The 273,103-nt window shown below is 46.2% G+C and overlaps 34 protein-coding genes, 3 long non-coding RNA genes, 6 other non-coding genes and 1 pseudogene across 57 annotated transcripts; 23 read left to right on the forward strand and 21 right to left on the reverse strand.

The window, feature by feature from the left end:
- Positions 1–15,416: 15,416 nt before the first annotated feature.
- Positions 15,417–16,085, reverse strand: LOC112269746. The gene is made up of 2 exons (XR_002961688.1): positions 15,904–16,085; positions 15,417–15,821 (listed from the first exon to the last, which is right to left on the reverse strand). It is a non-coding gene; the product is annotated as an uncharacterized LOC112269746 (long non-coding RNA).
- A 3,237-nt stretch (positions 16,086–19,322) lies between these two features.
- LOC100839070 (expansin-A7) lies at positions 19,323–22,750 on the forward strand. Its single transcript, XM_003563524.4, has 3 exons — positions 19,323–19,617; positions 19,725–20,049; positions 21,814–22,750. The coding sequence occupies exons 1-3, from the start codon at positions 19,452–19,454 to the stop codon at positions 22,121–22,123; spliced, it is 801 nt and encodes a 266-aa protein (XP_003563572.1). The 5' UTR covers positions 19,323–19,451; the 3' UTR covers positions 22,124–22,750.
- A 585-nt stretch (positions 22,751–23,335) lies between these two features.
- On the reverse strand, positions 23,336–28,205 carry LOC100836500 (receptor-like cytoplasmic kinase 176). The gene is made up of 6 exons (XM_010229286.3): positions 27,839–28,205; positions 25,688–26,013; positions 25,367–25,502; positions 25,108–25,250; positions 24,896–25,019; positions 23,336–24,211 (listed from the first exon to the last, which is right to left on the reverse strand). The coding sequence occupies exons 1-6, from the start codon at positions 27,894–27,896 to the stop codon at positions 23,562–23,564; spliced, it is 1,437 nt and encodes a 478-aa protein (XP_010227588.1). The 5' UTR covers positions 27,897–28,205; the 3' UTR covers positions 23,336–23,561.
- A 1,452-nt stretch (positions 28,206–29,657) lies between these two features.
- LOC100842934 (dolichyl-phosphate beta-glucosyltransferase) lies at positions 29,658–33,108 on the forward strand. The gene is made up of 11 exons (XM_003563536.4): positions 29,658–29,842; positions 29,941–30,011; positions 30,117–30,174; positions 30,252–30,358; positions 30,478–30,523; positions 31,603–31,737; positions 31,827–31,916; positions 32,008–32,136; positions 32,226–32,309; positions 32,414–32,478; positions 32,620–33,108. The coding sequence occupies exons 1-11, from the start codon at positions 29,759–29,761 to the stop codon at positions 32,804–32,806; spliced, it is 1,056 nt and encodes a 351-aa protein (XP_003563584.1). The 5' UTR covers positions 29,658–29,758; the 3' UTR covers positions 32,807–33,108.
- A 24-nt stretch (positions 33,109–33,132) lies between these two features.
- Positions 33,133–33,237, forward strand: LOC112270356. Its single transcript, XR_002962747.1, has one exon. It is a non-coding gene; the product is annotated as a U6 spliceosomal RNA (small nuclear RNA).
- A 39-nt stretch (positions 33,238–33,276) lies between these two features.
- LOC100836810 (pentatricopeptide repeat-containing protein At4g21065) lies at positions 33,277–42,665 on the forward strand. Of its 3 annotated transcripts, XM_014898538.2 has the most exons (4): positions 33,277–35,373; positions 35,955–36,067; positions 41,201–41,614; positions 41,701–42,665. In XM_014898538.2, exon 1 carries the CDS (start codon positions 33,351–33,353, stop codon positions 35,184–35,186), a length of 1,836 nt encoding a protein of 611 aa, XP_014754024.1. In that variant the 5' UTR covers positions 33,277–33,350; the 3' UTR covers positions 35,187–35,373; positions 35,955–36,067; positions 41,201–41,614; positions 41,701–42,665. The 3 variants fall into 3 exon arrangements, with proteins under 3 accessions (XP_014754024.1, XP_010227599.1, XP_003559233.1); XM_010229297.3 differs by having other exon boundaries at positions 41,201–42,665; XM_003559185.4 differs by lacking the exons at positions 41,201–41,614; positions 41,701–42,665 and having other exon boundaries at positions 35,955–36,296.
- Positions 42,666–54,573: 11,908 nt separating this feature from the next.
- On the forward strand, positions 54,574–58,235 carry LOC100822721 (protein phosphatase 2C 35). Its single transcript, XM_003563555.3, has 4 exons — positions 54,574–56,144; positions 56,226–56,339; positions 57,403–57,667; positions 57,801–58,235. The coding sequence occupies exons 1-4, from the start codon at positions 54,651–54,653 to the stop codon at positions 57,914–57,916; spliced, it is 1,989 nt and encodes a 662-aa protein (XP_003563603.1). The 5' UTR covers positions 54,574–54,650; the 3' UTR covers positions 57,917–58,235.
- Positions 58,236–59,689: 1,454 nt separating this feature from the next.
- On the forward strand, positions 59,690–62,492 carry LOC100835084 (60S ribosomal protein L36-3). Its single transcript, XM_003563597.4, has 4 exons — positions 59,690–59,803; positions 59,889–60,000; positions 60,804–61,003; positions 62,195–62,492. Exons 2-4 carry the CDS (start codon positions 59,899–59,901, stop codon positions 62,223–62,225), a joined length of 333 nt encoding a protein of 110 aa, XP_003563645.1. The 5' UTR covers positions 59,690–59,803; positions 59,889–59,898; the 3' UTR covers positions 62,226–62,492.
- Positions 62,493–72,106: 9,614 nt separating this feature from the next.
- LOC100837426 (dof zinc finger protein DOF5.4) lies at positions 72,107–75,122 on the reverse strand. Of its 2 annotated transcripts, none has more exons than XM_003559187.4 (2): positions 74,365–75,122; positions 72,107–73,998 (listed from the first exon to the last, which is right to left on the reverse strand). In XM_003559187.4, the coding sequence occupies exons 1-2, from the start codon at positions 74,437–74,439 to the stop codon at positions 72,688–72,690; spliced, it is 1,386 nt and encodes a 461-aa protein (XP_003559235.2). In that variant the 5' UTR covers positions 74,440–75,122; the 3' UTR covers positions 72,107–72,687. The 2 variants fall into 2 exon arrangements, with proteins under 2 accessions (XP_003559235.2, XP_024312545.1); XM_024456777.1 differs by lacking the exon at positions 74,365–75,122 and adding an exon at positions 74,132–74,338.
- A 3,509-nt stretch (positions 75,123–78,631) lies between these two features.
- LOC100825082 (heat shock cognate 70 kDa protein 2) lies at positions 78,632–82,645 on the reverse strand. The gene is made up of 2 exons (XM_003563563.4): positions 82,316–82,645; positions 78,632–80,580 (listed from the first exon to the last, which is right to left on the reverse strand). The coding sequence occupies exons 1-2, from the start codon at positions 82,530–82,532 to the stop codon at positions 78,851–78,853; spliced, it is 1,947 nt and encodes a 648-aa protein (XP_003563611.1). The 5' UTR covers positions 82,533–82,645; the 3' UTR covers positions 78,632–78,850.
- Positions 82,646–85,241: 2,596 nt separating this feature from the next.
- On the forward strand, positions 85,242–90,493 carry LOC100832313 (protein real-time). Its single transcript, XM_003563588.4, has 7 exons — positions 85,242–85,449; positions 86,083–86,417; positions 87,384–87,526; positions 87,777–87,878; positions 88,665–88,921; positions 89,233–89,453; positions 89,782–90,493. Exons 2-7 carry the CDS (start codon positions 86,085–86,087, stop codon positions 90,136–90,138), a joined length of 1,413 nt encoding a protein of 470 aa, XP_003563636.1. The 5' UTR covers positions 85,242–85,449; positions 86,083–86,084; the 3' UTR covers positions 90,139–90,493.
- A 702-nt stretch (positions 90,494–91,195) lies between these two features.
- Positions 91,196–95,310, forward strand: LOC100837727 (zinc finger protein GIS2). Of its 3 annotated transcripts, none has more exons than XM_010229339.3 (4): positions 91,196–91,640; positions 92,255–92,505; positions 94,316–94,405; positions 94,529–95,310. In XM_010229339.3, the coding sequence occupies exons 2-4, from the start codon at positions 92,264–92,266 to the stop codon at positions 95,034–95,036; spliced, it is 840 nt and encodes a 279-aa protein (XP_010227641.1). In that variant the 5' UTR covers positions 91,196–91,640; positions 92,255–92,263; the 3' UTR covers positions 95,037–95,310. The 3 variants fall into 3 exon arrangements, with proteins under 3 accessions (XP_010227641.1, XP_010227645.1, XP_010227634.1); XM_010229343.3 differs by having other exon boundaries at positions 91,197–91,515; XM_010229332.3 differs by lacking the exon at positions 91,196–91,640 and adding an exon at positions 91,648–92,175.
- Positions 95,311–96,060: 750 nt separating this feature from the next.
- On the reverse strand, positions 96,061–98,225 carry LOC100839676 (actin-depolymerizing factor 4). Its single transcript, XM_010229354.1, has 3 exons — positions 98,015–98,225; positions 96,543–96,805; positions 96,061–96,458 (listed from the first exon to the last, which is right to left on the reverse strand). The coding sequence occupies exons 1-3, from the start codon at positions 98,015–98,017 to the stop codon at positions 96,308–96,310; spliced, it is 417 nt and encodes a 138-aa protein (XP_010227656.1). The 5' UTR covers positions 98,018–98,225; the 3' UTR covers positions 96,061–96,307.
- Positions 98,226–98,978: 753 nt separating this feature from the next.
- On the reverse strand, positions 98,979–100,064 carry LOC100838034 (actin-depolymerizing factor 3). The gene is made up of 3 exons (XM_010229346.3): positions 99,905–100,064; positions 99,493–99,800; positions 98,979–99,399 (listed from the first exon to the last, which is right to left on the reverse strand). Exons 1-3 carry the CDS (start codon positions 99,905–99,907, stop codon positions 99,249–99,251), a joined length of 462 nt encoding a protein of 153 aa, XP_010227648.1. The 5' UTR covers positions 99,908–100,064; the 3' UTR covers positions 98,979–99,248.
- Positions 100,065–102,417: 2,353 nt separating this feature from the next.
- LOC104581552 (zinc finger protein ZAT12) lies at positions 102,418–103,188 on the reverse strand. Its single transcript, XM_010229357.3, has one exon. The coding sequence runs from the start codon at positions 103,183–103,185 to the stop codon at positions 102,598–102,600; it is 588 nt and encodes a 195-aa protein (XP_010227659.2). The 5' UTR covers positions 103,186–103,188; the 3' UTR covers positions 102,418–102,597.
- A 1,609-nt stretch (positions 103,189–104,797) lies between these two features.
- On the reverse strand, positions 104,798–105,613 carry LOC100837855 (zinc finger protein ZAT8). The gene has a single exon (XM_003563606.4). The coding sequence runs from the start codon at positions 105,438–105,440 to the stop codon at positions 104,994–104,996; it is 447 nt and encodes a 148-aa protein (XP_003563654.1). The 5' UTR covers positions 105,441–105,613; the 3' UTR covers positions 104,798–104,993.
- A 4,050-nt stretch (positions 105,614–109,663) lies between these two features.
- On the forward strand, positions 109,664–110,647 carry LOC100838335 (zinc finger protein ZAT9). The gene has a single exon (XM_003559190.4). It carries the CDS (start codon positions 109,824–109,826, stop codon positions 110,361–110,363), a length of 540 nt encoding a protein of 179 aa, XP_003559238.1. The 5' UTR covers positions 109,664–109,823; the 3' UTR covers positions 110,364–110,647.
- A 3,421-nt stretch (positions 110,648–114,068) lies between these two features.
- On the reverse strand, positions 114,069–121,380 carry LOC100827652 (NEDD8-activating enzyme E1 regulatory subunit AXR1). Of its 6 annotated transcripts, none has more exons than XM_003563574.4 (14): positions 121,228–121,380; positions 119,955–120,127; positions 119,690–119,853; positions 118,968–119,078; positions 118,710–118,789; positions 118,450–118,600; positions 118,266–118,359; positions 117,242–117,330; positions 116,569–116,642; positions 116,284–116,446; positions 115,729–115,814; positions 114,932–115,015; positions 114,648–114,804; positions 114,069–114,542 (listed from the first exon to the last, which is right to left on the reverse strand). In XM_003563574.4, exons 1-14 carry the CDS (start codon positions 121,284–121,286, stop codon positions 114,459–114,461), a joined length of 1,569 nt encoding a protein of 522 aa, XP_003563622.1. In that variant the 5' UTR covers positions 121,287–121,380; the 3' UTR covers positions 114,069–114,458. The 6 variants fall into 6 exon arrangements, with proteins under 6 accessions (XP_003563622.1, XP_003563621.1, XP_010227671.1 ...); XM_003563573.4 differs by having other exon boundaries at positions 114,648–114,828; XM_010229369.3 differs by having other exon boundaries at positions 114,648–114,843.
- A 1,723-nt stretch (positions 121,381–123,103) lies between these two features.
- Positions 123,104–124,243, forward strand: LOC112269747 (zinc finger protein ZAT12-like). The gene has a single exon (XM_024456778.1). The coding sequence runs from the start codon at positions 123,439–123,441 to the stop codon at positions 123,931–123,933; it is 495 nt and encodes a 164-aa protein (XP_024312546.1). The 5' UTR covers positions 123,104–123,438; the 3' UTR covers positions 123,934–124,243.
- Positions 124,244–124,801: 558 nt separating this feature from the next.
- Positions 124,802–127,443, reverse strand: LOC100845773 (ras-related protein RABE1c). Its single transcript, XM_003563632.4, has 9 exons — positions 127,259–127,443; positions 127,058–127,150; positions 126,335–126,407; positions 126,126–126,226; positions 125,970–126,035; positions 125,800–125,897; positions 125,436–125,498; positions 125,196–125,288; positions 124,802–125,113 (listed from the first exon to the last, which is right to left on the reverse strand). Exons 2-9 carry the CDS (start codon positions 127,128–127,130, stop codon positions 125,036–125,038), a joined length of 645 nt encoding a protein of 214 aa, XP_003563680.1. The 5' UTR covers positions 127,131–127,150; positions 127,259–127,443; the 3' UTR covers positions 124,802–125,035.
- A 2,188-nt stretch (positions 127,444–129,631) lies between these two features.
- Positions 129,632–133,399, forward strand: LOC100838943. Its single transcript, XM_003559192.4, has 5 exons — positions 129,632–130,068; positions 130,801–130,886; positions 130,976–131,707; positions 132,014–132,164; positions 132,238–133,399. The coding sequence occupies exons 1-5, from the start codon at positions 129,924–129,926 to the stop codon at positions 132,900–132,902; spliced, it is 1,779 nt and encodes a 592-aa protein (XP_003559240.1). The 5' UTR covers positions 129,632–129,923; the 3' UTR covers positions 132,903–133,399.
- Positions 133,400–134,307: 908 nt separating this feature from the next.
- On the forward strand, positions 134,308–135,669 carry LOC100839250 (chalcone--flavonone isomerase). The gene is made up of 3 exons (XM_003559193.4): positions 134,308–134,813; positions 134,945–135,168; positions 135,288–135,669. The coding sequence occupies exons 1-3, from the start codon at positions 134,558–134,560 to the stop codon at positions 135,474–135,476; spliced, it is 669 nt and encodes a 222-aa protein (XP_003559241.1). The 5' UTR covers positions 134,308–134,557; the 3' UTR covers positions 135,477–135,669.
- Positions 135,670–139,546: 3,877 nt separating this feature from the next.
- LOC100825274 (protein SODIUM POTASSIUM ROOT DEFECTIVE 3) lies at positions 139,547–141,366 on the forward strand. The gene is made up of 3 exons (XM_003563648.4): positions 139,547–140,163; positions 140,628–140,703; positions 140,825–141,366. The coding sequence occupies exons 1-3, from the start codon at positions 139,750–139,752 to the stop codon at positions 140,965–140,967; spliced, it is 633 nt and encodes a 210-aa protein (XP_003563696.1). The 5' UTR covers positions 139,547–139,749; the 3' UTR covers positions 140,968–141,366.
- Positions 141,367–152,080: 10,714 nt separating this feature from the next.
- LOC104581566 (glycine-rich protein A3) lies at positions 152,081–153,178 on the reverse strand. The gene is made up of 3 exons (XM_010229393.2): positions 153,031–153,178; positions 152,602–152,929; positions 152,081–152,344 (listed from the first exon to the last, which is right to left on the reverse strand). Exons 2-3 carry the CDS (start codon positions 152,918–152,920, stop codon positions 152,127–152,129), a joined length of 537 nt encoding a protein of 178 aa, XP_010227695.1. The 5' UTR covers positions 152,921–152,929; positions 153,031–153,178; the 3' UTR covers positions 152,081–152,126.
- A 293-nt stretch (positions 153,179–153,471) lies between these two features.
- On the forward strand, positions 153,472–153,544 carry TRNAE-CUC. The gene has a single exon. It is a non-coding gene; the product is annotated as a tRNA-Glu (tRNA).
- A 44-nt stretch (positions 153,545–153,588) lies between these two features.
- On the forward strand, positions 153,589–155,363 carry LOC104581569. Its single transcript, XM_010229400.3, has 3 exons — positions 153,589–153,984; positions 154,409–154,497; positions 154,880–155,363. Exons 1-3 carry the CDS (start codon positions 153,892–153,894, stop codon positions 155,031–155,033), a joined length of 336 nt encoding a protein of 111 aa, XP_010227702.1. The 5' UTR covers positions 153,589–153,891; the 3' UTR covers positions 155,034–155,363.
- Positions 155,364–155,587: 224 nt separating this feature from the next.
- Positions 155,588–159,280, reverse strand: LOC100828470 (leukotriene A-4 hydrolase homolog). The gene is made up of 4 exons (XM_003563657.4): positions 158,297–159,280; positions 157,789–158,022; positions 157,350–157,676; positions 155,588–156,108 (listed from the first exon to the last, which is right to left on the reverse strand). The coding sequence occupies exons 1-4, from the start codon at positions 159,278–159,280 to the stop codon at positions 155,818–155,820; spliced, it is 1,836 nt and encodes a 611-aa protein (XP_003563705.1). The 3' UTR covers positions 155,588–155,817.
- Positions 159,281–160,391: 1,111 nt separating this feature from the next.
- Positions 160,392–160,464, forward strand: TRNAE-CUC. Its single transcript has one exon. It is a non-coding gene; the product is annotated as a tRNA-Glu (tRNA).
- Positions 160,465–161,143: 679 nt separating this feature from the next.
- Positions 161,144–163,635, reverse strand: LOC100839556. The gene is made up of 2 exons (XM_024456779.1): positions 163,501–163,635; positions 161,144–162,733 (listed from the first exon to the last, which is right to left on the reverse strand). The coding sequence occupies exon 2, from the start codon at positions 162,721–162,723 to the stop codon at positions 161,743–161,745; it is 981 nt and encodes a 326-aa protein (XP_024312547.1). The 5' UTR covers positions 162,724–162,733; positions 163,501–163,635; the 3' UTR covers positions 161,144–161,742.
- Positions 163,636–168,613: 4,978 nt separating this feature from the next.
- On the reverse strand, positions 168,614–172,335 carry LOC100839861 (floral homeotic protein APETALA 2). Its single transcript, XM_003559195.4, has 10 exons — positions 171,615–172,335; positions 171,450–171,475; positions 171,326–171,356; positions 171,154–171,241; positions 170,885–171,030; positions 170,385–170,429; positions 170,186–170,289; positions 169,969–170,108; positions 169,713–169,823; positions 168,614–169,084 (listed from the first exon to the last, which is right to left on the reverse strand). The coding sequence occupies exons 1-10, from the start codon at positions 172,019–172,021 to the stop codon at positions 168,872–168,874; spliced, it is 1,311 nt and encodes a 436-aa protein (XP_003559243.1). The 5' UTR covers positions 172,022–172,335; the 3' UTR covers positions 168,614–168,871.
- Positions 172,336–176,991: 4,656 nt separating this feature from the next.
- On the forward strand, positions 176,992–179,808 carry LOC100837359 (probable protein BRICK1). 2 transcript variants are annotated; one of them, XM_003563687.3, is made up of 3 exons: positions 176,992–177,239; positions 177,534–177,728; positions 179,417–179,808. In XM_003563687.3, exons 2-3 carry the CDS (start codon positions 177,593–177,595, stop codon positions 179,536–179,538), a joined length of 258 nt encoding a protein of 85 aa, XP_003563735.1. In that variant the 5' UTR covers positions 176,992–177,239; positions 177,534–177,592; the 3' UTR covers positions 179,539–179,808. The 2 variants fall into 2 exon arrangements, with proteins under 2 accessions (XP_003563735.1, XP_010227729.1); XM_010229427.3 differs by having other exon boundaries at positions 176,998–177,239; positions 177,539–177,728.
- A 789-nt stretch (positions 179,809–180,597) lies between these two features.
- On the reverse strand, positions 180,598–180,669 carry TRNAP-AGG. Its single transcript has one exon. It is a non-coding gene; the product is annotated as a tRNA-Pro (tRNA).
- A 1,502-nt stretch (positions 180,670–182,171) lies between these two features.
- On the forward strand, positions 182,172–186,296 carry LOC100834175 (PHD finger protein ALFIN-LIKE 3). Its single transcript, XM_003563676.4, has 5 exons — positions 182,172–182,407; positions 182,523–182,555; positions 182,678–182,900; positions 185,460–185,580; positions 185,671–186,296. Exons 1-5 carry the CDS (start codon positions 182,299–182,301, stop codon positions 185,926–185,928), a joined length of 744 nt encoding a protein of 247 aa, XP_003563724.1. The 5' UTR covers positions 182,172–182,298; the 3' UTR covers positions 185,929–186,296.
- A 4,605-nt stretch (positions 186,297–190,901) lies between these two features.
- LOC100840160 (cinnamoyl-CoA reductase 1) lies at positions 190,902–193,813 on the reverse strand. The gene is made up of 5 exons (XM_003559196.4): positions 193,478–193,813; positions 193,018–193,385; positions 192,424–192,586; positions 191,484–191,670; positions 190,902–191,359 (listed from the first exon to the last, which is right to left on the reverse strand). The coding sequence occupies exons 1-5, from the start codon at positions 193,623–193,625 to the stop codon at positions 191,215–191,217; spliced, it is 1,011 nt and encodes a 336-aa protein (XP_003559244.1). The 5' UTR covers positions 193,626–193,813; the 3' UTR covers positions 190,902–191,214.
- Positions 193,814–194,075: 262 nt separating this feature from the next.
- LOC100831816 (multiple inositol polyphosphate phosphatase 1) lies at positions 194,076–199,285 on the reverse strand. Its single transcript, XM_003563668.4, has 11 exons — positions 199,094–199,285; positions 198,816–198,900; positions 198,150–198,449; positions 197,455–197,613; positions 196,752–196,892; positions 196,617–196,673; positions 195,941–196,079; positions 195,553–195,657; positions 195,233–195,450; positions 194,702–194,743; positions 194,076–194,593 (listed from the first exon to the last, which is right to left on the reverse strand). The coding sequence occupies exons 1-11, from the start codon at positions 199,216–199,218 to the stop codon at positions 194,417–194,419; spliced, it is 1,548 nt and encodes a 515-aa protein (XP_003563716.1). The 5' UTR covers positions 199,219–199,285; the 3' UTR covers positions 194,076–194,416.
- A 2,152-nt stretch (positions 199,286–201,437) lies between these two features.
- On the reverse strand, positions 201,438–201,598 carry LOC112270366. Its single transcript, XR_002962757.1, has one exon. It is a non-coding gene; the product is annotated as a U1 spliceosomal RNA (small nuclear RNA).
- Positions 201,599–202,120: 522 nt separating this feature from the next.
- Positions 202,121–207,114, reverse strand: LOC100841204 (protein FLC EXPRESSOR). The gene is made up of 4 exons (XM_003563700.4): positions 206,424–207,114; positions 204,468–204,643; positions 203,413–203,558; positions 202,121–202,579 (listed from the first exon to the last, which is right to left on the reverse strand). The coding sequence occupies exons 1-4, from the start codon at positions 207,008–207,010 to the stop codon at positions 202,484–202,486; spliced, it is 1,005 nt and encodes a 334-aa protein (XP_003563748.1). The 5' UTR covers positions 207,011–207,114; the 3' UTR covers positions 202,121–202,483.
- Positions 207,115–210,460: 3,346 nt separating this feature from the next.
- MIR9494 (microRNA MIR9494) lies at positions 210,461–210,612 on the forward strand. Its single transcript, NR_127098.1, has one exon. It is a non-coding gene; the product is annotated as a microRNA MIR9494 (primary transcript).
- A 10,776-nt stretch (positions 210,613–221,388) lies between these two features.
- Positions 221,389–225,477, forward strand: LOC100842729 (protein trichome birefringence-like 32). Its single transcript, XM_003563705.4, has 5 exons — positions 221,389–221,687; positions 221,798–222,027; positions 224,050–224,221; positions 224,356–224,555; positions 224,671–225,477. The coding sequence occupies exons 1-5, from the start codon at positions 221,625–221,627 to the stop codon at positions 225,179–225,181; spliced, it is 1,176 nt and encodes a 391-aa protein (XP_003563753.1). The 5' UTR covers positions 221,389–221,624; the 3' UTR covers positions 225,182–225,477.
- A 3,803-nt stretch (positions 225,478–229,280) lies between these two features.
- Positions 229,281–232,805, forward strand: LOC106865760. 2 transcript variants are annotated; one of them, XM_014896531.2, is made up of 4 exons: positions 229,281–230,138; positions 230,518–230,694; positions 231,077–231,614; positions 232,015–232,805. In XM_014896531.2, the coding sequence occupies exons 1-3, from the start codon at positions 229,395–229,397 to the stop codon at positions 231,140–231,142; spliced, it is 987 nt and encodes a 328-aa protein (XP_014752017.1). In that variant the 5' UTR covers positions 229,281–229,394; the 3' UTR covers positions 231,143–231,614; positions 232,015–232,805. The 2 variants fall into 2 exon arrangements, with proteins under 2 accessions (XP_014752017.1, XP_014752018.1); XM_014896532.2 differs by having other exon boundaries at positions 229,281–230,135.
- Positions 232,806–243,345: 10,540 nt separating this feature from the next.
- Positions 243,346–245,254, reverse strand: LOC104581588. 3 transcript variants are annotated; one of them, XR_729613.3, is made up of 3 exons: positions 244,671–245,252; positions 244,382–244,528; positions 243,346–243,681 (listed from the first exon to the last, which is right to left on the reverse strand). It is a non-coding gene; the product is annotated as an uncharacterized LOC104581588 (long non-coding RNA). The 3 variants fall into 3 exon arrangements; XR_001405080.2 differs by lacking the exon at positions 243,346–243,681 and having other exon boundaries at positions 244,091–244,528; positions 244,671–244,772; positions 244,842–245,254; XR_002961689.1 differs by lacking the exon at positions 243,346–243,681 and having other exon boundaries at positions 244,091–244,528; positions 244,671–245,251.
- A 2,635-nt stretch (positions 245,255–247,889) lies between these two features.
- LOC112269748 lies at positions 247,890–249,119 on the reverse strand. The gene is made up of 2 exons (XR_002961690.1): positions 248,498–249,119; positions 247,890–248,368 (listed from the first exon to the last, which is right to left on the reverse strand). It is a non-coding gene; the product is annotated as an uncharacterized LOC112269748 (long non-coding RNA).
- Positions 249,120–265,968: 16,849 nt separating this feature from the next.
- LOC100820984 lies at positions 265,969–268,326 on the forward strand. The gene is made up of 3 exons (XM_003563717.4): positions 265,969–266,230; positions 267,358–267,446; positions 267,966–268,326. Exons 1-3 carry the CDS (start codon positions 266,048–266,050, stop codon positions 268,141–268,143), a joined length of 450 nt encoding a protein of 149 aa, XP_003563765.1. The 5' UTR covers positions 265,969–266,047; the 3' UTR covers positions 268,144–268,326.
- A 700-nt stretch (positions 268,327–269,026) lies between these two features.
- The window catches only part of LOC100840468, a 13,220-nt pseudogene continuing 9,143 nt past the window's right edge, over positions 269,027–273,103 (forward strand).

A 273,103-nucleotide genomic window follows, 5' to 3' on the forward strand; every position in this document is an offset into this window, starting at 1 on the left:
CCATTGGGACGCGGAGCCTAGCAGGCTTGCGCGCGCGAAAGAAAGGCCCGCCGCCGTGCACCCTGGGCCGCTGCCCGTGCGAGGGATAGTATAGGGCCGTGCGCGAGCAGGCCATTGGGCCGCGACGGCCGAAAGAATGAAAAAAAAAATTACAGATGCATTTATTTTGCTGTATATGTTCAATCTTTGTACTTTTTGGTATAATTTTTACCCTATTCAAACAGAACCAACGAGATGTTTGTCTTAGGAAATAGTAAAGTGCAAAATATTGTTTCTGAAAAGTGTAAAGTATATTTTTGTTCAACGTTTCCGCTGCAAATAGTTTAAAAGTATTGTTTAAATCAAAAGAATGTGATTAAAGTGTTTATTATGTTAATTGTGACCGTGTTATTTTTCTTAGACCAACGTCATTAATAGCATGATCATGATTAATGGTTTAAAGTGTGCATTTAATTCTATTTTCTGCCCAACGGTGATTTAGATTAAATTGCAGGAACAGTTGTATGAATTAATTTTGACCAACGTTGGATTAATGCATGCAATTGTTGTTATCTTCTCACGTCATTGTGGTTTCAGGAGGGTACTACTTGATGGGATGCCTCTAGGGCGTACCAACCCTCAAGGGTGACAACTACATTGAGTGGAGAAAGAAAGTGGACTTGGCTTTTGTTTGTGCCGAGGTGGACTAGGTGGTTGACACTCCACAGCCACCAAAGCCTACAGAGCTAGTCAGGGATGCAAAAGATGATGATGATGCCTGGGAAAAAAAGAAGAGGGAGTATGCTCCATTGGAGATGTCATACACTCTCGAGAACAAAAAGTGGCTAACCGCCAATAAAAAGTGCATGGCTTTCATAAAGAACACAATTGAGCACGCTATTGTGGGCTCAGTTGCAGAGTGTGCTTCCGTAGGGGAGTATCTTGAAAAGATAAAGAGCTAGTTTACTGGTTCTTCAAAGACATATGCTACCCAGCTGCTGAAGCAGCTGGTCACAGAAAAGTACACAAGAGGGGGACACGGCATAAGAGAGCATATTCTTAGGATGAGCAACATGGCTTCTAAGTTGAAACCCATGGACGCTGATCTTGAGATTAAGCCTGCAATGCTTGTTCATCTCGTTATGGCTTCATTGTCAAAAGAGTTTGACACTTTTGTTGTCAACTACAATATCCAACTAGAGAAGTGGGATATTGAAAAGAGTATATCCATGTGTATGCAAGAGGAGGATAGAATTAAATCCTCACATGGTGGTTCCTGAACTATGTGAGGGATAATAAGAAAAAGAACTTCGCTCAAGGCAATCAAAGTTCTCCCTCCAAACCACATGGTAAAGCTCCCATGCAACATCAGCAACAGCAAAGGATTCTTCCGGTGGACAGAGACACATGCCTCCACTGCAAGAAGACCGGGCATTACAAGAAAAATTGCCCGGAATGGCTAAAGTCAATCATGGCAAAGAATGGTATAAACTCCATTTTCTTTGTAAATGAATCCTTGTATACACAGTTTTCGAAATCTACTTGGTGGATTGACTCTGGTGCAACTGTTCATGTTGCAAATTCATTACAGGGATTCCGTTCGACACGGACTACGCAAAGAAATGAAAGATGCATTGAAGTTGCAAATGGAGTCCAAGCGGACGTAGAGGCTGTCGGCGAAATCTCCTTGGAGCTTCCCGATGGATTTACGATTCAGCTTAGAGATGTGTTTTATGTTCCTTCATTGCACAGAAATTTGATTAGTGTATCACGTTTGGACAAAGTTGATTATGAATGTCATTTTGGACATAGCAAGTGTACCATATGGTTTAATAATGATTGTGTGCGTGTTGCCTTCCTTCACAATGAGCTTTATTTGTTATCCATACGTGAAAAAGTACATTATGTGTGTAAAGTGAATGAACATGTTGCCGCGTCGGAGAAAGTACAAAAGAAAATAAAGAGGACTAATGAATCATCGAAATTATGGCACTGTCGTTTAGGCCATATTTCGAGGGGGAGAATAGAAAGACTTGTTAAAACAGAAATTCTTCCTCCATTAGAGTTCTCAAAAATAGAGCAATGCGTAGATTGCATCAAAGGAAAGTATGTAAAACAAATAAAAAAGGGTGCAATACGAAGCACCAGCACACTCGAAATTATTCACACTGACATTTGTGGACCATTTCCTGTGAAAAGTGTGGATGGTTATGATTCGTTCATAACATTCACAGACGACTACTCCCGTTATGGTTACATTTATCTAATAAAAGAAAGGTCAGAAGCATTGGATAAATTTAAAATATTCAAAGCTGAAGTTGAAATCAGCATGATAAAATGATAAAGATAGTAAGATTCGACCGTGGGGGGGGGGAGTACTACGGTCGGCACACCCCACACGGCCAAGTCCCTGGACCTTTTGCAAGGTTTCTACAGGAGACTGGAATAGTTGCCCAGTATTTAATGCCGGGCGAGCCTCAGCAAAATGGAGTAGCTGAAAGGCGTAACCGTACCCTCATGGATATGGTGCACAGTATGATGAATTATTCCACATTACCATTGGGATTGTGGATGGAGGCATTAAAAACCGCCATTCACATTCTCAATAGAGTGCCTAGCAAGTCGGTGCCCAAAACACCGTACGAGCTGTGGACAGGAAGAGTACCCTCTCTACAACACCTGCGGGTGTGGGGGAGTCCAGCTGAGGCCAAAATGTTTAACCCAAATATTGCAAAGTTGGATACCAAGACAGTAAGTTGCCATTTCATTGGCTACCCTGAAAGATCAAAAAGTTTTCGTTTCTACTGTCCAGACAGATATACAAAGTTTGTGGAAACGAGACACGCCGTCTTCTTAGAGGACGAAATGATGAGGGGGAGCACGGTAGCTCGGAAAGTTGATCTTGAGGAGAAGAGAGTGCATGCACCTAATCCGATGACTGAAGTGCCATTCTTTTCACTACCAATTGTTGTCGCACCGACAATCCCTGAGATTGTGGCGCCGACACCTGATGCGACTCCACACATGGCAACAATGAGTGAAGATCCGGAACCTGTCCTTCAGGAGCCGACTCAACCCATTGTTGCACATGAAAGGGAGCTCCAGTAGCCCGAACATGCGCCACATGAAGAGACACAGAACGTGCCAGAAAATGAGGCCCCTAGAAGGTCTCAAAGAGTTAAAAAGTTAGCCATTCCAAAAGATTATAAAGTTTATAATACAGAAAGAGTTCATATGGAGAATGATCCCACTTCATATGAAGAAGCCATGAGTAGTTCTCACTCATCGAAGTGGCTGGAGGCCACGGAAGATGAGATGAGATCGATGAGTTCCAACAATGTTTGGGACCTAGAGGAAATTCCTAAAGGAGCCAAAACAGTAGGCTGTAAATGGGTCTACAAAAACCAAATATGACTCTAGAGGGAATATAGAAAAGTACAAAGCACGACTCGTGGCTAAAAGATTTACACAAAAAGAAGGAATAGATTACAATAAGACATTTTCACCAGTCTCATGCAAAGATTCCTTCAGAACAGTGATGGCACTAGTGGCGCACTTTGACTTAGAGCTACATCAAATGGATATAAAGACGTCATTTCTAAATGGGGATTTAGAAGAAAAGGTCTACATGAAACAACCCAAGGGTTTTATCATGGAAGGCAAGGAAAACATGGGATGCCGCCTAAGTAAATCCATTTATGGATTAAAGCAAGCCTTTAGACAGTGGTATCTAAAGTTTAATGAGACCACTAAGAAATTTGGGTTTAAAGAGAATGTTGAGGACAACTGCGTTTATGCAAAGTTTAAAAGTGGTAAATATATTTTCCTAATTCTGTATGGGGATGATATCCTGCTTGCTAGCAACGATGTCAGTCTACTTCTAGAAACAAAGAAGTTTTTGTCTTAAAACTTTGATATGAAAGATCTTGGTGAAGCTTCATATGTCTTGGGCATAGAAATTCACCGAGATAGGAAAAATGGGGTGCTAGAACTATCACAAAAGGCATAATTAGAAAAGATTCTAAAGAATACAATATGCATGTGAGCAATGCCACACCTGCTCCTATAGTCAAGGGCAACAGTTTTGGGAAATTTCAATGTCCCAAAAGTCAATATGAGATCGATCAAATGAAAGCGGTTCCATATGCTTCGGCTGTTGCAAGCCTACAGTATGCACAAGTGTGCACTCGCCCTGACTTAGCTTTTATCACCGGGGTACTCGGTAGATATCAAGAAAATCCAGGCATACTCGGTAGATCTGATTCCCTAGAGATAAGAGGGTATTCAGATGCAGATTTTGCGGGAGATAAAGATGATAGAAAATCCACGTCAGGATATGTGTTCACTCTCGCAGGCGGGGCTATTTCGTGGAGAAGCTCCAAACAGTCAATAGTTGTATCATCCACGATGTATGCAGAATTTATAGCATGTTATGAGGCCATGGGGCAGGCAATATGGTTAAAGAAATTTATACCCAACTTAAAAGTAGTCGATTGTATTGACAAACCACTAAAGATATACTGCGACAATCAGCCCGCAGTGTTTTACACTCACAACAACAAGTCGAGTAATGCTACCAAACCAATAGAGATAAAGTATTATGTTGTGAAAGATAAAATCCAGGATCACACTATAAGTCTCGAGCATATAAAGACAAAGGATATGCTTGCGGATCCGCTTACGAAAGGCCTATCACCCAGTGTGTTCAAGGAACACTTAGCTGGCTTGGGTTTTAAGAAAAGCCTATGATTCTTGGATAAAGATTGGCCCAAAAAGAACAGAATTTGTTTCAACATGGAAAAGTATGTCGTAGCTGTCTGATTCTATCGGCAATTGAGCTGAGACGATGAAACATGCTCTATGTACCAATCGGTGGTGAAATGAGTAAAGCAAAAGGTATACAGTTAAAAGAAAGTTGAGATCAAGGGGGGGAATGTTAGAGTTGATCTCCCAGCCGTGTGGGCCCAACGGCCCATCGGGCCTAGATCTGATGCGCCCTTATCGGGGGCGCCCAACCCAATATGGTTGGTGGGCCCCTGTCGCGCTGCGCATATATAAAGAGGTGGGGGGCCGGGGCACGCACTACGAGTTTCGTTGCGTTGCCGTCCGCCCCACCGAAATACCCTACCGATCTAGGGCTTGCGCAGACCGTGACGGGAAGCTCCGCCGTCACTCACCGCCGTCGTCTCTCCCTCGCCGTCGACATGGCCGCCCCGTCGAGCTCCTCGTCGTCCCAAAGTGAAGGTACCTCGCGTTCTACTCTCTCTCTCTCTCTCTCTCTCGATCCCCTTACCCGTACCATGTTTATTCACAGAACCCTTACTACCGATGAGATCTAGACCTAATTGATAAAAGTATTCTAACAAGCATAGCATTCAACTACTTACGATGGCAATTGGTGGAAAACTAATGGCACAGGTATCCTACTCTACTAGGGCCAAAATATAGCTAGCCTAGATACGAATAAATATCTCTATCAATGCAAACTACACAACACTAGTGCATAACTATTTAAAATAAGCAATGTAATGGGAATTTATGATCAAAGTGAACTTGCTTTGGTAGTTGTTGGCATTCAAGCACTCTTCACAGTCACACGGTTCGCTCTCCGAGTAAACTAAAAGAAGCAATAAAAACATACATAAACAAACCATACACAAGCAAAACATATGCCATAATGCAATGCAAGCATGTGACATGAGTTGGTAGGTTTTTTTATTTAGCAAAAAGGATTTCAGTTTTGCATAACTCACAGGTTTTAAATCTCTGGTCCAAAAAGATTTAGCAATAAAAGTTTATTACTCTAGTTAAAAGCAAGGTTCTAAAATGAGGGTTTTAAAAGCATAGAACAAGGTTTTATAAGAAACCAACAATAAAATAATTTAAAATATTACTCTTCCGGTCCTACTGGACAGAGGGCATCAAAACACAATTTTTAGAGTCGGTTGCATACAAAAAGGATTTTTTTTTAAAGATATGAATTAAATGGCATTAAAAGCCTTTCTGCAATTTGACTAGGTTTAGAATATTCAAATTTACAAATAAACTATGCCAAAGGATTCTACAGGCCGAGAGGATTTCAAAAAGGTGCAGAACACTAAATTTGGTCAAACGGTTTGAAAGATATGAGTGTTTGAAATTCTGCAAAGTTACAAATTAATTCGGTGGGGGGAAATAAGTTTAATTTTAGAACAGGACACGTGGCAATCTGTGATTGGCCGGTACCGGTTTGGGGTCAAAACATAACGCAACCGCCGGATATAACCTAAAAGAAATGAATGGCTCAAATCAAAAGATACCCCTTCGGGTAAGTGATCTAATCTACACCATAGATTGAGATCGGACGGGTGAGAGGCTTCGACCTTACCTCCGGCGGCCTAGGGTTTCGGCGAGGTTGGCGGCGGCTCGGGAGAACGGCAGCCAGGGCTTCCGGCAGGTTCTCGGGCTCGGGGAAGATGGGCATGGCTCCTTCTCGTCACGAGGAAGAAGATGGCAGCGGCGGCTTCGCTGGGGTGGACGGTGTTGACGCCTAGGACGAAGGGAAGACGGCGGCGGCGGCGAAGCTTCGGGTCATCGATGTTCACGGGCTGCAGTGCACCAAACTAGGAAACGGAGTGCGGCAGATGTTGCGCGAGGGCGAGAGGAAGCAGAAGAGCTAAGTGCCGACGGAGCTTACCCCTTCGGTCACCGGCGGCGACCAAAACTCGTGGTGGCGTCCGAAGATACTCCGGCGACGAATTTCGGCAGCGTGGGCGCGAGGTGGAGCGAAATTGGAAGAGGGGAAATGTTGAGGGGGCGTCGGGCTTTATAGGGACACGCATGGAAAGGAGAGGGAGGCACGGAGATGGCGCGCGGGATCGGCGGCCGAGACGCGGGCGCGGTGATTTCGGGCACTTGCCCATTGGAGAAGAAGACCCTGACAGCCGGTGCCCGCCTGTCAGCGGCGCGGGAGCGCGGCGCGCGTGGCTGCTGGGCAGCGGTCTGGCTGGGCCGATCGGTGCGCAGGTAGGTCGGGCCGGTTCGGCCCATTTGGCTGGGCCGGTCCGTTTCCTTCTCACTTTTTTTTCTTTTTCCTTTTTCTTTTTCTGTTTTCTTTTATAACTTTTGATTTGAAACTCGAAATCAATCCAAATAAACTCCAAAAAAATTGTAAAATCAAATCCTCAAATGATTTAGCCACTGGGACTTGATTTGCTCCAAACTAAAATATTTAAAAATAATTTTGCTTGTATACTTGCCTTTAGGGCTTTATAACAAATAAAGTAAAATTGTTTTTCAATTCCAATTTAAATACCAAAAAGATTACGGGGTAGCTCATTTATGCAATAAACCCCTTTTATGATCAAACCCTATTGGGTTGGAAATCCAGTTTGCAAAAGGGAGGTGGAAAACCAGATTTCAAATAGGAAAGGCTTTGAAAAGGGATAAAAAAAATTCAAAACAAAGTTTTGAAAATGGCCAAAAATGCATAGGTGGCCTGATGCTTATGAATGCAAATGCATGATGAAGGGTTTGTAAAATTTGGGATGTTACACTGGCAGCTAATCATACTTTACTTATGCTTATCCCTAAAGTCACAGGTGCCTCTTCTCTTTCGCAATTCCGTCCTATTAACTTATGTAATGTTATTTTGAAGATTGTTTTAAAGGTACAAGCAAATAGACTGAAAGAAATTTTGTCGGAGATTATCTCGGAACAACAATCGGCTTTTGTACCCGGGAGGCTGATCAAAAAGGAGGGCCAGATCTTCCCAGGTGTGTGCTCTAATGCTGGATATGATGAAGGCATACGATCGCGTTGAGTGGACCTATCTCCGTGCTATTATGTCACAACTTGGCTTCAGCGAGCGTTGGATGTTTTCTATCATGAAAGTGGTGTCGGTTACTTTTTCAGTCCTTTTTAATGGAAAACGCACTGAAGATTTTCATCCAAGCAGGGGGGGATCCGCCAGGGTGATCCCATCTCGCCGTATTTGTTTTTGCTTGCAGCTAAAGGTCTGTCTTGCCTGTTGAGGAGCAGGGGGAATTCTGAATTTTTGCAGGGCATCATTGTTGCGCCTATAGCACCCCCGGTCAATCATCTCTTATTTGCAGATGACAGTTTGCTTTTTGCAAAAGCTTGTGTGGAGGGAGCGGCTGCTCTTTCGGAAGTTGTTCATGTGTATTGTGAGGCTTCTGGTCAAAGGGTGAATCGGCAGAAGAGCTCGATCTTTTTCAGCAAAGGATGCCCTAATGATGTGCACCAAGCAATGAAAGAAATATACAAGTTCCAAATGAATCTCTTAGTGCCAAATACTTAGGTATGCCCACTGATGTTGGGGGATCGAAGAATGGGGCTTTCAAATATTTGAAAGATAGGGTCTGGGGCAAGGTGAAGGGTTGGATCGAAGAAACACTATCTGCCGGTGGGAAAGAAGTTCTAATTAAACCAGTCGCGCAAGCTGTGCCGACTTACTCAATGTCCTGCTATAAGTTGCCACGAGGTTTATGCCAGAAGACAAACTCTATGATTAGAGGGTTTTGGTGGGGAAGCAAAAATGGAAAAAGGAAGACCCATTGGGTGTCCAGGGATACTATTTCTATGTCGAAGTACATGGGGGGGTATGGAGTTATTCAATCTCTCCTTGCTAGCTCGTCAGGCGTGGAGACTGTTGATCTGTCCTAGTACTCTAAGTGGTCGTGTTTTACGTGATTTTTACTTCCCTACGAGCTCCTTGATGAAAGCTGAGCTGGGACGGTGCCTGTCGCAAATCTGGCGTTCCATCTTGGAAGGACGAGATGCGCTAAAATTGGGGCTGATTCGCCGGATCGGAGATGGAAGATCAACATCTGTTTGGGAGGACAATTGGATACCATCCGATGAGCGTAGGCTACCTTATGGTCAGATCTCCGATGATCCTTCGGTCAGGGTTGTTGAGTTGATTGATCAGACCGCCGGCTGCTGGAACATGGACATGCTTAGGGCTCATTTTCTCCCTCTGGATGCTGACGTGATTTGCACTATACCGATTAGCACGGCTAACCATGGTGATTTTTGCGCATGGCACTTTGAGAAAACTGGAGTTTTTAGCGTCCGATCTTGTTATAAGCTACTGATTACGACCAAGAAAGTTCGAGAGGATTGGATTGAAAAGAGACCGGCGTCGAGCTCCAACTCAATGAGCAAGGCCTGGACCAAACTGTGGAACGTTAAAGTTCCGTCAAAGGTGAGAGTTTTCGCCTGGCGTCTTGCGCAACAGTCGCTGTCCACTAGAGATATTCACAGACATATGTCAGACTCAGCGAGGTGTAAAATTTGTTGTTCAACCTCGGATTCTTGGTGTCACTCTTTGATCGAATGTACTATGGCACGTTGTGTTTGGGCCTTAGTAGATGAGCAGCTAGCAAAGCATGTCGGTGCTTCTATTTGCCCTGATGCCAAGGAGTGGCTTTTCCATCTAATGGAGACTATGTCCATTGTTGAATTTGTGGAGATCCTGTTGACACTTTGGGCAATCTGGTCAGCACGGAGGAAGGTTATCCATGAAGGTATTTTTCAGAGTCCAGTGACAGTCCATGGCTTAGTTGCTAGACTTATGTCTGAGCTCCAGGTGGCGCAGGTTGCATCGCAGGTGCATCCGCGCCCTGTTGCTAGAGCTGCGCCTCGATGGATTTCGCCACCGGCAGGGTATATGAAGCTCAGCGTTGGTGGTGGCATGTCAAAGAACCAAAACAAAGGAGCCTTGGCAGTTGTTTGCCGCGATGAGTATGGGGTGTATCAGGGCTCTTCCGCCCGTGTCTTTGACTCCTTGGTTGATCCTCCTACTTTGGAAGCCATGGCCTGCTGCGAGGCACTTGCGTTGGCCAAAGACCTACAATTGCAGAAGCTCTATATTGCATCCGATGCTGCCAATGTCATTAAGGACTTCTGGAAGGGACTCGTTTTTCTTATAGTGCTATTCTTCGTGAAGTTGCTGTTCGAAGCCGGGAATTTTAGGATGTGATCTTTGTTCATGAGGGCCGTGCTTCTAATATGGATGATCATATTTTAGTTAAGAGTTCTTTATCTCTCTCACACGGCAGACATATTTGGCTAGTTAAGCCTTGGAATGATGCTATTGTACCTATGTCTATTAATTAATAAAGCCGTGTGTTTCGCTAAAAAAGAAAAGAGGATAGCACCTGCCAACCTGCACCCAGACACCGCAGATTCTATCGGCCCAAGATCAACCAAGAAGAAGAAGAAGAAGAAGAAGAAGAAATAAAGCAAAGCCAATCGAGTTTTTTAATTTTGCTCAAAAAAAGTTGTTTTTTATTGGAAAAATCAAGACATGATTAAGTGATTTTGTGTCGGCAGAAAAGATCATGGGATGTATTTGCAGTACTAAAACAAGTTGATGGATTTTGTGCCTGTTTCAAAAGTTTTGTTACCTTTTGGTAGGAGAGCGTGTCTCAGACTCAAAGCAAGTTTACGGGAGAGAAAAGTCTATTTTAAACCCTAAACTTGTAGAACTTGTCTGAATCAAACCGTAACCTTCGAATCCCGGGTTTTCAACCCCTGACCTATCTAATCCCGGCCAATTTAAACCTTAGCCCGAAATTCCCTGTTTGGTTCGGACGAGTTAATCATCTCGGCCATCTTTCTCCTTCTTCGCCCCTCTCTGTCCCGAGATAAGCGTTGCCACTCCCGCCGCTGCTGCTCGCCGCGCCCCTGCCCGCCACTGCTCGCCGTGCCGTGCCCCACCACGCCCTACTGCTCTCCTAGTACATGCACGCAATGGAACGCTCTGTCGGCGACGGCACTGTGGGTGCGCACTATGCGCAGCAGCTGGTGCTTGGCGCCCCTCCTAGCCGCCTGCTGGTTCTACAGCAGCCTGGGCTCGGCGACGAGACCTACCTCCTAGAGGCCGTGCTCAACATCCCACCCAACCCGTCCATGGCCAACGCCAGGAAGGAAAGAGGCCAATTTTTTTCCAAGTATAACCGTATAAGAATAAGTAGTCAGGACCCACATACAATGCTCACTTATCAGATCCTAAGACACATCATTATCCCGACCGAGTCAAACAGGAAATTTTGGGCTAAGGTTTAAAGTGACCGGGATTAGATAGATCAAGGACTGAAAATCCGGGATTAAAAGGTTAGGGTTTGATTTAGACAAAGTTCTACGAGTTCGGGGTTGAAAATAGACTTTTGTCTTTACGTAACCCGGGTGTGCTTGGGCGTGGGATGATAAATTGAAATCGGTTCGTAATCCGTGCTGCATCTGTAGTGTCACAAGCTTTCGAAATTACGACAAGCTGCATCCGTAGAGTCACAAGTTTCGAAAGCCCCAACATATCCGCTGTTAGTTGTTACTAGGAACTTTAGGATTATCTGCCTGCACACACAAAGGACACATGCCGATGTGCACAACACACCAACCCTACCGCACCCATAGTCGCCTCGTACAGCACCACACCACACCACGCCTTGTTTCCACGATTCGCCCCTGCAAGGCTTCAACCCCCCACGTCCCCTGTTTCCTTTCCTTTCCTTTCCTTTGATTCAGACGTGCCTGCACGGCACAAGCAGAAGGGCGGCGGCGTGCATGGCTCATCGAGCTGCGTGCCGTGCGACGCTGATCGTTACTAGTACCTCAGCTGAGCTTAAGCCCATCGGGTCAATGCAAAAATCCTCGTCTCAGGTCACGGTGTCGGAGCGAGTGATCTGAATATCCGGTGTGCTCTCGATCATTGCTCACGTCGCTGGTCAATTCCTACTCCCGCCCCGTACGTACGTGAGCCCGGGACCCCTCCCTCCACCGCCGAAAGCCTGCGAGCCCGAGACCCAACAACAACAACAACAGCAACTAACAAGGAGGTGGCGCCGAAATGGCCTCCTATTCACTTTTCTAGGCGGTGGATTATCAGTACAAAAGGTGCTCCTCATACGTATGCCAACTCGCAACAACAGACCAGGTTGACTATAGGAGAGGAAACTGTAGACGTACTGGTGAGTGCTGACTTCACTCAGTGGTTGAACTGGCCAAACATGCTCCAGGGCTCAGCACACAAAGGGAGAAATTTTGGACAGGGAAAGTAGTACACGCAGTCACGCACTTCAGATTTTTACATCCTCCTGGTCAACTCTCCGAGACGCATGATGAGGGAGTAACAAAACAACTCTGTGATGCGATGCCCCTGACGGCAACCATGAGCAAGTGCCTGAAATCTGAACCGATTGACCTCAGGTATGGACGTACGTCTAAGCATGTGCTTCGCAGCTAATCATCATCAGTGACAAGAAGCCAAAAACAACAGCACTCCCTGACTTCCATCCCCCAGCTAACTACTGGATGTCTGGATCGCACTTTAAAAGCCCCCAGGCCAGGGAGGTGCAGTCAAACCCTTGTCGACCGCGATCGATCTGCCCAGGCGGTGGCAGCAACAGGAACCGTCACCTGGCCTAATTAACGCGCCATCTTACGATGCACACAAAAAAAGGACGCACAGGAATACAGGATAGGGGCGGTGGTGCGCCATGCATCGCAACCAGATCGATCGCCCCCGGGCAGGCAGCCACATGCCCACCTGGTGGTGCTGGCGCGCAAGATTTGCAACACCGTGACAAAGTAAGCAGCTTATATATATATGCTCGATCCGAAATCAGGGGATCGATCGGCCGGCGGCCAGAGCCCACACATGACTGACACTGTGTTGCTTTAACTGGCGACGTCGGTCGATCAAGGCCGGCATGTAGTATAACAACCCCTGTTGTCATTCATATATATAGTGTTGGAATTTTGGGTTAGACCAAGGTCCAATCTGAAATTAATTCTTGAAAAATCTCAAAAGACCATTCATGTAGTGGGATGAGGAAGTGGGAATAATCACATCTTGCTAGTTTAGGAGAAGTTGGACCAATGTATAAGGTATGTTGGTTCTCACCTCTTGAGCACTTGAGCAAGTGAGCAAGAGAAATCCCCACGCGCGCTCCTCCTCCTCCTCGGCACGGCACGCGCCGTGGATCAAGTTCGAGCCGTGCCGGGTCATGCTTATCTTTTTGGCAGTCGGAATCCGTTGCGGTCGCGTAACAAATCCCGATGATTGCGGAGTCGGTTTTGGTTTCCTAAACCGAACCGAAGTCCACCTGCGTGCCTATATAATAAGAATAAGACGACCGCGGCCTCCACGATCCAATCTCGTTGTTCGCCGCCAACTGCTACTCCATCCCGTCGACTGCGTGCACAGATCGCCGGGAGAGCAGGCCTCCGGAACCCCGACCTTCGAGATCCTGCCCGGGAGACGGTCGATAAGGTTTTTGGGGAGCGTTCTCACGCGACTGCTCGCTTCTTCACGTCTCTGTTTCGTCGGCATCTTCATCACCAATGGCCGACGACCTCAGAGATCCCGCGGCTCAGGCTACCGCTCTAACTCAGCAGCAACAGGCTGCCCAACTCCAAGCCCAGGCAACTGCTGCTGCACAGGCGCTGGCCGCTGCTCAGGAGGCAGTCAAGGCTGCTGCTGCTGCCGGCGTGAACATCGACGCCGCCGGACTCATCACCGACCTCAACAAACAAACACAAGAAAAGAGTACAGCACCGTACGTAATCTGATATTTCTTGTTGATTTTGATTAGTAGTTCTATTATTCATGCCGTGAAATTAGATGAGTTTTATTGTTATGCGTTGCTATTTAATTTGTCTAGTTTGCATGATATAATATGCTACATGTTTTATACATTGTTTTTCTGAATTAAATATTCATCGAAATTACCTGATTACTCAGAATATAAGCGGAGGAACAAGTTAGTAATTGCGATTAATTGACTCCCACTTCTCAACGAAGCGAATCATGAATTCTCTCGGTCGACAAGATCAGATTTTCCTCGATCCAGGTTCAACCACGCTGTGGATCCAAAAGCGGAACGGTTTAGACGAGGAACAAGGAGGGATGGCGTTTTCAGTGTGTGAAACGTATGAAAATGGGGGATTATGTCAGGGAGCAGCACTTTTGCATGTGCCAACAATGTGCTGCTGCTAGTACTAACTCGTAGTCGATGCAAGCGCGATCGTGTCAGTTTCCAGCTAGTAGCGCAATGTGGATCATATCAGCTCTTGTCATATGCATACAACGCCACAAAAGTCGCGCAAAGACGCGTCGACGACTCTTGCTTCAAACTTTCAATTCATAGTTGCCGCGACCGATGGCTCGGGAATATTTCCCACCGGGTTCCTTCGCTTGCATCGCCGATCGGGAAAAAGCGAACAGAGCCAAGAAGAGACGGAACAGAGAGCTTTGGATATCTCTGGCTAGAAGCACGTTCTTGGGTTTGTCCGGCCCCTCTGTTTGACACGACAGGAGAATTCTGGTTTCGTTTCCTGCTTGTCCTGGTATCTCTATCGACTGTTTTCATCTGTGTGTGAATCGATCTCGGAGCTTCTTTACGGGGCACTGTGCTGTATATGGCCGTGTGACGACGCCGAGCAATGCATGCATGGTCGGGCCGCAATTCTTTACTAGCTCGATCTAGAGTAGTGAAGCGAATGTCCACATGTTTGCTCGGATTCCGAGAGGCTAAAACCCCCATCTTGGTCTGTCCAACGAATTGAACAGCCGAAAAGACCAGAGAGCTAGCCACAGGGTTTGTTTACACTTATCGCCTTCTACTCTACAGTGCTGTCTGCAGTCTGCCAGCCAGAAGCCCAGAACACGTACTCCAAAACCACGTACTGATCGATAATGGTAGTGTGCCACGACAGGTCTAGAGCCGTCAAGGTCAAACCTATCGATCCCAAGAAAGAAAAGGTAAACTCCAAAAGCAGGCAGTTCTAAATGCGCGCGATATATAGCTAGCTAGGGACGTCGATCGAGTGTGAGTGTGCGGCCGGCCTCGATCCGGCCCTCCGATCGATCGATCCCTTCCGTTTCGCTGGTGGACAAGATGAGGAATGCTAGAAATTAATCGGTCACGTGGCTAGTGCTGGCTAGTCCGATCGCGTAGCTGCAATTGGACTCCACATCGTATAGGTACTCGCGGCTTCGAGGATAATACGGCCTAACAGTGCTGCAGTACTGCACTAGTACTCCTTTAGGCAGTGAGTAACAACCACGCATGCTGACAATACTACACTCGTAGAGTGCGTAGAGCGAGTGAGCGACGTAAGGCTAGTTAGTCGTCGCAGTGCACGGTAACATAAAATAGTAACATGTATATGTTATTAGTCTATGTTACTATGCAATAGTGGGAGTAACATAATTTGTGGTAACATATAAACTTAATTAATTGTTTTATAGACTCATTATATCTTGAAAAATGTGTTGTGATGGTAACATATATATAGTTATCACATCTCTCTTTTTCTTCATTAATTATCATGCCATGTTACCATAATGCCTAATTTGCATCTATGTTACTACTTAAGTTACTTGGACCACTCTAATCCGTAACAGAGCTGACCAACGGCAGGGCCAATGATTTTTTTAGAAAAGTAGGGGAGACCCCAGCCCCATTTTATTAAATGAGACCAAAGTGGCTGTCACCAAGATGCCAAGTTACAGTGCAGAGTCACACAGGCCAGCAGAAAATGGTCAAAACAAGTTTAAGTGCTCATTACAGGCAGGATTTCTCAAATTCAGAGAGAGATAGGCTCCGAAAACCAGTTGGTCTTCTCCAGTTGGTAGCGCAGCTCATCGACAGACCAGGTCCCGGAGCGTGGTTTCAGTTCCAGGCGATTCGCAGCAAATCGGAACGTCTGTGCTCCATAGCTCTGGTGAAGTTCTCCAGCATCTCCAACGCCACCTTCTTGCAAAGCAGCTTCCAGCGATGGCACAGCGCAGTCGCCGAGTCCCAAATCACCTGAATGTTTCGCCAGCTTTTTCCCTGAAAAGCGGGGCCAATGATTGAGATGTGTAAAGTAAAACGAATCCGCGAGCAGAGTACTAGCTTAGGCGGCCAGGAGTACGCTGGCAGAGTAGTTTTGTAGCAGCAGCCCGGAGTTGACTTGTGTCCGTGCCGCCGGCCGGCAGGTAAAAACATGTGGGATTACGGGATCGGAGAAACTAGTGTAGATAGCAGAGAGTACCGTCTTTCCCCTGGCGTCGAGGACGATGGAGCTGAGATCGACCGAAAACGTAGAGTCCAAGGGAGGCCGGGGCCCATGCAGTATAAAGTATGGCATGCACCCATGCAGCGTGTTCCGTGTAACTTAATTCGCCAGTCCTTGGTTCCTAATTAATTGAAGGAAAAGGAGACGTATCCCGTTCGTTGGATCCATCCAACGGGGATCACGTACGTACACGTCGTGCGATTGGCGGATCCGGCATGCCGTCGATGCCGATCCCATTTATACACGCGTGCGAGGCAGGCAGGCATGCAAGCGTCACGCTCACGCACGCGCAGCAGTAAATTGGCAAATCGGCCGATCGAGATTAATTCAAGTGCGTGCGCCCGCGATCAATTCCGTACCGGCTCCGAGGCGATCGATCGTCCGTCCATCACGCGGGCCGTGGAATTGTGCGTGCGTGCTGTGCGTACGGTTAGAGAGCCGCGCGCGAAAGGTATCCTAGGGCAGTGTAATACCGTAACACGAGTGCGTGCGTGCGTGCCAGCACATGCACACGATAACTCAAATACTACCTCCGTTTCATAATTTTTTCTTGAAATATTACATGTATCTATACGCTTTTTAGGAATAGATACATTCAGTTTTTTGGTAAATTTGAGACAAGAATTATGAAACGGAGAGTGTGTAATTATTACACTAACCATTTTGATCAGATACGCACATGATGTGAAACCTGGAAATTTTGATTCATGCATGAAGAACAAAGATGATATGTAGTAGCACAATCTGTTGGAATATTGTACTCTAGTATGGTTAATTAATGGGTGTGGTTATGTATATCTTAGGCATCCAATTTTTAAGATAAAAATTATCTTAATCGACATATGAAAACCGTTGGATTAATATTCGAGTGACATATCTAAACCTTCTTCTCCCCTGTGTCATCGTTAGAGTAAGATCCAGCGGCCAAATCCGTCGACTTATCTCTAACTAAAAATTAAATGAATTCTCCGCAGAACAATGGTTAATTAATTAGAGCAATAATCTACACAGCTGGTAGTTTATATAAAGAAAAAACAGATAAGTCATTTTTTAGGGAAGCGAACCAGTTCTGCTTGTGCATTACAGTCGTCGAGGTTTTCGGTGCCGACAAATTGGAGCGTACGTACGAGCATGTGCGCGAGTATGTACCTCCATACTAGCTGTAGGCAAGCAAGTGAATTCCGAGATTGTTAGCTCTACGCACCCATCTTTTTTGTACTACTCCAGCGTGCGTCTATGCACTGGCCCCGGCCAGTGAACTACACCTGCTAATACCCAGCTCCTACTGCTGAGCATTGAAACGTCTATACGTACGGACAAATTAGTTCATACGCCAACCCAACCCGGCCTCCTCCTATGTGGTTAACTGGCCACCAGCTGGTGGTGTCCAGCTCTACTAATACGTGCAAATCACGCGCGGCACGCCCATACGTGCCATGCAAGCGCCGATGCGCGCTCACATTTGTCGACTTACGTACGGATCAAGCTAAGCAAAGCACACGGCCGATCGATCAGGATCGCCTGCCTGCCTGCATGCATGTGTTGGGCCGCAGGGCCGGTGTGTGCCGTCGAGCAAACGGCAGCGCTCGCTCGCTTGTCCCAATCATCGTCTATTTCTACGGTTTTCATTCATGATCTTCCTGTTGCCTGGCCTAATTTAACTTGGGCCCATATGTACGAATATTATTCTGTCTCCGAATTAAGCATATGCAACACACACCTCGCAAGGAGTGAAAATTGATACGTACATCCTCGACGGTCTGCTAGTTACGGTGCTTTGGTGTACGAGAAAGTCGGGGGACGAAAATGAGTCTCGGAGGCCGGCACACTCTGCGGATTTGCAGTTCCTCGGCAGTGTACGACAACTGGAATTTACGTTTGCCGGTGCAAGAACGGAAAATAGTTACCGACCATTGATTTCTGAACAGGGCAGCAGCAGGCAGACAGCATGATGGCAGTGGCAGGAGGAGGCTTAAGGTTTCCTCGAAGAACTGCTGGTACCACTGCGTAGTAAGTAGTACTGGAGACCATAGCTCACTCCAAAGCGTGCGCCACAGCTTGTGATCCTAACCAGAAATCAACGTAGACAACGTTTGTCGAGCCAGCCAGCGCGCGGTTTACGGCCGAGGGCAGAGCACGTACGGGCATGCAAACTGCTCCCACGAGGCCATGGCAGGGAGAAGAAGGTTCGCGACCCGGAGCAAGAGGCCGCTGTGAAGATTTTTGCCGTCTTGCTTTGCCCTCGATCGATCGGCTGTGTTCCCTGGACGATTTCCGGTGCCTTTCTATTCGAATCGAAACACGGCACCCGCCAACGGAAAAACTCCAAAAACAAAGCCGCTCCTACGTAGTTACCAGTAATCAGCACGTAGTAGTGCTACCTGGCAGGCAAAAAGCGAAAGCATCGGCTCGGGTCAAAAAAAAGAAGAAGAGAGAAGCGACGCGACGCATCGAGTTCCGGCTCTCGCGCCGTTGAGCCAGTGCAGCAGCGCGGGGGGCCGGCGCCTGTGGGCACAAGTGGCGCCGCTTGCGATGGAAGCAAAGGGACGGGGGAAGCAGCGGGCAAGCCAACATGTACTACATTGCCTACAGCCGTGCCGGCGCCGCGCTTCGTTTTTTGGTCGGAGTCCCGCGCGCGCCTGCACCCGGCCCACAACACACTCCCATCCCATCCCTTCCGTTTCCGACCCAACGCATGCGTGGCGTGCACCCGTATCCGGCAGTTAAATCGCAGATCGATCATTTACCGACTGCAGGAGGATCTCCAGTGTTAACTCCTCCATCAATAATAAGGGCCATTTTTGCTCGAACAAAGCCGTGGCAGGCGCTGCATAGCAAGCACTGTCCCAGAGTCCAAACAGTGCCAAAAAATTCCTTTTACCGTAAACACAAACAGTGCCAGATAGTGTGTGTATTAAGAGAGCAAGGAAAGGAGAAAAAAGAAGGTCCCAACTCCCAACTGCCCACGGTGATTTCCGTCCTTCAGAGGGAGCCGCGCGCATGGGACAGCAGCACGGCAGTATTACCCGGCCGAGCTGCCTCCATCAATGGCTAAAACTAGCAATGCCCCATTCCTTAACGCGAACGCCTCCTAGTATCATCTTATCCCGTTTCCCTCCTCCCCCGTCATTACTCGCCCCCATCAATGGCTAAAAACACTCTCTCGCTAATAACCTTCTCCTTCTTTTCACCCGGCCCAGCTACGCGCCATAGCGGCCATTATTTGGTCTGCCTCGTGCCGTGCCGTGCCGTGCGTCCATAAATACCCCCCCGCCCGCCTTCACCTTCCAGCCAATTCCACCACACCACCCTTGACTCCTCCACTGTTCTCTTGTCTTGCCCCTCTCTGCTGACGAAAGCGGAGAGACGAGCCGAGACGAACAACGGCCGCCGCCGCCGCAACAATGCCGTCTCCCCCGCTGCCGTTCTTCGCCGTCCTCCTCGCTTCGGTCCTTCTTCTGCTGCTTCCCCACGCCGCCGACGCCCGCATCCCCGGCGTGTACACCGGCGGCGACTGGCAGTCCGCCCACGCCACCTTCTACGGCGGCAGCGACGCCTCCGGCACCATGGGTAAACTCACCAACTAAATCCCCAAAACCCCATTCCAATTCCAAGAAAACGAGATTCATGGCAGAGACTCCGGCTTCGACTAATCTTGGCACTTTGGGATGATGCAGGAGGGGCGTGCGGGTACGGGAACCTGTACAGCCAGGGCTACGGGGTGAACAACGCGGCGCTGAGCACGGCGCTCTTCAACGGCGGGCAGCGCTGCGGGGCCTGCTTCGAGATCAAGTGCGTGAACCAGCCCGACTGGAAGTGGTGCCACCCGGGCTCGCCGTCCATCCTCGTCACGGCCACCAACTTCTGCCCGCCCAACTACGCGCTGCCTTCCGACGATGGCGGCTGGTGCAACCCGCCCCGGCCCCACTTCGACCTCGCCATGCCCATGTTCCTCCACATCGCCGAGTACCGCGCCGGCATCGTCCCCGTCACTTACCGCCGGTACGTTTATTTCACGTCTCGTATACTTTGATTTGATTTACTCACCAAATTGCCTAGAACACGAGATTCGCTCCTGAGCGCGAACAATTGCGGCCACGTTTCTTTTTTTGGTTTTTTCTCTTGGGGATTGTTGTTTATTTAGTGAACGACATTCGTCTTGATTGTGGTATCAGTGACAAAAAAACACTTCTTTTCCGACCAATGGAGAGACGAGATGCCGCAACCGGACCGGACCGGACCGCAGCAGGTTCTGATCTGAGCTGCGCTCCACTTTACCCAGCACGATTCCCTTTTCTTTTTTTTCGCGTCTTTTAAGACGGGACTGCTGCTGTTGCTCCTGCTGCTCTTGTACTGCACCGTCCGTCCGTCCGTCCATCCCAGAGTAAAACGAGAAGAAAAAGACATCTCGACGCGTTCCATCTACAGATTATCTACTGTATTTGCGATTTTATTCACTGACAGTCTGACCCTCTAGGCCTCTAGGCATAGCCATTTTCTTTCCTGAAGAAAAAGATTGTACTACCACGGCAGATATGTGTTGCACGTAGGGCCGGTCTGGCACGGGCGATAAATTAAGTTTATCCCGTAACAATAAATCTCGCCGCTCTTTATTTCTTCTTCCTGCCTTGCCTTTTCCGATCTGCTACGGCCGGAGGGAGATATGATCCGTGCCGGCAGAGGGATGGGAATGTGCACCGCTCTCCGGTTGGCTGCGGGGGCTTTAATTAGCGAGAACGTGACATAGCGATAGGTCCGTGCGTGGCGAAAAAAACGAAAGCCGAGAGTAAAAGCAGTTTTGGTACCAAGCCAGAAATGGGGCGAACCTTCGTTCCAGACCCCTCCGGCTCTCCCCAGTCGCAGACATGTGCTTCTCTCGTGATAAGGACAGCAGCGTTTGATGATACACTGATGCTGCTTACATTTATTTAGTGCACTGGTTTGTTTCTAGCAGGTCTCATCCTTCTGCTCACACTGTTTTTTGACACTCTTTTTAGGACTGGTAGATCTTGAAGGGCTTCATCAGACGTTGCTTGTGCATGAACCCGCGCTTGTGATGGAAATCCATTCTGTCTTTTTTTTAGAAAATCAGAAAATCCATTCTGGTTTTCCTTTTAAGAAAAAGTGGAGTGAATTTACGCTCTGATTGGAAGCCGAGCTGTGCGGGGTAATTGGACCCTTTTGCAGAGAAAAAAAGTCGGGCTTGTCTGTAGACCATCACAGAGGTCCACTAGCGTAGCATGTTTTGCGCAGGACACACCGCAAAATGCCCGGAGAAACGTCCAAATCATGCATGCCGTGGTAGGAGTAGTTGTTGGCTTTGTGGTACGTAGAACCCAGTGTTGGCAGGCAGACTGCAGAGCACAGTGCCGCGCCCACACACACACACATGTTTGAGTTTGACCTTCCGTTGTTGTTTACTCTGGATCACGGGTTCGCCCCGTCTCCCTTCGCTGACATCGATCCATCGACGGATCACCCATGCCCCATGCCCTGCCTGAGCAGTACTAGTAAATGACCCATCTGCCCCTCTCAACGCGTGAACTCTCGCTCCCTTCTCCTTGGCGGAGTGGTCCACATCTCTGCAGCACACTGCACCGTCGTCCCTTCTCCCTCGCAAATTTACCATCATACCCCGACAACTAATGTAAAGCCGTCTGCTGACACGTGCTGTCATGGTTCTAAGTTCTTATTTCTTTTCTTAGCCTTGGTTCTTTCTTTCTAGTACTCTATTTCTGAATTGTGTTGTTGCAAAACGCTGTGCAGGGTGGCGTGCAGGAAGAAGGGAGGGGTGCGGTTCACGATGCACGGGTTCAGGTACTTCAACCTGGTGCTGATCACGAACGTGGCGGGGGCCGGGGACCTGGTGCGCGCCAGCGTCAAGGGTTCAAGCACCGGGTGGATGCCCATGTCACGCAACTGGGGCCAGAACTGGCAATCCAACTCCGTCCTCGTCGGCCAGTCGCTCTCCTTCCGCGTCACCTCCAGCGACCGCCGCACCTCCACCTCCTGGAACGTCGCCCCCGGAGGATGGTACTTCGGCCAGACCTTCGAGGGCAAGAACTTCAGGGTCTGATCATCATCTGAAAATCCACCCTCTCTTCTTTCTCGCCGCCGTCAATCGTCGGTGCCGGTGATGGAGCTGAAGGAGTTTCATGTTATGGTGGATCTTACATATATATAGCGAGTAATTACTACAGCGATGGATGACAGTGGTTGATTATTAGGGATGGTCCGGGTTGGTTTGGTGAGTTTTTTTTTATTTGTCTGTCCTTGGTAGCCTGTGAATGCATGAGAGGTGCAAGCAGGGGTCAAACTGGTTGGTGGTGTCCCAAGTCTGGTGTTTGTTAGGGTGGGGTGGGGTGTGATTGCTCCTGCCGTGTCACCGAGGTCACACAGCTGGTAGTAGCAGTAACAACCATCAAGTCTGTGTGTCGAGTTTTATCAGTGGCTGAAGTGGCTGCAGAGCTGCGGCTGAAAATGGGAGCGGCGAGTGTAGCCCGCAGCTGCTTTGTCTGTCCGTCTTTAATCGTGTGTCCCTCCCCGTCCCGTGTCATCTTATCTTGCATGGCACGAGCCAGTGTTTTATTTTTATCATATTGGACCTGGTTGGTTTATCTATCTACAAATGTATGGTGATTGGGGTTGTAACTTGTAAGAAGATCAATAGTACCAGTATCATTACCTTATGCTTATTCTGTTATTCATTCATCACCATCTCTGTCTTGGATGTTTGCGGCTGAAAGCAAACTTGCAGCGCTTGTGTCTATCATAGTATCATTCCTGTCGGCTCCTGTCCCTGAATGCGATGGTGGTGTGGCGAGGTAGCTGAGGATTACGTGAACGGGAAACAAAAAGGCGAAAGGCCTAAAGCAGGCTGGTTCCGGAAATGATTGATTTTGCTTTGTCCGGTTGCCCGAGTTGGGGACGCGAGAATGGCGCCAAGACGGCGACCGACCATGCCGTTTTTCCCGCAGGCATCATCATCGACCGTCGTCATGGCTTATTTGCTCGGACCTTGACAGTGGGTGGGTTACCCGTCCACATCGCCGGGAAAGGAAGAAGCAAGTTTGCAGATCGGTCGGGTACTCGGCTCTTCGGGTCAAAACAAAGGACAGATTGCGAGTGCTCTCGCAAGACTTCCTCAGCTGAAAGTCACCGCCCATGCTATCTATCGGGGAAAAACGATCCTGGTTGATCCTGTGGCGCCGGCGATATCGGCTGACGCACAGCAGGATCATACCATTACCAGCACCGTGATTCAGTTATGTCTGGGTACAAGGCGAAAGAAAAGATCAGCACGGTAGAGCTTAAGCCAATTTGGGTATGGATCTGATTCAGTTCTGTCTGACCACAGGTCCAGGGGGTTTGAGTTTTCTGGCATGTGAATACCACCGGTTTAACCTTTGAGTTGACAATAGAGAAAATGCTAGATGACCTCTCTGGAGTTAGGAATCTGCACAGGGCATTTACAAACTACTCCACCTAGCTAGCTAGCTAAGTCAGTTCCAGCTCTACTGAGGCTTTGGACTGCGAACAACAGGCTCCTTCTGAATGTCTCCCAAGCTTGGCTTTGGACTGCGGCCACCAGGCTCCTTCTGAATGTCTCCTGAGTTTGGCTTTGGAGTGAGGCCACTGGGCTCCTTCCGAACGTCTCCCGAGTTTGGCTTTGGACCTTGACCATCGGGCTCCTTCCGAATGTCTCCCAGGTTTGGCTTTGCACTGCGACCACTGGGCTCCAACTTGATGCCTCCCAAGTTGTTGCGGCGATGTTTGCAAGCACCTGCGCCAGGGTCGTTTTTGGCTGCACCCTTGGGCTCTTGATGCTTCTCTGTTGCTGGTTTTCTGTCTGCCTCACTGGAGCCTTGAATCCCTTCTAGGATAGAGACTACGGCGTCCATGGATGGCCTCATCTTAGCATCGTACGACAGACACTCGACAGCAAGGGCAGCAATTGTCTGCGCACCTCTGTGGGAGTATTGACCTTCTAGCTTGGTATCCAGGACACGGAATACCTTGCGGCTATGTGTGAGATATGGCCGGGCCCATTCAACAAGATTGTGCTGCCCCTGGGGCCGGTTCTTGTCAATGGCCCGACGACCTGAGAGCATCTCCAGGAGCACTACCCCGAAGCTATAGATGTCACTCTTTGCAGTAAGATGGCCTGAAAATGTTTTATCACATGCTGAATGTAAGCTCTTGGTGGATGCCATAAAAAAGTAGTGTATGTTTTTTTGCCAATAAGACAGTACCATAGCAAAGTAAACTAAGAGAATTTAAAATGTGAGATGGCCTGAAATGTTGACCTGTTTATCACATGCCAAACATGAGCTTTTGGTCAATTTTATAAAGAAGTTAGTGTACATTCTTTGCCAAGAAGGAAGCTTGGTAACATTTTTGCAGATAACTAAACTAAGAGGAATTCAAAATATAACAGCCAGTGTCATGGACCAACTTATGGTTAAACACAATTAAAATGAACACTAACCATTTCTCTAAATGTTATTTGTTCACACGGTTGAACATAGGCCACAAAGAAAACTTTTGCATAAATCTTTCATTTCATGGAATGGCCTTGTAGTGTTAGATAATTAAAATAAGATCCTGACATAGAATTGATTTCTAATGCATGTAAAGAAACTTCAACAGAGATAAAGCTGTGCCAAAAATGAGATCTGTAAAGCAAGGGATGAACAATTGTGTTTTTACAAATTAAATTTTTTTAGTGCAATTATAGCTTAGACTAATTTCCATTAATGAATGCATTAGCATTCAATGGTTCCTGTCAGACAAACCAATGTGCAGAAAATTGGCTCGACAACACCCAAAACTGCAATTCAAAGGTTACCTGTTGACAGGTATTCTGGAGCAGCATAACCATATGTTCCCATTACCCTTGTGGATACATGACTCTTCTCACCAACAGGACCGTCTTTCGCCAATCCAAAATCAGAAAGCTTTGCAGTATAGTCCTGCGCGGTAACATGTGCATTCCGTTCAGTAGAGATCACACAATCATAGACGTTACACACAGTGTATTGATAATTCACTTTCACTTACAGTGTCAAGGAGAACATTGGATGTTTTAAAATCCCTATAAATAACTTTGGCCTCTGCACTGTGAAGGTAGGCAAGTCCTTTTGCAGCTCCAAGTGCAACCTTCATTCTTAGATTCCATGGAAGAGGCTGAATGTGCGAGCCTCCTAGATTGAGCATTGATATAGCAAGTTAACTATTACATACTACACTCAAAAGTGATATTGTATGCAAAACAAATAAATATTCCCAGGGTAGAGCACCAAGTCCTGGTTTAACTTACTCCTGAAAAGATGATTCTCCAAACTCCCACGTGGCATGTACTCATACACTAGCAGCCGGTTCTCATCCTCTAAACAGTACCCAATCAGCTTGACAAGGTTGGGATGGCAAAACTGACCTAGGAAATTAACTTCCGCCTACAGATGGAAACTTGATGAAGTCAGAAAAACATCCAAGTATTTGATTAACACTTCTGAAACTGTAACTAATGAATTCATAGACATCACATAAAGGTGGGATCTTCAAAATTAGACTTTAAATAAAATGAATCAAACATGATTTCCAGGACAACGACATAAAATAGAACATCACTTATACTCACCAACCACTCTCGGTGCCCTTGCAAACCCTCCTGGTTAAGTCTTTTCACAGCAACAGGTATTCCAGAGCCAGGTTTGCAAGCTGACAATGTATTCTCATCGATCCATCCTTTATAGACAGGCCCAAACCCTCCTTCACCGAGCACATTGGTAGGACGAAAGCTCCTTGTGGCTAACCTGAGATCATTATAGCTGAAGATCTTAACATTGGCTGACTGCAAGATCTCCCATTCAGTCTTCGCACTTGGAGGCATGGAAGACGATGAAGCCCGACTGCTGCATGCACTAAGCCTACTCCCATCTTTACCAGTACCCCTTGAGAAAAATCCTGCAAATCAGGTCATTAATAAATTTTCTACTGGATGAAACATAGATAAAAAAAATACCAAATCAAAGATTACGTTTGAAATCAAAGATCATGTATTGCAAGTTTCGAATGCTTGTTATTTAAGGAAACATTGCACAGCAATTAGGGACTGGATGAAGCAAGCAATAATCACTTCGCCATTATCTGAAATTCGAGATATATTTGCATCGAACACTGTGTGGCGATATGAATAATGAAGTGTAAGATGCATTTTGCATCAAAAAAGTGGTAAGATGTATTTTGCGTCAAGAAGTGGTAAGATGCACGCATTAACAGTAACCTTGCCCCACCCAATGTACACCCGATGCCATGGCACACAACATAACCCAAAGCTTATCATATTTATATACTACCAAGTTTAGAAATATCACAGCTTCAACTTAGTATGCTGTGACCATGCAAAGAACATGGCAGTCAAGCCAAACAAATTGCAGACATGGTTATTTACTTGAACTTGATAGTACCCATCATCACCAACAAAAAGAAAGTTTCTACCAGATTGGGAAAGAGAATGAGAATGTGGTATTATATCTAATCATTTGTAGACATGAAGCATACACAATAAATGACTAACAAAACCCAAGTGAATATGAGCGGGGAACCAAATCAAGAGACAGGTGTGAACCAACATAAAATAAAATCAAGATGCATGCTCCATATTGGACTTTAAATATGACACCTGAACAGGTGGTTTAACAAACAACAAGGAACAACTTGGGGTAAATCGATATATAATCTAGATCAGGATAGGAACCACAATAGCAATATAGAAAAACTAGTCAAACCCTAGTGATCTTATTTTCCCTAACGAGGTACCCTCTAAATTCACGTGATACACTTTTTAAAGAAAACATGCAAATAATCAAAGTCAACTGCTGGCTATATACATACTAGAATGTCACAACAAGGGCACGCTGCACACTGTACTGTAGTATTAGTATTGCTACAACCTAATGTTGCTTGGTCAAGGAAAGAATCCAGGGTGATCTGAATCGGTCATGCTAAGTGGTCAGCACAGAGTACCAATAGGTACAAATACAATGCTAAAATATTTCCCCCACTGAGAGTCAACTGCCTGCCATGTCCCTTAGTATTGTCATCTGATAAGGATAAGCACTGTCAAGTTTAAGACAGAAGAGCATGTAGTACTACTACACATGGTACTAGCTAGTGAAGCAATCATGTAAGGAGTGAACCATCAACGTCCAATTACTGTACAAGAGAAGGTACCCACTACCTAATAGGCTAATAAAGCCTACAGCCCCAATGGCACAAGTCCTATGAAACCTCACAACACAATAGCCAAAGCTTACTTTAACGAAACCACTCTAAAAGCGATTATGAAGTCATACTTTAGAGTCTGGACTTTGAACACTTTGAAGCTACCAACCTAGCTAGAACACTGAAACCATGTACTCAACTCAAACTACTGGATCACCCAAATTAAGTATGCTTCATCAACCAACCAACCAACCAAACAAACAAATCACATACATATGCAAACAAGTTGTGCCTTTTCACAACCGATTCGGAACAACATAAGCTAAAATTCCCCGTCATAAGAGTCCGCTGATAGCAGCGATTTTCCACCGGAATGGAATGGAATCCATATGAACTAATCACATGATCAGGGATGGACTGTCACTCGCACATCGGAACCAGTCGCACGAATGAACCCCCGCATAATCGATTGACCACGGCACCATCGGATCACACTATCAGAAAAACCAGCCTTCGCAGCGGCAGACAGTGAGAGTGAGGTGAGGCGAGGAGAGGAGAGCCGAACCTGAGGCGGCGGGGTGAGTGCTCCCGTGCGTGATCCGGGAGCCCAAGCAGTTCCCCATCCGCGGCGGCGCCCGCGCCGCACCACACCGGACCTTAACACGGCAATGACAGGCCACCGCCGCCGAATTCGGGCGAGCGAGCGAGAGAGCGAGTTGGGGCAGGCAGGCGGCAGACTAGGGTTCCACGCGAGAAGGCGGTGATAAATAGGAGTGTGGTGGCGGGGCGCGTGAGGAGAGAGAGCGAGAAGGAGGGAGGCGAGCGTTAATGGCTGGCGGGGGAGCGGAGCGGAGGAGGAGGCGAGGGAAGCGTGCGCTGCTGGCTGCCGCTTCAGCACAGCGCAGCCGCGCCGCTGGTCCGGTGGTCCCGCTGTTTCTCGGGGCGGAAAAAAGGTACTACTCAAGGAGGCGTAGCGTCGGCTGCCTCGCGTGCCGCTGGAGCGTGGGGTCGCTCCGGTGGGACCTAGGGCCGTTTTTTTCTTTTCTTTGGAAAGCTTTTACCGCAAATAAAGGCTTCAGTTTTTCTTTTCGCCGCCAGCTAATGAGGAAGTAACCTGCCAGTGACAACTGGTTTGATCGAAACGCCCATTTCTGATTTAATACTCGTGTCTTTTATTTGAGCAAAATTTCGAATAGATTTGAGAATTGAACAGAAATGGACCGTTAGCGGGATCCCGCCAGCATTCCTAGGTTTGATGGTTTCGGTCAGGCCATGCCTACGCATGACTTGTGGTTGAGGCTAGTCGCGTTGGGCTGATCTGATTTGTGAAGCTCACATGAAGCCGGATGCTCGAAACAGAGTGGCACGGTCTGTCTTAGCGAGCAGGTTCTTTACAAGCGCACATACACCTTTGAGGTATCCGCTACGGATTCGTAATTTGCTAATAAATGTGTCATAATGTAGTTCTTTTGGTATGTTGGTATGGTCTCTAAGATGACACTTTGACCATCACTTTAATGAAAAAAAAAGATGCGACGACCTCCAAAAATAGCTATTTGGAAAAAAAATTATATATTTATAATTGTATAAGTACAAGTTGGCGGTGGTTCATCCGCGTCCTTCTATTTGCAACTTTTGCTAAAAAAGCTCTACCAGAGAGGATAAAATAATAGCTAGACGTGGTCGTGAAGTCAAATGCACGACATGTATGCCAAGGACGGACGTAGATACATGAAGCTAACTCAAGCAGTGTTTGAATGTGCAAGAATATTCAGAGATGACAACAACGGATATATCATAGCACGATTATCTATATACTACTATGTAAAGCAGTGCTGATAACATGCTAGACGACCTTATTTTCTTGTTTCAAATACCATGTTTGAATATTTGAAAGCTTTTTTATATATTTTTTTATATGTGATTCACTGGAATTTCGGAAACATGTCAATTAATGGCTTCTTTGACTAAATAATGTTTACCTTCAATGTTTTTATGTGTTATCTGAAGTATATGTTTTATCGGTTTCTTTGTACTACGTTCGAACCTCAACCTCAAACTCAACCTCCATCATAGAAGAAGGATAAAGAAAACACGTGAGATTGAGACGTCATGAATTGTACACAAATCTAAACAGAAAGAAGGCTAGCACAAGATATATATAGTTTGAACTTTTTTCGTTGTTTACCATGACATACAAATTGAAGGAATTTTGATCCATTGCGAAATTTCTTGGGGCCTGAGGCGTTTACCTCCTTTTCAACAGAAAATGTGGAATGGTTCAAATTTGAAATCTTGTGTTTCGTCTGGTGCGGTGCTTTTCACAGATTTTTAAAAATGAATAGAAAGAGTCAAAACTTCGTTCATTTTCGCACAAAACGAGTAAAATCACAAGGAAAACATCGACACCTGCCTGCTCAAGGGCTCCAGATCTCTCTCCCAATATCCGGCCACACCGAGCGAGCGACTCCCGCCGGCGGTACCGATGGCCGGCGCCGCCTGGACGCTCTCCTCCGCCGCGGACCTCCTTCCCGCCTCCCTCTCGCTGAGCCTCCTCCTCGCCTCCCTCGTACTGCCCTCCCTCCCCACAAAACCCTCCCTCATCCATCCGCACTCCCTCCTTCCTCCTCGCGCTACTCACGCCATCTCTTCTCCTTCCCTGCGCAGGTCGCCATCCTCGTGCTGGGCGTCGCCGCCGTCTTATTCGACCACCTCCGCAAGATCGGATGCATGCACTCGTAAGGCGCTATTCCGCACTTCCCCTATTATCCTTCTGCCCTTTTCTCTTGCGATCTGCCCGTGCACGTCGTTGACTGGTCCGCCGTTCCGGATCTCGGTCGCAGGCTGGAGCGGACCTCCGTCTCGGACGCCTTCTTCGAGGACCCCAGCTCGCTCAACAAGGTGCTGATTGCTTGTCTGGGCTGTGACACGGTGTGCACGCTAGGTGTTTGTTCATTTGCTTGTGTTACCTGTGGTAGGTGCCCTGCCCGTCGATTTTCGACCCTGCCGAGAAGTACATTTCGTTGATCGTTCCGGCTTACAACGAGGAGTGCCGGCTTCCGGAGGCTCTCACAGAAACATTCAAGTAAGGCTCTCACTGCACAGAGCAGTCTATACAAGTAGTTGTCTCTGTCTAATTGTAGCTCTGTCAGGTGAATGTTTGATTTGCTAAGTTAATCACTCTGCTGTTTTCTTCTCCATTAGCTACCTGAAACAACGTTCAACTGCTGACAAGTCGTTTTCTTATGAGGTACGCAGGAATTGAACAAGCTCATGTTCTTTATTAGATATGCAACATTTTGGAATAAGGCATTAAGCTACTTTTGCAAACAAAACAACTAGGTAAAAATGGGAGATTATGCATTTTAGTATCAGTAGTCATCAGATATGTTATGCAAGCTGGTTAAACACTTTGTGCATTATGCCATGACTCCACAGTAACACTTTCACCGGTGCAGCCACCAACAGATGCCTGTCATGTAAATATGTTTTTATTTTGGATTGCACACGCATATCACACATGATTGCCCCCTCCTAAGTTCCGTATACTTGTACTTTTCCCGCATTGAGTTAGAAATTTGTCTGTAATGGAGCTTTAACCCAATCTTTTATTTTAGTGAAGATGAATATGATGCAGAATTTGAATTGCTATAGCCTTTTCTGATTATATTCATTTAGTCACGAAACTCTGTTCTGAAAGAAGAAAAACAGTTATCAAACCAGACTGAAGGCCTGGATCAAGGAATATAAATTCAGATTTGCATTGCTGTTATTTGTTTAGAAAGGCTCTTAATAAGAGGACAGGTTACATACTTTCCTGGAGCTAGTTCTTATCCAGTTTCTGAGTTATAATAGCTTGTTCTATATTTATTGTTGCAAATTATGTTAGCATACATGCACCACTTGCCTTGGTAGCTAAATCATTGGAAAATCCATGTTAATAATGTAATTTACACATGACGCCTCGAAAAAATGTAATGACCTGTAGGTGCCAAAAGCTGTTGTTGGAATAACTAGAACTGTTGCAACTGCCATCCATTGGCAGCAGTTTTGGAAGTACAGAAAGTAATTGGGTCAATTGACCCTGCTGAATTCAGTAGATGTGTCGATGTAACCTTAACAGAATGTGACCTGCCTTTGCAATGGCGCACAATCTCTGAGGCACACGTGCTTCTTCCAAATCTTGTTTCTATAACCTTATTAGTATTTGCATTGCTTTTTTACCTATCCTGGTAGTTAGCATTTTATAGGAAGACCTTTTATCTACAATCCTGTACTAATTTAGCTAATTTTGAATGTTTAATTTGTCATTTGCTTGATTTTATTAAGGTCTTGATTGTTGACGATGGAAGTACTGATTGTACCTCCAAAGTTGCCTTTGGGTATGTAAAGAAGCACAAGATTGACAATGTTAGAGTTCTTCTGCTTGGAAGAAATCACGGGAAAGGTGAAGCAGTCAGAAAAGTGAGTGTTGATGTACCTTCAACACAAACTTGTTGTAACAAATCAACTCTAATTGATGCTTTGCAATTGTTTGTGGAAGCATTTTCTAGGGGATGCTCCATTCACGGGGTGAACTATTACTCATGCTTGACGCTGATGGTGCCACTAAGATCACTGATTTGGAAAAGCTTGAAGCCCAGGTCTGTCATAAGCTCAATCAAATAACTTGTTGTTGGGCTGGTTTTGACTAGGATGAGCATAACATCCCAAGATTTGTGTTATTGCTGTTAGGTTCGTGCATTGGCCAAGAAAGCGGATTCCAGTTTAGCACCCTCTGCTACTTCATCTCAGAGACTATCTGATGTTGAAATTGCTGTTTTTGGTTCCCGTGCTCATCTGGAGAAGGAGGCTCTTGCCACGGTATATATCTCCTAACGCCTCACTTCCCTTAGTTGCTTGCTTTTGTTTCATAATCTCTTAGATTCCCCCCTATTCCTGTCTTACTGCAGAGGAAATGGTATCGAAACTTCCTTATGAAAGGTTTTCACTTGGTAGTATTGTTGACTGCTGGTCCTGGAATCAGAGATACACAGGTATGCTTTTGCGAGCAGAAGATGTGCCCATTAGTCGTATGCGCATCGGTCTTTTTGAGGCATGCTATCTATCTTTTTCATTTCCTTCACTATTATAAATCCAGTGTGGCTTCAAGATGTTCACCCGATCTGCTGCAAGGAAACTCTTTACAAATATCAGATTGAAGAGGTATTTTCTTAAAAGGAAACCCGGTGATGTTTCTACATACAATATGTATCTTTCAATATAACGTCTATATTCAAATCATCCTGCAAGGCTTGAACCTGAAGGACCTGAGTGATTTTTTTTCTTCTACTTTTGCACGGCCAGGTGGTGTTTTGATGTTGAGATTGTATACCTATGCAAGCACCTCAGGATCCCGATGGCGGAAGTGTCTGTTAGTTGGACTGAAATTCCTGGATCCAAAGTGCGCATGACAAGCATCCTGCACATGGTATTTGAGCTCCTGCTGATCAAAGTAGGCTACGGGTTGGGCATATGGAAAATTTACTCGTAGACCCCGTGCTGGGAACTCACTACAGCTTAGTTCCACCGCTGCAGCGTATACCAAACTTAGTCCATCACCGCAAAATCCATTTACCAAATTAGTTCAAGGAGCACTGTAAAATTTTCAGAGATTTTCGACTGGGAATAGTCCCATTCTTCGTGTATGTTAGCGTTTGAGCATAGCAGAGATTGACAGATATAGTTCACAACTTACATGTATTTGTTCCTGCTGATAAATCCTCTAATCCTTTTTTGTTGGCTTTTGTCACAATGATTTGTTTTCTTAAATGAAACAATACCAACTTCTGATCTGCTTTGACAGAATGTGTGCATATGACGGCACGTCTCTTCCGTTTCTGATACAATTGTCAATTTACCAGAGAAGATTAGCATGGTCCTTGTACAAGAAAGACAACCTCTAAAGTCTCTTACAAAGTTGGTCAATTTAGAAACACGTTGGCTCTGCAGAAGGAAACCAAGCCATTTGAGCGCAAAGTAAAAATGATGAAAACCGCACGGCCCCCTGACCTGCCCGCCGCCATGCGTTCGAGCAAATGCCGCCCCGCGCCCCGCCTCCGCGCCGCCGCCCATACACCACCACAGCGCCCGCCTCGAACCCCACGGCGTCGCCGTCGCGCGCTGCCGAGCAGCATTGCCTCCGCCTCCTGGAGCGCTCCTCGACGCCCGCGTCGCTCCTCCAGTCCTTCGCCTTCCTCCTCAAGTCCGGCCTCCACTCCAACCCGCTCGTCGTCACCAGGCTCTTCGCCGCCTCCGCCTCCGCCGCCCCGGCGCTCCTTGAGCCACTAGTCTCCTCCCTCCTCGGCCCCTCCCTCCCGCTGGACGCCTTCCTCGTCAACACCCTCATCCGCACCCACGTCACCTCCCCGTTCCCCTCCGCGCGCCGCCGCGCCGCGGCCTTCTTCCCGCTCATGCTCCGCGCCGCCGTCGCCCCCAACAAGTTTACCTTCCCCTTTCTCCTCAAGTCTTGCGCCGCGCTCCCGGGGTCCCCCGACGTCGGCCTCCAGGCCCACGCCGCCGCACTCAAGTTCGGCTTCGCGGCAGATCACTACGTATCCAATACACTGATACACATGTACTCCTGCTTTGGCGCGGGGTTCCTCGGGGACGCGCGGAATGTGTTCGAGAGAATGCCTAGGGAGAGCGCAGTTACCTGGAGCGCCATGATCGGCGGGTATGTGCGTGCGGGTCTGTCGAGTGATGCAGTCGTGTTGTTCAGGGGGATGCAGGTCAGCGGAGTGCGGCCAGATGAGGTGACGGTGATCGGAGTTCTGGCGGCCGCCGCTGATTTGGGCGCGCTCGAGCTCACACGGTGGGTTGGGCGTTTTGTGGAGAGGGAGGGGATAGGGAAGTCTGTTACACTTTGCAATGCGCTGATTGACACGCTCGCCAAGTGCGGGGATGTAGATGGAGCAGTGGCGGTGTTTGAGGGGATGGAGGAGAGGACTGTTGTGTCATGGACGTCGGTGATTGATGCTCTTGCCATGGAGGGTCGTGGGAAGGAGGCTGTTGGGGTGTTCGAGGAAATGAAGGCTGTAGGTGTGCTGCCTGATGACGTTGCATTCATCGGGGTGCTCACTGCATGTAGCCATGCTGGAATGGTTGATGAAGGTCGTGGCTATTTTGATTCAATGAAGACAGAGTACGGCATTGAGCCTAAGATCGAGCATTACGGTTGTATGGTTGACATGTTTGGTCGTGCTGGCATGGTTGAGCAGGGGTTGGAGTTTGTTCGTGCAATGCCCATGAAACCAAACCCAATAATTTGGCGGACACTAGTAGCTGCTTGTCGTGCTCATGGTCGGCTTGAGCTGGGCGAAAGCATCACCCGGAACCTTCTTAATGAGTTCCCTGCTCATGAGGCCAACTACGTTATGCTCTCTAATGTATATGCATTGACACAGAGATGGAAGGAGAAGTCAGAGATTAGGAGGGAGATGAGCAAGAGAGGAATCAAGAAGGTGCCAGGCTGCAGCCTTGTTGAGCTTGATGGAGAGGTCCATGAGTTCATAGCAGGAGACGAGTCACATCCACAGTACAAGGAGATATACAGGATGGTCGAGGAGATGTCAAGAGAGCTAAGGCGCATTGGGCACATTGCTGCTACATCAGAGGTACTCCTTGATCTTGATGAGGAGGACAAGGAGGGTGCGCTTCAGTGGCACAGTGAGAAGCTAGCAATTGCATTTGTGCTACTGAGGACTCCTCCTGGAACACAGGTCCGGGTGGTAAAAAACCTCCGTGTATGCTCAGATTGTCATGCGGCAATAAAGTGCATTTCACAGGTTTATAATCGGGAGATCGTAGTGCGTGATCGGAGCCGTTTCCATCGCTTCAAGGATGGTTCATGCTCGTGCAAGGATTTCTGGTGACATTGTGTTTAGTAAAGAGTGGATTGAAGTTCCACAGCAGATGTAGGTTATCATGATGTGCTTTCGAGAAGCTTCTGCAAGTCCTCAAGGTTTGCCAATCTATTTGTAACACAATGATTTCAGTGGCTCAAAACTGTGATGCTTATTCAAGATTATTGGAAGCAGCATTGAAGCATATACTTTCCAGGTACTTCACATGTGTACTAGATGTCTTATTGCTTGTCGGTAAACATTTTTTGGACCAACAGTTTGTCAAAATACCTCATAGGCTGTTGTGGGAGCACATCGTATGCATACCCCAGTTTACATTCCCTCAATTCAAATCATGAAATTAATCAAAAACATCTCAACATAATATTTCATTATTTTTATGCTACACATAGAAAAAATCCATGACATGTATGAATCAATATACGATGGTTCAACAACTCAATAAGATTATTTCGCGTCAACAGACTAAAAATAAATGGTTCATGCTATCTAATGGGCAATCTTGACCGAGAATTTGAGATTTACATGGCAAGCTCAAGCATATTGGCGATTTACATTGTATCACTGGCCAATCTCTCAAGGCCATACACTATATTCCTCATAATTATATGCTTGTGGTCTATTTGCCAGCATAGGTGCTGATGGTGTCAAGAATGTTAATGCATATTCAAATCATAGCACAGCTCTAAGCCTTTTCTCGAGCATCTGCTTCTCCATTGCTTCATTTATGCAGTGAGTTTATACCTGTTATCGTGATCTCCTCCTTCATTCTTCCAGTTGGTACCTGTTCGTCATTTGGCGTCTTGGCGATACAACATGTGAGTAGAGACCTCCGGCCGTAGCAGCATGATGAACTTCATGATATCTGAAGACGGATTCTCTAACCTCCAGTAAGATGTTCAGCTTTTCATGTTCTTGTTGCCCGAGAAGAGCTCAACTGATCCACCCTGTTCTTTCTCCATCGTGGATGAAAGCTAATGTTCTAAAGAAAAGGAACTAACACATAGTGAGGGGTTGATCACAATGTGTCTAGATTTCACATATTGTTACCGAGATGAGCTGTCTTTACATGATAATAAGAAGTTAGCATCACGGAAATAGGTATACCAGTTTGCTTTAGTATTCCACGTCCCTAGCTAAGCCCTCGCTACGCACAAAACTTCTGAGTTCATCTATCTCTTGATCAGATTCCATCATTGACTCAATTTTGTCTTTGGTGCTTTGAGTTCTGCGTGACTGATAGCACTGAGGGCAGCACAGCCTTGTTGCTTCGTCTCCCCGAGGATGTCAGCCCAGTATGCTATACACCATGTCCTCTAAGTCGCAGCTGTCTGCCAGCTCGACGGTCTTGCAGATTGTTTCAGTTTGAGTCTGTCCAAGAGCGTTTCCTGTTGTTCCTTCTGGATAACGACTGTTTCATTGACTGAAATGTCCATCCATTTGTTCACCGCTGCCTCCATGCACGGAGCTCAAAAGTTTATCTCTTCCTCCTTATGTACTTTGAGGCCAAATGATCTAAACCCTGACTGTGTCGTCTTCCTCATTTTTTTACTTGGTTGATGCTCTGTAGTGGTGCCCTCATACTCTTGGTAGGTGTTAGATCTACCCTTGCCCAGGCCTCAAGCTGAAACAATCTTATGAACTCTCGGATATCCCTCGAGACCTGCTCTAACCTGTCCACTGTGCTGTTCAGCTTTTCCATGTCCTCGTCACTTGAAAATAACATCTGTGTTCGTCGCGAACGCCCTGCACCATACCCAACAGAGATTTGCTTGTGAAAGACAGTACCTGTAGTTGTTGCAGAAGTAGCACTAGAAGAAGAGGATGAGCTTTGCTGCCGCTTGGCTTTGGCGCTCCTAATGGCTTCTGCGTCCTCCACCTGTCGTGTGAAGTTTCCAAGCAATTTGTCTCCTTGTGAGTTAGCTTCATTTAGCTTGTGCGCCATCGAAGCAGCCACAGATTCTTGATGCTACGCCTCTTGGATGCTTTAACTGTGCTGTGGATCTTGATTAGCAGCATCTCCAGCCGCTGCAGCTTCTCGCCAGCAGCTGCCTGCTTACCGAACCTCTGTATTAGCCCGGAGAACACTCTGTTTGGTGAGCTCGCCGGTCACGGAGTTAACTCTCTGTTCTGCCATGGCCACGGAAATGGGGGAAAATGAGAAAGGTGTTAGCAACAAGAATGCTAACTCGTGCTCATGGCTTATACCACCCTTATAGCGACCTGTACTGTAGAAGTAACAGATGTTTTGGTGGCGGATAGTTTGTCAGTTTAGAGGTCTGCAAGGCCAAAAAAAAAAACAGTTCGGAGAGGAAGGCCTGTATGATTTGTACTATCCTCTTCCGTTTGTTGTTGCAGAATGATGTTTACTACAAACACAAATTCTGAGTTATAAACTCGAGTATCATAGCATACCAAGAGTTGGAGAGTCTGTTAATCTGAAATAAAAAGAAAAAACACAAACTGCTTTTGCTTATAAAAGGTGATAAACCACAAGCACTAAACTGAATACAAATGCACAACACCAGTATAGGTCGGCACGATCTGAGTTCAGGCACCATGTTAATATGATATTCTCTAGATCCAAAACCCTAACCTTTGCCAAGGCAGCATGGCACACAAATATTAGACAAACCCTTTGATCCAGCTGAAGACTTGCGAGAAGCTATCGGCAGATGGCAGGGGTTCTTAGGATGCTGTTTGCCTAAAACCCCAACAATCTGACGGTAGCTTCTCGTGCGTCGACAGCTGCACTGCTCTTGATAAGCGATGACTGCAGAACTAAAGAACATGTGATATGGCTCAAGAAATGGCATGTAATTTTTTCAAGAAAAATAAGCATCTGTCAGCTCAAAGGAAGATATGTTGTGTTGGAGTTGTAGCTTGCAATCTCCTCTGTGGCTATTTGTGTGGTGATCTGACAAGAAAAGGTAAGCTGATGAATTTCAAGCGAAAACGACAAGTAAAACGAATATGGAGAAAATACATCAAGAGACATTGTTAAGGAAAATTCAAGAGATAGCTTAGAGAGAAAGTACAAGTGTACAACTTAGTTGCCGTCACCATTGTTTTAATCGCTCTGGATGTTAAAAGAAGTTGAAAACAGACAAATGATGTATGGTTGGTATCTGCATTAGAGTTGAAAGGCATCACATTCTCAATAATAAAATGGATCTTTAGGTATGTCCTTTTTGAGGCCTCCACAGCTTTGGATATTTTAACTTCAGCAACTGTCATTTGAGGGAGGGAATATCTGGTCAAGCACGCAACAGAAGTTACATATACAGAAAATTTGTTATAAAGCGTGTGAAAATTCAAAAATGGCCAGGGAATGCATACTGTGTATCCAAATAGAATTTTCAAGACCAAAATCAATCAAACTTGTGACAGGAAAAGAGAAGTTCCTTCAGTACCGGATGTATAAATTGTAACGGTTTTAATCAGAAAACATGACTAAAGTTACACAATCCAGAACAAAAGAAAAAATCACAGGTGCTGCCCTTTTCACGCTCCCTATCATTTGGTGGAGTCAAGTGCCATCTTCCTGTTTGAACGTTGCTGTGCTTCCTTTTGCAACAATGGATGGTCACTTATAATCACTGGTTTCTTCCCTTTTCTAGGTCCATGCTCCTCCCCCATCAAAATCTCAAGCTCAACCAATCTCGAGGACTTATCATTATCTGCTGATAGCTTCTCCAACATCTCTGGTTTCGTCCCTTTTGCTGGTGCATGGTCCTTCCCTGTCAAACCCTCAAGCTCAACCAATCTCGAGAACTCATCATTATCTGCCGATAGCTTCTCCAACAACTCTGGTTTCTTCCCTTTTGAAGGTGCACGCTCCTTACCCATCAAAACTTCAAGCTCAACCAATCTTACGAACTCCTCATTATCTGCCGATAACTTCTCCAACATCTCCACCGTGCTGTTTAACTTCTGTACTTCCTCATTGTTTGAGAGCAGCGGCATCTTGGAAGCATTGCGGAAGTAATTTTCAATACTGGACCCAGCAATCTTTGTGTAAGTCTGACCACGGCGTGTGCCTATCTTATTATTGATGCTCTTGCTGGCTTCATTCAAGGCTCGCCATCGAAAGCCGAAGAGTACCTCATCACCCTCTGTGCCAGCTTCCCTCAGCTTCTCCTGCCACTTGAGCAGATAGGTGCCAGTGATTCTGTGCTTCTTGGATGCCTCAACTGTGCTGTTTATCTTTATGCACAGCATCTCCAGCTTGCGCAGCTTCTCGTTGACAGCTGCCTGCATGTTTACTATTCCTAGTACCTTGGAGACGACCCTGCTTGTGATTTCGCTGACCACTGCAGAACCAACTTGTCCTGCCATGCTCAAGGAACTTGTATGGATAGCCAGAACAGACTAAAGTATAACGAGGAATTATACTGGATAGTGGATCTATGGCAGCAATTAAGGATACACCTGTTGGTCTGAAACAAAAGGACTGCAGCTGTTTAATCATCTCCTAGAGATTTTATTTAAGGTAACCCAATTGTAACAGGAACAAGACAGCCAAAATTAGATGGAGAAAAAGAGGTCATTTGTGGCATAGTTTGTGTCACCCACTTACCCCCCTAGATACTTTCACCGAGACTGAAAAGTGATTGGGAGTAGGGCCTTGTTGTACATAGTTCGTATCTGCTAAGGGGCCTGGATAAAATGAGATTGATAACTTCATATCTGTAGATAGTTTAGCTGCACCAGTTTGTCTTGTCTCGTTATTCTCCTCTCTTTGTTTAGAGTAGTACTTTTGGTTTGTAGGATGCTGTGGATGTTGACGAGATGAATCTCCAGGTTCTGTGGCTTCTTCCTTCATCAGGATTCAGGGTGTTTTGAGACCGGAGAGCACCCTGGTAGTCACCATGATATCATACTAGATAATGGCTGGATCATTTTGTTCTGCCATTGGCAATCTCTCTCAGATTTTACTTCTCAAGAAATTTGTTATCATTTCAGCATATTATATTTTTAACAGTTTTCACTAAATAGACTGTTGTCATCTGGTCGACTAGTTGCATTGAGCAGGACCAAAACACGTACAGCCTATACTAGCCGATCCGATACAAGAGTTTTAGCATGACAAAGTGGTCCAATGACATTTGGTCTTTTGCACTCCTTAATCCTTATAATGTCTTACTAGAAGTTTTGAGTATTTGAAATTCTCGTATACTTCCATTTAAGCTGTCCCATGTCTGTTCGGCTTCTTGCTGTGAACAGCATGCCTACTCTAGTGGCGATAAATGAATAGATGGTACAATTACAAAATCCCTATAGTTGGATTGATTTATCTTTCTTACCCTTGACAATATACACTCTGTTTTTCAAAAGGTAGAAGTGGTAATTCGTCACCATGGGAGGCAGCCTAGACCTTCTCCCGCCACTGGACCAGTGCGGTGCTCTTGATGGTGTGCTTCTCTGACACCTCGATCATGCTGCAGAGGCTGGAACTGATCCATGGACCAGTGCGGTGCTCTTAATGTTCAGCTTTTCCATGTTTTTGGTATCTGAGAAAAGCGTCGTTGTGGCGTATGGTGTTGCACATTCTCCATGCCACACCTGACAGAGAGCATTCCCTGTGGAAGACAGATTGAGAGGACGCACCCAGTGCGGTTACTCCTGCTACTACTAGCTTGCTGCCGATTTCCCTCTGTTTTTATTTCCGCTGCCTCTCCTCTGGCTCTCTGTTGGAAGATGAGTAGCACCTCCTCACCTCCAAGGTGGTTTCCTTTAGCCTATCGCGTCCTTGGAGCCACAAACATAGTTTCTATCGCCTTACAGCCCTGCGTTATCTGTATTGGCTAATGTCTGCATAAGAAATAAAACGGTAGCAGCTATTGATAGGCTGTCCAACCTGCCAAAATGTACGCAGACAATTTCTGTTGTTTGTACTTTGTACACTTCAGGACTACAGCTGTCCTTATGAGGGTGATATGAACTATAAGCATAGCTGTTGCTGATGCCTTCTCTCATTTTTCATTCATGTCCTTGTATAAGTCACCTGAATTCTTCCACAGAGGATGAACCCTGGCAGCAAGTCGGACGGCAACATGTTTGACCTCCAAAGGTGAGAAGCTCTAGTGTTTCGAGCTATCACTTACTCCTTGGAGCCATGGCAGAAAGGACAATTAACTGTGTCACCTCGGCCGTGACTGGCGAGCTCACCAGCAGAGTGTTCTCCGGGCTGATCCAGAGGTATGGTAAGCATGCAGCCACCACCGAGAAGTTGCAGCAACTGAAGATGCTGCTCATAAAGATCCACAGTGCTGTCGAGGCGTCCGAGAAGCGTGCCATCGAGAACTCATGGCTGTTGCTATGGCGTGACAAGCTGAAGGAAGCCGCCAAACATGGTGACATGGTGCTTGCCAGCTTCCCACAGCAGGTCCAGGATGCTCAAGCCACTAGCAGCACCGATGGCAACCAGAAGCAAGGTGAAACAGCATCTTCTTCTGCTGCTCCCGTTACAGCTGTAGGCGCGCTGTCTTTCACGAGGAATTCTCTGTCTGCTATGGTGCAGGGCGTTCGCAGCGCAAGAGAAATGTTTTTCTCAAGCGGCAACAATGATATTGAAAGGCTGGACAAGATATTGAGAGTCTTAGAGAAGCTTTCACCAGACATCGGAGAGTTCATAAGATTGCTTCACCTTGAGGCCTTACCAAAGTGTACTACAGTGTTATCAACTCAAGTGCATGTACCAACAAAGAAGAGGACAATGAGAGAGAAGAAAAGGAAGAGACACTCTTCATCTGGGGAGGAACTGATGGAAGGATTATCAGCTTATTGCATGCCGTCGGAGGAGGAATCTGAACATTTTGAATCAAAATGTGATCCAGCACATCTCCAAGAGGAACAAAAGGAAGTGCTTTTGCAAGATAGACTCTTCGGCGTACCACGGGAGGGGGTAAAGTGGAGAGAAGTGCGCCATAGATTGTACTTCCAAGAAATAACAGCTCTTCCCAATTTAGCATGTGACTCAGCAAATCTTCAGAAGGAACAACAGTTAATGGTCCTGCAGGATAGGCTGCAGGCAGCATTCACTGAGATCTGCAGGGCCGTCCAGCTGGCCAACAGCCACGACTTAAAAGACCTGGAGTGGCTAGCGCATTGGGCTGGCATCCTCAGGGAGGCAAAGCAACAAGGCTGCAATATCCTCGGCACCATCAACTCATGCAAAACTGACAACAAGGAAGATAACAAGGAGTCGATGGTGGAATGTGATCAAGACAAAGATGAACTCGGCACTTTCGTGCATAGACTGGAGAGCTTAGCTAGGGATGTAGAGTACTTCAGAAAATTGGTATACCTGTGTCCTGCGTGCTAGCTTCTTATTCTTCTTGTTTCTTGACAACTTGAGATATTGTTAGTTTAATGATCGGACAACCTGTATTAGGTGCCTTGTGGAGACCACGGAGGCCAACTTGAGATTTTGTGTGACGCAACTGGTGCATGAAACTTAATAAGTTGTCTTCTTCTTTCTTTTGATAGTCGCACTCATTTATTTATCCTCCTTTCCGGTTCTCTCATTTTTGTTTCCTTGCTTCTGAGGCGGTTTCATTTAGCTTGTCGCGTCAGTGGAGACACAGGCATAGTTTCTATCCCCATATTGCCCTGCATTGTCTGAACCAGCTAATCCCTGCATAGGAAATGAAGCGGTAGCAACATAGGCTGTCCTTATGAAGCTGACACAAACTATGAGCATGAACATTGTAATTGCTGACGCCTCCTTTCATCTTTTCCCATTCCTGCCCCCATTTAAGTCACATCAATTCTTCCATGGAGGATCTCAAACAGTGAGAATATCTAGTGCTTGAAGCAAAGCAACCACTAACTCTTCGGTACCATGGCAAAGCAGGCAGTTAACTCTATGACCTCGGCCATGGCTGGGGAGGTCATCAGCAGGGTGTTCTCCAGGCTGATACAGAGGTATGGTAAGCATGCAACCACTGCCGATAAGTTGCAGCAGTTGGAGATGCTGCTAATAAAGATCCACAGTGCCATCGAGGCGTCTGAGAAGCACATCATTGAGAACTCGTGGCTGTTGCAGTGGCGTGACAAACTGGCGGACGCCGCCAAACAGGGAGACGAGGAGCTTGCCAGCTTCCAACAGCGGTTCAAGGATGTCCAAGAGACTAGCAACACCGATGGCAACGCGCTGCAAGATGAAGCAGCCTCTGCTGCTGCTCCTCCCATTACTGCTGTAAGTGCACTGTCTTTCACGAGGAATTCTGTTTCCAGTATGATGCAGGGCATTCGCAGCGCTAGAGAAATGCTGTTCTCCAGCGACGACGATGATATTGAAAGGCTGAACAAGGTAGTTGGAAGGTTGGAGAAGCTCTCGCCAGATATTGGGGAATCATAAGATTGCTTCACTTCCAGGCCTTGCCAAAGGTATGGCAAAGACCTGGCACTACAGCTTTTCCGACTAAAGTTCATGGACCAACAAAGAAGATCAGTAAAATGAGAGAGAAGACAGCAAGGCGCTCTATCTCGGGTGGGTATTGCTTTCCTGACGAACTACCGACGGAGGAAAAGATAGTAAAAGAAACGTCAGCTCAGTGCCTCGAGGAGGAGGAATCTGAACATTTCAACTCAAAATGTGATCCAGCACATCTCCAAGAGGGACAACAAGGAGCGCCCCTGCAGGATAGACTCAAGGCAGCATTCGCTGAGATCTGCAAGGCTGTCGAGCTGGCTGACAGTCGTGACATAGAAGGCCTGGAGTGGCTAGCGTATTGGGCTGGCATCCTGCGGGAGGCGAAGGAACAAGGCAGTACCGTCCTCGGCGCCATCAGCGCATGCATGGATGACAAGGAGTTGATGGTGGGATGTGATCCAGAAAAAGATGAACTCAGCGGTTTCGTGCATGGACTGGAGAGCTTAGCTAGGGATGTGGGAGACTTCAGCAAATTGGTGTATCTGTTTCCGGCGTGCTAGTTTCATGTTATTAATCATGGAATCCGGTGTGTAATCAAACTATGTTGTCTGTGACAAAATACTTCAAAGTTCAAATGGAGCAAATCATCTGTAAAATACTCCATAACATAATATTACTGATAAAAAAGTGTGTCCTGGACATCCTGTAAATATCTGAAGAATCACTTGCTTCGGGAGACGGTGACAACCAGAAAGTCAGTCATCGCCCCAACCTAGAGATAGTAAATGGTTGGCTAAGTGTATTGCAAGAAATTTCTACCTGCCCGCATGACCACATCCACATGATTCAGTACTTTTTTACACCACACAAATACATCCATAAGTTTCATGGGTGATCTTGTGGACTATATAAGGAGCTAGGAGATGCAAGGGGGCAGGGTGGAAGCATACGTAGGAGGAAAACAGAGGAAATAATTCTCGCAGAAGAAAAAGAAGATGAGCAAGCAGCAGGGCTTCTATGCTCGCTCTCTTCTACTGGTGACGGTGCTGGTAGTTTTGGTCCTTCTTGCTATGCCTATAGCTTCACTGGGACTTGATATAGGTATTCTTATGTTTTTCACATAACTGGTATAAATAAATCTTCATTCCTTTCCTTGTTTTACTAACATGACCTTTTCAATCACCAGAAAGGTATTTTTTTTTTGTTTAGAAATAATCCAAACTATAGAAAACTCTGGCCAAGTTACATACGGAATTTATTTATTTTATTGTTTGACATCGGCATCAGTATGCCATTCTTCTTCTAGATGTCATGCATGCCTTGCAAGGTATTTTTGGACATGCATAAACTATTGCCTTCCCATTGGAAAACTTCTCGGCGGCTTCCAATTGGCTTGAAATCTACGATTGAATTTTCTTTCGTGCCTCCTCTCATCTCTGTTCTGTTTTATTAACATTTTTCCTTGCATAAAAATGTATACATGTCGATACATTTAATATCCTTTTCATGACCCGAGGCATGCTATGCTTCCATTATTACGTATTGCATTTTGTTCCAATGGAAATCAAATTATATTTTCGTTTAAATTTATTATGCCATTTAAAATTATTACATCAAATTTTATTTGAAATTAGCTATTTTACGTATGGTGTCATTGTATTGAACTTTAAATCTTAGCCTTTATAACCCATAACATAATCAAATGGAGTAGATAATTTAGCCTATATAGATAAACGTGGTGGCCTTTTGTCCTTTTTAAATAAAATAATACTAACCTGAAACTATATATGCTAACCTGAAAATTCTATGTTGCTGTATTTGTTCTGATCAGGAAGGCGAGGTTTAGGTGATGGTCCTGTAGTCGGCCAATCTAGGGGCAATACTGAGGCTGGGGGTTCTGCGCCCGGGAGGTTCTGCCGTTTCCGTTTTTGTCCACCACCAGCAGCATCGGTTTCCCCGTGACCACACTGGCACACTGCATAGTCCCATACTCCAATAATAAAGTTCAGTTTGCAAGAAATACAGTATCTATACCCAATAAAACTCCGTTAATTACAGTTTGAGAGGACTATCTGGTGCCTGCTAAGAATACCTAATTAATGTGCTCCTTGGAGGACTGTTGCCGTGTGTGAAGAACTGCAAATATCTGTGCCGATTAGGTTCTCATGAAACTGTATAGGAGTGGACGATCTTCGTAACAAAAAAAAGAGAACGGTTTGGATCCTCTGCCTGTGAGCCTGTCTGCACCACAACTCTCTTTTTTTCTTTATTTTTGAGAATACACTAGAACTCTTCTGTGCTACGGGTACTTGGGTATGATTATGAAGTGGGGGAGTGGGGGAGATGGGCTGGAATTGAGAAATGGGCCTTGGGCTGTTTGTTGTTAGACGTTTGGGCGGTGCTGGTACTTTCATAGGAAACAACTCACATAAGAAATTGCGAAGTTGCCAAAAGGAAAAGGTTACAAATTTGTGGCAGTACTGTCGTTCCACATCCGGCCGCATGTACGCTTCACTACGGTGGGTCTTTACTCTATAAGAGTTTGGTACAAGTATTTACTCATGACTGAAACATTACATGTATCTGTGACAAATTTGAGACAAGAATTATGAAACGGAGGAAGTAAAGTTCTATACCCATGATGTGTAGATATGGTAATGGACAACCCATGCCACTTACCCGTATACACATTTGACATGTGAGCTAACATTGTTCAAATTTGAACTAAAACCATGACAAGAATTTAGGAACGGAGAAAATACGCATTATATTTCAATGTATCCCCCATATCGGCCAGACCACAAGTTCAAAAGTCAAAGCGACATGTAGCATATCACACACGGTCCGCGGAAGGGAAACCAGATGCCGAATGATGAATGATCTAGCCTGAGAATTTCCAACTGTACATCTTTGTGAAAGGGCTCTGTTGGAGTACTCTGAGAAGGGACCGTGCGGGCGGGAGAAGCGATTCGGGGAAAGATGGGAGAAGGGCGTGGACACAAAGAATCAAAAGTCGCTCGGAAGAAATGCAGGCGTCCTCTCGATCGATCCTCTGGTCTCAAACCCGCTGAAAAATGAACAGTCTCCTCTAAAATTATGTGAATACTTTAGAGATACCTTGGCCATGTTTTTTTTTTCTTTTTCTTTTTTTTAGAATCAGCTTAGCCATGGGCTGTGCTGATACTGCGAGACATCAACTCTCAAAGACGAAACAGAACCAACAGATGGCCGATGTGCAAGTTCTTCAAAAGCGGCAAAGCGACATGTAGCAGACACGGCAAACCGGCCGCTGATCCGCGGGAGGAAAACCAGACCAGGTCGAATCAATGATCTGGCAGGAGATTTCCCAACAAGCCAGCTTTGTCAAAGGCGAGAATCTCGGCCGGCACTAGCTACTACTTGCCGCACGAGCAGCATCATCGGTCCAAAGCGACGGGATTCCGGGCCGTATATATCGACCGAAAAGCTACAACGAGATACTACCACGAATCTACGAAACGAAGAGATTTGTAGAAGCAGAGAAAGCCAGGAGAAGAAGAAGAACGTGGACGAAAAAGCAAAAGTCGCAGGATGACTCTGCACACAAGTGCTGCACAGTGCTCTGACTAATCTGGCATTCAGCTAGCTAGTTGCAGTTGACTGGGCAGGATGTCAATTGGCAAGGCATGAAGCTTGTTCTGACTTCCATCCATCTTGTAAGTGATCGCGTGTCGCTTTGAACATCAACACGACGTCCGGCGCGTGCTTCTAGATGCATACTACTGTGCGTCGCTATTAAAAAAACCAAGAGTTTTATTATGATGAAAGTGTTTTTCATGGCTACTCAAATGCTAATTAGGTAATGTCATTATCAGCGTGATGACATGATGCTAAGTCAAACGCTGCCAATGTAATTTGGTTGAGCTTGTAGAAAAACAATCTAGTACTTGCTCTGTCCAACAAAGGATGTGTCAACTTTGACTAAATTTGAATGCATCTATACACTAAGTCATGTCTAGATGCATCCAAATTTTAACAAACTTGAGACATCTTTTGTTGGACGAAGAGAGTGGAAGAGAGTGGTATGTAACACTAGAGAAATGCGACATGAAAATATATTTGGAGTAATCCTAATTATGCTAGTTTGGTATAAACTTGATCAAATTAAATTGCCAACGTTTGACTTCAGACAAATCCAAATATACAAATATTTCAGAATAGATATATAATAGGTTTTTTTTAGAGGATAGATAGTATAACAGTTTTAATATTACACAGGTAGCCAACGTTACAGATATTTTTTTTGCGGGTAAATGTTACAGATTTTTTATGGCACATACAGTAGTAGGATGACTCAGGCCTATTAATATAGGAACCTGCTCTGTTTGTTCCTCCTCGTTTGCAGCCGTGTGCAACGGAGTCTAGTGGGCTTCCACGAGCACGAGAGTCCACCAAATCACCAGCTTTCCTAGTCATAAAATCGAAGAGCGATTATTGTGTTGCAATGAGTACTGATGTGTACTCCTAGTAATCAATTTGGTGGAATTAGTCCACGACTTAAATTCAGCGGTTGACTAAATAACACAAACTAATTAGTAGCTTCCCACTACGATAGAAGCCCCTTTTGGTCCATGATAGCAGTACTGTTTAATTAGAAGCATAACATCCACACAGCATCAAGACTGTAATTAAGCATTCTATCAGCAAGACTAATAGGAGAACTAATCAAAGATACATTCTCAATTTGCTTTACATGTGTTGCAGTTGTAGCATTAAGATTTAATTAAGCAGCTTCTTGCCTATGCCTTTGACCAACTAATTTAAGTTCTTGAAAAGCACTGCAAAAAATATATACTTAGTACTACTGTTATTGAGTCATTGAGTCGGTAGGGAGCATGCCTATGTAGACTTTCACTTTCTGAAAAAAATTTCTCTATTTTATCCCTCCAACATTAGATTTAGGATCAACCTAATCCATGTTATAGCATGCTGATGCAAGTCAGCAAGTGTCGGATTAGTAAAAGCAGTGGGTGTTTGCCGCCGTGCACACTTGGACTTTTTATCATCTTTTCCAGTCCAAGGATTAATTTTTTACTTGGAATTTACCTTGACTATTTGAATTAGTGTGCCATCAAAAGGAAAGCTATGGACGATTTAAGAGGTGCGCCCAATTACCTCCTTTTGGAAAGAAAAGGACCCCGAAAGCAATCACACTAGCTAGACCATTGACCTGTGTTAATACCATTTCATTGGTTAGTAGTACCACTAGTGCTCTGCTTTTTGTAAATCTTCTGAAACGGGGAAACCAAGATAGAAATTTTGGAGCGGCTCGAAATTAATTAATTACGTATGCACTTGTGGATGAACCTAGATGTCTTTTAATTTGGTCAACACTGTCAAAACGATGTCACGATAAAATCGAAGTCCATATGTATATGCATCAATATCCTACTACCGTTTTGTTAACTAACAAACTCTAACAACCATCGATCTCAAGATAATGTTTGCATATAGTACTACATTAATTGGTTAGGGTTAACAAGTCTCACCGCAAGTTGGAAAGATATACTGAAGTATTTCGTTTACATACTTTGTAACTTTAGTCGTCATGTTAAGTTGTTAAATTAACGGTGGCGAGTAGATAAATACATGTGTGCATCATGCCTGCAGAAGATTTGGTAGATCGCTAGCTGGTTGGTTCTGTCCAGAAGCTAGCACAAGGGAGCATGTGCAAGACATCAAAAGGTTAAATATAAGTAAGTTAGCCTTTTGGTTACCGCATGCTACTCCATTTCGAGTGGCAGTTATCTCCTGTTTATATGTGTGGATGACGATAATGCATGCATGTTCTATAGTGTACTGTACTGTAGTACATGTGCCGTAGCACATGTTAGGTTAAGCTGTTGCATGCACACTGCAATTGTCTTTCCTGATTTTTCCAATTTATATACCTGTCTTGTTCTTGTTCTTCTTTTTTTTGCAAAGGCAGTCAATTATACTACTCACTGCGTTCTATAATTCTTGTCGAAATCTTACATGTATCTAGACACCTTTTAGGAATAAATACATTTATTTTTAGGCAAATTTGAGACAAGAATTATGAAACGGAGGGAGTACCTGTTAGTGACACGGCAAAATACTACAGTAGATACTGTAGTATGGTTAAGTCTAATTAATGAAGTTATATCTTGCTGCCTGCCTTTGTCAATAGCATGGGGTGCAGTAACATCAGCTAGCTAGCTGGATGCATGCAAGCAAATTACTCCATCTGTTTTCAAGTTGTAAATCACAAGTATAAAGTATGAAAAAAAAAGTATGAATGGTCACTTCACTTAATTAGTATCGGTGGTAACGGAATTAACACAAAATGTTTTAAGCACCCTCAATTGACTTGTCACTGATCAGCAGGTTTTTTAAACAGATTAATTAAGGACAAGGAAGAACTCAATCGCAACCAGCCTTTCATGCTCGATCAGCTTGATGGCGATCTTATCCCCTTTTGTTTTCATTTGCATAATTCAGCAGCAGGAGTTGGTTGATTGTTGGGGCTAGCTAGCTAGTGCAGTGATGTGATGAGGACGGAAAAGGAGGTGACCTAAAAGTCTACCATGGACATTCAATTTCCAGCCCCCACACCAATACAAATGCGTGCTTATTTGCAAGTCAACGAGAAAGGTTTATCAAACGTACACAGGGTCCCATCGCTATAGTGCAATGAAATTCCCATCACGATGACAGATCTCTATAAACGTACGAGTCCTGGATCCAGCTCCAACTTCACAAATCAAGTAAGACTCGACAGAACCCACAAATTTTCCATAGAGAGAACTTATATACAGTATCGAGATAAATTCACATTCATTTTCTAGCTTCAATCATACAAGGTGGTGTTATTTACAAGTCAACGAGAAAGGTGATGCAAGGGGGTCCTGTATATCGTTCGTGCAATAAAATCGGCCGAATTAATTCGCATCATAATGGCAAGTCCAGATCTATACGAGAGCCTAGCTTATATATCCAACCCCAACATCATATATCAAGTAAGAATCGACGGAAGTGCCATATTTTTTCCATAAGGAAAACTAGCAAGACCAATTCACATTCAATTGCTAGCTTCACTGGTAGCTTTTGCAAGGCAACTAGACAGGTGGTGCGAGGGGGTCCTATCATTTGTGCTATAAAATCGGCCGAATTAATCCCATCGGAATTGCAAGTCTCGGAGTATATATACAAGCCCGTGTTATAAACACACACACACGCACGTAGTACACGCTCGGTTCCGCCAGACTTCAGTCCGGGTCGTCCGATGGACCGAAGCGCGCAGATCGAGTCGAGCGAGAGAAATTAACCGCAGGAAATTCCGAAATTGCCTGCGCCGGCGCGTGCGTCATTTCTTCGTCCCCGACCGTGTCGTCCGATCCTCTGTTTCGTTCTTTGCTTTCACGTGATCTCAATCCAGCCAGGCAGCGAGCTGCTTCTGCGGCTCCGATCGACCCTCCGCCACTCAATTTATTATGGTTCTTGTCGCATAAACCTTGTTTCCCGCACACACACATTCTCTGTCTATGAGTATCTTTTGTTTTCTGCCTTTATGTGATCAGTGGTTAATTGTCTATGCACGTTTTCTAATTCCGCGGTAAAAAAAATCTGGCGAACAAGACAAATCTGACTTTGTATCCTCATGGTCGACTTTTATTTTCCACCAGATGATGCATATGTTCCACAAATCCGAGTGCATGTACGTGGATTTTTTTTAGAGCTACTGACAGTACGTGAAGATGTCACGTCACGTCTCCTTATTTTGCTCCTTGGCCAAACCAGGTTCTATCGTGCTCGAAAAAACACACACAAAAAAACAGGTTCCATCTGAGGTAGTAGTACGTACTAGTACATGATTACATTTTAACTGGCACGTATACACCTACATAACCGCATGTTGTCCGGAGATAAAGACACCTCAAACATATTGGAGCAAGAGGGTAATTAGTAAAAGTTGAACGCATACGAGAGTTGTAGAACTCCGTATGACCGTATATCCTCTAGCGATGGACAGTAACAGGGTGATTAATGCGTAAAGCTAAGCTAAGCTCCCCGCCGGCCACAACTTTTAAACGCCATGATTACCTCGAGCCGGCGACCAGCCACGCACGCACGGCGCCCAGCTGCTCCAACCATGTGTTAGTTCGCCACGCAATTCAGGCTCCAGCGCTTTGACATCCTCCTCCTACCACGTACGTACGTACGGGTACGTAGCAGTACGAGGTGACAGCGTGGTGCAGTGGCAGTGCTGCCACACAAAATTACAGGAGAGGGTTTGCGTGCGCAGATAAAAGCTGGCAGAAAGAAGAAGAAAACAAGTTAATGCCATTGCCATCTCGATATGAGATCTCGCGTTTTGTTTTGGCATGCACGTTTGCCCTTTGACCCGGGGCATCATCCATTGTGGCGTCGCCAATCAGTTTGTCGACGCTTGCTCTTGCGTTTCGGTCGGCCTCAGCGTTCCGCGCGCCTCAAGTACAAAGTACAAACCCGGTAGACTGTCTCTGCTGCCAGTTTACGAGCGATTACTTACTGCCAGTGCCAGACACGGAGGAGGACCGGGCAGGCAGGCAGACAGCGGCTGCAGAGAGGAAGCAACAAGCGCGTCCGGCCGCCAATTAGCGTATGCCACTCTGACTGACTTTGGGTCGGGTGCCTGTGGAGCGCAGCCATTTCGCAGCGCGAAAGGTTAAACAAGAGGAATCCGGAATCCGGACCTGTTAGGAGTCGCTCTGTCGTGTCGTCGCTGCTGCTCGTTGAACAATGACCGTCAACCAAGACCATGTGCCAAGTACTCACTCTAAATACCACTGCTCCACTCCATGATGGTTCTTATAAGTAGAGCATGTTAGCTAGAGGCGCTCCGGATTAGTCGAGCAGTACTCACTTTGTTCCCAGAAACGGAAAGACAGAAGACGCATCTGGAACAGTCTAGCTAGCGTGAAGCTACTCACTTGGAGCTCAACGTCAAAAGCCACCGCTCAAACGCCGCTGGAGCTGGGGGGAGCCTGTACCCAGCCGCGGGATAGGAGAAAAGTCAAATGGCAGCCACAGATTTCGGTCGAGTTGTCTTGTGCATCAGCCCGATCCAACGCCAGCCGCTTGTCAGCTTGCGGACGGACGATTCCTGGAACTCGGAGCCAGCGGACGAAAAAGAAAAAGAAAATCTACCCACCCCTCTGACTTGTGTGCGTGCACTGCGTGCGTGGTGCAGCAGGTGAGCGAGCGGCGCGCCCCCACGTGACCCCAGCAACAACGCACGCACGCACTTCCTCCCGGCAACCTACCAACCACTCCAAAAACTCGGCCAACGAAACAGTCTGCACACAAAGCACATACTGTAGTCTGTCCCTTTGCCACGTCGGACCTAGCTACGGTGGCACCTTCAACGCCATGTACGGTGGTGGCATTTTCAACCCTTTTCCTTCTTCGAATGTGGTTTTTTAGAGATCACCGGGGATAAATCCCCGAATATCATTACTAGAAAAGGAGAGGTTACATTGTTGGCACGGCGCGAGGACAAGTAGTCGAGCCAATATCTGGCGGCTATCTTCAGGCTTCCTGATACGATGTGACCACGTTTCAGAATCATCTAGTATGATATTATTAATTGTTATATATTGCGGAAAATAACACTGTTTGTTGAGTCTCAATTCTTCCATAGAATGGTCCGGACCATCGTTGGCTAGTCCCGATGCCAAGTTAGCGCCAAACGGCTTGGCTTGAAGGGCAGTAGCAGAGTAGGCGGTCTCTTGTCCCGGTGACGATTTTACAACGGGGTAGGCGCCTTCGGTGATGGTTTGATTGCATCGCAAGTTACTTCTGGTGCCTAGTCTGTCGGTACAATACAACCATCCGAAGATTTTCACCTTACAGAGGCAACTCAACCTCCGCACCCACTATTGGTCTTTTCCGTATGCTAAGATCAAGCATTCAAGCACGTTATGGATTGCATTATACTCTAGCAAAAGGCAAGATGCGGTGGGTAATTTTAGAGATCCGGATCATTGACCTGGTATGACCAAAATATCCACGCCAATAATATTCTAAACTAGTACTAGTAAATTGTACCATAAAAAGCCTCGTGGAGAGTGGCTCGGAGAAGAGCCACCTGGATAACCATAGAAAAGGACGACTTCCCGTTACCAACAATGACGACAACAATTTGACGAAGTAGGGGAAGGTGACGCTAAATAATGATTTTTTGGTGAGATAGGCTTGAGGTGTTTGTTTCAAGATCATACGAGGCATCCTGGCGGATTCAATCTATCCATGAAAGGTTTCTTTCATGTACATGTAAGTCTTGCCTTTTTTTTCACAAAATATGTAAATTATATAATAAACAAGAATTTAAAATTTACTTTTTGACGTCTAATTATTTCGGTTTTGATTTGTGGATGGAGAACAATCGACGTGTTTGACCGTCGGATCTTAATCGAATGATAACGTGTAAGAGATGAAATGTAAAGATGACTATGAGATCTTAATTCAGCGATTGAAATACGATCAACTGAGATTTAATACCTTTGTAAAAACCAGAGGGCTGAGAAATATCCACGCTCATTGTTTTTCCTTGAGGACTTCCACCCCCGTTTTACCGGCCGGCCCGCGGAACCGCGGAGTACGCGAATCCTCGATGAGGACAGACACAGTAAGTCAGTGACAGTGGAGCCGGGCGGAGGATATCGTGGGAGGAGGCAAGAGGAGGCGCGCGCATCGGGGGGCCACACGGGCTTGGGCCGCAGAACGTCACGCGCGCGTTTGCATCATGTTTCCGCACCGGGGGGGGGGGGGAGGGCCCCGCACGAGCTCGCTCGGACGACGGGACGCCCCCTCGCCCACACGAGTCAACGGCTAGAGGTGGAAACCACAAACAAATCCCCCGGAAAATTATATTCCGGCATTTCAACCCCACCCACTCTTGCCCGCCCCCGCTCCACAAGTCAACTCTCCCCCGGGGTCTCCGCGTTAATGCTCTCCGCATTATAATCCCCTTCTCCTCCTCTCATCCCCCGCCTCCATCCCCTTCCCCCTTCCCTTCCCCGCTTCTCCTTCCCCTCGCCGGCCGGCCGACCATGGGCAACTCGCTGGCCTGCTTCTGCTGCGGCGGGGGCGGGACGGGCGCCAAGGGCCCCCGCCGCCGCCACGTGGCGCCCGCCGCGCTCCCCTCCGACCCGGCCTACGACGAAGGGCTCGGCCACTCCTTCTGCTACGTGCGTCCCGAGAAGCTCGCCCCGCTCTTCCCGGACGACGACGCCTACGACCTGGTCCCCGACGCCAAGACGGCGGGCGAGGAGTCGGCGGCTGTGGTGGCGGCATCCACCACGTTCCGGGCCATCTCGGGCGCGGCGCTCTCCGCCAACGTCTCCACCCCGCTCTCCACCTCCGTGCTCCTGCTGCTCCCGGATGAGTCGTCCGCTACCACCGCCTCCTCCGGGTTCGAGAGCTCCGGGTCCTTCGCCGCCGTCCCGCTGCAGCCCGTCCCGCGCTCGTCGTTCCCCTCCTCCTCCGGGCCCATCTCCTCTTCCTTGTCCGCGGCGCCCTTCTCCGGGGGGTTCCTCTCCGGGCCCATCGAGCGCGGGTTCCTCTCGGGCCCGCTCGACCCCGCGGCGCACCTCCTCCTCTCGGGCCCTCTCCCCGCCTCTGGCCGCGTTATCGGAGGGGGAGCGGGCCCCGTCCCCGCGCTCCGCCGCAGCCTCTCCCACGGCGGCCGCCGCATCCGCGACTTCACGCGCGCGATCCTCGCCCGCAGCGCCGACAAGTTCCACCACGGCTCCTCCGCGGATCTCGGCTCCCCTGACCCCGCCGCCGCGGCCATGGGTGGGGATTCCCAGGGCCTCCAGTGGGCGCAGGGGAAAGCCGGCGAGGACCGCGTCCACGTCGTCGTCTCCGACGAGTGCGGCTGGGTCTTCGTCGGCATCTACGACGGCTTCAATGGGCCCGACGCCACCGACTTCCTCGTCTCCAACCTCTACGCCGCCGTCCACCGCGAGCTCCGCGGCCTGCTCTGGGAGCAGCAGCAAGACCACCAGGACCCGCCTGCATCAGCGCCCAGCACCACGGCCTCGGACCACCAGGACCAGTGCACCCGACGGCGCCGCACCCGCCGCTCACGGCCCCCGCGGAGCAGTAGCACCGACGTCGACGACGAGCAACGCCGGTGGAAGTGCGAGTGGGAGCAGCGCGACAGCTCCAGCCTCAAACCCCCAACGCAGCAGCAGCATCCTCCGCGGAGCTACGGCGAGCACGACCACATCGCGGTGCTCAAGGCGCTGGCGCGCGCGCTCCGCAAGACCGAAGACGCCTACCTGGGCATCGCCGACAAGATGGTCGGCGAGTTCCCCGAGCTCGCGCTCATGGGCTCCTGCGTCCTTTCCATGCTCATGAAAGGGGACGACATGTACATCATGAGCGTCGGCGACAGCCGGGCCGTCTTGGCCACAACGGACGGCGACGACGATCTCGAGCACGTCAGCGAGGGTTCATTCGGCGGATTGTCTGCAGGGGATTGCTCGCCCTGCTTGTCAGCCGTGCAGCTAACGACGGATCATAGCACTTCCGTGCCGGAGGTGATTTAATTGCCCCCCACGGCGTGATTCAAGCTTGATTGAGTGTCTCTGTTCTTGGTCTGATGGGTGTCTCAAATGCAGGAGGTTCGCAGAATACGGAATGAGCATCCGGATGATCCATCGGCGATCTCCAAGGACCGTGTGAAGGGCTCGCTGAAGGTGACGAGGGCGTTCGGCGCTGGCTTCTTGAAACAGGTGAGCTTCTGTTTGATCATGCCACTTCTGCAAAAAAGATGGCATTCCTTTTGTGATCATGGTTATGCTCTGAATTGGTTAAGTTTGAACTTTGAAGTAGCGCGTACGTATTGCTGGATCACATCATTAGTTTGGAAGTAATTACTTGATATCCTTTCGTACCTGAGATGTGAAAAATGTGGAGACAACACAAAGTCTGAATTTGATTCTGTCAGGTGCAGAGTATGTCAAATTTGCTGGTATTTTGGTCAACACATAATTAAAGTCATGATTAAGCAAGGTTAGAAAAGGGAAATCGAAATCTGGTCCATAGTTTGAAAAATCAAACGAACCCACTCTCAGTTCTAACTTCTTTGGACTGTGAAATATGACCAATCCTCATTGAACTGCCCTGGTAGACTTCGAGACCATAGACTTAATTCTAGTCAGCAAGATTTTCAAAGCATGAATTATGTTAGCTCAAGTCCCCGGTCACCGCGTGTACAGCCAGATCACAAAAATTGTAGGAGAAGCTGTTCCCAGAGAAAACGAGGTTCCTTTTACTTGTGTCCAAGTGCAAAGAATGCACTTGCGGAGCACTGAAATGTGGCCAGAAAGCTAAGCGATTGGAGTGGCTTTCAAGGAAGGCACGTCTCTCCGGCCATGTGAAAGTGTTGTCGGTTCTCTAGTAGAAATCATTCTCTATTATCAATTGTATAATCGATCTTGCTGCTGTCTAAGAGGGGAAGTCTCTTTCTTGGACTTGAAGTGAGCAATCTGATGAAAAGACTACAGCGATCTGCAATATTTAGTCAGCAAAAAAAGATATTCTGAAAGTTAAGCAACACGAAAAGATATTTGGATTCGATGCCTCCTGAAGGATTCGATGTAGCCCCTTCTCCTGATTTATGTGCCCGTAAAATGTTTAGCCGACTCAGACATGCCTGATAGAACTGTACTATAAACTGTGAACCGTCCATTGTGTAAGAGAGATTTCAATTCATAGCCCCCCAAATACACGTGTCAACTTTTGACAATCCTTTCTCATTCTTGTGCTCACAGTCGTTTGTTACCTTTTTTACAGCCCAAATGGAATGACGCACTACTGGAGATGTTCAGGATTGATTACGTCGGATCCTCCCCGTACATCACATGCAATCCGTCCCTTTTCCACCATAAGCTGAGCAGGAGGGATAGATTCCTGATCCTGTCTTCAGATGGGCTCTACCAGTATTTCACCAACGAGGAGGCAGTGGCACAGGTCGAGATGTTCATCGCAACAACCCCTGAAGGCGACCCTGCCCAGCATCTCGTTGAAGAAGTCCTTTTCCGGGCAGCAAACAAAGCAGGTATATAGTGCTCGCAAAACACAAGTCGTCTGTCTTTGCAGTAACTTTTGAACTTCTAGATGATCATCAAACCTGAAATGACCCAGTCAGTCAGTCACTGTCCTCCTCACTATGCACATTCTTGCTGCTGCAGGAATGGACTTCCATGAACTGATCGAGATCCCGCAGGGCGACCGTCGGCGATACCACGACGACGTGTCGGTCATCGTCATCTCGTTGGAGGGCAGGATCTGGAGATCTTGCGTGTAAATAAACATACTAGGCTAGACACGGAAACGTATAGAGAGAGTGGGAGAGAAGAGGTTCTTGTTCTTGTTCTTGAAGGCAGGCATTGAGCAGTTCATGCGGCTACTCCCAGCTCCAGTTGCCACTGTACAAATATCAACCAAGCACTGGGGTTGCCGGATCTGGTGTGGTCTCGGCGCCCATCAAATCCAGCTGCAATCTCCATGAATCGCCCGTAGAGCACGCCAACGCCGACGTGCTACAATATGTTCATGTAAAAGAAGATTTGTCTGTTAAATTATTAATAACTAAAAAATGAGACCAATTGGTCTAGTTTCGTTGACCCTGTGCCGTGCGTGCATCTTTTCCTTCGTTGTTCACATCTTATCATTTTTACTTGTGCTGTACTATATGCGTGCGCACGGGAGACCGATTCCAAGAGTTGGACTTTTGTGATTGATTCTAGAAGAGACTTTCATGGCAAATTGATTGGGGTTTGTTTATTGTGGGGGTCCCTTGTTTAATTTGGTCAGAAATCTGTTCCTGTGTTGACCTCTTAACTGATGCACCGGGAAGTTCAGCTACCCCATGTTGAACAATTCATTTCGTCAGCACGCAGCCAGACACTGGTAGCTAGGTTATCCATGCCATGAATGAACCTGAACTGACCTTGTGATCTGCGCATGGAGTTAACTCCATCCATGTCTTGGATTCAGCAGGCTTGCTTGCTGCTTGACCAATAATTGGCACTCTTCTCTTCTGTTCTAGACTATCACCAGTTGCTTGCGCACAGCGTACTTCTTCTACTGATAGTCTGATACCAATCGCACTACTATATGGTTTCAGCATAAGTGATGGCTGACAAATAAAGATTTTGTTCCACTAGGAAATACAAAAATATATTTCCAAAAAGGGAGGGTAGATCATGGCGTATAAAGGTTTGCCAATGGCGAGGCATAGCTATCTTCGAATGTTTGTTTCCCGAATTGATGGCAGCACTATTCTTAAGCAAGGGAAAGCAAGATCGAGCGGGTGATTTTTCCTGTAAGAAAATGCACACTTTGTTTCTTGGCTTCTGCCGAGTGGTCGCTGGGGCGAAAAGAAAGCCGATCGTGCGGTGTCATTTCTCGCTTATGCTTATGTTTCCCAATTCCCCCCATTATACTCTATACTATACTGCGCGCACTGATGTCCAACGTCATTGCAGTGCCAAGTTTGTGGATTTTGTAAGCAAAGACCTTTCTTCTCTTGGCCTTGTGCCATTGAAATAGGACCTGCTTTCTTTTCTAGGCCTATAGAGTTGAAGATCACCTAAAATGAAGACATGTGTAATACTAATATCGACTGAATTGAATCCTAGTAAATTCCACAAATAATGGGTTTCTAATTAAAAAATAGCCACTGGCAGATGGGGGAAACTGGGGCTATGGATTTGGATCCGTAGAAGGGGAATTTTGACCAAGGAAGAAGACAGGTGAGACATTTAACTGATATTGCCACGTCACTTGGTAAAAAAAATGGCCAGCAAATTTAATTAGCCTTGAAACCGCTCTGCATCTGCCACGTAACCACTAAAACTGCTTTAGGGGTGTGATTTATTTGGTATTAGAAATTTCAGGGTGTAAATTAGACGGTTTTGAATTTTCGAGGATTATGCGTCCCGTGAGATACATTTGAGCGTGAGATATGGACTTTTTTCAAAACAAAAGTAGGCGTTTAGAGGGCCTAGCCCAGCCCATTAAGCTAAAGCCCTGTTAATATAGTTCCGCATTGCCTATGGGCCCTTTGTTAAAAGCCCACTCAGCTCCGGCCCGTCAATCATACTTAACCACTCTGCTCAACCCTTCTGTTGAACCCTACAGTTCACCGCCGCCGCCGCTGCTGCCCCACCTCGTCGCCGAGAGCTCACAGGTAAACGGAACCCCGAATTGCTTCGTCAGCCGTGGCATCTGCAGACTGCAGATTTGATCTGCGTTCTGGTTTGTGTTCTGTGCAGGGGAGTTGCGATGGCACCGGCGACGCCGAAGACGGGGCTGTTCGTGGGGATCAACAAGGGGCACGTCGTCACCAAGCGCGAACTCCCGCCTCGCCCGTCCGACCGCAAAGGAGTGAGTAGTCTCCTTCCCGAACTTGAGCGTAGTTCATATGCTGTTGGCTGTTGCTGCTATGCCCAATCTGCTACTAGTTGCTTTACTACAGTACATTATAGCGGGTAAAGTCGAAACATGCTGCGGGGAATGTTGATGCCAACGTTATATATGCTGAAAGCTTGTAATGTCTGGTGATTAGTCTTTCTAAACGTATATAGAGTACATCAGTAGATACATGTATGGTAATTCCGAAGTGCATTAACTGCATCCAGACTCCAGAGATCGCAGCGCACAATGACTGATTACAGACTACAGCTGTTGGGCTGAATTAAACGGACATAGATACGTGACACTAGTTTTTCCTGGAAAGTTCCATGCCAATGTTTTGATTAGCTGTTGCACCCATGGGGAACTGGTGTATGGCCAGCTTATTGCATTGATTTCTGGCCAACAGTGGAAAAATGAACTCTGTACCTTTAGTTACTGGGTAATGTAAAGATTAGTGAGGAATAATGATGCGTGTTGCCATATAGCCTTCTCCACGATCCACTATATGCATATGCTCTTTGAATTCTGTATGCATAGAAGTTTTCAGTCCCTGAAGTTTATTTGCACATAATATTGATGTTCCGTAACTTCGATTCTCCACAGGAGTCTATGTTTGCACGTTTCGACTTTAGTGATTCTGTGTATTATTCTGAGGCCCTGGCTTTCAATGTGAATTCATATTGCGATTCTCACCTAGCTTAGAGGTTTCAGTATCTAATGGTAGAGCGCAGTTGTGCTATGAGATTATTGAGTATTATTTATCTTCATTCCAGAAAATTACCAAGAGGGTACATTTCGTTCGGAACTTGATTAGGGAAGTCGCTGGATTTGCACCATATGAGAAGCGTATCACCGAGCTTCTGAAGGTTGGAAAGGACAAACGTGCACTCAAGGTAGCAAAGAGAAAGCTTGGGACACACAAGAGAGCCAAGAAGAAGCGTGAGGAGATGTCTAACGTTCTTAGGAAGATGAGGTACGTTTCTCCACGTAGCGGAAGGAATGTTACCAACTTCAAAAGCGAACATACTTTTGTTAGACGGACATAAAGTTTAGCCATCAAAGCGTGTCGCAACTCTAACCAAACATCTAAAGTTGATTACAACCCACCTTTAGCATAGTCCTTTAGCAACAACATTGCTCTAAATTTTTTATAACATCAAGCCTTATCTTTGAATTGAGCTATCTGCCCATGTCAGTATGTCCATACTGTCCTCATGCAGAGAGCTGCATTTCTTCATGAGAAAATATGATCTCTATTGCTCTTGTAACTCAGATGACTGCCCTTAGTTTTCATACAATTGCTCTTTCTCTTGCATGACTTACAATAGTTGCTATTAGTTTTCTTCCAGTTTTATCTAGCATTGTCTCTGCTAAAGTTGCAACAGCTAACATGCCAGTGCTTCCATCTACTACCTATGTGTCCCTTTGTGGGAAGTCTCTGGTCATTGTTGGTTGGTTTCAGAAATAGTTGCGATGGATGGGGTCTAATACCAATTGATAGTATTTGTGGCAATTTCTGCACCTTTGCTATGACATATAAACAGCTCCAAAGTCATCTGACCATATAGAGTTATAGATGCAGTTGTGGAATCAACGAACCCAGGTGACAACCAGCTATCTTTTAAAGCGTAGCCCTTCACTGTAAACAAAGAAATCATGTGGGAAATTTCTGTGGAATACCTTGGTTCCAAACGTGGCATATATAATTTCAGTGAAGAGATAATTAAGGGCTATAAAGAGGTCACCTAGCCAGCTATCCCCCACTACTGCCATCTGTTTCACCCTAGATAGAGGCTTAGCTCATGTATCGTGTCCATCAGTGAGATGTGTTTGCGCCCGTCATCAAACATGATGACATGAGCACATAATCCGTCTCGCTGTCATACTAGATCTGGTCGTCCATGATAGCGGTTAACCACTACAGTGCTTATCAACGCGTTGATTGTGTGATCCTAAGCATCCGGAGGGAAGCTCATATTTTTGGAAACGGCATGGACCAATAGAAAAGGCAGATGCCTACTTTTGGAGCCAAGTGTAACTCTTGATTGAATACAAGCAACTCAAGTAAATATATCTGCACATGTTTGTTATTCGTAGTTTGCAGTGCAGTCTTGAGCAATGTTACTGATATCTAACAATCTGTTTTCACCCACCAAATCTGCAGATCTGCTGGAGTCGCCGACAAGAAAAAGTGAAGCAGCTCTGACTTGCTGCGAAGTGTGTTGAGGTTGCTGACAGATTAGATATATTGTTGCGAAAAACTATCATGAGTAGTTATATACCATTTCCAGAGGACGTTCCGTAGGTTTTGCATATTCCATGAACTCCGTTTGCCAAGAAAGAAAGAAAGAAAGAACGAACGGGCGTCGATCGGAAGCTGGTTAACTGATGGAAATGTAGCAGCAGCAGCCAGCCAGACTTGGCAAGTTTGCAGGCAATCAAATCAGGTACGGGGGACGCTCTCAAGGCTGTTGAATCAATGTACGTAGACTGCTGGCTGCGTGTCCTTGACATCTTCCGGTCCTGCTGAAGTGAACACCACACGCGCAGCAGCCGTAACGTACGTACGTGGCGGGCGTGGCGGCCAACCAGTAAACGCCAAGCTAGCGCTGATGATCGAAACGATATCGATCGATGTTGTTTTCCTGCATTTGACCGTGACGGGCACGTACTCGTACATGGCTAGCTTTGTGCTTTTGCGATCGCCTGCATGCTTAATTTCGACGGCGGCGCGCGCACGCAGAGCACGCGTCCACACGTCCGAAACCGCGATGAGACGACGACCGGCCGGCGCCCACGGACGACACCGGCCATATCGTAATTTTGTTACGTGATGGCGACAGAAAGTGTCGAAAGATGAAACAAAGGTGCATGCATGACGTCGACTCCGTTATCGCCGGGGGTGCGGACGGTGGGAGGATATGCAGATATCTGTTGCGTGATGGGGCCCTGGAGACAGGGACGATGCGAATCTTGGCGGGCCCTTGATGGGCCGGCGCTGGTGGGGGGACGTACGGTACGAATCAATGGAGGCTTCTCCTTGACGCCTCCTCGACGACGACTAAAGCCAGCCAGTGAGCGAGCGAGGGACATTGCAGAGACCGAGACGTACGTACAAAAGACCACCTTATATGTATGATGATGACGATGTCGACGTGTTGCCGCGCCGCGACCGAGAGAGATTCCGCGGTCAGATCGCCGGCCCACCTGCGCGCGGCAGCGACGGGACGGCAGCAAAAGCTAGCGCCCCGCCCGCCCGGCCCGGCCAGCAGCCTTATCCCCCATCATAAAGCTAACAGATACAGCTTATTGTACGTTACGTTGCCTGCTCCTGGCCATGTATCCTGAATTCCTGATAGATCCACGGTTTAGATGTTCAGCAAGATATGAAAGACACAGCTGAGAACACACGCCCAGTATGTGAACAACAAAACGAACGAAACCAAGATAATCGACACAAACGGAAACACTGCAGTATCTAAAACAGCAAAAAGATAACTTCTTCAATGCTCCAGACGTCGCAGGGACCACCAGCCATGAGATTTATCAAAACTGAGATGGGAACGAACGAACGAAACGTAGTACAGCTGATTTTACACCGCTCACCTGCTGAATTCTTTGCACAGAATTAACGACTGGTCAAGTTGACCGGCCGGGGATTGGACGGACTCCCCATGCACATGCACCAACGCACGCACGTACGCGCTGCATGCCATGACAACAAGATCTGCATGCGTGCATGCGTGCAGGTGTGAACGACGGGAATAAGAATCAGGCTGGCAGGGCCGGGCAGCAAAAATGCTCCGAGTGCCCGGACAAACGAGCCACTCCTCCCTCAGTCAACAATCTCCATGCACCTGCATTAAGCTTTTGGCTGCATCTGCATGCATGAATGCACATATACTCCTATATGCTTTTCTTCCTGCCTTTTCCAACTAAAATCGTTCACAACCTGACCACCTGAATCCTGGATGAACGTTGCGTCTTCTCATCAGAGCTGTCGTCACGCACGCATGCAAGTGCCGGCACACGCGCGCGTGCGCGCAGGCACAGAAATAGCTAGCTAGGCACATGCATAATCCGACCATTTTCGAGTCAAAGATTGCACGCCCCTACCTAACACCGGCCAGCACATTCAAATAATTCAAATTTAATCTTACAGGTGAGCATGCACATGCGGTACGTTCTCTCCATAGAAAAGAAGAAGAACCTGCATGCATGTGTGTGCACTGACACGCGCGCACTGTGTAAGTATGTAACTAACATGAATGTACATGATACGACTGTTCTCTTGCAGCACAGTGTAAGTAAGACAACTGCTTCTAGTTCAATAAATAAGACAGTGGCACGCTAGCTTGTACATGTACGTACGACGCTAGCTAGCTAGCTACGTGTGTTATCTTCAACAGTCAATAATCTTTGACTCAACATGCAGTTGTTGCATGCGGGGCCGGCCACACAGTACGTATAGATCATTTGTGTTGTTCAGCTACTGTACAGTACGTATACAGTATCTGCATTCATGTTCGCCTAGGTGTCGATCCACACAAGAAAATTAACTGCCGACATCGGATGAATTGCATGCATGCAGCAGATCACTGCAATTAATGCATGCATGCAACGACAGTAGCCGACATATATATACGTACACATCTGACATCCAGAGACCACCTGATCCATGTTGCATTCATTCGTGCTAGCTAGCTAGCTAGCTAGCTAGTACATGATCTTTGTTTGTAGAGCTACATCTGCCATCTGAATTTACGTATATTTACCTTCCAATTTTTTTACGTACTTAATACATTTGTTGTCGCACCGGTGGGGATTAATCCGCCCCGTCAATCTCCAAAAAAAAACATTTGTTGTAGTACCTTGCACTGAACGTACAACATTTGGTCACAATACAATGTGCATGTAATCTGCACCGTGCGTACATACGTAGCTATATGATATACTTCGTCTATATCCTGTAATACATTATGTAAATTGATTGAATCATGCTGCATGATTCAATCAATTTACATGTAGTCTATTACAGGTGGTCTGTCGGGCGACGTACTGGTTCCGCTCTTGGTCCCCACTGCTTCCGATTGTGGCCAAGGAATCTATGAAATCTGGGTGCAGCCGTATGGAGATGATAGCACGGGAGTTCTACAACCGGTTTGGGTGGCGTGCCGTTCGTAGGCTGGATACTGGATGATTTTTGCAGCCTATTTGTTTTACTTTTGAGCTATTTTGAGATGTAACTGAGATTGATGATGCGATACTTTGACTTAATAATATTATGGTCGTGTGCATCGATCGATGCAGAGGCCGGGGGTATTTCCTTCTTTTCAAAAAAAGAAAAAAAATGCAGTATAATTCAATTTCAGAGTCAAGAGGTCGCGAGTTCACTGTCTCTCTCTACTATTCTTGTTCGAATCGACGAATGGAGCAACTGTATAGGGAACAATTTAATACCGGTACAAAGCTAGGTTTATTGGCACACACATGTGGTTAACTAACGAAGATTATCCTACACGATACTATAAATCCGAGCATATTTGTGTCGGTATGATTTGATCACTGGGTAGTGGGCGCGGGATGTTAATATGTACCACGTGATTACGTCCTAGTGCTCTTCGTTAAGCTAGGTGCTTAAATTAATCACCTAGCTTGACCCTTTGTTAAGTTTAACTAATTTAGATTTGTCATGCTTAATTACATATACCCGATCTGGTTCCGGTCGGTACTATAGTAGTAACATACCCAGTACGTATTAGTATATCTTGGGGAAAGAATGGGATCAAACTAAGCCTATTAACTAGCTAGCTATAATTTTATAGGTTGTTCCATCAGCGACCAGCTGAGGGAATCAGATTCTTGAGGCGTAGGTACAGCATTGGGATCTGTGTGCATGCCAAGTAGTAAGATGGAAGCTCATTAACATACAATATGGCACATACATACCTTGGCGCCTTCCATGCATGCATGGTCGACAAACCAATCACTATACACTCATACACATACATATATGTGCAGTGGAGATCGAGGCCGGGTCGGATAGGATCCCCTTTTTCATGTGTATAGTAGTTGTATACAAAGCAATGTTTGCATGCATGCACGCAGGGGTGCACCACTGGGCCAATGCATGCATGCATGCACTACTCCATGATTGTGCTCATGTGATGCAACGTGAGTCCAACCACAGAATCTCTGTCGATCGATCGACACATAAAGAGAGAGCGAAAATCTCTACCTCTCTTTCTCTCTACACTTCTCTGTCTTATCTCTCCAACACATACGATAGAGAAGAGCAAAAATGAGACAGAAGAGATACCATAAACCAAGCGTATATATAATAATATGTATATAAAAATATAGATTGATATAGTATTATTTACTTTTGATCGATCCATTGCATGCTGCTGCTGGCCGGCTGACATGGCCGAGAGAAAGAGAATGAAAAAAAAGCGCTCAAAAAACAAGCTCGGTGGTGTATAAAGCTAAAGCTGCATGGCCACCATACATATTGTTTCTCTCTCTGCTGATCCCCTCTCTGTATGCGTGCGATTCGTACGACAGTCTGACAGGAATCTGATACCCCTGACCAGCTGCTGTCCTGGATTTGAACGTCACACCAAAATCTTACACTAGCTGGTAGCTAGTCTCTCTAGATCTATCTCTCTCGCACACACTCTCTCTAGTAGACTAAGCTCTGTCTGTGTGTAATTCGCAGGGGCTAGCTAGAGCACATGTATTGCTGCCGGCCGGCGACAGCAGTGGAAAGCTAGAGAGGCAGGGCAGATAATCCACCATTGATCTCGATCATATATAAATCTCTCTAGCTACATGCGTGCATGGGCTGCACGGATCGAGAAAGCAAGCTAGCAATATGTCCAGCTAGCGCCCCAAGCCTAGCTAGATCTGATGGGATGTATATGCACCGTGTCATGCATGCCCTGTTTCTATTTCTCTGGCGCCAAATGATCAAGCTAGGCTGAGAGATATACCTAAATATATTGGCATGCATCTCAACCTAAATCAAAAGTCACTACCTCGAAGTTTTTACAATAGCTGATATTTGACTTCTTCAAGAAGAACAGACTAGCTAGACCCCTAGCTTGTTACGGGCGGTTTCGGTTAATTAGCACCCTTAATTTTTTCCGGGTAATTAGCGCCCTTAATTAATTATAGATAATTTTGTTACGGCTCTATATGTAGGCACTCAATTTCACAAGAATGTACGATCGCACCAAACATCATAGTACCCCCTCCGTCTCATAATATGAGGCACACACGTATACCTAGATCCTCAATTTAATTAATTAAATATGTATGTTTCTTAACAAAAAGTACACCATTAGATTCGTTATCGAAAGAACTTTCTAATGATATAATCTTTTAATTATTTAATTTATACTTAGTTGGCTAGATTGACGATTTAGGGATGCGTGCGTGCCTCATATTATGGGACGGAGGGAGTACTGTATGGATAGTCGAATGTCTCACTACTGTATACCTACACTACATTAACTGTATACGACACTCTCGGGCCGGTCCCCCATGGAAAATCAAATTATATTCAGAGTGGAGTACAACTTGACAACATGAAAAGAGTCAATACTACCAAGTTAAAGGAATGTCGGTAGTGGGAAAGATTGTAAGATGGTTTATTTCTCTTACTGAGAACACAACTATACATGCATACACATGTTTTTCCTTTTAGTAGAAAGCGTGTACTTCAACGCATAGTATTCTTCTAGCTAAACAAGATTAAGAAAAAAAAAGAACATGCATATTCTTTTCTCCACCATAAGAGCCATTCCTTTCGCCTAAACTTAATTATCTCCATGTACATATGTAAGTTAAGTCTTTTCTTTTTGTCTAGCCGGCCAGAAAAGAAGGAACCTCATTCCATTCATTTGTCAAGGATTCCACTGTGTTCTGGTATTTGTACTTTTGGTCAAATTAAAGCTTTTTTTTTGCAAGGTATCAGAATAATATAGTATATGAGATCATGTTTCGATATATCTGTGTACACCTACATCGTATATACGAACTTTGTATTAAAAGTACAAAGCAACTTCAATCCGAACCCCACAATTTTTAAAAATAAAATCCAAAGGTCCTCACATATATATCCATATCCAATGAGAACAAAAAAGTAAAATCAACCCTCATATTTGTTACTAGAATTAGTTTTTTTTTCAGTGATGTTACTATATAATTAGGTACTACGATATAAGGCAGTTTTCCATCTCTTTTGTTTTTAAAGCAAATTAATGACAGTTTCCATCTTGATGAAAAGGTGATCTCAATTATAATTAACTGGATAAAAATGAAACCCAAACATGTATATATACATATAAGAGATCTCTACATATAAACAGATGGGGTCAAGGATGAGGTCGGGCGCCTTTATTCCCTCTCTGAGATTGGGATGACTGCGTTGGACTCCGCGAAAGCAGACGAAAACTCAGATTCCCTCAGACAGCGACAGGTAAACAAACGCCAGAAAACTGAACGATAGACAGGAGAGAATGTGTGCGAGAGATCGATCTAGACTGAAGAGGCGCTGCGCTTGCATGCATATACTCACCACGGCGACGGCACGAGCTATAGCTTGGTAGATTATACTAACATTGTACTGCTCCATCTTTCACCGTCGTTTGCCCCAAATCATAGTTCATAGAGTTCGCTTTTACTTAATTAATTACCGTGTGATTGGCTAGCTTACAGATGTACATTTCAAATATAGTACTCCGTATGTGCATGTGTGATAGATCCTGCTCAACCAATTTCTGCGTGCATATATAAAATGGTATGGGGACTATCCAATTTTAGTTTATACTATATATATCAGAGTCGACAATGAGTAGCTATATGTAGATCATTGGTGCTCAAAATCTGTTTGGGGCAGAGTTTATTGCAAATCGTCATGGAGATAATATGCCCAAATAAAGTAGCATATGCATGTCTCCTCTCGTTGTCCATCCGATCATAGCCATCATATTCCCCCAAAAAAGAAAATCATAGCCATCATGTGTAACATTAGATGCAATGTGGTTTTCTAGACATAAAGGAGGCTCAAGAAAATATATACTATGTGAATAAGCGCTGCACTGCTGGGTTTTTTTCTTGGTGTCGTTGAGACTCGCATCGACCCGCAAGTACTCGATTCCTCCGTTCCATAATTCTTGTTATCGCTTTAGTTCAAATTGAAAAAAAATCACGACAAGAATTATGGAACAAAGGGAGTAGCGATATATCGTTGCTGATTAAATTAATATTAATTGCGGTGATACAATGGTGCATGCATGGTGGAGATTGACTGGCTCACTGCTACAAACTGTGGCTTACTCTTTGTTGAGTAAAGTGTGTGGGTACTTCCATCTTTTTCGAAGCGAGGAAACATTGTGCACCTGTGAAGCAAAAAAGAGCCTAGAGTACAGTAGCTAATTAAGAGAGTATAATAACACGGTTGCCCTACGAATAATGAATTTAACTCCTAATGCTATTTAGCTACATCTAAGCTGCATGCTATATGAGCACATATATAAGTGAATTAATAATCAAGGATGACACAAATGTAGCGTCCTAATATGTAAATATGTATTTAATGTACAAATTAAGTACTAGTCCATCTGGCCCATAATTCTTGTCCCAAATTGGCTCAAATATGGATGTATCTATTCTTAAAAAGCATATATATGTAATATTTCGACAAGAATTATGGGACGGAGGGAGTACAAATTTGGCAATTGTATCGTGACGATCTCCATGCCTAAAATGATGGTTCTTGTACAATTTCACAATAATAATCAGAAGAAAACAATCACGCCATAGCTAGCTTATAGACATGCATGAATTGACTTAATTAGCAGAATTTCCAGTTGAAGTTCATTCAGTTAATTATCTTGGGCAATCCCCATTTGGGTAGGATCTATGTACGCTTAATTAGATCGATGTTTTTCACTAGTCCTAAATAAGGGCATGATAACAACAAGGAGTGTGACCTCCTTCCACCCTCCATCCTAAGCACGTCCCTTTCTTACGTGTGTCGATCACCACCCACAATTAATCTATGCCGCCCTCATCCACATCTGTCGTGATGATCTCATTTTCCTGTTTGTATCCTATCTCTACGCTTCTACAACATTGTTGCCTCTAGTGGCGGTTTGGCACATCATATTACCTAAAATAAGAAAAAGGAGGAGAGGGGAATTTTGTACAGAAAAAGGGGTTTTCTAGTAGTGATTCAATGGTCAACATGCGGTCAACTAATTTCCTCAAAAAGTTGTGTGGTGAACTATAGAAATGGCACGTAAATTCTAAAGTGTGTACACCTTTCTATTGGCATATCCAGGACGATGAGTTTGTCAACACAGCATATCCTAAACCGGACAAAACTTTCATGGAAAATCATCGTTTTCTAGTTGTATATATCTTTGCAATTTGAGAGTTTAGTGTTGCATCTAAGCTCGATGCATGGTACAATGAAATATCATAGCATTTATAACACACAACTCTTACATAAGTCAACTACTCCCTCCAGTTCACAAAACATGATGTCTTGGACATTGTCTTCAGTCAAACTTTAAAAACTTTTACCAGAAATATTATTCAAAATATTAGATTCAAATATGGGAAATGTATGTGTACAAGATTTTCTCTAGAAATGACAATTTTGCTAGATGTACCCATATAATATAATAGAAATTAGTGGTCCAAGTTACATGTTAAAGACCATGTCAATGCCAAAAGAGAAAAGTTTTTTTTTGTCCCTTAATTAAGTGTTGCGGAAGTCTAGTTTTGATTTCTCGACTCTAAAGTCAGTCCTCCAACTGGCAACATTTTGTTACATGCAGGGAGTAGCTGAGCTAGTGTAGTACAATTGAGTTAATTAAACTGGAGTAGCTAGAGCTGAAAGTTCAAAAGGACCAAAGATGAAACCTGCATGCAGTTTCAGCAGCTAGGTATACGCACACTTTCATGTGGCAGTCATTGGTTGGCTTCGAACCTCTAGAAATGCAAAGTTGCTGGTTGCAGTGACGACAAAACTATGCAAAGGTAAAGACAGCAAAAGAAACAAATTCTTTGAGCACAACTAAGCAGATCGCTGGCTCCCCCCCCCCCCCCCCCCCCCCTCTCTCTCTCTCTCAGCCTGCACTGTGGGGACATGGCATGATTACAATGACAGGAGAAAGGCTTTGAAAGGAGATTAGTGCTTGGAAACATATAGAGAAATCTGCACCATTTCTAAGAGGAGATCAGGACCATGCATGGAGAACTGGGCCGCTACTTACTAGTGCTGATCATGATCTGGGAACAGAATTATCAGAGATGTGTGCGATGATCTCTCAAAAGAAGAGAAATAGAAACTAGTTAGAGCTTCCATGGATCACCTCGATCATGTGCTTTATTCTTTGCCTTAATTAGCTAAAACAGAGGAAAGCATTTGATTTTGCAATCATTGTGTGCCTAGCTAGCCAGCTAGGAATGCTGCCACCATAGCATCCAGGAAGTACTTTGGATGCTGGCTCTCCATCTCAAGTCCTCAACCAATAATAAGGTGCACGGCAAGTGTTCTTGTACGTGCTCAGTTTATTCATGCATGAAAATTTGCAAGTGTCTGCAAACTTTGAGCAGAAGATGGTTAACTGGAAAATACATCACAAACCTAGTTATATATGTGTTTTAACAATTGGTGTAGATTTATAGATACGCACCATATGCATGCATGAGCACATTTCCCAAGTGGGCAAACAATCAAATTTCTAGAGATGTTTGGAAATTAGAAGCTCTACCGCACCGCCAAATGAAGACCTAAATCATCTCAAATGTAAATGTAGTTGAATTGGTCATGAAAGATCAATGTACCGTATATCTCATCTCGAGTATATACCAATATTTAGATTGCACAGCATACATGCATTATGCACTAAAAAAATTCCATGCGTGTATATACACAAAACCATCGAATAACAGAGAGAGGCTAGCCATCCAAAATTAATCACTGCACTGATGCACACATATGAATATTGCACCAACAACGTACCTACATACGAAAACAAATAATGATAAAACTCATCTCTTCGAATAATAAGTTACTTGATCTCATAGACATATATACTCAGTATATAACCCTTCAACCATGAACGACACATATTGCACCAAGCTAGCCAGTAAACCTAGCTAGTAATTCATTAACGTGCGTTACAATGACATATATAGATCGGAGAAGGAGAACAATTAATATATGAATTGAGCACCTTAATTAAGTGACAGGTACGAAAGGAAGAACCTAAAAACAGTACAAGAACAGCAGCAGCAGCAGCAGCGATATCAGGAATTGAACAGCAAGGAGGGTATAGAACTGAAGTGTGGCAATGTAAAACTACTCCAATAATAATTCGATGGATCGACGCAGCCCTATAAATATATATATATATATATCCTGCACCACCACATGCAACTCGATCCATTGTTCCGCAGTTCATCGATCAATCTCTTTTCTCGATTGGAGGAGGAAGAAGAAGAAGCCATGACTAAAATTAAGCTTCAGGGCTCGTATAGGGGCTACTACCTTAATTGTGCATCCAGAGATGGAGTCATGGAGATCGAGAGCTTGATCGATCGAGTGCAGTGATCCATGGTATTGATCGATTCGATCGATCACAGTATGTTCCCCGACGACGACGAGTTGAACCCGGCCAGACGATCGACCCATCCGCCGCTGCCACCGCCTGGAGCTCCGGCGCCGCCGCCGCTGACGCCATTGTTGCCGCCGCTGCCTCCGGCCCAGAACTGGAGGCTGCCGGCGGCGGGCAGGCCCAGGAACTCCCTCGCCATCGCCGTTGGCGGGTTGTCCTCCATCTTTACCGACGCCAGCTGCGTGATCAGCCCTGCCGACCCCGGCACCACCTGCTTGCCGCCGCCGCCGCCGCCCCCCATCATCTGCCCGGCAGCGAAGCCCTCCCCGGACCCATCGCCGGCGTCCGGTTCGAACGGGTAATTGCTAATGCCAGCTTGCATTTGCTGCTGCAGCTGCTGCATGCCGGACATGGCGTCGGGGCCGGCGCCGCGGCCGCCGCCGAAGAAGGGGAATTGCTGCATCTGCATCTGCGGCGGCGGGAGCCGCCACTGCTCCATCGATCCCCCCATGCCGCCGCCGAGCTGGTGATGGTAGTTCTCCACGGCCGAATCCAGCTGCTGTGATCCCATCGGGCCCATCAGGCCCCCAGGAAACCCTAGGCTCCTCGACACCCCGGCCAACAATCCCCCACCGCCGCCAACGCCATACTGCCCTTCTCCCCCGCCGGAGCCGGACACCAACGACGCCGCGAAGAAGGGCATCTGCCCCAGCGCCGGCATGATTCCGCTGCCGGTGGTCGCGGACGACGTGGTGGCCGACGATGAGGACGACGTATTGACGCCCGCTGCAACCCCACAGGCGGCGGCGGAGGAGGAGGAAGACGATTTGGAGGATTTGGAGGAGCGCTTGTTGCGGCGGCAACCGCCGCCGACGGGGACGTTGCGGAGGGCGCCGCCGCGGGTCCAGTAGCGGCGGCAGGCCTTGCAGAAGTGGCGGGGCTGCGTGAGGGAGTAGTTATTGAAGTAGCAGAACTTGGTGTTGCTCGACTCGCACCGCGGGCACTTGAGCCCGGCCTCCGGCGCCGGGATCTTCGCCATCCGCGCCCTGTCAGTCATCGACCCCGCCTTCACCACCGCTGATCCGCCGCCGCCGCCACCGCCGCCTGATCCCAATCCTCCCATGCTGCCGCTGCTGCCGTCTGGCGCCCGCGGCGGAGCCATCAACGCCGCCGGCATCTGTTGCTGCTGTTGCTGCTGTTGCTGCTGCTGATGCTGGTGGTGGTGGTGATGATGCGCCTCGACTCCGCCGCCGCCGCCTCCGACGGCGCTAGGGAAGAGGAGTCCGCCATGGCCATGGCTGAGCTGCTGCTGCTGTTGCTGCTGAACCTGAACCTGATAGAAAGCGCCATGGGTCAATGAATTGAATTCCTCCCAAATCAGGTTCGACTCATATCAAAATTCAAAGACTAGCTCCAAACTGCAATCACACAAGCCAGCAAACATAGTAGTAGTAGACTAGCAGTACATGAAAGCTTAGCCATGAGTCCAAAGTATGGTGGTGGTATGGTATATTCAGAAAGGAAAAGAGATTAAAATCCGCAAAAGAGGGCAGAGGAATATCTCCTCTCCATTTCCCCAGCTGCTTCCTCAAATGCTTTTTTCACAAAGAAGCTATCCATCTATCTAGCTATGCTTTCTTGTGTGTGTGCCCGGCCGGCCACAAGAGAGAAAAGCAAAACCAACAAGAAATTTTTTTACCTGCTGCTGCTGCGGCTGGTTGTTGTTGTTCCAATTGGGTGGATCAAGATAGCCGGGAACCGAAGAAAAGACCATGGTGTGGTATAGAATTTGGTTTCTTTTGATCTTTTTCCTACTTGAGGGGGGGGGGGGGGGGGGGAAGAGACCTCTTTTTTGGTTTGTTTGTTCCTCCTTGCTTCTTTGTGAGAGAGGGAGAGGGAGCGGGGGTAAGGGCAGGGGTATATAGGTGCTTTAAGGGATCATGCAAGGATGGATGGGGAGGTGGCTAAAGGTGGAGAATATATATAACACCACCCCCACTAGCAATCTCTCTGCTGCACACTGGAATGGAGATGCATGGGAGGTGTTCCCCTAGTCTCCTCTCACAAGAAGATGATGAGAGAGCCGAGGAAGGAGAAGAGATAGAAGAAAGGGAAAGATGGGGGGAGGAGGGGGAATGAAAGTGAGAGGAATAAAAGGAGCTTGCTAGCTTGTTCTTTCTTACTTTATTAATTTTTTGTCATAGTGGTGTGCTGCTAGCAATAGCATTATATATATATTGGTTGTGAAACATGCATATGGGGAAGAGAGAAGGGGAAGAAGCTGGAGAGAAGAGAGACTTCCTTAGCGTGCAAGGATGTGTGAGGTGGATGGATGGGTGTGGCTGGCCCTAGACAGAGTGAGAGATGATGCATGAGAGAATGCATGGGTGCGGTTTTATGCATGAGGACAGAGAGAGGGAGATATGGAAACCCTAGCTAGCAGCAGGAGGGGTGGTGATGGATGGACTGCATGATGATGGCTTTACTGTTTGGAAGGATTGCACTTCTTGGCGGCTGTGGTTCATCAGCAAACTGTGGAGCTACCTAGCTGGAGCTTATCAAAATAAGCAACACTTGTCTTGGGGGTACTCAGGTGCATGTATGTATGCAGGGTGCAACTTTATGTCCATATTGATGAAAGAGATCAATCAGTAAAGTTGGTTTCTTAGTAGTCTTGGTCTCATCTTGGTCTTGTATTGGTGGTGGTGTAGAATTGCCCCTCTGCTTCTCTCTCTCTCTCTCTCTCTCTCTCTCTCTCTCTATATATATATATATATATATATATATATATATATATATATATATATACACTCTTGTTGTTTCTCTCTATCTTACCAGAGTTAACACAAGTAGCTAGACAGTCTCATGCATATGAGTTGGTAGCTTTATGTGAATAGACATAAAAGGGGCAATAAAGTTCTGCTACCTCTGTTTCAAAATATAAGATGTCTTATATTTTGAAATAGCCTACCAAAATGTCTTATATTTTGAAACAGAGTGGTACTTCTTACTAGTAGGACCTATAGAGGTAGAGAGAGATATGAGATGGGATTGATTTTTCTTATCTGCATACATGAAACAGTGTATGGTGTACATGGTTATTAATTCCCACCAGGTCCTTTGTAGGACATGTAGCTGTAGCTGGACATGTCTGTCATGCATATTTAGTAGTTCAATTTGCAAGTACCGGGAAGCTTCAATGCTTTGGATGATAGGCTAGATCTATGTGGGCTAAATGTATATAGCTACCTTTTCTCTCCATACCCCATTGTACAAATTAATTGAGCAAAACATATGCATGCCATTTGAATACTACTATTATCATAGAGCTTTACACGCTCGAATTGTGCAAGATCTCAGCAAATCATGTTCTTATTCTATTCCGCACCTTCGAAATCTTAAAACCAACTGACTTTCATGACATGTCATAACTAAATTAATCGGCTCAATCTTTCCTGTCAAATATTATTCTCCTTATCTCTGCACATTGTTTATCTCCAAATGCTGATCAAAAAGCATTTGTGCCTTTTCGCTTAATTATAATTATTCCCCCTAGTTGCCTGAGTAGCTACTAGTTAAAAACTTAAATTAAACAGTCTCTAGTTTTCCTTGTCTATGACAGATTAGAGAGTTTAGGGTGGAAATTAAAAGATAACATTGTTAGCAGGATGATACAACAATTTTTGTGAGCAAGCTCGTTTTCATCCATTTCATGGAGATGTACAAGTAATGAGTATGCTTAGATGGTAAGAAGATATATTCAGACAGCAGTAGCAAGCTAGTGCTAAGATAAGAACATAAATAGTAGTAGTACCTGGCTAGCTAGCTAGTGCTGCTGATCATACAAATGCTTTTCTGCAGCCAACCATGTGGAAGTTATCTGAACCAACATGTCTGTAGAATGTTAGTACTACTTGATTGCAGTTATCTGTCGACCATACGCACACATAGCCTTCTTCTGTTCACGGACGACTATGTTTGTGTGCATCTCAGGGTGCAGAGGCCGGCTGGAAGTTAATTCTTCTATTACTAAAAAAAATAAACAGCGTTCAGTTCGCCTAAATACGAAATTACTCATATGTGTGGCAGACTTCCAGTACAAATCTTTGTCGCCGTCAGGGTCAAGCTTGCTAAAATAAAAAATCAAGTTTTGTCGGATGCATGACCAGCTAGTCAATCGAGTTAGTATATAGTATGCTCGCTCGTTCATCTTTGTGGCACGTACTTAGCTTTAACAGTCAAGATTCTGCTATTCTTTAGTTTGTTCACCCTAAAGAGTTCTACTGCATGCCTCTTCTGCTGCATTTCTGCTCACCCGGAACCTGAACCTGAACTGACCGTTTCTTCTAGTCCGGGAGAAGAACTTACGAAGAGAGTACAGTAGGCATCAGAGCAGTGCTCTTTGCAAAATTCCTATATAGCATCTGATACAGCGCAAACCAGTTCGGGCAGGTGATTACTAAATCGACCTATGGGCTGCGCTGCTGAGCTTGAATTACTGAAACTGGCTAGCTGCATACCCAGGTAACTGATTAATTCGATGGAGCAATCACTCGATCAGTGTGGAAGCTTCGTTGGAGTACTATTTCTAAAGACTAAAGTGAAGTTTTCCCCTGATTTTTGTTTGTAATTGTAAAAAATACACAGGCTTTCCGCTAGTAAACTGGTCACTCTGTTTTTCTTTTTACAGCAACTGGTCACTCTGTTCGTATTCATAACTCATCGTTCCATTTTTCTTTACCACCCAGTGGGCCACCGGGAGAAGAGAAAGTTCTGCCCATGGCCTAGCATGTACTGTCACATAGTAAAAGCCCACGAAAGACATATACAATACGCTGATCTCACCACACCAGTCAGACGCGGTCAGTGGGTCACTCACCGGCCGTCAGAAACCAGATCTCCAGTTGCCGGTGAAAAGCCCAGCTCGCGAATACCGCGGGGCGACAAAGTCACCGCCGCGGCAGAGTAATGTAGAGCCAGGGGACCCAAGTCTTGGTAGGGAATTTGATTTGAAGTTTAGAGTGCGATTTCAGAGAGCCTAGCTTAGCTGAGCTACTGGTGGTCTGGTAGAACAAGTACTGACGCCCGAGGCAAGTCATGTGAGCACAAATTATGCCTGGGGACGCCAGATTAATAAAGGGGATGATGCCAAGCCAATGATGAATTAAGAAGGCAGGATTTTTGCTTTAGGTGTGTAGGTACGCTGAGTACGTACGTAGTAGTAGGGCCAGGTGAGTGAGAGGTGCCGCTTTCGCCCTGCACTATTATTGCTTGTGAGTCATTGGGGATCCCTGATTAAAGGCGAAAGAGAGAGGCGTAGGGAGAGAGAGATCTCACATTATTATGGGACTTTCCTTTATCTTACACCCGACAAGGCAGGATGTGAGCGAGATTCCCAGCGCTTTGCCCCCCTGTCAGCTCCTATGCGTCGGTTCATCAAAGCTTGATTTGCCGCTAAGGCAGCTTGTGTCCCGCTAAGGCACTGTGATCTGAATTCCTCGTCCCGTTTTAAGAACGGGTACGATGGCTCTGCTGGATGGAATGCAAGTTAGACTAGATTGAATCCGAAATTTTAAATGATGAAATACAAGACGCGTCTCCTGCTCAAAGGACTTGCTGTCTCCTGGGAGCACACCTCGAATACCACCGAGGGAATCAACAGAAGTGAGCAGCTGCAAATTCGTTTGCAATTTACATTTTGAGCACAAATAAACAATACAGCAGATAATTCTGTGACCCATGTTAACACACTATAAACACATACAAAGAACTGAAAGGAATGAGAATAAGAATTGCTGTGGACAAGCAGACAAAGATCGAAACATTAACAGAAGAATAACCAATACAGCAGCTAATTCTGTGACCCATGTTAAGACTATAAACACATACAAAGAACTGAAAGGAATGTGAATAAGAATTGCTGTGGACAAGCAGACAAAGACTGAAACATTAACAGAAGAATAATGTACGAGCGAGAATCAGAACTGCATGCAATCAAAGGTAGTCCCCAAAGCATTTGGTGAAATTAACAAATAGGCCAAAACCATGCATCATTGCATTGTTCCTGACGCATACACACCAAGTCTGATATAACAAAATTTCCAGCCCAAGTGATATGATTGGCACCTGGGACAGAAACAAAAGGCCTATAGTGTTTAACCACTATACGAAAGTCACGTAATAATTTAGTCGACCTCCTCAATCTTCGGGCCAGCACCTCCACTGGCAGCCGGGGCATCTTCATCCATACCACCGGGCATGTCAGCACCGGCACCCTGGTACATCTTGGCGATGATGGGGTTGCAGAGGCCCTCGAGCTCCTTCATCTTGTCTTCGAACTCGTCCACCTCAGCCAGCTGGTTGTTGTCCAGCCACTGGATGGCCTGGTCAACGGCGTCCTCAATCTTCTTCTTGTCGTCCGCTGGCAGCTTGGAAGCAATCTTCTCATCACTGATGGTGTTCCTCATGTTGTAAGCATAGTTCTCCAGGGTGTTCTTGGCTTCAACCTTCTTCTTGTGCTCCTCATCCTCAGACTTGTACTTCTCAGCATCCTGAACCATCTTCTCAATGTCATCCTTGCTCAGCCTTCCCTTGTCGTTGGTGATGGTGATCTTGTTCTTCTGGCCAGTTGTCTTGTCCTCAGCAGAGACGTTCAGAATACCATTGGCATCAATGTCGAAGCAGACAGTGATCTGAGGAACACCCCTGGGAGCAGGCGGGATTCCAGAAAGTTCAAACTTGCCAAGGAGATTGTTGTCCCTAGTCCTTGTCCTCTCACCCTCAAACACCTGGATCAATACACCAGGCTGGTTATCAGAGTAGGTGGAGAAGACCTGCTCCTTCTTGGTAGGAATGGTGGTGTTCCTTGTGATGAGCACAGTCATAACTCCACCAGCAGTCTCAAGACCAAGAGACAGTGGAGTCACATCAAGGAGGAGAAGGTCCTGCACCTTCTCATTCCCCTCACCACTAAGGATAGCAGCCTGGACAGCAGCACCATAGGCAACAGCCTCATCAGGGTTAATGCTCTTGCAGAGTTCCTTCCCATTGAAGAAGTCCTGCAGCAGCTGCTGAACTCTAGGGATTCTAGTAGAACCACCAACAAGGACAACATCATGGATAGTGCTCTTGTCCATCTTGGCATCCCTCAGGCACTTCTCCACAGGCTCCATGCACTTCCTGAAGAGGTCCATGTTAAGCTCCTCAAACCTGGCCCTGGTGATCGTGGAATAGAAATCAACACCTTCATAGAGGGAATCAATTTCGATGGTAGTTTGGGCTGTGGAAGAAAGCGTTCTCTTCGCCCTCTCACATGAAGTCCTGAGCCTCCTCAAAGACCTGGGGTTTCCACTGATATCCTTCTTGTGTTTCCTCTTAAATTCTTGGACAAAGTGGTTAACCAGGCGATTGTCAAAGTCCTCCCCACCAAGGTGAGTGTCACCAGCTGTTGCCTTCACCTCGAAGATACCCTCCTCAATAGTGAGGAGAGAGACATCAAAAGTGCCACCACCGAGGTCAAAAATAAGCACATTCTTCTCACCAACACTGGTAGCCTTCTTGTCAAGACCATAGGCAATTGCAGCTGCAGTTGGCTCGTTGATGATACGCATGACATTAAGACCAGCAATAACACCAGCATCCTTAGTTGCCTGCCTCTGGGAATCATTGAAGTAAGCAGGAACAGTGACAACAGCATTCTTAATAGTTACTCCTAGGTAAGCTTCAGCAATCTCACGCATCTTGATAAGAACCATGGAAGAAATTTCTTCAGCTGAAAACTGCTTGTCCTCACCCTTGTACTGCACTACAATCATAGGCTTGTCTGCTGGGCCAGAAATAACCTTATACGGCCACATCTTGATATCGCTCTGGACAGGGGCATCAGAGAACCTTCTGCCGATAAGACGCTTCGCATCTGCAGAGTTTTACAGGCACTCAGTTAGAATAATTATTTGTAGGTACGCCCAGAAAAATACTGTACATGCAGGAATTAATCAAGCATCATGCATTTATCAATCGTATTGAACGGATATGAAGAACCACATCTTAATAACAAGAGCAGGTGAATAATTACATTATTTACTGCTCAAAAGAAAGATGCTAAGCTATATTAGTCACACATGTTTTCTTGAGTTGTACGACTAGGAACTCCAATGAGTTCGAGATAACTATCATATATATGGTTCATTAGAACCAAGAAGAACAACTGGTTCATTAGAACTGAGAACTAGCTCTAGTTGAAAAGCACAACCAAGAGGACACTGGCATGTCATGTAGATTCATTAAGTTTCAGGTTGAACACATGCATAACATAGTGTATTCAATTATAGCTCAAACTTTGTAGGTGGCAATACAACCCAAAACAAAGTACGGTAACAACCAAAATCAGATTGTTGTCATAAATGTTGTATTTGATTTTTACAATATGAAAAAACCATAAGATGTAAATAAACTGACATGCGGATATAATAATAAGCATTAGTGTGTGAATGTTTCACTTGCAAAACCACTTTACAAGGACATAATCTAACTCAGATTACAGGATACAATACCAATATAAGTAATCAAAACATTAGATGTTTGAGACGTTGTGAGGCAAAACACAAGGTTATGATTAATACCGTTACATTTGGCAACTTTTAACATGCTAAATGCCAATTGTTCCACACGCATCACATAATAAATACAGAAAAGGTATATTCCAGAACAACAAGAAGCAATAACCAAATTAATGTTTCTCAATTCTAGTAGTTACTCAGGAAAAGCATGTCCAAAAGTAATTTACTCCGTAGTTTAACTGGTTATTGCTAGGGCACATAGCCAACAAAACAAGTGTATAACCTTACAAATCATATAGATAGAATTCTTAATGGATTGACAAATAGGCGAATACTACAATCAACCAAGAATAAGAACTTTTAAACAGGCACTTTTAAACAGACAATAAAAGCACTTGACTTCAATTCAGCTGCTTGGGAAATAACACAACAACATACGCATGCACATGTTTGGTCAATAAGTGCTAGCAAGCTCTAATGTTAACAAATCATATTAATCAAATTCTCTAGACACCAATTAGAAACAGATGAAGCAGACACGAGCAAAGTGTGGTTAGAAACAAATGGAGCAGACACAAGCTTCTGCCTATTCTAAGAAAACCTTTAGGCATGGCCCACAGATACTGAGTGTCGACCAAAAGAAATTAGTACACTCCAGCTATGTAATTCCAGCATGGAGTAGACCATAGCCCCACGCGTCTTCTGACCATCTAAACAACCACAATAAAAGGGGCAGCTAGACACTACAAGGGACAGCTGGGCACGAGCTTAAATAGATCTAGGAAACCACTACGACCCCGCGATATCACGGATCTGACCAGTCACCTGCAGGCCAAAATATGCGGCCAATAACGCCATATTGCCCATAAATCATGGGAGACCACCAAAAGCATATAAAAATCTAGCACAGATACGACCACAACCACACCCGCCCACTTTACGACCGTGCCAAAACGACTATCCCAAACATATCCAACAGATCTAACAAAAGCAAAGCATAGAATCTCATAAGCAGAGACGGGCCACACAGATCCATACACACATCTGAGCTCGCATCAGAAATTAACAGTAGCAGGTTAAGGGGATGCTCACCGAAGACCGTGTTGATGGGGTTCATGGCGACCTGGTTCTTGGCGGCATCTCCGATGAGGCGCTCGGTGTCGGTGAAGCCGACGTACGAGGGCGTGGTGCGGTTGCCCTGGTCGTTGGCGATGATCTCGACGCGGTCGTGCTGCCACACGCCGACGCACGAGTAGGTCGTGCCGAGGTCGATGCCGATGGCCGGGCCCTCTCCCTTGGTCGGCGCCATGGTGGTATAGTCTAGATCTCCGGGGCCGCTAAGCTAGGGTTAGGGTTTTCTATTTCGGCGGCTGCGCAGCAGGGAGGCGGCTGCTGCTGCGGAGTCTGGAGAGGAGGAAGAAGGGAGGCCGGCAAGAGGATATTTATACAGGGAACGCTTTGCTTGCTTGGTCTCCTCCTCTTGTCTCGTGCTCCGAACTGGCGCTGCCGTGGCCCATTCAGAGCCCAGTTCGTATCCGGTGGGCCCCTGGTGGCAGAGTTCACAAGGTAGTAGTGCTAGGAAGTAGAGTACGTCATGGTTCTTTAGGTCGGTCTCCCTGTTCGCGGGCCCGTTTGGTGGACGACTTGGCGGGTCCCAGCTGCAGTTGCACGTGGGTGGGTGTCGCGGGAGAGCGGGATTGGAGGTGTTGGGAGCCGTGTGGTTATTAATGGAAAGCCTCTTTGGTCGGGAGTGGGTGCCATGATCTATGGAGGACTTTTCCGCGCTCGGGCGTCGTTCGATCTTCATCGGAGGGTTCCGGACTGAAGTAGTTTTTGCCCGTCCGATGTGATATTTTGGCAAGCTAATATGGTCAAAGTTTATCCTATCAAACTTGTTTTGGTAGTGGCTAATTTTTTGGGAAGCTAATATGTCATTGACAACTCTAATTCATTTCTCTCGCCAATTATGGTGAACTCATGGGCTACCAGGTGGTGACTATGGTGTGGGCAATACTCGCACAGAAGTCGATGTTGTTGTTGGAACGTCTTATGCTGATGAGGAACAGACGGCGGCAATGAGCACAAGTCACACAAGGAGAAGGATGGCACCGGGGAAAGAGTCCAACTATGAGCTCAAGCTAAGAGCGGTTCGGTGGTGTTAGGATTCGCCTTTGAGGAGAGAAAATGGAAGGGACATGAGAAAGGAGAGAGGTCGGGCTTGATGCGTTCTTTGGCACATGTTGTGGTAGTATGAACAAAAGCATTTGGCGCATGAATATGTGCATCTCGGTGCACGACCAAATACGGAGCACCGGGTTTCACAAATTCGCATCACATCTCTTTCCAGTCTCCACTTTGCCGTTTTAGATCCGTAGAATTCAGATGTTCGGGGCTATATTATTGGATCTTAATGTCCTCATCTACAATTGCAAACTTTTGTACTCCTATATCACCATTACAATAAACGACAATATGATTGTTCTAAAAAATGCTTGTGTAAGAAAACATGTGCTAATGAGAGTTAATATCTCTGCCATGGGAACAACAATTCAAGTCAACGATCTCACCACCGAATGCGAGGCCAACATTACTATCTAGGAGCGTGGTGGTTGCCCGAGAACATGCTGAGGAAGAAGATGGAGCGAGGAAGAGACATGAGCATGAAGGTGACTACAACGGCAGTGGCGGCAACGGCTAGCCGGCAGGGTTTGAGGGAGAGTTTGTGTGCAAGTTAATGAGGCGGGGAAAATTAACATGCATGGAGAGGTTAATTATCTGCAGCTTGAAAATTCATGACCAGCGAAACCTCTCATTCATTGTAGTATACATGCGTTTATGCATGCGGGGCTTGGTGTCACTGCCTGACCTTTTCATCAAAGAGAGGTAGTTTCATATCCTTTTTTTTTCAAGAGAGGGAGTTTATCGACCATCGATCCAGTAGATGTGGTTATGTGGAACATCAAAGGCGATCGAGTGACAAGCGAGGAAAGAAACACACATGCATTTGGTTCACAAGCACTTCGGCGCAAGTGCAATGACGGCCCACCCCAAGCAGGCCCCAGCAACGTGCGAAACGATTTGGGAAATGGATCTGCCGCCGAAGCAGAACATGGGAGCTGGTCCAGTCCAACGCCCGTTGATGCCATGGGCCATTAATTTTGCCACCGTCCATCCAGCCCACGGTTAACGAGTTGTCGTTGACAGCGAACACACACGTGGAGGGTGCTAGTTAATGTTCCCTTGGAGTGGGTTTGTTTGGCCTGGTTTGGTGCCAATTAATTCTCCTGTACGAAGATTATTGCAGTACAGTTGCTCTTAATTCTAACCTTCCATCACAGTCGTTCAAAATCGGTTTCAACTCAACCATAAACTTCTGGTCCAATTTATTTTGTACTCCCGCCGTCCCGTATTAATTGACTTTCTATTACATGTATCTGAGTCACTTGATATGGGACGGAGGGAGTAGTACTCCTACTGACGCCGTAGTTAGGGTTAGAACCAACCGAGCAAAATGAACTACCGAAACGAATTACACATCCTGATTTTTTTTAACATGATTTTCAAGTGTTGTTATAACGACAGCAACGTCAGATTCCGAAATACCGCGACAACAGTGAACCCAGTGCTTTTCACGGGTTCAATAAGAGCATTTCCAATAGTACATGTCATCAGGTACTAAGGGTGTGTCATGTAGGACTTTTGATGACGTGGAAAGAAAAATGCATGAAAAATGAAATAGTGGTTACTTGTATAAGAAACTGCTTTGGTTCTTGTACCAAGACATAAGTAACAACAAAACACTTGTTGAAGAGATCTCTTGTTACTAAAACCTTATTTTGTAGGTCCCATCCTCTCACATTCATCTATTTCTTTTTTAATCTTAATACTACATGTTAGTAACCATCTATCGAAAATGTTCTTATCAGTGCAAAATAAAATATTCACTTTTCTCCTAAGTAATGTCCTAACGCCTCCCAGGCCCCAGCTTTCAGTCGTTACCAAACGCACCTCCTGCTCTCGACATCAACCACCGCACCGGTTCTAAAGAAAAAGAGAAGAAAGGACCAGCCGTGCCCTACAGACAGCCGTAGCGGTGTCGCCGCCGACGGGTCGATCCCCGGCCCCCGCCTCGCACGCGCGTCGCCGCCACGGCCGTTCCCGTGCTTCCTCGTCGGGACACCGCGGTATCTACCCCGTCGGCTGTCTCTGCCCATTTGGGCTTTGAGGTACGAGGTTATTTTCGTCCTGCGAATCGGCAATTCCTGGATCCGCCCGGCCGGCGTTGCTGCTTGCGCCGCAGACCAGAGCATGCAGGACACGAGACTAGTTTTGTGCTGACTCTGATCGATTTCCGATTGGGGGACGTGGAATTGCAACCGGTTTGTGCTTTTCGCATGATTCGCTGGATGAATGAGATTTAGGGGAGGATGATGATGATGTGGGAGTTAGAGAACAATCGATTTTGTCTACCAAAGCTAGCGGGTGTACTGGTGTACATCATGTACACCCTTGTGCCTTTGTTGCTCCGCCTCTGTCGTAGGGACTGTCACGTTGGGGTTTCCAGTTCAATTCTTAATGCATAGTACTCCCTCCGTTCCATAATTCTCGTCTCAAATTTGCCCAAAAGTGGATGTATCTATTCCTAAAATGTGTCTAGATACATGTAATATTTCGACAAGAATTATGGAATGGAGGGAGTAGAATTGTTTAATTTTCCAATACCTCACTCTGGTTCCTCGCCATAACCTCATGCAGATCTATTTTTTTCATTCCAGCTAGCTCGGTTTCCTGTTTGTTACAGACACCTGTTACATACAAGTAGCAGCGCCCGCGTTCTCATTCTGCTTGTGCTTTTGTAGGAATGGCCGCTTTTAGCAAAAGCTTCCGGTCTTCAAGCAAATCGGACTGTGAAAATAAATACCAGGGTACATTGGTTGCTTCTCCAGCAAAAGCCATTTCACCCAAGACGATAAAGCAGATTGTGCCGAAACAGTTAATCTTAAGCAGGGAGTCAACAGGTCATGTGGCATCGTTTTTGGTAAAGGTTCTTGCTCTTGAGGTAGTGAGGAGAATTTCTAAAGCAAGATGTCCTTTCATATGGAATTCTATTCAAGCACTGCAAGTTCTCAGCTATCCTCCATTTAGCTGGATCCAACGATGGGCACCACTCAAATTTGTCGTCCAAGGCATTCAGGTCATTTTGTTTATTAGCTCTCCAAGGCCTTTGATTTTTGCTACTCCCTCTGTCCAATAATTCTTGTCTCAGATTTGCCCAAAAATGGATGTATCTATTCCTAAAAAGTGTCTAGATACATGTAATATTTCGACAAGAATATGGAACGGAGGGAGGACAAAATTAGTTGAGCTTTTGCAAATTGCTAGCTTCCTGAATAGCGTATGTGTTCCTCAGTGTGCATGGCAATACATTGAGGGATTAATCCTCTTGCTATTATTTGTTTATCTGGACAATCTCAGTTAAGTTGATTATAGACTTACCTGCAACTACAAGGTGCCACCGTCAAGGACCATCACAACCAGCTCCTAATTTGTAGGAGTAAAGAATGTTTTCATCTATCTTGTTTTGAATCCTACGCAGCTCTGCCATGCTAGTTTCAGATTCACTCAACCTGGGAAATACTGAAGTATTCACTTCTTCTCTGTGAGAATAATTTCTTTTAACCTGGAGTTGTCATTGAGTTTGTTTTGACACAGTTTATGTTTTGCCCCCTATCGTGTAGACAGCTTCTTTAAGCACATTCTGGACTAAGAATTGCTATCAGATCAAGAAACTGCAAATATGCATGACATGTAGCTTCATGTCTCAATGTACTTTAGCACTAACCATCACAGCATATGTGTACCAATTTACTATAGATCATTGCAGATCAATTCGTGTGATGCTGTGGCCATGTATGCTCAATTGAACCTCTTTAAAATTCTTTTGATTGATGGTTCAAAACTTTGTTGAACTGCCTAGTATAACACACTTGCTCCATGAAATTTTAAGTCCTTGAGTACTTTTGGCGGTCCTTTAGTGTTTTGTTGAATTGGCTTGTATAACACATCTGCTCTATGTTGTTTCTCAAATGGTTGTTTTAAAAAGTAAAAATACATTTCTGTTTGTCTTGTTTGTGAGCACTGACGTTTTTCTCCAATGCAGAAATTATCCATGCCACTGCTATTTCTATCTGTCACATCAACAATAGGTGATCTGTCATCTAAGCGTGATGATGAACCTAGAAGCGATGCAGAAAGTGCTGAAATTCCCGTTGAATCACATGAAATCGCATCAACTTCTGATAGGTTGGTCAACCATTAAGAAACACAATAAGTATCTCCCTGTTGCAGAATGCTTTGCTCACTATTTTAGCTGTAATATGCTTTTGTACTGTCTTTATCTTTGGTTCGACTGCCATACCATGTATCGTACACCAAGTATAACTTGCTGACAAGTGGGACCATTTCTCCACGATCTTTGCCATCTTATTCTGGGTTATTTATATCATGCATTTAGCTAATAATTCATAATACTGATAGTTTCTGCTTGCTTTAGGGATGCTGCTGATGGTGATGGGACAAACGATATTGTTTCTGAGAATTGGCTGCTACAACTTTTCAAGGAGCTTCAAATACAAGGCATCACTTTGCCTGAGAGGTGACTTTCTACTAGCTTATTTGCGATCCATAATAAGATATTTTGTAATCCTTCAGCTACCACAAATCCACAATAACAGAGTGATCTAGAACTAATATGCGGAGGGTTTATGCAATGAATAGTCGAACATAGTTTTTTGTGTTGGGAAACATAGTTAATTACTCCCTCCAATTGTAAATAGATAACATTTTGGGCATGGACGCAGTATCAAGCATGGCAGTATGCAACTTTGGCCATTATTATTGATATGCTAGTAAAAATTGCAATACCATAAAAATATTTTTCATGACAAATCTAGTGGTAGTTTCACATGAAATAAATAAATAACTTCTCATATAATGAGTCAAATTCAGAGGAAGTTTGACTGCATGCATTCTAGGATGTCATCTATTTACGAACAGCGGTAGTATAAATGTATAATTGAAGGTGAATCTTGGTTACATAATATTGTTTCTTGTGTGTGGTCAGATCATGAGTTTTTACCTCGTAAGGAGAGTATAAGTTATAGAAGCCTCATTTAGTGTATGAGCTGATCAAAAGTAGCTTGGTGGTAAATGTCAGATTTTGGAGACAAAAGTAAACACAATAGCAATATTTTCTGCCCGATGTTTAAACCAATCTGTTTGTTGCCTACTGTTATATTTGTACTTGTATGGAGCTATATCAGTAGTTCAGGTGACTAGGAGTCTAGTTACATGCTGTGGCACTGACAAACATATAAAGGAGATCTTACTATCATGTGTCAAGGTACCATATGTCTGATACTTTATCTGGTATATATTTCAGGTTCAGTGAGGATGAACTACGCAGATTTCATATTGCAGCAAATGGTGACTTTTCAAGCTTACTCTCTTCAGTTAAGAAGACAATTCGTTGGAGGGAGACTTTCCACATACTTACTTTGCAGGAACTTGAGAATTGGTCCCATCTGGTCTTTTGGCATGGGTTTGATACTATGCTTCGGCCTTGTTTAGTAATCCGCCTTGGACTTGCATGCTCTAGTATAGCCCCTCGCGATAGACCTCGTTTTGGGCAAGCAGTAGGTAATTTTCCAACATGTACTATCTGCCTGTTCATTTCACTTATGTCGTAGTTTTCTGGCATTAGTTCATCATCAATTATAGTGCGGAAGGTCCACATAATGTGGGTACTGGATATCTGGCTTACGGTAATATACTTTTTCAATATACCTTATTTGTAGTATGCTGTCCATTAGTAGCACTGTAGCTTAATCTCACAGAAAGCACCTTTTAAGCAATTATTTCATCCATGTTAGTTTTGTTTGCTTAAGCCTTTTCTTTCCTCTTTTTGGCTTGCAGTAGTGTTCACTAATCACCATCATCTTTCTGTTCAGTTTCTCAAATTGACCATGGTATTATACATTTGACCAATGAAGAAGATCCAAGAATTACTGTTTTGCTCGATTGCCATGGGATTTCTCCATTCAGATTTCCGATGCAAATGATGAGGTCATTTGTTACAATAGTTCAGGAAAACTATCCAAATCGTCTTGGGGTGTTGTTTGTTGTTCGTCTTCCTCCAGTTGTCAGAGTTATTGCTCAGACGTTTCTTCAAGTAAGATCACTATCATGCCCTAATTTCCATCTCTATTTATGTCGTTTTCGGTCCATGGATTGTGCAGCCGTAAATCATCCAAAAAGTGGTCTGGTTTCCGTTCTATGACACAGTGCTCCTACTAAGAAATTATAAGGAAAAACTGTCAGCTTTCTCAAAAAGCTTTGGCTCATGACTTCCTCCCAATATGGTTATACTAAACTGTCAAATTTTGGGTCCATTTTTTGACGTAAACCAAGCAAGACAGAGATGATCTGATAAACAATTATGCCCTGCTCAGTCGCAACCTCTTACGGTACTCTCTGTTTCCTTTTAATATTGTGTGCAGCTCCTGAATCCATCCACAAAGCAGAAGCTGTGTTTCGAGGGCGAGTCGTACAAGAAGACGCTAGCTGAGTTCTTGCAGGTCGTGCCATCTTTTCTTGGTGGTAAATGCAGCTGCTCGCGGTGCAAGAAGCATCACGACGGCCCAGCGATTCAGGCCGGGGAGGGAAGCAAGAGCCAACCTCGCCAAATCGGCACCGACTCCGGATCACCGATTGGGAGCACGGACTTCGACGAGGCTGAGCTTCCGTCTCCTTACAGCTGCGAGAACGCCATAAGGGTGGCGATCGTCGGCATGCTGATGCTGTGGATCTTTATCGCGTTCCTCGCCGGGATGAACGACCCCCAGTCCGCTTCTTAAACAACCTGAAGGTAGCACCCGACAGTTTGCAGAGCTGCCTGTCAGTAGCGTAGCCTTATTAGCGTATGTTGTTGCTAGCCCGGTGTTGTTTCCAGCGTCAGTTGTTGTTCTTGTTCTGGGTTCCCTCCGCAGAGCCGATCGTATAGTGGTGCTCCGGCTGCTAAGGTTTTTATACAGTAGAGATGAATAAAGTCGTGTGTGTTGGGCAAGATGATGGCTCGCAGTGTGATCGAGGGGCCCTGTTTGTGCTGTTAGTATATACGGAGTATACTTCACCGGTTTTAGTGGCTGTTGTTTCGAAATGTATAATCTTAATAGTCCTTTACAGTGGACCTGCGGTTTGCCACCCCATCAAGATTGTTGTTGCTGCTGCTCCTGTTCCCGGCAGTCGGCCGAGTGGAGAGTTAAGATTTTACAGAGAGGATGTGGTCAGCGACTGCACGATTTTACAGACAGGCTGCTCGGTAGCGCCCCCATGTTAGAACACGCAGGGACAGCCGGACAGGGCCATGGCGGCGAAAAACGGTGAGCTGATTAACTTGATAGTGGAAGAGAAGCCAGAGATGGTGTGTCTAACTTTCATACAGATGAAGGCCGAGGATTACAATTTACAACGACTCAAACGAGGCGGCAGTCCCCGTCGGAGGGTTCTGGATCGAGAACTTGGCGTCGTGTGGTCCGACTTGGAAGGGGAGGGGAGCGCTTTCTCAGGCTGGCATTCTTCATGCGAAGTAGCCATTTCAATTTCGCTTGGAGCGTCTACGCTTAAGTGTGTGTTTGGTTGGTGGATAAAGCTGGGTGGATTTGGCCAACCAGATGTTTGGTATAGTGCCTAGTCGGATAAAGAGATGCAAGTGAGTGTCAAATTCGACCGTAATTTTAAATAAAACCTTTGAGATTTTGTAAATACAGCAACAAAGTACGTAAACCCTGGTGGCAAATTCGATTTAGCGTAGGCGCCTGACTCAGCTCAGTTCTTGCCAAAAGTGTATTCTAGAATGAAAAAAAAGTTCTTGCCAAAAGTACCCTCTCACTCTCCTAGAGTCAGTCCACATCTACCACTGGCACTGTGCCGGTTCTAAAGAAACAACAACCAAAAAAACAAAAACCACCCTGCCCTGTGGCCGTCGGCCCTAGAGTCGCCGCCGACGCGTCGATCCCCAACCCCCCGCCGCCGCAACTGCCGTCCCCATTCTTGCTCGTCGGCACATCTCGCTCTGTTACACCCCTCCTTCCCTCTGCCCCATCTCGCTGCCGAGCGACCCAGCCCCCTCGCTCCGTGGATCGTCTTCTTCCTCGCGCGAGCGCCGCCACCCGCTGCCGAGCGCCCCAGCCCCCTGGCTCGTCTTCCTCCTCGCGCGAGCGCCTCCAACGCAGGTTGATCTCCCCTTCGATTCTCTCGCTCCCGACCATTTCTCCTCCCATCGCCCCAGGAACGGATTCCGCCCTTTCGCTCCCCGTTTCATAATCTTCCCCAATTCGTAACTGAGGCAAAAGTCAAGGTAGGGCCTCCGCCCGTGGTTACATCAGCTGCTTGCTTGATGAACTGGACTGGAAGAACTATCATTACCTGTGATTTTGGTGTATTTTGTATGAAGTTGGTTGCACTGCCAGATTTTTGCAGCATTCCTTTTGGACGGTAGATTGTTCTCTTGTAGATTGGACAAACCGGTAGATTTTTGTATCTCATTTTGGACTATTATGACCAATGATTTATGTATAGTATTTTGTATGAATCTCCGTTTGGACGATTGGTTTTTGTGTATTATTTACTGCCTGCAATCATGTTTGGAGATGCATTTTGGATGTCCCCAGCTTATCTTATTGCGGAGTAGCAAAATTATATGGAAAATAGGTTATACGTTATGTTTAGAATATGTATAGCTGTGCCCTCATGTTGCCAAATTATCTGTTTGGAAAATGGCAAATCCCTGTGCCGAACACGCATGTCTGTCCATGGCCATTCATCATGGGTGTCCTTTGTTTCTGTTGCTAGAACTTGCTGAGGTGGGAGAAAGACCTGGGATGCTATACCAGGTGTAATTTTTGCCTTCCTTTTCCATGCAGCTGACTGGAGCCTGACTGTTTGGCATTCATTTTTAAATTCTTGTTCTAGGATCAAGTTATGGTGAGCCCATCAACGAGCGGCAGTGGCAAAAGCAAGAGCAGGAGTAGGAGCGATAGTAGGAGCAAGAGCCGGAGCAGAAGCAGAAGCAGGAGCAGGAGCGGGAGCAGTAGTAGGAGCAGAAGTCGAAGCCCTCGGCGAGATAGGCTGCGGAGTGAGCGTGCACCTCGGCGCAGTCGTAGCCGAAGCCCACCTCGTCGCGGCCGCAGCCCACCTCGTCGCAGTGAACGTCGTGGCCACAGGTGTGCACCTGGTGATGTATTTTTCTTAGAACTTGCTTGCAAATGATGATATACTGACTTAGATTTACATTCTTGTTCCTGAAATGACCCACTATAATATCAACAGTACCAGCAAGTTCAGCAGTTCACACAGAAAGTTGTATTTGGGTGTCCATTAGTGTATCGATTGCCCGCCCTTTGCTTCTGCGCTATAGTATGGTTATTGGCAAATCAAAGGTTTCACTGCTGTGGGAAATAGAAAGAACAATTAACATATTTTTTCATGGAAGTGTTTGTTAATTTGCGTGAAAACTAAGTTGTTTTGCTTGTACAATTTATTTAAGTGACTTTAGTTAGTCAAATTAGTGCTGGAGACATATCTCGGCGTTCTTTCTAATAGTTTTTGTTCTGAGTAAGGCAATATACCAATAGTTTTGCTGTAAATAAGCCATGCAGGGAAATGTATATCTCCAGGAAACCAACTGCATGATTTATTTATGGCAAAACTCTTGGGATATACCTAACATCCTTATCTTTGAGAGCGCTACATGGGCTAGCTGGACAGCAAGAGCAGCCCAAGTTGACTCGGTAATGTGCTCTCTGGTCAGTTAGAGCAGAATATTAGCACATCTGGACCGTCTATCCTCCACCGGCACATCCGAACCTTCCTGCGTACTTGTGCATGACACCTCATATAGTCCAGGCGCTGGGTCACGCTACCCAGCACCGGCATCCTATTGTCATCCCCAACCTCCAGCCTCCCACTCCTACCTCAACCACCCGCCATGGTTTCCCAGATCCGATCGGCGGCTAGGAGCTCTAACCGGCGGCCGTGTAGGCTCAGATCGATGGTGGAGGACATCGATTACTCACTGAAGAAAATCAATTTGTCATGGGCGCGTGTCAAATCCCTCTGACCTCCCTGCCCGCCTAATACTGCCTTTTGCAATCAGTGCCTCCGCCGCCACCGCCCCTTACCTAGCTGGTACCTCTCCTTTCTTGCCCGCTTCCCTCTTTTTCCTATAGTCCTCCTTTGCCATGATGTGGCAAGTTGGCCCCGCAGCCCATGCTAGTTCACATCTAGTTACCATTAGTTGATGTCTAGACTCTAGATCTAGTCGACTCATAGGCGGTAGGCTTCTAGTTGTCAGCCTGGACGCTTAAAATGTTTCTAGAAAAGGAAATCACAACTGCGGGTTTACAATCAACGCAAGTTTTTACCAAGCACATCAAAGGAATAATTTGCTAGATATTGGGTAGAGTATGTAGGTGGGACTACTGACACCAGGGTAACTAGCAGTCAAGAAATTTTTATTAATGGAAACCTGGTGTTTTCTGCATTTTTGCTCTGGTATTTGGCATCAGGAAGTATGAATTTCTACAGTGTGCGATGTTTCCATGTTTCAAAAGTATGTTGCCATAACAGATCTGTGTTGTTTCTAGAATACCATACACCACCCTCATTGCACAATGTTATTTTTGTGACTACGGGCACATGGGTAGAAGTATTTTCACCGAACCTTGCTCTTTCAGAAGCATGCTTAATGATGTAGATTCCCCTCCATTTATGACTCGTAGTGCACTACACTCATGTATTTACCGAAGTGTATATCAGTGCTCCGCAGTCCATTCAACAAGCACATCAAAGAGTCGAGCCCTAAGTGCAAGTACACACAAATCACGGGGTTCCACTGAAAGGAAATTTTGAACCAATTATTTATCTGATATGCTCTTAGCAAGTTATGGAAATGTTTTACTTTTGTCATCATAATAATATATATGCCAGTCTTTCATGAAAAAGAAAACATGCTTAACTTGAATGATTTTCCAGGGATCTTAGTTGCAAGAACTGCAGGAGATCTGGCCACTTTGCTAGGGATTGCCCATCTGCTTCTACATGCAATAACTGTAACCTTCCAGGGTAAAGTGAACCTTCACATTCTGTAGTTGCACTTGCTGTCTAATTTCCACTATATGTTATCTTCGTCAGAAAAAATATTAAAAAGGTGAGATATTGACTCTTTTATTTTTATTTTTGTAACAGACACTTTGCTGCAGAGTGCACTTCTAAAACTGTTTGCTGGAACTGCAAGAAGTCTGGACACATCGCCACTGAGTGCACGAATGAGGCCCTATGCCACACTTGCAGCAAGTCAGGTCATCTGGCCCGCGATTGCCCTACTTCAGGATCAGCTAAGCTATGCAACAACTGTTTCCAGCCAGGCCACATTGCTGTTGACTGCACCAATGATCGTGCCTGCAACAACTGCCGTCAGTCTGGCCACATAGCCCGGGAATGCACAAATGACCCCGTCTGCAACCTCTGCAATGTCTCTGGGCACCTCGCTCGCGCTTGTCCAAAGACAACTCTGGCTTCCGAGATCCACGGCGGCCCCTTCCGTGACATCTTGTGCCGTATGTGCGGCCAGCCAGGGCACATCAGCCGCAACTGCATGGCGACTGTGATCTGTGACACCTGTGGTGGGAGGGGCCACATGTCGTACGAGTGCCCATCTGCCAGGGTATTCGACCGCCGGCTCCGCAGGTTCTGAACGTCCGTGGGCTCGGTTGGTTATGATTGGCTGAATTCCCCGTTGTTTGTCCGGCCCTGATTAGTTAGCTCCGTTGAGGATACCTGAACCGTTTCGTTTGGTACATGCTTTTGTTCCCTGGTTGTTGTTGTGGGATGATTCTGTAGGTTGTTAATCTCTGGATGAAAACTTTGAGTTCTTAAATCTTGAACATAGCCTTCTTTCGTGGGCACAAGACTGTTGTATCGGTCCAGAAAAAAGGAAGAGTTCTAATAGACCAGACTATATGTGCTCAGGTGGTATGATTATGTCGCTCTCGGCGATCTGCTGCAGTGCTGCTGCCCTTGAGCTCTGCAGTAGCTAGATACATATGGGTGACACAGTTGGATCTGGGGTATCCGTTAGACTGGGACGCATGTTGGTGGCTCACCTCACTTACAAACCTGCGGTCCGAGGACTTGTTTGGAAAACGGGATATATTTTTCATGATCATTATTGCTGCAGGAATTGTTTGGATTTTACCATTTCATGTGAAAATCCTATAAAAATCCTGCGCTTGTTTCTTGCGGTCCTGCTCCGAATGATGCCTACGTTCTAGACGTAATAAGGCACGCCATTGTTTGTTGCCTGATTATCTGATGACGGGACCAGGGTGGTTGCATTCACAAGCACCCTCTCTCAAGCGCCAGCGTTGGCTGATAGCGCAGAGCGTGGGCACCGTGTCCGTTGGTCAGTTGGTCCATGCACACACGGACACACCCTAAACTAAAAGTGCAAGTCGTTCAGATAAAACTATCACACATCATCGACCGCGGAACACACAGTTATGAGTAGATTGATCGCCAGACAAAATTATGTCGTGGTGCAGTTGGTTCTCAGATCAGTCTATGACACACTGAAATGTTTGGATCGTAGCCGATTATCACGTCAGTCCAACACACATCAACCTTCATTTCTATGGGTTGTTTTAGTCCTCCGCCATTCAGCGAGCAAGTAGAGTTGGCATAAGAGAGAGCGACACTGAGTTGCAACAACACCCACGAGCTTAGATGAAACCAACAGAACATGAAATTATTTATATCGTAACTTGAACAGTGCAGCATATGCCCAGTATATAATGGGCAGAGGACAGATTACATGACAGAACCAAATCTTCATGGTCTCCTGGAAGACAAGGAGATCTTTCGACACAGGCAACAAACCGACAAATCATCAAGCAGTTTCAGAGTCACACCGCCAAATCTATAATGACATAAATCCATATTGCAAGGCATCGCATGGCAGGGTGACGCCTAGCGTGCTCGATCCTTGATCTCATCGATAGAGATCTCGCTGGGATCAGTGGCCTGCATTTCCACCTGAATGCCGTCCAGCATCCTCTTGAATTTCTCGTTGGAGCTAGCGTACAACATCTTGCTCCTCACCTTTGCGGTGTCAGGGGACCTTTCAATTATGTCACAGCACATCTAGTAAGCAATCAGCCATAGTGAAAGTAGCTATGGAACAGAAGGAACGGAGAATCAGTACCAGAAGATATAAAAGATCCTGCTCTTGGGAACATCCTCTGCAGTAAAGAAATCGAAGTCATAGACCGCAAATCGGCAGTCATTTTCAGGCAGCTTGCTTACGAAATCCTCATAGGTTGCTGTGCGCTCCCCAATATTCTCCACAACGATCTCTTTCTGGTTTTCCAGCTTGTAAGTTATGAAACGATGCAGCCTCTTGGACTTCAGCTCGACGAACCTCAGGTTGCAGTCATCATGCACTCCAGCTCCTGATGATGCGTTTGCCTGTGTGCATAAAGCAATTTGCATTAGATATCGTAGTTATACAGGTAATACAACCTTGGTTATGTTAATCTGGTTGAACAACAACACAAGTACAAGTGAGCATATATAATTCAACGCCTTAAGTCTTCTGCGTGGCGGCATGTTGTCCCCCACAAGAAATGTAACTCCAGTGTGTAATAGTAACGTATACAGTACACTGCATTTTAGTTCAAGCTCCGCCACTAGGAGGCTTGCCCTCTCATTGAGAATGGAATAGATAACAGCGTACGAAGCACAACTTACAGCACATAATGCACCCTCAACGCCTCAAAGTCTGACGGAACAACTAGCTACCAAAAATAGGAAGAGCCCTGCTAAAGTTATCCTGATGAAGTCAATTGGGTAGGCGATCCGGATTAGCATTCAACGATTCAAGCAATTCCCTCTCTCCATATGTTCCTAGATCAGACTATTCATCACCTTGGTCAGACACCACCATGCTACAAGCTCCCTATACTTTTCAATCAGTTGATCTCAGACGAGTATTATACTACACTGGAGTAATTATTAGTTCTCGCAATCAGACTGGGATTTGTTCAACACAAAACTAGCGTTTGCTAGGTTCTAGCAAATCATACTACAAACAGATGCACGCAGGAATCACCAGGAGTGGCTAGCGAATTGTTATACGCACGGTAAAAGCGCGAGATGAGCATGCGGCCCAGGCTCAGATCAACTGAGATTCCACGGCCAATCGACCTCCTACGGACCGGATCTAACACTACACGAATCCTACAAACACGGATCCGAAGAGTCAGGTGACCAGTCTTCTTCAGCTACCGCTAGTCAACAAATCTCCCCTCCATAGCTGCTCCCCGCCCCCAAAATCTACAACGTGCCCAATCTCACCGCACCGGCCAAAGCGCGCATCTACTGCCCTGCTTGCTACGCTCGTCTCGAGACCAAATCCGTGCTTCACGCGAGAGATTCGCGAGAGGAGGGTGGGAAACGTAAACAAAAGCAAGGAAAATTCCTCATCACGCGGTCGCTGGCGGCTGGAGAAAAAGAGCGAGCCACCCGCAGCCGGATCGGACCGCCGCGGATCGAGAACTGGAAGCACCCAACGCGCGCCGCAGGAGCGAAGTAAGGTGCGAATCGAGCGCCGATCTGCGGAACACGCGGCGAGATCGGCGCGCGAGAAGAAGAAGCAGGAGGAGGAAGGGTACGTACCATTGCCGAGCTCGGGAGGAGAGCAGGAGGGAATCCGCGGCGGAGGAGGGGAAAGGGGGGATGGATGCTGTGGTGGTGTTCTAGCTAGAGGAGAGAGTTGCTGCGGAACAAGTTCTCTTTGTGCGGTGTTGGCTTGGGGGCCTCGCTCGCTCGCCTTTTGATGGAGTCGTCGGGGCGTCTCACCTCACCACTGTTGCTGCTTCTCGGTTGTGCTCCGTTTGTGGTGTGCGACGATGAGGTCGGCTGAGAGGTCTGCGGTCGCTGCCTGCACGCCTCCGCGGCCGTCGGATCGCGGCACGGACGGCCACGATCCCACCATTTTTTGCCTCCGGATTTAGAATCCGGAATATAAAAATAGAAGCCAATAAATTGTCAGTTATTATCATTTATTTATGCATTTCGCTGTCGCAGATTGTCATGGATTTTAAGTTTTTAACCGAAATGTTACATAGACAGAGTCTGACTCTGACCGGATGAGCAGAAGCGCAGAACTGAACGACGAGAAGAGAAGCTAGCCCACCTAAAAAATCTCAAAATAAAATAAAAAATCTGATGCCTACCAAGGAAAAAAAACGCACAGAATAGAAGGCAGGGTCGACAGTTCTTTGACACCGACTGCCAGCTACTGACTTTATCCCTCTTATCGCATTCTTTATTCGCCCCTCTGCTGTCGTGTCACGTTTAAGCGAGACACCCATGTTCCGAAAGAGGACATCTTTAATTTCTCTTCTAAAAAACAATCTCTGTGCACTCGATTAAGAATATATATTATGCGCCGATCTGTGAGAATTAGAGGTGGTACTGGGTGCTAGAAGCGAGCTCCGATCATGGCTAGCCTGGATTTCCACGTGGACGCACGACGATGCCTGCTTTCGAAAGAGAAAGAATTCCAACACCATACTGAAACCGGACAGATCGCCGCCGTCCACTCACGTATACTTTTTGTTCATTTCTTTCTGAAACGGAATTGTAAACCAATCAATTATTATTATTCATGCTCATACAGCACGCATCACAAACATTATACATTACAGGGAAATCAATTCCTTGACACCTCGACACACGATCGATCCACGAAGAAAGGCAGCAAGTTGAGATACATCATCGACCACGTACGTAACGCCGGTCCGTAAAGCACGGAACTTGTTGTTGCACACGCACGAAGGGGCAGGGCCAACGTGACAACACGCACACGAGGAGGGATCAATGATTTTGAGTTGGTAAAGAAGACTGATTAGGCGGCGAGGTCCTTGAGGATCTGGAGCGTGAGCTCGCTGGGGTCGGTGGCTTGCACGTCGATCTGCGTCCCGTCCAGCTCCTTCTTGAACCCTTCGTTGGAGCTCGCGTACACCATCTTGCTCCTCACCTCCGCCGTCTCCGGCGACCTGACGAACCAATAAATCAAACTTCGTCAGTTAATTCTGTTCCAAAAAAAACTGTATCAGTTAAACTCTAATTACGTGTGTGCTCCTACTTACCAGGAGATGAAGAAGATCTTGCTGCGCGGCGCCTCGCCGTCGGCGTGGGCGGCGGTGGCGGCGGCGACGGTGAAGTCGAGGTCGTAGACGGCGTAGCGGCAGTCGTCGGCGGGGAGGGCGGCCACGAGGTCCTCGAAGGCGGCGTCGCGGCCGCCCACCTTGTCCACGACCACCTGCTCCGCCGCAGACTCGTCGGCGTCCGTGTTGTTGACCTTGTACACCACGAAGCGGTGCGCGCGGCCCGTGCGCAGCTCCTGGAACGCCTTCACGCACTCCTCCGCCACCGACACGCCGGACGTCGCGTTCGCCTGCACAGATCGTAAATTCAGTTAGAAACTTACAGAGTACTAGAACATATATACTCGATGAACTCAGCTTGAATTTAAGAAGAAGATCATGATATGGTACGTACCATTTCTTGATTTGGGGGAAATTGGTCTGTGTGATGCTGCTGCAACGAATAACGGAGGATCGATGTCACTTGGTGCGCACAAGCTTAGCTAGGCAGTGATCAGTATGTGTTCGAGGTTTGCTGATGATTATCCATGGCGACTTGTCTGCTGCTTAAATAGGAGGGCGGCGCGGCCCATGTCGACAAGGAGGACACGTGTTACGCGTAGGCAGTGACCAGTGAGGTGTTGCTCTCGGGCGGGTTGTTCTGGACGTGTGGATGTGGCAGCTGGTAGAGGAAGCGGAATCGGGATGACTCACGTCGAATTTGCCGAAGCTAGAAAGAAAAGTGGTTGCCAGTGCCGCTGAGCTAGCTTGCGTGGTGGTCGGCGGCGGATTGAAGACGACTTACTATTACGTGTCTCTTTCAGTCGACTACGGAGTAGATTTAATATCCTCTTTAATTAGTTGCCACTGCAGTCTGCAGATCAGAAAATGGCGAACAGGTAGCTGCCGTCGACATCCTGAATTTTCAGATTCTGCAGTGACGAGTAACGTACGTGGAGACCTCCACCGGCCGGGATTGCTAGCTCTTTCTTTTCGAAAAGCAAAAGGAGAAGAAAGAAAGAACATCTTTGCCGGCCGGCCGCTAGTCCGCTCCAGGAACGTGTCAATCAGGGTGGAAGAAGGTTCGTTCTCCGTGTGCAGGTGGAGTGCATTGTGTGTGGTGCCTGTCAAGGCGAGCGTGCCGTGCGCGTGTGTCCCGATCGAAAGAACTGGTGGCTCTACTCTACGCCTCGATCGTCCGACGCGGCGACGTGTCGCCGACTTCGACACCGACGTGGGGTGACCATCTGCGGACCACGTCCTAGCCCCCCTGCTCGATTCGCCCGGACGACAACGCAACCACCGTCTCTGGTTTCTTAATCGGTCCTGTCCATGCATTCCATTGCCATCCCCGTTCCACTAGCGGTCGTTTTGATCTCCGCCTCTCATCGAGCGCCTTTTGGGTTTTGTTTCTTCCCGTTACCTGGGGGAAGGCTCCCTGAACCCTTCCTCCGGTGCGTGCGTGCCGTGGTGCGTTCCGTGGACGGAGGGCATCTTCCTTTTGTTGGCACACTGTCACGTCCGTATCCTCGGTCCATTCTTTTTTTTGAAAGCATCGTCGGTCCATTCTCAAATCTTCATTTGGAGGTGCCGAACGCGTGTTCCCAGCACAGGCCGGGGAGCTACACGCAAACGGAACGCCCGAACCGTCTCATCGCACACGGCGACCGACACCGACGTGCGGGTGACGACGGGCCGTCTAAATCTCCGTGTCTTTCCCCGTTGAGAATGATTCCTCAGCTCATCGGATTACTCGGTTTCGTACAACAAACAAACGTGACGGACAGAGAGGTCCTTGCCCTTGTCTGCAAAATGTTCGGTTTCGCCCGAACTGCAACTCAGATCAGAGTTCCCGGTTGCAGTCACCATCCGGAACTGTGAAATGGTTTCCCCCTGCTCCGAACTGGGTCAACCTGAACACGGACGCCAGCTTTCTCCCAGATACTGGTGAGACCTGGTGGGGGGCGGCGCTGCGCTCATGTGATGGACGGGTGATGGCGTCGGCTTGGGGTTCGGCCACGGTGTGCACCTCGGCTGAGGAAGCGGAAGCTCTCGCATGCTTCAATGGTCTCGCTGCCTTCGGGCTACTGCCAAACCTGAATGTCGAGCTTGAGAGTGACTGCCAATCGCTGATCAGAAACCTCCAGAGTGGGCCTATTGATCGCTCCTCTAAATGCTTCCTCCTGCGTGCAATTCTTGGTATTCTGGGTTTTTTTAGCAATGTTAATGTTAAGATCAATTGGGTCAGTAGAGCAGGCAATTTGATGGCGCACTATCTTGCGAGCTTTGCTAGAGAGGGCATGTCCTCCGGCATCTATTCTGATTCTGCTCCCAAGCCTGTGCTTGATGCCTGTAACTCGGGGTCTGTTTCTTCTTAATTGATTGGCCCGTTTAATAAATAAATAAAATGTTCTTCGGTGCATGTTTTACCAGATATCCGTTGTCTGGCTCAGACTTTGATGCAGTTTCTATCCATCATTTAAAAAGATCTGAAAACTTCCGGAAAAGTCATGCAATACAGGATCTACGAGACTGTCACGTCAGAGCTTATGATCCAAACCCGATCCAAGGTTCAACAAAAAAATTCTTAAAAAATACTCACTGCCAGCGAGTTATTTATTGACAATAGAAATGTCGGACGAACCCCGGAGAAAATACACGGTGAAATACAGAAACAGAAGATACACAGTGGACTGCAAATAGCGCCGTATTACTATCCTTAAAACGAATTCAGTGGACGGTGCGAACACAAGATTTGATCCTCATGTTCTCCGCCCATTTGCACATCCTTGGATGGTGGTTAGAGTTAAGAGTGTTTTGGGGTTGAAAGGGAGGAAGCGTGCCAGTGCCATCCTGCGACTCTGATCGAGTCAACTTTTAGGTGAGAGGAAAACGGGGGAGTCCCCAACCCATCTGGAGTACAACAAATCAAAAGAAACGAACGAATCAATGCATATATATCTCCGACGAATGAACAAGTCCTAAACTGTATTATGTACACGGCCAAATGAACCAACGAATGAATCAACGATCAACAACAACAACACCTAGCTAGGAAAGTGTGCAGCAATAATCCTGCACCCATCGGTACTACTCATCTAGATCTAGCTAGACGAAGAGCTGGAGCAGGACGGGAGGCACCAGCTGCGCGGCGGCCTCCTCGCGGTGCCGGCGCATGTGGCCCCCGAGGGCCTGCCCCGTCTCGAACCCGGCCCGGCACACGTGGCACTCGTGCTGCTGCTGCTGCTGCGGCTGCGGCGGCTTCTTGATCTGCTCCGTCGACTTCCTGACCGGCGACGAGCCGGCGAGGCTGAGGGCGAGGCCGTTGCGGGCGCGGAGATGACTTGTCCGGTGCCCTCCCAGCGCCTGGAACGACGCGAAGGCGCGGCTGCAAGTCTTGCACACGAACGCCGGCGACTCGCCGGCGCCTCCGGCGCGATGTCGGAGCTTCTTGATCTTGCGTTCGGCTGCCATGAGGGACAGTGAGAGGGAGAGGGGCATCTCGGATGGATCTCTCTGGTGCTTCATTGACGATAGAGCTAGCTTGCTTTGGTCGAACGGCGGAAGAGAAATTGACCTGCTGATGAGTTTCAAGATTAATTGCGAGAAATATGGCCGGTACGGGAAGAGAAGAGAAGCCGGAAGCCCGCGCGGATGAATGAAGTTGTTGTTGGGTTCGTCCCTAGCTGTGTGCATGGTTGGCCTTTTATAGAGACTCCAGCCACAATCTCACTGGGGCAGGAGGAGCGCAGGTGGCTGCTGGTCACGTCGACGTGGGTGTTGACGTACCATGCGTATGCACGCGGCAAAGCGCGTCGAGCTAGCGACAGGCGGCGACTCGGCGCAGGTCTGGATGAGAAAGAGGGCGGAACTTTCTCTGCGTCTGCGTTTGCTTGCTCGCTAGGCTGCTTGGAATCGGAGGTTTCACGCGCATTTTTTTTACTTCAGGACTTCTACTTCGAAAATATAACTGCAGTACTCGAGTTCGTTCTCGCGCTGTCTGCAGATGCCTTCCCCAGGGAAGAGGACAAATTGTTTTGTTTCTCCTTTACTCCTTTTACCCGTCATTCCACTATGGAGGTGTTCAGACCGACAAAGTACATCAGCAGCGCATATCATTATAACAAGATAAAACTAAATCAGCAGTGCATATCATGACAAGATAAAAGGTGAAAGAACAGTTCGTTCTGTGCTCCCGGTGATTACTCAAAAACAGAAACGAACAAGATTAAGAAACTGCATACAAAACATATTTGTGCTGCAGAGTGTGACACTAAAAGATTTAACTACCGTATCACAGTTCGTAAAAAAAAAACCCTACAGTATCACTATATCCAAAATGCCTGACACCACGAAAAAATGATGATTTATGTAATCAATTTTACCTTGCCTCCTAATAGTTCTTCATTCGTTCTAAATATAAGATGTTCCACTTTTGTCTTAACTCAAACATTTTGAAATTTGATCAAATTTACAGAAAAATCTACCAACATCGATATATTATTCTAAATAAGTGTGTTGTTAATTTCGTCATGATATATATCTTTGTACTATACTTATTTCGTACGGTTCATTTTAATACAAATTTGGTCAAAGTTTCAAAATTTTAACTTAGCACAAAACAAGACCCTCTTATATTTATACCAATCTTCTCAGGAAACACAGAGAGTGGCTTCATCTTTCAGAAACTGAAGCAAGATATGATTGTTTCACATGTAATCTTAGTTTAGATATGCAAAATACTTTTGTTTTTAGACAATGGGGTTTTCCCTTTTTGATCTAGCAAGGACAAAGCACCACAAACTTTTTGGGAGAAAAAAAAATACTCCCTCCGGCCGGAATTACTTGTCGAAATATTACATGTATCTAGACGCATTTTACACATAGATACATCCGTATTTGTGAAAATTTGAGACAAGTAATACCGGTCGGAGGGAGTACCTCATTAGAGGCAACACTTTTTTTTTGGACAAAACATCGTATACTACCTTCACCAAGATAGTGAAAGATTGGAACCACATCAAGAGATGTTTCTCGTGTACTTTCGTCAACCAGAAAATGTTTTCCTAACAAAAAAACGGAGAAAGATGTTTCTTCGTAAATTTTCACATGTATATCACTCGTCGCGTACCAAATACTCGATTGGGACTGAAAATCAACTTTTCATGTCTAATCTCTTACAAACTCCATCGTCTACATAACTTTCTATTTCCTCTTTGCCAATATTGCCAAACCATGCTGTACAGGAATCTGATCGAGTCATTTAATTTTCCAGGCGAGAAAAACGGGAGCCAATTAAATTTGAACAGAAAGAAAACGAACCAACCAATGTGTATATATATCTCTGGTGAAATGAACGAACAAGTCCCAAACTGTACGTATATGTACACGGCCAAATGAACGAATGAACCAAACTATCAACACCACCACCTAGGGAAGTGTGCACGTACGTACGTGCACACGCGTCAGAAACTAACAAATGAAAGTGTAGTCAACTAGTCAATCTAGACGAAGAGCTGGAGCAGAACGGGCGGCGCCTGCGCCTGCGCGGCGGCCTCCTCGCGGTGGCGCCGCATGTGTCCCCCGAGCGCCTGCCCCATCTCGAACCCGGCCCCGCACACGTGGCACTCGTGCTGCTGCTGCTGGCTCGGCTTGCTGTTCTTCTGCTCCGTCGACTTCCTGGGCGGCGGCGGCGGCGGCGACCCGGAGAGGCTGAGCGCGAGGCCGTGGCGCCCACGGAGGTGGCTTGTCCGGTGCCCGCCCAGCGCCTGGAACGACGCGAAGGCGCGGCTGCAAGTCTTGCACACGAAAGACTCGCCGGCGCCTCCGGCGGTGCGATGTCGGAGCTTCTTGATCTTGCGCTCGGCTGCCATGGCGCCGAGGGACAGCGAGAGGGAGAGCGGCACCGCCGCAGCCACCTCGGACTGGAAATCTCTCGTCATGTGCTTCATTGACGTACGACAGAGAGAGCAAGCTAAGCAGTACTGATCGGTGGATCGGAAGAGGAATTAGCTAACCTGCAGAGATGAGACTCGAGATTGCGAGAAATATGGTCTCGGGGCACTGCAAGTCTGGAAGAGGAGCCGGAACAAGTTGTTGTGATTGGGTTCGGCGTGTGCATGGCTGGCCTTTATATAAGAAAGAGAGGCGGGGCAGCTTGCAGCAGCACTCCTCCAAGCAGCCAGGGTCGTCCAGGCGGTCTCTCACGCGCGTGCGCTCCACGGACACGTATGGGTTGACGCCCGTTCCGCGGTGCGGGGGCCGGCAGGAGGATAAACGGACGGAACTTGCGCGTCGCCATCGGTGGGGACGCACTTTAATTAATTCATTCTTGGGTAGCAGCTTTTGGCAGCGCACGCAACCTTCTTCGTGCTGTTCGTGTTTGCTTGCTCGCCAGGCAGGAGCTCCAGCTGCAGCCTGCTACGTCACGTACGACGCGCTTTTTGCTGTACCTGGCCATGCGTGTGCGTACATACGTACGTACATATGCGGCTGTGGGCCCGCGGGCTGGAAGGGCCCGCGAAACGGGACGGAAGCTCTCACGGTCGACGGAGCTAGTCTTCACGGTGTTAAAAAGTACTAGAAGGTGCTGGTGGGGTGGGGTGTGGGCCCCACGTGCCTGTGACGTGGTCAGTCCGTTAGCTGGGATTCTTCCCTGTCCAGTGGTCGTTGAACAGGGGAACGTTTCGTTTGACTTTTTCTAAATTTCGGGCCGGGTTCATCTGTGCTTGCCTAAAATTGCGCTGAATTTAATTCTTACGTATCCGCCAACACACGCGCTCGTCAATGCACTTGTAAGGATCGAGGTATCTTCATGGGTTATTATGGCCGGGCACGCACGAGGATGAAAAACGGGTTTAATTCGATGGGCAGTTGGATTCAGCAATGTGACCAGTTCCTCGAGATACATCTGACAAGTTGAGCCGGTGAAGGCTTGAGTGGGTTCCTGACCTTATCATTTGTTTACTTTTGGGGCCTATGAGAAATAATATCATCCAACGAGAGGACTTTCAAATCATCCTCGTTTCTTCTCTAATTTCTGGAGTGAAATGAAGGTCTACTTTTTGTCATACACATAATCAATTTGTCCCTTTTATTTGCCACACCCTTTTTAATTTCTCTTCTCTCTCGCCATCTCTTCCCTGTCGATGTTTCTATTAAGGATGTTGAGATCTATATGCATGTGCAAAATCATTCCCTGTGCAAAATAGACTTAAAAAAATTAGCGGAATGGACAATGGTGAGAACAAACTGAAGACTACAATTTATGGTGGAACTTTAGTCCATCCCATTTTTCTGAACAACCCCAAATCGACAAATGAAGTTTATCCTTGAAGATGCTCTTATTTTCTTGAATATTAGAAGCTTGGAATGAGAAGACGTCCTAAAGCATCTTTTTTGACATTGGAAAGATGCAGGTAAACGTTTTTTGTTAAGACGACGCAAATCGTCAAAGCCTACTTCAAGCACAGTAACATTTGGAAAAAAAAATTGTCTTTGTGCATCATAACAGTCTAAGGGCAACTGCAAAAGCTGACGACGACTCTCGTTTAAAGTTTGTTGATGTGAAAGAAAGAAAAATACTATGACAGAGAACTGAATTGACTCTTCGTGAATAGTTAAACTATCAAGACAAAAACCGACTAAGAGTTAGCTAAAAGCTAACCTTTCTACCATTGCACAACATCGCCATCGCAGGGATGCTAACAAATCATATTCAGTCAGTTTGAAGACACGAAATAACGTAAAGTGCCAATACTGATTCTACTATCCACGGTAAAACTCATACGTCCTGTATAGCTATTCGACGTTATCCATCGCTAATACTCTAAGATACGGAGTAAGGCTGCCCCGCGCGGCAAACCACGACTGTGTCCAACTCGACGAATCGATAGCGACCCCGATCCAGCATCCACAGAACGAAGCAAGTATTATAGTACTGCTAGTACTAGTAAGCTAGTGTTCTCATCAGCGTGCTCAATTTTTGTTGTTTGTAAAAGAAACCCCAGTGCTCATTCACTTGGGAGACAAGACAAGCGAGCTTAAACATGGGCAGTGACATCACCGCTCCGCGCGCACACACTGGCTACGTGTTTGGAGTTTGTTAACGCGTCCGCCGCCATGTCCATGTGTAGATGCTTCCACAGCAAGCGGTCTTGGACCAACTTGCAGCCGCTTGGACGAGGTAAGCAAGCACGCACACCGCGCGCGCGCTTGCACACTAGCTCGATCTTATCTTAGCTGATTAATTAACCAGGCTTTGGTCAGCGGTAGTACTACTCGATTAGCCGCCAGCAGCCTCATCTCGTTCAATTGTGTGGATCGAAGAGCAGCAGCTAGCACAGGCGGATCCAAAATCACAGAAAAGGGACGAGGCCAGATCTGGAAAGAGAACGTGCGTTGTGCTGTCTGGCGTGGCCATCGGCCGATCGAGTGAGAATCGAGCGCGCCTTTTTAGCTTGCTCCCAAGGCAAACAGGAGTTTTTTTAGGCGTGTGCGTACGCAGGTTTTGGAGCTGGCGAACGAAAACAAACGTGGTTCCTGCGGCGCGGCGAACTGCGGAACAGAGCACAGCCGCGCAGCAGCAGGCTGTGGGAGTCAAAATCAACCCAACGGTGAAACAGAGCACGGCCGCACACGGGCTCTGGAGCCAAATCCTCCCGGCCACCGTATGAGACGGTAAAGCCATCCTTGAAAGAGATGGACATATCACTCCGTACGTCACACCAGCGCGTGAGACTCTAGCTAGGTAAGGTATGTACGCCTGATGGACTTAAAAATCCATCCTGTCACTGTCACACCAAAGATCCGTCCCCACGGAAAGGTCGAGAACGTTCGAGACCCTTCCGATCAACCTCGGGTAGCCTGCCACGGTCTCATCCCCGTTCGGTTGCCTTGGGTGGAAGAGCAGCAGGGGCACGCCGGATTCGCTTTGCAGGTTAAGGCCCAAATTCGGTTTTTTAACTGTGTTGTGTTTAATTCAGTTCATGATTTATTGTACAAAATACACATAAAAGTAGACACGAAAATTCTGCTGTGCTGTTGTCTTGCCCGAAAATGTGGTTTCATTTTAATTTTTGTAAATAAGATTATGTTTCTGTATTTTATACTTCCTCAGTTCTGAATCAAGTGACGTGCGTCATTTTTTTTAGACGGAAGGTGTAACTTTTTTTTGTCCCAAGAAGAAGCCGGTGCCAGCGACAGAGGACAACCGCGCACAGGAAACTAGTGAACCACAACAGCACGCTCCTCTGTTTCTGGCCGCTCGACCGGCCGTTTTCTCACGTAGCGGCGTTAATTTCCGTGCGAAACCGCCGCGCGCCGCGCCCTTGAGCACTTCTCTATCAATCTGCCCGTCAGCGACGGAAGCCGCCCGCACTCGCTCGATCGATCGGGTTACGTCCAACAACCAGCTCGAAAGTTACCGTCGCGCAAACACACAAAAGAAAAAAAAAATCCGTTCTTTCTCCGTGGAATTAACAACACCCTACTAGTAGCAAAAAGGTCACCATATCGAGCGATCACTCCGCACGTCACGCCAGGTCAGATTATACGCCCCGCCAAAAAGTGTGTAAAGCACGCACCGAATCAAAGACTTGGAAATATCCTGGTCGTCGACCCGACCCAGTGGTTTCCCCCACCGAGAAAAACTCGAGAACGTTCGAGACCCTTCCGATCAAATCTCCACGCACGCACGCAACCTCGAGGCAGTAGCGATCCAGTCCAAACGGCCCAAAACGCGCAGCCGGCCACCCCTGGATCGGACGGAACCAGTATTCATTCAGATTACATTAATCAATTGAGCGCCGAATCCGCCCACAGGCTGGAACACCACTAGTCCAGTGCTCCACCTCGCTAGCGAACGCGCGTTAGTTTACGTTGTTGCCCCCACGGCTAAGCAACCGCGCCGCCACACGTCCGGGTCCGGCCGGTTCGCGTCGGCCCGAGCTCTCTCGCTCTCTCGCTCGCTCGCGATCCCAATCGATCCACGTCTGGCACGTCGCGCTGGCCGAATCTTATTGGTCCACCCAGCGCTTAATGTCGGCCGGCCCCCACCAACTTAGCCCCCACGTAAGCTCTCCCCCCCCGCGCATGCAGCACCACTTCCCCACGCCACCGCCTCCGTCAGGGAAGGGAACAACAGCTCCCCGCACAAACCTATATAAACGCTCCCCTCCCAACCCACATCCATCCATTTTAATCTCACTAGCCTCGGCTGAACACTTCCTGGTAGTTCCTTCTCAAGGAAAGAACAAGCAAACAAGACTACAACTACAGATCAAGTCCCATCTGCCAGGTTCTCGAATCAAGAGATCAAAGCGGGAATCGAACTGATGGCGGTGAAGCGGGAGAGGGACCAGGAGGAGCCCGCCGCCGCGGTGTCGCTGGCGCTGTCGCTGAGCACGGACTCGTCGGCGGCGTCCACGACGACGACGGAGTCCGGGGGGTCGCCGGCGGCGGCGAAGAGGCAGCGGAGCAGGAGCAGGAGGGCGGCGGCGGCGGAAGGGGAGTTCGTGTGCAAGACCTGCGGCCGCGCCTTCGCGTCGTTCCAGGCGCTGGGCGGGCACCGGACAAGCCACCTCCGGGGCCGCCACGGGCTCGAGCTCGGCGTCGGCGTCGCCAGGGCCATCAGGGAGCACCAGCAGCGGCAGCGGCGCAAGGAGGTGGAAGAGGAACAGGACAAGAAGCAGAGGCATGAGTGCCATATCTGCGGGCTTGGGTTCGAGATGGGACAGGCGCTCGGGGGCCACATGAGGCGACACCGCGAGGAGATGATGGCAGGCGGCGCCGACCGGTGGGTCGATCTGGCGGCGGTGGTTGCCGGGAGCGGCGCCGCCGGTGAGCCGCCGGTCTTGCTCCAGCTGTTCGTCTAGATGGATGGATCGAATTAATTCAACGCGCGGGGACTTGTACATGGCTTAAAAAGTTAGTAGCAGCAGGAGAGGTGTTAAATTTGTTCTTGGATTATGTAAGTATATACTGCTGCAGGACAGAGTTTTTGCCTGATTAATTGGTGCCTCGGTTCTTGGAATTTTGTTCCGTGGATTTGTCAGGTTTTGAATCCTAATTAGTTCGATGTGGGGATTCATTGATCTCATACATGTAACACTGAAACACAATTCTTTTGTTAATTAACACTGATCGCGTTGTTAATTCACACTCGTTCTGGTTTAATTTGTAGATGCAACCTATTGCTGAAGGCAGGATTTTAGCCTTACAGTTTCCAAACCTCTCCCCCCGGGTTAATTGTTCTTCTATGAATATATGATGCTCAGGAAAATCAATTTCGGTGGAATTATTATGCATGTAGCGAATAATCACATCACATAACGTATTTTCTGATGGTGGGTGAACTGATGTACCTACCTGTGATATTTTTGTTAAGCACCAAAACATTCAAATTTATGGCCAGGATTCAAACCATATTTTTCGAAAACATTTTCTGGCATTTCTGAAAATTTGCAAGCAAAAGATTTTCTTCTTTCTTGCTTTCTACTGAATTTTTTCCCTAGCCTGTTTCTGAGTCAGGCAGGTTTGTAAAATTCTGCAGTAATTATGCCAAAAAGAAGAAGAAGATCGTAAAACACTTGGCAGTCGACATTAGTTTGTGTCCGGCCGAGATGATATTTTGGCCAACACAGCTATCGTGACTCGTGAGTGCTGAGATATATATCTACAGGTGCGTCGACACAAGCTGCCGTGATATATAGGACCCGTGGTATCACGATGTGTCGACATAGGTGCCAGACTGCCGGTGCCAACACGTGTAGACTCTTTGCGGAGTACGGCATTTCGCTTCGACAGAGTACGTGATAACTAAGATACTCTCTGCAGTAGATGATCCGTCGACGAGGGGCGCCCTGTATTAATCCTTGACAGCTTTTATCATTTGCATGTTCGGAAAATAGTTAATCTCGGATGAGCATAGTGATATTATAGCTTAGCTCGCTAGGGCGGTGCGAGTTGATCTACTGGGCACACCTGGGTCTGGTCTCGGTTCATTTAATTTGAAGCTAAAGGTTGTACAGTTGTGCTACTGGCTAAACATCGGAGTGGTTGCTGAATTGGGTTGTGTTGTGTTTTATAATCTGCTGAAAAAGTACAGTAGAAAGTAGCTGGAAAAAATTGTGACGATCAGATAATAATATCCACGGCAACAACGATCGAGCACAAGCAGACTCGAGCTGCATGCGCGCAACGAGCCGGTTATTTGTTTCACAAGCTCGCATCCTTCCCCTGCACGGTGCTACCGGCGGCTGGGGTATACGTGGTCCGCACGAAAGAAAGCCGCCGCGAAACGTGAGAAGAAGCGGGGCACCGATCGCATGCGCGAAGCACGCCGGCCCGTAATTTGTTTCCCAAGCTAGCTCGACCCTCCCTGTTAATTAATTCCACGTTTCCTAGCTAGCTAATTGACCAACCCGGCCGCCGGCCGGCCAAATAAGCCAGGACACCACTGGATCGATCGATCGCTGCGGTTTCCCTTAATTCCCTTGGGACTTGGGAGCAAAGCCAGGGGCCTGGAGCGCACGTATATACGTACGCGCACGGTATATGACCGTGGCATCCATATCGAGGATCACGTACATATATACGTGGACGCAGTGCTGTACGTACTATAATACTGTGTGCTGCTGCCTGTTTCGCAGTCGGTAGCTAGTTCTGCGTCGGACCGGCGGTTACGCGTGCATTGACGGATCTATTGACCGGCCGGTGCATGGCAAGTGGCTTGTGGCTTCCTCCACAATCCCACGCAAATGACGACGGGCCTGTACGTACGTACGTAGCGTAGCGTTGCGCGGTGGTATGTATGTATGCGTTTACGCGCGTGGCTGCAAATCGACCCTTGACCGAGCGGAGACCAAACGTTGACCGACGACCTGTCTTTGCATTAGTTTACTTGCACTAGTTCAGAATTAATTAGAGGAGAGAGAGCGCGGTGGGACGTCACCGTATGCGTCCCAAGTGAGTGGTAAGAGTACTGAACTGGTTCGATCGGGCAAAGGTACGTAATATGCGCGTCGACAGGACTGGATAGAGATCGATCGACGTCTCTTTCAATCTAGCCATATCCTGCCCTGTACGGACTCTATCTCCAGTCTTGACACGGTTAAGCTAGCTAGATATATAGCTAGCTTATCCCTTGGGGCACAAAATATCTAATTTTATTCGATCGATTAACCTATCTGTCCACGTCGTCCTAGATCGATCGATCGATCGGCGACCAACCTCTGCTGGTCTGGTACGTCAAAAGACGACGAGCTTGGAGTTCTGACCCATGCATGCATATCTGCTAGTCACCACTTTGGATGGATTAGATATCTGTCGACAGTCGTTACTGGGAAGTCTGTTATTAATTGTTTAAAATTTGTCTAAATATCGACGTATCATGCCTAAAAAACTTCTAGATACATGTAATATTTCGACAATTATAGATCCGAGGAGTAACAATTTCGATTGGATCATATATCTGTCGACAGTCATTACTGACTTGCGGGGAAGTCTCTCTGCAAACTAGCTACATGTGCAGTGCAAACACGGTCACTGAACAGCACTATCTAAGCACATGCACTTAATTTCTACTTTCTCTCTTAAGCTTCGTATCCCAGCTAGGAGCCTAGGATATGCGTACAAATTAACCGTGCACGCGGTAATTAAATTACGCGGCGTTCTTAATTTTCTTTTAGAAAATTACGCGGTGTCCAGTGTGTGTATCCCTTTTGTCCGGAGTTGCTTACCGCCGCCCGAAGACTTAACCAAATCACCCAACACGACGCGTCTCTGTTCTTCGTGTGTGGGACTTGTGACCACACTGTACTGTACCCATGCATGCTGCATGCATGGTACAGATCACAAAAATCCTAATAGGACATGTCGACGACACATACAGCTTCAACCCAAACAGCCACACACGCACCCAAGCAAATCAGGAAGGGCGAAACGCGCGTCGAGAGCGAGAGGTGCCGGCCGGCCGGCCGGGTCATACGTTCCATGCCGACATGACTGTACGTATACATGATCTAGGACAAAGCCTCACACCTGTGGTCCTTGTGGATAAAACCACGCATTTCATATTATTCGCTCTGTGAGAAGACTAAAACAAAATTGTTTGCAGGCCGCAGAAACCACGGAGCTGCAGAAGCCAGAAGGACTGAAGCCTGAAGGAACACCCGTGTCGCCGTCCCATTTGCATGCTGCCCACGGTCCACCTGTTGATGGAGACTAGTAAAGTGTACGCCCAGTGCTTTGGACGGTCTATTAATATTGTTTTTCTTTCTCCTGAAGTACCTATGTGACGGCGACGGCGGTGGCTACGTGCTTTCACTGAAAGTCTGGAAGGTAGAGCTCAGCTCAGGTCACATGCTTTTGTCCCGTTCAGAATGGTTGTCAACAGAAGTTAACAAACTAGAGCACATGCTGATCCATTACAAAATTCCGAGAGTTTACGTCCGCAGACTGTTTCTTGGCTATTGCACACAAACAGCATCAGGTGCGTCGTATATCGCGAGAGCGGAGCCCGCTAGGCAATTTCCATGTAAAGCTCGTAAAGTATCATGCACACATCCTGTCGCCAAAAGGATAATAAAGGTTTCTTCAGCTGATTTTTAAGTAGCTTTATGAGCAAGGATATTTCGAGGCAAATGGAAGGATTCTTTTAGGTGGCTTCACTGATAATCAAGCAACCTTTTCTTCACCACCAAGACTTGCAGTTGCCACGCATTCGGCACCGATTCACATTCCACTGCCTAAAAGTGGGAATGGTACAGGTATATATATGGGCACAACAGATAAGGGCTCCATAGGTTCCATATATTGCTTGACTGCTAACCACTCATTGTGCGAATTACACTACCCCAAAGCACGACGGTACAGACCAAGTACAGCGGCAAAATGATTTGATTGTACCGAGGCCGTGACCCCAGAATCAGGGGCATCTCCATTCCGCAGCACTTGAGATCAAAGTCATGTTATAATGCCAGGACTTGAGATTTGAGGTCGATTCCATTGAATATGAATGTCCCCATCAATGGCACAAACTGCTTGGTGACCAACTGGAGAAATAGGGGGATAAATTGTTAGTCAGGTACAAGCACACAAAATTTACTACAACATGCTAGATATAACTAAAAGCTTTCAGTCAAGAAAGCATATCAGACCTTTATTACTTCCTGGGAGGCCACTCCACCAATGAAGGCAGCGACAGGGTGAATCTCTGCACCCGCAAACCGGCACACTTCAGTAACCAGGTCTTCAGACAAGGATGTTCCGTTCAAACCCATGTCGCTTAGCACCGACACAGCAGCCACCTTCAGCCTAGGCACATCCTCATCAATTTCACTAGTGAATCCAGTGCTTTATCAGTATTATAAAAACAGGATCTCCATTACAAGTGTGATATCACAATTATCACCAGAAGTAAATGGGCATTTTTGTCATGTACCTGTCAAATATTCCAGGTAGTCTGCTATAGTTGGCAGCAAGTCGATCAACAGCACGCAGCAGAATATAGAAGTTCATTGCAAAACTACATCAACAAAATTGACTTTTAGGAAGCCAACTCATTTAGAAAACAAAAAGGAAATGCAGATTAACCAGAGGCTAGCAATTTCAAATAGTTCACACTTCACACACAATATTCAAAGTGCAGGACCATGAAACATAAACTAACAAGTGCGCAAAAAACTTTTATTTGCAACTAGGACCTGAAGTTTAGTGCTACTATAATGGAAGCAAGCAATACAACCATGGCAACTATATTCCAGTAGTTTCACAAAAAAAAACTTGTTACCTTAGAAAAACAGCTAATTCCATGACGTTTTAGAATTTCCAGGATGACGTACTTGCTAAACAATGGTTTTATATTCAGAAGGATGTGCTACATAAAATGACTACCGATGTTGCAGAACATGTAGTGATAATAGTAACATGAAATCTTTTATTTGTAACTAGAACCTGAAGCTTAGTGCTATAATGGAAGCAAGCAATACTACCATGGCACTTATATTCCAGTAGTTTCACAAAAAAAAAGAGACTTGTTACCGCAGAAAAAAAATGCTAATTCCATGAAGTTTTTGAATTTCCAGGATGACGTAGTTGCTAAATAATGGTTTTGTATTCAGAAGGATGTGCTACATAAAATGACTAACAATACTGCAGAACACGTAGTGATAATAGTACACTGATTACAAGTTACAACTGAAGAGATGAATCAGAAATTTAAGAGTAATAGATGCTGACCAAGAGTCTTCATCGGCGAAGTACTTTTGAACTTCAGAAATGACCGGAGCATTAAACTCCTCCTCCATACTGCGGTATCTGCAGACCTAGACAATAGAAATATAGAATCAGATAAGGCAAAAAGCTGGTAAGAATGGTATAGGTTTTCTGGGTATCTTTTACACTATTCAAGCATTTGATCAATCAAAACTGGTTAAAATTAACAGATAAGAGTCAGCAGGTGTAAAAAGTAGTAGAAATTAAGACCAGGGGAGTCGATTGCACAAATAAATAAAAAATTCAATGCCTTATGCAACGTACTCTAAACAACTCCCCTTCCATAGGGTGGTGTGTGTGTGTGTGGGGGGGGGGGGGGGGGGTTGTCTACACTACTCTTGTCACCTGGTTGTTTTGAAACAAATGAGTGAGCAGTAATGACTACATCATGTGCATGGGATCAGAAAAAAAAACTATCTATCACAATTATCGCACGTCAGGGAGTAAGATATACAGATAGCAATCATATAAGGAACGGAGGGAGTAATAAAGTTTATATAACTGAAGGAAGCATCTTACTCTGAGTTTTCTAGCGTTTTTACAAAATGTTTTGATATATGCCCTTGAAATAGAATCAGGATGTCTGCCAATTCGCTTCAAGATATTCTTTACACGATGCTCCATGGCAAGACAATCAGTTTCAGCCTTAGCTTGGTAAATCTTTTGTAGGCTTACATAATACCTGTAACGGTCAGAAAACAGATACTTTATTAAATTCCGGATGTAACAGAAGAAAACAGTTACGACAAGAAAACTTGAATCAGACATAACAGCAAAGTTGGATGACGTTTGCAAGAAACTGACTCAGTCTGTGATGTCATATCAGGTATTGTGCCCTCGAGAGGAAGATCACCATTCCCCTCATTTGCAATGAATTCCTGCAAGACAGAGACAGAAAGCAATGAAACTTGACAAATGGAAAATCATTGCAAGAGAGAAGTATTGGTTACAGAAAATGTGACACGCAAACAACCGTGCCACTTTAGCAGGTAAGAGTGTAGACAGTGTTCGAATAATCCACCATATCAGTAATAAGGCAGCTTAATGATGGCTTGTTAACTTGTGCTCCTACATATAATGTTTTTAGGCCTATTTTATCTAAATGGGGCATCACCAGTAAGACAACTCGTGGGGTTTAGCAAATAAAGAAAAAGGCATGATACTCCAGACGACCTATCATCCGCTTGAGCCGAGCCTTCTAATTCAGCATTTGGCTTTGAATAATTTTTGCATAAATGTTGCTAGAAGCAATTCCAGTATTGTACAGTAAAATATCACACATAGACACGAAAATAATAATTATTTCTGACCTTATGTTAGCACAGCAAAGAGTAAGTGTGGCTGTTATCTCACATAGAGCAGTGGCCAATGAACTAGCATTCTCAATGAGAATAACACAACCATTTTAAGCTTAGTATGCTCAGAAAATGTAGAACGGGCCATCATATCCAGTATGAGTGAATCATAATGAACATACCTTCAAAGCCGCTACCAATACCCAGAAATCTGAAGAAGACAAATTAACTTCAGAAGAGCTATCATCAATTATCTGGCGTATTTCAGTACCTATTAGAAATCGACCACGGGTTAGAAATTGTGGTTATACACAGATGCGTGTTACATGTATAAGACTGGATAATTGAAAACGTGCACCAATTGGAAATGGGACTATTTAGAGAAAATCCACAAGGCATAGTTAGTTATGAAAGGTGTATAAGTGCTTGTGTCTAAATAAGAATGTAACAACAAAACTTTTCTACAATACATGTGAAAAGTTGTTTCAGATGGATCTGTGCCACATTATTTTCATGACATCTAGCATGCTACTGTCAGGTGACAACATGATTGGTACTGTTTTGCCATAACAACCACAATATACCAAAATTAGCTTAGCTGGCGCCCATTACCAGCCAACAATGATTAAGAAAAGGAAGGATACAGAGCAGGAATTGGATCGACATTCATATACAGTTTGAAAAGACAAAGTGACTGTTAATACACTAGCATAAGCTTGCACCAGAAATAACAGGTAACGGTACGGTTCTTTTATATAGAATGGTCAGAGGAACTCAAATAAAACATGCTATTTTTGATCAACCTCTCAAATCACTAATCCCAAGCTAGTACACAACACCTAGAACAGACACCAAAGCAATAACTGAACTCTTATCCAGGTAAATCTACAAATTCTGTCTGAACATCTGACAGTAGCTGGATATGGATGCTGAACTTGAAAAACCATTTTATGTTAAGATTCAGTAAACATGCGAAAGCATTACCAATTTGAATGCAGAGTACATGTTGTGAGACCCACAGGTTTCGACACCACTATATAGGTCATATTCATTAAATAACGATCAGTGGTAGCTTCATATAAATTCAGGTAGTTTTTCCTTATGGTACAATAAGAAAAGTAAGTATTTGCGCAAAAAAAAAGAAAAGTACGTAGCAGATCGTGTTAAAAACTGTTTTCATAAAAGCATATAGAATAATTGACTTACTGATTCCTGGAGTTACTGAGACTTTATATGAAGATTCTACCGCTTCTTTGTAATTTTCTTCATCTACATTAAGCATATGGGCTCGAATTAGGTCCTGCCAAAAACAGCAGGTGTTAGTCAAATATCAGCATGGCCTAGCAATCTGTTTAATTATAAAGGCCAGCCAATCCCAAAAACCATGTACCTTAAATTCCCTTTTCTCTTGCCTGGTCGAAGGTAATTTCCCATCATGTGCATCTGCCCATTTTTCTGCAAGCCTCACAAGGATAACAATGTATGGAGTATGCTTGTGCACAACAGGATCTTTGTCACATATATCAATTGATTTTGCAAATCTGAAAAATAGAATTGTCAACAGCAAGTCAGCAACAATAATTCCTTGAGGCAGACAAAATAATCATGCTACTTGGGCTGCGAAAAATGAAGATACAAATATATTCTTACTGCTTGAGTTCGGTCCATGGATTGTGCAGCCGTAAATCATCCAAAAAGTGGTCTGGTTTTGATTCTATAACACAGTGCTCCTAATAAGAAATTATAAGGAAAAATGGTCAGCTTTCTTGAAAAGCTTTGGCTCGTGACTTCCTCCCAGTATGATTATACTTGTACTGTATAATGAACTGTCAAATAAGCAAGAATTTACAACCGCCAGCTCTCGATGTCAGGCACTTGATATATGTTCGGTTTAGATCTATGAAGTACCTTGACGCTGACCCTGACAAGACCAGTTAGACCATATGAACGTGCAGCAACCAACACGATATCTGCTGCCCTGCAGATACCATCTAATTTCAACAAAGAACTCTCCGGAAGCTGCAATAATTGAAACTCGCTATTAGTAACTTTGTTTCAGAGAGACTGAGAGTGAGAGCCACACTGAATATGAACGTTTTGCCTACAAATAGGCTAAAAGACTTAACAAAAACTAGGTAACACTACCAGCATCTACCCTAACAAAAGTATGGGAGAAGTAAGCCGTAAAACAGTTGGGCTGCTAACAGCACCAGACCTGAATAATCCAATAATTTGCGATCACACTCAAATATGTTACACATAAAGTAAATTATTTTTCTAAACTGTGTGCCTAGCGTTTAGTAAATCATTAAGGAAACACAATGAACTAATTTTCAATTTAATGCTAATTCAAATGCCTGAAAAAATTGGCATTACATTCATAGTGCAATGAACTTTTGGTGCAATCGAAATTGTATATCAGGAGATTTCACTAGAAATTATATGATCCAGCAAATAAAATAAAAACCTGCGTAGAAGGCAGATCAGTTCTGACAGTTCAATAAACAATAAATCCAAGAAACAACTTCAAATTGTGCAGCTTTAGTAAGACAAAAGGTCAGAAGAAATCAACCAAAGAACCAAGCAAAGATGAAACAAAATAAAACACAGGCTAATATTGAAGCACACACCTGGGTAGCAATGACAACAGTGAACTGGGAAAAGAAGGAAGGATTTGTATCTATCATTGTCCCTGGAGACTCCTCAACATACTTGACTTTCACAGCATCATTGAGCTCTTGTAGAAAAGAACATACAGATTGTGCTCTTGATTGACCCAAGCATTCTTTATTCACTAAAAAAAGTTAATATAGACTACTCAGTATATATAGTTTCATCACTTTTACAGAAATAAATTTAAGAGGAACAGGAAGGATTGCATGCCACGGGAATTACACAAAAAATTATTTCCCAGGTCTGATGGTTCGACTTTGGAGCCATCTACGACAGTAACACTCCCTATTCCACCAAGCACAAGATTCTTCAACGCTTCAGTTCCTGTAGGGCCAGAGTTCAGCAAGCATATGCTAGCTTTCTCCAGTGCAGCCTGTCCTTGATCACCCCATATCCTGTATTTCATAATTAAGAACACAATGTAGCTTTCAATATATGTATATGTTTATCCTTGGACTGTGTAGGGAGAAACCTAAGCAGATGGAGTAATTACAAACATAGTAAAAGTATTTTTGGGAAATGTGAAGGCTGGAGGCGAAACAATAGAATATGGCGCAAATTAGATTTATAAGGTAAAGCTTGTGTCATGGATTTATAAACTAGTCAACAATGGAACTTTTTGTAACAGAGAAACAAGAAATTTGGTTGGATAAGTAGGTCTGGTTAATGCTGAATTGCTGATTCCAAATAGCTCAATTTCAAAAGTTCTCATGCCATGATCAAGGATGAGATGCAAGATCAACCAAAGGGAGAAATCGTGCATATTAAACAAGGGGCTGACGCTGACAGCTATCAGAACTAATACGCTTCGACAAAGTACATCTAGGGTGACGATGTACCATACTAACAGCTTGCCATCTTAGCTTTGCAGGTAAGTGGCTACAAAATTCGCAATGGCTAAAATGCTGTGCAAAAGAGCTATGAAAGTAGAGGACAGTTAACATGTAACGGCAACATATGCGGATGAACTAGATTTACCCATATACACCCAACTCGAGGTTCTCAGCTAACACTCCATCAGAGAAGTCATAGATTATCATTTACCAGCACCCACTTAAGCACATCACCTAAACATCATAAAAACAGGCAGCACCTACAGTCTAAACCAGCAGGGAAACATACGCACAATCAGTATCAAACAAAGTTGCCACGAGAAATTTATCAGCTATCGGTACTTCAATGTAAAGCCTGGAGCGCTCGAATCTCTAACCAGCCGTGACACGACGACCTCCTTTAGAGAGAGTCCTCCAGCTTTGTTTCCTGATTCCTCTAGCTTCACCACCAGCTAGCCGAATCACCGCAGAAGCCCAAACCCTAGATCATTGACGGAACCTACTCGAAGCGAAGCTGAAGCGCGCGAGCGGGATTTCATCACCGAAGAACCCCTAAACCCTCGGATCGATGACAGGCACTGGGAATCTACACATCAATCACGCGGAGATGGGGGGCGAGGGCGGGGAGAGGAGAGGAGAGATGGGCGTCGACATGTGGTTACCTGAGCTGGCGATCGTACTTGGTCTTAGGCTCGGCTACGGCGACTGCGGCGGCGGCCATGGGGTTTCGTGTTCCTCTCCGGCGAAGAATAAAGCGGAAGCCGAAGTGAAGGACTGGAACCAGGAGAAGGGTATCTATTCGCTTTTCAGGACTTGTTCGGATTCTCCGCACAAAGTCCAGCCCAGCCCAACCATGCCCCAAATGCAACACAGTAACAGACAGACCTGGCCTTTCCCTCAAAGCCCACTTTGGCTAGTGTAGTGCCTGGGTTTGCCCAATAAGCCCATCAGAGTACGGCCTTTGTATATATCATTCAACGACAGTCAACACCTTCCTCTCATAATACAGAAAGTCAATGCAAGATTACTTGTTTGACTAAAATGATGGGCGAAGTTAGTGATGATGGAGCTGTACAGTTAGTTGAGATACATTGCATATACACACGGCACTCCTCCTACATTAGATTCTCTCCCAGAAAAAAAGAAGGTTTGCTAAAGATGCCTTGGAAAGTGTATAAAATATATGGTCCAAGTAGCTGCATTCCGAGTAAGACTAGACAATAGCTAGAGTTAGTTGTGCAGGTCATGGGTTACGTTAGACCGGATAAATCATTAATATTCTCCACTTTGCATTTCCTTTTCATTTTTTGGACTGCCTCTCGTTGATGATGGGTTTCCGGATAACTTGTTAATTATCTCCACTCAAAGTCAGAAGAGATTTCCGAATTGGAAATTGACGAGTCAAGAGAAGATAAGTGATAGACCAACCTCCCTCCAGAAGGCAAGAATAAGTAAGTTGAGACTTGAGACGACGGAATAATCGAAAGGACGGCAGATAAGATGAACAACACTGGTATCGATCTGTTCATTTTTATTGCCTCCAGCAGTGCTGACTGAAGCAAGAGACCAGCGAATAAAAAGGATAAATTGCACAATTATGTGTGAGATAATTGCACTAGCTAATTCTCTAAATGCAAGGAAAGGCGATGACATGTGGTAGCTTCTCGGGCATGTCCAACTGCTTAGGACGGCAAACCAGCCGTCGGTGGATGGTGATTCATCCACCAGATTTAAAATTTAGGTACTCACGTCCTATATACCTATATAATTACAACCCACTTAGTAATATCTTTTGCCTTCTGCTTCGTTCATGTCATTATCCAAGTCGTCTTAACTACTGCATATTAAGAGTCATGTATATGTAGGAATGAAGACATAGGAGGGCGTGCATGCATTCATATCTTTTTTTTTTTTTACAATTTTGCCTTTTGAACATTTATTCAGTGGCCGCTTGTGATATTCGTGAATTAATGTTCCACTGAGGTGCACTGGGTATCAATGTATCATCTTGTTTTCACATAAATGGGTGCATGTTGGTATAGTATTTCGCAGATTTATTGTTATGTCTCCTTAGTTTTTACTCTAAAAACTACTAAGAATGGGATCGATGGGTTATAAAATCTAATGAAATCTTACTTACCTACCCACTGGTATGATGTATGAGTTGGGGTACTATTCACAATTTTTTTTTTCATCCGCCCGCAAACATGCAGCCGCACTCCATTTAAAAAACGGAGCAATATAATTCTACCACCAACTGTAATATTTAAGAGCATTGTAGAAGACTTTACTTTATGGTCTCATCGGTTACGTAAAGCCGATGAAAAGATATAGCCGCCAACGCTTGGCGTGACTATCTATCCTCACGGCTCGCCACTCATGTATCTCGGTCCGTTTGAGTTGAGTGAGCAACAAGTTCATACAGAATATTCACAATATAAAAAAAGTTTAGCTTTCGCACAAAATAGAAGAACTTTACTCACTGCAAGTAAGACAAGAAGGCAATTATTACAGTACAAAACACTACTCTAGTCGCTGTCAGCGCGCGCGTGAGTTGTGCGATCAGATTCACACCGAGTTCGTTGCAAACTCACCTATCCCGAACTTCATTTTAGCCATGTCAACTGCTCCAAAGTCCAAACGAATGATTGCGAGGCCTCGACAGAGAAGCATAAACTTAACAATCCTACTCGTAGTACAGCATGAATATCGATAGTGATAGTACTAGTACCATTTTAGCTCCAAGGTCCAAGCTAATTAGCCAAGTCGTACGTACGTATATGCATATGAGCCCTATAAATACCATATCACGAGAGCAAGACTAGACAGATAGACCGACACAGGAAATTAAGATCGATCGAGAGTTGGAGACGATGAAGAGGCTGAGTTTCGGGCAGGGGCCGGCGGACGGCGCGGCCGTGGCGCAGGAGGTGATGCTGCTGCTGGCGCGTGTGGCCGGCGCCGAGAGCGCGCCCGCGCCCGTGCCGCGCGCGTTCGAGTGCAAGACGTGCAGCCGCCGGTTCCCGTCGTTCCAGGCGCTGGGCGGGCACCGCGCCAGCCACAAGCGGCCGCGGGGCACGCAGACGCCGACACCGGCATCGGCACCGGCGAGGAGGAGGAGGCACGGGTGCGCCGTGTGCGGCGTCGAGTTCGCGCTCGGGCAGGCGTTGGGCGGGCACATGCGGCGGCACCGCGCCGGAGCCGGCGCCGAGGAAGACGAGATGGGCGGTCGCGGGGCGGTGGACGAGCGGGAGCGGGAGCATGGCGGGGAGAGTGAGACGAGGCCGGGGCTGCTGCTTGGGCTGGACCTCAACGCTGCTCCCTCCGATGGGGCAGGGACGCCGCAGCTCTTGAGCCTCTGGGTCTGAAAGACTGAACCGGTGGATGGATCGCTGCGCTTGCTCAAGCTTCCTACAGTATACTTCTCTCTAACCGAAGGAGTCTAGGATTTAATTGATCTGGGGGTGTATTGCTGCGATGATTTGGGTTTGTGGTTTGGGGCGATACAACAAGATCTTATGTCATGTAGATGTACATGTGTAATGTATGAGCATGAATATGTATGTATGATCCAGTGACAAATACATTTGAACAGTTTAGCGCGCAGATCCATCCAGGGACTATTCTGCAGTGCGTTCATGACAATTGATGGTGAAATCCATGGAACTTTTACGAGAAGATGGATGTGATCAAGAAGCTAGCTATGTCCACCTGCTGGAGACCATTCACGAAACTAGGAAACAGGTTTGAGGCCTATGCCAAACGCATGCTAAACCTTCGAGATTGTCATCTAAAAAAAATTCCCAGTCTATGGTCCCACTTTGAGAACGGTCCCACTCAACAGCTGAGTACTTCATCTGTTCCTAAATACTTGTCGCTGTTTTAGTGCCGGAGGGAGTAACAAGCTACGTCGACCCTCCCTAGCCAAGTTCACAGCGTGCAAGCCCGAACTTGAACTTGAGGGTTAAGCAGACTTTTTCCTCTCGTCGGCAATTATTGCATTAAAAAGTCACAGCCTATATATTTTCCCTGTCAATACAATTGCTTTCAAAGTCATAGCATTGCCATAACAAATCATGGAGTTAATTATAGATTGCCAAGTTCCTTCCCTCTCAGCGTTACGCAACCAGCAAGCAAACCAGTATACTCCAGCAAGTAAACGAGTTGAACATCGAATAAGAGCATGCGAGATAAGAAATGCAACCGATCTTTATCAGCAGAGCAAAGAAGGTAACCTTCACAGTCCAAACCACCAACCCAGCCACCCTGTTGTTTCGTGCTAATCGTTATCAACAGAAGAGTTAGTTTCCACCAATAATAATCGTTCTGACTTCACACCCGTTTGTCCAAATCCTAACAATTGCAATTACTTAAATAACACACAAAGAAGGTAGCTCGCAAAGAATGAAAGGATAAAAGAAAAATACAAGCACTGTATCACCACTATCTTATCCTTGTGGTGACAAGAGCTCAAGATCCGCAACAAGCCGACTTCTGTGCCCCTGCTGCATCGGCTTCCCCCTCCGGTTTGATCTTGATAGTACCCCCCTGAAACAACAAGATTATGGTAAGGCACCATGCAATAGAAAGTGCAAACATGTTTTTGGTCCTACAGTAAGGATTGGAATACCTCAGGCTTGGAATCGCTCTCCGACAGTCTTTGTTTGATATCTCTCGCTATAGAAAAGAAAACCTGCTCAACATTTAGGTTTGTCTTCGCACTCTGCAGGAACAATAATATACAGAAAATTATGCATGGGAAACAAATGATGAGGTATGGACAGTTGGGCACCAGTGCTGATAAATCAACATAGAATTTCACAATCACGCTGCAAGTAGGGTATATCAGAAACTGTGGCTTCTCACTAACCGTTTCAAAGAACGTGATCCCATATTCGTCAGCAAGTGCTTGCCCCTTTGAAGTGGGAACAGCCTGCACGGAAGCAATTAACAGATAAGAGAGTTATGAGTTATTATGAAGACACGAGAGAAACTGATTGCGAATTTTAAGTGCATAATATTGAACATGTTTTTTTCGTTGCACGCAGACATGCTATATATAGATCGCCAGCAATGTCTGACTGTATCAGAGTAAAACTGCACACCTTGAATCTAATTCAATGAAGATCTTTTTCTGCATTGCACATGAAACTAACCGGTCGAACATATTCAAGTCAAGCTCAAACTGCTACAGAAGAAACATGCATAGAAACAAGTTGGAAAGCAGAGTATACCCTTTTGCTTTCATCCATATCCGCTTTGTTTCCCACCAAAACTTTGTTCACATTATCTGAAGCATGTTGTTCAATGTTTCTGATCCAATTTCTTATGTCTGCGTGTCAGTTTGAAAATAATTCGAATAAGTATCATACTGAAAGAGCATCTGAAGAATAGAGTTCCATACTATTGAATGACGACTCATCGGTGACATCATAAACAAGTAAAATGCCCATTGCTCCCCTGTAGTAGGCTGCAAAAAAGAATTCCAATCAGACTAAGTTCATCCATACAATCACTAGAACTCCAGAAATAATCTTGTTTTGCTCAAACTAAAGCATACCAGTCGTTATAGTTCGAAAGCGTTCTTGGCCAGCAGTATCCCAGATCTGCAACTTAATCCGCTTGCCATCCAACTCCACAGTCCTTATCTTGAAGTCGATACTATATATTTCAAGAATGCAGTGGTCATGATTTATAACTTCTCACAAGAATTCCCATGTAAAATAATCATTGCTAAACCTGATATTTTGTGATTTCTACTGTACATACCCAATAGTGGTGATGAAGCTAGTGGTGAAGGAGCCATCTGAGAACCGTAAGAGCAGACAACTTTTGCCAACACCTACATATGCAGATAAACTAAGCTGGAATACAGCAATATATCAACTGGAAGTACGCATAGAAGTTGATTTGTCGGTTGAAGGAACAACCTAGATTATGAAGGCTTCTCTAGATATGAAATAAGATAAATATTATGTAAGCTACAAATCCTAAAGCATCACAAAATAAATAATGGTAAGGCCACAGGAACAGGGATAAATCTAGTGGTTTAGTTCACTCTGATTCAGTAACTCAATAGCTGCGGTTAGGGGGGAAATATGAAAATTGTTATCCCACTTTTGCAATTTGCACCCAAATCGAGATGTTGTTACAGCCACTTAAAACAACAGGAGCTTGTTCCTGACTTCATGTGGCGACCAAGGTAACTACATCCTCACTTCAGTTTCTGCATGAGTTCTACAATCCAACTACTTGTGCATTGCAAGCAGGAAAAAAGAACACACTTACAGAGCACACACCAATCCCATAACATGCTTAAGAAACGACACGAAAGGTTAGATTCTATCGCCTGTTCAAATTTCGCGCCGGCCATCTCCTTAGACTCGTCTAGGCTGCCAGATCCCAACCATCACGGTCGAACCAAACTGAACACAGAAACTGGCCTTAAAGCCGCCCCAGATCTCGCGCAGATCGAGCGACGAGAGGACTCACCGCTGTCGCCGATGAGGAGGAGCTTGATGAGGTAGTCGTAGTCGGCACGAGCCCTAGCCGGGGGCGCCGCCATCGCGCCCTATCTCCCGAGCCCTAACCGCCACCACCAACAGCAACCAGATTATTTATAGATTGAAGAAAACAACGAATGCGCAAGCCAAACCAAAGCAGACCAAAACGAGGAGACGAGCACGGACGGACCGAGCGTGGGACGGCGTCGCGCGCTCCGGCGATGAATCCCTGTCGTCTGCTTCGTCGTTCTCTCCGGAGGAGCAGCGAAGGCGGTGAGGGGGCGAGGCCGGAGGGAGGGGCGAGCACAGCGCAACCAGGCTTGGGTTGTTGGGTTGGGTTCGCGTTTGCTCGATCGGATGGAAAGGCGTTGGCGGCGTCGGTGGTGGAACCGCGGAAGGGTCCGCCCGCCATTGGACTTTGCTGATGCCTGATCGCCCTTTCAGCCCAGTAAGCAGTGGGCCAGTAGTAGTTGTCTTTTTCGTTGGGCCAGCTCGTGGAGAATTTAGCACGTCGTTACCTCTGTGATTACGTTGGGCTGTTAAGTTAACAACCACCGTGGTTACGACGAGCTGTCCCTTAATCTTAGTTCAGGCCCATTAACGAGCACCAGTTGATTTTTTCACGTTAATTGTCCCTGGAATACGTAGGTTCCAGACCCCCTAAAGAAAAACGTAGGTTCCAGACAGCCATTCAGGATCAGGTGGTGACTTTCCACGTCGTCGTGTCGAAATTTCGCCCATTTGCAGCTACAAAACCTTATACCCGTGGGGATAGGATTTTTTTTTTCGAAAAGGAAGAAAACTCCCGGTCTCTGCATCAATCGATGCACACAAACATCATATTATTAAAGTCAACACAATATTATCATCCAAAGTTACATCTCAAAAATAAAATAAGAGACCAAGAAATCAACCAGTCTCAAGTCTAAGTCCGGCGCGCCACCCAAACTGGCTGTAAAACTCCCGTGCTACCATCTACGGCCGTAGGAATAGGATTTGCCGAGCGATCACACAAGCAGGATATACGTTGTTGTACATCGTCGGCTCGTGGAGTACTCCTGGTTTAGAGAAATACGGATTCAAAGTGCACTGGTCGAGGTTTCTAAAAAAAAAAAGTTCACAGGTTGACCCAGAAATAGTTCAAACTCGCAGCAGGCCGCGTACAAGACCCGGCACCGAGTATCGCTTAATATTAGCCGGACCTATCGGGTGTACTTACTAAATTTTAAGCCGTCGGTCTGCAGAAAATACGGATTACGACTACGAATTACGAATAGTCCACTTGCTGAGCCAGAGAAATCAGTTCGAATTTGCAACGCGCGGTGGAGTTTAGGTGCCTAGTCACGGTCGATCGCGGCCGACTCGAGTAGAGTACAGGACACCGGTGGCTTAACTAATCTTTTCTTCTTTTGGAAAACTCTCAGCTAATCCCTACTGGATGGCGCAATCAAGAAATATCTATCTAGCCTCCACGTGCACGATTTGAAATTCAAAATCTGGAGGGTGTGGAATGCATGCTGCATGACATTTCTTTCAGAGACGTACGCTCCAAGTTCCCAGTGTTCAAGCATAACAGAACAGAGTAAAGTCACAACACCTATCAGCTATTCCAGACAATCTATGTTTAAAGCTTTTTCGATTACTCGTACTGCTTCTAGTTAGTCATTTCACTCCTCTGCGTACGGATGGAATTCAACCGAGAGTGTCGGGGCATCAGGAGCGCACAGAATTCTCCAGAGCAGACGATATGTGATCACCTGATTGATTGATTTCGTGTTGGGCTCAATAAAAACACACGCGCCAACCTTGGACCAAGGAGGTGATCGACCCAGGCATAACTTTGATCGTCAGTCCGGCCGCTATAACTAATCGGACAAACAGAACCAATCGAACCGAGACGAAACCACCGGCTCCATTCATTTCTGTCTACCAACTTTCCTTGAGACAGGGAATTTAAACCTTGTTTATCACATCACTGTCATCCGTGGACCCTGATTAATTGCGTGCCCTTGCCGGCCAACAATTGAACGCACGGCCTGCCTTCCGAATAAATCACTGCCACTGGATTTACACCATCCATCCATCGATCGCGCAGGAGGAGACCGTGCTAAGCGCCTCGATCAATAAGACTGGGGAGCATGCAGGAGAGGAACAGTTTCACTGAGTAAATAATTTCGAGAGATCTCGTCCGGTGTCCGTCCAATATTGTGGTAATCTCCTCCCAAATCGCCCCACACGTGCACTCACGTGCTTATCGCGCGTTCCGTGTACCACTGCATGTTTTACACCACATATAACACATGCACAAGTTAAATTGGCCGCTTATAAAATATTTAAACTGCCCGCCAGGGCGATCAAGCTCTGCCACGTCGGCGACTTAAGCCAGTAAGAAACATGGTCAGGCTGCTGACCGAAACGCTTCCAAACAAGCAAGAAACAGATTTTGCTGCTGCCGTGCCGTGGGCCCACACGGAAGAGAGTGAGCGAATGAATGAATTAATCCACGAGGGAGGCAGCGGGGTTGAAAAGGGCAGGTGCGGAATCCCACGAAACCGCTGCCGCGCGGGCGCAAGCGCCGCCACCGAACGCGCCCCCGCCTGCATCGCGGGCACCGCAGGCGCCTCTTCCCGGATTCCCCTCCCTCCCTCCCTCCCTCCCTCGCGGAGACGACGCGGCCGCCCCCAAATCCAGCGTTCCCCGTCCCGGCCCCTCCGCGCGCCGCTTCCACCCTCTCAAATACGCTGCCGCGTCCACCTTCGTACACGCTCGGAGGATCACCACTGCCCCGCGGTCCGGTCGGATTGGATTAAGACAGGCGGTTGGTTGTTTGGTTTGTTCCGGGCGCGGGGGCCTGGATGATGGGCGGTACGAGCACCAGCGGCGGGGGCCGGCGGCGGAGGTGGACGCAGCGGTCGTGCCGGACGGGGGGAGGCGGGGTCGTCAGGCGAACGGTGGCGGTGCCGGCGCCGGCCCACGAGGAGCGTGGCGCGATTACCAAAGGTGAGCGTCGGGTGTGCTTCCCGCGATTAATTGGCCTGGCGTTTCGATTTGTGGCTACATACGGTTGCTTCATGCAATCGAGCACCGTAGGTTGCATGTTTTTCGTTGATTTTGCTGGGTCATTTCACACGGGTAAAGTCAGTGATCGCTTCCATGAATGGAATTGTGTGTTGCTTGGTCTGTTTGTATCGTTTGGTGTTGCTTCTAGGACAAGATCACGGAGCAACTATGGAAAGTTGTGATGAAGAAAATACAAGCATGTTTCGTTTTAGTGTTTGTCCTAGGAAAACTAACATGTATAAAAAGATCATGGAAAAAATTCATAGAGCAACTTTGACCACATATACTGCGATAATATATGTAGCATACAACTCGGGAACGTAGAGTGGGGATTTGTCCTGTTAGTGGGGTGAAACTTGTTTCGGAGTTTCCCATTTTGTTTTCTTCTGCCAATTCGAGAGCACAAACTATCTTAGCCGGAAAGCAAGTAGAAGGATCATGGTTGCAGCTTAATTTACTCATCCCTTATGATGCTCCTGTAATTCTGTATATAGTGACATGGGTATGCTGAGATTTGATGTGTAGTCCTGTAAATCTGTGAATTTTGCTAGTGCTCTGTATCTTTGAGTAGTTCTTATGGATCAAAGGAAGACTTCCGTTAAAAAGAAATAAACAATGCTGCTTGCTTTGGAGTTGACCTGTTCTTATATGGCTTCATGTCCTTCTACTCAGGGCTTACTCATGTGGACAAGCAACAGCGTGTCTGTGGACTATTATCAGATTCCAGAAGTAGCAGTGGATGCACAACAAAAGAATTCGTAAGTTGTCTGCAACTTAGAAACTTTCTTATCTTGAACTGTTGTATTTTCTGCCACTTCATGTTTCTGAAGTTTGTTTCTCGATACAGCTTTACTCAGACTTATGTGAATTTAAGCATAAGAGATCCAGCAGCAATATATCCAAATTGCCAATAGCTTCACAAAGAAGCTCCTCTTCTTCGCCAATAGAGAATGAAGTCCCTAGAAAGAAGGTGTTGCTTCATGCGAGCAGTAACGTTTCAGATTATTGGTTGCCCTATCGGCTTAAATTTCATCGTGGAAAAGAAATAAATAGTGCAAAGCAAGCTCCTACACTAAAGAAATCCAGTGGCATGAATAGTTTCAGTTATCAATTGGCTAGAAGTGCTGGAAAATCTGATTCTATGAAGATAGGTCCATTAGATGCCAAGTGTTCCCTTTCAGAGAAAATGTCACTGTTAGGCCGAACGCAGCATGGTCGTAGTCATCTGAATCAAAACTTCATGGTTGCATCAAATCAGAGGCATAAGATTGCACAACATGTAGAAGCAACCAACATTTTAAGAAAGGATATTGTTCAAAAGCAGTCTGATGCTTCAACAGGAAGACACTGGCAAACTTTGTTGGATAATGCATTAGTCCGAAGGAGTTTGCAGCTACCAAATCCAAATGAAGAATCATCGGAACTATGGAGCTGTACAAACAGTGAATCTGATAAGGCCGTATGCTTTTCCTCGAGTGACAGCATTGATGGTTTGCAAGTATCTTTTTCCAGTGACACTAGTGAAACGAGTGACAACTCCAAATTATCCAGTGATCAATGGAGGATGACCTTCAATAAGGTATTCCATAGAAGCTGTTCTTACCAAAGCTGATTAAATGCTTCACAATAAATTCACTTAGTATCAGTATTTTCTTATTTATTTATTTTTGGAGGAAAGCCAAGATGGCTGCATAATATTTTCTTATGAAACCGTATTACATTATCCATTGTCATTAAAATGAAACATCAAATTTCCTAGCTAAGTTGAGACCCTTCTTTTTTACGTATGAGTAAAAATACGATCTAAATATTTTCCTTTGTCTTTTGGTTTTGCTTTGCGTCAAATATCCTAGCTAAGTTGAGCTCCTTCTTTTTTACATTTCAGGTACACTGTCCACTTGCTGCACGCATAAATTCTGTGTCCCTAACTACCTGCAAAGAGATCGAGCATCCAAGCCCGGTATCTGTCCTTGAACCTCTAGCTGAAGATTTCTCTGATGCTGAAAATGTCAAGCAAGATACAGCAGATCCTCACGGTCAGCAATCTTGCCATTCTTATGATTCAATCATCATTTGTTGTAACTAATTTGATGTTGCTTATGAATGCAGATCCCCAGCTAAGACCTGAGCTAGTGAATTTTCCATCAGTAAAAACTGTTGCTGAGGTAGGACCAATGGGTGGATTTGATGATTACTTATGCTGTGAGATGGAGGCTGGTGAAAATGCTGAAACCATACAGCTGGTTGAGGAAATCCATGAAGAATTTGAAGATGAAGAGGAAAGAGACTTTTCCTACTTGTTGGATATACTAATTTCTTCAGGTATTCATGGCACCGAGGAGGATCAGATGTACAAGGTGTGCCAGTCTCTTGATTGTCCTACTGGCTATGATGTGTTTGACAAGCTTGAAAGCAAATACATGAAAGTTGCTCAATGGTCAAGGTCAGACAGGAAGCTTACTTTTGATATGGTGAACTCCATACTGTCAGAAATTCTCGCCCCTTGTTTGGACATGCACCCTTGGGTAACTACTGCTAGGAATATGGCACCCGTTTGGGGCTCAGAGGGGCTCTTGGAGAAAGTACTGCAGATATTGGTTCGGAGACAAGAAGAACTTGCACTGTGTGTGCGAGAGCCTAAGGCCGAGAAGAAAGTATTTGATCACAAGTGGCCAGACTTAGCAGACTACATCGACAGGGCTGGGAGGGATGTTGAGAAAATGATAAAAGATGATCTTTTGGAAGAGCTGGTTCTGGATTTGTTGTCCAGTTAGGTGAAAAGCTATTTGTGGAGCTTCTATTAGGTTTCCAGGACCCAAGTAGGTTCCAAATTGCTGTAGGACCTTGCTTTTGTGCTAGGTTAGGTCGACAATTGGTTATATTGTTTCTTTGGTCCTTAAAGTCAAGTTTTTTTTTGGTCAAAGCAGTGGTTGATACTCTTTTTGGCTGAGTCGCCACGCTTGTTCCAGGTGCTGTATTTATTTGAGAAGGTGCTTGTTATGGTGTATAGATTATGAGGGCAAGTGTTAGATTCTATTAGATTAGGTGAGGAGCATAGTTAAAATTCATTTTTAGCAAGAAAGAAAAGCAGAATGTGTAAGGCAAGAAGCCGGGCCATTTCCCTTTTGTTGGATTTTGTCAGTTGTACCGAGTCATTTGAAATCTGTAAATCAGGGCGATTATAGTCATGTAAACCTTTATTATTGTCATTGGTAGAAGAATTGATAAAAGATTGTTGAAACTTGTACACTTCCTGTGTTTGAGAAAAAAACATCTGATAGAACATGGTTGGCAGTAGATATACTGCAAGTAGCACTTAACACTTCCGTTGAACTGTTGATAAAACATGCTGCTTTTATTACCGCAACCATATCCAGGTACAGATCATCTTCCTTGTATCCCATGTAAACACATTCAACTTGCTGGATCTGGTATCCTTGATGTCGGTTAGCATTCATTGTGCACCGGTCGAGATCTGGATTTACTTGCCAGTTGCCCCATACTCCGTAGTTCATTGTTTGTCAGTATATATATTGCTCACCATTGATTTAACTCGCACCAGAATAAGCTTCAGGCTTGACCAGATACGTAACCTCCCTTCTGCCTTCTGCCTCTTTGTTAGACAAGCTACTTATTCGTACTATAAATCGCCATGCCTCATAGAGTGATAGAGACACCAACTTATGCTGGTTTTAATCTGTGCTGTTTAGTTCAGAAAGCTCATACTCAGTTAACAACAACTTAAGACCTCTATCTCTGTCTCTCTGGGATCAAATTTTCACTGCCAACGATTTTTTGAAAGGTCTTCCGTCGAGCATTCGCCGTGAAAGGTCCTCATTATGCAGGCACAGTTTGGTGATGTTCTGTTCCTTTCTGCCGCAAACACGACGAGACGCCTCATCTGAACGGTAGCTTGACCTCGCAGCAAACCCACCGGTTTTCCCTCGCCAGGCCGCTTGCCACGTCGCCCCAATTCCTTCCCCCAACTACCTCCCACTCCGCCCCCGGCATCCACCCCAAATTACAAACCTACCATAACCACTGAACCACAATGTCGTCGCCCCTTTTTCCAAGACCATTTCCAGACCACCCTCGCCGTCGCCGATAAAAACAGGCACCTACCACGTTTCGAATCTCCGTCGACAGATCCTCGAAGCACTAGCAACACATCGTGGCATAATCGCAATTACGGGGCAGTGCTGGTGCCGTTTGTCTGTACACTGTCCTCAGCGGTTGGGACGTCAAAATGTCAAATACCCGGACCGGCAACCATATCCCGTGAGGCGCGCCCACCATTTTCCAGTACCGCAAGTTCGCAACTACCCCCTCGACATACGAACGTGGTTCAGAGCACTTGAGCGTTCGCCTCACTGCAATACGTGCCGCCATCTGACGACCCCCGCGCATCGATCGAGCTAGAGTGCTAGACATGGCCGTGTCGGAGCTTGAGGTCGACGGCGTCGTCTTCCCGCCGCTCGAGCGGCCCCCGGGCTCCGCCCACGCTCACTTCCTCGCCGGCGCCGGGGTGCGAGGGATGGACATCGGGGGCAACTTCATCAAGTTCACGGCCATCGGCGTGTACCTCCAGGCCGACGCCGCCGTGTCCTCGCTCGCCGCCAAGTGGGCCGCCAAGCCCGCCGCCGACCTCGCCGCCGACGCCGCCTTCTTCCGCGACGTCGTCACAGGTAACAAACACACTAGTATAGCACGCGCGCGCAAGAAATCCGTTGCCTCCAAAGTGTTTTTTTAAGCAAGCTCTCTGTTGCTTGCACGCTTTATCGCCGGGCGGCGGCAATGGCGACCGATTGAATTGCAGGCGAGTTCGAGAAGTTCACGAGGGTGACGATGATCCTGCCGCTGACGGGGGCGCAGTACGCGGAGAAGGTGACGGAGAACTGCGTCAAGTACTGGCAGGCCACGGGCGCGTACACGGACGCCGAGGCCGCCGCCGTGGAGAAGTTCAGGGAGGCATTCCAGCCCCACAGCTTCGCTCCCGGCGGCTCCATACTCTTCACCCACTCCCCCGCCGGCGTCCTCACCGTGAGTTACTTCGATCCCCAGTTTACCCCACGCATAAAATTGGAATTTGATTCAATTCATCACGAAGGGTCGATCTCGCGTGGATTTTGCTGAGTTGATTGATTGGATTTTTGATGTAGGTGGCGTTCTCGAAGGACTCGTCGGTGCCGGCGTCGGGCGCGGCGGCGATAGAGAACAGGCCGCTGTGCGAGGCCGTGCTGGAGTCCATCATCGGCGAGCACGGGGTCTCGCCGGCGGCCAAGCTCAGCCTCGCCACCAGGGTCGCCGAGCTCCTCAAGGCGGCAGAGCCCGTGTCCGTTTCGTTGTGAATTACTCCGTCACCGGTGGGTGGCCTGTTGTGTTGTGTTGTGTGGTGGGATCCCGTTGTGTTGGCGGTGTCCGTGGTGAGTGAGATGCGGCTTTTATGTACCGTTCCTTTGTCTTGTCACTGGGCATGCATGTAAACCATGGCCAACTTTTGAATAAAAAATGCAACTGTTATGAGTTGCTGTGAATTGATCAGGTGCAAGACTAAAAACTCTGACTCCAAGGTCGAGTTGTCTAAAAGGAATCGGAATTACGGAGTACATGACTTGTATGTACGTGTTTTTAGATAGTCAATTTAGTTAACTAAATATAAATTAAATAATTAAAAATTAATCTTAAACCCAGTACTACTTTGATAGTTCGATATAGAAAGTTGTGGCTCAGCAAAATCGCACGCATGGACGGCCATGAGGAAGATCCTGAACTGACGCTAAATAAGTGAATAAGAAGTTTAATTATGCTTTGGCAAGCACTAGGCCCCGAGCAAGCTCACTTTTGTTTCTTTGGGAAGAGACCACGCCCACCCATAAGCAAGTGTACTGGGCCGGGCCATGTCTCGTGCGAAAGCAAAACTCCACATACCGGGCCAAGCTAGGCCGAGCCGCGTAGCCTCTTGTGCTCGGCCTCTGATCGGCGTTCTCGCACGCAGAGCCCCATCGTCCCCTTCCTCTCTCTCGCAAAAAAAAGGCCCATCGTCCCCTCGTTCATTCGGATCTGGAAGGTTTTCTTCCTTCCCAGCACGTGGCATACTCGCACCAAACCACCAGGCCACGCCTGCCGTCAATGGATATATCACTACAAGTAGAGTACTGGATAGTTGTAGTGTGATGAGTTCTGCGACACGGTTCCAAAGTCCCAAGGGATTCGGATCGGATCGGATCTTGATTCCTACCCCGCCGGCCGGACCCGCCGTGCATTGTTTTCCCCGTACGAACATACATACACACGCACATGCATACGGCCACCGGCGCTTCACTCGCAAACGACGGCCGCTCTTCACGTGCACGCACTCCCATGCCTCCTGTGTCCTCTTCACCGCACGCACCCCCGTCCGTATCTATCTCTGCTGCTGTCCGCTGACACACGCAACGGCTCGTTTTACTTTTACCCCTTTTGATGATTTGATCTCCTCCCCCTCGTGTGCGCGCGGGCGCGTGCTGGTGTCTCCATTGCCATTGCCTTTACCCCGCCGATCGAGCCAGCGGCTGCATTGCGTTCGTGCCGAAAGAAAGAAAGTCCCCGCGTCGGGAAGGCGGTGATCTGGACGGGGGCGACAGACGACGGCCGGAATAACCCGACGCGCCCGCTGTTGCATCGGCGTCGGGAAAAGAAGCAGGTGGAACAACAATCTGGTGCTGATTCCGGTGCTGAATTGGATTTCACCTGCTATATATATAAGCTCCGGTGCGAAATTTTCCGCTTTAGGGCCAAATCAGTTGCGCCCATCCCTGCGGGGATCGACGGGGAATATGGCAAAATGGTAGTCGCTTACGTATTTACGTATTTGTCTACAACGTACGTATACCCGGCCGAAAGCCCATATCCCAGGACTGTATAATCACGTAGTCGTGTACGTATTTGTCTACCGTGTCGAGGTAACCCGCCCGCAAATGTGAAGAAAAAAAGAAAGAAAAAGGAAAACAAAAACAGAAACAGCTGGATCAATGTCACGAATCGCGCACGCGATACATTCCCAGCTGGCGGTTTCCAAAAAATCATGCGGCGTATTTGCCCCCAACCAACCCCGGTACGCCTCCGTCTCCGTTAAAAGCCATCCGCAAGCGTAAGTCAACGCCACGAAAACAAAAAAGGAAAGGAAAACAAAAACAGAAACAGCTGAATCAACGCCACGAATTGCGCACACGATACATTCCCGGCTAGCGGTTTCCAAAAAAATCTTGTGGCGTATTTGCCCCCAACCAACCCTGGTACACCTCCCTCGCCGTTAAAAGCCGGCCGCAAGCGTAAATCAACGCCTCGACCAGAAACAAGCTGCCTCGCATCCCCTCTTTCTCTCTCTCCCTCCCTCCTTCCCCGGCGAGAACCCATGGATCCCACGCCTCCGTCGCCGCCGCCTTCGCCTCCACCCACCCAACCCGTGGTCCGTTGCCCTATCATCTGCCCGCATCCCGGCTGGACGGCGTTGGAAGAAATGTATCTGCATCTCCGGACTCCACTACCCCGTGGGGGACCCCGGACTCGTGTGCCCCCGAGGCGGGGCAACCAAATGCGTGGCTTCCCTCTCGGGCGTAACCAAGGCCGCCGCGGATTTCAGGGACGCGTCAATCCCTACCACGAGGAGGACTTCGTGGAGAGCATCGGAGAGTGCTCCACGGGAAGCGACGGCGAGTGCGACGCAGAGAGCACCTACCGCGTGTGCTCTTTGGCACAGGATGAGGCGGAGAGCGCCCGCGCGGCGCAGCGACGCGCCTCCCACCCGGAAGACGGAGTCGCCGTGGACGGTGACGGCGCCGACGCGTCCAAGTAGTTTTAGTATTATTATTTTACAAAGTTTAAATTAATGGATTAACTAGTCCTCGTAATTCCTGTGTAATCTGCTCTTTTAATTTATGAACTTGCTAAGTACTCCGCAACCTATGTGGCCGTAACTGCTGGGTTATTATTACCGCTTTTAAATAATTGCAAGTGTTTGTGTATTAGTTCTACGTTATGTCGATTTAAATACTTGCAAGTGTTTACATGATTATCGGCGCGTTAATCCGCACCTATGTGGCCGTAACTGCCGGGATATTACCTCGTTTAGCCTTAACCATGCCTAGAACGTCCTTTATTTTGGTCATATTGCAAACAGGGTTGGATGAACAAAACAATCAGACACACGCAAATTGAACACACGTAACCTATCATGCGTGAGATGATAAGTCGATTGATGATATGGAATGCTGGCACGTTAAGAGAAATCAAGTACCAGTCTTTTTATACTTAAGTAGATGGGCTTCTCATATTTAGATATAGAAGATTCTATTTTGGAAACGCACGTAGATATAGAAGATTTTACTTTAAAAACCCATGTAGCCTATCATGCGTAAGATTATCGATGGGCTAGCAAAAGAAAAAACAACTAGTTCTCGCTAATGTGCTTAAGCATCAGCGCTGAAGCTTTCAGTAGATACTAGGTGAGGAGGATGCAAGTGTGGATGAGTAAGTGCCAATTGATTTGTGCGGGCGGCTGAATCTATTTATGCCGGTGACACGACCATATTTACAAAATTGCACGGTAGACGAAATGATACATGTCAGTCCCGGCCGTCGTTGTGTTTTCGCCTGTCCGACGGGTTCATATGGAATGAGACGTGTTACCTTAATTATGTACTCCTCTCGATCTATTTATGCTGCGTGCAGCTCAGGTCGCTGCAAGTTGCAACCGTGACTCCCCAGCAATACATGAACGAACGGGACAGTCTGCAGACATGGACATAGACTGGGCTGGGCTGTGGGCTGTACTGCTGCCATCAAGATGCTGGATTCTTCGCGATTCCGGCCTTGACTATTGACTATGAAAACTGCCAGCTACGCCCCAGCAATACAATGAGGAGTACTTACTAATCACGTTCTGATGAAGTGGTGTAATTCGAACCCGTTTGCCTCTTATTTTTTAGGGCACCCGTTTGCCTATTCGGTGTTTTCTATGGAAAATATGCTGGAAATAAGAAGTCGACTAAACGCATCATTGGGTCAATCATTCAGGGCTGCTTGTTACATCAGTCTCAAGTACCATATTAACTTCTTGATAGGGCTTCGTGTGGTGGAAATGCAGAGGGCTGCCGCAGTGCCACAGGGGGAGAAGTGCAACTGAAGCTTGTTAGCCATAGGGCGACGTGGCTGAAAGCCTGAGACACTTCTGGACTTCCACTGCTGCTACATTTTCTTTTAGATGTATGATTATTCTCGTCTTTTTATTTTTCACCTTGCTTGACAGCTCTCTTTCTAGGTAAAAATAGTACTGTGGAGATAATAGCTCTGTGCCCGACTTTGACTTGTCAATCTACAGTTAAAACAATCTCCCAACGATGAACACTCTATGTTTGTTTAAAACAGAAATAGATAAGCATTTTCTGGACGCAGCACAGAGCAATCTGGTGGTCTGGTCTCCTATAAAACCATTTTTCCCGTTGCTCTGCATCTGCAGGGCTCTGCACCACCAACATAGCCAAAGTAGCTCACTTCGCCACTGACTCACTGACTCACTCATCACTGGTACTGCTACTGCACACAGCTACACAGAGAGCGCGCGCGCGCACACACACACACACCATGGCGCCTCTGCTCTTCAAGGACATGAGGAGCCTGTCGTGCTCGTCTCCGGCGTCCACCGCCATCTGCCCGAGCCTCGAGCGGCAGCCGATGGTCCGGCCGCACAAGGCCGCCGCCAGCCCGCTCTGCCAGGCCCCTGCCGAGCCCAGAACCCACAGGCAAGACGGCAAGAAAGGGCAGCAGCACAGGACTATCACTGTTGCTGCTGCTGCTGCTGCTGCCAATGGCGAGCTCGCTAGCCCGGCTGGGTCTACCAGGTACCTGCTGAGCGGCCGTTCCCCCGGCGCCGGAGCCGAGGAGATCCAGGAGGTGGAGTCGGCGGCGGCTGCTGCTACTGCCCCCGGTGGTGATGCCAGGAAGGAGGAGCCTGTTGCTGCCGCTGCTGCTGGGAAGAACGCGAACACGCAGGAGCAGGTGAGCATGCCGCGCACTTTTCTTCTGAATCATGACTGATTCAGAGTTTTTCGAAGAAAACAAATTATGACTGACTTATCAGTGTTCTCTTTTTTTTTACTTGCATCTCATTTTAAAACTCTTGCTTCTTGTTGAAAAAAAACGAGGAGGGGTTGGTTATCAAAAGATTGACAGGATAGAGAGATGGTGTAATCATCAGTAATCATGTCCAGATGTGCTGGTGGGGCTTGGGGAGCTTTATACAGTTAATTTTCCATTGGTACGTGACACTTTGGGCCAAAGATGCGGAAAATGCCATGATGACGAGTACATGTATCTTTCGCGGAAATCATTGGTTTATCCTACCTTCTGAATTGCAGAGAGATACGCATGTTCTAGTAGTATAGAATTGACGGATGAGCTTTCAATTAGTACCTTGTTCACAATTTGCAAAATCACCAACACGCATATGCTTCTGATTTCAGGTGGTCGTGCTGAAGGTGTCCCTGCACTGCAAGGCGTGCGCGGGCAAAGTGAAGAAGCACCTCTCCAAGATGGAAGGTGAGAGAGCCTTCTGTGCACAGGCCACACCTGCCGCACGCACACTCACTTCAAGATCAATGTAAATTTTCATTCTGAATGGTCGATCTCTGAAAGACTGAAACCTTTTTCCTCAATTCAGGTGTGAGGACGTTCAGCATCGACTTCGCGGCGAAGAAGGTGACGGTGGTGGGCGACGTGACCCCGCTGGGCGTGCTCAGCAGCGTCTCCAAGGTCAAGAACGCCCAGATCTGGGCGCCGCCGCAGCCCGCCATTGCCGCCTGATTAAAGCCCATGGATCAAGAACCGACTCGACCAGAGCTTAATTTCTTACTGGTAGCTGTAGCTGCCGCACGCACGTACGTATACGTGGGGTGACTGGCCGGAACGAGCAGCCAGCCAGCCAGCCACTGACGGACGGACGGCGTGCACATGCGGTGCCGTCCTCATCTCAACGGGCAGAAGCAGCTGCAGGCTTTGTGAATCTTGTGTTCCGTGCGTGTGTGTGTGTGTGGATCGTCTCGTCGTCTTTTGCTTTGTTTGGTTGTGGTTTCTGGTTGGCGACTTGTCGTTTCTGTTCTGGTGTACGTGTGACCGAGATTGTGTGATCGACTGTGTTCTTTTTTATGTTTTTATACCGTAAGATACGTACTGTAAGCATCCCGTCGAAGCTGGATCGTCTGATTGCGCACTTGCGTTTTCTTGTGCTTCCGTGGCAGAACGGACTGAACAGCGTGAAAAACAGAAATCTCAAACGAACACTGTACTGTTGTTTACAGCGCGGGCGCGGCAACGTACGCTACAGTCAATGTGCTCAAGTGGAGCGGATAAGCTTCCTTTTTTCTGAGAGAGTCCGCATGGTTACCTGCGACGTGATTTTTTTCCCCTCAGGCGTGATAACCTTTTTTTTTATCGGGGCTCAGGCGTGATAACCTTTTTTCCATTAGGATTTAGGATGCCCCGAGTAAACAAAACCGGGCCCGTTCGAGTGGCTACCGGGCCGCGCAGGTTTGGGCTTGGCCCAAGAGTTAAACATAACGTTTTAGGCTGAGACGGGCCTTCCGGGCAAATAAAGATGCTCCGTAAAAAGGATGCGGATATCCCCATCGTCAGGGCAGTTCACGTCAAGCACGCACGTTCCGGTTTGGGAGTCGGGATAGGCTGAGGCAGAAACGGGACGATTTTGGATAACGAATTGGGCTAGGATGTTGGTCCGGATGCGATTAATCCATATATACAGGGTCCGATTTGGGGCGCGGAACTGCGTAGATCTTGCAACGACAGCCTCCCGAAAGCCGGTCTGGTCGGAACAGCTGCTGCTCTAGGTTTCCCTAACCCGGCCCCATCGCCGTCGGCAATCCAGCTCCGTCCGTGCCGCTTGTCTTCGGTCCCTTCGTCATCAGACCTAGGTGAGAACTCCAAGAAACCGCATCGAGGGACACTATGGTGCCGTAGCCCGTAGTACCAGTGTTTTGGCTTGAGTTGACGATTCAAAGATGCAAATGGGTTCTGATCCCATCACCCATATAATATCTTTGGGGGTTTAGTTGTCTGTGTTAGTTTGATCATAACCAAGGAATTCAGATGTAGGGGTGGTTTTGTTGATTTGTCTTATTTCATGCGAAATTTGCACCTGACAAATCAGGGCAGTGTCAAATCCGTTGCACCGGCACCATCAAAAGGAAAGCGGGGGAGGATCCACATAGGCACGTCATCGTCTCTCGCTACATGATCATCTTCGATCTCCCCACAAGGGAAAGTAGTGAGGAGGATCAAATTGGGGCTATTTGGAACTACTTGCCTCACAAACCGTTGTGATGTGATTCAATCGCCTCAAATATTTGGTTCACAAAAAATTACTCATGTAACATGATTAATTAATTCACGCTCACTTGTTCAACAATGCTTCCTTTTCTCCTTATTCATGTTATTTTTCCAGAAACATTCTTGTAGTTGCTCTACCTAGGATCTAAGATTTATATGGATATCGTTATATGCCCTATGATTCCATCTGTGCAAGATTTTGGTTCCGTAGCCCTATCTTTTCTCAAACGTGAGAACCTTTTTTTTTCCAAATGTTCTTGTACTGCAGGATTTAGGATGCCTCAAGATGGAGACCCAGAAGCGTGTTCAATCCTGAGAATAGCAGCGGAGTTAGGATACCTCTCTTTCATCATGTCAGGATGTCGGTCTGATCAGAACCTATCTAAATATGGCACGGACTATATATGTTGGAGCATACTTTTGCGAGGTGTGGGAGATCCTTTCATGGCATGCCTATCTAAATATGGCATGGACTACATATGTTGGAGCATACTTTTGCAAGGTGTGAAAGATCCTTTCATGGCATGGAACCTTTTTTGGTTAGCTCTTTATAAAATCAACTCACCTAAGGCACGACCCTTTACTAGAAGCAGAATGTGAGGTGATGTACAATTGCACACTTTAAGCATGCATTTTCACAGAAATACTCTCTTCAACATTAAAATCTCATGACACCATAAAGTTTAAGGTTGTGGCAGCTGTCAGCACTGCTGAATCTCGAATACAGTTGGTCCATGAAATGTTATGTCAACAAAAGTGTGGTCGTACGGAATGCATGCTTCAAGTTGCGGTTCTTTCTTAACCGTCAATACAGCATGGTTTTCTGAATTGTTATATCAAAAAACTGGCGTCCTGATAGTCTATTACTTTCTGAAATGTTATGTAAAAAAAAGTCTCGTGTCCTGATAGTTCGATACTTTCTGAAATGTCATATCGAAAAAGCCTCGTGTCCTGATAGTCTGATACTCTCAAATAAGTGTGTTTTGTGAGATGTATTCCTTTGTGACAATGTGAAACACCGTGTGTGGCTTGTATATGTGTGCAATTTTGAGAAAAGAAATGTCATTTATGAGAAGTTTACGTTGTCATTACCAACAATACAATTGTGTGCTGGGCTGGGTGGACGGGGTGCATATGCGGTGTCGTCCTCCTCGACGGGCGGGCAGAAGTAGATGCAGATTTGTGGATCTTGTGTTCTGTGTGTGGATCGTCTCGTCGTATTTTTTTTTGTTTGGAGTAGTAGTGAGACCGAGATCATGTATGGGCTGTGTTAAAATACAAGCATTCCGTCCAAGTTGCGTATACTGCATTGTGATTTTGCGCATTTGTGTTTCTTGTGCTTTTGTGGCAGAGCTGTTGTAGCGTGATAGCGTGAAAACCGAAATATCAAATGAATACCTACTGTTTATAGTGCGGTAACGTGCGCTACAGTCAATATACGCATGTTCAAAGTTCAAATTAATGCAAATTTACAGAACCATCGTATATATGGTTGGACCAGGGATAGAGGAAGGGGGGGGGGGGAGGGCGAGCCCCCCTAAAACCAGTAATATTCACGAGGAAAAAAAGAAAACCAGTAGCATTTAAACCGCTTCTATTTGCCCCTTCAAATCTTAAATCCTGGATCCGTCCTGGGTTGGACTGATGATTATTTGAATTTTAGTTTTTCTATTTTCTCTATAAAACTGCAAAAAAAATGCACGTTGAATACATTCTAGAAAAAAAAAACTGCACTTTGAGTTTCAAGACGGAAAAAATAGCCGTGGACCGGGAGATGGTACGGTCGAACCGAAGACCAAATCTAGGTACACTGTGCACACGTACGGGAAGTGGTATCAAGTTGTTTATTTAGTGGACGAAGGCTTGAGGTAGGTGGTGTGTGTAGATCGATTGAAAGGAAGGCTGTAGCTAATGACTCGAAAAAAAAACATGCTCATAACGTTGTTGTCTGCATGGTTTGATTAACCCGGCAACGTGATATCTTTTTTAGATACCCAATTTGAAAATGCTCCTGAGCATGCAACTCATGTATGGCTGAGCAATCCCGGGCAGCGTATACAAATCAACAGCAGAGCGCGTCGCGCGCTAAGACGTGGGAGCTGACGTTCACTCGTCATCTCACAGCATACTCGGGCCTGATAAACTTGGATTTTTTTTCTTGGAGCGAAAGCATGGTCTTCTGCGCAGCGATTGATTCCTTCCCCGCAAGGCTATATAAAGTTCAATACTGATGGTGGGCTGGTGGCATTGCTAAAGCTCAGTAAAGGGGGCGTCGGCTGTTGTTTGCCGGAGTGGAAGCGGGAGGTACAAGGGCTCTTCGGCCCGAGTTTTTAAATCTATTACTGATCAATCCTCGAGGCGCTTGCTATTTGTGAAGCTCTTTCTTTGGTCAAGGACATCCATGTACGGAACTATACAACGCTAATCTAGTCAAGAGTGTTTGTCGCTCTAGCATTGTCGATTTGTCTGGCTTTCTAAGCCTCGGAACAAATCAATTGTACCTATATATCCTGATCGATGCATGATAAACTCGGATTTTTTTTAGCGTAATGATAAACTCGGATGATAAGCTAACCTTGTTCCGTTAGGATTTAGGATGCCCGAAGACCGAAGTCAACAAAACCGGGCTGCGCAAGTTTGGGCTTGGCCCATGAGTTAAACAGAACGTTTTAGGCTGAGACGGGCCTTCCGAGCAAAGATGCTCTGTTCCCCTAAAAAAAAAGAGTAAAGATGCTCTGTACATGTCGGATGCGGATATCGCTCGTCAGGGCAGTTCCGTTCACGCGCGCACGTTCCGGTTTGGATGAGGCTGAAACGGGACTTACGAGTCGGGCAAGGTTGTTGGGCCGGGGGCGATTAATCCGTACTCCACAGAGTGCGGTTTGGGGCGCGGAAGCTGATCTTGTCTCACCAACGACACCCCCCGTTCGCTCAAAAAAAAAAAAAAACCAACGACACCCGAAAACCGGTCTGGTCGAACTCCTGCTCTAGGTTTCGTGACACGCCCCCGTCGCCGTCAGCAGTCCAGCTCCGCCCGTGCCGCCGCTTCGTCCGGACCTGCACCACCACGGCACCACCCTGCCTGCCTTCGGTCCCTCCCTTCATCATCAGACCCACGTGAGAATTCCGAGATACCCGAGAGAAAATACGGTGCTCTAGTACCAGTATTTAGGTGATACAACAGTTTCAAAATATCTGGTTCTGCAAAATTTACTTATGTAATATGATTAATTTTTCAGCTCATTTGTTCAACCGTGCTTCCTTTTCTCCTTACTAATGTTACATTCCTGAAACATTTCTGTAGTTGCTTTTGTACCATAGGATCTATTGATCTAATATTTATATGGATATCTATATACATATGCCCTATGATTCTGTTTATTTATTTAGTTCCGTAGCAACTCATGTATCTTTTCTCAAATGTGAGAACCTTTTTTGGGTGCGTTCTTGTACTGCAGGATTTAGGATGCCTCTGAGTTGGAGACCCAGAAGCATCTTCAATCTTGAGAATGGCAGCGGAATTAGGATACCTGTTTTTCATCGTTGCAGGATGCCGGTTTGATCAGAACTGTCGGGGGATGACCCCGGGTAGGGTCATGACGACACATTTTAGCCGAGATGACGAAAGCAAAGCCGGCATGGACATGTACGCCGGCATCCTTAAGCTAAACTAATACTAAGCCGGCATACCAAGTGTATGCCGGCATGACTATCTTGTCTTGTGTGATTGTAGGATAAGGACGAGTACTCTGATCTCGGCCAGCGCCGAGATGTCTCAATGGTCTTATCCTCATCGCATGGCGCAAAGTAAAGCAACGCTATCTTTATCACGGAAAAGCAGTTGTTGCTTACGTTGTGGTGCCAGGTGACTGCGCAAAGAAGCACCGAAAGAGAATCGATGACGGAAGCTGGCAGGAGGCTGCAGTACTTGTTGCCAGACGCCAAGAAAAGTAAAGTTGTCTTGTCCCCTGCGGTGCCGCCCGTAGAGAACCAAGGCGCGTGCATGGCGGGGCCCTTAGAAGATAACGTTAGCCTTTGGCCCACATGTCGGTGTGACATGGGCGGTCCATAAATAGGAGCACTACCCATCCCAGGAGAGGGATCCTTCACTTAGTCATCTAGGGTTTTCCCCTTCTTCTTCTTCTTACTCAAGAAAACTGCTCAAGGAGCACCATTGTAGATTTTGGTATCTCGACTTATACAACAAAGCAGGAGTATGAGTCTTACCTCGACAAGAGGGCTCCGAACCTGGGTAAATCTGTGTGCGCTCGAGTGTTTGTGCGTGTTTCTCATCACGTCCTCCCTCCTTCGTCCATCGGCCCCAACATAAGCCATCCTATGGCATCTGCCGTGACTCCACCACGACAGTTGGCGCCCACCGTGGGGCCAGCAGCGGCGCTGGCTAGAGTTTTCATTCGGACGGGAAGCTTCCTTGTCACCGGAGAGCGTGTGGTCTCCAGTTTGGTCCAGAAATTCGGCTCTCTGGGCTTCATTGACATCAACGCCGGCTGCTTCAACAACGCACCGCTTCCCTGTGCAGGCCGCTTCATCGACTTCGGCACGCATGAGGTTTATGTCACTACTAACCGTCCCTGCAGGTACCTAGAGCAGGTGGAGGTGGCCGAAGATCCCCCCGCTGTTTGCACGGTTCGCTACCGGCATGTCGACTGCCCCGCTGACCGTGTGGAGGTCATGGTGACGGCTCACGGCGTTGATGCTGGCAAGGGCACCGCAGAGAGTGGCGTGGTCTCAAGCAAATCCGGCAGAACGGCAAAGTTCCCCTTAGAGAAGCCGGATAATGTCGCTGCTCAAACTGGCACGTCGGCTTTGCCGCCAAAGCCGACCCAGCTCCAGGCCGCCATCGAACGGCTGACCGCGCCGGTGGCGTCAAACACTAACCCGGCCCAGCTGCAGGCGGAGTTGGAGTTGGAGCGCCAAAAACTGCTGAAGGAAGCTGTCGATGTGGCTCGCGCTCGGCAAGAACTTGATATTTCGCTCCGTGAGTATAATAAAGCCCATGGTCTCAATTCTACCGCATTGACTAACCCTAGCCGAGTTGGGGAAGTGCGTAACCGTGGCAGGAACTTGAACGCTGAGATCGCTAGAGATGGTAGGGGGGTGCCCGCGGTGTCGGCAAGTTTTGCCACGGCACTGAAGCTGAAATACAACACTCCTTTCAAGAATCTCAGGGCCGCCGAGGCTGCGGCCGAAGAGTTACCGAATCTCACGGGAGAGGCACTCCGGCTGCAACAGTTGCGCGTGAAGGAGTTGCTCCGCACAGCTAACGAGCAAAATGAGGCATACATGAGATTGCACAGCAAGCCCGGTGCATCTCAAGTCATTCACTCGGCAGCGGGCGTTGATGGCCGGGTTGACAAGCAAGCGTCCTCGCCCGGTGGCAAACGGGACAAGAGTGTCAACTCAGGCCGAGATAAGCGCCTAGAGCATTATGACTCCGGTTTGGCCGAGAAGAAAATGGTCAGGAGAGTTGAAGACAACCAGAGTGGTCTGCGTTTCGGCAACAATCACCTAGATCAGCAAGAGCGTCACTCGGCTGGTCACGGACACCAACCTCGGGGTCCGGCACCCAATACTGCTGCAGGTCAGCAGGGTGTCGGGCGCAACCCCCTGTATCGAGGTGAAGATCGCCGGCAAGAACGTTAAGATGACGGGTACTCGGCCATGGGTGATGAAGGTTATCTCAGGCGAGAGTGTGATAATCTCGGCTCGCTCGGAGCCCGAGTGGGGAATAGACAAGTATCGCCGCTGGATGCCCGACATCGGCTCGACAGAATATATCTGTCGGAGCTTTTGGAAAAACAAGGCCCTCCGGGACCGCGTTGTTTCGCGCACCGGATCATGAGGGAGACACCAGCCCAGGGTTTCCAGCTGCCCAGGGGTACGAGAACATATAAAGGCAGTACTAAGCCGGAAGATTGGCTGGAAGACTATGTCACTGCGGTGCATGTGGCAGGCGGCAACCGCAGATGGGAGGTACGTTATATACCCCAGATGCTGGTAGGGCCGGCAAGGATATGACTGAACAATTTGCTGGAAGGCAGCATAAATTGCTGGATAGACTTTGAGGAAGCTTTCGTCACAATTTCACAAGTACTTACAAGAGGCCAAATCGCCCTCAGCAGTTGTCCATGTGCAAGCAAAGAGACAACGAGACTGACCGGGATTACCTGACAAGATGGAACAACCTCCGCAATTCCTGTGAAGGAATAGTGGAGTCGCAGGCCATAGCGTGGTTTGTTCAAGGATGCCGGCATAGCAGCATGTTATGGCAAAAGCTGCAAAGAGAAATGCCGACAACTCTGTCTGAGATGATCAAGATCGCCGACATGTATGCGCTTGGTGATCCGACTCAGCCATCGCTGATGCCGGTAGAGCCGCAAAGGGAGCAGCCGATATACAATCCTGCCGGGGCGTTCCGAAAGAACGATCATCAAGACCACTGCAACAAGAGAAGGGACGACAGGCCGGATTACCGGTATGGGCCAGCCCATGTCACCGCATTCAGGATCAACCTGATGCCGGCTCTAGCTAGCGTCAAAAGACTGGAAATCAGCAGTGGGTCAAGAAAGGAGAGCAAAAGAAGCCCTGGCAAGATAAGCAGAAGTATACGTTCGAGGTGATGCTGGATCAGCCTTGTCGTTTTCACACGACCAATCCTAGCAAACCGGCAAATCACACAACCCGGCAATGCAGCTGGATGCAGCGGGCCGAGAAGGGTGAGGCATGTCGGCTGCCCCCTCCTCCCCCGCTCACAGGCGCTAACGCCCAGATCCAGGGACCCCCTCTGGCAAACAATGCTGTCAATCAGGTGGAAGACTAAGGTATCCCGCAATATGCTGGAAGAAATGAATACAAGCAGCATCACTAGAGCTACATGATCTTCATCACGGAGCCGACTGACAAGCAGAGTCAGTGCAGGCGAGAGATGGAAGTCAATGCTGTGATGCCGGCAATTCCGAAGTTTTTGTACTGGTCGGAACAAGAGCTCAACTGGAACCGGGCAGATCATCCCAAGGTCATGCCAAATCCTGGTGGATATGCTCTGGTGGTTGACCCAATGCTCATCGGGCCCAACATTAACGTCAAATTCACTCGGGTTCTCATTGATAACGGGAGCAGCATAAACATCATGTACCGGGACACGATTCTCAAGCTCGGCATTACTGATAACATGGTTGAGCCTAGCCGAACTACCTTTCACGATGTTGTGCCGGGAGTGTCTTGTGCCGCAGTAGGCAAGATCCGAATTGACGTCTTATTCAAAACTAGGGAGAACTGTCGGACCGAGAACCTGGTGTTCGAAGTGATGGACCTTAGTAGTCCGTACCATGCGCTACTTGGCAGACCGACATTGGCCAAATTCATGGCGACTACCCACATTGGGTATCTGAAGATGAAGATGCCAGGGCCAAATGGTACCATAACCATTACTGGCAACTACAAGCGCTCGATAGAGTGCGCGGCGGTAGGGTCTGTTTTGGCCGAGTCACTAGTCATCGCTGGCGAGAAGAAAAAGTTACAAGAAGCTGTTGTGTTGGCCCAGGCGGCACAGATTGGCCTGCCGGCTATGACCAATCCTCATGGAAGTGTGGCTTTTCAGGCAGCCAAGGAGACGAAGAAGATACAGGTCGAAAGTGAGTTCCCGGACCGCACCGTCATCATTGGTGCCAGCCTGGGTGCGAAATAGGAAGGCGAGCTCACCAGTTTCCTCCGTGAGCATCGGGACATCTTCGCATGGTCAAATCAGGACTTGCCAGGTGTTCCGAGGGAGCTAGCTGAGCACTCATTACATGTCAGACCAGACGCAAGACCGGTGAAGCAGCCCCTTCGACGCTTCGCCGACGACAAAAGGAAAATCATATTGGAAGAGATTTCCCGGCTTCTAGCTGCCGGCTTTATCATGGAAGTATTGCATCCCGACTGGCTGGCAAACCCGGTCATGGTCGAGAAGAAATAAGACGACCCAACTGCTGCCAAGGTGTGGCGCATGTGTATCGACTGAACAAGGCATGTCCCAAAGATCCTTTTCCGTTACCTCGGATCAATCAAGTGATCGACTCCACTGCCGGGTGTGAGTTGCTGTCTTTTGTAGACGCGTACTCTGGTTTTCACCAGATACCGCTGAACCCTAATGATCAAATAAAGACATCATTTATCACCCCGTTCGGGGCTTATTGCTATCGCACTATGCCGTTTGGTTTGAGAAATGCAAGGGCTACTTATCAAAGATGCATGCAGAAATGCTTGCACGATCAACTCGGCAAAAATGTGCAGGTATATGTTGACGATGTTGTCATAAAAACCAAAGAAAGCGCCACGCTGCTGGATGATATCCGGGAAACATTCACAAATCTGAGGAGATTCCGAATGAAGCTAAACCTGGCCAAGTGCACATTCGGTGTGCCGACAAGGAAGCTGCTTGGGTTCCTGGTATCAAGCCGAGGTATAGAAACGAACCATGTGAAAATCGCCGCCATAGAGAGAATGAAACTGCCGAAATGTATCAAAGATGTGTAGAAATTCACTGGATGCCTAGCATCGCTAGGTTGTTTCGTTAGTCGGCTGGGTGAAAAGGCAATGCCTTTATACCAGCTGATGAAGAAAACCGACAAATTTGTGTGGACGCAACAGGCAGAAGTAGCCTTTCAAGAGCTGAAGAAGATGATTGCTACGAGCTGGTATTAGCCTCGCCGATGGAGAAGGAGCCGATGTTGTTGTACATAGCCGCAACAAACCGAGTCATTAGCGCAATTATAGTAATGGAAAGAGATGAAGACGGCAAGTCGGTGCAGAGGCCGGTATACTACCCGAGTGAGGTGTTATCATCGTCTAAGCAGAATTATCCTCATTACCAGAAGATGGCATACGGCGTTTATATACGGAGGAGTACACTTATTTGTGGACGAGTGCTCTTGTATTTCAAAACGGAGAGCGTAAAAGGAGGAGGAGAAATATTTGATAGTTCTAGAAACATGTGTATAGCTACGATGTTAATACAGTTTCTTTCATGAAATTCAAGTGTTCTAGTATCTCAGGATCTAGGATGCCTCGAGTTGGAGATCCAGAAGCATCCTTTATCTTGAGGATGGCAGCGGAGTTTGCATACCTCTCTTGCATTGTCGCCGGATGCTTTTTCGACCGGAACATATATATATGGGATAGGCTATATGCCCACTTTTGTATCTTGGGCCAACCTTATGCGAGATGTGTGTGTGTGGGGGGGGGGGGGGGGGAGGGGTGGGGGGGAGGGCATGGAACCTTTTCTGGCTAGTTCTTCACAAAACCAACTCACCTCTGGCGCGACCTTTTGCTAGAGGTAGAATTTGAATACCGTGCGCGATTGAGTTGGATATCTATAATCTCTTGGGTGACATGAAGGGCGAACTTCGTACGTACTCCCTCCGTTTCTAAATACTTGTCGTGTTTTTAGTGCAATTAGGAACGGAGGGAGTATATGCCAGCAAGCAACATTCGTGTACACTTCTTTTTACATACGAAAGCATTGTTGCACAACTACATGTCGAAGTATTGTTCCAACAAGAGATAAACCAGTTGGATAAAAAAGAATCAGCCAATTGCTCACGTTTTTTCTCCTTTGTTCACTTCCACTTGCGTCCAAACATCTTCATGTGCCTGCCATACTTGCCGTGTTTGAACTTGCCATGTTTGAACTTGCCGTGGTGGTGACCGTGGCCATGGCCGTACATCCCGTAGACGCCAGCATGTGACACGTTGTGAGCACCGTATGCAGCAGCAGTGCCACCGGCGACCACCCCACCGCTAAAGCCATGACCGCCTCCATACATACCACCATGGCCTGAACAAAATGGTTAATTATGCCTCCTTTGTCAAGTATACCAATTTTGTTCTTTTACTATAGCTTCCACTTGTCATTTTTTGACATGGACAATTGGATCTTTTACTTGGAGACACTATCTAATTGGTAAGATGCATAGTTGATCATTACTTGCAAGTTACAAAAGAAACATTTCGTACTTGATAAATCTAAATCCTTTACATACTAGCTGTGAAATTTAGTACTCGCATATAAGAAGGAAATGTAAGAATCCAAACCATAAGGAGGAACAGGCATTGGTGGGCCATGGCCAGGATAACCAGCAGGAGGAGGGCACGTTGTAGGATATTGTGGATACCCTGCAGGGTATCCACTTGGAGGGTATGCAACGTGTGATTGTGGGTATCCACTGGATTGAGGATACCCACCAGGAGATGGATAATACCCAGGTGGAGCAGCATACCCGTGCGCCGATGGATATGTGTTTACCGGAACGGGGTAACCAGGGTATCCTGGTGGAGCAGGATAGCCACCGGGGTAGCTCCCATGGAGCCCTCTGTCAGTATCTGCATTCCTGTCTATGTTTCCACCTTCCATGCTTTGCACCTGAAATGGATCGGAGAGGAAGGACGAACTAGCTAGTTATGATTTCCGCAAGAGAAATGCCATAACACGATGTGGATTTACAACATTGGTCAGGAGGTTACCCTGTGTTATGCTTGAGCAAAGTTTTGAGAAGATAGAGGTAGCCACCAATGGGCGTATAAATCCTTGAGCTAATGGGAGGGTAATTCCAGATGGCTATCAGCTTCTTCTCTTCATGCCATGGACGGATATTTGTATACAACACCGTGGGTCAATTCAAGGTTAATTAAGCTTGCTATCTTTGGAGCTTCTATTTCTTGATGCTCGTGCACACAAAGCTAGCTAGCGCTGTTTCGCCTATCGCCGCAGCATTTTTGTCCTGGACAGCCACACACACACACACACCTACGGCACGAGCTTTATTTGCACCGTGGCCGTCGTCTAATTTTGCTTTGGGCTTATGGCGGGCAGTTTTTGATAGTAACCATCATGTTGACGGTTAGGCCGCCGTTTGAGGGCACTTTCTATTCGTGCTATAAAATGTTTCTTCATATCAACCAAAATCCGTCGTAGTCTAGGTGGTTAGGATACTCGGCTCTCACCCGAGAGACCCGGGTTCAAGTCCCGGCGACGGAATATTATTTTTCAATTATTTACGGATGACTTATTTTTGTGATTTTGTCCATGAAACTAACTCGATGATCATTTTTTTTCTCGAACATACAAACAAACAAGGGGAGACCTAACAGTTCTCAAAAGGAACAAGAAAAGGAAAAAAGGCCAAAGGAACTCGATGATCACTTGGAGATTGGATTGGCACTGGCAGGACTATGGGTTGATTTGCCCTAGCATGCGGCTCGACATGGCAGAACCGGACCGCTAAAAGAAAAACGAGAAGCGGAGGCGATCGAAGCCCCAGTCGCGTCGACGAAGCACCCTCCTCCATCCGTCCATCCAGGGCGAGACAACCCCTCGTGTTGGCGATGTTCCGATCTGCCATGGGAACCGCTCTCCGGCAGCCGTCGCCGGCTCCTCGCTTCTGCCGCAGCAGCAGCCCTGGATGCAGCGAAACCAGGGTAGGTAGTGGCTCTGTTTCTCGGTGTGGAATTTTTTAGGTACAGTAACAGTACGTAGGGGGATCCCGAAGGTTGGCTTAGGTTGAAATGTGCGTTAAGATTTCCAGTGTAATTTGCGTACTTTTGTGTGGGTCGTCTGTTTGTAAGATGGCACAATGTCCTGCACGGCAGCGAAATTTCAAACCAGGAGTTAGGATGAACATCCTCTGGAGGTAACGTGACAGAGTGGAGCAGGGGGGGATTCTCTTGAAGAGTGCAATAGCACCCCGTTCCATCTAAGCCTTTGAAGCGAGAGCTTTCGGCAGTTATATGGTCTTTGTTGATCTTTGCTCTGCTGAAATTCCAGCTTACTTGGTACAATCAAGTAATTTGTGCAAAAAAAAATTCAAGCAAAACAAGTCTGATGATTTATTTTGGTTAACAGCGGAAGATGTGTTCTGATGGCACGGATGGATCCGAGTGGAATGGTGAAATCAGGAGTTCAATGGCTTATTTTTATGAAAAGCTCCCCTGGTACATACATCATCCTTATTTCCAGTTAAATTTGAGATAGTTGGTTGGTTCTTGAGCTTATCTGTACTTGGGACACGTTGGATATATCGTAGCTTAGGTAATATAGAATCAAGGCCTGTTTTCGGTTTCTATAGCTCTTGGGTGGTTTTGCCAGAAGTTGAGGGATTCTTGTTGGGTTGGTTGTGATGAAGAGGGAGTATATTTTAGTCATTCTAAATGCTTTGGTTTGAATTTCTTCATTGTGTGTGATGGAGAAGTGGGGGAGAGGGGTGTGTTTTTCAATCTCTTGTTGTGAAGTGATACTCTCTCGTTCATGATATTTTCTGGATTTGGTTGAGGTTTGACTTAAAACTGATCCATTGATGGTGACTTGTACGAAAAGGTCGGAGGTTCTGTTTGGCACCATTGCCGCTATCTGCATGCTTACATACAGGCACAATGTGAGACGAGAAACAATACATGGATATAGACACGAAGACACAAAGGAGGAGAAAGAGCAGGTGAAGGTGGACAAAATCGACATTTCTCTATGCTAATCTCTTTGCGCATCCCCAGCATACACCAGTTACCTTGGGAAGCTGGTACGAACAGATAATACTGAGCTGGTGTTCAATTGGAGATCAGTGACAGACAACGTAAAGATGCTGTCAAACAAGATAATGCTGAGCTGGTGTTTAATTGGAGAGTGACAGAAAATATAAATGATCACTTGGTCAGTTTACTGTTCCTTGGTAGAAAATGGCTGTTTTCACTTAAGTTATAGTCGGACAGGTTATGAATGATTAACTGTATCATCAGTTCATTCGATTTTTATCAAAAGTAACTAGCAATGACTTTCTTTCTGTTTCTCTGTGGAACAATTTTCTTCTGGAAGAGGTGTGCAATGGCCCGTGCAGGCTATTTATTTTAGTGAAATATACTATGTCGATACTACATTTTTGTTGGTCAGTTCATCTCTTGCATACCAATGTTAGCAACCCAGCATGCAAGATGCTAATGGCATGATCAATTGTTTTATTACGTAATGGTTCTGTACAAATCAGCTCTATACTTCGAATAGGCAACTGGGCTACAGCATGAGGCACCAACAAGAGGAAATTGCAAACCCAGCTTGGAATGCACAAAAACTAGCAGTATCACCAGAATTACGTGAATCCAAACTGTTCAAATTTCTTACAGGGTCAGAAGACTTGCGCACATGCAATCTCACATGATACATTACCAAAAGACAGTTCTCAGTGTTCTAGTTTACCCCAGGTTAGCTCCAGGAGGGGAGACAATTTTATGCAAAAGAAATGAGCGAATGAACTATGGCTTCAGCTACCCATGCTTCAAAAGGATGCTCTCTGCAACGCTGCGAGCTATTGGGTGATAGAAATCGTGGGCCTCCGAGAAGATCCTCTGTGCCAGTATCTTCTCCTCCCCGGAACACCGGGCTAGCGAGCTGTAAAGCGGGCGCAGGTACTTCATCCTTCCCACTTGCTTCAAGCATTTCTCGACCTCGTTGAAGTAGCACCTGCAACCTGTGGGGATTGCTAGCTGGAGAAATGCGACTTTGACCTCGTAGTCACGACTTTCTGATAGCCTGTACCGTTCATCAAGAGCAGTAACCTGGATAGAGACAACAAATGGCGATGAAAGCAATTAACTTGGAAGTCACTCATAAGTTATGTGACTTCTGTCAATACATGTTTGGGAGTCAATCTCTTAATTTAACAGTACAATCTGGAAACCACAGATAAACAAACTAATACTCCGAAAAGAGACAGCAGGGAACTCTCAAGCCTGAAGATTTTGGTACTTTTATATCTCCTAGTTGGCTTGAGTCTATAGCTACAATGAGTACTGAACCCAAGGACTTAAACACATGATCATGTGACCATTCAAATTAAATTGGGTATCGAGTAATTTGTAAAGAGCCCGAGCTGAAGAGGGTGTAACTTCACTGCCTTTAAACGAGTAAATAAGACTAAGCAGTGGTATGACATGCAATATCCAAACACATGATGACATGGACATTTAAAATTAAATAGGGTACTGAGTAATTTGTAAATGAAGTACCCTAGCCGAAGATGGTGTGACTACACTGACTTTTCACAAGTAAATAAGACTAAACAGTGTTCTGACATGTAATCACCAAACACTAATTCACCATCAATAAAGTGAAGGACTATTTGTATTATTTTCATGTTACCCAGAGAATCTATACTAGAAAGTCAAGTTCTCATCACATTGATAATATACCAATATAGATGGTGAGTTAAGGGACTTCGCTTAAGTCCCCTCTGCAAAACTGGTATTCAAAGCTAGCCACTAATTGATAGTATCAACAAGTCTACCCCACCTATTTTAAATACAAGTAATGAGCAGAATCTGGTTCTAATACCATTCAGAGTGTAGCAGACAAATTAAGGAATATATGCTTCCTCCACTCTATTTCAACATATTTAAAATATGATTCTAGTTAGATTTCCTTTTGTATACCAAAAGACTCTAGGTTGACTTGCTCTGGACAACCGTTCTCATGGGGACGGATATCCTATTCATTTGGCATTGAGCAAGAGTGCATAATTCGAGAACAGATAGGTCGCCTTTTGTCTCACTGAAGGCAACTATCTATTCTAACTCATCATGCTAAATGTCATGAGCTTTCATAATAAAATTCTTCAACAATTGAGTTAAAGTGCATTTACAGTATACTGCCTGATCAACTAAACATAGATTCTAGCATGTTTTGCTAAATTATAAACGAATCTGGCGTGCAATGTAAGTTCACTGCTGAGGAGTACTCACAGGCTGACTATTCGAGACTGGATGAAGTAACAAAAGAGAGTATTGCCAATAACACAAACCTGTGAGGCTTCAACATCTGTGGGCAAATTTTCCAAGTACAGTTCCCATTCTTGTCCACTCCAGTCTGCCACCTCCTCTTCACTTGGAAATTTCCCAGACTTAAATTCTGCAGCTAAGGCGCAAATCTTTTTATACGTAGCTGAATCTGGCTCCATGGCATCCGGAGGGATACCAGTACCCTCAATCCACAGCTGAAGGTCAATTTGGTTTTCTATGCCAGGTACATTGGCTTTCAGGAATTCAAGAAATGTCTCAGTATCTATCGACTGGAACTTGAAGGTAGCAATATACTTCTTCAGGAATTCATCAAATGCAGGTCGTCCAATCTAACAAAATCAACAAACATAGCACAATACACACAAAATTAGTCATCAAAGCCTTATCGACTTCCATCGTGGAATGTTGCAAATGTGTAAACTGGTCTTGTGTTATACGCACCTGCCGCTCAATGCGCCAAAGGAACTGGAAGCCTTTCTCATAAGGCACTTCTGAGTACACATCATCAGGATCAATCCCTGCCATCTTCGGCTTCAGCTTGGTAAACTCCATGTTATCCTTAAACCTCTCCATCATTCTGTTCAATCCCCTCCATCCAATTCCCATGTTCAAGGCTGCCCGCTCCTCACCTTGCACCACCTCAACGATCCTCCTCTCAGCATATGTTGTGAAACCCTGTATGCAGAATCGATATTACCATGAGAGTTCTAGTTGAATGTGAGAACCTCAGTCGTAACAGTCAGGACAACAAAGATGATCATCTACTATAGAACAAGGTCAGGGTGAATAAAATTGCAACTCAGTTAATCAGGATCCCAAAATACTTGCTTAGGGTTTTCACCTTGATACTAAAGGATTGTACAAACAGTACAAAATGTACCCCATGCAGATGAATAGGTTAACTATGTGTAGTTACAAATCTGCAATCGACGAGAACAAAAAGGTTCACCTCATTTAGCCAGAAGTCCTCATTGGTTTTGTTGGTGATGAGATTTCCCGTCCAGCTATGTGCGAGCTCATGGGCCACCACCTGCGCTCCTGCAGAGTCCCCTTTGATCACGGTTGGCGTGAGGAAAACCATCCTGGGGTTCTCCATACCTCCATAGGGGAAGCTGGGCGGAAGCACGAGTAGATCGAACCTCTCCCACTCATAGGGCCCAAACAGCGCCTCCCCGACCTTGACCATGTCCTCGACCCCGGCGAACTCCCTGGCCGCCTCGTCGAGGAGCGTGTCCCCTCCCTCGGCGTAAACCCTTGTCCTCGGGCCGAGGTCCCTGCACCGGATCCCGCCGGCGGCGAAGGCGAAGAGGTAGGGCGGCACGCACTGCGCCATCTCGAACTCCTCGACGACGCGGTCGGGCGCGCACCAGAGCGCGTCGTCGCATGCGCCACGGTGGTCGGCGGAGGCCGGGTCGCGGCGCGACACGTGGCGCGCGGCGGCGACGGCGGAGAGCTGGGCGGGCACGTTGAGGAGGAGCGAGTAGGTGATGCGCGCGGCGGGGGTGTCGTGGCAGGGGAAGACGGAGCGGGCGTGGATGGACTGGCACTGGGAGAAGACGAAGGGGAGGGCGCTGGCGGTCTGCGGCGGGGAGAGCCACTGGAGCGCGGAGGCGGCGGGGGAGGTGGAGAAGGTGAGGAGGAAGGAGGAGGTGTTTGGGGGCAGGGTGAGGGTGAGCGCGGTGCCCAGGACCGGGTCCGCGTCGGCGGCGAGGGAGAAGGGGATGGGGGAGGGCGCGTCGGTGGTCGTGGTGGCGGAGTGGACGGCGAGGGCGCGGGTGTCGAGGAGGATGTCGCCGGAGTGCGGCGCGGAGAGCGTGACGAGGGCCGAGGCGTGGATGGCGGAGGCGGAGAAGTCGAGGTAGAAGGCGAGCGCGAGGTGGGAGGTCACCGGGTGCGCGCCGTCGGTGTAGGAGTGGGGATCCACGGGCGCCATGGCTGGTCTGGTGGCCGCGGCGGAGGAGCGAAGGAGGAGGAGAGGAGACGGGGATGGGGACGGGAGGTGGGGTTTCGACTTTTCAGTCTTGTTTGGTTCTCCCAAAACAAAGGTCTTATTTGGGGTTTGGTCGAGTCGACGAGAAGCTTTCGGTGCTTTTGCTAGGAAATTGGAAGGCTCCTCTCCTGGTTTCCGATCCTCCTGGATCCTGATCACAACTCACTCCCGCGGTCCCACCGGATAGAACGAGAGATGCAAGTGTAAATCTTGCTCGGCATATGTTCGCAGAGCCAGTTTGGACGGGAAGAGATTTTGACACTGCCATGGAAGGAGCAGGCCGAGGATTTTGGCACTGGCTATATTCAAAATTGTTCTGAAAATCCGATAGTCAAAACTGCAACTTACCTGCGTCAGCGTCGGGTGAACGCAACGCTAAGGATTGTGCTCTTAGCCACATATAAGGGCCGGCTAGCCCGTTTATCCAGCCATCGTCCAAAGGCGGGGGACATCGGCGAGCAAATTATAGGAGCAGTCAATGGGTTCTTAGATTTAGGGACACGTCTGTTCAAGGGTTTAGAAAGAAGTGAGACACCTAAGGTGCAAACATCGATTGAGATCGTACGAGACCAAGTATCGAGCAAGCGGTTCAGTTTTTAGCGATTGAAGATCCAACTCGAGCCACTGTACCAACTCGGAGGAGGAGAGAGATGGGCTATTGCATTTCAGTGCTCAAAGTTAGCTAGAACAACCCTTGAGTTTCAGCCCAAAGTCCTTTATACATAATATATATGAGTTCGATTTTTTTTTTAAACGATGGGTGTTCAGCTAAATACCCTTTAATTGAGACATTCAGCTAAATACCCATACCGGGTTTTATTATTTTTTGTGGAGTAGTATGTTTCTAAAACCAAAGAATTATGTGTTCTTGGATGTTTTTAAACAAACTCATATGTATGTTTTTTTTGTTATCCAACCCGAATACTCAAATAAACTTTTATCGGTTAAAATTGCAAAAGTTAAACTCTAGTTTTGTAGAAGACGACAGGGAGGAGGTGGCGTTTCAGTTATTTATCTTTAGTCTATTATGCTTGGAAGTACTTGCTAGCACAGATCCGTCGTAGTCTAGGTGGTTAGGATACTCGGCTCTCACCCGAGAGACCCGGGTTCAAGTCCCGGCGACGGAATTTTTTTCTATTGTTAGAAAATGTTTTCTCAAAAAATAACAATGCATTTAGTATCCTAACCCCCAGTTTCTCATGCTAGTTTTGCTGGCCCAGTATCACTACCCAGTTATAGGAGTTTCCAGTTTTTTTCAGCGTCAGACAGTCATCAACCCCGCACTGGATGCCAGGATATATTCAGGTGTGAACTAAAATGTTTCCAGTTTAGTTCAGTCACCTGAACTGGGGCCCGCAGGATGCCAGGATATATTCAGTCACCTGAACTAAACTGCTCTGCTGCGTTTGTGATCCTAACTCAGAAGAGATGCAAACCAAGTTGCAACACAGGAAAATTAACACTGTACTAGCAAAAACCAAATTCCCCCGCAAGCAGATAGTCAGTTTAGTTTCAGCAGGAGGATGCTGCTATGCAAAAGCGGGAACATTTATATAGGTGAGCATGATTAGTCTACTGCCCCTGAACCAAATATACGGTTGGCCTGCTGGGCATGTTTCCTGGACTAAGCTAACCAAACACTCGAGTCTCTAAAGACAAATAATATGGGGCTCAAGAAGCTCGTCGATGTACCCGTGCTGTGATTCTCAGAACTGTTTCGTATGTACAGTTAAATAATCAGGCATGATGTCTTGAGCAAAAAGCCTGGAGTATCAAACAACCATGCTACCATCGCGAATCAGCTCAGAAGCAAAGAGAAAAATGGATTAAGCTCAGATTAAGCAACAATTATCTTATACAGTAGGTTTTTGTTTGTCTAAAAAAACATCTTATAGGTTTTAACATGACACACGAACCAAACAGTTCGACAGAAAATGCCATTAGGCTAAAGCATCAAACTTCTACTCACAATTAACCATATTAAAGGGACGAGCGTTAAACTAAAAGGAGAATCTGCTTGGCACAAACAGAACAGTTAGTTATCGTTCCTTGCCAATTAAGATGCTCCCTTCATCGCCAAATTCTTTCCCATCAATGCCCTCCATCTATCTTGAGCCTTTTCCCTTTGTACATCCAGCAACAATGACCCATCAAGAACGAGGTTCGTGATTGCAAGGCAGGATAGCCAATCAATCTCATATGGGCAGAGGTAGTACTTATCGGTCAAACGTTCACTGTCAATCTTCCTCATCGATCTATCACTGAGGCTGAACAGAAAGAGGCCTTCCCCAAACACCCATAGCACCGCCGTGCCACTCTTCCCACGGAACATCTCCAACCTGATCTTTGCGTTGATCCCCAACTTGACCACCCGTAGTGGCAAGGAACTTCTCAAGTCAATCCGTTCAGAAAGCACCCAGCTGCTGGTGTCTCTGCCAAGCGCACTGTTGTGCTTCCACAGCAACATCTGAAAGCCTTGCACAAAGAGCAACAGGAGCCCCCCATCTGCTGAATTTGCAAGCAATGGCTCCTTGTTTCGCGTTGCTTCGGGTGGGAGCTCCAGGTATGACAGTTCCATCATGCCAATATGCAGCGTGGCAACGTGTGAGTGTCCATTGTTTCCAGCTGCCACAGAGCCAACGGACAACACTGGAAGAAGCAGCGGCCGAGGATGACACCAAGTAAAGGCCAGGCATTAGCTCGGGATTTTGTAGAGACGCGGTCCATATTCCAGTCTTCGAGCTGTAGCACTGAGAGGTGAAAATTTTCGCATTTTTTATCCAAATGGCAATCAAGAAGAATGACTGGGACCTGCGCCCATAAAGGTCAACATTGTTGGTGACAAACAAGGCATAATGGTTAGGGGGTAAATTTGAAGGTTTCTCCAGTGAGAGGGTTGCAAACGCATAACACATCCATCTCCTGACCATTGGCGCCATTGATGCGGCAGCGGAGAGCCAGGAAGCTGTCTGAGATGCAATGGGCTTATAGAAGTTGAGGCTTGCACCAACACCTGGAATGAAGGTCTCAAGAGATAGTGGCTTCACGGCGTTGCGAGCAGCTTTGCTACCAACAAATTGTGACAATTCAGACGTCCGCACGAAGCTTGGTGCCAAGCAGCGGTTTTTGTCAGTGTGATGCTGCCAGAGGTGCGAGTGAGACCTTTTGTTGTCCTGGTAGAAGAAGCCAAGGAGGAGGGATGGGGTGAAACCATGGTCACGGTGCCGCCTCCTAAGGTGATCAAGGAAGGTCGATTTCTTGATGAGATCGCGGAAAAACTTGCAGGACGAAGCGAGGCGCACAAGGGTGGCTGGATCAGAGATGAGCAGCGGGATCTGGCACATGATGTCCATAGGAAGATGTGGCACTGAGTAATCGTCTTCCATGTTTTGTTTCCTGCAATGAAAAGCAAGTCACAATGTTAGTTTACTTCATCTCCTATGCAATTGCCCCAAGGGAATTACTACTACATCATAAATCCTACTTATGAATCAAACCTAATAAAGGAGAATCCGATATTAATATACATTGAGAAGGACCCCCATACAAAGACTAATTGTAAATTTGTAACCCAAACTTGGAATATTCGACAATACTATGATTACTTGAAATATTTGACAATCCTATGATTATTTTGTAGAACCATGATCTTATGTCTACTCCACAGAGCACGAACACATCCCACATTTCTCTCCAAGAAAAACACATCATAAGTTGTTTAGCAGTGGACTTGGTACTATTTCTGAAAAAAATCCCCAAACTGAATGAGTTCATTAGGACACAAAGATCAAAATAAAGTACTGGAAGATAAGCATTTTGAAGCCCCATAGTGACTGCATATTCGACTTTAAACAGTTCTAATTTGCAAAATCAACCGTCAAACTTGAAACATCCCACAGAACTAAGGTTATTTCATGACAACCAAGAGTACAGACGATCATCTGACGCCTAAAGGACATATAACGGATGGATCTTTTACCTACAGCAGCAACCACGCATCTAGGCATAACTAAAAATCTCCAATCAACGGAGCCGCCTAAATCGACCGCCCCCAAGATCCCCCCCCCCCCACCCCCACCCCACCCCACCCCCCACAAATCGATCGAGGTAAGAAGAAATTGCTGCACAAAACAGAAGCAAAACCCACAACCCGAAGCACTTACGCTCTAGAGAGACCTAGGAGATACCTTGTCGCCGTCGCCGCCGATGCTTCCGCTCTCACGCTCAGGACGAAGCCATGTTGTGTCCGGAGAGAGGAGGTAGCCTCAGATGCCCAGATGGCGATCAATGCAACGAGGGCCTTCTCGTCTTAGCACGGGGCTGTATCCATTCTGCAGAGATACTGTTTGCGTTATGTTGGGCTTTGTGAACGAGCCCATATTAACATTGTTAGTAGAAGCAGAGGCCCAGCTCTTTTTTTTTTGCGAGAAAGCAGAGGCCCAACTCAACCTGTGCCCCTTGATACTGATGAGTACTGACAGGAGGAGGGAGCCCATGCGTGATGCATTGACCGACGACGTACGTCACGGGCGACTCCGACCGGGCTCTCACTCCCGGCGGTCTTTGCCCGTCGGTACGTAGGAACGAGCCAAATTTGACCTGTAGTAGCGTGCTCGCGAGTTGCTGCAACAGATGATGACTAGCTCCAGCAGCTGGCCCGTGAATAGTCGCCGTCCCCGGCCGTAGAGTAGACCTGCTTCTGAACTCTGAACTCTAAGTCTGAACCCTCCTCCTACCCAGAGGAAGCACATGGTGACATGAACCACGCAACGACTACTCAAGTGCTCTCAACTACTCGATTAATTCCCCGAGAGGGAACTATTGCTTGCAATGCCAGCCGCGGTGAGATCGATCGATCCATCGAGCGGGCGAGCTGGTCTTTCTTTTCTCTGTCATGGATGGGAATAATTTGTTGGGATAGTGTGGCCATATGCAGCATATATACGGTCTCCTGTTCAGCTATTCTTCCGGCCAAAGTAAAGATCGACCCCGGACCGCACGATCTTGCATAGTAGTAGTGCACGGTCTGGCCTATCTATATGCTTATCCGGGGGATTCGATCCTCGCTTAACCACACTTTATTATGAAAGCTCTATATGTAGAGACAACGTACTTCACTTGTGAGCACCAGAATTGGAATCATGGTGCATCCGTGCATGGGTTAAGGTCTTGTACCCACAACTCTATTATCACCCCCACAGAACAGATTGCTCCCAACTTGCTTTTTTTTTCCTGGATTGTTTGGCTGGACCGTTCTTTACCATGTCACATGCAAACGAGATAATATTTCGTGCTACCGCCGGCCCTTTGGGTGTGTGCTGCCAAAGAATGCTAACACGCTGAAATTGTTTTGAGAAATGAAAAAAAAATACAAGCCCACATTGAATTTCAAATCAAAATCGCTATACACATAAAGAAACAAAAAAGACAAATCCCTATGTATAATAGTGTCGCAAAAAGACAAAAAGAAAAGACAGAATTTCTAACACTATTCGTGTCTGCATTTGTGTTTTTTTGTTGTTTTTTTGTGTACTCCCTCCGTCCAACAAAATATGTCTCAAATCTGACTAAATTTGAATGCATCTATACACTAAGTTATGTCTAGATACATCAAATTTTAACAAACTTGAGACATCTTTTGTTGCATGGAGGGAGTATAATTAATTTAGATTTGAAATTTTAAAAGATATAGTCACTTGTATTACGAAGTAAGTCAATTTTTAAACACTTTTTAGGTGTGCTTCCACAGGTCGGTGTAGCACGGTAACACTGAAAAATACGGTAGCACATGATATTCCCTTAGGACACTAACCAGTTTCTAGTGGTGGTTTGGGTGCTTGATACGTTGTCATATCTCATTGTATCCCCATTTTTTTTCATTTAATTGATATGTTTTTTTGTTTTGCCAAGACATTTAATTGATATGTTGCAGGTTAGCTAATGCTTGTTGTAGCTCTCCTAAAGTTTGAGGTGTTTATGGTTATAAACTTAACACTGGCCGGTACCTTCAAAAGTAATTCGTAAAGTATTTAATCTCCCTTTTTCATTACCTTTTCTGGGATGAAGATCTGTCGGATTTCATTAGTAGTATATATATGTTAGTGGATGATATAAGCTTATTTGATAATCAATAAATTTGGTTTTCCCCAGAAAAAGAAAGAATCTAGGAGGATACCTCAATATGCAGTTGAGTACTCCTTCTTATTCTAAATTCTTGACTCAAATTTACCCAAATATGAATGTATCTATTTTTAAAAAGCGTCTAGATATATGTAATATTTCAACAACAATTTAGGATCGGAGGGAGTATTTATTTTCAGTACCAAAAAAAACTTTTTTCATGGGACATAAATTGTACAGTTCTGTGAAAATTCAGACGCACTTCAAAGATTCGTGTACACGCTCTTTTATAGGTGCACCTTTAAGCTTCCACGCCATATCACAATTTTAGCGAAGACAGGCACACGAGTCTCTAGAGTCTAGCCTAATAACAGTGTCGAACATGCGTGCCTTATGTCGTCGTGGACATGTTCGGCCAAACAACCAAGACATCCTGTAACGGATCATCCTACCTATGAGCAGCTACCTAGTCTTGCAACCCAACGCAACGCATCGTTGGTCTTGAACAAGAACAATTGTACTCTCTTCTTGGCCGCACTTGATGGTTGATGGCCTGACGCTGACGCACAGAGTGCACAGGACGAGTCTCACATCAACCAGCAGAGGTAGATCTCTACAGCTATCATACGGCGCTAGTTTTAAGCTGTACTAGGACGGAGGGTATCACGTACTACTACAGAGATGGGCATCCAGCCATCATGGGGCATGTCTGAATATTTCGCGTGTCCTTTCGGAATGAATAAGGTGGCTCCACGCCAATTATCTCGAAATGGACTGGAAAATAGAGATCCGCCCGGCCGGCCATCACATCATCAGCTCTATGCTATGCTTTAGTACTGGCTAGCACGTTGGGTGTGTCATATGTGTGTGAGGGTGCAATCTGTCAAACCCTGCTCCTTATTTAAAAGTGGCTAGAGACCAAGGGGTAAAGATAGCAGCTCCCGGTAAAAAGAAGAAGACAAAAAAAAATAGTACACTCCTGTTCAGGTCTATTACTACTCGATCGATGAGAGCCATAGCATTTCATGGGAGGAAATTGCTTTCGCCGGATGCAAAACACTACTTCTAATAAATTTTTGCAGATTTCGTCGCATCTTGATCTAATTAGTTGCAGATAGGTGCTAATAGCGTGTTAGACGAGTCAATCACGTTTCTGACCTATGAGCCCCGCATGTCAGTGTTAGCGCGTACCGAGCCCTTTGTCACGGTGGACCGGACCGGGTTTGGAGCCAACTGATTAAAAGGAAATCACATCTAATTAGGTTACAAAATCTGATAATCGGGTCGGGTCGTGTCTGGCTCCACCGAATCGGGCATGATTTCATCTTAATCGGTTGGCTCAGACCGACCTGGTCCACCGTAGTAAGGGGCTCAGTCCACGTTGGCACTGACATGCGGGACCCACAGGTCAAAACGTGGTTAGCTCGCCTAACACGCTATTAAGACTTATTTGCAACTCATTACACCAATATGTGATGAAATCTGTCAAAAAATCATAGAAGTGGTGTTTTGCGCAACAACCTACCCAATAAGTGGTGGAACGGTGCAATTTCCTCCATTGCATGGTCTGAGTTGCAGTACTACTGCCGTACGAGCAGTAAATAGCGATCACTTCCTGTTCAGGTCCGGTCTCCAAGAGAGGTCCGTCGGTCACTTGGTGTCATGCAAAAATCGCAACCAGAACGTTAAATTGCAACACACTCTTAAAACATATATAAACGTGAAAAACGTTAAATTGCAACACACTCTTGGTGCCAATGTAGAAAGAGAAGAGCCGAGACATACATAGGTTCGTAGATAGATATAAGTAGAGAAGAGTAGGCTCCAGCGTGAGCAGTGCACTGGACAGTAGCTGCTGGGTGCAGAGCAACAAGCGGCATCTAGCAGCAGGACCAGCTGCCCCAAAGCCCTGAACACACAAAACACGTACAGCCGATACAGCTACACGTACGCTCGTCCGTACTAGTGCTACAGCTCTTATAGCTACTCTACTACTGTTGATCCTACCAGTCTACCGCCACGCAATGTGGTAAGCATTCCACTCTCACCCAGCAGTGTATTTACCCATTGGGACAAGCCAGGAAACAGCAAAGGGGGAAGAAGAAAGTGAAAATAGAGCCAGTCAAACAAGCAAAGGAACGGGCAGCGAGTCAGTGACCCGGAGCCAAGTATAGAGGGGTACTAGATCAGATCAGGCCCACTGGGACTGCAGTTGGAATAGCAGCACGGGAGCCACCCCGATGGAGACAGCTGGGCACTCTTGGCTGGCTGGCCTGGCCCCACGGCTTTTCCATCCATCCACTCCCTTGTCTCTGTTGCAGACCCAAGCTAGTAGGAGTACCAGTAGTAGGCTGGTAGTAGCACTGCAGCTCGCGGCGCCCGAAGCGTAGAAAGAGAGCACGCACGAATCACCAGAAAGGGAGAGTTTATAGAGTGGGGATGGCTTCGTTCTTGCGGGCTCCCGAGTCCCGCCGCGGCCTCGGGAGCCGGGGCACGAACGAAGCTGCACTACTCGACTGTATACTGTACAGACTGCAGCCGCCGTCAGCTCTCTCACACGCATATCCACGGCTGCTATTACTGGTATTACACGGCGCGGCGCCATTGGGGGCGAGGGACGAGAAGCCACTGGGAGAGACGCAGAGCACTGTGCCGCTCTAGTGCTGCTACCGTGGGAGTGTGGGTACAGCCAGCCAACGATAGGCCCCCGAGGAGCAAGCTACAGAGCCCGGGCACAGTAGTGGCTCTGCACTGTACTGTTGGCTTTGCTCTATCCTGGTTTGCAAAGCTAGAGGTAGTAGGAGTAAAGTACTGCGCTGGGCTTAGCTAGCTGGATGTCAAATCACTGTGCGGGATTGGATTAAAAAGGGAGAGAGGGAAAGGAAATGTGTCGAAAAGCGATGTTTGCGGTTACGGCCCATCCATCAATCAGAGGTTGCTCCCAGGATGGTGGATAGCAACGAACAATCACTGACAGCCTAGTTACTACTCCTATGAGCGCCTAGTAGTAGCTGGCTGACTGGCAGATCGGGCTACTAGCTTTCACTCGCTATCTCGTCCGTGCTCCCTCCCTCTCAGGCCCACCTGTCAATCGCTCTTTGCTTGTCATACGCACAAGCCCAACGGCTTAACCAAAAGATTGTTCTCGATCGAATATGATTGTGTGACATGAGTGAACATGCCGTTTGGAAGTTTTTTTCATTGGGAAAAGCTTAAACATACGATACATGATCTAATAATAAATACACAGTCCATGATGCGATTGGGATCATGGCAAGGGCAGCAGAGAGACCAACAGCCGTAATCGGCGTGTCTCTCTTTGGTTAATCTGACAACAGTTGCCCATAAGGCGCGAACGCCACACGATCGTTTGAACCGCCGTCCCGGGTCGACCTCGAGAAGGGTTGTCAGGCGTCAGGCGGAGGGGGGGAAGTAGAACCGGTGATCCGCGAACGGCGGCAGCTGCTGGGCGGCGGCGCCGGTGGCGGTAGAGAATCCTGATGATGCTGCAGCATGGAGCAACGGCGAGCGGGAGGAGCCTCCCGCCGGCACCTGGTGCCACCCCCAGTTGGGGAATGGCTGAACGGGACCCCCCGACTCAGGGGGCCTTCGCTCCATCGGCCTCTCCTGCAGCCGCAACGTGAAAGAGTGAGTGAGTACTGAGTACTACAGAGCCGCATCCATGAGTGTCAAGCCAAAACCGTGCAAGGTCGTATGTAATGAACAGCGTCACTCAAGAATAAAGCTGCATCATGTGATCAGGGTGCATGTACTAATTAAGATGCATCTAAAGTTGTGTCATGGGACTGTATGCACTGGAACCGGCTGCAGTTCTTTTCGAAAGATGCAAGCTCACGGAGCCCCTCTGATAGATGATGGATGATACATCAATCGGCTCACAGGGGAAACAGTAGCTACATCTAGTAAGTACCGCATGCTCTAGCCTACAGCTGAAACACCCTGTCGTCCTTGAGATGCCAAGATATAGAAACTTTGCGTTTAAAGAAAGGAAACAGCTGAGTGGATAGAAACATCATAAAGCTAGAATGCTAGTATATATCTTTTTGGAAACAAACATTTAAGTTTTCTCCACATTAACAAACCAAAACGTGGAAATAAATAGTTCTACCTATCTGTCCCAATCTAACTTCTCAAAAATTGAAATGCTTACAGAGGCTGTATATTCAGTAACAGTATCAGTTGGCTAGTGGAGTAGCACAGGTAACCAAAGGATCAGAGGGGTCATAGTTGTTACCTGTAGGCTCGGAAAGAAGACAGGACTAGCAGACGAGTACAAATGGAGCTGCTGAGGTGGTACTGCTGTGCCATGCTGATGCACAGGCCACTGGGAAGATGCGCTCATTGGCTACAGCAGTATCAAAAGGTGCAACCATCGTAAGTTTAATATTGGCCATAGGACTTGGACCATTAATATCTCAACCGACACTAGGCCAATAAGAAATAATCTAGTCAAGCATTTAGCTACCGATTTGGAGTTGCAATTTGATTACCTGAGAGACCATTATGCTTGACGGTTCAGGGGAATCAAACGTTAACTGGAGGCCAGCGACGATGTTGTCCCTTTTGGAGTCGTGAGCGTTTGGTTGCGACATCCGTAGATCCAAGTCAAGAACATCAGCATCAACAATTGCTAACAAAACACCGATGACTATCAGACAAAGTTGGGTATGTTAGGAGAAATTCGATGGGCGAGACTGATTGCAGTACCCTCAGTTTCGGTGTCGGGTAAAGCATCTCCATTATAGGAGCTACTCTCAAAGTTAGTAACAGCTTCCCTCCCATTGAAGCGAATGGCTGCCCTGTCGTATGCTCTACCAAATTCAACAGGACATGTAAGTGAGCGTAAATGAAGCAAGTTTTATGACACTCCGCATGGTCAGAGCAAATTACTGCTATGGGGTAGTACCTTGCAGCCTCAACTTCGCTGTCAAACAGCCCAAGATATATGTACCTGCAGCGTGTAATGCAAATATCAGCACTCAGATATCACTTACCTACAGAGGGATGCCTAATGTGTCAATTCTGGCTATGAACTATAATATGCACGGATTGCATTATCCTGCCAACTCATATAAGTGGAACCTAACTGTTGCTCCAAATAGATCTCTACAATTCGGGCGTGGAAGTGGACGTTTAACCAACACCACACACAGGACATGCTAACAACTAGCAGCAAGGATTAACTTCACAATCCCATTCAAAACCAACTAAGTTTGATTTCCTACAAGAAGCTAAAAGGCTAAAGGTCCCTATCTAGGATGAACAGAGCTGCTGTCCCCTCCCCTACTCAGTCCAAGATTCTACCGACTGCTAAGTTTGTGAGCTTATTTCGGCACAATTTTGTCTATAACTGAGAGACGCCATGGTAATCATGTAAATGCAAATTGAAATTTTGTGTGGTCTTACTTCTTGCCGAGCAGCTGTCCCATCCGCGCCTCCCAGCGGCCGCACTTGTGCAGGGTGACGCCGCGGTACTTGGAGCTCCCCCTCGCGAACCCCGTGCTCTGTCGGCGGAGTATGTGCACGAACTCCTCCTTGGTCCAGTTCCTCATCTGGTAACCGACCAATCCCATCGACACAACCGTCAATCAAGCATCAGACAAAAACGGATGTGTGCAGTGTAACCGACACATTTGATCCAGTGTAGTAGCTGGTTCGATCAATCGCTAGCTCACCTGCTTCAAATCCTCCTCGTAGTCGCTCAGATTGAAGTTGATGTCGGCTTCCAGCCCCCGGAACTTGATCGCCGCGCGATCATAGGCCCTGCGAGATATCAGTTCAGTACAGTTTGTTCATGATGCAACCGAGAGCAGTTGTTGACACGAATTCAAACGGAGCCTAATTAACCTCGCGGCGGCGTGCGCGGTGTCGAAGCCACCTGAAGAAATTGATCAAACGAAAAATCTTAATCAAATTTAACTCGCGGAAAATTTATTAAAGCTCGAGCTACAGAGAAGATGTTTGTGCTCACCTAGGTAGACTTGCTTCCCGCAATCCCTGCCGGAATCAGAAAGCAACGGGATGCGATTAATTTTAATTGTTTTGGGTAAGCGTAGGAATTGAAATACTAGCAGCAGTAACAAGGATTAGAAGGTAATTAATCACGGCGAGATGAGAATCAGATGGTAAACCAAACCAGATGTGCGACTCCCAGCGGCCGGTCCTCCTGTAGAAGGTGACGCCCCTGTACTGCGAGCTCCGGGACCTGGGCCCGCGCCGCGTCTTCTTCGCGACCGCCGGCGTCGCCAGCTGCTGCTGTCCCGCCGCCGCCACGCCGAGATCCTCGGCGCGGCGCGGCTGCCACGGCACCGGCGCCGGCGCCGTCATCATCATCATCCCCGGCGTGGCCCCGCGCTCGGGCGGGGGGAAGAGCTGCCTGGTGACGAACCCCGAGGAGAAGGCCTCATCGTCGGCGGGGCTCCCGAGCAGGCCGAACCGGAAGCCGCCGCCAGACGCGGCGTCCCCCCCGGCGGAGTTGTTGAGCACGGAGGAGCTCGAGGAGCCGGAGCCCGCGGGCGACTCCACATTGAGATCCAGCACCATCCCCGATCCGGACCCTCCGGGAAACCAAACGCGCGTACGCCGCCTCGCCCCCGCGCTCCTCGCTCCCTCGCTGGCTAGCAAGCTCGATCAGTTAGTTACTGGCCGGCCGGGGGCTCGATCGATCGTCGGACGCGCGCGTGTCTATGGCATGGGAGCACGACGAGGAAGAGCTAGGCGGCAGGAGTAGAAGTAGTGGTCGCAGGAGGAAGAGGAGCAGGCGGTGGTGGCCATGGGCCGGGGGTGGGATGAGTAGCAGGACTGGAGGAGGACGGGAAGGGCTAGAGGGGCCGCCAGTGGGAGAAAAGGAAAGAAAGATGGGACGTCGAGGAGGCCAAGCCGCGTCACAGGTAAACTATTTTTGTGCAAGGGGGGCTTCAGCCTAATCGCTATGGCCACACACGCCCGTGCCTAACGTGTCGCGCGCCCGGATTAAACCAGAGTCCACTTTACAGGCGGATGATGCGTAGAACAGGATACTTGCATGGTTTCTTGGAAGTGTTTTGGCTGCTCATTACTTGTAATCAGCAGTGTTATTAGTAATTAATTTGCACTGTATTTCCTTTCAAGAGGCAAATTTCTTCCTTGGACCGGTTGTTTGGTTATTCGGTATATAGTGTTTGGTTTGAGGTTTTTTCTTTTCATTTTTCTAAGTGTGGCTTGTCGAGTTGTTGTAAAACTTCCAGGTTCACGGTTTTCTATCCGTTACTTTTGGTATCGTAGAATATTACAAGAAACTGCTGTCAATTTGTTAAGTAGTTTAATCGTCTTGAAAGTTGAGTGTCGTATTACATATATGTTCGTCCAACTATATTGTACGTTGTTACTAATCTTGGGAATAAAGAGGTCACACGTCAAACCCTCTGAAACTAACTTTTGGGTACAATTGATCTTCGTGTAAACAAGAATAAAATATACAAAAAAGAACAACAATTGCGGCTGGCTAACCAACGACGACGGTACATTATTTATACCCAAGTTGTTGTGGTAGTTTAGTATTATTCAGACCACACACCAGGCAACGATATGATAGAATAACTGTCATGGTACGACTACAGAGAAAAAGACCCTAACAGTAGCACACAAGAATTTCTCTTGCTACCAAACGGTACAACCTTCTCCATATATTTGGCCACTGTGTGTCACAATGCAAAAACAGGGGCTAGTTATTCAACTTACGGAGAAAATACCAATGGCCAATTAGCAACGGATTGACCATCAACCACGCACAATCCGTCCATCCCATGTATCCCGCTGTTGTGTGTGCGCCAGACAATTTCTCCCCCGGACAAATACTCAATGCCGCGCCATCAATTCATGTTGTTATTTAACCAAGCAAAGATAAGCTTAGCCCCGTACTACCACTAGTGCTACTCCCCATTACAAACGTACTTGATCCGCCCTAATTAACCAAATCAAAAATTAATCGCCCCCTGTACACGCCATAGAAGTAGCACACATGCATGTACGAGGCGCACGTACGTACATTACGCGGCGGCCGGCCGGTTGGCGGGACGGGAGCCAGATGCATGGATGTTTGGCGTCCATCCCGTATAGTATAGCTGGATCGATCTACACATGGTTCTAGCTCCCTCCTGGCTAGTCCCGTACGTTGTAGTAACGGATCTGAACAACCAATCTATATCGTCTATGAAAAAATCTATGCGTAATGTGTTGTTGTTTTTTCCTCTCTCCTCTTTTAGCAGGCATCATTTTCGAATCCTTCCGTCCGTCTATACGAGGCGCCATTGGTTTGTTCGGTCGCTCAGGAAGTGCAGCCACTCGATGCAATATAATAGCAGCAGCCCGCATGACCAAAGCTGCCTGGTATAGGCCGAGCGAAGGGATCTGCCGCTGCTGCCAGTCGGCTCAAAGCTAGCTGCTGGGCTTGGGGCCCATGAAGGGACGCATAAAAAATGAAGCGAGGCAACGGCCAGCGGAAAGATTTGAGCTCCTTCGTATGCGTGAGAAAGCAAAGACGGCCCCGTATAAGCGGACGGAGGAGTATATACTAGGGGACCGGTGGTACTACGATGGATCTGCACGCCGCATGGGCGTCGATACGTTGAATATGTTAAACGAATTTCTAAAGATTGAATATTAATTTCCTGAGGTGAATTAATTTCTAAAGATTGAAAACTTATATCCAATCTTTAGAGATTACCTAAATTAATGCTAGAGCAGAAATTTAATGTCAAGACATAAATGCGAGAAGGAAGATAGGTGAAATCTTCCCTATAAATACATGTGCCATTATAATTTGACGGCCAAGTCAAGAATTAGCCATGGCTCGCAAGATCATTTTCATTGTGGCATCAAATCTGATAACGTCCTGCTCGTGTCTTCTGGTAAGAATAGGTTGATATTGAATCTCTTTTCTTCATATAAGGATTATGTGCGGTTATATCAAATAAAAATATCTTTCTTTCGTTTGTGTAGATGTGGTTCCAAAAACATGCGATGAACACAGTCTAGTAGTACTTGTGTTATGCGGTGCCAAGACGCCGGTTATCAACAAGGCTATCGCAAGGATCGTACATGTGTGTGCGTGTGCGGGCCGCATGCGATAGGTTTTACTTGATTAGTTCTTTTGTATCGGATGAGTTAGTTGGTGATCAATAGTTTTGTGCTCTCAAAACAAACATCTCATAATAAATAAAGCATTGTTGTTATATCCGTGTCAACTAGGATTAAATTCTAGATCCGTAAGTCAAAATAAATAATTCTAGATTTGATATTGTGGTGTCAGATTGATGCAACCATTCTTTCAGTGGGATGTGACGGTTCCGTCCTCAGTGTACGGTATCTCAGAATAAGTATGAGCCATCCACCGCACATTGTATCGTAAACTTTTCATCATACGTGAGTGAAATTGAGTATAGCAAGAAAAGAATATCCAAAATTGAAAAAACATGTAATGAAACTGTAAATTCTTGACTTAGTCAAGATAGTTCGACAGAAAGCATCGTGTATTGTGCAAAAAATATGAATTTTCCACACTAAATATATGTGATGTGACATGCTTACATTACGCGGCGGCCGGCCGGTTGGCTGGACGGGAGGCAGATGCATGGATGTTTTTGCGTCCATCCCGTATGGTATAGCTCGATCTACACGGGGCTCTAGCTCCCTCATGGTCCCGTACGTCGTAGTAACGGATCTGAACGACCAATCTACATCATCTACCAATGAATCTACGCGTCCATCATTCAATCCATCGGCTACGTTGGTACATATACGTCGTACGTACGTACGTACTGGACTCGTTAGGGGTCCGGTATGTTTTCCCCTCTCGCCGGGCCAGGCCAGGCCGGGGCCCGCGTACGTGGATGGCCAGGCGCAATTATTCGAGACCCACACGTACGCACAGCGCACGCAAGAGCAGCAGCCACAGGCGTTCCTGTCCATAGCACTGTGCTGTACGTGCAGTGAGGCGTTCCCCGTCCAGTCCATCCATATATCGACCGAAAAAACGTTATTCGTTTCTAGAAATGCGTTGCCGCCCAGAAACCCCACCCCGCCCAGCCGGAACAGCAGCTAGCCTAGCCCCTACCCAAACATGTGTACCTGCACCGGCCAGCCCGTACGTGAGTATCGGTGTTTTAGTGTAAATTTGGTACACATTTATACGACATGTCTACGTATTTTTTTCGTTTCTAAATACTTGTCGCTGTTTTAATGCAAGTTACCCGCTAGCTTGATTAATTAGGCATCATAGGCCATCTATGGATCGGACGGTCGTGAGGGGCGACAGGCGCGATCGAGCTAGCTAGCTCACGGGCACGGCCGGCCGGGAGAGAGATGAGATGGAGAGGACGATGGGGGACAGCGGCGTAAATGGGCTAATAAGCAGCAGCTGCTGCACCGGCACGGTACAGTACGTTGACCGCTTTGAGAGTGACTTCGTGAAAGACGGACGGGATTGGTCGATCGGGACGTGGAACTAAACCAAGTAAAGTACACTCCTCTGTGCGGCTTGATCTGGTTTGGTTGCGCGTTTGCGAACCACTGATTGGTTAAGACTTGAGACTGAGTGAGGTTTTTGTTACAGTCGTGAGAGTGTTCGGCTGTTCGCTTGTTACGCTTTTCGAGTACATACTGGTTCGTGGTTCTGTTCACCAGTTGCCTTTGTTTGTCTTGAGGGGTAAAGGTCACTAAACAGTCAGCAAAAAGCACGGGTAAAGATTAAGGGCATGAGGCACCTGTAGAATGAGCGTTTAACTTTCTAGTTGACGGTAAAACAACACGTACTAATATGACGTACTCTATTGTCGCTTTTTATTCTAAAAGATACTATCTATGGTCCTAAATTGTCGTCATCTTTTAAATGATTCTAGATAGCATTAAATTCAATGATGTCAAAATGTTAAAATTGTTGAATTTAACCGCTCTGGGTTAAGAGTCTGTTTTTTTCTCTCCTATTCCTTTTTCTTTAGCATCAACAAGTTTTAAGTTTTCTTTTCAGAAAAAAACAAGTTTTAAGTTTTTAGCCAACTAAAAGTCTACATTTGTGCATGCTCTAAGGAAGCAGAACTTCAATCTTAGTTTCATGCCATGCTGTTTAGGATGGTTGGACCCAGAACAATCTTTCGATTCTTAAAAAAAAAAGGGTCCTGGGAGTGGGACATGCAATGACATTATGACAGTCCGCAAATATCCGATTAAAAAGTATGAAAAAACATCAAACACATACGGAAAATTCGCATTTCTGTGCATTTTTTTTTTGGAGAGGGTTCGCATTTTTTTTTTGAGAACGGAGAGGGTTCGCATTTCTGTGCAGTGTGCCGGTCTCTGGAAAAAGCCGCAGCAGCATCCAGGCCCAAGCCCGAGAGACTTTGCAACTCGAGTCCAAAGAAAAAACAAAGATGCACCCCGAAGAGGCTTCTCATAGCAAATAGGGCCCAGCTAAGAAATCATGTTAGTTATGGGCCTCCAGGTCTTACTCTCACAGCTACGGAGCTACCCCTTCTAGTTTTTTCTTTTCTTTTTTGACTCTGGAACCTGGAACCCCTTCGAGCTTTGCTTGCAGCGCCTCCCTCACGAATCCAACAAACAGCAAGCACTTTTTTCTCCTACTACTACTTGAGATCCCGTCGTGCTCCTCCGATGGAAGCTCCTCCGCCAGCCTGAGATCTGCCCGAGGTCCTCTGTCCATCTGCGGCAGTTAGTTTGAAGCCCCACAATCCTCCTCTCTACTTCCGACAAGGACAGCAATTTGAAGGTTATTATTCCCCTTGGCCCTGGCATCCCTAATCCGATGTATAAAATCACGAGGCCAGCGCTCATCATCTGGTGTATGTATGTGGAACTGGATCTGATGGATATCTGTGAAACCCGGCCGAGAGAAAAATTTGGTGCAGTATTCATAGTGGATTCTTCCCTCAATTTGTCCGTAGATTTGTTTATTTGCTCTGGTATTACGTGTCGGATCGATTCATGTGTTGGGTGCAACGGGATGTACATTTTACATATGGAGATCAAATGCAATCGTTGTTCATATAATATGATTTTTTAGGTTAGGTGGGAACAACAAGAAGCAGAGAAGAGGAAGAAGAAGCATCAGCAGCAGCAGCAATGGCTCGTGCTGGAGGCGGGATGGGGAGCGCGGTGAACGTAGGGATCGCGGTGCAGGCGGACTGGGAGAACCGCGAGTTCATCTCCAACATCTCCCTCAACGTCCGCCGCCTCTTCGACTTCCTCCTCCGATTCGGTAAATCCAATTCCCACTCAGTTCCTTCCTTCTGTTTCTTTTTCTACCTGGACCAGATCTGCTCCTGTTAGTTTCGGAGGAGGCGGGGGATCTTGATCTCTGGCTCTGCTATTGTTTCTCTGAATTTGTTGCATTTGCCACTAATTCATGCAAGTTGCTACAATTCTTTCTTCTGCTCCTGGCTAGCTATAGTTTGGATCTCCTCGGACCGATCCAGTACAAGAGAACGCTTGCTACTGACTGACTGCATAACAAGATAAGTCCTAACTGACTAATTATAATTCCTGGTCTGATTGTATTGTATCATCGACCAGATAGATTGTTTTGTCCACCCAACAAAACCCACACGTAACTTATTGACCATCATGTATGTAACACCACAACATACGAAAAATGTGTGTGATTTGCTAAACAAAAAGGACTTTTCAAAAATAAAAAACCCACTAGACTTGTTCTACTCACTCTGACCTTCATCTGGAAATAATTTTCTACCTGACAAACCTCAGGAACTAATCTAACATCTGTTACATACAGTTTCTCCACATAAAACCTTAATTTCGCTGGCCCATGAAACACCTGTGGCCTTGTTTGGCACTAGTGTTTTTGTGGTGTTTTTTAGGGTATTATCCGCTCCAAATTGGGAAACACTAGAAACCCCAAATGGTTGTTTGGTAGGAAGGGATTAGAGGGGATTATCCCTAGTTTTCCCCCACAAAACACTTCATTTTTGTACCAAATTAAAACACTTCTCATATTAGTGTTTTGGGTTTTTGAGAGTTTTGGGTGAACACCCAAACCCCTCAAATACAAAAACACTAGTGACTAAAAAATACATTAATACCAAGCGAGGAAATGACCGGACCCCCATTTACCAGTTTAATGCATGTTGCTGACGATGTTGAGTCACGCATAATTAAATTGACCATCATGTAACTCCATAACATATATAAAAAGTGTGTTGCTAAATAATTCAGTATCTCTGTTCTACTTACTCTTTACCTTTGTCTGGAGATAAATCACACTGCATCACCAGATAGTTGCCACTAGTACTACTACACACACAACATGGGATGTGCAATGGTTTGAAATTTCACAGCAACACAGCAACTCTTCTGGGGAACAAGTGCAAGTGCATCATGGGGCCATTCATTTAATTAATCGTTTTAGAGCATGGATTTGCAGTAAACTTATCGGATGCCTGGGGAGATTACACTCTCAAGAAATGCATTCTGTGATTTTATTGTTCACCAAGTAATAATAACTCTGTTTCTCCACAAACGTGAGTTTCTTTCTGTCTTTGGAGGCCTAACCTGTTTTATTTACATATATGAGAGAGTGGAAATCATGAATGAAGCTGTAGGAAACTTTTTGTCCCTTGCGTGTGTGGGTGCATGCTATTGCTCGATAATTATATGTTCTACTGTCAATGGCCATGCATTGCATCATGCTTTTAACTAGTCTTGTGCAGTATATAATGTTCCGTGTAACTAACCTGAACGCCGAGTTGTCCATTATCATCCTACTGCTGGTCTGGAATTTGCTGTTCCACGTTGTTTAGTAACAGCACCTTGTGAGCAAGAGAGCGCCTAGTTTCTAGCTTTGAACTATGACTTGACAGCGAAGTACAACTCTGCATCGTCATCAGATAAAGATAAACCTTGTGAATTCTTTGAAATTTATCCTTGCAGAGGCTACGACGAAGAGCAAGCTGGCGTCTCTGAACGAGAAGCTGGACAGCCTAGAGCGGAAGCTGGAGGTGCTCGAGGTCCAAGTGAGTAGCGCGACTACCAATCCTTCCGTTTTCAACTAGCTCCAAGCTGCAAGGCTGAGAGCACACACGGAAAAGAAAGGAGGGGGTTGCTTGCAGTTGCAGAGCTTAGCTTTCAATGGAGTGCACTCTTTAATTTGTGGTGTTTCTGTATCTCTGTCTTTGTATGTAACAGTGGCGCGCGTGTGTGTAAAGCAACTGACTGGTGTGCAATTGAAATCTCTATTACTACCTTCTGTAATTAATTGATACAGGATGGTTGTTTGTGTCTGTCCACCAACATCCGGCTGCATGTTCAGAATTTTTGGTCCCTGGTCGTGTTTATATTGCTTCAGTATTTTTTTTTGTCTCTACAGAAGGCACAAGTCCGTCACATGCTTCATTAGCTAGCATGGAAGCCTGAAGTGCTGAATCCTAGCTTGTCATGCCCGCTGCTTACTTAATTGTACGGTGTCCAACTGTTCTTTAGAGGTTTTCTTTCTTGCTTGCTTGTGTGCCCGTGTATGTATGTATTTGCCGTGCAAGACAGTGCTTTTAAGACTCCGATGACAAACTGTCAAACTCGTAGCCGGCTCATCCCTCGTATCAAGTCGGTTAAATCACTTACTTAACTGCACTTGCCTACTCTGTTTGCTTGCTGTCTGATGTTACCCAGGGTCCAAATAGAGATGGAACCATGCTTAATTGACTTACTAGCTAAAAAAATTGCTCAAATTTGAATTGAAGATTTTGGAAGCGGGATAGATATGCAGGCTCATGATTACATCCCTAGTTTAAAACCTGGGTAGAAAATCCTTGTATATTCAGAACACTATAATAACATTTTGTCAGAGAAGGAAAAAAAAGGTACAATCGCAGACGAGAATGGAAGGAGAAAATATATACCAGAATGAGCGACCGGACTGATAAAAATAAAGAAATACGGAGTAACTGATTTCTCAGCTTGCCTTCTGCTGTCACACAGGCCTTGCTGTCCGGTTTCCTTCACCATCGTCCAAGGCAAGCAGTTTCGTGCTGCTGCAATCCGTTGGTCAGGTATTCAGGCATGGAATGGAAGGGGAGAAGAAGAAGAGGAACAACAAAACTAAAAGGGTAAATATGGGGGCATTCCGAGAATTGAACTCGGGACCTCTCGCACCCTAAGCGAGAATCATACCACTAGACCAAATGCCCACAACTTGACCGGCAATTTCTGTTTCTCCTATTTGTTCCTGATTACTGTACCTTACGAACACTCTGTAATCATCCTGTACCTTACGACCACTCTCTAATCATCAACTAGATTGGTCTAGTTGATAGTAGCTTCTCCCCAGCTTCCTACTTGATAAATGCATGCATCAATTGCTCATGACGTTTTTGTATCAATGGGTTCGTAAGCCATTACTAGTAGAAAGAGAGAGACAGAGAACAGAGAACAGTGGAGTAAGGAACTCGCTCGACAATGCCAAGGACAGGCCCCGCATCGGCAAGACCGTCAGCATCTTCATCCAGACTGGAGGCCTCTCCAACGAGTGGATCTACAAGTGAAAAATAATTTCCTCTTCAATCATCAGGAGCTACCTAATTAAGCTACAGTAGTTAGGACTATAGTAACACTCTTGCTTAGCAACGGCAGCGGCTCAACTATGCTGACTGATCAGTGATCGATGCTATGCTATGCTAGATTCTGGATGAATGGACCCTACTATGTTCGTGCCAAACGACGGTTGTTACTGCCTTTGTGCCAAACGTCCTACGCAGTCAGAATGCATCTGAGTTCCATTTCTGCCTTCCAGGACTTCATTGTAAACGATCATGTTATGTATCCCCATCAGGCCCCCGTTCGGTTCTACCATTCCCTCAGGGTATTGGAGAGGATTGGAAGAGATTATAGGAAAATTGAACTGAAGTCGCAACATTCCTTGTTGATCCCCACCGATTTCAGAATCAGCTCGGCATGCAGCTTGGAACACCATACCTTTTGCTGGTTTTACTTGCGGTATCCTTTGTGGAAACCTCTGAATTTCTAAGAACCGCGGGGGTTCATCTTCTCGAACGCGATATAGTATATTCCTCCGATCTTAAATTCTTGATTCAAATTTGTTGAAATATGGATGTATCTATTCTTAAAAATCGTCCAGATACATGTAATATTTCGACAACAATTTAGGATCGGAGGGAGTATTAGCAAACAAGATCTGCTGTACTGTACGTACCATTCATTCCGTGCTGCAGTTTTTTTTACCGGTGGCATACAACAGCTTCCGTAACCCTACAGTTGAACGCAGGGAGGAGGCGTTCATCTAGACCGCCGATGCGTAAGATCCAACGGCAGAGAATGCGTGTGGCCCGTCAGCGTCTTGGCGTCAAGTCACAGTCCTGAACAGCGGCAACGCATAGGAGTTTCTGAAACGAAAAGCGAGATCTGAGATGGTCGGGCTCAGGAAACAGGGTTAACCAGAGTCCCCATCAGCGCCAGGTCAGCAGCCTAAACGGGCCCACCTCCGTGGGCCCCAGCTCCCCGCTTCTCATACTACCTACCAACCCTATCGATACACTACCCACGGCATGTGGGTCCGGCTGCCAGATCCGGTCCCCGGGCCCGCCGCGTCAGCCTCGTACCCCAGCCCCGCGGGATCGCGTCGCGAACAAACAAGATCCTTTCAGGCCTCGGCAGAGGGTGTAATAAAACCGAATCCAATTCTTCTCTCGCGTCTCGACTCGACGACGCCGCCCGCCCGCCGCAGCCGCAGCCGCCGCCGCCCTCCCCCATCCGCTCTTCGGACTCGCCGCCGGGGATAGCGGCTTATCTTCCTTCCCCACATGGAGACGGCGCGGGGCCCCGCCGCGGCGTCCAGGCCGCGCACCGTGGAGGAAATCTTCAAGGACTTCTCCAACCGCCGCCTCGGCCTCGTCCGCGCCCTCACCTCCGGTTAGTAACCTAGCCCCCCTCCCCTCCTCACTTTCGCCCCTCGCGGGCGCCGTGCTTACCTGCGCGGTCGGTGGATCTAACGCCGCCGCTCTCCTTCTCTCGTGCCCCTTTGCAGATGTGGAGCAGTTCTACGGCCTCTGCGACCCAGGTGAGTTCGTCGTGAGATTGAGATGGTGCTCGGAGGCAGCGAGCTGCTCCCTCCCCGGTGCGTGGGATCCGGATGGGGATTGACTGGATCGGGTTGTTTTTTTTCTTTTGCTCTGGGCGCAGATAAGGAGAATTTGTGCCTGTACGGGAACCCCGACGGGAGCTGGTCGGTCACCCTGCCGGCGGAGGAGGTGCCTTCGGAGCTGCCCGAGCCGGCCCTCGGCATCAACTTCGCGCGCAACGGCATGCACCGCCGCGACTGGCTCTCCCTCGTCGCCGTGCACTCCGACTCGTGGGTCCTCGCCGTCGCCTTCTTCTACGGCGCACGGCTCAACGCTAACGAACGGTATTGCTGCTGTCCTCTTCCTCTTTCTTTGTTTCTCCACTATGCATACCTTCTGAGTTCGATTTCCCTTACTTTGGTGTCTTTGGCAATTCAGAAGAAAACGAAAGCGCATTTTATTATTTTAGATTTATTTGTTCCTGGCAGCCAGTTTAGGGAAGTGCAAATGTGGCCTTTTTTGGTGGGGTACTTTGCTTGAACGCTAGGCGACCTGGGAAGTTGGGATACGCGTGACTGATTTGATGGTCCATTTCTTTTGTTTACTCGGTGCATGTGTGTGCATGTGCACATGTTTCTTGCGCTCTTTTTGTTTCATCTCTTTGCTTTGAGTGAATTGGGGGTTCATCCTTTCTGTATGTGTTTGCTTTATTGGGTTTGCGGTTAGTTGTTTCCCTTCTTTTTGTGACTATCATATTTGTAACCATCTTCTACATTTGATGATGATGTTATTCATAGCGATGCTATAATTCATAGGGTCCAGCTGTTACTCATTGTGAAAAGCAACGGTTCCATTTAACTTTATTATAGAAACCATGTACACCAATCAAGGATAGTGTGCTTCTATGCAGTTCCATCGTTGTAGTTTTTTTGCTGCCTGTACAGGTTTTAATATCTATCCTACTTTTATGTTTATGGTCAAGAATTATGCCACATTGCCAGATGATCCCTCTCAATCTCTCTTTCAATTCGAGGATCCAGAGAGGTGTTTTCATAGTCATCTCCGAATATTTGCCATCTCCGAATATTTTCGATTTCATTTTTCTATGATATGTCTTTCTATATGAAAATTGGTTATTTACGATGTAGGATGATCCCTGTTAAGCATCCATGGCTGAATGGTTAAAGCGCCCAACTCATAATTGGTAAATTTGCGGGTTCAATTCCTGCTGGATGCACGCGAACGGGAACGTTCCATAAGTCTATTGGAACTGGCTCTCTATCCATGGAATCTCATCCATCATCCATACATAACGAATTGGTATGGTATATTCATACCATAACATAAGAACAATAAGAACTCGAATTCTTATCGATACTGGAACTCAGAAACCCTAATTTTTATAACTAATCAGTTTGATCTTTTTTCCCACCTTCAGAAGAATGAAGCATAGATAGATCGAGAGCTTTCGTTCGAATCTTGCTTTAGGCTTAGCTATGTAGTACCAAAGATCGAAGTGCCACCTATGTCAAAAGGCTCCAAAATTCTTCTCACAAAGAAGGAAAGAGACGTGTATGGATCGTGGTGTCTTTCCTTTCTGAAGTTTCTGCCATGTTAATTGCAGAGGTATTTATGTCCGCACATGCTGTTGTAGTCGTTGAAGAAGTTGTGTGCATTTACTGGTTGATGTAATGTGCATACGAGGCAAATAAGAATCATGCTATTATAGAGCATGACTCACCCCTTGATCAAATGCTAACCATACAAGCCAGTCTCTGCACTTTTAGGGCTTTTACAGTCCCAAAATCATTCGGAATGTTAGCTCCTTTGAATTGATGTTTTTGCTCATGACTTGCCAAAGACTTGAGTAAAAGTGGAGTTTATTTCAGGATGGGCATTCTAAATACAAGTACTTACATCTACTTCCTCACATGTTTGCAATTTGCACTGAATTTTAATTGACCAAGGTGAACAAAACATAGCAAAAGGAATCCTTGAGGTTCACAATCGTTGTTCCAGCAAACTGGTAAAACCATAATTCCAGAATAGTTTCTGTGCGCTAACTTATATGTTTATTTGGTGCGCTTTACGGGCTTTTTCCTCATAAGAATTATACCATATGCATCATTTCTTAATGTGCATAATTATGACATTTGAAATTCAGCTAGCTGAAATAAAAAAATGAAATAACTTAAAACAATCTGCACTTCAATATCACACTTCCATCATGGACCAGTTCTGTCTTGTAACTCATTATCTCATCTCTTGGGGAAATTAACAATTCGACCGAGATGTTTCATATCAATCTCTTTTTTTGTTGGTTACATATTTACTTTTATTGGGTGTAGTTTTTTACTTGAATATTGCCTACTTGGAGGGCTTCTTTTTCAACAGATTGTTTCAGAAGGCTTGTTGGATTCTTGGTTGTGTAAATACCTAGAACGCTAATGTGGGTGGCTTGTTGTTCTAGTAATCTATTTACAGTCTATTTTATATTGCCTTATGTTAGCACTTATAATATGGGCTCACTCTTCAATATATATTGGAAATGGTACTTTCTCTATATGGTGCTGGAGAATTGACTGCATGAGAAAACTACTTCGATGCACTTCTTGTTATTGCTTCATCAAGTGTTTTGTCATTCAGCTCTCACCATGTGTAGGTGTCAAGTTCGTACCAAAGCATTAACTCCGTGCCTTTTCTTTTTTTGTAACTGGGATGAAACAGCATTTTCCACGGTTTCCATAATTTCATGCTTTTTTAGACAGAAATTTCATGCTTCCTGTTCTGCTATTAAGATAATATTCTGTCAAATAGTTCTTACAATATGTGGTGTTAAGTTTATGTGAAAGCGTCACCTGCAGCCTGTTTCTGATTTCGATTACATGCATTTTGTGTATCAGGAAGCGCTTATTCAGCATGATCAACGATCTGCCAAATGTGTATGAAAGTATGGTTGACAGAAAGCAGTCCAGGGCCAAGTCTGGTGTTGATGGCAACGGCAAATCCAGACACTCATCAAAGGTAGTACAAGGATTTGTTCTTGTTTAAAATTCCGAAACTGAATCCATCCTGGAAAATTCACTCAAATAGAGTTCCAACTTTTTTGTGCAGCAAACAAAGGACGGCCGTGCAAAGAACTCCAGAGTACTCGCTCAGGAGCATGCCGAGGAGGACGACGAGGAAGAAGAGCACAGTGAAACCTTCTGCGGGACCTGTGGCGGTCTGTACGACGAGAGCGAGTTCTGGATCGGCTGCGACATCTGCGGGCGGTGGTTCCACGGCAAATGCGTGCGGATAACCCCTGCTAAAGCGGAGCACATAAAGCAATACAAGTGCCCTGACTGCAGCGGCTCCAAGAAGATCAGGTAGTTAAGGCTCTATATATGTGGCCTGCCTCTGCTATAAGTGTCGTTAACCCCAATCTGATCAAAGCAAACTACACCGGTTTCCTTCTCCGCCCAAGGCCGCATCTGGCAGATGTGGGCTTTGTTTCCCTAGAAAATGCATGCTTTTCCATGTGGTAGTAGCCTTATACGTGCTCTGAAAGACTGATGATACATAGCTCATAGGTACTACTCTTGTAGCTTGTTGTTATAGATGGGCTCCTTGGTTGTCATTTTTCGATGTGTTTATTCCCATGCGTGGACAATGCCGCTGTAGCCTTGTTTCGCCGATGATGGTCGGATTGTGCCTTGGAAGTGATTTGGTTGTAGTATTGTTTTTTCTTCTTTCCTGCAGCAACATCTTGTTGGTTGTCCTTGTGTTACAAATACTAACAGAAGAAGCATCAATGCGTAACCACACGATGGACTCGGAAGACACGTTCATAAGGCCAGCAGAATCACACTCTAAAAATTATTTGTCTTTTCCGAACTCTTAACCCTAAGTCCCTAACTATATGCGCTGAAAAGGAACATGGATTGTTGTTAGAAGAACTGAGGACAGTGAGGAGCAGCTCGATAGGCGGAACGTGCTTCTGGAACTCCATTTCACGGGCCGGCGCACGCTGCTGCCACGGCTTGTTGGCGTCGATGGACTGGACTCCTTTAAGTCCTTCTGGGCCGGTAAGCACGCAGTTTACCCACGGGCCACGGCAGCACGGCAGCAGAACCAGAACGTGCCTTGGATTGATTCTTCTCTTTTTAAGGGAGGCGGTCCGGCCCCTAAGCCCTAACCACTTTGACGCAGACGGACCTAAGCCCTAACCACTTCGACGCAGACCTGCTGCCGTCAGGGCTCTCCGCGGAGGCACCGTCGATCGATCTTTGACCGTCGCAGCTTCTTCCGAAGAAGCTCCACAGATTCAGAATCGGGTAGGGTGTTCGATCGATATGCGTTCAGGCGTTAATTTTTTTTGGACAACATCCCCGGTCCCAACTTTTCATTGAGACCCAACAGATCAGGCGGTATTGTAGCAAAACAACTTTTCATTAGGACCCAACAGGTCAGGCGGTATTGTAGCAAAACATGTTTGTCGCAACAGTTTAGAGGAGCAAAAGTTATTTTCTACTATTGCTACTTCAGTCTACCAAAAAGCTATCAACACCGTTATTACAGCCGACGACGGCAATTAATGGGCCACACAGGGCACCGAGGAGGAGCAAGGGAGCGTCACCAGCTTCTTCTTCTTCAACGGAGACGGCTGAGGAGAGGATCCCAAAAGATCTTCTTCGAGCATCGGCGTCAGCGGACGGATCATACCTCCAGTAGATCCAGCACTGCTAACACCAGCCCAAGAGAGGAGGTGCCTTCAGCACCGAGCGGAGGAGGGTACAAAAACCCTCAACCTGCTCCAAAGCTTCCTATGTGAAGATAATTCTCCATTTCGGAACAAATTGAAGGATTAGCCACCAGAGCTGGTTAGAACTTATCCAAATTGCATTACTAAAGACAAAGCTATTTCCAAATTTCTAAATACACCACAAGACTGCAGAGCAAATAGAATTCATAGCTCCATTCTTTTTATTTGAAAGCCAGAATCTAGCCACAGATTCTAGATCAGTTCCTAGTTGCTTGTTAAAAAAAGAAGATACAGTTATCCAGATTGTTTTAGCAACCACACAGTCAAAGAATATATGGTGGATAGATTTTTTTTTCAGAACAGAAAACACAATCCTCTGGTTTCTCTATTTTCCTTTTCTTCAGATTATCCCCGGTCATGATCTTGTTGTGGGAGACCAGCCACAAGAAAAGTATATATACTCCTTCTCTATATTGCATATGTTGCATGAATTGGCACACCACTGTTAATGGAGTGGAGTATGTATATGCTTTCTAATTGTACAAGAGATTGTCGACATGCATGGGGGCGATTAGTGTGTAGATATTGCTGACTGAATATTTAAGCTCTAGTCTGTTTTTTTTTGTCGGACCTAGTCTGGTTTGATTTATGTTTTCTAATGTCTAATCTATCCGTTCTCGCAAAATTATTCATGCAGGTACTAACTGCAGGGTTCAGGATGCCTGGAAGGAATCATCTTCTGTCTTGAGACTCGCATATGAGTTTGCATACGTTGGTTGCGTCGTCTTTGGACGTGTGCTTGTGAACAACCGAGATAAATATGGCCTGAGTTATGCTCCAACCTTCAGGTTCTCTGGGGTTCCCGTGTCTTCTACTGGGGGATATCTCTGATAAGAGCCAATCTTTTCATTTTGGCTGCTGAGAGATTCGCCGCACTCTACGCACGTCCTTATAAAATTTTGTGGAACCGAATTTTCTTTCACGACTAATTTTCTTCTTTTGTTGGACTGACACTTCACGAAGAGCGAATGTTCATATTTAATCATTGTATATCCATAAGTACCGAGTATTATTTATTTGCTTCTCCTTGATCCTTATAATTTAATAGATTATGATTTTTCCTTTTCCACTCTTATTTTTAACTTTGAATGTTTGTTTTCTCTTTGTTCTGTCATATATTGTCTGGCTCTGTGAATTGCATGCTTGAAAAGTGGATGAAAGGGGCTTTACGAACTTTAGTGTTCAAATATAGTGTGATTTTGTACATCTTTAAAGTTTTGGTGTTCAGAAATTTACTTGTGATACTTCAAAGAAAAGCTGTGAAACAATTATTATTTACCGAAACATGTTTAGGTTAGGGAGGGAGCGTTGAAAATAAATAGTTGCACAGATTGGACTCATTTCGTTATCCATGTCCGTGCATTGCCACACGCAAGACTGATCAACCAATAGAGTTTATAGGTTTAGTGGACTTGCCAAAAATAACCTAAAACCGTATGATATGTCACTATATGTACAACTCGACTGAAAACACCAAAACCGTGGGTTATAACCCACAAAAACGGTTAAAACGGTAAATTCTCAACTTTTATTGACTGGCCAAAGACCTCAAAGCCTTGTATCGTGGGTCATGATATCAGAAAATCTACCAAAAACCAAATAAACATGGGTTATAGCCAACGAAAATGGTTAGAACACTGCATTTTTTTCGAGCGGAGAAAAACCACAAAAAGGGTTTACGATATCGGAAAATTGGCCGAAAAACAAAAAAAAACATGGGCTATGAATAAAAAAAACGGGCACAAAAGTGAGATCTGATACTATATTTTATATCGTCTATTATTGCATATTGAATATTGTGTCCAATTTTCTATCATTGACTCAAAAAAATTTAGTCCAAACTATTTTGGTCCGGGGCATGAGCAATTCCTGGCTCTGCCGCTACTGTGAACTCTGCTGCGATCGATCTGAGCCATGCCAAGACCGAGAGTTGGGGGTCCAGATATTTGGTCTTGGCCGTATGAGAAGACGGGATTATATTCTGTTAAATCAGCATACAGGTTAGTTGACCATATTAGCGCTGATGATGGCAGTGAAAGCACTTCTATGGGTGAAGTTCGCTTTGGAAATGCTTGTGGAAACTAAAGGTTGTTCCGAAGGTGCGTATTTTTTTTGGTGGCTTATCATGTCGTGTTATGTGGCGTTGAAGCATTGCCATGTTATGGAGGAAACCACATGCAGCAAGCTTTGTGGGCACGAAGCCGAGGACATGTATCATACGCATGATACGCTGCTTGTGCGGCCGAAGAGCAGTTCAGCCTTTTAGGATACCACGGCAGGGCTCCATCCTACATCGTGGATGGGAGATGTGCTTGTTCCTTGTTGGATCAAAGCTTAAGAAAAGAAGGCGCTGGCTGTGACCATTACCTGGAGCATTTGGCACAACCGAAATAAATTCGTGAGTAAATGCATCGTTAGTCACTGAAAACGTTCATATAAATTATTCCCTCCGATTTATAAAAAAATATCGTCCACTTAATATAAAATTTATGCTAATTTAGTACAAAATGGGTGACATTTTTTATGAATACGAAGAAGTATGAAACTTTAAAATATGGTGCATTATGGTCCTCTACGGTAGAGATATATTTATTTGCTGACGTGGCAGGTATCTGACATACAGGGCCTACTGACAGGTTGTTGCCTTTTTTCAATAAGCCCCCTGCATCTTTCTTCGTCGCAACCAAACCCCATCCTCTACCGTGGACTCCATGCCCAAAGCCATCCAACGATTTGTCACTCAGCCAGCGGCAATTAGCTAGCGGTAAAACAAAATGACTACACGCCCCCAAATTACTTGCTCGTCTGGCTTTCTCTCTCGCGCACTACGTCCCCGTTGGGCTGCCGAGGTGCCGCCTGCACCTTGTCAAGCTGCGTCACCATCTCAACTGCGGCAGCCATCCTCCATCGATTAACCAATGGAAAATCACACAGACGACACAATGACACAAGGAAGTTGTTAACCTATCCACTGACAGTTTATATATGTAAATGAGATGCATGGCAAAAAAAAAGGACTATATTTCTGTATTTCAGGCCATGCCTCATGCCTTTCAGTATTCAAGTTTTTTAGCACTATTTTGCCAGCCAATGCTATTTGCAGCTTGTTTGGTCTGACGGCTGAACCTGGGAGGTTTGCTCCGTGCGTTCGTTCATCCGAGTTCCAGTTCATGCCTGAAGCAGCATAACAGAGATGAGAGATCGTTCTGCATACAAATAACAAAGGTGCAGGTGGCAGCTCGACGGCGACGAGGTGTGGCTTTGTATTGACTTCTTCTCTCTGTATTTTGATCCACCATTACTGCAGAGGAAGCAGACAGCTAGTAGGACTGGTCACTGGATGAGGAGGATTGTGGTGGAGCCAAGGAAGCAGCTAGGAGAACAGGCTGATCACCCAAGTGCGTCTTCACCAGCGCGTCGGCCGGCAGCCGCCACGGCTTCTCATTCTCCTTTCTGGGACCTAAGTCTCCGCGGTGTGTGCTGCACGGCTGCCAGGCGTGGCCGCGGCGCGCTCTGTCATGCATTCAGATACCACAGCAGCAGTAATAACCCGGGATTATCAACCATTGGCATTGTCCAGCCATCTTAAAGTTCTGTATGGATCAGAGCAGACAAGGTTCATCATACACCAGGGGACGATGACACGACCCACACACACACGTAATTTGTAGGAAGAATCTACCAAGGGACTCTGTGACAGACCATCCACATCCCCAGGTGTGCCGGAGCATATCAACCAGCCGTTTATTGCACATTCACGCTAGGAACAAGTAAAGGTCTAGGAAGGCACAGCGCTGGGAGCACAACACATCCCTGAATGAGGATGATCAGGAGGCCACAACGGTATCCGGTAACTAGGAGATGCAGCCTCTGCTCCTGAGGCTCTCCACCGCGTCCCCGATGATCTTCTCCACCGGCCTGAAGTGCATACCCAACCCGATCAGCTTCTTCGATGCTGCCTCCACTCTCACCAGCCCAGGCTGCGTGTCCTCGGGGAATCTGCAGACAAAGCCACATTTAATAAACAAGCAAAAGAGGTTTAGCGCCGCCCCGTGACAACGATCACCGTGTATCTCTGTGGGCTTCAGTTCATATCGAATGTGCGGTTTGAGGGGTGGGTTACTTGGGGACTTTGTAGTTGGGGTAGAGCTCGGCGACTTTGGATGCGAAGTCGCTCCAGTGAGCGATGGACTCCACGCAGAGGTGCCTCCCAGATGCCGATGGGTTCTCATACAGCAGAATGTGGGCTAGGGCAACATCTTCCACATGGACTGCGCCCATGAAGAAATCTGCATACTCCTCGGTGCAACCTGCAGGGGGCAGTTCCATGGTCAGAGAGGTGTTTTGAAGTGTTCCCTTGTCCTAGCAAACAGCAACCACATGACTAGACCTAACAAAAAAAAGTCTTCTGGATTGCAGGTAATTTAATTTAATTGACACGGTGCCACCAAATATCACAGCGCGTGCTGACCTTCGAACTCTATTTCCTTGTTAAGCCATCTGACTTGAAATAGGCATTTGTTTATGTAAAGTGTGGAGCATAAAAGGGTCCAGTGAAATGGCATTTTTTATCAGAAGGAACACGCTGAAATGTCACAACAAAAAACCACAAAAACAGAACACAAATAGAAGTAGTAAGAAAAGCTAAACTATCTTAGCCAATAGGAGCAAAGAAAGCGAACATCAAACAAACTACTAACAAGCTATGCAATTTTACTCTCAAAGCACTGCAAAATTGACTGAAGTAGCTTTGTTTCAGCTAGTTCTGCTACCATATTAGTAGACAGTACTCAGTTGGCAATCCATTTAATATTTTTGGGATATACATTTGATCTGATGCTGAAACAGACCATCATAGCTAAACGGTGTTTAGTTTGTGCAACTACACGGTTCACAAATTCAAATAGTTGATCCAGCATCACTCTGCCAGTCATTTCAGAAACAATATTGCAAACCCAACAAACTTACTAGAAAAACTAAGAAGTGCATAAATAGTGCTATTCAAAGTTCCCTTTTTGGCAAATTATCAGTAAGATATTCGTGGAGACTAAACTACATAGTACCTTCAAGCAAGTGAAGGAACATGGCCATGCTAGCATTAACGGTTGGCGGAATCATCAGGCCCAAAACCGTCCCTGGGTTGACAACTACCACATCAAGTTCATTCTCCTCCGCAAACTTCCATGCTGCCTTTTCTGCCAATGTTTTTGAAGCAGGGTACCAGACCTATACAAAAACAAGCAGATCCTCAGATAACTGGAAAGCCCGGAAGAAAGATGTTTGTATCCTTAAGATTCTGGACCCATTTTGCATGTCGACCTTAGGTGCAGTTTTGTACCAATTGACTCGGTAGAATCAAATTTGGGGAAATCTGGATCATTGTGTCATCTGAACTGAAGGAAGTGTCGCTACTGAATTAGGAAATTCTGCACAGGATGTCATATTTTCATCTGATCAAACAAATTCTGCAGTAACCAACTGTACTTGCAGGTGCAGACGAACTTTTGCATGTCTAACAATGTCTTTCTTAGTAACTTGCAGTTTGTTTGGACAGAATTTAGCACCAACTACATTCTTATCCAAGCCGGCCATGTATGCTAACAAAAAGATTGCACGGTAAGTTGTAGGTTCAGTCATCAGCCTGCAAGCCAGCTCACCCCGTTCTTCTGGCAGTAGTCGACGTCGGTCCAGCAGCGCTCGTCCCGGACCTCGCCGGCCGGCCACCCGGGGCTGGGAACGATGGCGGAGATGGACGAGGTGACCACCACCCGGCGCACTCCCCCGGCCGCCTTGGCCGCGCGCAGCACGTTCAGCGTCCCCTCCACCGCCGGCACCATCAGCTCCTTCTGCGGATCAAGGACGGCGTCGACGGTGCAGGGGGACGCGAGGTGGAGCACCCCGGAGCATCCGCGGGCCGCGGCGAGCATGGCGGCGCCGTCGAGGAGGTCGCAGCGGAAGAAGCGTAGCCGCCCCTCTTCGCCGCCGCCGGCGAGCGCGAGGAGGTGGTCCGTCTCCGCCTTGTCATCTGCGCGTCCGCCGGGGGCAACCGAAAAGTAACCGTGAGTAAGTAGTCCTATGGCCGCATTACAACAAACAAGAGGAGGGAGGCGTGCTGACCGGGGTTGAGGACGGCGGCGTGGACGGAGTAGCCGCGGGCGAGGAGGAGGCGCACCACCCACGAGCCGATGAAGCCGCTCGCGCCGGTTACTAGAACCGTCTCCGCCTTCTTGGCTCCCGCTTCCGCTACTGATCCGCCGGTCGCCATTTCTGGTAGAACTCTATCTCAGACTCTCTCGGTGGTGTGGTGTAGTGTTGCTTGGCTTGGACATGGAGCCCTCAGCCTTGGACACTGGGGCAGGCACGGCCACGTGATCAAGTGAGCGAGGAAGCAGAGAGAAGTCAAGAGAGAGGGAGAGATCGTATCCGAGTGGAGTGGAGCGGAATGGAGAGAAGAGTGTGTGAGCCTGTGAGGTGGGTGCCACGCCAGAAATGGGATTATCGTACCAGACTACTAGTTCGAAACTGACAAGAAAGCTACTGTTTTGGATCTTGTTTATTTCTTTCCTTTATTTCTTCTTTTCTGCAGGAACTGGTACTACTAGAAAGTTTGGCCGTTTGCTAAACTATTTGTACTCCTTCCGTTCCTAAATATGATTTGCACTAAACCCACTACAAATATTTAGGTACGGAGGGAGTAGTTAGCACTGATCTTTCGTACGTAGAAACTTTGCATGTTATGATCAAACTAGGATCTCAAAATACCTGAACACCGTCATATGTGTTCGTCCCACAAAAACCAGAGAAGAAGATATCCCACGTTCCAAAAGTAACCAGAGGAGCAAAGGACGCAGCATAGCAAAGTCTTAAGTTCCGTACGTGCAAGCTACGCGTGAAGCTTAAAACCTAAACATACCCTACATGATACACGCTGAAATTCTGATACACGCTGGGCTCTCTCATCACAATCCTACCCTAGGTTAGTGCCCGCGACGCAGTCCCGCTCCATGGTCGTGCTCGCATCCCAGAAGCAGCGCGTACTCCGTTTGTCGGTCAAGTTTACAACTCAGTCTTCATGTCCTGTGCCTTAACATGGTACCCTTTCCGGGAGAAGGAAGCCAGAAAAAAGTTCGACAGCTTGGAGCTGAAAGAGGATGGCTCCTCTGTTACCACGGGTTTCTTTATCTTGCATAGCACATCGAAGTCATGCTTCACATGCGGCTGGACTATCTTTTCCTGATTGTGTAAAGAGGAGACATTCATCAGATGACTGGCACAAGGAAATGCAGATTGTTTCTTTTGGTATGATACTTGAAGAACATTAGGAGGCAGTGGTGTATTTACCTTGAACTCGTCAAATGGACAGAAATCCTTGTTGCCACAGCCCTGCATTGGTAGCCCACCAAGGGGAAGAACAAATAGTTAATTAGGGACCATGTCAACATCAAAACGGTTAGGCAAGAAAATGAGAAATTAACCAGCCAGATGCATGGAGGGGAGTGCATATGATCTAGAAACAGAATTAGGCAGCAGCAGCAGCCCTAAATATTGCTTCACCTAATATGCCATTTTATGAATTATTTCCTCAAATAGTTCATTGTTGGTTCTCAGGTATTTACTTTGAGATTCTATAATATTTATATTTACTAGATAAAAATGGCCAACTACGTTCATTTGGATTAACTCTTGAAGTCTACAAGGTCCATCCAGTGGAGCAATTAGTGGGTTGAAACTTGAGGGGAACCCTACAGGACACACATGAAGCAGTTATGAAAATATAACGTGTGAGCATGGCAAGACTCAAACAATTATACCACAGAAAATCTATAGTAGCAAAAGAACATGTTAGACTATAGAGTGCAAAGTTAGTCTTACTGGCATAGAAACTGGGGCTTCATTGTGTAGAACCTGTACAAAGTAAGAGCTGTTTTGATCCTGAGATACTTTGCCGCCATTAATTTTGCCAGGGCATTGGTATAAAACCAACATATTGTTGCTAGCAAAAGGTGCTACAACACTGCCCTTCCAATTTCTTGTCTGTGGTGGCACAGGAGGTAGATCCAATGGTTCCTCCCGCTGTATCTTCTCAAAATCTTGGTACGACGAAAATAAGCCATGTCAAATGGCAGTCTGTTCATCGATATATCGTCATAGAAATAATCATGCGTGGACACAGTACAAAACAGGGACCATACCTGATCCTTCCAGGAAAAGACCAAGGAGGCATGTGAAAGGAACAACAGTTTCTGCATGTGCAAATCGGAGCCTTGCCTTCTCATATGTACCATCAGGGTGGTTTTCTACAATTTCAAGAATTAAAATTTCAATCTAGAGTTGTAATCTTATCCATCATCATTGACTAATACACTATGATTGATTCAGAGTAGTGCATGTTCTAGCTATGCACCTAGTCTACCCACATGGAACTCATTTCATTTGACCATCACACAAGGTGCATCTTGTGCCACAAGAAGTCCAGAATCATAGCAGCATGATGAAGGGGGCTAAGGTAATAAACGCATGGAACATGTACTTCAACAGCTAAGATTTTTTTTCTTCTAAAAACATGGGAGATAGTGTTACCTTCTTTAGCTATGATTGCTTCTTCCATTGACTGGACAACATCCTTGAGCAATGGTAGTCCCATTTTATAGTTTATTGACTCACCATAACCTTTAAGGACAAAACCCTCCAAATCATCTGTCCACTCCATAAAATAAACCTGCACAAATAAGAATAGTTAGGCATTAATAGAACAAATCAAGGCATATCGACATGTTTAGAATTTCAAGTTAGCAAGAAGTTTTTACAATCATATGAAGTGGGGCGGTGAGTGATAGCTCCAGCAGTAATATTATCATATTAGTATTAAATTAAAAGAAGGTGAAATAGTTCGCAAAAAGATCAACTAGCATGGGACAAAATTTACTAATCACCAAACTATAAAGTAGAAACCAAGAACATTAAACTAATGTTTTCTCTCCAAGCTTGCAATCCTAGCTGCAAGGACATATAGATTTCAGCAGGGTCTGACCAGTCAACAACCCACAAGTGCGAAATCTCTAGGTGACCAAAGCATTATGATGTTTACAAATTTAATTAAGTGATCCACAACCCCAGAATGAATCTGTATACACATCCTACAACAGAATAGCAGAATGTATGCTATTTCACTGAATGAGGAGAGGGCATAGACTAGTTTGACTAGAGTTACAAGGTGAAATTGCTTAAGAAAAGCTGAAATCCGAAAGCAACCCACCTCAGCTTCATTGAAAAGTTGACAAGCTTGATTGGTTATATTCAGTAAGGATGCTTCCTGCAAAAAGGACAGGCAACTGAAAAAATGTCCAAAGTATGTCACACTGAACTCTAGTACCCACAGGCAAGGAGATACCTGTTTGCAAAGGAACCAGAGCGAAGAAACATCTTGTTTTGTAAAATTGAGGTGATAACGGTTGACTAGAGCAGACGTGACGATTTCTAGAATTGGTTCCTTTTGCTTCTCAACATCAGGCTCCTTTCTTTTTCTGTAGTCCTGAACATTTATTGTAGTTATAATTCTTTGGCCCAAATAACAAGTCAGTGGCACAATGGCGAGGTCACAGTTGTACACACACACACACACAAAAAGGATACCCCCCTATAGTACCATACCAAACTACCAATAACAGTTTACTAGCATCGTGTGAAAAGTGAACATAATTAAATACTCCAGAAAACACACAGATGTGATACGAACGATATTTACCAAAGAGGAAAAACCATGAGCATGCCATTCTTTAATAAAGGACGGAACAAAATGTACTGTATCCAACATGTGGTCTGCTAGGTGTGAATGAAACAAGACACAAGACTATGCACAACTCCAAGTCTGTAAACTCATTATGCATATTTGGCTCTTAGTACTTGATGCATAAGGGTGGTGCAACATAAAAGCACAATTTTCATCACAACTGGCATTTCTCTTTTTTTCCGTTAAGCTACTAATCATGAGCAACAACAGCAAAAAGGATAAAAATGACATGTCACAGAAGTATTTTAAATTCTTAAAGTATGATCTTTGTTTCTCAAGAATTTTATTGCTTACATAACAATACCTTGTATGTTTGACAGCTATCGAAGAATCGCAGACAAATATCACTTGCACGACTCTCACTCAGAACAGAGAAGGCGCGGTTTTTCCCTTCTCCAAGTTTTCCTTTCCCAGAAAGTAATCCCAAACCAAATGCTACTGCACTAGCTGATGCTCGAGGAACCTGCATTTCAAACACATAGCAATAGTTAACCCCACTGCGCAACAGTAAAATTCATTTCATTTAACATCCTTCACTAGCTCATAGGTAGAGTCTATATACTTCTTAAAGTACTTCTTTCTACTGTCGAGTTGTTTCAAATTGTAAAATGCAGATATCTGAATTACTCCCTCCATTTCATATTAGTTGTCTCGATGTATCTATGTCTAAAAAGCGTCTAGATACATGTAATGTTTCGACAACTAATATGGATCGGAGGGAGTAAAAAAGAAATGTTAATGGAAGAAAGCATAACTGAAGTGGATTTGATTGTGCAATGTAATTAAACTGGATATCATAAAATACCACATCAATGCTGTTGGATTCCAAGTTACTTTTTTACTACAGATGAGACTTGGAGTAAATTGAGGTTCTTCTAAAGGCTACACATTTCTTCCCATTTGACCAGATGATGAACAGACTACAGAGCACAGCCAAGAATCCTTAATCTGCTGATGATATCAACACGCTAAGTAGATGGGAGAAGCTATCGAGCTTACCTGAGTTGCTCTTATTGAGTATACGTCCGGGTGATATTCTTCATCAAAAAGGCCTTGAAATCTCTCCTTCACTCTGTTAGCAAAATTGAACAACTCTTCCTCGCCTTCACTAACCAGCTCACCGCCTTTCACCCTACCCTTCCAACGTGACTCCCATCCCTCTATCCAGGACGGGATTTTCTTCAGAGAATCACTGTCAGGTCCTTGTTTTGCCTCATTCACAAGAGCTCCCAGACGAACCGCCAGCCTATCCAACTCCTTGATCCTCTTTTTGGTAGGAGCACGAGTCCCATGTCTTGCCTGGCATACGAAATTATCAAACAAACTCAGCTGATTTAATCCAACACATTGGGAAAAGATAGAACATACTCCGCAGCATATTTTCCCAGTTCAGCTTGGTTTTCAACTTTGATTCATTTCTGCACTACGTCGAAACTTGCATAACTCAGAAAACCACATTAGCACGTACATAGGTGCATACCATATTACCAACACAGTTTGTATTAGTTAATTCAGTCGTTTCCAAGCAGTACTAGAAAACATGTGGCCCTATTTGGATTGAATTTAATTTTTGCAGTAAATAATCCCCCCACCCACGACCACACCTACACACAGAAACATTCGTTCCAAACAGGGCCGTAGGGCAATGTATGGGAGGAAACTTACAACGAGATTGAGGTGGATCACGCGGCACTGATCCGAGATAGACGGCGCGGAGACCATACTGTTGGACCCTCTGGCCACATCGTACCTGCAAAAATTCACCACCAAGGAGGGTTAAACCCTACCACTACCATTTCCACAAACCCCCCGTCTCCGGCTGGCCTCAAAAACACAGCACAAACACCTCGCGTCCGATAGCAACTCGAATCTCGCTCCACCACGAGTCCACGAGCGAGGAGGTTGGGGATCAGGCGGAGGTTGTAGAGCCGAGAGGTGGGTACCTGGTGACGGTGGAGAGGTGGCGGCGGACGTCGAACGCCTCAGGCTCGGCCGCCGACGAGAGGAGAGCGACCGCGAGGAGCGCGCCGAGGAGGAGGAGGAAGGGAAGAGACGTGCTCGGAGCCATGGCGAAACGCGATTTGCTTCTCTCTCTCTTCTTTCCCCGATTCGGTTCGAGTTTTTGGACGGTCGCCGAGCCGGCAATGTAGGAGTTTTTGGACACGTCCCCCGGGCCATCTGGACGGTCGATCGCGTGGTCGGCGTCGCGCTGGACGGCCCGGATTGTGTCGTCCTCGTCGTGCAGGCTTTTTATAATCCGGCTTCGTGTTAAGGGCTGCCACGTGCTATGTAATTTGGATCACGTGTTATCCTGGGCTTCTAGCTCAATCCTGTTGCGAAGCTAGCTGGCGCCTGGCAATACTGATTCATGAGGCTCGAATAGTTCAAACAAACAAAAAAGGAAGAAGCATAACACTCGAGGTATGAGCATGAACTTGGCATCGATCCATTTCAGTCGATCTCGCGTGGGCAGCAGTAATTTAATTTCGTGTTGTTTTCTCTTATTAACCGTCACTTTGTCTTTGTTCCCAGTTCTGTTGTCATTGTTATAAACGAAAAACCAAATACCATTCATTCGTCTTTAGGGCTTAGGCCATCCTCAGCGGGAGCTTAGAAGTGGCTCTAGGGTCCCTAATCTTTTTTGGCCGTAAGCTCTAGGGTCTCAATTAGGGGTGGGCATAAAAACCGAGAAACCGATCACCGAAGAACCGGAAACCGAAGCCGATTGGACCAAACCGAAGAACCGTTTAAAACTTCGGTCAGCAAACTCAAAGAACCGAAGTTCGTTCGGTTAATTCAGCCAATGTGCTTATGATGTAGCACCCGGTGGATGTTTAGCTAGCGTGTATCATCTTACGAGAATACAGTATGGCATAGATAACCCAGAAGAAGTATGCATAAAAGTCTTTGTCCGAAAGGATAATCCTAGAATTCCGTCTGTCTTCTGGATTTGGAGAAGTGCCGATTTTCAAGAACGCGAATCTTATGATATGGTGGGAATCTCTTATGATAATCATCCGCGCCTTAAACGTATCCTAATGCCTGAAAGTTGGGTAGGCTGGCCCTTACGTAAGGACTATATAACCCCCAATTTCTATGAAATACAAGATGCTCATTGAATGATAAGAAATTCATGCGGACTTATACAACACAACTCCAGATTTTATTCAAGTAAAGAAAAAAATTTACGTTCTGTTCCTAGATGAAACGGAATACCTATTTCGAATTTATTCCTATTATACAAAAGTAGTCCAGATAGACTGAGCAAAAAAAGGGTTTCATTTGGATTCCCTTATTTGGAAAATCACATATGAATTTCCCTCATATGAACAGAAAAATATGATGACTCAAAAAAGTTCTCTACCACGAACTTTGTATCGCGCGCATGACTTAGCACAATTGGAAAAGTAAGATAAGCAAGAATAAAAAAATATTCGTCGTAATATGCAGAATACAAAACTAAGAAATGCAAAAAAAATAAAGGGGAACCTAATCTCACCTTGCCTCGGTTAACCCAAAAACCCGAAGAACCGAAGATCATTGCTTCATCTTTAAAATTTAATGTTTTCATTGCATGTTAGATGATATTTACTCATGGGTAGGTTTACTCATTAGGTGTGTCTGTGTCACATAAGATTATGTGTTTATTTTTGCGTGTAACTTAAATCTATTTTCTGTTGTAAGTAGAAGATTGAACTAAATTTGTTTTTCGATGAACGTGAACTTTCGGTTCTCAAATTTTTTAAGATAACTTCAGTCCTCATATTTGAAGAACCGAATTTCATGAAAACCCGAAGAACCGAACCAAAATTTATAGTTTAGTTTGTTCAAAATTTATGTCCAACTCATTAGTATCCACTTTTAACTTAGACTCTGACACTTCAGTAAGTTATCGGTATTTTTAAGTGACTTTGAACTACAGTAATAGTTTGCGTTAGTGGATTTGACGCTTAGGGTCTAGACTTGTGTCTATAAATCGCAGCAACACCATTTCACTTCCGAGGTTTTCCTACATGCCGGGTTGGCTAATTTGTTGAGTTATCCTATTTATTTGAACAAGATTGTATGGATACTTTTGTGCTGCCTCCGTCAAACGTGACACAGTATTACACACCTCTACACGTTCAGATAACTTGTTTTGTTTCAGCAGTTGAATTCCTTAGTTCTTTCTTAGAATATTATGGAAACAAAGCTGAGGACTCAATTGCAAACGTACAAGCTTAGGAAGAGCGTTTAACCTTCCAACGTAAACTGGCATAAGGACCAAAATTTAATTTTGTATAATTGGCAGGGGCCGCGCGAACGCGTACCCCCTCTACCACAAATTATGACGTCCACTCTCCCTCTTGGGGAGATGGTAAGCCAGCGCACCCACCAAGTGCAATGTGGGCCACTGACCTAGGCCACGGGGCTTCTTGATCCCCCGTAGACCCCGTCCAGGTAAGTATGGAACAACGTCGCACGTACCCCTCTCTATATAGCGAGACTACACGGTGCAAACGGCTTCGATTGCCGATGTGGTACTAAAAAGAAGGAACGAGCGAGCTCTTCGCCCTGCCGCAGAGCCGCGTGAGTCCGTGTGGGCTGGCGAAACAACTTGTATGTATGTGGGCTTCTAGGTACAGCTCGTCTTGGGCCCTCCGAGAGAATAGCCACCACTGTGTGTCTGTGTCCTTCTCGCCGTCCTTCTCCAGCTTTTGGCTCGTTTTTTCCCCTTGTGACAATCTTGCTTTGCCATGCGAAAGCATCTTCAATCTTCATCCACAGGCGCATCAGCGAATGATTTTGGCAAGGTTATAAATACATTGAGCTTCTAAACTACGAGTACTTTTTTTTCCCTAAACGTACACGACACAAAATTTCCATGCAATTTAGCACGCTACTAATTTTAGTACCAAGAGACAGGGACAAACAGGGAAAATATGATGAAGCTTGCATGAAGATGCCAAGATGAAATGCGCAACAAGAGATTGACTTCACAAATTGCAAATTGCTGAGATTATCCACCATTACATGTACAAACGACCTCACCACTTCATTTGCGAATCATTAGCATCCCTGGAAAGATACACGCAATTTCATTTCTCGAGGCAACTAACTTATCGATTGTCAAGCTGGCAATTCATAATTTGCACAAAGATTTAACTTTAAACTATCAACTTGTACATTTCAGAGCGGATTAACGAATCTGACATCAATAACAGGATCCCTAACAATCCCGTGCGATGAATTCCAACATCAACCTTACATTGGTGCATCCTCTATCTATCTGTTCCCACTGACAAAGCCTAAGATAGCCAGCACCCAGGGTAAAAAATACTCTGCGTCGGCCCTCATCTTTGCACGGTGTTGTGCTGCTGACCCTCATACTGAGCATAGTGCACCGGTGGAGCCATGTAACGAGGATTGCCATCGGGGCGAGTTTGGGCCTGTGTAAAGAAGAAAATATCAGTAATATACACCAGTCACTACGAGTATTCTAGGTATATTTAGAAGCTTGGAGGACAGAAAGAGATACTAAACTGAAAGTAGATTCGTCATTTTAGTGAGAGGAGCTATAAGAACATCCTCTACATCAGTGATTGCCAAACTGCATCACCAATGTCGTAAACCACTTTTTGTGTAAACCTGTTTCTGGGTGAGTTTTAGCAATAATTTATAAGTTACTCGATTAGGGTTGCATTTGGTGAATGTTGTTAGGTGAAAACTTGTTTCTCGATATGAGCATGTGGCACCCATATTTATCAACCCAGAGCATAGATAGCAAGCCACGCATGCCATCAACCGGGGAAGGTGTAAAAGAGTGGGACTAACTACAAATAATGTAAACAAGTTACTCCATTATTGCTAATGAACCATGTTATTCTAGTCAGCCTCTTACAGGAAAAAAATGGAACTTCAGATATAATAAGTAACACACGAAATCATTTCCAGACCAGACATCCAGTATTATAGTACAAAAAGAAATGGAAACAACAATTTTCAATGTATCAGTAAGATATGCAGATTGCAAACCTATGTTAAGGGTTAAAAATGAGTTAATAACCACAAAAGAAAAAGAAATAGACCCTAAATCACCAAAAATGATATAACAGCTGTTCAAGTAACACAAAAGCTGAGCAAGATCAACACTTGAATAACAGATAATTAGTATGATTTCAAACTAACTATACAGCTTCCGCATGTATTACAATCTAGGCAAAAACATCATAATGAACACCAAAAGAAAATAAGAGCCCAAAGATGAAGCTAGTTAACAAACCTGATTAGTATTATAAGCATCAGCATTGACATATGCTGCGGCATATGTTGCCTCAGCATTGCCATATGTTGCAGCGTATGCTGCCTCAGGATTGCCATAGGATGCTGCATATGCTGCCTCAGAACTGCCATATGGTGCAGCATACCCTGAAATAGGATTATAAACAACCAATTCAAAACAATGGCACAATAAACCGCCAGTTTCTCAGGTAATTTGACATGAGAAGTAACCTGACTAATAGCCTCTTTGGGCCAACTTCAAGTTTCTCCAGGCTAAAACCTTAAGTTGGGCCAAATGGCTGGCTTCATCAGTTCTATGAAGCTAGTTTTATACTCCCTCTGATCCTAAATCCTTGACTCAAACTTGCCCAAATATGGATGCATCTATTCTTAAAAAGCGTCTAGATACATGTAATATTTCGACAATAATTTAGGATCGGAGGGAGTATATAACAGTTAGTTGAAAGCATATTTTTAGCAATAGTATACAAATCTTGTCGGAGCTGTAAGGATTCCCATAGAGAGAACTATGATTCCGCAACAGGGCCTACGAACCACAAACTGGCCCTGCGACTGCTAAAAGCAGGTTTCCAGTCTAACAGCTGCAATCATATAATGGCTGATATGTTAGATGTCTCCTCCTTGACCAGTTTTAACTTTTATTTAACAAAGCCTTTTTTCAGAATTATGCTTTTTTTTCAAGAATTTCCATTGATCTCAGTCATTATGAACCAGACGCCAAAACCAATTGGTTCATTAGATAGTGGATTTTGTTGCGCGATTTTTTAGGCTACGGAATTACCAAATACCAATTAAAATAATTCACAAAATACATCCATAGATATTAGTTTATATCTCCTGTTTACAAAATAATAGTATACAATTTTGACCGATAATGGTACCATTTTCACCTAACCAACCTAAATAGATTAGACCAACATACTGCCAAAGATAGACAAGTTTGGTGCGCTTTCTTAAACATATCTATTTTGAAGCAGAGGTAGCACAGAAGTGGAAACAAAGGATAATAGACCCGCAGGAGATTCAGTAGTGTACCAGGGTTAGATACAGCTGCTGCTGCTGTGGTGACAGCAGTGACCCGCTTTTGAGCATTTACAAGCTCGCCCCGAAGTCTCTCAATCTCACTAGCCACAGAAATCATATTTTTCTCCATTGCTTTACTTTGCTGAAGATTATCAGCGTGTGCCTTCTTTTCGAATTCAACCGCAGCCCTACCAATATTATAAGAAAGGCCATTAGTGAAATACAGTGGATCCACTCTCATGGTATATAACAAGAGCCATTAGATTAGCATCAACATTGCAGAAAAGCATGCTGAATGGCTGAATGGCTGAGAAGACAGTGATCAGCATTGTGGCTTAAGGCGCATCATAAATGCTCCCATAGCCATAGCTAGCTGTTGTTATGGCAGAACAATTGATCTCAGATGGGAGTGCTGATACACGAAAGTGATATATAGTTCCTAACATTTTCATCATTCACGTGCTGTGCATGTTCCAGTTCAATACTCCAATGCTGATCTGCCAGTATCCATTACATGCCTTATGATAAGAAAAGCTCATTTTGGTAAATCTGAGAGAGTTGTAACCCAGTGATTAAGATTTAGGGGTGGGGGTAGATGCAGTAGCAGATTCATGAGTATAGCTGTTGTGCAGCTTGGGCTTAACTAGCTCATTGTACTATAGATGCCGGCATCACCAGTTAACACATATATATTTGGATTTAAATCAGTTATGCTGATTGGTACCCCTGCATCTTAGGCTTGAAAAACTCATTCTAGACTAGATGCCGGCTTTACCAGTTTACATATATATTTTTGGATTTAAATAGGACTATGCTGATTGGTACCCCTGTCAAAAAAAGTTAATTGCATGCTGTAAGTTTGGGTGTTGGAGGAAGGTGGAAGGTGATAACAATCAAGGAATGGGAATTATTAGGTCATAAAGAGGCTTGCCCTCATGTGCAAGGAAGGAGGGCCTTGTCCCTGGCTGTCGCACACAAGACTCTGAAGTCTGAACACTCAGGGGCAATTTTCTTATTTTATAAAAAATGATGTGATAAACTTGATCCTAAGCCGCTTCCCCACTGTGTGCCAACCGCCAAGGCAGTCATGCACGTTGCAGTGGGTCGGGCTGTAAGTCTAGTCCCCAAAAGCATTCAACACATTACAACCAGGGAAATAGTTTATAGAGTTACTCCAAATGCAATAATAAAATCAACATCACATATTTAAATCTATGAGGGCACTATTAGGTTCATAGCTTTGGATAAACAACTGCGGTGTGATACACACTCACCATACGCTAGGACTGCTGTTTGATTTGTGATCACCTAGAACAATACAGCCTGCATTACAACAAAAAATCTGCTCCCAGCAAAGTAGACCTTTACTAAATTGAGCAGTCCCTATGGCTCTTAAGCTGTTAAATGTGGGCAGCCCCTATCAATTGAGAACCAGATGAGGATAACCTTCCATTACAACTTTAAACAATCTACAATGAACCATATGCCCTGCGGAAAGGAAGGTTGAAAGAAGATTACTAAATAAACTGTTTTGTGTTATTAACTAATATATGCCATGGCGCCATGGGTGCTAAGTTGATATCTAATCTCCAGTAAAACAAGGAACACAACATCAATAGCAATTCACCCGAGCAACTCAACCTTAGCACCCAAGGCCTTACAATAGAAATCACTCAACAAGTCTAGTAATTTCAAAACAATAAGGGCTGCTATGCACGCACATGACATGAACGCCCTGAAAAGTTTGCCTAGCGGGTTCTATGGAATGCACAATTCTTACTATAGAAGGATGTGTGGAACGCTCTGCTTACATTCACAAAATTCAGACACGAATCATCCAAAAACATAATATAGTGCTGAAGTAATACTAAAACTGGTTGATGCCATGAACTGGAGGTAGTGTTTTGGTTTCATGATAAGACTGGAAAGGAGGCTTGCCCTCCGATTCTAAATAAACCGACATAGTACCTGCCCTTCTGGATCTCCCGGCGCATGGTCTCAAGCTGCGCGCGGACGTTATCGGCCTTCGCCGATTCAGCCTGCGCGCGCCCTAGCTGCTCGCGGAGCGCATTGAGCCGGTCCATGAGTTCGCTGCGCGACGCAGCGAGCACCCGCACGTCGGCGTGGACCTGCTCGACCTCCGCGCGCGCCGCGGCGACGCTCCGGGCCTCGGCCTCCATGCGCGCGGCCTGGTCTGCGATGGCGAAGACCTCGGCCTCGCGCTCGGCGCGGGCCTTGGTGCCGGCGTAAGAGACCGCCCGGAGCTCGTGCTGCGCGCTGATGAGCTGCTGCTGGAGCGCGACGTGGGTGGCGGCGAACCGCTGGTTGTCGACGAGGAACTCCTGGATGTCGCGGTCCCGGTCGACGATGCGGTCCTCGAGGGCCGCGACGGCCGGGTGCTGGGCGATTCCCCCGCCGCCGCGCGGGTGGAGGGCGAGGACGCCGGGCGAGGACTCGTCGCGGGCGGAGGCGGACGGGTGCTGCGGCGCGCGGCCGAGGAGCGCCGGGGCGGCGTCGTGGAGGCTTATTACGTGGGGGCCGCGGCGGGCGGCCATGGCGGGGCGGCGGCGGGTAGCGTCGCCGCGTGGGGTTTGGGGTCGGACTGATCGGCCGTTTGCCTCGATGAGGGGCAAGGCGGAGAGGGGAACGGGAAGACACAGGCTGGAACAGTAGACACGAGCCTTCTTCCTAGGCTTTGTTGTGGGCTGCAGTGGGCATTATCTTTTTTTTTTTTGAGAGGGCAGTGGGCAATTATCTAAAACTGGGCCTTCAAAACATAGATGTATTTACTGCTTCCGTTGTATAGCCCATCTAGTACTATATTATGGCCCAATAGGCCTAGATTTTTATTTTAAAAAAAGCTGTCATACATATGAACCCATTTGCCTCTAAAAAAACATATGAACACATTTTTAATAACTTGGCTTCCCTAAAAATAAACTTTTCATAACTTGGAAAACAAACTTTTAGGTTTTACAAAGGTTAGAAAAATACACTTTTAGGTTTCAAAAGGTTGAAACAATTCGCAAGTAATACAACTACCGGCCCGGTAGACGCGAGGAGTCGGGGAAGAACAGGTCGGGGTGGGGCGTCGTTGGAGGGGGAAGACGAGGCGGCGCAGGCGCAGACAGGGAGGCCGCAGACGGTAGCCCATGGCAACTCAAGGCGGAGCGAGATTCGGACGGCACCTTGCGGGGGCGTGCAGATCTGGACCTCAACCCGCCTGATCCGGTGAAGGAGGCAACAGGTCGAGGCGGGGACCATGAAGCCGCCGCGAAACCAAGCAGAAGGGGAAAACGATGAGGTGGGGGCGGTGGAGGGGGCACACGGATGGGGAAAACAAGGCGAACTCCTCGCCGCCACCTTCATGTACCACGCCGCGGGCTTGCCGGCGGCTTCCTCCGGTGGCGCCGATGGAATGGAGGGATGTGTAGGGGGGGGGGGGGGGCGCAGTCGCCCGAGGGAGGCGACACGAGGGCCTCCGTGCGCTGGCCTTTTTGCTTCGTGGGAAAGGAATGGACTGGACTGGCTATCAGACTGAGTTTTCATCTATGAAAAAAAACTTAAAAATGTGAGTTTTGCCAACTATCAATGTGAGTCCATATGTACGTACCGTTTACACATTAGAATTAGCAGTCTTCAAACTCACTTCTCCGTTCCTTGAATATCCGTATGTTAGAAAAATCTTGCTATTTCTTCTTCGACGACAATATTTGACAACACCCTACCGGGCTATTCTTGAATTGCTCCATGATTGCCATCTATCCTCTTCCGGCCTTCTATAATATTCCCTCCGTTACATAAAGATTGGCGTGACTTTATATGAAACGGAAAAGTCACGCCAATCTTTATGGAACAACACGTACGTGCAATCTACCACTCTCAAATCTCAATGCTTGCCTGTTTTAAGAGACCAGCGTGTTGATGCTAAATTGTAACCCAGCCAAGCCGCATCCCCACCGGTCCGAGCATCGCTTGGGAACACAAGAAATTGTAGCCCCGGGAAACAATTTCTCCACCACATTAATCCTGCACCTTTTTCTCATTTGCTTAGATTTTTTTTGTTGAATTATTGTGCATGCATAAAATTCACAAGTAGCAGTAGCACACTATTTTGTGGCGTAGACGCTGTCCTTGGTATTGCTACGCGCCAACCTTCTAGAATTTCGTGCGTGTGTCCCGCGAAGTGTCGTTCTCGTTACAGTTGTTAGTCGTGGCCGATTTTGGTCCCACTCCAACGTCTCCTTGGCTTTGAATATTTGGCAACTTAAATTGAACGGCCCGTGCCCGTGTGGCACGCACTATATGGGTGCCCCGTACGTTGCGAAAGTCTCTCTCTGGGACACTTGGGGTCGTTGGAGCAGAGAGCACTTTGATGGGACAGGATTTTATTACTCCTGCTCGGCAATCGAGTTGTATAAACCATCAGTGTCCAAATGCATCTAAGTTCTGACTATAGCTTAGCTAAGACAGTCTTTTTTTTTCAGCTGTTAGCGAAGACAGTCAGCCAGGGAGAAGAAAAACGAAAGATACAATAGGCGGAGACGCAGACGCTTTCAGTTGGAAAGCGGTAGCAGGTCAGCTTCTGTCATCCACCGTCAGAATTAGGTCGCCATGCATCCAAACACAATCAGATTTGCGCCTTCTGCGCAACAAAAGGGGGCAGGAAAGATCGGCTGCCCGCCGCATTCCCATACGCAACGAGCACGACTGGCCTCCATGATTATCTTCAGGAAATCCAAAGAAAACAAAATTAGGATCCAGGCCTCCAGGAGTACGTGTTAAGGAAATCCTGCCATTACGGGACATGCATTGCATATTTGCATGGGCCATATAGTACTTACTATAATAATCTCATGTTGGAGTAATGGCCTTGCAATCAAGCATGGCTTTCCCCTTCTTCTAAGCACGGCAATGGCCTGAAATTAAGGTGGTTCGAATCAAGCATCGCACTGCTATACTCCATTAAATAATCACCGGCCATCTCCTGATCTTCTCGCAAGCATCCATCCCCATCCGAGGGAGTACACCGTCTCATAACTCCAGTGGACCGACCTACCCGGCATGGCCCATCGGACCGGACCTAATAACTTCAATGTTCGCAAATGTACATGTTGGCTGCGTCCATGAGCTGAACCTGAACCTGAACAGGGAGGAATAGTGGCTAGTAGGGTCACACGTGGAACGGGGATCTTGCTCCCCGGCCCCGGATTTGTGAAACTTCAAGCTTCTGCCGCTGATTGTTCTTGCTAATCTGGCGTGCAGCAGTAAACACAGGAGTAGCAGAAGATGGGAGCCGTTTTTGTTTGCTGAACCCGGGTGGTGCTTGTAATAGCTGACCAAACGGGCCGGAGCTGATTTAGCGCGCACTTTAAAGCACCCCTGATTACGTACTCTTCCGGCAGGAACATCTTTCCGTCCGTACATAGTACTACAATCAGTACGTACTATTCTTACTACGTGTTGTCTTCTGAGGAGAGTACTAAATACAGTAATAAATGGGCATGCAGTGCATTTAGCCAGCGTAATCTCGTGAGGGAGAAACAAACAAACGAACAGATTGCTGCAATTGGTCCATGTCTTGCTCTCAAATGGATTCCCCCACCAAATTGGCCTGCCCCTACTCTCAGCTCCATGGGTTTCCGCTGATGTGCACCCATAAACCAAGCCGGACAGACACCGCACCACGAGCGAGCATTCAAGCCTACTCCACTTCTCACCAAAGTGGGAAGGACCCCCAAAGGGCCCAAGGGCGAAAGCAAGCTCTTCAGTTCCGAGAGGACAGAGAGCTTCACGCCTTCAGCAAAAGCAAGGCCAAGAACACCTCCCCGCTCTCCCTCCCTCTCTCTCGCCTCAGATCCCCGCGCCGCAAGCCAAACCCCCGCACAGATCCATTGTTGTCCGGCGCCAAGGGCCGCCAGATCAGATCGGCGCGGGGCTCCTGTTGCCATGCTAGAGTGAGCAGCAATCTAGTAGTCTAGGTAGCGCGCGATCGATCGAGGTCGGGGAAGAGGACGGAGGGAGAGGATGATGAAGCCGCAGCACGGGGCGCCCGCCGGCGGCGGCGGCGGCCACGGGCACGGGCGGAGGGCCCCGTTCCTGACCTCGTACGCGCTCACGCTCGCCTTCATCACCTTCGTCTCCGTCCTCTACTTCAAGGACTTCTCCTCCACGCTCCACCAGCCCTTCCTCCACCACCCGCCGCCCCACCGCCGCCACATCTCCCGCCCCCGCCCCCGTCCCGACCACGGCACCGCCACCACCGCCGGCGCCAGCAACGTAAGCGCCCCCCACAAACTGCATTGATGTAGTCTGTACAATCGTAGATAGAACGTGCGCTGATGATAACTTGGTTGGGTTGTTGGATTTGGTGCAGAAGCCGGCGCCGGCGATGGCGGTGGGGCGGGCGGCGGCGGGGTGCGACGTGGGGGTCGGGGAGTGGGTGTACGACGAGGCGGCGCGGCCGCTGTACCAGGAGGAGGAGTGCCCCTACATCCAGCCGCAGCTCACGTGCCTGGCGCACGGCCGCCCCGACACCGCCTACCGGCACTGGCGATGGCAGCCCCGCGGCTGCTCCCTCCCAAGGTAAACACCCCCCCCCCCCCCCATCCACACATCCTCCTTCCCCCCGTAGGATTAGTGGTTAGATTTGGATCTTTGTGTTTCATTTCATGGGAAAGGGAAACAAAAATAACACTAGGAGTAATAACAGAATTAATCAACAAACGAATTTCGGAAGGACAAGAACAAGCCAAGTCGATCCTAGTTTGATATGCGTCACCCTCGAGTCGTTAGGATTCGTTTTCCGGTTTCGCAACGGCGGAAGAGGTATAGAAGGAAAACAGCGAGAGATTTGGAGAGGCGCTGATTCGGCGGAGAGAGATGAGCTTTTGGCTGCACGCGCGCGTGCCCGCCCGTTCGTTTGGTCGATCGAGAGCGCTCCAACTCCCCCAATCCAATCCGAGGTAGGCGGGCGGAAAACGAACCCCGGCGCCGTGGTGGGTCGGCAGGGCAGGTAGGTAGGGCGCTCCTGGTGGTGGTGGTGGTGGTGGTGGGGCAAATGCGTGCAACACGAACACGACACGAGTCGCGTCGGGTCCATGCGGCGATGACTTGTGTGCGGAGCTTGGACGGACGGCAGTGGGCAAAGATTAAGCAACCAGAAACCAGATTTTTAGGAGTATTTATTGCTTGTTTTAATAAGTTCGTGTACAATGGGGTGACGTCAGTCTTTTCTTAGCGATCCCAGACGTGAAAGAGAGAAACGAAAAAATGCCACGAGCCTTCTCCTAATTAAGATACTCTTAATTAAGATATGATCTTTTCACAAGAATGGTAAGGCAAATTTATCATTATATCAGATTTCATCTTTTCTTAGTATTTATTTAGTTAATTTTATTCATCTAAACATTAATTCTAAGATAGAACACTAAAAGATAATCCATCATACAGCGTGTTTTATTGTCTTTTCTAATTGACGTGAAATGCCTATAAGACGGTCCTATCGATAATTGTACATGCCACACGAACTTCCCCGTTCTCTGCGCGCCGACCGACCCCGACCGCGACCCGCCCCAGCCTCTCTCCCTGCAAACGTGCCTATTCCGGCGCGGCCCGTATTATCGTAGCGCATGCTGCTACTAGTTGCTGCGTGTCGGTGGGCAGGAAACGGCTAGTAGTTCCTGTAGTTCATACACAACACCACGTGGCCTGAGCAACTCGTCCATAAAACAAGCATGGTCCATATCCATCGTGGACTCATGCCGTCTCGCCACACCTCGCCTCGCATGAGTGCTCCAGCTGTTCGCTGCTGCTGCCTGCCGGCCCTGGCCGGCCTGTGCCCTGTGGGCATGTGTGATCGATCGGGCGTCACGTGGTGGCACGCGGGGGCTCGGTCTGAGGGGAAGGGAAACCCAGCCACACGGCCGTAGCAGAACATTTCGTTATTTTTCTGCTTAATAAAACAATGGCTGAGTGCGTGTGTTGCCATGGACCCTCCATTTGGACCGACGGGCTGGGCTCCTTGGTTATGTTTATACTAGTATCACTTTTTGTGCTGAGGGGAGGTCGTTGCTCTGTTGCTGTCGAACCGCATTCCATCAGCTTGATTCTGATACTTCAGTCAGGGGTAGACTGACAGGGAAATTGAATTGAAACGGCTTTGAATGTACCTATGATAACGACGTGGTATGGTACTGTATGGCATTTAACTAAGGGACCGTCTGCCAAGAGTTTGTTATTGTTATTCTATTTTATGTTGCAAAGATTCGTCCAGATGTTCGTAGGCACCGCGCTAGTTTATCGGACAGTTACAGGTCGCACCGCTCATGCTCGAAACGACGTGGCACTGAACTTTCATTTCAGGGGGAAAATGTGGCACTGGACTCACTTAGTTACTATCATACGAGTAAATATTTATAGAAGAATCTCTGTCGCTCTCCAAATTAAACTCTGTAGCATTTGGCATGATGTTGCCAGTTATATGAGTGCACATGCTGAACCACAGTAAAAAAAAAATGTCAAATGTTCGTCAGGTTATGGAATCCAGTTGTTATGCCTTATATTGATCTTTCTGTTGTGTTTCCTATTCTCACACTGTAAGATGCCTCGCATTGCAGCTTCAATGCAACTCTAATGCTGGAGATGCTGCGGGGCAAGCGCATGCTGTTTGTTGGAGATTCTCTTAACCGTGGGCAATACGTCTCATTGGTATGCCTCCTGCATCGAGCTATACCTGAGAGCTCAAAGTCCATGGAAACTTTGGACTCGCTCACAGTTTTCAGAGCAAAGGTAATATCCCCCTTTTCTTTTTCACATAGCTGATTTTTTATTTTGGAAAAGGAATACAGAAGACATTGTCCAACATGCAGTGCACTGAGCCTTTTCTCAGTCAATCAGCAAACTGCGAACACAAAAGATTGCTAGATGTTTCAACAAAAAACCAATTAGCTCCCAAGTTGGATGTTCTATATTTGTAGCTTGCTCTCTAACCTCTTTCTAGTCTCATCCGTACTGAATATGCTTAATGTTGCATTTGGTTAGGACTATAATGCCACCATTGAGTTCTATTGGGCTCCTTTCCTGGCTGAATCAAATTCCGATGATGCTGTTGTGCACCGTGTTGCGGATAGAATAGTAAGGGGTACAGCCATTGAAAAGCACGCCAAGTTTTGGAAAGGAGCTGATGTTGTGGTATTCAATACCTACCTTTGGTGGATGACCGGACAAAAGATGAAAATTCTGTAAGTATCTTCCACATCACTACAAGTTGCTGTCTACTTCAAGTTAGCTTATATCTTGAAGGAGAACATAGATAATTACATTGTATATGCTGCATCTTAGATTTGTTTCTCATATTCATGTTTTACCAATTGTTCTGAATTTCAATGAATAAATTTTGCCATGGTGTTGGTAGGACCGTGGTTTGTTAGACATTGCATCATCCTAATGAATTCACAAATATATAATAAAATTTAGTACACCTGAGACACATATTTAACATGGAAAAATCAAACCGACGGGTGCATGATGGCAATGATCAACTATATGAGGAGAGTACCAAGTAGTGTATTTTATCGAAGTTTGAGAAACAAAAGTTTCTGAACTTCTGTGTTTTCCAGGCAAGGTTCTTTTGAAGATAAGAGCAAGGACATTGTAGAAATGGAAACAGAGGAAGCCTATGGGATGGTACTGAATGCAGTGGTGAAATGGGTGGAGAAAAACATGAACCCTAAAACTTCAAGGGTGTTTTTCGTCACTATGTCACCTACTCATACCACGTAAGCTTTGATATGCAAAACATTAATATATCTTTATATCAAGAATTCAGTTAAATTTCCCTGCAAAACAAATTCTGATCTGCTAATCCTATCCTAAGTTGCATGCGGCTGATGGATATCAGAAGTTCTTAGTCATGTTTCTGTTTTTTGTCATTAGGAGCAAAGATTGGGGTGATGATTCTGATGGAAATTGCTACAACCAAACTACCCCAATCAGAGATTTGTCTTACTGGGGACCAGGCACTAGCAAGGGCCTGATGCGGGTTATTGGAGAAGTGTTCAGTACATCTAAAGTGCCTGTTGGAATTGTCAACATCACCCAGCTCTCTGAGTACCGCAAAGACGCCCATACTCAGATATACAAGAAGCAGTGGAACCCTCTGACCCCGGAGCAGATTGCCAACCCTAAGAGCTACGCAGATTGCACGCATTGGTGCCTCCCAGGACTCCAGGACACCTGGAACGAGCTGCTCTACTCGAAGCTTTTCTTTCCTTGAGCGAATCAAGAACTTCTGATCTGGATAATTTGACGTGCATATAGCACACACGTTGATAATCCCTTTGACTGAAAGAAGTGCATGAACATCGCATCCAAGAATCATGGGAATATAGTTATCATCTGGGAAAGCTCTGATCTGCTGGAGAAGGGTTAGTCTAGCTAACATCGTACAGTGAAGGTCTGAAGGATATATACACGCCAAACGCAAGGTGCACAAGCTGAGGGGTTGTGGTCGTTTATGCTGATGCTGTACTACATTTCTGTCTGTCAAGGCGTCAAAGTGGCATAATGATGTCTAAGTATGATTCTTTTTATTGAACATGAACGCCAGATTGCTCTAGGTGACCACGTATACATGTAGTTATATGCAGAAACTTTCTTGTCGAAGTCAACTAGTAGAGCCTGTAGGAATGCATGTTTTTATGACTTATTATCAAAGCAGGAGATTTTTTTGAAATCATTCAACGGAAAAACAAAACACATAACTGTTGTATAGACAGCTTTGTCTGGGATTTTCACACGAAGAGAGAGAATCTGGAAGAACAAGAAGTTTTTAGTTTTAGTGAGGTCTGAATTTCATAAAATGAGGTGTAGGAAAGCAATTAATTGGTACAAAATGATAGGAATTTTCTAGACCAAAAAATTGATTTCGCTGCTGTGGAAACTCGAATGGTGCCCTAAAAATGAAGTCCGTGGACCGGATTATTCCTTTATTACCAAGGATGAATTTGTGCACTAAGTAACAGCAGATAAAAATAAATACAAACATCACCAACAAAGAAACTCAAAAAGTTACAGTAAAGCATTTTAAAATCGTCGTTTCTAGCTCCGTGGCGCGTATCTCAATGTTCTTCCATGCATCTGTAACGAAACCGTAGAAGACCAATATCTGAACAAGTTAGACCAAATCAAAATATGATTTCAAAGAAGAAGACAATGATCACGATAAGACAAAATATGACAAACCCAAACACCTCTTCGGATACAGGGGATGGAGCCGAGAGACATTTGTTCACCCAACATCATTTTCACTGTTCAGACTTTGTAGCCAAACCAACAAAAAACTGACATCGAAAAAGCAAGATCCGAAGCTTCGTCCACCTCCTGACGACAAATACACCGCTGGAGATGAGGAGAAGCGGCATGGAAAAAACCCTGTAGCTAGGGCTTGTTGAACCAAGTGTAGACCGAAACAACTCTGATGAGACGGCCAATCGTGTCCATTGAACCTACTTCATCTTCGAAGGCAATGTGATACCATACCTTTGGAGTACAATCATGTTTCTCGGAGGAGTTTAAACTAAACTGAATTAAAACCAATCTTGTACTGTAACTATCATCCGAGCATGCGGTCATTCTGTGTTGTGCGTGTAGTGTAGTAGCAGGTGCTTTGGGCCAGCAGGCCAGCCGAAGGCCAAGCCACCATCCATCCACCACGAGCGTGGAGCGTCGTTCGTTTCAAAATCTGCACTGCCTGTTACAAAGTACCGGCCCACCCACCAGCCGCTGTCCGATCGATCTGCTCGACCTAGACGCTGCGCTACGGTCCCAACTCCCAAGTACTAGCAGTGCTGCAGTACAGTAACCAGCTGCAGCAAGGCATCATGGCTTCCATCATCAGCTAATTATATACTACCCGTGTCGACAAGTCGACATAGCATGATACCAGCAAAACCTACCTAGGTTGGGGCCCTAATCTAGCTTTAGCCTCGAGCTTGATTGCAGAGGAAGCTTAGGGAGGCGCCTTTAGTTTAGGTGTGCATCTACCTCTCATCACGTCCAATCCAAAGTCCAAACCGCCGACGAAAAGGAACATGCTCCTACTGCAAGGCGGTTGGTGGTGCGACGACCTCCCTGGTTAATTGCAGTGGCATATTGTGTTTTGTCAGCAAAGTGCCCCTTTTGTTTACGCACAGTTCTAGTACTGCCACACCTCCACAATCTGATCAGTCTACTGGTACTAGCTAAACCTGCAATGATCGCAGTTGTGGGTCGCAGGAGTTACCCTGTACAAATCATTCGTTGCCTTTCTTTTTGGAGGAAGATCTGATTTCCTAATCAGCTTGCACGAGAAGGAGAAGAAGCTATCTGGAATCTACGGCGTACAGATGCTACAGTTCTTTTTTCTTTTCTTAGGGGTACAGTACAACTTTATAAACCGGCTACAGTTGTGCTGAGGGCCGCTGGGCGCCCGGCTTGATCTCGATCTTTTAGGCATGATGGCCGAAGGAGAAGAAGCTGCGGGCCACGTGCTGGCCTTCACGCTCGCTGGGCACTGTGCGTCAATGCACGTACGGTGCTTGTTAGTACGGTGGTACGTACGTACACGCGGAAATCTGAACGAGCAACGGAGACCCTCGCCCTCGTACGTACATGTGCTCCCCACAACCCCGTTTCCCTTGGATTTCAGCTTGGTCTTGTTCCGAGCCCTGAATTCTCTCCAGGTCTACTGTCTCCGACGGCATCGCCCCTCTCAATATAGTTGCCCTCCCTAGTAGACGAATCTATCCACCAACAACGGGTCGTCGATTGTCAAACGGGCCATGATCCACGGAAGGATCGAGCGAAAACCTCCAACGCTTTTTGGCAGGTATATATATACACGTACGACGCGACGGCGACACCCGGAACGACCGACCGTCCGGGCCCGCGCGCCGTACGTGTGGTGAGCTGATAAAATCACCGGTTCGGGAAAAATGCTCGGCTCTGACCTGCACAGACGAGAGGGTTGGGTGAGCAGTGGTGCCGCTCATTACTGTTCACGTTTGTTTTTCCTCTGGGAGAAAAAGAGAGATTTCATCAATCAGTCGTGAGGTTGCACTTGCATTTACTGTTCGTGTTTTACTTTGCCAATTCTGCGCGTCTGGACGGACCGAGATCGAGCCGGGGAAAGCTGGATCGGGCGAGTGAGTGACACTAGGAATAGCTAGGAGGGACGAATAATTGATCGATCAATGCCGAGCGCCTAGCCAGGGCCTAGGTGTGGTAGCTCCAGTTAATTCTTCCTTCTGCAGTGTACCAGGGAACATGGAAAAATCCTTACAAGATTCGGATAAAGCTTTTTTTTAATTAAAAAAATTAACGGAGCAGATAAAATCGGAGCGATCAAATCCAGCCAGGATGTGTTTGGTTGGTGAGTGAGAAAGAATGGGTTGGCTCCAACCAAATTTTAGGAGCGGGGCAGCCAGATTTTGTGTTTGGTTAAGATGAGTGGAGCCAAACAATTTTGGTGTTTGCTTGATTCTATCAAACTGAGACAAACAAATTTCGTCTTTTCTCTTTACCTACTCGCGGCTAGTCCTCGGCAAGGGATGAGCGGGACGCGCATGGAGAGCACCACCGGCGGCGGCAGATCCAGGCGAGGTGGGGCGAGCTACAGCGGCTAGGGGGGCGTTCTTCGGCGGCGGCAGATCCAGGCGAAGTGGGGCGAGTTTCGGCGGCGGCCGATCCAGGCGAGCTCAGCGAGAGAGACGAGCGAGAGAGACGGGAGAGACGACGAGAAGAGAACCACCCCGCGTGAGCCGCGTGGTTCGGCCAAATTGGGCGACTCACGCGAACCAGATTTTGGGCCTTATTTTCGTTCGTGAGTGGGCTGGCCCCCGAACCAAACACAGCCAAAAAACTTTCTGAGCCATTTGACACCGCGTGAGTGACTCGGACCCCTGAACCAAACACACCCTTAATGTATGGTGACATGGGATTAAAATCCAAGGAATGTGCGATTTATTCATTATAGTGTGTAGGATAGCCTAGGGCGTCGGCTGCTGACTACTGCGCCACTTCCCGTCATCTGAAGACTGGAGTCACAGCAAAGAAACACCATGTAGTAGAGGCATGAGCATGACACGTTCTCTCTAATAAAGAGGGATTTATTTTTCTTTCAAACGATCTTCAATCAGATTTTATAATATCTGTAAATAACCGAACAAAGGTTCAGCATGTTTCTATTTTTAGCGGCGTTTCCACCCGTTCCGTGCAATTTGAACTAGAGACATCTTTGTTCCATTAGGCAAACATCTTTTGGTACTCAACCTTGTATGCAGCTAATTGTGGGTTGTATTCCACATGCTACTAATTCCTCTCTTATTTTTTTAATAACACCCTTTTTTACCATTGTTTTGGGAAAATAAAACAATATTCCCAAATCTAAACAATGATTGACAGAGTCGATGTTTCCTCTTCTCCCGGGCCTGTTTGATTTGCAGGTTTCTTAAAGCCTAGAGTCCTACAAGAATTTGGTCTGTGGCATGTGGAATCTTACGGGATTTTTTTAAGAAATGTACTTTCCATCATTTACCCTGAATTTGTGACATTGTTTGTCTCGTTTGTAATTTTACAATGTATTTTATCCCAAACTTGTTCACGTATCAAAATTTATCCCATTTAACAATTTCCTCCGCTTCTGACCAGCTGAGCCCATCTGTAGGCCAACATGGGCGGTGACTCGGATGCCAACTCAAAAGTAAATTGTTGGTCGTTTTCTGCCCACCCCCTCGGCTCGACCCGCAACCTGCCCTAGCTTACTTAGGTGTAGCTCAGCGACAAGGAGGAGCGGTGCAGAGATGGCAGGACTCGCTGCCAGGGCCGAGTTCACCGCATGTTCCACCATGTCAGGTTGCGAGCCGTGCGAGGAAACAAGTGAGGAGAAAATGTACACATAGCATGCTTATGTTTCCAAGTTGGCATCTCAATTAATCACAGCCCACATTGATCTGACAGATGCGCCTGACCAGTTAGAAGCAGGGAAACTTGTTAAAAAAGGAATTCACTCATAAATAAAACCACATGTGTGTCCTTTGATAGTTGTTTGGTTACCACAACATAAGGATTACGTGTTTGTCATAGTTGTCATAAATAAAAAGAGAAATTGCAATATAGTTAGAATTATTTGATATTTTCTTTTAGAATTATGTGCAAAGTAAGTCATAGGAAAATAATCCTATGGTTTTCAATACTACAAATCGAATAAACAAAGAAATAAAGACCAGAAACTTCTAACAGAAACGAAACTTTATTGAACGAAATAGGCCTTTGTTTTCTCCTATACTCTGCACCAAACAAAAACACCAAGATGAGATTAGAACAAATCTTCCAAAATATTATTTAGCTTCGTTGCATGAAAGTGGCCTTTGTTTTCTGCATTATACTTTCGTGCACCAAACTAAAGCGCCGGAGTGAGGTTAGAACAAGTCATTCAAAAATATTTTCGACCTTGATTGAATCAAATGGGACTTTGTTTTCTGTTACACTTTGGTGCACCAAACTAAAGCGCCAACATTAGGTAATTAGAACAAAATCTTTCAAAAGATTATGAAACTTATTTGAATCAAAGAGGGCTTTGTTTTCTGCACCATACCAATTAAACCGCCGAAATCAAGGAAACGTTTAATTCTTCCGTTCCCTTTTTCTCCATCAGCTGGTTTGAAGTGGGGCCAACAAACAAATTAAAAATGCCTTTGCTTGTTGCATCAACCTCACCAAACGCAAATGGCAAAACATCCCAGTTCACGGCCACCCTGATCCGTACGTACCTTTCACTCACACTTTATACCTTTGCTTACAATCCACACAGGGAAATATATATGTCTGCTTTGCTGGTGCGAGTTTTCGCTTTAATTAGTTAGATGGTGTGTCTTTCATTAAACTACCATCCTCAATTCTGGAAGGACTTTTTCGATTTTAGGATAAACAAATTCTCCGACACACAGGCACCACGCTTGTGTCGTCCATCGTGTCAGTGATCGATCTCGGACAGAGGAATTTGATTAGGTGCACCAGACTGTCGCGATAGGAGGAAAAAACCATGGAGTAAATGAGTGGACGGCTCCCAGTCTCTCACAGTCTCACCTAATAAAAGACTTTTCCTTCCAACAGAAGCAAATGTGGCGCCTTATCCTTTACCCGCAGGCGTCTTATTTAGCAAATCCTGTTCTTCACTGGTTGGTACGTAACTTCCTTTCTGGAATTGCCTCCGGGAGTTGTTACTCCACTCGCTAATTATGTTTCCTGAATAAGCAAACGTCGTATGTCGCAGACGCGGCCAGGGCAAGTAAACGAGATGGCCTGAAATACCTCGTGGCAGAGAAGCTGATCTATCCAAAGGCCAAAGCTCAAGGAATTCACAGGACGAGGCAAAAACGATACGCACTGTATTGAACTGTATCAGGGGGCATAATTAATCGAAGCCAGCAGTAAGTAGTTTAGCCTACCTAGCCATGCGCACTAGGCACTACTACCAACTCGCCAGGATAATTTGGCTGAAAACAAAAGCCCAACAAGAGAATCAACCTCTCTAATCTCAGCTTTTGCTACAGAAAAATCCAATCAGATCAGTCTCTCTCGGCGCCTGGCCGGTGTCTACCAAACCTGGCACTGAGAGAAAGTCTTGCCTTGCAAGTTGCGACGACAAAGGAGAGAACGCTCCGCCAACCCCCCGTGCCCCCGTACCGCACGAGCTGCTGCAGAAACGCCAATCAGAAGCATTCGAACCGCGCTGCAATTTTCCTTTTTTTTTGTGTGTGCGTGCGTGCGACACAAGCTCGGCTAGCTGATCTGCAATGTCGTCGTCGGTCGCACTTATGGTCCGGTGCGGCGCGGTTGTTGGAGCCGATCGGGCTCGAGTCTAGCTTGCGCGGCCGACCCAGCTGCCAGCGGTTATATCTGCTGCTGGAGCAAGAGTCCGGCTAGCTGGGCCAGTCGATCCATCTCGGCCTCTCGGCGGTGGTGTCTGTGTGTGTCCACTCTAAGCTAAGCTAGCAAACGCGCGCGTACGAGCGCTCTCTTAGCTCCTAGCGATCGATCGAGCAAATTAAGCCAATTCAATCCACCCGCCGCACACCCGTCCAGATCCCAGTGCATGCCCCTGTCTTCCTCGTGAGCCCAGAAGAAGCCATGGCGAAGACGCTCCTCGCCATCCTCGCCCTGGCCGCGCCCTTCCTCCTCGCCGCCGCCCAGGTATCTACACAATTGTACACACGCTTGCGACTCTCAGAGATCAGAGTCCAAGTTTGCGTGGGGAATGTCGAATTGTTAATGATGCTCTTGTTGTGTTTGTGGAAATGCAGGGCGAGGGCGGGGGGAGGCCGGAGCGGCTGCCGTTCGCGGTGGGGGCGTCGCCGGAGGGCTGCGACGTCGGGGTCGGCGAATGGGTGCGCGACGAGGCGGCGCGGCCGCTGTACGAGGAGGCCTCCTGCCCTTACATCCCGCAGGAGCTCACCTGCCAGGCGCACGGCCGCCCCGACGCCGCGTACCAGAACTGGCGCTGGCAGCCCCGCGGCTGCGGCGAGCTCCCCAGGTGCGTCACGCGTGCCTTGCCCTGCCGCCTTCGTTGTCTATCTTGGAGTAGTACTCCTTATCTTGCCGTCACGTACGATGGAGACGACGATGGGGATGAGCTTGAATTGGCAGCTTGCAATTGCATTGCAGTAGATGCGTGTGCGTCGGTTTACTGAATACTCAGTGGAGTAGTGGCTTGAGGGACTGCGTGTGTACTGCTGTGGTGGTAGAATCCGGGGCTAGGAGTGAGTGAATGCCCTTCACGCACGCAAGGAACCGACCGACGCACGGCCCTGTGCTGTCCTATCATGCTTTCTACGGAGGTTAAAAAAGAACCACTACTGCTCCGGAGTGCCACTGGTAGATTAACGCTCTGCCTCTGCGGGGATGTGGTAATCTCGTGCAGTCTAGGACGACAATAATGCGCAGCACGGTAGGGCCTTTGCATTCTGGGAGGACAGCGCCTATGATGCAGGGTAGGTGAGGCATCTCGTGGAGGGTAATTCCAAGTGTTCTTTTTCTTGTGACGGCGTAATTAAATGTTACCACTACCTGTTCAACTAGCAGTTGCACTGGGTTTTCTGAGAGTTCTGGGAGTTTGGAAGTTTTTTTTAAAATAAGAATTTGGAAGTTCGAAGCCATAGTAATGAATGGCAAATTAATTTTGCTATTCGTCGTGCAACTAAAAAACAACTAATCCTAAGCTGATACTAAGAATCTTTCGATTTGATCATTCAGAACCATGCAAGTGCAAAATGATGGAAACATCTTCGTCGGATGACTAGAGTGGTGATCGAGAAATAACTATTTCTAAGTGATGAGAAAATGAAAATAGCCAATGCCATGAATAAAATCTGGGCATAAAATAATGGCCCCTGAAATAACTTATTACTATGATATATTTGTAAAATATAATAAAAGCTATATGCTATTTTTTAAACAAATCTGCTCATATAGTTTACAATTCAACATAAATATTTTAACAGAGAAAGTTGTCGAAATTGACCATGCAGTATGCACATGCTTAAAACTTCATATACTCTACCATACTTCCAAAAGTACACTTTTTGCTACTGTTTGATTAGTGGACATACTGGTAGACCCCCACGATTTTTTTTCTAGAAAAGTTTCTATTATTAATCTCAATTATCATAGGCACCTTTCCTTATAAGTCCCTGTTTGGAGCACAAAATTACAAACCTGAAAAAAAGAAAAAAAATTCACAAGAATAAGATGGAGTGTAAGTAAACAGATTAATTCTTTAAATGGATGAAAATGGAGAAGTGGAAACCTTTGGTTTGAGCTAATATTTTGCTTCCTCTGAAAAAGTATAGAAAATGTTTCCTTTCAAAAGGAATTGCTACCATGGTCCCCTTTGTTCCAAACTGCCTACAAAATATACCGTAGAAAATCAAGTTTCCAAAAATCAAATCCTTTGTGCTAAACAGGCTATAAATTTTGGCCCCAAAACCGTGCCAAACCACATGTTGGGGTTGTCCAACGTCCCAACGTTCCCTACATCGAAACAAGGCCCATTCACGTTGGTACAGATTAGACTGGGGGACCCGTGTGCGTGGCCACAACTCCACAACCTCTTTTCCGGTGATGCGAAATTCTATATCTGCGTGCACTGACCCTGAGCTCTCGTGGCACGGGCTCTTTTGGGAATGATACAGTGGCGACTCACTGTCCAAAATGTCGGGTTTAAGTGGCAGTGTTTGGTTGGGTGGGGAGGTCAACCATCTATAGTGCCCTGCAGTGGTTGCACTCGGCAAGCAAATAATGGTGCGGGTGGCATGTCAGAGCAGAGCACTGACAAAAAACAAAGGCCACGCTGAATTGACACGACGTTCTCTCTTTGATTTTGTACGAGAAATGGATACACATTCTTACCTTCAAAAAACCTCGCTGAAAGTGTTGATTCAGAGATTCAGAACAGCGTGCTGTCTGTTGATTTGTTTTGTCAGTGGCCCCATCTCGGTTCACAAGATTTAGAATCGAAATCTAAGGAAAATTTCGTTTGTTTGTTTGTTTGCTGCAGCTTCAACGCGACGGTGATGCTGGAGATGCTGCGCGGGAAGCGGATGCTGTTCGTGGGCGACTCCCTGAACCGCGGGCAGTACGTCTCCCTGCTCTGCCTCCTTCACCGGGCCATCCCTGAGGGGTCCAGGTCCTTCGAGACCATCGACGCCCTCAGCATCTTCAGAGCAAAGGTATCTGATAGTCACAATCTCCCCCTTCTTCTCGGCCTGAATCTGAAAGTGAATCGGTGAAGAAGAAGAAGAAGAAGAAGAAAGAGACACTCGTCGTTAGTTTTAACGGTGGGCTGATGTTGGGTACGTGGCAGGACTACGACGCCACGATCGAGTTCTACTGGGCGCCGCTGCTGGCGGAGTCCAACTCGGACGCCGCCGTGGAGCACCGGCTGGAGGAGCGCGTGATCCGCGGCGCGCCCATGGACAGGCACTCCCGCTTCTGGAAGGGCGCCGACGTGCTCGTCTTCAACTCCTACCTCTGGTGGACCACGGGGACCAAGATCCAGATCCTGTAAACACAACAATCTCTCTCGCTTCTCTTCTGATCACACTGAAGAACCAGCAGCAGCAGTAGCTTTGATTAGTAGTAGCTCTGAAGTTGTGAACCGAACTGAATGAACTTGCAGGAGAGGCGCGGACAACGACATGAGCAAGGACATCGTGGAGATGCCGGCGGAGGAGGCGTACCGGCTGGTGCTGCACCAGGTGGCCAACTGGCTGGACGCCAACGTGGATCCCAGCAAGTCCCGGGTCTTGTTCGTGACGGCGTCCCCGACCCACGGCGGCGGCAAGGGCAACGACTGCTACGGCCAGAAGACGCCCATCACGGGCGACGAGCACGCATCCTACACGAGCCGGGCGATGCTGAAGGTGGCCGACGAGGTGCTGGGCGGGTCGAGGAGCAGGAGGGCGGTGGTGCCGGTGGGCGTGGTGAACGTGACCCGGATGTCCGAGTACCGCCGGGACGCGCACACGCAGGTGTACAGGGAGCAGTGGGGCAAGACGGGGGTGGCCGGGAAGCAGGAGCAGAGCGACGCGGACTGCACGCACTGGTGCCTCCCCGGCGTGCCGGACGCATGGAATGAGCTGCTCTACTGGAAGCTCTTCTTCCCCGCCGCCGATGACCAGGCCCTCTGACGAAGGGCACTACTACGTGTAGCCGTGTACCTGGGCAGCGTGCCAGCGTCGTTCTAGCTAGTAACATCGTACAGCGTCGTCGTTACGGCTGGCGGTGCGCTGCACGCGATCGACGGCGCCTCTGGACTGTAATCCGTTGCCGTTTTTGGCAATGTATGTGGTAAAAATGCAAGTACAGATCTTCCGGGTCTTATTGTTTTGATGTTATTTTTCGGTTTTGCTTGGGCTAAGCGGCTCAGATTGTGTTTTTCTTAGTCGACGTCTTCTTGACGGTACAATCATCTTTGAGATCGTGACGCGCATGTTTCTCAGTCGACTGAGCCGTAGGCGGATCCGTTATTTTTCTACACATAAAGATAAGCCTACATTCTATGGATATTGACAACACACTGCTGTTGTTGAACTTGAACAACTAACAGATGCGGTCCTGAGCCCTGAGGACGGGCAAAAACCCAACCGCAAACGGTGCGGCCGTCCGGGGTGCCGTAGCGACACGGCCCTCCCCTACTATCCATGCATGTTGTCCGATAAAATAACCCTGAGTATGCAGATGAGAGACGTGTACAGGAATGCGGCATGCAGTTTCACTCAAATATATATTACTTCGATGCATGGCAGCTGTAAAGAAAAATATTACTCACTCTAATCCTAAATTCTTAACTCAAATTTGCCTAAATATGGATGTATCTATTCTTAAAAGCGTCTAGATACATGTAATATTTCGACAATAATTTAGCATCGGGGGGAGTAGTACTTAACCGATGTTAATCGATGGAAGGCCCATCACACCTCGTCTCTCTGCAGCTAAATGCTACTCCCTCCATCCCATATTAAATGACTTTATATTACATATATCTAGACGTTTTTAGACATAGATACATTCATATTTGACCAAATTTGAATCACTTAATATGAGATGGAGGGAATACTATTCACATCAAGAGAAAAAAGAACCTATTTCATGAGAGCAAGAATAGTAAGGTGAAGTAAGCTTAGTTGGAGGGGAGAGAAAAGAAGAGAGAATAGAGGTGGGCTACTAGCTAATAGCCAGTTGCAGCATGTGTTCCTAGATACTACGTGAGACTACAATGTGGGCCAAGTACCAATAAAGTAGTACACATTCATAGCCAACTACTATACATATTGGCTATTGGCTATTGCTCTAACTATAAGTGACATGACAAGAGCTCCTAGCCAGTAGCAAACTCTTCTATTAATCTTGCTCTAACGAGCTGACGTTCTTTATGTTGTTGTCTCGAGCGTACGATTGCTATTGGCCGCAGGTGTACAGGGTGACATCTTTCATCTGCTCACACATCGAGTCCGGATGACTAGTTGATTAAGTCATTCCGCACATACGAATTTGCATGTCGTTGGTTTCTTAGATGGGTATTTGTGACAAATAGAGTTTACAAATGCTGCATTGTGACTCATGCATGTATGCGTACTAATTGATTTGAAAGATTCAAACAGTTGTGTAGCTCAAACCGTTTGCTCGATTTACAATCCGTTTTCGCCGTTGGCTTTGTCTCGACGAGTACTTCAATTCTAGACCCCATCTTAGTATATTTCGACAAACTTTTTTTGAACTCTTGTGTTACCGGGCGATAATGCACAAGTTATCATCATATTTTACTAGAAGTTGCCATGTGATGCACGGTGATGACTTATTAACAAGGTGGCAACTTCATGTATTACATGTGGTAACTTTGACCCACAAATTACCATTCTACACTTTGAATGAGATTTACCACATAGTAACTTGTTAACATCATGGTGACAATTTCATGTATTATTCGGTGGTAGTTTTTAAGCGATCGTTGGTACAAGTCTTGGATGGGTATTCTGCGCACAGTTGAAAAATGCTACATACTCAACCATGCACCTATGCGCTAGTGTTGTACTAATTGATTATGGAGATTCAAAATGTTTGATTTACAATCCTTTTCATTGTTGGCTTCGTCATGAGGAGAGATTCAAATCTAGACCCTGTTTTGGTATGTTTTGACAAACTTTTTTCGGACTCTCCTGTTAACAAGCGATAATGCACAACTTACCAGCCTATATCTAGAAGTTGCCATGTCATGCACGGTGATAATTTATTACTAACAAGGTGGTAACTTCGTGTATTATAGCGTGATAACTTTGACCCACAAGTTACCATTCTATTTTGTATGAGATTATCACATGGTAACTTGTTATGAACAGGTGGCAATTTCATATATCATTAGGTGATAATTTTAAGCAAAAAAGAAATTGTGTGATCTACTTTCTAATATCTCGTCGAAACAAAGCTAACTGTGAAAACAGATTGTAATTCGGGTACACGGTTTAAGAGTTAGAATATTTAAAGTTTCAAGTTAGCAAAGTTATAGACATGCATGCGCATATTTATCTCCCTGACACGCAATATGCAACCAATTGTTCGCATGCACATATTTTTTTCCTGACATGCCTTGATTAATTTGTGTCATGCACCGTACGCGCACGGGAGCTAATGCGCGTATGGTCGCAAGCTAGTAAAGTCCAAAAAGAATACATAAAGGATTGTTTTGAAGTATTTATTTATTTATTTATGATATGGTCACATAGTTTGATAAATTTGAGTATCGTGTTTATTCTTATTCTCATCTTTCTTATACAATCACTTTAGCAAAATCGAAAAAGAGCTAAGAAACATGGATGAATGAACCACACCAATACTCATACTTATGATAGTAAAAACATATGCCTTTGGCTAATTTGTGTATTTTTCTAGGACCATGTCACCTATAAGGCTATAACTATTATCGAGCAAATGGATTCATGACCAAGGTGTTTGTTACTAACTATTAATTCAGGTTTCGGCTCTAGGATCAATATGTGGTATACATGTGTTGTATACATCTCTCACAAAACATAGCCATTGCTCAAATTTTGACTTTGTTTGGCAACAAGCCAAGAAAAGATAACTCCGTATTCATAGGTAAAAGGCCCCACCCCGTGGATTTGACCCGGGTCTCTGGTTTATCAGGTTCGGTCCTACAAATGACAAGTACCGTATGATTGGGTGGGGCATGGCCCACCCAACATTTATTGAAATTCTTTCATTAGTAGAAAATATAAAAAATTAGAAAAAATAGAACCACGACACATTTGCCCCGCCCAACTCATCTGCGGTATGAAGAACACAAGACTACATGGCTGCAGAGGTTTGTTCCTTCTACTTTGGAGGATGTCTTTTTAGGCGATGCACTTGTTCTTGTCAAGGATCCAGCCAGCCTGCAAATTCTCCATCATGGCGGTCGGTGACACGGTCAAAGCGGCGGATGTTCAATCGGCCACGGCTTCGAGGTGAAGCGGTGTTGAGTGGACCCTCCTCTGTTCCCTGGACGTGTGGCCTCGTACGTGTCCTCTCCATGAGCGGCTGGGCGACACGTACACTCAGGGGCCTTCTTGTAATTTCTCTTCTTCTAGAGATGTTATTGCAAATCTTTTAATTTATGGCAGGTACTTCTACAAAAAAATGGAAAAGAAAATGGGCCTTCGACGCACAGAATAGCAGCCCACGGCAGCTCTATAAATGGCCATCGGGCCAGGCTTTTTCGAGAAGCCCGAAATCCCACCGGGCTTGGCTGGCCTGTTTACACCGGTCCCGACACAAAGTTAATCGGGCCTGGCTGGCCCGAAGACCCGCCTGTGCCGCGTCTGGGCTTCCGAGGCCCATGGGCCGGCCCGGCACAGTCCGAATTTTTATTTTTTTAAATGTTTCTACATTTGGCTCATCAATCCTCAAAATTCTGGCCCAGCCCAACAATTTGACACATAACCTGCCCATTTTTTGCAATTCTAACCTTTTTTTATTTTTCCTTAGCTAGGCCTTATGCGTAGCTAGGCTTTTCTTAGGTCTTAACGAGCCCGGGCCGGGCTGACCGGGCTTTGTGCCACATCAGGGCTGAGAGACTGCTGGTTGGGGCCGGCCCGACCTCTCTAATGACGGGCTTCACCGGGCCGCGCCCAAGCCCGATTAATGCGTGCCGGGCCGAGCCGGCCCGATGGCCATCCGCAGCCCACAAGACAGATTTCTCGCGTTTCGCCGTTCCCACCCCCCACACACCCCCCAAAATCGTTTCTTCTCCCCTTGCCCCCTCGTCTTCTTCCCCAACCCAAACTTTCTTCCCGAACCCCCGAGCCCGAATTCCTCCTCCCCCTTCGCTCCTTGCTCCCCGCTACAATGTTGCGAAGGATCTTTGACAGCGGACATGAGCAAGAGGTGTACCATGTTCTTACTCTTTTATGGGAGCATCTACGGGAACCTACAGCCGCTGTAGAGTCGCGGGCGCCAGCGAGGCCGAGGCGGCAGCGGGAGGTACTGGTTCCCGGAATAGAATTCTGGGAACTAGTATTTCCACCTGTTATTGCTGTTACAGTAGAAGAAATCGCTCAGTTCGGTGGCCGAGACTGGGAAATTTACGAAGCTCTTGCAAGAAGTCTCACTGCCGGCACGGATCGGCGATTGGAGGTGGCGGTCGTGGTTGCCCTCGCCGCTCTATCTTTATTTTTCGCAATGCTCTCCCTCAAGAGCAGAAGGCAAAGGCGCCGTGTGGGTGGCGGCGGGCATGGGGATGACGGTGGTGGCGGTGGGGGAAGAAGAGCCGGGGCGGCGGCGGCGGCGGATTCTCTGTCGTCCCCGACTCATGCGACGAGTAGGAGACTTCTCTCCGCACGAGATGCGGTGATGGCCCTAAGCCCGACGTTCTCGACCACCGGCGGCGGCGAGGGACCCGGGACCAACGACCACCTTCTTGACGGCGCTGGCCTGGTTCTCCTCGCCTCAAGAGGGAGGTCTGTCAACAACTCGAATTGGCATGGTGGAGACACGAAGGTTCAGGAGACGGTTTCCTTCAGCAAGGATGTAGTCAAGATGGACAAATCAACCATAGTTCAAAGCCCTGGTGTTCAAAGAGCAAGAAAGGTGGTAAAGTATTGTTCCTTTTGGTAGATCTTCTAGCGTCACATTTTTTTTTGTGGGAAGTATGGCTGCTTCATACGAGCTGTTTATGCCAATGTTGTTATGCTGTCTAGAATAAATTACTCGTAATCAGATTTGACTTGTTTGTACATTCATCCAAGTTAGTTGGTCTGATGTTACTCCAGGAATTAGTTAGACCATTGTTTGAAGAAGAAATCTAGCAGTAGCATTCATATTCGCACTAGTAGTCTTTTAATATGCATGGAACGGTGTCAGTTTTGAACAAATTTGAGGGTTTGATTGTGATGGTATGCCTTCGGTTATTTTATGAAGGTTTGAGCATTTAGCGATGCTTGTTATTCACTTGATGTGTTGTTTTGAACAGGAGAGTTCTGCAGAAGTAGAGAAGATGGATAACTCAAGAGGGAGGTCTGTCAAAGACTCGAATTGGAATGGTGGATATATGAAGGTTCAGGAGACGGTTTCCTTCAGCAAGGAAGTAGTCAAGATGGACAAATCAACCATAGTTCAAAGCCCTGGTGTTCAAAGAGCAAGAAAGATGGTAAAGTATTGTTCCTTTTGGCAGATCTTCTAGCGTCACATTTTTTTTTGTGGGAAGTATGGTTGCTTCATACGAGCTGTTTATGCCAATGTTGTTATTCTGTCTAGAATAAATTACTCGTAATCAGATTTGACTTGTTTGTACATTCATCCAAGTTAGTTGGTCTGATGTTACTCCAGGAATTAGTTAGACCATTGTTTGAAGAAGAAATCTAGCAATAGCAGCATCCATATTCACACTAGTAGTCTTTTAATATGCATGGAACAGTGTCAGTTTTGAACAAACTTGAGGATTTGATTGTGATGGTATATGTTTGGATAATTTATGAAGGTTTGAGCAGTTAGCGATGCTTGTTATTCACTTTATGTGTCGTTTTGAACAGGAGAGTGCTGCAGAAGCAGAGAAGATCAAATCGTCTCCGGAAGACAGCAACTTGAGTCGTCCTTGAGCCAGGCATAATGCATGTTGTTGATGTCAGATGCTGGCTCTTCACGTCATGGAGTTGTGGGAGACAACACCTAGTTGTATCCCAAGCAATGCTAGCTTTATTACTGCAGCTATAACATGTTTGTGTAAAAAAGACTTGCAGGATGTGTGGTTTTCCGGAAAACCTGTGGAATCTGCATGTAACTTTTGATGCTTTTGTAATCATTAGCCACGTTTAACGGCTAAACAGATTTTGGTGGTTCTATTGGACAAATTAGTTTCCCACTGTATTCAGGTTACCTGAGTATGTATGCAGTTAGCCCACAAATTCTAAGGCTAATCATGTGATTTGCCAAATGTTCCAAACATTTGGGGCAATGGCCGTTGGATACCAACTAAACTGATCTTCTTGCTGTACCACCCATCTTCTTCGGTTAAATTCAGTTTTCTGGAGAAAGTGGATTATTTTGCTGCCAGATTACAAGTAACCACAGGTCAGCATAAGTATCTTCCACATCACTTAGATTTATTTCTCATATTCATGATTTACCAGCCTAAGTATCTGCCAGTTCACATTGTATATGCTGTGTCTTAGATTTATTTCTCATATTAATGGTTTACCAACTGTTATGAATTTCAATGAATAAATTTTGCGAGGGTGTGGAAAAAACTTAACAAGGTAGGACTGTTTGTTAAATATTGCATCATCCTAATGAAACCACAAATATATAATAAAATCAAGTACACATGAAACACATATTTAACATGAAAAAATCAAACCGTGATAAAAAATCACTGGTGCATGATGGCAAAGATCAGTTATATGAGAGTAGCAAGTAGTGTATCTTACCTAAGTTTGAGAAACAAAATGTTCTAAACTTCTGTGTTTTCCAGGCAAGGTTCTTTTGAAGATAAGAGCAAGGACATTGTAGAAATGGAAACAGAGGAAGCCTATGGGATGGTACTGAATGCAGTGGTGAAATGGGTGGAGAAAAACATGAACCCTAAAACTTCAAGGGTGTTTTTCGTCACTATGTCACCTACTCATACCACGTAAGCTTTGATATGCAAAACATTAATATATCTTTATATCAAGAATTCAGTTAAATTTACCTGCAAAACAAATTCTGATCTGCTAATCCTATCCTAAGTTGCATGAGGCTGATGGATATCAGAAGTTCTTAGTCATGTTTCTGTACTCCCAGTCGCCGGCCCTGTGTGATGCCTCACGGCCCTTACCCAGTGGCAGCAGCGTCCCTTGTTTGGCTATGAATCCAACGACTTCTGACAAAGCATAAAGAACGAGTCTAGTTGTGATTTTGCTCTCAAAACGATGATGGTCAACTGGAAATCAGTCCTTCCATGATTGTTGAGGATAGCTTCAGTACACCCAAAAAGAAATACATCGGCAGGCCCTTTGTGGGAGCTTCAGTTCACAATTTCTTTCAATGTGAACGATCACCAGATGCCAATGGTTTGTACCCTAAATTATGTCTTTGCAACGTGGAGGACAGAATTATTTGTACTCCAATAAGATATCAGTTGTTTGTATCCTTCTAATGTTCTGTGGCAGAATTATATCCCCAGAATGATGTCTTTGCAATGTTGAAATGCTTCGGGTTTGTCTTTTGAGTCCTTCCGGAGTTGTATTCTGAACATATGAACAGGATTGTCTATTTCTTGTTGTTGTTGTTTATGGAGCATGCATGCTAGAAAATTTCCATCATTCTGTTCCAGCATTGTTCAGCAGACATGTACTGTTATGTATCACTTTTTACAGAAGAAAAAAGCTCAGGAATTCAGTCAAACACGGACTCAACTTTGATTTATGTCAAGTGATATGCGCACACTTCAGAACAGTGCTGCAGCTTGCTCGTACACTGCTCGTACAGGAGGACGGCCTTGTGTCCGCGTCAGGCGCCGGGTTGGGCATCCTTGTCTATCACCGTGGTCTTGTAAGGGAGCTTCGGGCGGCGCTAGGGCTGTTAGCACGAGAGGAGGATTGACTCGGCTCCGCATCCTCGTCCGCCGCCGCCGTCTGATAATTAAGGAAGTGTCGACGCGGCGCTGCAGCTGCTCAGAAGGTAGACGGATAGCCTTGTAGCACACGAGGAGGTGGTCGGAGGGAGGGAGGCGGGAAAGCAAAAGCAAAGCAGATACATCAAACCGCCGGCGTCCATCTCGGCGGCGTCTCCGGGACGACCAGGCTAGCCACGTCGACGGTTCCTGTTCACGTTGGGCCCACTGCCAGTAACCCTAATCGTACGAGTGTACGACCTCCATTCCCCGTCCCCGATCCGCCGCCACACGCGTTCCCCTCATCAGGCCGGCCCTCGCCCTCTCCCGTCCCCTCCACTCCCTCGAATCCATCTGTGCTGCCGCCGTCTCGTCCAGCTCCGGTGGTAGCTCCGGGGCTAATTGACCACCCTCTCCTTTGTCCTCTCCTGCCTCCTGCACTTCCTTCTCTCATTCACGCACGGAGCAACAACGAATCAGCCGATGGCGACAGGGACGGAGTAGCAGCGACCACCTGGGGTGACTCCCGCCCGACCCGCTTCAGGTACCCCTCCCTCTAGCCCCTCTTCTTAGCTTCCAATGTCTCCCTCCGGCCGTGATCTCCTCAATGATCGGATGATGGCGACGGTTGTGTACTTGTGTAGCACATCGATGAAGGTCTCCACGAGCAAGCCAGGGACAGGCATGGCCGATGCTAGGGCTTCATCGCCAACTCGTCGGCCCTGTCGGTGGGAACAGCCGCTGCCGCCGGTGAGGACGCGTCGGGGCGATGGTTTGTTCGACCCCACTCTCCCTCATCTATGCCCCTCCAGTCCATTGATCACTGTTTATCTCATCCTTTGGTTCCCAATTTTGTTTACTAATATGTGGTTTCTATTTAGGGTGTGTGTAGATCTGAGAAATGGAAGAGGAAGGATCAGAAATTTTGGATCAGTTCGGATGGCATTGGTGAAAAAGAAGAACAAGGTGATTTCTCTCCCTCTCTCTCTAGCTAACACAAGTCTGTTCCTGTATAGTTTGTGCTAATGTAAACATGGGCTCTGCGTATTTGAGAAAGAGGGGGAATACGATTAAACTAGAGAACTTTGATGAAAAGCTTTCTTTCTTTTGCTTACATGTTCCGGCTTCTTTGATTCTAATTTCTACCGGTTTGACGGCTAGATTGGATATCATATCTTTATCATTTTTTAATATTGAGAATTGTTTTGTGTTCTGCACTAGGTTGCTGCATTGCTTCTTTGCGAGGGCAACATATGTGGGGGTGGTCAACGAAAAGCATGTCCGAGTGGGTTTTCTTCCGGACTCGGTACAGCCCCCTTTCTAATCATTCCTACTGGCCAAACATTTTATTTTACATTTCGCTGAACATTAGCTACATATAAATATGTAAAATTGTAACTGTAAGGCATTGGCCAAAACTAGCACCAAGACAGAAAAAAAAACCCTATAGTTATGTTAGAACTATACAGCTTTGTTGCCAGGGATGACATTCATCCTGAACCGCTCTGTTAGAAGTATAGCTGCAGAAATATGAAGTTGAATCGGCTCTCGAAGATGAAAACAATTTATCCCAAAGTGAAGTGCAGACATTAGTTGTTGAATTAACTCTGCATATTGTGCAAACGAAATGTGATTGAGAGAGATCGCAAAAGTCTAGGATACTTACCAATACATTAGATAGATGGCCTTGTTACAGCCGGTTTTACTTGTATCCTTGTTAACTAATATACCCAGCACAACATATCCAGAATGCTTCTGCCAGAGAGAAAGCACAAGGCACCAGCAAGAACCAGGTTCATCTGGTAAAACAGGTCGATCATTTGACACTGGCCGTTTGTGCTTGTGATTGGAGTGCCATGTCCAGCTCTTTGATTGAATGACTGAGCTTAGCTTTCTCATTTTCGTTTCCCTCTTAGCTTTCTCCGTTTCTGCTTCCTTTTGAGCTTGTGGCCTTGTGCAATGTCTAGCTCCTTGATTGAATGACCGGGCTTTGCTTTCTCAATTTCTGTTTCCTTCTTAGTTTTCTCTGTTTCTTCTGAGCTTTCTTCTTTTCAAGATCCAACTGCTTGCAGTTCTCTTCATGAGAATGCGTGAATAATCGCACAAAATTATGGAGCGTCGTGGCCACTGCAAAAGCACATGAGACTTTCTATAAGAACTTATTAAGAGTATCTTTGTATCAGTTCTTTTTATAAGCATTTATTATTGGTGCTCTACCCCAAAGTAACAACTAATTTAAACCAATGTCCATAAAAGATTTAAGGAAATTGAAATTATTCAAGTTTCAACTTGCTCAAACGAACAACGTGCTTTTCATAAGAATTTATTATTGGTACTCTACCCTGAAGGCACAACTGATCTAAACCAATGTCTAGAAAAGATTTAAGGGAACTGAAATCTTTGAAGTTTCACCTTGCTCAAACGGATAACATGCTTTTCATAAGAATTTATTATCGGTACTTTACCCCAAAGTCGCAACTAATCTAAACCAATGTCCAGAAAAGATTTAAGGAAATTTGAAATCATTTAAGTTTCACCTTGCTCAAACGGACAACGTGCTGGATCTTCTCCAAAATAAAGTGTTAGAGCATCTGCATTCCTACCCTGCAGGGTTCAATATTAGATTTAGTTTTATTATAAACAATACGATGATTAAATTGCATAAATGATTGGGTACCAAGCTCTCAGTTTGTCTTCTATAAAAGAGGATTAAAATTCATAAGTAGTCCCTTGCAGCACCACACTTCAATCCTTTCCAACTCAACATTTTTTAACTGACCGCTCAAAAAAAACATTTTCCATCTATAGATACTGTAAGAATGACTCTCATCGACATGAGTAGGAAGTCACCATAACATGTTTATACTTCTGTGTCTTTCAATTATTTTCATGTGAGTTAAAACTTGGCTGACTGCAGATTAGTGTGCCCTCTAATAGCTAAATATGATAGTGTTTTTACTAGCTTATTATATGCATCATTTAAACATTAAATTGATGTAAAGTAAGAGCATGACTCAACTGAGATTCTGTGGATTGCAAATAACATGATTTTTGCTGTTCTTTGTGCATTTGTTGCAGAAAAATATAAACACTGCTAACCAACTGCAGAAGGTAGCGACTTCACAGGAAGTGCGAAAATTCTGGTGTACAATTGGTTACCATGTTCATCTACAAGAGTCCTAATTCTGAGGTTGTTTGATCCGCAATGAATTCAGGAGATAAAAGTTACACCTTCCGAACTTCCAGCAGGTGATGCTCATCGAACAGATATTAAGGCCACCAGTGCTAAAATGACAGTTTAGTTGAAACACAAACCAAAGCTCACTCTTCTTTCTTTCTTGGATCTCTATATTATATGCTTGGCAATCGTTTGTGCAGTTGTATTTTATGGTTCTGCAATCGGTTTCATTTCTACTTTACCTTAAATTATCGACTTTAATTATCTACTGTTCCATCTAATATTTTCCATCATGAGGCACCACCAGATAAATTAAAAGAAGAGGAATTGTACATCTGTTTACTAATGCTTCCATCTATTTTCCATCTACTTTGCGGTTCTGCAATGGCAAATGGCTGACTAAGATTTAGGTGGCCTGATTTACCTGGGCGAATTTGTATTGATTCAGAACGTCAATGAGTAGGCGCACAAAGTTGGAATCATGTGAAGGCATAAAAGGTACCAGCACAGTTCAGCAGAGCTATAAGCCTAATTTGCAATCCACTGGATCATCGCATCATGAAGATCAGAGGTAGTTTTTTGCTTGCATAATATTTCATGCTGTAATGCTATATGATTAAATCTTGGTTACTGTTTGGCATGTGACCAGAAACACGCTATGGAGAAGGTCAGCTAGGCTAAACCCAGGGTCTTGGATGAGCACACTGTCATGGCTTAATGAGAGGTGACGGAGGGTGCGGCTCATGCGGCAGCTTGTATAGTGTCTCTTGTGAGGTAATGCACTCCATATTATCCGATATAGTCATTCTCAGTTGAAATGGCATTAATTTGAGTACGAAACTTAGTGTGCAATGATCCAGGACAGATCTTAGTGGTTCTTATTTTTGAATTAAATCGCTTTGGTACTGTTACCAGGTGCGCAGGCAAGAACTCCGTGTTAACTTTAATTGAGCCCCATGTGTGTTTCTTTCGTGTTTGGGTGCTTATAATTGAACTGCTTATATGGAGTACATTTTCTGTAATTGTGAGATCTTTATGAATTCTTTCTGCCAACCATATGCATCAGCTGTATATATAGAACCAACCAAGTTATTCGACTTTTTTGAGGATCTGTTTCTTTGCTTTTTTCCCAGAGTAAAGTTCTTTAATTTGATAACGGCTATAGTTATTTCTCTTGACCGGAGGCGGAGCTAGCCAATTATGGAAGCCTGGGCAAAATGCATTGTAAACTAAAGTTTGCCCCCCAAAATATTCTAGGTTAATCATCTTGTTTAGTTTGGTTAAAGGGAGATTAATTAGTGGAGCCTGGGCGACTGCCCAGTGTATCTGGAGGTTTTGATGGAGCATCTAGGATTAAATAACTCTATAATATATCTTTTTTTCTACGGTTGAAGGTTTGTTCATATTAGGAATTTGAGTAATGTTTTTCCTACCTCCTAATAGCTCGCAACTTCCTGCTATCATGGTTTTTAAAGCGTCCGGGCACTCTAAGGCGTTGGGGTGGGGGGGGGGGGGGTGCCTCAACGCCTAGGCGCTCAAAGCACGAAGCGAGGCGACGCCTTTGTCAATTTTTACAAAGCGCTAGGGTAACTAATATGGCCTGGGCACAACTGCCAAAGGAGAGCAGGCACAACAGCCAGATCGGAAAATGTAAGACCCAGAAAGGCTGGGAAACGAACAGATCCATCGAACACGAGGCATATCGCCAGAAACGGGGTCAGACTCCTTCGTCTTCAAGGGCACACACGGCTCCAGGGCCAGGGATCTGCTGCGAGAGGCCACCGGAGCTCCGGCAGGCGGCGGCACGAAGACCGGGCACGTGCCCACACGGTAAATCCACCCATGCCGGAGAGGGAGAGGCCGGCGGAGGAGGATGGGATCTGGCGGGAAGCTTCCTGGCGGCTGAGAGGAGAGAGCTCCTCTCTCTCTTTTCCCCTCGATTGGAACCACTGGTGTGTTCCCCTCTCTCTCCCGACTCTATTTTCCCCTGTATTGGCGCCCAATTTCTCTTCCTTTCCCGCCGATTTCTGTTTCTCTCGCCGCAATGCTGTTTCCCGCTCGACCTCCTATCGAGAGCATCCTGATACAAACGAAGCGACGATTTCAGCGCTTAGGCGACGACCTGGACGCTTTAGTTCGAAACTTAAGGCGACATCGACGCCTTGACGTTGCTGGGCGCTTCGACGCCTAAGCATCGACTAGGCGACGCCTTTAAAACCATGCCTGCTATAATTAGTAGATCTTTCTTTCTGTGTGCCTACACTGGCTTGCTTATATGCAATTTTTTTGCTTACAAAATAGAACCAACACTCTTTGCATATATTGGACATTTTTAGTCACCACAACGTGTTGTCTTTACAGCCCTTCTTGGATATGTTTTACAAAGAAATGCCTCAGTTGGAATTTGCGAACAGTTAGATTGTTGCTTGAAAACAACTTAGATCAGTTCTAGATTAGTTCCTTCACGAACTATTTAGTACAAGACGGAAGTTGTTGCTTATTAAATTTACTTTTACTTTAATATCGTCGGTTCTTGCTTCATGATCTTTGCCTAAATCATGTTTTGCACTGGCATTCAAGATACAAGCATCTTCGGCAATTCACACCCTTGGGCGGTGAGCAAGCTGCAGCTGAGCTCCCAAGCGACTGGGTATCCATGGGCCACAGCACCCCAATGGCTCTGGTACTCCGTATACTAGGCCTGGTAATGGTGCAGGACCCGCACCAAATCCAACCCACACCAACAAATACTACCCGTATTAACCAGTTCAACCCCAGCCACAAATCTCGTCTGAGAATCCAGACCGCACCAGACCATTTATATTTTCCACCCACACCCGCACCAAACCATATGGAATACGTGGTTTGAACCCACGGATTCAACTGTGGATGCTTAATGTCCTGCTTGACACGCGTATTGCTTGGAGATGACTAAGATACACATATCAGTTTACACACGTATTTTGCCGGTCACGAACTAACCCACCTGACTGCAGTCTAAAACAGACTGCTACATCCATCAATTCCAGACATGATAGGATTTAAAATTGATCTCTGAACATAATATACCAGATAAATAATATATTCAAGTAATAACATGATTTAAAATTGATCTCTGAACAAAACATTTTATCTCTGAACAAAGATAGAAAATTCTTCAGATCAGCTCCGTACTCCAAACAAAGGCCTGAACACATAAGCTCATAAACGCTTGACTCCTTTAAACTTGTGAGGTTGCAGCATGCAATCCTGCAATATAAACATATAACAAATTCATTAAAAGCTCAGCTTTTGTGAAAGATAAATTGGAAATTCCTTATGGGGAAGAACTTGAGGAGATGAAGAAAGCAAATACCAAGCTACAAGAAGAACTGGCCCAAGAAAGCTAACCAGTGATCAGACTGTTTTTCCTTTTTTCTGAATTTCGAGAAGCTAAACAAATCATCAAGAGGCAAAAGAAACTAGGCAGCTGTGTGCATACTAATCCCCTGACAAATCAAGTGTAGTAAGAACTAGCAGAGAAACAATTAGTCTATTACAGAGAAACAATTATCAGTTATATGCTACCAAGAATGGGTTACCAAGAGCAGTCCTCAGGTGAAAGGTATGCTTTGTACGAGTAGTTTTTAATTAATCCATGAATATATGTATGGACACTAAGTAGTTATCTTAGGTGAACAGAAAAATTGACCTTCTTGCTGATATATACAAGAGACTATGATATCTGATAATTTCAATTTCCCCCTAATCATATAAATCTGAGAAGAACACACTAAAAACAAAAGGGAAACACCCAGCTGTTAGTGGTTAACTGGTCAAGGCCATGTGCAAGCAAGCTGCCGCCTAGACTAGCTGGAAAGGTAGTAAGCCTATTGATTCAATCTTTGACAATGGCAAAGCTAACAAACTTCAGAGCTTAGTGCACAAGTTCTCACAGTAAGATTGGGAAAGAATGTAAAAATTAAAATGCACACCGTGACTAAAACTAGGACACGTTCCCTGAATTAGCACGCCAACCATGACAACAGTTTCCATGACAGCTCCCGGTCCTTTATTATTCACAAAATTAACTTCTTTATGGAGATTTGACATCTTAATCTCAAAACACATAACAAGGGAGTGTTAACTGAACTTGTAATTATTACAAGATCAGCTTTGTGGAGCTCAGTCTTGCAATTGCGAAGGCTCTATGTGCTAATTATAATTTCAAAGGGGGCAGAACAGCTTGTCTATCATTACAAGATCATCATCATCACTAACTAGGACAACTCTGAGTATGTAGATTTTTTTGCAGGTAAAGTCTGAGTATAATAGTTGTTGCAGTTTGGAGTGGTTACCAGATCTCCGTAGGAAGATGATGTTGGAGTCTCTGCCGGCTTATCATGGGGAAGGAGACCGCAGGAATCACTGACAATTCCATGAAGGAGACGAGTTCGTAGAAGGTGTGGCCACCGGATCCGTGTAGGGAGGTTGCTGAGGGGCTGTTGCAGGATCCACGCACCGAAGGAACCGGAGGAAGAAATGCTAAAGGTCCGCCGTGTAGGCAGCCGGATCTGCGTGGAAGGGAGACGGCGAGGGTGAGCAGCTCAGCGGGGGATCTTGGATCGGGAGAAGAGCTGGCTCCGTGCCGCCGGATCTTCGTGGGAGAGGCGGCGAGATGGGCGTCGCCGCGTCGGCTTGTGGGAGCAGGGTGGTGCCGTGGTGGGAGTGGTGGCCGGAGGGGGCGAGGTGGGGCCGGTGGATCTGGAGGAGAGTGGCGACCAGTCGAGGGTGGAGGCGCTGGTGGGTGAAACCAGACCGCACCGGCCCAAACCGCGTTTGTACCGATACCAGCCCAGTCCAGCCCGTTTTTTATTTCCATCCATTTGAACCCGCACCAAACAAGCCCGCCTGAAGATCCGCACCATTATCCCCGTTTCAGCCCGCACCATTACCAGGCCTACCGTATACGCAAGGTAAGAACTGTGGACTTACTCTCACTCAGCACCAGTGCTATCATCATCATCGTCATCTACCATTCTGCCAGAAGAAATCATGGCCTTATCCTTTACGGTTCTTTTAGCCGCAACTCAGATTGTTTCTTTCTCAATGAGCAGCAAGTGAGTTGACGCACAAGGATGGTGCAGGTTAGGAGGTTGGTCAAAAGTACCTTGTGTATGGTTCAAGATTCAGAGCCCACTAGATTATCAGATGTGAGTGTGACTAAATATTTTAGCCTTTTGACTCTTTGTTTGCTGAAATGAGACATGCTTAGAGTAAGAAAACCAAATGTCTTGTTGTTTCGATGTCTCATGACAGATACTCAAGCAAGGATGTGCAAATACTAGCCTACAGGTGTGTTTCTATTATATTGATATAGTTTTAAAAATATCTTGCAAACACCAAGTTGAGTAACATTAATTGTGAATGGTATCATTTGCAGGATATTGGGCAATTTTGCAGGCAGCCATTCTGTCAGATGGAGAAGTACCAGCTTCCAGGGTTTTTTCTTCACTTTTGACTATTTATATTTTGTTCAGACTGTCAATCCCCCCCCCCCCCCCCCCCTCTTCCCTTCCTTTTGCAAGTTTTGTAAACAAACCGGTGTGTCCCATGAAAGTTGTGCAAGAATTATGATGCTTGAACTTTTAGCCTGAGAGAAGAATGATGAGTCTAAAGAGGCTTTCATAATTACAATCATGTGTACATTTCTTCTTCTTCTGTTGTAGTGCTTGAGCAGTTAAGTGCTAATTTATATGTATTATCTTTTGTATTACTGATGTGGAGTGATGTAGACTTATTTAATCAAAGCAGTTGTTAAAGGGGAAAGAATCGAGCCAGGTGCTAGGAGGGCGTGCAGGGCGCTCCCCCAGCCCCTAGTTCGAGGAATTTTAGGGACATTGGTTCGTGGGTGTGGAGGGGGTTCTGAAAAATCATTTAAGTTAACTCTTGGCCATACCACCTCTCATCCGATCGGACGGTTCAGAGGCAAAGTTTCTAGATTTTCGCCGGAAAGTTGTTTTCACCCGACACTCTGCCTATCAAGAATTCAGTTAAATTTCCCTGCAAAACAAATTCTGGCTAATCCTACTAAATTGCATGCGGCTGATGGATATCAGTAGTTTTTAGTCATGTTTCTGTATTTTTTTGTTATTAGCACTTAGCAGCAAAGATTGGGGTGATGATTCTGATAGAAATTACTACTCCGTACAACCAAACTGCCCTAATCAGAGATTTGTCTTGCTGGGGACCAGGCACTAGCAAGGGCCTGATGCGAGTTATCGGAGAAGTGTTCAGCACATCTAAAGTCCCTGTTGGAATTGTCAACATCACCCAGCTCTCTGATTACCGCAAAGAAGCCCATACTCAGATATACAAGCAGTGGAACCCTCTGACCCGGAGCAGATCGCCAACACTGGTTCCTCCCAGGATTCCAGGACACCTGGAACGAGCTGCTGTACTCGAAGCTCTTCTTTCCTTGAGTGAAGGAAGAACTTTTGATCAGTATAAATCGACGTGTATATAGCACAGAGGCTGATAATCCCTTTGACTGAAAGAAGTGCATACACTTTTTTTTTTCAAACCGGAGTCCTCAGTATGTCATGTGGAGAAGGGTTAGTCTTGCTAACATCGTACAGTTTCAAACATTCTGAAGGATATACACACGCCAAACGCACGGTGCACGAGCCGAGCTGTTGTGGTCGTTTATTGAAAGGCCACTTGCTTATACTGTACTGCATTTTCTCTCTGTCAGTGCGTCAAAGTGGCATGATGTCTTTAAGTATGATTCTTTTACTCAACATGAATGCCAAGTTACTCGAGGTGACCACGTATATGTACTTGTAATCATACTAGTAAGTGGGCACGTGTACGCACGTTCTAATCGTTTCAGAACTATACCGAAGGCACTAAGATTATCAACTATCCTTGCTATATGATTGTTCAATCGAATGCACAACATGCTCTGTTATTCAAAATTGTTTGCCTGAATAAATCAGTTGGCAGCATCAGCAAATCTGACAGAACTACAGAAGCTCCATAAAAGCTTTGCATCCAGCTAGGCAATCTGATTTAAAACCCTTCTAATATGCGGTTTGGAAATAAACACAAATAGACCAGCTGATCTGATCGAGACGGTCAGTAACTGCGCTGCCACGCTATTCAACTAATAATTTCAGGCCCAATAGAAATACTTACAAACTCCTTTCCACTCAATCGTGGCAACATACAAAAAAAATGACGCATTGAGGAAAACCAAGATAAACTTGCTGAATAGGGAGGAGATACAGATATCAGATTGTCTTCTGACGAAAACCTCTGGAATACTTCTTTGCGGGATTTTGCACAAGAAAACATTAAACACTGTGTGGCCTACTCCCTAGACAAACCTACTCAATGAAACAAGAAAAACCAAAAAATTAGTATTTTTTAAAAAAATTAAAAATTTAGTAATTTAAAAACTTTTGTTGAGGAACTTAATAATGATCAAGAACGAACTGTGAGGGATACAAGAAATCATAACCATTGTGCACTTATTGAAGTATAACTCATAAGTCACATGGCCATTTGCTTCCTAATTAACCTTCTGCACAAAATAAATATGCTCAAAGGATAACCAAATAATGATACATGTCTTGTATTTCTTCAGTTTTCTGACCATCCATTTTCGTAAACACAATGTTACAGTGAAAAATTCTAATCCATTGCAGAGTACAAAGATTAAAGCTGAAAAAATCATGGAGAATTTAATAAGTTACAAAATTTAACTATTTTTACTTGTATCAAGGAAGCACAGGGTTAGAAAGTAGCGAGGTTATGAGCATGTATTCCAATTGTTCCCTCAATTCTTGGATCATGAGAGTAAACATGGTTGGTATGCTATATAATTTACATTAGCATGATATACTCACATTCTAGTGTCTGGTGGGCATTTCCTCAAACAGTTTGGGAGCCACTAAAATCATTACATGGATGCAGTGACAAAGAGCTCTGCCCTTTGATAATCTCTTATGACCATTTCATCAAACATCTCGTCGGCCACTAAATCATTATACATAAGCATTAAGCAGTGAGAAAAGAGATCTTCACCTTGTCTCATTTGCTCCTTCTCTACTTGCGCCAACTGGGATGAGACGTGCAATTGCAGAGGTAGATGGTGGCCACGGTGGCATAAGAAGATGATGTCATTTCAAGGGCCGACGAGCAGAAGGATACGTGCGTGGGTGGCGGTGTGTACTGGCTCCAAGAAATGCAATCACAAAGGCAAGAAAAAGAGGAAAGGCCATCATGTATTCATGTTTGGCTGGTAGAAAAATATTCAAGACAAACCAGCATTGAAACAAAAAGGAAAACACTGCATATGAATGAATAGAAGTACCTTAATTCATTGGTTCAGGTAGACCTTTGGCTTTCTCGCAAAAGAAAAAGACAGACCTTTGGCTCCACTGCTTGATCAGACGATCACCACACCAGTGTTTATCTGAGGCAAGGGGAGGGGAATAAACCATGAGACAGAGGATGCTGAAGGAAGAATCGAGTAGGTTCATACTTCATGCCTCATGTTCATCACGGATCAAAGATGAGGCCACGAGTAGGAAATTCCTAGCTAAGACAAGGCGACGGGAGCAGGCTGTGCAGCAGCAGAGGCGACAACCGACGGCGACGTTGGCAGTGGAGTGCGGGGGGATGGGGTGTGGATAGCTGGCGGCTTCACGGGACGGGTGCGGCGACGGCGGCAGAGGCCTGGGTTCACGGAGGCAGCGAAGTAGGGTGCGCGGCGGCGTTGGCAGTGGGGTGCGCTCGGGTGCGGAGGACCAGTGGATCGTGGTTCTATTTTTCGACGATCGATAATGTAATTTTCAGGTATCGAACTCAGATCGATGGGAGGGGTAAAAAATTGTGCGGACGGAGGGCGTGCAGGAGAGGGGGGCAGACAGGAAATTCTCGGTCCTAATTATTTTGCTAAGCGCATGCAACGAAAAGATTAGTAGGCTAACGATTGGTTGGTTTAGTGGGCCTAATATAGAGATGGGAGAATGATCTGTGTACATTTGTGGGGTCGTTTAGAAAAGAATCAGTTGGTTGCCTTTATAAGTAGTCCATAATTAGGGCCTACTCCATGCAGATCGGACAGAGAAACCACCGTCCTAAATTACGAGCAGCTAACTTCTGAAGAGACTGCAGCCGCTTCGGGGTAACTGAAGAAACTGTCGACTGAATTTTGATATTCCTTTCGGTTGGTATCTCTTGTGCCGTTGGACTCTGGAGCATTCCTACGCTATAGCAGCATCCCTACTTCCGTAGCACGGCGAAGCATGATTTGAACGGAGAGCGGTAAGGAACAATTTGCGTGCTAAGAGGCTTAATACAAGTAAGCAAATCTAGATTGGGAGATGCAGCTGGTAGATGGTGAGGGACAGCCGTCCTTTAGCTAGCAGTAGCGCTCCAAACTCCAAAGGACCAGCATGGACCAGAGTAAGAAAGATTGATTCTTCAAGAACTCGGATGAGTTTTCCTTCCATCCCTCTCCGGAGTCCGGAAGCCGCGTGGAAATGCCTCGCAGTGCATCGTGCCCACAGGCACCAAGTACCGCCAGCATGCGTACTGGTATAAAAAAAAAGAAGTACCCCCAGCATGCGTTGCGATCTCGCGTCGAGAAGGAAGGTGCGGCCGGCGGTAAAGTATCAGTGGATCCCGGGATCGCCTGTGGTCGTTGTCTAGCCGTACGTGTCGGTGTCGGCGAGTTAATGTTATTGTACTAGTACTACTTGTTTTTGTTACGATTTGTATCACATAATTCACACTTTAAGGAAGTAATCTTTGATAAAAGGCTCAGTCGAAAAAATACACTTAGTTTAAGAAACATAGGAAATAAATGCCCGTGCACGCCCGAAAAGATGGGAGCATATCTGCCCACAGTAAACACGCATACATGTCGAGCTCTCGTGACTCAAAATGAGCATCCTACTCTAGAGGAAGGTGTAACGCCTCGTTGCCGCCGGCGTGGCGTCAGATCGGACCGATTTGGACTAACTAACGAGAAGTAGAAGGAGACTTGGAAATTTATGTTCATGCATTCAAGAGTATATTCCACCTTGTCGCGTACAAAGTTGATACGGAGTATAATTTTTTTAGCACTTTATACCAAATTTATTTGGTGTATTTTTTTTCCTACTTTGCATCTCATCTAAAGTTTTTTTCCTACTTGTATTCGATTTACTCCCTCCGATCAATAAAAAGTGACGCTCATTTTATACTAAGTACAAATTTTGTACTAAATAAGCGACATTTTTTATGGATCGGAGGGAATACCAAATTGTCAAAAGTCTATCGAACGAGCCCGTTCGTCAAGCTAAGCTGATACTGTACTCTCCACTTTCTGCTATAGGTAACTGCCACCGTGCCGTTGAAAACGTCTTGAGAGCATCTCCACTCGTCTCCCCCCATAAATCGTCCGACGCATGGCCATATGGAGGACGCCGGCGCAAGCAATTCGTTTGGGGTGAAACCAGCATCCATCCGCACCCCCAAACGTTGGCCCCCCAAATTTGGTTTGTCTCACCAACAATGGTGGCCCACGCTGCTTTTCAGCTTTAGCCGGCGCCCCCGCTAGCCCCCCTGTGAGTAGGGAGCGGCCTGGGGGCGCCGGCTAAATTTTTGGGCCACGTCGGCTACCTTTTGGATTTAGGGGAGTGAGCTGGGTGGGTTTTTCAGAACCGACATCCTTATTTCGTTTGGGGGTCTTTAGGGGGGCCGGCTGAAGATGCTCTAAAGCCATACGTATTCGGCATGGTGTATAGTTATATGGTAGCTCTGCCAGATGAGCAGAGCCTATGTGTCAACTTCGATGCAAATTGATAAATGAGACCCAAAAAAAGTGAAGAAAAGACACCGCATAGTGAGTTAGTGACAATATTTTTTGAGTAAATTTCAGAAAAAACACACTGCTTGTTGTTATGTTTTCACAGAACCACACTTATCGCTGATTGCTTGCAATATGACACGTGGACAGGCTGATCCTTCTATTTGGCACGTCAGATCTGGACCCGACCCGACCCATTAATCTTGTCACTATTGTGGTTTCGAAGACCAAGATTAATGGGTCGAGTTGGGACCAGATCAGACGTGTTCAAAGAAAACGACTCACCTGGGACACGTGCTATATAACATGCAGCCCCGGTTGTCAGAAATGCTGTCGAATGAGTTAATCTAGCGGATTTGATTTTCTGAGAACGACCGTTCAAAGAGTGATGGTTTCTTTAGACAATTAGCGATAAATATGGTTTTGTAAAAATCTAACCACATAATGGGTAGTTTTCTGAAATTTACTCATTTTTTTAAAGAGGCATGCTTCGGTGCATCCGTCTCCTCAAACTCAAAAAGGTCAATTTAGGATCAGTATTAGAAAAAAAAATCTGATTAATGTTTCAATACATACATGTGTATTTTGTTCGCAGTTCCAAAAGGTTAGTAACTCGGCAGGCAACACGGAGCTCGACCTCCAAACCGAGTTACCGTTCTCTTGGCTCCCCGGCCGATGCAGGTTTTATTTAGATATTTTCCAGGACATGCGTAGACTGAGAGCACTAAACCTTAGTAATACACAAAACCAGTAATGATTACATTTAAATATTAATCATTACATCTGACATAACAGATCAAATGTAAGATGGAATTCATCATAATTACTTAAACATATTTTATGAAAATCTTGAGATAGATTACATAAAATGTGCTTAAGTAATTAGAGGATCCATCTTTTATCTGTCTCGTTTATTCAGATGTCATCGTTAGGAAGTACTCCCTCCGTTTCACAGAGATTGGTGCGGTTTTGAACTAGTTTTAGTTCAAAGCGAGGGAGCAGTAAATCTTGCAACACGACTACACACGAGGATGTCATCGTAGGAAGTAGTAAATCTTGCAACACGACTACACGTGGGCTTGCTTTCGTGTCCATCTTGTCAAGCTGCCATGGCCATTTTCGTTGCTTCGGATGCTGTATTGTTTTTTAAATTCAGACCGGAATGTGACCAGCTGTGTTTTGTAAGAAGCAAACCCGTGAAAAGAGCCTGTGTTCTGTAAGATGCAAACCCGTGAAGGGAAGTTAATCTATGGCTTAGCAGTAATATAGCCTTGACAAAAAAAACATAAATCCCAGGTACGTAATGGGATTCAGCAAACAGTACCGTGTAGACTGCAACATACCTTTTTGCCATTTCTGTGAGAAAAGAAATACGGCAATATTCCAACAGTATGGATGTAGCGGACCAATGAAATTGCCAGACAGTTTTCCTTTTTATCATCAGGGAGGGAAAACACCTCAACGACAACCATAACATCCATCCTCCCAAAGGGAGTGGGACCGTGCTTCCAAAGGTTCTACATCACAACGATGTTTAAAAACAAATGTAAGGCTAGAGAAAGAAAAGAAATACTACTACGTACTAAAATTCGAACAAAAACGACAGACCGAGCCATTTTTTGACATCACACATCCAGATTGCTTATGAAACCACCCAGTGCATTCAACGACAGCAAGCTTGTTGCAGCCGCCCCATCAGATGTGCTTGTTCGCTCCGTTGATGCACCAACTGATGACAGGAGCTAACCTCCACGAGCGAATCTGTTTAGCACCATCTTTGTTGGAAAGAACTTCTTAGCTTTTGCATGATCCTTCTGCTAAAGAGCTCCGGTTTTTCTCCCTCTAGTTCCTTGTAATTTGTAAAGAACTTTCCACTCCTTGTAACAAGGAAGAATGAGTGGTTAAACACAAAATCATTCCTATACCTCCCCACTCCCCACAGTATAGCAGAAGAGACTGTTTAAACCATCATGTGTTTGTTCCTTAATCAGAAATTCATAAGCTGGCTAAAGACTCAAAATCAGAGATTTGTACACCAAAGAAGGAACTCTGACCAGATGATGATGATGAATGGATTCTTTTTCATCACAGTACACACATAGCTCAGGCTTCTTTAAATTTCTCTTCTTTAGGTTATCTCTGGTCATGATATTTATTCTGAGCTACCAGCCAAAGAAACACTGAACTCTAGGAGGAATTTTAAGTTTCCAAACCACAGGGAGGAAAATGGACTGTACACCCCTAGAATTGATGATAGCATAGAGAGAACTAGAAGAGTATGTCCCTTTAGATTGATGCCAAACAGTTTACATAGCTCCGATATACTACCTTCTTGACTGTCACTTACCTCAATTACAACAGCTGCACCACACTCCTTGCATCATACAAGTTATCACAAATAGTGAATATTCTGATGCCCTAAATCCTCGGTATGCTAACTGCATGACAACCTAGAAACCTACAGTCTATATAGCTATAATGATAGCACAAGGAGAGACGTGATCAGATTGTATTCATCTCATAAAACAGAATAACGACCTTCTGTACCCTGGACAAAATGAACTATGAAACCACCAAAGCACTCAGCAGCGTGGAATAGCATCAGGAATCAATTAGCTTTGAAACCAGAATTCAGGGAAAACCTAAATACTTTTTGCGACATAAATAGTTGAATAGGCAGGAAAAAAAGAAAGGAAATGCTGACCTTAATCTGACATTGTAAATAAGTGATGATAAATATAGAAGCCCCTGAATCGAACAGACCTTTATCTGTTCGAAATATTAACAATGAAACTGAGATGCTTATATCTTGAGATTTTACTCTCCTAGATCGACTCCTTATCAGGAAACAACCACACTCTATTTAAGAAACTTAAAAGTTAGGAGAGCAAACCCAAACAAAGATTGGGCAATAGATAATACATATAATTAGCATTCAGAGTGCAGCAAAGGCACAGCCAAAAAAACTTGCTTCTCATATGGTGGCAGCCCCTCAAAAGCACAGCCAACCTCCCAACACATCCCATCCCTCTCTCTGACAGCATACGATAAGTTAGAAAAAAAGTAAGCACACGCTAAAAGAATAAAACTAAACAAATTGGCACCTCTGTGGACAAACAAAGTACTCGAACCTGAAAAAACTAGAGATAAATATACCATACATGCAAAAAGAAAACATGGAGTACACATAGTGGTGGCACACAAGGGTGCATACATGGATATGGAAAAATGTAGAATATATAATGTGGCGCTCCAGAAGGAATTAAGGCAACTACAGCAATAACAGTGGCGCTGATCAAAATGGAGCAAAACAGGAACTACGGCAGTTAGAGCAATGTTGTCAATCGCCATGGTGCAGAACATGAGGAAATAACTGAAAATACAAAGTAACATGAAATACAAAGTCCACAAAAAAGAGAAGCAGCACCTGAAGACACCAGATCTGCAGAGAACATAAAATAAAACCTCGATGACATAATGCATCATACAAAATGAATAATTTGGAAACGAATGTCATACAACTAAACTTTTATGTTAATTAGTACACGAGTGCAATATCAATGTTCAAAATACATTTCAGGAGAGTGCATCTAATAATCTGTAACAGTGAATCTGCATTGCTAGGAGCAAGATGGCCATTTGAAATTTGCAGTTTGTCCATACAAAGTCCTGTGAAGTTGCTACAGCAATCAAGGACTGAGCATAAGCTTACTGAAATATGAAGCTACTCGCCACCAGTTACTCTTAGATTCCAGTTCTTTTGGAAGCAACTAAGCTCCTCCAGGCATAGCACATGCTGCAGTGCACTTGTTTAAAAGGGCCAACACATTTTTGTCAGGCAACTTTTTCTTTAAATTTTATAAGGAGCAGCTTGTAACAGGAGTGCGTAACTGCCCCACAAACTTCTGTTTGGGTTTCATATCTAGCCTACCCCAACTTGCTTGGGACAAAAGGCTTAGTTGTTGTTGTTGTTGTTGCAGCTTGTAACAGGAATGCGTAACTGCCACATCAACAATGTACGTCATTATGTAATCAAAGATCTCTTTTATTGAGATAAATATCTAAGAGAAATCAATGCATTCTCTTTTCCTCGAATCTCTTAAGGTTTTTGCAAAGAGGTCTCAGAGACTTGCCCAGGGAAGTGCTTCCAAAAAACTTAAGTTAGCCATGCTATGGAGAATGGAGGTGGCTGAAATTCAAGTAGTCCTGATTCATGCGTGTGACGCAGATCCTCAAATTGGGAGCGTTGCTGGGGTTGCTCATTGGTATCGGGACAGCAAATTATGTAACACTACACTTCTTTAATAAAACTATAAGAGTACACTATTAATCATGCATAACACATAACCACACCTTATTTGAGAACACAAAAGTCCAATCTTCATTTGACATAACATGAAAACCAACAGCACTTTATTTTGCATGGTGTCTCACAGAATTACACTTTAAAGCATGCATTTCACAAAACAACCTCAGCAAGACCAAATCTCCAAGGGTTGTTCCATTTCAGAGAAGCACTCGCTCTCACTGGTATAGTATTTCACAAAACTACATTCCCAAGGGTTGCAACAGTACTGACAGCTGCCAAACAAGAAATGTTATAGTGCTACCAAGCCTTGTGGGGCTACCGTGCTACCAATGTGCAGTAACACTAAGAGTAAGTTATTAAAACATCTGTTTTTTCGTAACCAGCTTGCGATATAGTTTACCGTGCTGCAAAAATTCATTTCAAAACACAAAGCATGTCAAGAGAAACAAAATGAAAAATTCTGCAGCAAATAGTAGCTTCAAGATTTCTCTTCCTCCAGGTTGCTAATCATGGGTGGCAAAATTAATCTATTTTGTACCTCAATGGGTGGATCAAATTTGGATTTAACTCCAATTAGCATGATAGATATTATGCCAATGCTACCAAAAATCCAGGTTTTTTTGAAGTTTTTGGTAGTGCAACCGCATATTGATAGCACAGTAGAGTTACAAGGCTTGGTAGCACCAGTACTTCGCTTGCTTCCACATATGTGTGGCGCGGGCGAGCTGGTTAAATTAGTCAGCATTGTTTTCACCCTCAAAAGTGTGGTTTTGTGAAATGTTACATTAAAAAAGTGTCCAGGGCCTTGCATAGGGTGAGTCTATTTTGTCAAGAACTAACCACACGAGGTTATATAATAACAAAGGCCGTCCGAAAGCTATGTTGCAGTCAATCCATCGGGCTGCGATGATGGAAGAAAGGTATCCGAACTCCGCTGTGAGCCTTAAGATAGATGATGCTCCTGGGTCTCCAACTCGAGGCATCCTAAATCCTAGTACCAGAGCACCTGAAGAACTGTTTGAGAAAAAAAAATAAACAATATTGATAAGAATCTTATGTTTACTACAGAAGTCAAGGGCGGAGGACCCGGTAGGGCAGCCTCCCTTCCTTGATTTTTGCCTCAGTTACGAATTGGGGAAGATTAAGGAGATGAAACGGGGAGCTAAAGGGCGGGATCTGTTCGTGGGGTGATGATGGGAGGAGAAACGGTCGGGAACGAGAGAATTGAAAGGGAGATAGATACCTGCGGTGGAGGGGTTCGCGCGACGAGGAAGACGAGCGACGGAACGAGGGGGCTGGGGCGCTCGGCAGCGGTGGCGGCGCTCGCTGAGGAGGAAGACTAGCGACGGCAGCGAGATGGGCCAGGGGACCAGGCGAGGGATTCAAAGACCTAGGCCTACCCGAGAAAAAAAGTAGGGAGTAGTTTGGGCAATCTTGTAGTGAAACTACAATTTTTAAAAAAAAATTCAAATGAGCACCACTTTTGAGAACAGAGGTACTCCCGCACACTGATTAGACAGTTGACCACGTTTTGATGCAAAATCTGACAAGCGGATCCACATGTCAGTGCCAGGTTGGCGCCATGTTGGAGAACCAAGCACTCAGAAGAACCCGAGGGCGCGAGCACGATGCTCTCCGCCCCCTCGTTCGCTAGGGCCCTCGTCCAGTCGCCCGCCTCCTCCTCTTCAGTGAGTCACTTCTTCTTCTTCTCCACCTAGCTGCCGGGGGAGGAGGAATAAGAGGACCGAGGACGAGCCACTCCACGCTCGTCTTCCTCAACTCCGGCCGAATGCCATCGCTGCCAGAGCCACCGCTGTAAAGACTCCCCGCGTCGTCGCGAGGCTCCTCTTCATCGAGATAGTCCCGCACGTCTGCTGCCGTCATGACCCCCGGCTGCAGGAGCCGCTCCCACATCGGAGCTTCCCGCCGGCTCGCGAGCTTATCCCCATGGCAGTCCGCTCCGGCCACTCCCCGTAAGCGCTCGCCTCAGGGATCCGATCGGTTTGACCTCCGTCCGGGAGAGGTCGGGCAGGCAGGGAGAGGTGGAGCAGGGGGCGGCGTCGGAGGAGGTTGGGGGCACACGCTGAAACAGTAACAGTGGAAACAGCAAGCGCGTGGCTAGCGGGCGACGGCGCAGGCACTGGCAGTGGGGAAACATCGGCGCGCGCCGGAGCTAGCAGAGGACATGCGAGGGAGAGACAGTAGGGACGGGATAGGGCGCGCGAGGGAGAGAAATCCAGCGGAGAGAGATCTCGGGCTGGAGAACGAGAGATTGGGGCGGTGAGCTTGAGGGCGGGCACGAAGGCGGGCGACGGTGGCAGCGGCCACGGGCGGCGGGCGCGAGGAGCTTGAGGGCTGCGATGGTAGTGCCTGCGAGCGAACAGGCGGGCGGGAGGAGGGACTAGGGGTTCTGGAAGGTTCTTGTCCAGGCTGGCGCCACGGTGGCACTAATATGTGGACCTGCTTGTCAGATTTTGCATCAAAACGTGCTCAACTGTCTAATTAGTGCACGGGAACCCTAGCGGTACAAAACTGGAGAGGACGGCGGTGGGGGCAGGAACCCTAGCGTAGCGGTCCAGCCCGGCGGTTTGGTAAGAGGGGAAAGGTCTCGATCGCCTCCCGTTCTAACTTTCTCAAAAATAAAAACGAGTGGAAAAAGAGTCTCGTTCCAACCTCACCTAATTCTATATGTAATCAAATCGTTCGAAATCAGATTACTATGTTAAGCAAAGTCATCGTATTTTCTTGATGCCCAATTTCGTGCTACCAAAATGTTGGAAACCACCCCAAGGACACCCAAAACATAATGCCTATTCTCTTCAAAGGCAAGTTGTTATATTTATTGCTACATTGTTGATTACTCCACCTACGATGGATGTAACATCCCAATTTTCAAAAATCTTCATATGCATTGCATATCATAAGCATCATGTCACCCTTGCATTTGATCACTTTCAAAACCCTAAAATTTGCCAAGAAAACCCTTTTGCAAAAATGCTTTTATTTGATTTTGGGCTTTGATCTTACTGTTGAGTATTTTCATTTTAACCCATGAGGGTTGTGGTAAAAGGGATTTAATGCATATATAAAGTTATCCCATAAGTTGGCTTTTGAAATTATTTTGAAAAATAATTTGTTTTGATAGCCTAAGGGGCCCAAAAGCCATTTTATAGGAAAATGTATTTTTAAATATTTTAGTTTGAAGAAATTCTTGTTCCAGAAGTTAGATCATATGGAAATATGATTTTACAATTTTTTTTGCATTTTATTTGGAGTGATTTGGAGTTTCGAATCAATTTTGAGGTTCAAAAACAGAAAATAGATAAAAGAAAAGGAAAAACTGGAGGAAACCGGTCAAACCGGACCGAACCGGCCGGGCCGCTCTCACTGACCGGTGGGACCCGCGCTCATCTTCTTCTCCAACCGTCTGCCCGAGAAGTCCGGCCACGCACGCCCACGAACTGCCCACGACTCCACCTTCGATTTCTCCGCGCTCGGGCCGTTTCCTCCAAATCCCTGCGCGTCATTCCGAAGCCCTCGCTTTTCTCCTCCACTTCCCCCAAACCGCTCGCCCAATTTCGCTTCGGTTAGGACTTAATTTCTCGCCGAAGTTCTTCACGGACGTCGCCGTTCTTCGCGTTTTGCCGTCGTTCCGGTGAGCTTCCGCCCGCGCCGACCCTCTCCTCTTCTTCCTCTCTCCACCGCGAATGCCGTGACGCGCTCGCTTTCGAGTTTGGCCGCCGCCGCGCACCGCCCCGCGTCGGCCATCTTCTTCGGCGCCGGCTGCCGCTCGTGCTCCGCCCGCGCCCGCGCTCCCGCCGCCCACTCCTGAGCCCGCGCCCGTGCGCCGCCGCCCCGCCCGCGCTGCCCCGCGCTCCGCCGCACGCTGCCCGCCGCCGCCGTCCGGCGAGCTAACCCCGCCGGCCGGAACCCTAGATCCCGGCCTATCCCACGCTGCCACGTGGCAAATTTTTGCTATTTACAGAATGGTTGAATAGGATTTAAATTTCAAATGAATTGTTTCAAAATAGTTTTTAGTATGTTAGCTTGCTATAAAATTATTTAAACTTGTTCTCTGTCCATTAGGACCAGAAAAGAAATTATTTTGTGTATAATCATGGCATACAAGTTAAATATTGCTCTATGTTGTTTTAAACCCTATCCATGTTTCATGCATATTAATTACCACTTTGATGTTGTATAATCTGTCCAAATCATTTGAAAAACTTTTCAAAACAGAAACGAAACTTTTACTTTAGAAGTAACCTTCGTTGTGCATCATCATAGCATATGCATCATGGCATGATTTTGTATTGAGTGTTGTGTTTATTGTCTGTGTTCCTTTTATTTTAGATTGTGTGGAGTGTATTCCTTGTTGTTGCGAAAAGTGCGAGAACTACCACAACCTTGGACAAGGCAAGTTCACTTTGATCATCCTCCTAAATATTTTTACTATGCACTAGATGTTTTATTAGATGCATTAGGAATATTACTCGTACTTCTATGCTAGCTATAAATTTCAGGTAGTATAGTTTACCCTCGCCATTACCTTGCTACCAAAATTGCCATCGATTGTAGTTGAATGCTAAGCTATGGTAGTATCGTGGGGGAAATAACTACATTATGATATTGTTATGCCTTTGGCGATATGAAAATGTTTTGTTAGATGTAAGGCAAAACAATTAATTCAATGAACCGTCCTGGGTGGGCAGCTTTGAAGATTTTGAGGATTAGCGGCGTCAGGTCCATTTCTATGGGTCCCTCTGAGTCGAGTTCCTGTGGATTCAGGAATGGATCGTCCATGGACAACTCTCCCGTGGATTCGGGGAGCGCCTACGTTGCAAATGTGGAATGCCACCTGGGGTAACCGAGACTGGACTAGTTTCCTATTTAGAAGTTTCTAGTACAACCACAATGCTATATGGGCTCTGGCGAGACAAGAGTAAGTTGTATGAACCTAGACCCGAGGAATTGTACTGAGGTAGCCGTGTAGGGGGAGCGTGATTCTCTCGTGGTTTAGGGAATTACCTCTGAAAATCTCGCAATCGATGCCGTTGCTACTCTACCCTGAGGACAGCAAGGGATTAATACGTCGGTTTCTTGTGGGGAATGTGTACAAACTCTCGAGAGCGTCAAAACTAAGTACTTAGCCGTGTCCCCGGCAACGGACATTTTGAGCGAGTAGATGTGGAGCTGTAAGGAAAGTCTCACTCATTCTAACTTCTTAAATAAAATGAATGGTTGAACAGGGTAGGAGCAATTGATGAATCCACATCAATGTGCTCTAGGATAATAGGAGCATGGGTGTGTCTACCCCGTGTCCAATAGTGATAAAATTTTATTTGATTAAAAGATAGGATTCAATAACTAAGCTTTTATGCAAACAGCCTTGTACCCCACTTTGCCACATTATGCATATACTTGGTAGGTTCTAGTATAAGTTCTGGTGAATCTTGCCAATACATTCAATGTATTGACCCTACTGGCTGCATCGTTTAATGATACAGGAAGCTCCGACGACGAGTAAGATGTACGTTCTACTTGTTTGGGTTACGGGTTTACATTCCAACACGCTCTCACCGCGGTGTTAATGTGCCCTTGTATCTTTCACTTTCCGCTGCTAAACAGTTGTTTTATTTCCAGCTAACCCGTGAGGTTATGCGAGTTGTAAGTATCTTTAAATTCTGGATGATACGTTATAATATTTAGACCTTTGTTTTATGATATTACATCTTGAAACTGTGTGTGCTAGTGAGTCGATCCAGGGACTAGCACTAAAGCACAGAAATCGAACACGTGTACGGGGGCGGTCGCTTCAATGGATCAGCAGCCTATGTGAGAAAGACGACGGAAAAAAATGTGAGACAGACAAGGAAGAAGAGGAATTGATTTTTGAAGTAAGAAACTGCACAAAACCATCATAAATGTGGTTTTAGTTACAAGCAGACACCACTTTCTTATTTTTTTTTTCACAAACCACCACATTGAAGTGATAGTTTGTGCCCGGTTCAAACAGTCGCTTTGAGGCTTCTAAGCACATTTCTGACGAAGCGGACCCACATGCTAGGTAGCAGCCTGCAGCCACCATTAACGTCCGTCTGTCGACACGGCAAATGCTCTTTCTCTCTCGCTTGTCGTGCCACCTCCGTCGCGACGTCACACACGGTGTCGCCAGGTGAGTAAGGTGATCGCCATTGATCAGTCCCCGCCATCCTTGTTGCCCGACCAAGCTCCAACCTCTCGACACCATCTCTCCTCCTCTAGTTCCACGACGGCGTCGCTACCACCCGATCCTGTGAGATCCTCCCCCATCAGTTGATGTGGCCTCCATCACACAGAGGAGACGCTATGCGAGATAGATCCCGTCGCCTTCTTCCGCCTCGAGCCGCTGACATCCTCCCTCCACACAATCTGTCGACCGGATTCGGCAAGATCCGTCGCGCGAGGCCGCTACCTCCCTCCACGAGATCCAACGCGTTGTCGCCTGAATCCACCTGACTGCCACCTCCCTCTGTGTTGTTCAAGGGGCGTTGCCACCCAGATCATAAACATTTCAACAAGGACAACTGCATCCAGCCCCACGTCAACCATCACGACTTCCTTTGACCCCTTCTGCAACGTCTCCTTCCTCGTCGAGTGCGCCATCGATTTCGGTAGGGAGCTCAGGGGTCAGATCTGACGAGTTCGTCGTCGCTCCGTCCATCCCGCTCCTCATGGGCTTTGTGCTCGTGTTGAAGAGGAATGGTGCATCCAGCCATATCCCATTGCCTCCCTCCGGCTCAGCCACTAGTGCCCTCCCTCCAAGTGAGCGTCCGACGCCGCAGATAGTTGATAATGGTGTCTACTACCTAACCTGGGGGCCTGCTTTGTCGGAAACATGCTTAGAAGCCCCGAAGCGACTATTTGGGCCGCGTGGGAACCGTTAATTCAAATGTGGTGGTTCTGTGTGACATAAAATAAAGAAAATGATGGCTCTTTGCAACTAAAACACATTTACGATGATTTTGTGCAATTTACTATTTCTTTTTTTGCAAATGATTCTGATCAACCGGTGGATCCACGCGCCCGCGTTCGCCACAAGCTAGGCACCTGCTCTTCCACGTACACATGGATGGAGCCACGAGAGACAATATACGCGTGCCGTACGTTTCGCATGCCGGGCTCGTTCGCAGCAGGCCACGCCCGCGGCTGCAGCGTCGTAGTGAAAGTGCATGTTGCCCCATGTGTGGTTTTGGTAATTAATGACAATCCCTATGGACTAATATTTTAGTTGAGATATATTTTAAGGAATGTTTCATAGGCAATGAATGAAGACCACTTGGTTAATTCAATGATAAATGTCATGAAGATAAAGATATAATTCAGTTGTTGACAATTGGATGTGTGGTTTTGGTAAACGATGACAATACATATGGATAAGTGTTTGCATTGAGCTTTATATGAAGGAATGCTAGTAAGCAAAGTATATTGAATATATTGTAGGCATTAAGTTATTAGATCTCAATGAGTGAATCAAATATTGTCAAGAAGAAGAAAGTGAAGTTCCCATGAAAGATTAATATCTTGAGAGAATGATTACAAGATAAGGATTCAACATATGGTTTCATGAGAAAGTTAACTTGATTAACCATGGGTTGAGTCATGGTTAATCAAGTTATGGAGCAAGCACTCAAGTGAAGAATCCATTGTGTGTCTCAAGATATTGTTATAGAGAATGAAGATGACCAAATGTGATATTCATGGTGAATCCCAAGTATTGGTCATGAGAAAGGCATTTGGTAATCAAGTCTTGAAGCAATGAAGATTAAGTGAAGAGTTCGTTATTGGCTTCAAGATATCATAAAGATGGGAAGTAAAGTAAATATGAAGGTTGACCAAAAAAAAGTGCAAAGATTGGATTCAAGTTGGTCAACACAAGCATAAATGATGTACCACGTGAGATCTAGTGGTATCGTAAGCATTTGTCAATTGCGTTTATGAATTAACCCATAAACTACGTGTTTTCTATTTATATGTGGATTAGGTGTTACTCGTGGTTTTGCATCAAAATAAAGAATTCATATAACCCATGAGAGGATGATCAAGTGGAGATGAAAATCAAGGTTGAGAAGAGCAAGTTCAAGAAAAGCACTCCGAATATTATGTTCTTGAAGCATATGGTAAGCAATTGTATATTGAACTCGTGGACTAACCCATACTATGTATATGCTACTTGGTTGAGGGTTAGGTGATACATATGGGAGAGCTTTGAAGGAACAACCTTTTATAGCCCATATGGAGACGGTCATCAAGGTTTGAATTGTGCAAGTTTAAGATGAGCATACAAAGAGAGTAAATGCTTGAAGCTTGCCATCCATTTGGTGATAATGGACATGTGAATATGATCTTAAAGTGAAGGTCTATCACATTGGAGTATGGGGGAGCAAATTGAGTATCTTCACCAAGTGACCGTGATCAAGCGAAGGATTCCAACTTGAGACGAACATTGACGCCTTCATCAACCTAAAGTGGATTGCTCAAGGCAAAAGTATATCCTAGCTAGGTTTTCCTAGTTTTACCGGTCTTAGGAGTTTGGTGGGAGACCGGTTTATAGGTTCGATAGCCATTCTAGCAAGAGGGGCTTCCGGGCGGTAACTTGAACACGTCGTGCGTAAAGTGCTCAAACCTTTGAATATTTTGCATCATATCTTTTGGTTGATATTTGATGGTTTTCTGTGTTAAAACGTAGAGCTCGTTGTCTTCTTCGAAACGAGACCAAGTTCATTTGCAAAAGTTGTTGTCATTTTCGTGTGAGTGGTTCTGCAACTTTTTTGTAGGCCGGAACTTCCGGGAAAATTCCGGGAGAACCTCCGGGTGAGTCCAGTAGCGTTTTTCCTGTTTGAGTTTTTGGTCCGGATTTCTTCCAGAACCTCCGGCTGCCCTCCGAGCCGTGGAATCTGTTCCCAACGGGCAGATTTTGGGGGCCCTATAAATAGGGGTCTTCTTCCCCATCGGGCCTGGGGTTCTTGGAACCGAAATTTTCCCATCTTTGAGAGCTTTCTCCACCTCCCCCAAGCCCCAAATCTTCCATCCATTTCAATGGAGTTTGTAGATCTATTTGGAGGGATCATTTGTGATCTCCTCCTTGTTCCTCCTCTCTAATTTCTCCAAGACATTGTTGATTTGGGTGAGATTTGGGAGAGAGGGATTTGAGCATTTCTTGTATTCTTGCTTTGCATTTGGTGCATTGGTTTGAGCTCTCCACCTTGATTAGTTCGAGTGAGAGTCCGTGAGCTTGTTACTCTTGGAGGTTCTTCTCCTACACGGCTTAGTGGTTGTTGCCCATGTGACCTCTTCGTGGAGATTGTGAAGAGGCCCGAGGTTCCCCTTTGTGGGCTTTGTGAAGTGGTTGTGGAGCTTGCATCTCCGGAGTGGAGGAAGAAGCTAGCCGCCTTAGTGATTGAGCTCCTACTTTGGTGTGGGAGGCTCAAGGAGTAGGGTGTGCCCTTTCACGGCTATTCGGGTTACCTCTTGTGGTGCCCGCACCTCTCCAACGGTGATTAGCTTCTTAGGAAGTGAACATTGGGATAAATCATCGTCTCCGTGTGCCTCGGGTATTCCTAAACCGAGTTCATTCACTTGTGCTTAATTTGTGATAGTCATTGTGCTTGAAGTCATATATTATCTTATATATGCTTTGTGCTATCTTATATATTGTGCTAACTTGTTGTTTATTAAGTGTTCATCTTGTTATTGCTTAAGTTGTTGGTGCACTATAGTTGAGCCTAGCATATTTAGGATTTGTGCTTGAAAATATCCAACTAGTTTAATTCCGCATTTAGGATATATAAAGCCAAATCCGTAGAAGTTTTAAAACGCCTATTCAAACCCCCCCCCCCCCTCTAGGCGACATCGAGATCTTTTCACGTAGCGCCCTTGCTGGCCAGAGCCGCTGTCGACCGGGGGAGTCGCTGCCTGCCATAGGCCGCATCGCGGGCCCTTCCTCCCGCTGCCCATGCGCAAGCATCTTAGCTCGCAGGAGCCGCTGGCCACAATGCGCACCAGTGTCCGGGGCCGCCGTGACGACCTCGTCGCCTGTCGTCGCTGCGACTTGCTGCAGAATCTGCCGTCGCGGGAGAAGAAGAGGCAATACAGTTATGGTTTTTTGAATTTTTTTCACTTTAGAAATTGTTTTTTTTCGAAAAGGAGGGAATACCCCAAGGCTCTGCATCGACCGATGACTTTAGAAATGGTATTCTTATGTGTTACAAGTATGTATTTTTCGCGAACGCTAGGTGTCTGCCAGGGCATAAAATTCTCCGATCCGCCGCCTCTAGAGCCGTTAGCTAGATGAGCGCCTCATACCGTCTCCGTCCGATCACCCATGTGAATCAATCCCCGCAACACATCTCCCCTTCGTAGCATCGTCGGCAGACCTCGCACCACCGCCTCCTCCCCCTCGTAGCATCAGTGGACTAGCCTCACAGCATCAACGCATCCTCTTCTCGCAGCACCCTGCCTCTGCCTTGCAGCCCCGTCGGCCCCCCTTGTAGCACCACCATCGGCCCCTCGCCGTATCGACGCCCTGGAGTCGCAACGCGTTGTCTCCTACTTGCAGCAACGACGACCACCACTCGTAGCATCGTCGGCCCTTGCTTGCAACATCGCCAGCCAACGCTCGCAACACTGCCATTGCGGCCGGAGCTTGCGACTGCCACAGCTCGCAACACCAATGTCATGTCCTCGCCGCACCCACGAGCATCGCACGCAACATCGCTGGCGCCCTTCTTCGCAGCACTGTCATCACCGCCACCTGCTTGCAACAACCACGACCATCGCTCGTAGCATCGCCCGCCCTCGCCCGCAGCATCGCGGACCATCGGTTGCAGCACCGCTACGGGGGCCATGGCAGCTAGAGATTCCTTGCGGCGATCGCAAGACCACGGCCCGTAGCATCGATGGCCCAGCCTTGCAACACCCATGCCCACCGCACGCAACATCGTCCCCGCCCCCACTTGCTTGCAGCAGCGGACCACCGCTCGCAGCATCGTCAGCCACCATGGGAGTCACCGACACGGGAGAAGTAGTGCGTTTTGATTTTTCGATGTTGCAAGTGATGTTTGTATAGGCTAAAAGCATGCATTTTTTGCCCGTACACAACGACATTATGTTGCAACGATTATGGGTATGCTGTGAGAGATTTGTCTCTATGATGCAAATGCTGCATGCTAAACTATTATGTTGCGATGAGCTTTTAGACCAACGTTGCGATGATATTTCAAAAATATTGGATGCGAAAGTTTGATGTTGCGATGATCGGACGTAACATTGCGACTCATTTTCTGAAATTTTAATATGGGTATTTTTTTACCAGTAACATGGGTGTTTGATTACGAGCATAGCCAGATACACGTACATGTCCTAATAGTTGATCGATTAATTGATCAGGCTGCGCATGCACATGCACCAGCCATGCATGTTGTCGATACAAACGGCTGGACAAGCCAAACCATCCATACACGATCAGATAACTATGGCTTGCCGAATCGTGTACACACACGTACATGCTCCATGTGATTCAGATCACAGGCGGTGCGCGGAACGATAGAAAGATTCATTAAACTAAATCGGACGTCACAGATCTATCGAATCTTGTGGCTACGAAGGAGCCCCAGATCCAGCCGACTGACGCGTAGCCCGACCCCGTCTCGTCTCCCAGGAGGCGAACGGGGACCCAACCCTAGCCGCCGCCAGCTTCCTCCCCCATCTCCTCCTCGCCGCGGTGGCGGTGGGCCCCCGTCTGCCTCCAAAGGTGGTGGTCGGGGTGGATGCTCGTGGCGTTGTCTTCTTCGCGGCGAGCGGCGGCCTTCGGCGCAGCGGGCGGCCTGGCTGGGCTGTAGCAGAAGCGAGGGCGCAGCGCGCGCCGTCGTGGGGGCTCACTGCCCGGTGGCAGGCGGCGGTTGGCCGGGGCAGCGGCATTCGGCTGGATCTGGGGCTCCTCGCCTGGATCCGGGCGGTTGCGGCTCCCTCGGCAGCAGGTTCGGTGCTGGCCGGCCTGGGTCTCTGGGGCGGCGCCCCCTATGGTGGTTTGTAGTTCCCCTCCCTCGCCGTGTGGGTGGCCGGCGGCTTAGGCCGTTGCTGCCCTCTTCCCCTTGGTCCCCTGTTGCCGTCCCTGCCTTGGATGGGTGAGGCTGGGTGAATACTCGGGCCGGTGTTCGCTGGCTCCTGCAATGACGACGCCTGCGGGTGCCGTTGCCCTTGTTGGCGGCATTGCGGTGCCCTCTCCCTCAGATCCGGGTGAAAACCCTAGGTCCTGTGGACCGGACAGCGGCGGCACGCATGTGTCGCAGGCTCCTTGGAGACATTGTCTTAGATTTGTATACTCCTTGCAGTTGGGGTGGCGTTGGTGGATGGTGGGGAGCATCTCCTGGCTTCCCTCTTCGGTTGTCGTCGATCCTATGTTCATGCTTCGTGAAGAGCTCCGTGTTGTCTCAGTTGTTCGGTGCCTTTCGACGACGTGAATGGCCAGTTCTATTCGCAATCCTCGAGGTTGTCCTGCGGCGGTCAAGGTTCGTGTGCGGTGAGATCTCGACTTCGCAAGGCCCTTCGACAACGGTCTCGACGGCGTGAGGTCCTTCGACCATGCCGGTTACACTCGTTGGCCTGCTACTCTGTTGGCCGTGGTGAAGACAGTTGAGTTGGCGTAGTTGCTTGTGTGCGTTGCTGTCTCGGTGTTGTGTGGCCCTTCGATGGCATCAGGAGTACTCCTCTAGCGATGCATGTGTGCTTTGTTGTGGCGATGATCGTCGTGTAAACCTTTTCGGATTGCTCTGTTATTCTCTGTAACTCTTCTTCTTAATATATTGAAAGCAGCGCTGCTGCCTTTCGTCAAAAACAAGCTCATATAATATTTGTTGAATACACATAGAGGACATGCTGCAATTTTGATATGTTTCAAAGTTTTTTTTTTCACATTTGAAACATCATAAAGTCATCCGAACATTTTCTCCTCAAAACTCATTGCAACAAATAATTTGCCACACGCAGCATCAAAAACTTGACGCAACACTGGTCCGAAAACTCATCGATCGTAGCATAAAAAATCTTGATGCAACATTTGAAACATCGAAACAAATCTCCTTGCAGGACACACATAATCGTCACAACATAATGTCCTTTTGTACGTAGCAAAAAAAAGCACGCTTGTAGCATTTAGAAACACAGTCACAACATAGAAAAAACATCAACCTCTTCTTCTCTGACGGCAGGTTTTGCCGCACGGTGCGGTGGTGGCGGACACGACATCGGCGGCGTGCGGTGTCTAGGAAGAAGAAGAACAGTGACAAGAGATTTTTGGTGACATGTACTAATTACGGCTTTTCTCGTTTCTTCTCTTTTTATTTTATCTCACCGTTACAAGCCAATGTGATCCACTTTGTGCACGTGCCATCCCACGAGCGCAGATCGATCGGGCATGCCCCAGCGAAGGATTCGGACGTCTAACAAACTACAGACACGGGCGGATCAACGAGATCAAGGGCCTCAATTCTATCTACTCGGCATGCCCTGCACAATCCGCGAGATCGTGCCGTTATTTAAAATGGGAAATAGCTAACAGATAATCCTACCGCGGCAGAGCTGGGTTTAGTTAACAAGGGTGGCCAGTGTTGTTATAAGGCGGCAGCCATCAGTTCTGCGAAGGAGGCGTCCGACGGTGACAGGAGCAGGGACGGAGACAAGGAGGGGCGCCGGAAGCCCCCTATAAAATTTGTTTTTTCTAATTTGTACTAATTGGCTCATCAACAATTCCTTAAAAATTGGTTAGCTTTCTAATTTCGTGCCCCCCTTAAGCCCAAATCGCCCCCTCATGTTGAATTTCTGACTCCGTTCCTGGACGGGAACTGATGGTGTTGAACCGCGGCGCCTAGCCAGCAGTTGCGGCGACGGCGGCAATGGCCAGCGACGGTGTGGCTGCAGACGAGGACAAGGCTGCAGTGGCGCCGTGCTGTGCTGAGGGACGAACGTGGCCGTGGTGCTGCTGCGTTGCTTCGGTGGCTGCTTCCTGTAGCACAAGAGAAAGTCGCACGACCCGGCCGGATGGAAGCAAAGCAAACTGACCAGGAGATCAGACGGCTAGATGCAGCAGATCGAACGGCTCGCTAGGGGGCCGATCGGTGCGCACCCTGCGCCCGGCCGACGCCTAGCGCGTCACTTCTTTTTTTGGATGGAGCCGAATTGTATAGGAGAGTAAAAAACCGCATGCGGGCCATTTTTATTTTTATTTTGTTTTTTGAGGGGAGCATGCGGGCCAATTAGTCCGGATACAATTGCGGGTGTGATTGAGCTGGGCCAGTCCACGGTGGGCATTTGCGGCGGCTGACCGAGAAGGATTCTGATTTCAACCTTGCACCAAGCCCCAGCCCAATTAGGCTCACCCAACCGGATTCGGAATTCGATTCCGTCTCAACCTCGCGCAAACCAAGCCCATAAAGAGGCCTGCCCTGCCCCAAACCATGGCCCGGCTACAACCAGGCGAGAGCGACATCTCGTTTCTTCCCCAGAAACAAAAGAAAAGCAGGCGAGTGCCATACCGTTCCCAAAGGCGATGGCGATGCTCCGATCTGCCATTGGAATTGCACTCCGGCGGTCGGCGACTGTCTCTCGCTTCTTCAGCAGCGTTAGCCAGGGATGCAGCGAGGCAGCCGCTGCTGTCCGGCGGCCGGCGCTGGCCTCTAGAGGCTTCACCAACGGGGGACGCGGCAGCCCTGGATGCAGAGATATCACCGGGGTAGGTACCTCGACTCTATCTGTTTTTTAAGTAGGGGAGTCGCTGTGTTGGATTATTCAGTATGACTTGCGTATTTCTTTAAGCCCGCATGCTATCAATTAGGTCGGATCGAATGGATATGTACTCCAGAGCTCTTATTAGGTCTCGTGTTGCTGTAGACGAACATTGTTGGAATCTGCAAATGGAAATACTAGACTGAATCCTTTTGTTATTCTTCATCGAAAAAATGGTCTTTTGTTATTCCTGCACATGCACAACAATAAACCAGCAGATTGTTGAGTCCGAAATGAGGAATTAGGGTGAACAGCATCCTATGGAGATAGGGCTAGTGAGTGCCATGGAAATATGCTGATCCAGGGGAGCATTGTTCTTGTGTAAATCTCAAACTTAATCATTCATGTTTGGGATCAAAAGGAATCTAGACATCTAGTACCTCTGTACTGTCCTAATTTTGTTTTGGGTCTGTCTAATTATTTCCATTCCCCTTTAGGAGCCTATTTGGTTAAAGTAACCTATCTATATTCCTTTTTTTTTACAAAACGGATACAGTGATCCATTTATTGCCAAAGACGGTTGCGCGGAGCTGCCCTGGAACAAATCCAGGAAAGCAAAAAACAAAAGAGGTGGGGGGGGGGGGGGGCAGAACAAACTAAAAATTACTCCCTCCGATCCATAATAAGTGTCTCAGACTTAGTACAAAATCCGAGACACTTATTATGGATTGGAGGGAGTAACAACTAAAAACAAGGCTAAAAACTACTCAAGGGACATCGTTTTGATTGTTCAAAATTTGTCTTCTTATTCACATCGCAAATTTACTGGACCAGAGAGCAGTGGATGGTATCTTGATAAATTAGTACTCCCTCCGTCCCATATTAAGTGACTTTCTATACATGTATCTAGACGCTTTTTAAGCATAGATACATCCTTATTTGAGCAAATTTGAATCACTTAATATGAGACAGAGGGAGTAGTACAATAGCTCTCCATCTAGCCGTTGATAAAAAAGTTGGGCCACCCCAAATTTTGTTAGAGCCTTTAAAATGTATAAATTGCAATTTTCAGCTTGCTTGGTAGTATTATGTGAAACAAGTTTGACAATTTTGTTCAACTCCTATTATTTCCAGAGTAAGATGTCTTCATATGCAAGTGGTGGATCCAAGGGAAATGAAGGTGGCAGCAGTTCAAAGGTGTTTCAGCAGCAAGACTCCACCTGGTACATACACCTGACCTGGTACTTTACAAATGTGATGTAGTGTTTGTGGAGAACAATCATGGCTAGAATCTGAAGTACAGAGTACTAGACTTAGTGATCCAGTCCAATCTTCTCGGTTTCTGTAGTTATTTGGTGGTCTTGCGTGTAGAAGTGAGGTTTTTGGTGGGATTATTGTTGGGTGCGTTGTGATGAAGATGGCAACAAAATTATTTTGTGGAAAAACAGTCATTGATACAGATACACAACTACTCACTCCGTCCGGTATTAAGTGTCGCAAACATTATATGAGAAAAAGTTGTGACACTTAATACCGGACGGAGTGAGTATTTCAGATAGGCCACATGTCGACGCAAACATTATATGAGAAGCCCCTTGCATACTTATTTGGGAGAGGGGTGGCTGTAGCCTGTAGATGCTCACTTGTTATTTGAACCTGTTACTGTATTTTTCTTGTTTACAATTGTTTTCCCAATTTGCTGAGTTTGGAGTTTTAACTGATCTACTGATGCTGGCTTATAGGTGGAATGTTTTGTTTTGCGGCATCGGCGCCGGAGTAATGCTTACGGTACAACACAAGGTGGGAGTCCAGCAAGACGAAAAATGGAAACGTGACAGGACGCACAAGACTGAGACGCCTTCATGGATGATGGACAAGGAGAAGGCGGAGAATGTCGTGAACTCGTGGACTCGATGCTAGCACGGTGTCTGTCTGGTTTCCAGTACTGCAATGTAAAATAGTTGGCTATGTGGTAAATAGAAATAAATGTGTAAAATTGCATGATTTAATCAAAATTAAGATAGTGGAGTCCTGGCATGTAGAAAGAATTTTGCAGAAAAGTGCCAAAGTTACACGGATGTCTATTTTATCGAATTTCTTGAATCTGGCTAGCCCTGGGAGGTTCCTGCCTGTAGAATTTTACAACAGCTGCTACGACCAGAAGCCCAGAAGACACCGGTCTCGGGCGCCGAGTACGCGTCGTACCAGGGGAGCACGAGCCGGCCGCCGGGCGATGCTGAAGGTGACCGACGAGGTGCCGGGCGGGTTACCGCCGGGACGCGCACACGCAGGTGTACAGGGAGCAGTGGGGCAAGACCCCGGGAGCCGGGAAGGAGCAGCAGCAGAGCGACGCGGACTGCACGCACTGGTGCCTCCCCGGCGTGCCGGACGCATGGTACGAGCTGCTCTACTGGAAGCTCTTCTTCCCCGCCGCCGATGACCAGGCGCTCTGACCAAGGTCGTACAACGTGTGCCTCTGCTGTGCAGCGTGCCGGCGTCGTTCTTCTGGCTAACATCGTTCGGTGTCGTTACGGCTTGTGGTGTGCTGCACGCGACGGCGCCGCTGGACACGCCGTGATTGTAATCCGTTTCCCGTTTTTGACAATATAAGTGGTATAAAATGCAAGTTCCCTGGCTTGCCTCTTTTTTTTTATATGGACTGCTTTCTTGTCCATCTTGTCAAAGTTTTCGTGGCCATTTTCATTGTTGCAGATGCTGGAATTTTTTTTATATAATTCTGACCGGATTATGACCTGCTGTGTTATGTAAGAAGCAAACCCATGTAAAGGCATATATAGGTAAAATGCCAACAGATACCGGTAGCCGAAAACGATAGAAAAGCTGGGTTAAAGAACCCATATAGGTATGAGGCTAACATATATCAGTAGCTTTAAAACACCCGTGATGCAGCCTTCCTATCCCGGCCCCCGCATTCAAGCAATTCTTCCACACTCTTACACTTATTTCTCCCTTTCATTCAAGAAATTCCGGGGGTTGGTGGTACCCCTCCGCAGGTGAACAAGTGCGACCGTGCCCTCTTCTCCGCCTCCACCGTGGTGCATATTGAGGACGGTCGTAAGGCCACCTTCTGGCTCGACTCTTGGCTTGATGGTGTCGTTCCCAAGATCATCGCTCCTACCATTTTTGCCATCACTAGGAAGAAGAACCGCACTGTTCATGATGATATCACCGACGGGGCTTGGATCCATGCCCTAAGGGGCAAGATCTCCAATGAGGTGCGGCTTGACGAGTTTGTCTCCCTTTGGTAAAGGCTTCATGTTGTGGTCTTGCACCCCGACACCCTCGATTCCATCACTTGGCATTGGACCTCTGATGGCATCTACACCTCTAATTTAGCGTACAAGGCCCAATTCCTTGGCTCCATCCACGCCCAACACATTAATATTGTTTGGAAAGCAAAGGCTGAAAACAAGTGCAAGTTCTTCGCGTGGCTCCTCGCTCAGAACAAGATTCTCACTGCCGATAACCTCGCCGTTAGGGGCTGGCCTCATACTCCAGGTTGCTCCCTTTGCATCGAGCCCCATGAAACCGGGACACATATGTTCCTTTGTCCTCAGCCACTACGATCTCAATATCCTACAACAAGTCAAGCCCTCTGACTACAATGACACTATTGCGTGGTGAATTCCTGCCTCCAAGGCCATCAACAAGAACAGAAGACGTGAATTTAATGGGGTGGCTACTTACATCATGTGGACATTTGGGAGGAGCGCAATAGGCGTATATTTCAGGCTGTGACCGCCCCGGCTTTCGTCATCGCCATGATGGCCTGTGATGCTATCAACTCTCATAAGCTTGATTTCTCCCTCGTGACCGCGTAGTCGGGTCGTTTGGTGTTTTCTCTGCCCTATCGGTCAACTACGCTTGATCCGATAGGGCGGCGGTTTTCCTTTCGTTTTTGGCTTTGCCTTGTGTTGAGACCTCGGTCTCTTGTACATATACTTTCTTCTATCTTCTAGTGTTGCATGGCAGAGCTCCTGCCTTTCTCAGCAAAAAATAAAAGAAACTCCCATTTCTCACTCAACGCAATTCAATCCTGCATAATTTAGAACACCATGTATCACGGTAAAAAAGACTGCATTATCTACGTTATTTCTCACTCAACGCAATTCCATCGTGCATAATTTAAAACACCATGTATCACGGTAAAAAAGACTGCATTATCTTGTACATTTCACGTCCTTTGAAAAAATATATGTAAAAATTTGGTTTGCCAGAATTCGAACCAGCAGCAAACAAGACTAGGATGCAAACCACCATGCTAGGCTGCTCATCACGCATAGATGGAGGGGAGAGAGAGCTCCGGTGGTGCACCTAGCGCCGGCGGAGGGCGTGCGGAGCTGTGTGTCCGGCGAATCCCTTGAGATCCGACAAGCTTTTCGGGTTTCCGGCGAATCCACGGTCGGCTTTCGTGTTTGTTCGTGTGGTTTACCACATGGATTCATAGAGTGAGATACTATTCCGGGCTAAAAAATCATGTTTATCTACCACATGGATTCGTAGAGTGAGAGACAATTCCAGAGAAATGATGACTTCTCGATAGGAATTGGGGATAGTTATAATGTGATTTTACGAAATTTCATATTGAATGCTTATAGCTAATTCCGTGTCAACCAAACAAGTTGGTTTCTGAAATTCAAAATAGATTTCAAAATTTTAAACCAAAATGATGGGTGCCAAACGAGCTGTTGAGTTGATGTCACTTCATCAAGGTCATTCCACGAACATAAATTACACGCACACCTGCTGATTGGTCCAATTTTTTTGGCGCAAACAAAAACATACCATAGTATCATTTTCCCCCTATGGTTGCTGGGCCGTGGCGCGAAAGCATAAAAGAAATCGCTTGGGCTCAACAAGATTGGACACCATAAGGCAAAAAAAAAAAAGTAGCGCCGCAGCTATAAGATGGCCAACATATATACCAGTGGCCCAAAACTATAGAAACGCTGGGTAATAGAACCCATATAGGTAAGAGGCTAACAGATACCAGTGGCTCAAAACAGCCCGTGGTGCAGCCGTCCCATGCCCCCGAATTCAAACAATTATTATATGCCCTTATGATTATTTCTCCCTTTCAAAAAACTATTATTCCTCACTCAACGCAATTCCATCCCGCATAACTTAAAACACCATGTATAATGCTAAAAAAATACTGCATTATCTTGTACGTTTCATGTCATTTAAGAAAAATAAAAATAAAAGTTAGGTTTGCCAGAATTCGAATCAGCAGCAAACAAGACTAGGATGCAAACCACCCAATCAGGCTGCTCAAGACACAAATTTGGAGGCAAAACATTATATGGACGGTATTTAACGATGACTTGCCCCAGGCCCACGGCCCAATCTACAAAAGAACTCAATCTCCGCCCCAGCCCGCGAAACTTCGTATTTTCCCCCTCTTCTTCTTCCCCGGCAACGGCTAACTCGTTTACTCACCAATTCCTCCCCAATTCCTGAGCAATGGCGAGATTGTGTTTCCGTAGGCCTTCAGAAAGGTGGGAGAAGTATCTCGAGGTCTTAAAGACATTCCTCGACCACATCTTCGTGCCTGCTGCTGCGTCAGTGGTTTGACACGCGCCTCGTCGGTCGAAGGTTCCTAGGGTTCCCGGAATCAACTTCCGGGAACTAATCTACCGGCCAGTAATTGGCGTGACAACGTCTGATCTTCTCCAGTTTGCTGGACGCGATTGGGCCGAGTTTAACTTCGAACTCTTGCAGCGCGTGTCGACATCGAAGGTCGCACGAGAGCTAGGGTTCGTCGTTGCCTTATCCCTCGTGTCTCTTCTCTTCGCTTTTCTATCCATCAAGAACCGGAGGCGAGGTCGGGGTAATGGGGCTGTTGGTGACGACGGTGGCGACGTGGGGCGGTGGGGATAAGAGTATTGGGTTGGCGACGGCAGAGGGTGACTGTCCTCGACCCGCAAACGCACATGTTGTACGATATTTAACACAAACTCACGTATTTTTCCTTTTCTTTTCGTGGCAACGGCAGCCAAATTCTCTACTCCTTTCCATCACGAACATGGAGTCGCGGGCGCTGATGAGGCTGAGGCGGTAGGTTCTGGTCCTCGGAATAGAATTCCGGTAGGCAACTCGTGTGTATATCTTTACTTATAATAAAATGTATGAACCATTCTATTTCCCGGGAAACAAATGTGTATGTCTTTACATAAAATAGAAATTAGACCAATAATATTTTTTTTATTCAACTCGAAAGTCGTTATTTAACAACTCCATAGCTCATTAAGATTTATAGTTGATTCTTGGTCGGTCGAGTTAAGGTGATATTGATGGTGGATTAGTATGTGTGTAGTTTATTTAAGATTGACCTCGCATAATTGACATAGGAATACAAATGAGGAAGAGGAAACAAATGTGAAAATCTCAAATCGGCATAGCTAGACTCTTGAAAAGGGGAAGGGCGGGTATATTTAAATAAATATAACTACATGTAAATAATAAATTTGTGCCAAGTGGCCATCATCCAAATCATATATGTAGGATGAAACATATTTATAAAAAATTTGTGTAGCACCTTCCACAGCCAATAACTTTATGACAAATCTATCTTCTAGAATAGTCTCGAGTATACAGTTCTATTTGTGAGCAAACATGAAGTTTTATTATCACATAAATCATGGTCTCAAGCGTATTCAGGAGATACACATCTGATGTTGAGGCTCCAAGTAGAAATTATATATGGGGCCACTCCGTTTGGATGGAAACACAATGCCTTGAAAGGAATAAATTAAAGTCATGTGAAAAGTTTGTCACTGCTGGTGCGCCTCTTTTCTAACCACGGGAGGCAGGCTGGAATCAGGAAAGTCTCGGTTGCACAGCTCCAGGCGCAGGTGGA

This window comes from Brachypodium distachyon, chromosome 1 (genome assembly GCF_000005505.3).
Source record: "Brachypodium distachyon strain Bd21 chromosome 1, Brachypodium_distachyon_v3.0, whole genome shotgun sequence".
Taxonomy (NCBI): domain Eukaryota; kingdom Viridiplantae; phylum Streptophyta; class Magnoliopsida; order Poales; family Poaceae; genus Brachypodium; species Brachypodium distachyon.

What these genes read in the sequence shown, in the direction of transcription:
- LOC100839070 (XM_003563524.4), top strand. Translation starts at nt 19,452, where the DNA reads ATGCCGTCTCCCCCGCTGCCGTTCTTCGCCGTCCTCCTCGCTTCGGTC. An exon ending in CGACGCCTCCGGCACCATGG is followed by an intron (nt 19,618 to 19,724) that starts GTAAACTCACCA and finishes GGGATGATGCAG; the next exon opens with GAGGGGCGTGCGGGTACGGG. An exon ending in GTCCCCGTCACTTACCGCCG is followed by an intron (nt 20,050 to 21,813) that starts GTACGTTTATTT and finishes AACGCTGTGCAG; the next exon opens with GGTGGCGTGCAGGAAGAAGG.
- LOC100836500 (XM_010229286.3), bottom strand. Translation starts at nt 27,896, where the DNA reads ATGGGGAACTGCTTGGGCTCCCGGATCACGCACGGGAGCACTCACCCC. An exon ending in AAGGGCACCGAGAGTGGTTG is followed by an intron (nt 25,503 to 25,687) that starts GTGAGTATAAGT and finishes TTCCATCTGTAG; the next exon opens with GCGGAAGTTAATTTCCTAGG. An exon ending in GGAGAATCATCTTTTCAGGA is followed by an intron (nt 25,251 to 25,366) that starts GTAAGTTAAACC and finishes TGCTCAATCTAG; the next exon opens with GAGGCTCGCACATTCAGCCT.
- LOC100842934 (XM_003563536.4), top strand. Translation starts at nt 29,759, where the DNA reads ATGGCCGGCGCCGCCTGGACGCTCTCCTCCGCCGCGGACCTCCTTCCC. An exon ending in ACAAGTCGTTTTCTTATGAG is followed by an intron (nt 30,524 to 31,602) that starts GTACGCAGGAAT and finishes GATTTTATTAAG; the next exon opens with GTCTTGATTGTTGACGATGG. An exon ending in AAGGTGAAGCAGTCAGAAAA is followed by an intron (nt 31,738 to 31,826) that starts GTGAGTGTTGAT and finishes AGCATTTTCTAG; the next exon opens with GGGATGCTCCATTCACGGGG.
- LOC100836810 (XM_010229297.3), top strand. Translation starts at nt 33,351, where the DNA reads ATGCCGCCCCGCGCCCCGCCTCCGCGCCGCCGCCCATACACCACCACA.
- LOC100822721 (XM_003563555.3), top strand. Translation starts at nt 54,651, where the DNA reads ATGGGCAACTCGCTGGCCTGCTTCTGCTGCGGCGGGGGCGGGACGGGC. An exon ending in ATAGCACTTCCGTGCCGGAG is followed by an intron (nt 56,145 to 56,225) that starts GTGATTTAATTG and finishes TCTCAAATGCAG; the next exon opens with GAGGTTCGCAGAATACGGAA. An exon ending in CCGGGCAGCAAACAAAGCAG is followed by an intron (nt 57,668 to 57,800) that starts GTATATAGTGCT and finishes TTGCTGCTGCAG; the next exon opens with GAATGGACTTCCATGAACTG.
- LOC100835084 (XM_003563597.4), top strand. Translation starts at nt 59,899, where the DNA reads ATGGCACCGGCGACGCCGAAGACGGGGCTGTTCGTGGGGATCAACAAG. An exon ending in GCCCGTCCGACCGCAAAGGA is followed by an intron (nt 60,001 to 60,803) that starts GTGAGTAGTCTC and finishes TCTTCATTCCAG; the next exon opens with AAAATTACCAAGAGGGTACA. An exon ending in AACGTTCTTAGGAAGATGAG is followed by an intron (nt 61,004 to 62,194) that starts GTACGTTTCTCC and finishes CCAAATCTGCAG; the next exon opens with ATCTGCTGGAGTCGCCGACA.
- LOC100837426 (XM_003559187.4), bottom strand. Translation starts at nt 74,439, where the DNA reads ATGGTCTTTTCTTCGGTTCCCGGCTATCTTGATCCACCCAATTGGAAC. An exon ending in ACCAGCCGCAGCAGCAGCAG is followed by an intron (nt 73,999 to 74,364) that starts GTAAAAAAATTT and finishes GCTTTCTATCAG; the next exon opens with GTTCAGGTTCAGCAGCAACA.
- LOC100825082 (XM_003563563.4), bottom strand. Translation starts at nt 82,532, where the DNA reads ATGGCGCCGACCAAGGGAGAGGGCCCGGCCATCGGCATCGACCTCGGC. An exon ending in CCCCATCAACACGGTCTTCG is followed by an intron (nt 80,581 to 82,315) that starts GTGAGCATCCCC and finishes AAAACTCTGCAG; the next exon opens with ATGCGAAGCGTCTTATCGGC.
- LOC100832313 (XM_003563588.4), top strand. Translation starts at nt 86,085, where the DNA reads ATGGCCGCTTTTAGCAAAAGCTTCCGGTCTTCAAGCAAATCGGACTGT. An exon ending in GGCATCACTTTGCCTGAGAG is followed by an intron (nt 87,879 to 88,664) that starts GTGACTTTCTAC and finishes TATATATTTCAG; the next exon opens with GTTCAGTGAGGATGAACTAC. An exon ending in TTGCTCAGACGTTTCTTCAA is followed by an intron (nt 89,454 to 89,781) that starts GTAAGATCACTA and finishes TATTGTGTGCAG; the next exon opens with CTCCTGAATCCATCCACAAA.
- LOC100837727 (XM_010229332.3), top strand. Translation starts at nt 92,059, where the DNA reads ATGGCAAATCCCTGTGCCGAACACGCATGTCTGTCCATGGCCATTCAT. An exon ending in GACCTGGGATGCTATACCAG is followed by an intron (nt 92,176 to 92,254) that starts GTGTAATTTTTG and finishes TTCTTGTTCTAG; the next exon opens with GATCAAGTTATGGTGAGCCC. An exon ending in AGTGAACGTCGTGGCCACAG is followed by an intron (nt 92,506 to 94,315) that starts GTGTGCACCTGG and finishes ATGATTTTCCAG; the next exon opens with GGATCTTAGTTGCAAGAACT.
- LOC100839676 (XM_010229354.1), bottom strand. An exon ending in AGGATCTTTTATATCTTCTG is followed by an intron (nt 96,459 to 96,542) that starts GTACTGATTCTC and finishes CATAATTGAAAG; the next exon opens with GTCCCCTGACACCGCAAAGG.
- LOC100838034 (XM_010229346.3), bottom strand. An exon ending in AAGATCTTCTTCATCTCCTG is followed by an intron (nt 99,400 to 99,492) that starts GTAAGTAGGAGC and finishes TTGGTTCGTCAG; the next exon opens with GTCGCCGGAGACGGCGGAGG.
- LOC104581552 (XM_010229357.3), bottom strand. Translation starts at nt 103,185, where the DNA reads ATGCACACAGCTAGGGACGAACCCAACAACAACTTCATTCATCCGCGC.
- LOC100837855 (XM_003563606.4), bottom strand. Translation starts at nt 105,440, where the DNA reads ATGAAGCACATGACGAGAGATTTCCAGTCCGAGGTGGCTGCGGCGGTG.
- LOC100838335 (XM_003559190.4), top strand. Translation starts at nt 109,824, where the DNA reads ATGGCGGTGAAGCGGGAGAGGGACCAGGAGGAGCCCGCCGCCGCGGTG.
- LOC100827652 (XM_014897875.2), bottom strand. Translation starts at nt 121,286, where the DNA reads ATGGCCGCCGCCGCAGTCGCCGTAGCCGAGCCTAAGACCAAGTACGAT. An exon ending in AAGTACGATCGCCAGCTCAG is followed by an intron (nt 120,128 to 121,227) that starts GTAACCACATGT and finishes TATGAAATACAG; the next exon opens with GATATGGGGTGATCAAGGAC. An exon ending in TTCGCCGATGAAGACTCTTG is followed by an intron (nt 115,016 to 115,728) that starts GTCAGCATCTAT and finishes TTGTTGATGTAG; the next exon opens with TTTTGCAATGAACTTCTATA.
- LOC112269747 (XM_024456778.1), top strand. Translation starts at nt 123,439, where the DNA reads ATGAAGAGGCTGAGTTTCGGGCAGGGGCCGGCGGACGGCGCGGCCGTG.
- LOC100845773 (XM_003563632.4), bottom strand. Translation starts at nt 127,130, where the DNA reads ATGGCGGCGCCCCCGGCTAGGGCTCGTGCCGACTACGACTACCTCATC. An exon ending in ATATGGATGAAAGCAAAAGG is followed by an intron (nt 125,499 to 125,799) that starts GTATACTCTGCT and finishes GCTTCCGTGCAG; the next exon opens with GCTGTTCCCACTTCAAAGGG. An exon ending in AGAGCGATTCCAAGCCTGAG is followed by an intron (nt 125,114 to 125,195) that starts GTATTCCAATCC and finishes TTGTTGTTTCAG; the next exon opens with GGGGGTACTATCAAGATCAA.
- LOC100838943 (XM_003559192.4), top strand. Translation starts at nt 129,924, where the DNA reads ATGATGGGCGGTACGAGCACCAGCGGCGGGGGCCGGCGGCGGAGGTGG. An exon ending in GATGCACAACAAAAGAATTC is followed by an intron (nt 130,887 to 130,975) that starts GTAAGTTGTCTG and finishes TTCTCGATACAG; the next exon opens with CTTTACTCAGACTTATGTGA. An exon ending in GGAGGATGACCTTCAATAAG is followed by an intron (nt 131,708 to 132,013) that starts GTATTCCATAGA and finishes TTTACATTTCAG; the next exon opens with GTACACTGTCCACTTGCTGC.
- LOC100839250 (XM_003559193.4), top strand. Translation starts at nt 134,558, where the DNA reads ATGGCCGTGTCGGAGCTTGAGGTCGACGGCGTCGTCTTCCCGCCGCTC. An exon ending in CTTCCGCGACGTCGTCACAG is followed by an intron (nt 134,814 to 134,944) that starts GTAACAAACACA and finishes ATTGAATTGCAG; the next exon opens with GCGAGTTCGAGAAGTTCACG. An exon ending in CCCCCGCCGGCGTCCTCACC is followed by an intron (nt 135,169 to 135,287) that starts GTGAGTTACTTC and finishes TTTTTGATGTAG; the next exon opens with GTGGCGTTCTCGAAGGACTC.
- LOC100825274 (XM_003563648.4), top strand. Translation starts at nt 139,750, where the DNA reads ATGGCGCCTCTGCTCTTCAAGGACATGAGGAGCCTGTCGTGCTCGTCT. An exon ending in ACGCGAACACGCAGGAGCAG is followed by an intron (nt 140,164 to 140,627) that starts GTGAGCATGCCG and finishes TTCTGATTTCAG; the next exon opens with GTGGTCGTGCTGAAGGTGTC. An exon ending in GCACCTCTCCAAGATGGAAG is followed by an intron (nt 140,704 to 140,824) that starts GTGAGAGAGCCT and finishes TCCTCAATTCAG; the next exon opens with GTGTGAGGACGTTCAGCATC.
- LOC104581566 (XM_010229393.2), bottom strand. Translation starts at nt 152,920, where the DNA reads ATGGAAGGTGGAAACATAGACAGGAATGCAGATACTGACAGAGGGCTC. An exon ending in AATGCCTGTTCCTCCTTATG is followed by an intron (nt 152,345 to 152,601) that starts GTTTGGATTCTT and finishes CATTTTGTTCAG; the next exon opens with GCCATGGTGGTATGTATGGA.
- LOC104581569 (XM_010229400.3), top strand. Translation starts at nt 153,892, where the DNA reads ATGTTCCGATCTGCCATGGGAACCGCTCTCCGGCAGCCGTCGCCGGCT. An exon ending in CTGGATGCAGCGAAACCAGG is followed by an intron (nt 153,985 to 154,408) that starts GTAGGTAGTGGC and finishes TTTGGTTAACAG; the next exon opens with CGGAAGATGTGTTCTGATGG. An exon ending in TTTTATGAAAAGCTCCCCTG is followed by an intron (nt 154,498 to 154,879) that starts GTACATACATCA and finishes TTGTACGAAAAG; the next exon opens with GTCGGAGGTTCTGTTTGGCA.
- LOC100828470 (XM_003563657.4), bottom strand. Translation starts at nt 159,280, where the DNA reads ATGGCGCCCGTGGATCCCCACTCCTACACCGACGGCGCGCACCCGGTG. An exon ending in AGGACTTCTGGCTAAATGAG is followed by an intron (nt 158,023 to 158,296) that starts GTGAACCTTTTT and finishes TTCTGCATACAG; the next exon opens with GGTTTCACAACATATGCTGA. An exon ending in TTTGGCGCATTGAGCGGCAG is followed by an intron (nt 157,677 to 157,788) that starts GTGCGTATAACA and finishes TGATTTTGTTAG; the next exon opens with ATTGGACGACCTGCATTTGA.
- LOC100839556 (XM_024456779.1), bottom strand. Translation starts at nt 162,723, where the DNA reads ATGGAAGACGATTACTCAGTGCCACATCTTCCTATGGACATCATGTGC.
- LOC100839861 (XM_003559195.4), bottom strand. Translation starts at nt 172,021, where the DNA reads ATGGTGCTGGATCTCAATGTGGAGTCGCCCGCGGGCTCCGGCTCCTCG. An exon ending in CGCTGGGAGTCGCACATCTG is followed by an intron (nt 171,476 to 171,614) that starts GTTTGGTTTACC and finishes TGATTCCGGCAG; the next exon opens with GGATTGCGGGAAGCAAGTCT. An exon ending in AGCGAAGTTGAGGCTGCAAG is followed by an intron (nt 170,290 to 170,384) that starts GTACTACCCCAT and finishes TGAATTTGGTAG; the next exon opens with AGCATACGACAGGGCAGCCA.
- LOC100837359 (XM_003563687.3), top strand. Translation starts at nt 177,593, where the DNA reads ATGGCTCGTGCTGGAGGCGGGATGGGGAGCGCGGTGAACGTAGGGATC. An exon ending in CGACTTCCTCCTCCGATTCG is followed by an intron (nt 177,729 to 179,416) that starts GTAAATCCAATT and finishes TTATCCTTGCAG; the next exon opens with AGGCTACGACGAAGAGCAAG.
- LOC100834175 (XM_003563676.4), top strand. Translation starts at nt 182,299, where the DNA reads ATGGAGACGGCGCGGGGCCCCGCCGCGGCGTCCAGGCCGCGCACCGTG. An exon ending in CGTCCGCGCCCTCACCTCCG is followed by an intron (nt 182,408 to 182,522) that starts GTTAGTAACCTA and finishes GCCCCTTTGCAG; the next exon opens with ATGTGGAGCAGTTCTACGGC. An exon ending in CTACGGCCTCTGCGACCCAG is followed by an intron (nt 182,556 to 182,677) that starts GTGAGTTCGTCG and finishes CTCTGGGCGCAG; the next exon opens with ATAAGGAGAATTTGTGCCTG.
- LOC100840160 (XM_003559196.4), bottom strand. Translation starts at nt 193,625, where the DNA reads ATGGCGACCGGCGGATCAGTAGCGGAAGCGGGAGCCAAGAAGGCGGAG. An exon ending in CGCCGCCGTCCTCAACCCCG is followed by an intron (nt 193,386 to 193,477) that starts GTCAGCACGCCT and finishes GCGGACGCGCAG; the next exon opens with ATGACAAGGCGGAGACGGAC. An exon ending in GTTCCTTCACTTGCTTGAAG is followed by an intron (nt 191,671 to 192,423) that starts GTACTATGTAGT and finishes TGCCCCCTGCAG; the next exon opens with GTTGCACCGAGGAGTATGCA.
- LOC100831816 (XM_003563668.4), bottom strand. Translation starts at nt 199,218, where the DNA reads ATGGCTCCGAGCACGTCTCTTCCCTTCCTCCTCCTCCTCGGCGCGCTC. An exon ending in TCTGGTTCCTTTGCAAACAG is followed by an intron (nt 196,674 to 196,751) that starts GTATCTCCTTGC and finishes TCCTTTTTGCAG; the next exon opens with GAAGCATCCTTACTGAATAT. An exon ending in AAGCCCCAGTTTCTATGCCA is followed by an intron (nt 194,744 to 195,232) that starts GTAAGACTAACT and finishes CTACCAATGCAG; the next exon opens with GGCTGTGGCAACAAGGATTT.
- LOC100841204 (XM_003563700.4), bottom strand. Translation starts at nt 207,010, where the DNA reads ATGGCCGCCCGCCGCGGCCCCCACGTAATAAGCCTCCACGACGCCGCC. An exon ending in CGGGAGATCCAGAAGGGCAG is followed by an intron (nt 204,644 to 206,423) that starts GTACTATGTCGG and finishes TAATATTGGTAG; the next exon opens with GGCTGCGGTTGAATTCGAAA. An exon ending in ATGCTTATAATACTAATCAG is followed by an intron (nt 202,580 to 203,412) that starts GTTTGTTAACTA and finishes TTCTTTACACAG; the next exon opens with GCCCAAACTCGCCCCGATGG.
- LOC100842729 (XM_003563705.4), top strand. Translation starts at nt 221,625, where the DNA reads ATGGCGAAGACGCTCCTCGCCATCCTCGCCCTGGCCGCGCCCTTCCTC. An exon ending in GGCTGCGGCGAGCTCCCCAG is followed by an intron (nt 222,028 to 224,049) that starts GTGCGTCACGCG and finishes TGTTTGCTGCAG; the next exon opens with CTTCAACGCGACGGTGATGC. An exon ending in TCAGCATCTTCAGAGCAAAG is followed by an intron (nt 224,222 to 224,355) that starts GTATCTGATAGT and finishes GGTACGTGGCAG; the next exon opens with GACTACGACGCCACGATCGA.
- LOC106865760 (XM_014896531.2), top strand. Translation starts at nt 229,395, where the DNA reads ATGTTGCGAAGGATCTTTGACAGCGGACATGAGCAAGAGGTGTACCAT. An exon ending in TTCAAAGAGCAAGAAAGGTG is followed by an intron (nt 230,139 to 230,517) that starts GTAAAGTATTGT and finishes TGTTTTGAACAG; the next exon opens with GAGAGTTCTGCAGAAGTAGA. An exon ending in TTCAAAGAGCAAGAAAGATG is followed by an intron (nt 230,695 to 231,076) that starts GTAAAGTATTGT and finishes CGTTTTGAACAG; the next exon opens with GAGAGTGCTGCAGAAGCAGA.
- LOC100820984 (XM_003563717.4), top strand. Translation starts at nt 266,048, where the DNA reads ATGGCGATGCTCCGATCTGCCATTGGAATTGCACTCCGGCGGTCGGCG. An exon ending in GATGCAGAGATATCACCGGG is followed by an intron (nt 266,231 to 267,357) that starts GTAGGTACCTCG and finishes TATTATTTCCAG; the next exon opens with AGTAAGATGTCTTCATATGC. An exon ending in CAGCAGCAAGACTCCACCTG is followed by an intron (nt 267,447 to 267,965) that starts GTACATACACCT and finishes GCTGGCTTATAG; the next exon opens with GTGGAATGTTTTGTTTTGCG.